At 36.8% G+C, this 288,358-nt stretch overlaps 3 protein-coding genes and 1 non-coding gene across 9 annotated transcripts; 2 read left to right on the forward strand and 2 right to left on the reverse strand.

Annotated features, from left to right (window-relative positions):
- Window positions 1-3,316: 3,316 nt before the first annotated feature.
- Window positions 3,317-60,357, reverse strand: KCNMB4 (potassium calcium-activated channel subfamily M regulatory beta subunit 4). Of its 3 annotated transcripts, XM_087814539.1 has the most exons (4): window positions 60,021-60,357; window positions 32,219-32,346; window positions 26,559-26,660; window positions 24,015-24,369 (listed from the first exon to the last, which is right to left on the reverse strand). In XM_087814539.1, exons 1-4 carry the CDS (start codon window positions 60,354-60,356, stop codon window positions 24,030-24,032), a joined length of 906 nt encoding a protein of 301 aa, XP_087670665.1. In that variant the 5' UTR covers window position 60,357; the 3' UTR covers window positions 24,015-24,029. The 3 variants fall into 3 exon arrangements, with proteins under 3 accessions (XP_016054662.2, XP_087670665.1, XP_087670666.1); XM_016199176.2 differs by lacking the exons at window positions 24,015-24,369; window positions 26,559-26,660 and adding an exon at window positions 3,317-4,012; XM_087814540.1 differs by lacking the exon at window positions 26,559-26,660.
- A 12,270-nt stretch (window positions 60,358-72,627) lies between these two features.
- On the reverse strand, window positions 72,628-182,976 carry CNOT2 (CCR4-NOT transcription complex subunit 2). Of its 4 annotated transcripts, none has more exons than XM_087814542.1 (16): window positions 182,917-182,976; window positions 144,584-144,726; window positions 117,674-117,796; window positions 107,267-107,333; window positions 96,013-96,160; window positions 95,107-95,289; window positions 92,745-92,824; window positions 90,076-90,201; window positions 88,193-88,317; window positions 87,120-87,240; window positions 86,863-87,019; window positions 84,373-84,434; window positions 84,235-84,284; window positions 82,251-82,351; window positions 80,732-80,876; window positions 72,628-73,771 (listed from the first exon to the last, which is right to left on the reverse strand). In XM_087814542.1, exons 2-16 carry the CDS (start codon window positions 144,629-144,631, stop codon window positions 73,685-73,687), a joined length of 1,623 nt encoding a protein of 540 aa, XP_087670668.1. In that variant the 5' UTR covers window positions 144,632-144,726; window positions 182,917-182,976; the 3' UTR covers window positions 72,628-73,684. The 4 variants fall into 4 exon arrangements, with proteins under 4 accessions (XP_087670668.1, XP_087670667.1, XP_087670670.1 ...); XM_087814541.1 differs by having other exon boundaries at window positions 144,584-144,656; window positions 182,917-182,968; XM_087814543.1 differs by lacking the exon at window positions 72,628-73,771 and adding an exon at window positions 74,149-74,468 and having other exon boundaries at window positions 144,584-144,656; window positions 182,917-182,970.
- LOC148093805 (small nucleolar RNA SNORA18) lies at window positions 133,962-134,108 on the forward strand. Its single transcript, XR_015714141.1, has one exon. It is a non-coding gene; the product is annotated as a small nucleolar RNA SNORA18 (small nucleolar RNA).
- On the forward strand, window positions 182,932-236,665 carry LOC148093806 (uncharacterized). Its single transcript, XM_087814545.1, has 4 exons — window positions 182,932-183,080; window positions 183,481-183,550; window positions 234,549-234,677; window positions 235,079-236,665. The coding sequence occupies exons 1-4, from the start codon at window positions 182,948-182,950 to the stop codon at window positions 235,104-235,106; spliced, it is 360 nt and encodes a 119-aa protein (XP_087670671.1). The 5' UTR covers window positions 182,932-182,947; the 3' UTR covers window positions 235,107-236,665.
- The last annotated feature ends 51,693 nt before the right edge of the window (window positions 236,666-288,358 follow it).

The following is a 288,358-nucleotide window of genomic DNA, read 5'->3' on the forward strand; positions in this document are numbered from 1 at the left end:
ACCGGCTGGGCCCATTCAAAGAAAGACAATGCAAAGGATATCCCTGTGATAGCACAAATCTAAACTATGTGGCTTTGGCATGGTGGCCAGGAGCCAGCAGTGAGGAAACCTCTCTCGGGATGGAAAACAAGAGACCCTTGCTATGCTTTGACTAACCATTAGGTAAAACTGTCACTAGCCACTACTTAGAGGGCCGATCTGTAGCACTGGGGAAAGTGGGTAGGAAAAAACAGAGATAACGTGCATTGGCTGCTCTTTGGTGTTTTTCAGTAAATTGCTATGAAAAATAGTTGCGGCGAGACAGCTAGTTTACAGGTGGGTAACACGGCTGTGACAGGAGCTGTGCCTGTGTCCTGCAGCTCGACTGCTCCAGTCCTCCAAACAGCAGATTAGTATTTAGAGTCTTTCTCAAGAGTCTCTATTAAGTATTGCTGGTGAGACTACGGGAGTCAGCTCAGCAGAAAAGATAAGATAAAGGGTGTTGCATTCCCACTTAACCTTATTGTTCCAGAAGGCTTCCGAGTGGCTGCCATTAAATTGAAGGATGGGGTATGAGCCAAGCACAGGCTTAAGAACTATAAGCACAGCCCTTTGGCTGTGGTTACTTTCACATGAGCTAACTGAAAGCAAATAAAGCAGAAACGTACTAGGATTCGGATGAAATTTTATCACCAACATTGTGGACACCCCGCAGATGGACTCCTTAACCCAAAATTTGGTTTGGATGTTGAGACTAATAACCACAAACACTCACCGAGAGGATATGAAAAACTTTATTATTCACATAATGAGACTTTTTGGAGCGAGCTGGGCAAGTCCCCAGGTAGATTCAAAAATGACTTGACTGGCTTGGCTTTTATTGTTCTTAGAGTGTGAGGCTGGGGGGAGGGCTCCTGCGCACAGGCCAGAGCTTGTGTGATTGGAACTTCTCACCTGGGCCGAAGATGGAGGCACTCAGGCTTTCTAACCAGCTTTCCCAGATGATATTAGGGAGAAAAGGAAATGAAGAGGCTTGAAAGCTGTCAGCAAACACCAAATATGGCATTGGCCTCTTTATCACAGCCAAGTGAACCATAGTCCTGGCCTATAAACACCTATGTTTGTTCAATTTCTAAGGAAATCTAGGTTTACGAATCTGCAACAGCAGGCAGGAGCCTGCAGCAGCTGTGACACACCAGATTCCGACGTGGCTGTGAGTCCGAGGACCAAGCATTTCCTAGAAGTCAAAGCAGGGGCCACAGGGGACAGTGGACAAGACAGTTTCTCCCAGACAGCAGATGCAAGATTTAACCAGGTTATCGCTTTCTTGCCATGGCAAGGGGCCTTCGCTAGCCCTGCTCAGATTTCCTCGTGCTCTGGGCTGTACACCATTCTTCTCGATTAGTCTAGCATTCATTCCCCCACTTCTCCTTTTAGTAAATAGAACCTTTCCCCTGGGGTTTTAGTAGGACACATATCCAGAGCTGGCCATATCTCAGCCTTCCTTGAAGCCAGGTATAGTTGTGTAGAAAGTAGTTATGGACTAAGCAGAAGTGATGAAATGATGGCTAAGAGTTCCTTGAAAGAAAATAGCTTGCTCCCAACTTCCTCTCTTTTTATAGGCTGCACAGTGGCTGTGCTTCCTGGGACGGGCTTTGACCATGACCCCTGGCAATGAGAGAACAGCAGGTGGAGGAATCCTGGGTCCCTTGATTACCTTGTGAAACAGATGCTGTACACTTCTCAGCTACCTCTGGATAGTTATGAGAGGAAGAAATAAACTTCAGTCTTATACAAGTGATTGTATTTTGGAGGCTTAGACCCTTTTCTCACTTATACAAAAAGGAGAATTAAAATACTAAGTTGTTAAGCTTCTTTACATTTTATGACCCTCTCCTTATTCCTTTAGGTGTCATCTTTAGTGGCAAGTATAAATAGACTCAAATTTAACTGGCTGTAAACAAGTAAGACCTTAAAACTACATGTGACCTCATGAATTCAGTGTGCTTCTCCTCTTTTCCAAAACTCAGCCTACAGAATACAGTCATGTATATTCTTTGGGCCTAAATATATGTGAGTATCAAACTGATAGATGAAAATTCAGATCACTATATATCAATTTCCCCTTTTTCCTACACTTATGTCCTTGTGCTATTTTTGTCTACTCTCTGTAATCAATTAATCATAGATTATTGGATTAAGATAACATGAATAAAGTAGACTTCATCTCCCACAAAGTGATGCAAAGGTGATGATTTTCTGATTCCCCTTTTTGGGGGACTCTGCTTCAGAATGGTTCGCTGTGTTGCTCAGACAACAGGGATGCTGCCACGGAAAACTGGGATTGAAGTCAAGGCAGTGGAGCTGCCTCAAAGGATGTCACAAAAAGTACGTTCAAGGGCTTTTTCACAGTGCAACCTGTAACACTTGAATTAGAAAAAAAATCATCATGTTCATCCAGCACCCACCTACCAAAGACTATGGCTCTCTCAATCACCCACATTCTAAAATTAAGAAAACTGTGGTATGTCGACTAAAAGTCAGGAAAGGCTTCTTCCACTAGTATGCACCTTTCTTAGGACCCTGAGGAAATAGCTGAGGGGACCTTGTCCTTAAATTTTTATTTGCCTTTATTCTACTAGAAGCATGTCTGAAGAGTGTAAGAAGAAAGCAAAAAGAAATTATGTTGTCAGTTCTCCACCAAAAATGTATTATTAATTTCATCTAAATAAAGGTTTGATTTTACCTGGTAAATAAATAGGGTAGGTTTGATAGTCATTGAGACCTGTGATATTTGGTATTGGAACTTATGAACAGACACGAAGCGGTCTAGTCTCTCCTCCATGAACTTTTGATAAAGGCACAGGAAGCTCAGTATGATGTTGAGCTGAGTTGCATCTGCAGGTTTGTTCAAGCAAACTGAACAACACCAGCAATATTCTTGTTTGAATGCTGGTAACATCAAGGCAAGGACAAAGGAAATCAAAACAAAATGTTTGAACAGATCTTGAATACCTTTCGAGTTAAAAAAAGAAATGAAAACAGCATTTGCCTAAGCTGAAAGGTGTCCTTCACATCGTGTACATTCTATTGCACGAGGACAATATCCATCCAAAATAAACATGAGCAGATGAATAGAGGAGTGCAGTGCTCTTAGAGCTAGGACAGGCCTTATTCAGAATCATGTTCTTCTCTTAAGAAATAATTTGGTGAAAATAATGGGGAGGTAAAGGCGAGTGTTGGAGGCTATGTTTTCCCAGCTTTTGAGCGTCCCTGGTTGAAGAGTCACGGAAGGGACTGGAGACTGAGTTAACAGCGCAGTATTCCTTCCTCAAGCAGGAGTCCAAAGGTGCTCTTTAATAATGGAAACTGGGGATTATATAGTGAGGTCAAGGCCTGTGCAGGAATCCTCATCTCCAAGTCAAAGTTTAGTCTAGCAGAATCAAATGAAACCCAGAAGGCCTTTTTTTTGAACCCTGGTGTTTTAAGGATAAAAAAGAAAATAGAAAAAAACACAGACCACGCTCTTTTAATATTTTTAAATACCATAAATCATAATGATTTGTATACTACACTGTACAATTATACACTGTTACTTTCCCAAAAAAATTAACATTTTATCGGATTTTCTGAAATTTACTCCATACAGCTAAGAGCTTGACCCTTTAGCCAATGCTACGACATACAATCCCGTCCATGAGGCTCCAAGCCTTCCAGCTGTGCCTGTTGCTGCCATCGAGGGAGGAGCCTCTCAGAGACCTCGCAGAGCCCCTTCCATCTCCTGTGCCGGAAACAGGCTCCACAGGTAGATGTGTGCACGTAGGTGCAGCTTCTGTGCTTTGCTTTCCACATGTCTACGCCCCTCTAAGAGAACTTGCGCTTCTTCATGGCTTCTGCCTTGACGGCCAGGCTCTTGGCACAGATGGTCAGGACCACAATGAGAACACCCACCACAAATGTCACCAGGGGCCAGAGGAAGCAGTGCAGGAGGACAATCTCATCATGTGTGCGATGCAGGAGCACGTCATCTGGTCTGCAAGACGGTGGAAATAGGAAAGAAAGAGTGGTCAAAGGCCTTGGCATGGCACTGAAAACTCTTTACAGCCTGGAGCTCAACTTATTTTCTGGCTCAAAGGGTTTCCTCTGGGGCAGTTTTGTGGTAAGTAGGTTCCAGGAACAGGCCTGACGCAGAACACAGTTCTCCTAGTGAGGTCTTGGATTTGGGGCAGGGCACCCGGCTTCCTCCGTTTTCTCACCTGTCTGCCCCAGCTACATCAGAAGCTAAGGCCCAAATGGGGCTTTGTGATTTGCTAGCACTTTACAGTCCTTCCTGCTGTAGATCACACCAGGGGCAGGTTAGGTACAGTGAGCAGTTGATTCAACACTGCTGAGTTAAGGTTTGGTTTCTTTTTTTTTAAGGGGATTCAGAAAGCAGCCCCTGGAGACCTTAGAGAAGGCATCAGTCAGCAGGTTGTGGAGGTCCCTGTGCTACACTAGCCTTTGGGTTGTCGCCACTATCATTCTTTATGAACTGTAAAGTGCTAGCAAATCACTGTGCTGAGTACCTATCCCATTCCACCCTCAGGTACCATCTTCCCAGGGTTGAGTACTCCTATGCTTACTACACCAGCTTGGGGAGTGCACTAACCCAGGCTACACCACCCTGCCAAGTTCAAGTCCTGCAGAAAGATCTGTTGGCTACGTATAACAAGGACCTTTGGTGTGCTCTTTTCCTACAGAAGCGGTAGGTGGACATTCAGATAGTCATTGAGCTGTGTGGCTTTAAAACGGCGGCCAGTCTTGCCCCCCTCTAGTAGGTTCAACCGGCACCACCCCCAATGGGCGATACTTTTGATCTATCCTCCTGAGTCCTGGTGGCTCTACCCAACTAAGCTTGCTCCTGCAGAGGAGCTGGCTGGCTGCACCCGACCTGAACTTGTGGTGCACTCCTACTAGGGGAGCTAGGGTTGGAGGCTTTGGCAGAGACTGAGTCATATGGCTCTGGAGTAGGCGCCACTTTTCCCCCATTGAGTGCCTAATCGAGCTGCCCCCAAGCAGGAGTCCCATTAGACCCGTCTTCCCGATGCCAGTCACCCAACTGTACTGAGCTCGTGCATTGTGTTAGGGTCTGTGAGTCATGTCTAGACTAGGTCCACTCTACCGTTTTTCTTCAGTAGGCTCTAGAGGAAGACCAGGCAACCTCAGGGGGTGGCAGAGTAGCTTACAAGTGGAGGTGGACCTCAGGGAGCCTTGAACCTTTTATTGATCTGCCTCCACATCAGAGCTGGAGGAAGCTAATCCTTGTATACATTCAGGCCCCTCCCACACACATTCAGGCCTAGTAGACACAGCCATGGTAGCTCCAGGCAGGTAGCCCAATGCCAGTTACACACAATGTCTGACATCGGAACCCTGCCAAAGTTGACCCAGAACCAACACAACCAGTGGTGGGTTTCAGACTTGTGGCACACCCAAAGGGGGATTCCAGTGGGCACAACTCTGCCTCGGGAGGCAAGCCCTGTAGAGCGACTCATGTGGTGATCGAGGTCTATCCTTATAGTCAGTCAGCCTGACAGTTAACTCCACCCACAAACAAGCCAACAGCACTCAAGACTCAACTACAACAGGAGAGCACACATAACCCACACAAGAGACATTCCTGGAGAACCTAGCTCAGGTGATCAGGAATACTGTGCCACTGAGTCCCACGAGACACCCACATCAGAAAGCCATCCTAACAAGTTTGGGGGTCCTAGCAGATCTACCTAATACACAGAGACAAAATGGGGAAACAAAGAAATATGCCCCAAATGAAAGGACAAGAGGAATCCCCAGAAAAAGAATGAAATTATATGGAAGCAACCAAGATACCAGATGCATAGTTGTGTTTTTTTTAAAAAATATGTCTTTATTGATTTCAGAGAGAGGAAAGGAGAGGGAGAGAGGGAGATAGAAACATCAATGACGACAGAGTCATTGATCGGCTGCCTCCTGAATGCCCTCGACTGGGATCAAGCCCCCAACCCGGGCATGTGCCCTGACCAGGAGTCGAACCCTGATCACCTGGATCCTGGGTCAACACTCAACTGCTGAGCCACGCCCGGCCGGGCAGATGCATAGTTTAAAACAATGGTTATAAGGGTGCTGAAGGACCTTAGGGGAAGAATGGGTGACCCCAGGGAGAACTTAAAGAGATAGTAAGCATTAAAAAGAACATAGAAACCATAAAAAAGAACCAGTCAGAAATGAATACGTTAAATGAAGAATATACTCGAAGGAACCAACAGTAGGTTAGATGAAGCGAAGGACTGGATCAGCAATTTAGAGGACAAGATAATAGAAAACACCCAAGCAGAGCAACGAAAAGGAAAAGGAAGTTTTTTAAAAAAATGAAAAAGTCTAAGGGACCTCTGTGCCAACATCTAGCATAACAACATCTGCATTATATGGGTACCAGAAGGAAGAGAGCAAGGGATCGAGAATCTGTTTGAGGAAATAACGGCTGAAAGCTTCCCTACCTGGTGAAGGAAAAGGAGACACAAAGGGGAAGGTGGTGGCGGGAGGGCAAATTGGGTCAAGGGATCAAATGCATGGTAACAGAAAGAAAGCAGACTTTGGGTGGTGAGCACACAATATTGTGTTACATAGATATCGAATTATTAGGTTGTACATCTGCAATTTACATAACGTTATTAACCAATGTCACCTCAATAATGTTAATAACAAGAAAAAATTAGTAAAAAATATATTTGCTTTGACTTTGTCTCACCAAATGAGATTTCTTCCATCCCACAGCACCTGTTCTATTGGCTAACAGGGAGAGAAAATGGGGACCTCTTTTTTTAATGGGCTTGAAAATTCCTTAAACTTATCCAGTTCATGTAAAAATCTTACTGCATTGCCCTGACTGGTTTGGCTCAGTGGTTAGAGCATCGGCCTTCGGACTGAGGGTCTCAGGTTCGATTTCTGATCAAAGGCATGCACCCTGGGCAAAGGCATGACCCAGGCCCCAGAGCATGCAGGAGGCAACTACTCGATGTATCTCTCGCATCGATGTTTTTTGTTTTTTCTCTCTCTCTTCCTCTTCTTTCCTCCCCTCCAATCTCTCTAAGAAAAATTAATGGAAAAAATATTGTCGGGTGACAATTAACAACAAAAAAATCTTAATGCATTATAATTCACTAGCATCACATAATGGTAACTACACCAATCAAGAGAGAAGATCATCTACTATAAAGTACTTTCTCCAGGAGATCCTATGGAGAACCGAAATCCTTCTAGGTTTATTATCATGAGTTTTTCTCCCTCATCTGAGCATGAGAATTTTCCTTTTCATGTAGGCTGCTAGACAGTTAAAATTTTGGCCCATCTCTAGCTTTTTTGTGCCAACCAGACCCTTCATCTTTCTGATTTATTTTATCTTGCTAAATTCTATTAACCTTTAGAGCACTCATTAAACCCTTCTTAGAATAAGAATACGTCAATTATGTACATTTACAATGCAAGTATACAATAAAGCTTGGAAACATTTTTAGTTGTCAGGCTTTACCCATATTTTTATAAGAAATAATATACACCATTATAAGAATCTGCACTTATGTATTCTGATAAAACCTTAAAGTCTACAAATGCTTCTTCATTATCACAATCATAACATAATTCTGCAGGCATAATGCCAGGCCAATATGCCAAGCCTCTGTTAGAGAAGCTTAGCCAAATGACAAAAAAATGCAATAATTTCAGCCTCCAAACCTTTCTCTTTTTTTTTTTAAGTGAGAGAAACATGGATTTGTAGTCCCACTTATTTATGCATTCATTGGTTGATTCTTGTATGTGCCCTGACTGGGGGTTGGACCCACAACCATGGCACATTGGGATGATGCTCTAACCAACTGAGCTACCCAGCCAGGCCCCTCCAAACCTTTTGAATAAGTGCTCTCTATTCTTGCTCTAAATCTTGTTTATTATTTATTTTTAAAAAAACCTGAAATAGATAACAATAAAAGCAAAAAACTTAAGTATAATAAAGTCCTTAAACTGACATTAGGGAGCAAGTATAAGTTAATTAGGATGGGAAAAAAAACAGAAATCCCAGGCTTCGAAAAGCTCCTGCCTTAAGTATAAGTGGAACTTACTTCTGAATGTCCCAGCACCAAGGAAAAAAGGAGAGATGACTTAGTTGTCATTTTACTTAAAAAAAAAAAAAAAAAAGGAAGCATGTGAATTCATCAGAACACACTTTTTGCTAGGGATAAACTCAATCGATTGGATTGTGCGCATTTTTCCATAAAGTAATCCATATATAACACATTTAAAAGGCACTTAACAGCAGTTTTACAAATCTGGCCAGTGAAACCATTTGAGGAGTTTCTATAATATTGATTCCAAGGTCCAAGATCTCCTGAATCAGGCTGACGTTTTAAACAGCCTCCCAGGTGATGCGAGTAATTACATCTGGGAAAAATTAATGTAGGACTTTTTAAAATACCAAAAATGTTTTTTTACAATAACTGAAGAGCAATTGTTCCAGACTGAAATCACTGAGGTGCAGTCTATATTACTGAATGGTTGAAAAGAAAGGCTTCTGTCAGCTTAATTCCTGACATGAAGTGACAAAATGGTATTTTATAGCAAAAACTAAAGAACCCTGATATGAATTCATTCCTAGAAAACTTTGCTTGAAACTGGGTTTCAAACAGCCTTTGAAAGTTTTCTATAAAAGCCTCAAATGGCCCTGGCCAGTGTTGCTCAGTGGTTAGAGCATCTGCCCACGCATCTGAGGGTCGCTAGTTGGATTCCTAGTCAAGGGCACGTACCTGGGTTGCAGGTCCGATCCCCAGCCCCGGTTGGGGTACATGGGGGAGGCAACCAATAGATGTGTCTCTCTACGTTGATGTTTCTCTCTCTCCTCTCTCTCCCCCTCCCTCCCTTCCACTCTCTCTTAAAAAAAAAAAAAAAAAAAAAATCAGTGGAAAATATCCTTGGGTGAAGATTTTTTTAAAAAGTCTCAAGTGTATGAAGAAATTTCAATTGAAATGCCACAGGTGAGAGCCGGCTATGTCATAGAAGATTTTCAGGCAGAAATTGCAAACCATTGATATCTAATGTAGAAAATCTTGATGAGGATATTATTAAATGTTTTGATTTTTAACAAGACTCATTCCCTGGGCTTTCTAAAAGGAGACTGAATTAAAATGCATCTCAGGAAAAGATCTGATCTATCAATTAATGATTTTTAAAAGATTTCAAAAGATTTTTCTACCAAAAGATGTTGAAGATTGGCTGATAATAACATTAATCTGGTTTTGGCATAATTGAGCCATCCTTATTGACAGTAATTAGCCAATGTGTTTAGCTGCTGTTTGAAGCAATCCTAAGACCTTGCCAAGAGAAAAGTATGCTTGTCTTTGTATGTGACCATAGGAAGGCACTTGAACAGCTAGTCTAGAAGCTGTGTCAAGTTCTCTTACAAGTTACAGTACGAATACACGGACCCGAACAGAGATCCTTTGCAGTTTGTTTTGTGTGTATTTTTGTGATTTGCTCTATCATGAGCCCAGTTTTGCCCACACCAATCCAGCAATGACACTGTGATAAAAACTTGGGAGGTATTGTATCAAGATCACGGCTTTCCTCTCCAGATGCTTCTTACCTATAGGTGAAAGGCTGGTTATGGATCTATAAATGTTATCAACATCCTTTCATTTTCTTAACTCTTTTCTCCAATCAGGTGAACTTAGAGTAGCAATGTTTAATTGTATAAAAGTTCTTCCTTAAGCTTGCCTATTCTTCATGGAGGAAATGAAGCCCCAAGCCCACCTTTTCTGGAGAAAACAATTTGTATTCAGCTTTGGTAGGATATATAGCAAACTAGCAGGTGTTTTATTTTGGAGCAATAAAGGGCTGAATTAATTATGAATAGGAAAGATTGTACTTTAAATTCACCGTGATGTAAAGTCCTAAGTAGCCTTGTAAGTGTAGGACAGTATTTCAGATCATGAACTTGAGTTAGACAAACCTAAAAATGAACATGGGCTTTACCATATGTTATCTATCTATAAAATACTTAATCCCTCAGAGTCTTAACTTTTTCATCTCTAAAATGGGGATAATAATATCTACCTTACAGAATTTTTATGAGAAGTAAATGAGGTATTGTATGTCAGGTGCTTAGGCGGATGGCTGCCTAATAATGATTATTCAATATTCAATAAGGAGTGGTAACGATAATGATTATCATTACAGATTTGGGGCTCCCAACTCATACAATGATTTTTAAATGTTGTCAATAACATATCTTTTCCAAATATCTTCTTCTATCTAACATATCAGGCTCAAGTCACGGGAAATTCCTTTGATCAAATTAAAATTTGGGTATAGATGTCTTCATTTCCCCCTTACCCCCCTTTGCCATTTATGGTCAGCACTCCAGTCCTCTACAGGCACGCTTAAAGGGAGTGATGTTACAAAAGAGAATAGATTTAATAAGCAAATGATTACTGCTTTCCATTTTAATATATATATCTCAGATAGAGATAAACAAGAAAAAATATTCTATAACATTTGTCCCTTGATTAGGAAGAAAAATACAAGTTGTGCCCTAAATTTATCCCACAAGCCCTCATTTAACATCATTAAATTATTATGGTGGTTGGGCTTAGCCATATTTTCCTACAGATGCAACCCAGGCAAGTAATTATCTCAACCCAGGTCTTCTAAAGCAGAGGCCTGGGGAAAACATTGCAGCTCTGTGCAAGAGGCAGCTGATCAATGACTCCCTCTCATCTTTGATGTTTCTCTGCCTCTACCCCTTCCCCTTCCTCTCTTTGAAATCAATAAAAACATATAAAAATTTTAATTGGCTAAACTTGAGAACCCTAATTTATTTTTTTCTGTTGTCTGTGTCTATGAGTCTATTCTTGTGTTTTTTTTGCATAATCCCTTCACCTTTTTCACCCAGCCTCCAAACCCCCACACCCCAACAGCTGTCAGTCTGTTCTCTATCTATGAGTCAGTTTCTATTTTGTTTGTTAGTTTATTTTGTTCATTAGATTCCACATATGAGTGAAATTATATGTTAATTGTCCATCAGTAGATGGATAAAAAAGCTGTGGTACATTTACACAATGGAATCCTACTCAGCTGTAAAGAAGAGGGAAATATTACCCTTTGTGACAGCATGGATGGTCCTGGAGAGCATTATGTTACGTCAAATAAGCAACTCTAATTTCTAAGTAAGACGTAAAATGCAGAAACTATTAAGAAAACATGGATGATCTAATTATAGAAGTGTAAACCTTTTCATATAGCTTGAAAAACTACACAAAGACACAAAAGCAAAAATAAAAAATAGCTAATAGTCATATGAGAAGATCAATTCCATTCATTTATGAAAGAAAATCAAATTAAAAACAAGATAAAATGTTTTACTATCAAATTAGTAAATACTAAGAATTGATAATACTCAGCTCTGGAGTGTATGTGGGGAAATAAAACTTTTATGTAAGTTAGTTTTTTTGAATGGTTGTTAGCTTGTATTAAAATTTTAGATGTGTATAACATCTGGCTCAGCAATTATACTTGTATGAATTTACTCTTCATATATATATTCACCTTTTTTAAGTGAATGGACTTTTTTCTCTGCAAGGTTTTAAAAAAATTATAATAGGGGCATAATTTAGGACATTATCTTTCCTTCAGAATTTAAAACTCTCTATTCACTGTAGCTGCCATTTTTCTACTTGAAAACATCACCTTTAAATCTTGTTTTCATTTTTTCATTTATCCTGCCAATTTATGTAGGTGGATTACTGTTGGAGCTACTATGAATGTATTTCTTTCAAAACATTCTTTACATAGTAAATACCAGAACTCTATTGTCCCATAGTCTTTGAGACTACATAAATCCACATTATGGTCAAACTGTTTCCGTGAATATTCTCTTTATCACATTTTCCAAGAAACCGCCATCAGACTAAACAGAGAAAAGAGTAGAGTCACCTAAAGAAAAGAATGAGGCTGGGCTCTGAGTTCTTCAGAAAAATGAGGTTTTAAAGGATCTATCAAAAAAAAAAGATAGAAGGGAGGGGGCCAAGGATGAATGTGCGAAAAAATCATGAACCTGTAACAACACTCAGGAAGGCAAAACCCAGGAAAAGATGAGCTGATGAAAAATGCTGCAGGCAATGAAAAGGGCTATTAAAGCTACATTTACAGGAAGAAGCAAAACAAAAATGGACAGGCTCCCTACTTAGGGCAAACGACTCAGTGTTAACAGAGAGAACCTAGAACTACTCAACTCTCATTTTTCTTATCTTTCCATGGAGGAAAATACTCCTCAGACTGGAGCTGATGGGCCCAACCAGGGCAACTGAAACCAGGACAGGCAAGAAGACAGTGAGAGCTGACACTTCTAAGAGATTTCATCTTTGCTGGCTCCAGGAAAACCCCAGGCAAGGGTATCCCTGATTCCAAAACAGGAATTATTGTCCACTTTTCCTTTTCTCATCAGAGTGGAAAAAACATTGCCTTTTGAAATGTTTGTCTAATTATTGGTGTTTTCTTAGTACAGTGAGGCCCCCAGATACAGACTCAGAGGTGTAACGGAGCTGTGGGCCTCAGAAAGGGCACAGGCTTTGGATTTTCATAAGAGGGAGGGTGGGAGTTCTGACTCTCCACTTTCTTTGTGCAGGTCACTTATCTCACCAAGCCTCAGATTCCTCATTTGTAAAACAGAAATAAAACCCTGATTATTAAGATCAAATGAGAATATTAATGTAGAAAGTGTTTCTCTAGAAAACCATATACAGCATAGACGGCCTCGAATCTAGTCCATATCTAAGTTTCCCAACCTTGGAGAAATAAATTTGTCAATCCACAGAACATAAAACATAGGACCAGAATCCTTTAAAATTCAAGGCATTTTCAAAGCTCAGAATTGAAGAAAAGCTAAGTAAAAGCCAATTATACTTAGAGCTATCTACAAATTACTACCTGTATGTTTTCTACGGCTGCTGTAACAAATTCAGCAGCTTAAAGAAAAACAAATGTATTCTCTTATCGTTCTGGAAGTCAGAAGTCTGAAATCTGACTCACTGGGCTGAAATCAAGTGTGGGCAGGGCTGTGTTCCTCCTGGAGGCCCTCAGGGGGGATCTGTTTCCTCGCCTTTTAGCTCCGAGAGGTTGCCTGGATCCCTTTGTTCATGGCCCCGGGCATCCCTGCAATTTTTTGCTTTCATCATCACATTCCCTATCTTTCCTCTGATCTCCTATCTCTCTCTTATAAAGACCCTGTGATTGCATTTAGGGCCGACCCAGAAAATCCACTTGTAAACCCTCCACCTCAGAATCCTTTACTTAATCATAACTACAAAGTCTCTTTTAACCACATACAGTATCATCAGGTTAACAAGGTAAGTAGCCCAGTCGGCGTGGCTCAGCGGTTGAGCATCGACTTAGGATCCAGGGGATCAGGGTTCAATTCCTGGTCAGGGCACATGCCCGGGTTGCGGGCTCGATCCCCAGTGGGGGGCGTGCAGGAGGCAGCTGATCAATGATTCTCTCATCATTGATGTTTCTCTCTCTCCGTCTCCCTTCCTCTCTCTGAAATGATCAACAAAGACATATAAACAGAAAACAGGGTAATTAAACATAAATCCAAGGGGATTGAGATGTGGACATCTTTGGGGGCTATTATTTAGATAACCACACTACCATAAACTATCCTATATTATAATCCATTCCTTACTAGCATAAGTTTTCACAAATTTTCTATGCCTTTCCCCAATGAGTCAGAATTAAATCATCAACAGATGCTTAAAAAAAAAAAATTTAGAGAATAAACTCTTTCCTATTATTCCCAACCTGGGTTATAAAAGGTATTTACTTTTTTCATTTTTGACAAAGGCATTTACATACAAAAACACACCTGTCCAAAAATACTATAAAACAATTCCCTTTCCTTCATCTACACCATCTTCCAACATTGTGCCTTTGCCTCATTGGAGCCCCACTACCCGCTGCTCCTAACCACAACACTAAGGGAACTTCTCAAATTTTAATACAATCCTCCACTCTAATCCTCCCTAAGGAATTGCCTCCTTGTTTTCTATAGAATTTCCTTTTTGTCTTAGCAATCCATCTTTGCTATTTCCTTTTCAACTGTATTCGTCGAGTGTGTCCAAAGATTCTTCATTCTTTTTTACTCAGATCTTTCATGAGGCAGTACGTCACTAATTTCGCCATATTAATTTTATGGAGATGTGCACAATCCTATGCACGTCATGAACTTTTTCTCCATCAACTATCCTTCCAATCTTTTTAAAAAATTATTCTAAATTTAAAAATTGAGGTAGAATTTCCACACAGGGAAATTCAGAGATAGTAAGTGTGTAGTTTGATCAGATCTTGGTGTTATTTTAATACTGTTGATTTCTGATCCTATTACTTCTATTTCATAAAAAAAAGCTTTACAATTTCTATCCAACCCATTCTACTATTTAACAACCTGCATCTTTCTATACATTCATTTTTCTCATAAAAATCAATACTGTACAATTAAATCAGATTTTAGTCATAAATGGGGTCATTTAAGGGTGAGCCACTGTGCTCCCAAGAGAAGTCTCTCAGAACCCATATTTCATCAATGGAAAGTAATGCTTATTCCTGGAGAAACAGCCTCAGAAAATGGAAATGTCGACTTACAGCGTTAATGCTTGAAATACCCTTCCGTTCTCCAAATCCTTATTTAGAGGAATTAATTCTTACACATCAAAAGGTGCTTGTGATCCAGTGTGTCTGAGAAGATAGTGCTACAACAGGAACTCCCCAAAAGCCAAGGGCTGGAAGGGACTAAAGTAAACAGCACTAATTAAACAAAGACATCCCAGTTTCCTCACTGATTAACACAAAAACAGGACCCCTTATTTACTTTGTGAAACAAAATACCAAAGTGGAAAAAGTTCTCTTATGGAAAAGGCTGCAAATGCTGAAAGGACAGTCACTGAGCAAAACGATCATGTGCCTTTTTCTCAAAATCTTCAACAACAGAGTAGAGGTTCCCTCAGAAGTTAAATAAGATGATACCCAAAGGCTTAGATCTGAGCCAGTGTCTTCTAGGCCCATTCAATGCCGTGATTCTGAGATCCTAGTGCCAAGCCCGCTCCGTTGTTTCCGGTGAAGGAAGCCATAGGTGCACCCAGGACAGGAGCTGCACACACTGAAAAAGACTCTTCTGAAGTGTCACTTTAACAACCACATTTTGTATCGTTTCCCTGAGCTGAATCATGCTCCCAGCCTTCCCTCCAGGCAAAGGGGACACAGAAGCCAGCGGGAGATAGAATCACAGATCACACACTTGTGAAGTGGGCGTGAGAAACCGTTTTCACGGGGAAAATGACAAACATATTGATGCACCCAAAATATGCATGTAAGCAGGGATTCCATTGGGCGTTTGTAAGGCTGGCAAGAGCTTCAGAATTTGGTTCTCAAGGAAATGAGGCGGGTAAGGAATCCCCCCAAATGTCAGTGTATCTTCTTACCATCTGAACATTACTGGGAATATTGTGTGCAGATGAAAAGCAGCATTTAAAAGGAGGTCGAGTAACATTTTCCCCACGATTTTTGACATAACATCCAGATGGCAGAGGTTCTTTAACTAGCAAAACAGAAGTGGGAGCAGAGCAATGAGGGTTCGCTCACCAACCCACGGCTCAAACGCAAATGACCCCACTAAGAACGGTGGTCTCGGCAGGTCTGCCCGATTCCACAAAGCCTGCATTTTTTCCAGTGGTTCCCACGCCAAAAAGAGCATCACACTGTGCTAAGCTCAAAGTGAGAGCTCAGCAAAAGTTAGTGGAATAAGAAGGGAATGAAATCCAGTGCCACAGAGTTTCAGTGATGCAAATGCTGTTAGGGGTGGGGGTGAGCAGGAGCTCAGACTGCATATGAATTCCCTCAAAGTCTACATGTTTGTTTGAAATCATAAAATCATAGATGTATCTGCATAAACAGTCATGTGGATTAGCTGGTGTTTTTACAGATTGTGCCAACTATTTTCAGATAATTTCCAAGAGATAGTGATCATGTTTACTATTCTTTTTTGTCATTACAAAATTTATTTTCTTAACTTCCTGCTTAGTTATTTTACAACCTATCTCTAACCTGGCAACCAACCTTTGTACATGTAACTATTGTCTCTCACAGATCCTGTTCTTCAGCTCACCTGCTCCACCCCTGCCTCGGTGCTTTCCCCTCCTTGAGATGCCTTCCAACACTGCTTCTCCTATAGAGGTCGCTGTTTCAGATCTAGCAAGCTAGGCAATGCGGCCGGCACCCAGTGCCGCCCAGCAGGCGAATAGACATTCTATTTTTCTAAACCTCTGAAAAAGATCCTGAAACTCATTCCACAGTAATTCATTCCACAACTTACTCTCAGGAAATCACCATTCATGTCTGATTAGGTTAAGGCCAACTCCTTATAATTAGATCCTCAAGGAAGAAAAATCAGCCAGTCGACACATTTTAGTATTTTCTAAACCTCTCATGTCAGTATGGCTCCATTCTTTTGGAAACTCTGAAGAAAGGATCTAAAGAATGCACCCCGAGTGGAGGGAAAGAGAGTTGCATATCTTTTTTATTATGAAAGCTTGAAACAGAGATACCTATTATAATACTGTCATTCTAGAAGTTTCTCACTTGTTAAAAACTCACTTCATTAAAATGTATTATGCACCAAACAATTATTTTGTTAATTAAATAATTAGCCAAGTATATACACTCTGCTGCTGCACTTAGAGGAAAGAAATAGGCCAGCATTTCTGTCCAGGCTAGCAATGAATCATTCATCCTAACCCCTAAATTATATTGAATAATAGCTTTACATTCCAGTTTTGTTAGAGTCCATTGAGTAGTTGGTAAAAATGCACCAAACAGATACTGAAATACTTCTGCACAATAAAATCAGCTAAATTAATTGTGAAGCTCTTTTCCTACTGATAAATTGCTTATAAATATATGTTTGGAGAACAAAAGTTTTCAAGAAAAATATTCATAACAATGAAAGTGATGAATCATGTACAATAATAGAACTTTTAAAACTTGAGCCATTAAAAAGCCCCCTAACAGTCAATCTTGAAGTTTCCTTTGGATGTGCCAGTAACTTAACTTTTACCCAGGTAGCATATGACATTCAAAATTCAAGAAAATACATGTAAATAGTTATCAGATTGTTGGACTAAGCATGATACAGAATTTGAAAATCACTAATCATCACAGGCATGGGTATTAATGTCCCACATAGGGGCCACTCCTGCAGTGATAATGGCATGGACCAAAACTTCTATGACCCAAGATGGACATGTACTGTAATCAGGAAATAAACTCCCATTATTATGAGCTACTGAGATTTTCAGGTTGTTTCACAGCAAAAATTAACCTAAGCTGACCAGAATGTACAGGTATAGGCTGGGGATGCTACAATTTCACTAAATGGTCAAAATTAGTCCTTTCTTAATCTAAAGCACAGAAAACGGTTTATAGATGAACATTTGAGGATTTTAAAAGACTTTCTCGGTACTCAGTTCTCTTCATTCAGCCATTCAACAATATCTGTAGAACACCTACAGTGTGGTAGGCACTGGAATGGTACTGGTGTGTTGGTTCTCACTAGCCAGCTGTCAGCTTGAAGACACAACACTGTATTCCTATCTATATTCCCATACCTAGCACAATGCCAGGCACATGTTCTAGGCATTCTGGAAATGTCTGTTGTTTGTTGAAATACATTTTAAAACGTAGTGAACATCTGTACCAAGTGCATAGGTAATAAAAGAAAAGGAATATTTAAGTGTACCTAGGAAAACCAAAAGGAATTTTCTTTTGAGCATATATGAAAGAACAGGAGTTTAAAGTTCAAGTTTCTTGGGGAAAATACTGCACATACAAAGGCACAGTGTTTTGGTTTGGCATTCCAGATTATTTTGCCACCAATGGTACACTTAGAGAATATTCTAGTAGCAATCACATTGATCAGATTTAGTAGAGTTCCTTATGTTATCTTATCCCAATATAGGCTGGAATCTTGGCTGATGCCAGTGGCAATAAAGCAGAGTATTTAAGAACATGGACTCTGGAGGCTGAACACATGAGTTGGAATCCTGTTTCTGCTTCTTTCCAGCTGTATGATTTGAGCAAGTTGCTTAACCTCTCTGTGCTTTGTTCCCTCATGTATAAAATGAACATTAGGACAATAATTCTTTGTAGGGGTGTTGTACAGATTCAATGAAATTCAACTCAAAGTATGAAGTACATAAACAGTTTCTGGAATAGAGTAAGAACTATATGAAGGTGTTGGTTAATACTAGGTAAGGCCAGAGAAATATCACCAGTGAAATAAGCCTCTGTCTATGACCCAGTCCTTTTCAGCATTTTTATCAATAACTTGGATAAGGGAATTGAAGTCCTTTTGATTTATAATTAGGATAACATTTTATGATGGAAGAAATAACAAAGATGATGCATGCTAGAATCAAGATTCAAAATAATCATAAGAGAATGGAACAATCATTTACTATATAAGGATAAATGTTACATTTCTGCATTTAAATCAAGAATACCATTCACACAAATTTAGGAATGGAGAGGAACATGCTTTAAGGGTAGCATGTATAAAGCAGATGTGGAGGGAATAAATTTACTCATTATAAGCTCTGTATGAATCAACAGCTTGTTGCGACTGTCAAAAGAGTTAATGCTCATAGTCAACACCATACTCAATGGGAAAAAACTAAGAGCATTCTCCTTAAGACAGTGAACCACTCTTATTCAACATAGTACTGGAAGTCCTAGCCACAGCAATCAGACAAAAAGAAGAAATAAAAGGCATCCAAATTGGAAAGGAAGAAGTAGAATTGTCATTATTTGCAGATGACACGATACTGTATATAAAGAACCCTAAAGATTCTACCAAAAAACTATTAGAACTGATCAAAGAATTCAGTAAAGTAGCAAGATAAAAAATAAATGTCCAGAAATCAATTGTTTCAAAAAACAACAAAACCCTAGAAATAAATTTAACCAAGGATGTAAAAGACCTGTACGTGAAAAAATATAAGACACTGAAGAAAGAAAATGAAGAAGATACAAATAAGTGGAAGCATATACCATGTTCATGGATAGAAAGAATTAACATCATTAAAATATCCATGCTACTCAAAGCAATCTACAGATTTAATGCAATTCCTATGAAGATACCAATGGCATATTTCACAAAACTAAAACGAATGTTCTGAAAGTTTATATGGAATCACATAAGATCCCGAATAGCAACTGCTACCTTGAGAAAGAAGAACAAAGTTGAAGGAATCATGCTACCTAATACCAAACTATACTACAAGGCCATAGTAATCAAAACAGCATGGTACTGGCATAAAAACATATAGATCAATGGAACAGAATAGAGAACCCAGAAATAAACCCATGCCTTTATAGTCTATTAATATTTGACAATGGAGGCAAAACCACAATGGGTTAAAGATAGTCTGTTCAATAAACGGTGCTGGGAAAATTGGACAGATACATGCAAAAAAACAAAAAAACGAGACCATCTTCTTACATCATACACAAGAATAAACTCAAAGTGAATTAAAGATTTAAATGTTCAACTCAAAACCATCAAAATCCTAGAAGAGCCATGGCCAGTGTGATGCAGTGGTTAGAGTGCCAGCCTGTGTACCAAAAGGTCGCAAGTTCGATTCCTGGTCAAGGGCACATACCTGAGTTGCAGCACTCCACGCCACTGGTTGGGGCTCATGTGGGAGGCAGCCAGTAGATACGTCTCTCACACATTGATGTTTCTCTCTCTCTCTCTCTCTCCCTCCGTCCCTCCCTTCCCCTCTCTCTGAAAAAACAATGGGAAAAAAGTTGAAAAAAAACAAAAACAAAAAAATCCTAGAAGAAAACAGAAACAGTAAAATCTTGGATATTTTCCGCAGCAATAATTTTTCTAATATATCTCCTCGGGCAAGGGAAACAAAAGAAAAAATAAACAAATGAGACTACATCAAACTAAAAAGGTTTCACACAGCAAAGGAAACAATAAACAAAATGAAAAGACAACCCACTAAATGGGAGAACAGATTCGCCAATGATATATCTGATAAGGGGTTAATATCTAAAACTTATAAGGAACATAAAATTCAACACCAAAAAAATCTGATCCAATTAAAAAATGAGCAAAGGACCTGAATAGACACTTCTCCAAAGAGGACATACAGATGGCCAACAGACATATGAAAAGATGCTCAATGTCACTAAACATCGGAGAAATACAAATTAAAACCACAATGAGGTATCACCTCATACCTGTTGGAATGGCTCCATCAACAAATCAACAAATGACATGTTGGCGAGGGTGTGGAGAAAGGGGAACCCTTGTGCACTGTTGGTGGGAATGCAGACTGGTGCAGCCACTGTGCAAAGCAGTATGGAGTTACATCAAAATATTTAAAGTGGAACTGCCTTATGACCCAGTGATTCCATTTCTAGGAATTTATCTGATGAAACCTGAAACATGAATTCGAAAAAATATATGCACCCCTATGTTCATTGCAGCATTTGGAAGCAGCCCAAGTGCCCATCAGTAGAGGAGTGGATAAAACAACTAGTACATTTACACAATGGAATACTACTCAGCCATAAAAAAGAAGAAAATTTTACCCTTGTGACATCACAGATGGACCTGGAGAACATTACACTAAGTGACATAAGCCAGTCAGAGAAAGACAAGTACCATATGATTTCACTCACTTGTGGAATCTAATGAACAAACTGAACTAACACGCAAAAACAGAGACAGACTCACAGATAGAGAGCAGGCTGACAGCTCAGGGTGGGGTTGGGGGAGGCAGCGGGCGTGGGGGATTGAGCAACAAAGGAAAAAAGAAGAAAAGAACTCACGGACACAGACAGTGGTGTGGTGATTGTGGGGGACGGGTGGGTAGAGGTGGAAGAGGGTGTGGGAGGGTAAATGGTGATGGAGGGGAAAAGGCGAATGCTATGTCAGGCCCCATTAACTGAGTTTTAGTCTCTAGATTCAACACTGGTGGCAAAAAGATTCTTCCCTCCCCTGCCCAGGCCAGCTCAAGACACAGTAAGAAGAGCATCACGAACTGTGAGAATAAGTCTATTCCCAACAGTGACAGTGTGGACTCAGGACACCTATGGTCTCAGGGTCAAGGACTTGGGTTCAGATCCTTACCCTCCTCCTCCCTGGCCATATTTTCTGTTCTGTAGAACTTGGATAACATGGTCTACCTTCTCATTGAGATCAGAGCATTAACCAAGATGAATTCTTTGTGTGTGTGGTAAAATATATATAATATTGAATTTGCCGTTTTAGCCATTTTAAGTATACAATTCAGTGGTGTTAATTATAGTCACAATGTTGTGCCACCATCACCATCACTACTTCCAAAACTGTAATCACCCCAAATAGAAACTCTGTAACCATTAAGCAGTACCTCCCATTTCTCTCCCCCTAGTCCCAGTCCCTGTTCATATCTAATTGACTTACGAATGTGCTCGTTTTAGCTATTTCCCAAGGTGAATTATTGACAACTAAAAATGTTTGGAAATGGAATGGGCTTCTTCAGGGGGAGGTGGTGCCCACTGTCACAGGAGTTGTTAAAGAATGGAATAAAAACAGTTTTCATTGCGGAGGGGATTTACTTTGGGTTGGAGTAAGTGACTGGAAGATGTCTCCCAGATTTGAGAGTCTGTGAGAATAGTAACTCCACAATCCACTCTCCATGCAGTAGAGGCTAGTCCTGGCCCCATTTTATCCAAGATGAAACTGAGGTGAGAGCTGTTGAGTAAGTAGCCCAAGGTCATACACTGAGTCACAAAGAGAGCTATGGATAGAACAGAAATCTCCTGATGCTCGGCCCTGCCCTGCATTCCATCATCTGACAGTGCTGCACTCTGCGACCTACTTGTCCTCCAGCTCTTAGAGCTTTCCTCCCAAATTCCCTCGGGGCTTTGTTTGATGGTGGCATATACTATCTTGAATGACATCAAATTATTAACTTTATTTTCAAAAAATAAAAGCTATTAGAAGACTAATTTGCAAGCATAAAAACGCCTTTTAGTAACCACCAGAAAACAGATCCTCAAATTTAGATCATTTAGAACATTTGCAGAATGTATGGACATTAGGCTTCAGAAGAACACTGGAACGGATTCCATACATACTCCATAACATAATGGAGAAGCCACAACAATTGCTGCTTTTTTTAAAGTACAGAGTTTAAGACCAAAGAAAGCCTTCCACTCTGATGTAATCTCTCTAAATACGGAACCAGACACTAATGTATATGGAAAAGATTCAATTTGAGTAAGATGCTAGATACACTGTTTTGTTTTTTTAAGATTCAAGATATATTATTAGACTCAATGTCTAAAGAGAAAGCCAGCATACATGTTCCTTTAAAAAATAACTATAGAACCAGTCTCTTCTTTAAGGAGAGATTATAAGAAATATTTTTCAGAGTAAAAAGAAAACAAAAGTAAACTATTCTATTAAATATTAAATTTTTCTAGGATAGAAGCATGGAACAGACTAAGGGATCTCAGAGGGAAAGTGGGGGTGAGGAGTGGGTGGGGAGAGATTAATCAAAGAACTTATATGCTTAAATGCATAACCTATGGACACAGACACTGGTCTGGGGAAGGCCTGGGGGTGGGGTGGATGCGGGGTGGAGGGAATCAATGAGGGGAAAAAAGGGGACATCTGTAATACTTTCAACAATATAGATAAATTTAAATAAATAAATATTAAATTTTTACCAAATATCAAATCTACTATCTAGCAATTCATTTAAAAGTCAATAAAATTTCCCTATGGAATTTATTCAATATATCAGCTCTCATTTTTATATGCACATTTTCCCCATTTGTATCCTAAGAGGTCTGCCAGTAAAGACAAAGACTTTTTTTAGTAATTTGGTCTATAAAAACTGAAAGGAAAACTTAGAAGCCAATGGAACAATTAAATTCAACATATAAATCTATTAAAATAAATCTGTTTTTAGAGCTTCATAGGTAAAAAGTGAATGCAAAGACATGCAAAAACCGCTTCCAATGGACCAATCAGTTTTTCGTTGTATTGGTTATAAATGTGTCCAGAGGCGCGTCAGTGCCGTTGCCTCCCACAAGGAGAAACAGACGCAGGCCGCCGGCCGGGCAGCTACTCAGCCGGGGTGCTGGGAAGCTGGCCCCCGCCTTCCCGCTCTGTTCTTCTAAACCTGTGGATGTCCAGCTCACGCGAACCACCTCAAAGCTGCCCGATGGCTTTGCGTTGCGGGCATCAAGCCACATCCATCCACGTTTCTACCAGGACAAAGGTAGTGGAAACTGCAGGTGGCGGGACTTACATCAGGAAGGCAAACGCTTTCCCAGAAGCCACACCCCTGTCGCCCCCGTTCACGCTGCCTCGGGTACAGTCACCCGCAAGAGAACGCCAGACTGCCCAGGTCCATCTTCTTACCTGGCCCCCACCGCGCCGTATGTGAACCTCCAGGTCTGTGGATCCCACCTCCTTACAGTCTCATGTCCATACCCTCCTTTCCTTCTTTCACTAATTCTGCCTTTGCCCGGGCTCTTTTCTTCGCCTGTCTAGACTGGTGCAATAATCTCCAAATTGCTCACCCTCCCTCCAGTTTTGGCTTGTATCCAGTCTGTCCATCAGCCTGGTGTTTCTGAAACACAAGTGTGACCGCCACTCCTCACTGCGCATAGAATAAAGTCTAAAACCCTTAGCATGGCATAGAAGCGCACATTGTCTGATTCAACCCCTTCAGCTTCGTCAGCCTTTCCTTCAAATGCACTTTCCAAGCATATGAAGCTTCTCACTTTCTTCCAGTTGTCCATAGTGTTTCTAATCTTAATGCCTTTATACTATTATTTTCCTGGAAATCCCTTTCCTTGTCCACTTTTTCTGGAAGATTCCTAACTCATTCTTTGAAATTCAATTCAAACTTTTTTCCCTGGAAAGGCTACGCTCTCTTCACTTCCTTTTTAAAAATATACATCTTTATTGATTTCAGAGAGAGGAAGGGAGAGGGAGAGAGAGTCATTGATCGGCTGCCTCCTGCACACCCGACTGGGGATCGAGTCCACAAACCAGGCGTGTGACCTGACCTGGAATCGAACCTCGATCTCCTGGATCCTAGGTTAGTGCTCAATCCCTGAGGCACGCTGGCTGGGCTCTCTCCACGTCTTATCTCCATCCAAGTAGGTACAGGCACTGAACTGCGCATGTGTGTGTGTATCATTACGGCACTTAGTATGCTGCATCCCAAGTACTTATTTACATAAGTACTTGGCAGTGAGTTCCTTAAAGACAGAGACAAAGTCTTATTATCTTTGGCCACTACTGTCTAGTACGTAGCAGGCGATTAATAAATGCTCATTGAATAAATGAAAGAGGAAATCACTGAAATGGTTATAATTTTATGGATGAAATCTAGGACACTGAAAAAGGTAACGCCATGATAGAAGAGTGATGAGTTATTTTGTGGCAGGAAGAGCTTTGTAGCCTCTAAAATAATACTGTTTATTTCAAAAAGAGGAGGTGGATAATTACATAAGTGAATTTTCCAAATAACTGAAGTTGAACATTTTAAATTGAATGAAAACTAATAAAAATGTTAAAATATTTTTGGTAAAATCTTTCTAAAAATGCATTACACACTTCCTTGCCTTTTAAGGAGAGTGTGTTGAATCAAATTTGACCTTTTTTGATGACTCATTCCGAAATTCAGTTATTGTTGAGGTAGGAGGACTGTCTGCTCTGCTATTAAATGGCTGCAGACTGGAAACCATTTAGCCTTTTGCTAATGTTTTTTTCTTCCACCGTAAGGATTTCATCTAGTATCTTAAGCTGTTGTAATTCCACAAGCCTTCAGAATCAGAGAATCACAAAACTTTAAAACTGGAGCATTTAAAGGAATCTTAGAGATCATTAAATCTATCAGTCTTATCAAATTTTATAGATTAAAAAAACCTAAGCCCTAATTGAGTGAGTAGTCCTTTCCTAATTGATTGCTTTTAATCTTCCATTTCAACAGCTTTCAAATTGTGTTCTGCACTCCGTTCAATTTTAGCTCAGGCCATTATGGTCATCTTTCTCCAAAATGATAAGAGTAAAAAAATATACTACAGGACAAACATAATTTGAATGACCTTAAAAATTAGGACATATCTGCTCAGTATCAGAAGTATAATATATTTATTTATTAACAGAATCTCTTCTGTTTAGTTACCTGTGTGTGTCCTAATGCTTTACTCATTAATAAAATCCCTATTATTTATTAATTCAATACCTCGATCATCCTCCAATCAGTGAATAATCAGGCTATTCACTGATTAGTTATTTCTGCCCTAATTGTTAGAAAAGTAGAGGGCAAGGGAAGAAACACACATCCATTTACCAAGTACTCACTGTTGCACAGATATGATCCTTACCCCCAAAATCTTAAAATAGGTAACATTACCTTCTTTTTATAGATGAAACTAAGATCAAGAAGTTGCACAATTTACCCAAGGTCATACAGTTAATCAGTGGTACAGGAGAAATGTAAACCCAAATACCTGACGCCACATGGTTAAGGAGAAAGGTACATAGTCAACTAACTCTGTAACAGTGGTGAAAGCAACCTTCGCAGTGCGGGAGCACAGGAGAGAAAGTGATTAATTACACGTGAAAAGGTGAGAGAAGGTCACCCAGGGACATCTGAGGCAAATCTTATTAACAATAATAAAAGTAATAACAGTTTCATTAGAATCACTATAGGTTAGGCACACGCCATCTCACTGACAATCTCACAAGAACCTTATTGTTTTTTCCTCCTACAAAGAGAGAAGTGAGGCACAGTTAGGTTAAAGTATCATACCCAAGACCACACACACTAGAAAGTGGCTGGTTCCAGGGCTCCTCCCTTCTATAACCACTGTGGTATGCTGATTCCTAGAAGCCAACGAAGACAGCGAAGGTGTCTCCAGCGGAGGGAAGAGCAGAGGGGCAGGAGCAAAGGCATCAATGCACATGAGAAACAGAGAGAAATCTGAGGTGACTGGAACTGCCAGAGGAAATATTTAAACATTTAAATCAGACATCGCCACCCCTCTAATTAAAACCCATCAAAGGCTGCTTACTGCATTTAAGGGGCATCTAAAGCCTGCATACTCTCTCTCCAGGAGCAGCACGCACCACTGGCCTCTCGCTCACAGCTGCCCTGCCACGCTGGCCTTTCAGTTTCTAAAACCCAGCAAGCTCCGAACTTTTGCACATGGTGTTGCCTTGTTCTGAAATATTCTTCCCTTCGCGTTTTATCTAGCTAATCTTGAGCATCCTCTGGTCTCCACCTAATTTTACTTTACTCAGACAGGCCTCTGAAATTCCCCACCTTATTATAACATCTCATAGTAGGACCCTCAGCTTTTCCTTTGTAGCATTTACTCTACTGGGCAATTATCTGTCTAGAGGTGTGATAATAAACTATAAGCTCCAGGGAGGTAGAGACCTTGTCTGGGGTTTTTCCCCTGCTGTTTTTGTTTGTTTGTTTGTTTCCCCACGATGAAAGCGCAGAAGTTGACGTTGGAATCCTAAGGGCATGCTCTTTATCCTATGGACAATAAGAAGGCAGAAAAATTTAATCAAAATTGTGTCAAGATCAAATAGAGGTTTAAATAAAACAAAACAAAATCTAGGATAGTGGGAGTGATAGACGAGAGGATGACCAAGGGTGGAGACCAGCTGAAGGTCATGTCAACAACCTGGATGAGAGACAGTGAGGGCCTGAACCCAGGGGACTTCAAGACTTCACAGGGGGTGTGCTGGTTTGTTCACTGGGCGGGTGTGTATGTGCAAGTGTGTGAGCCTGCTCTGTGTGCTCTGTGAACTACTATCCACTCAGAAAGATAAAGCAATTGCAAAGTAAATCTGTATAGAAAAACACCAGTTCTCTATTAGAGGAAAAGTTCTAAAAACAAAGGCCGATCGCTCCTCTTGGCTCTTAGATCCATCCAGAAGGAAGTGAGGAGTCAGTAACCATTTCCCTGGAACATCAGCTAGTCAAGGGGAAGCGACTTAAGGCAAAGACAAGGAGGAGAGCTGCGTGAGCAGACAGACGGCGGAGGCGTCTTCCAGCGCTGCAAGGTAGATTTCAAAACATGCTCGGGAAGGAGACATAATTCGGGTTTTGCTGAGAAAAGAAGCCTGGGAAAAGATAAGAGACAAAAACGGTGTGAGGAGGGTAAGTGTGACGTCACCTATGTGAAAACGTGTGAAATGGAAATCCGCACATCGGAAGGAGATTGTGAGCCCAAGATCGAAGGAGGCAAAGAGCTGAAAGGTTAAGTGAGAAGGCCACAGGTGGGAGCAGGCGGAGCCAGGCTCCACGAGCCCTCGGTGTCCTTCCCGGGTGGGGAGCAGGGGTGGCCGCATGGGGACTGGCCTCCGTCCCACGCAGGCAGGGCTGTGGGTGGCTGCTCTGGCCCCTGCGGGTTCCACTCCTGAGAAGAGTTCTCCTAAATGAGGCTTAAACGGTGGAAAGCTAAGACTCCAGTCATCTCTGTCTTCAACTCTAAAAATAACATCCTTTTCTTGAAAATGGAAACTTCTTGATAACTATTCTCCGTAATTTCCTGCATGTGAGTGAAATCTAAAGGTTACTTTAAATATAAAGTTCATCTTATCAAGAGCATCTGGGAGGCTCTACAGTGAGTCTGTCTTTACTGCTTATTTAGCAGCAGTAAAAAGTATATGAAGAGCTGCCATTTTCCCACCTCCAACCAGCACCCTGGTTTCCTCTTGCATATGTCATGGTAAAAGAGCCAAACTCCCATCTTCTGTTTTCCCAGAGTCACTTAAAATCAAGTCTCAGGTGCTGCGGGGTTGTGACAGACACCCCCACGTCTATCTCTACCCGACAGCTGGGGGTGAGACAGTGAGATGACGGGTAGGGAAAGAGCATCCACTCTGAGGGAGGTAGACGGGCTTAACTCCACTGTTGCTGAAGTCAACAGAACTGGCAGAGAATGAAGGGTTAGCTCTTTTCAGACGCTTCTCACTATTGCGGAGGAACAGTCCTTGCTTGGGGACTGAGGATACTCAGACTTCACGCCCGCACAGGAGGAACCCTGTTTGGGGGAGGCAGCCTTTGGAGAACTGGGTGCCTGACTGCCGAGTGAGGGGAAGTTTATTAAGACCAAGACCGGTAATCAGGCCAGCCCATGGGGGGGCGCCCTGCTTGCTTCCAATGGCAAGCTCAAGTTCACCACATTCTGAAACCGGCGTCTGGTCAGGGGCTGGAAGCTTAAAGGATCACCCAATTCAGACAGTTGGGGGTTCAATATCTAACTCTCCTCCGGCCTGCTGGGGCCTACTCTCTCCATTACCAGGCTCTGACCTCACAGAAAAAAATATCCCTTCTTCTTAACCTCTTAGTCTCATCCTGCCTCATTTTCTTCAGGGTGAGTTCCATTTTTGCCTTGGTTACTGCCTGTGTTCCATGTCCTGCTCTTTCTAAGCAGTTTTAGTCTCCTTCTCTGTATCCATTCCTCCTCCCCGCACGCTTTCCGGTCATGGAAACCTTCTCGGAAGGGTCCTGTGCACTTACTATGCCTTCACATTCTCACCTGCGGAGAATATAAGATGGTTTCTAACCTGTATCCTAGGGATGCTTTCACAACGGTCACTATGAGACTGCCAATGTCAAAACCAATTACTTCTCAACAGTCCTTCTGGATTACCCCTTTCTCCTTAAAACCTGAAAAATTTTTCCGAGATACTATGGTATTCTTTTTTGACTTTCCTCTCACCATCTGACATTTTTCTCCATCTCCCTCTCCCTAGATTGTCCTATTTCTCTTCTCTATGTGTTCCCAGTATGCATTCTTTCTCTGTGCTTCAACTATAGCTTGTGCACCGATTCCCAGATCTGTATAACACTGGTCCTGCCCTCTTGCTCCTGAACTAAAAATCTGTATTTCTAACTCTTTCAAGCATCTTCTGGATATCTTATGAGTCCCTCAAGTTCAGCAAAGTCAGAGCGGGACTGTCTTTTTCTCACACTCAGTCAAATCTGACACCTTTTTCTCATCGCTTACATTGTCCTTCAGTTGTGTTGACTGTAACTCTAAAATGCCTTGCTGTCACACACCCTGTTAGATCCTTCCACTTCCACTGTTCTGGATCAGGACCAGCAGATGGCTAAGAGAAGGAGATTTGGGTTCAGACTAACTGGATTCCACTTAATAGCTGTGTGCATGGGGCAAGTTATTTAACTTATTTAGGACTCAAGTTTCCTCATCTGTAAATGGGGCTAGTACCTAGAACTACTATAAGAAATTTGGTGATCTAAACAAAATGTATTCACAATGGTTGGCATATCATAGCCACTCAAAAAATTTCCCCCCACTCAGTACTTTCCTCACTTCTCCCATCACTGAGCTCCCTCCTTTCACTATCTTTGCCTCCAACACACATTAAGCACTCATACCAGTTACTTTCTAAATCAGAGATCTAGTCATGTTGGTCTCTGGTTTACAGAAAATACGCCTTTTTACAAATTTTCATAGCCCATATGCAAAGACCATCTCTTTAGTATAGCATTTATGGCCCTTTAGAAATCTAACCCCAAGCTACTTTTCCACCTTACAAGTTCACCGCTCATTATATAACCTATGTACCTAATGTGCCATACATTGTCAAGCTTTGGTTTATTAGATATTTCTATGAACATATTAATATATCTCAAATGTTAGGTATATATGTATTTAATATAGATATATCTCATATAATACATATGAGATAATTAATAGATTATATTAATTTATTATAGCTTATATATTAGAATATACAAGTCTTAAAATCTCATGTAATAGATATATATGAGATATATAGTAATAAATATTATATAATATTATAATGCATATCTCACAAAACAGAATCCCTGGAGTCAATTTTTAAAAATAGTAATGCCTAGGTTCACTCAGCAGGGATTCTAATTTTATTGCTCTGTGGTGCACTTTATTTTTAAAGCTCCTCTGGTATAATTACATAAAACGAGGGTTGCAATCTTCTGGGATAGAGCTGTATGCAGAACGTGGAAGACACACCTTATAGCTTATACTTTTTTGGTTGTTCCACAAAGTCCATCCCCTTTCTTCTTCCTTTGCAAATCTACTCAAGTGTGTACCCTTTCTCCACGCAATTTAGGACACATTGCCCCATCCCCAGTTCAGAGATAGATGCTGTTGCTCTTTCCTGTGAATGGTTTAGGTGTATAGGCAAAGGAACTCTATCATTATCAACAAAAATACCGGAGAGGACGTTGGCTTTGGGAAGTTGTGAAAATAAAAATGTCAGGAGAGATAGGCTCTTTCTGACTTTGAACACTGCTGTGTCTGGAAAGGCATGGATATAAAAGTATAAGATATTCCAGGAACTGCACATAGTTCAGAATATCTATTGCAAAGAGTATGAATATGGAGACAAGGCTGGAGAGGAGGTAGTCGGGGGCAAGACCTTAAGGAGTCTGTGTGCCATGGTAGATTAAATATGGTCACAACATCTTTGCAGCTTTTTCTAGCAAGAGACAGAGTTTATTTCAACACCCCATGAACCTGGGCTGTATCATGACTTTCTTTGACTAACAGAACATGTGAGAAGTAATGTCATGCGAGTTCCAGAGCAAAGGCCTGGCTCTCCTGAAATGCTGTCCTAAGGCTGCCATATTATAAGGAAGGTGATCTAGCCTACTGCAGAATGAGAGGCCAGGTGCAGAACTGAGGCACTTCATCTGAGCCAGCGCCCAGTGCTGGGCATGGGAGAGGAGAGGACCTTATGGACCATGCAGCTATCCCAGTCATCATCTGACTGCCCATGAGCCCAGGGGAGACCAAGAAATGAACTTCCCAGCCCACCCACAAAATCATAAGAAATAATAAATCATTGTTGTAGTAAGCTGTTAGATTTGGGGTGGTTTGTTACGCAGCAATAGGTACCTGATACATAAGCCATGCCAAGATATCTGGACTTTACTCAAAAACTATGAGGAGTAACCTGATTAGTGTCAGGTTTTAGAAAGATCATCTTGGCAGCAGCAGGCAGAATGGTTTGCAGTGGGGCAGAGTGGAGATGGAAGGACCTGTTGGGAGACGACTGCATGGGGAAGGCGGTGAGAGAAGATGGAGGAGGGTATAGGGGGGATAAATGGTGATAGAAGGAGACTTGACCTGGGGTGGTGAACACACAGTACAGTGTACAGATGATGTGTTGTGGGATTGTGCACTTGAAACCTGTGTAATTTTGTTAACCAGTGTTACACCAATAAATTCAATAAAACTGAAAACAAAGAAGACTATTGCACTAATAGAGCTGAAGAAATAATGCAGATCTAAACTAAGACAGTGGCACAGGGAAGGCAGAGAACAAACGTCACAGAGGTACAGTCAACATGACTGAAAAGAAAAGTGAATTAAGAATCACTCAAAGGTTTTTCGACTCGGTGAACAAGTGGATGACAGTGCCATTCTCTAAGAGAGGGGCCACTAGAGGAAAAGAAAGTTTGACCTAACTGTAGAACATCCAAGTAGAGATGTACAGGGAGGTGTTGTAAATACTTAATAATGTCTGGTGAATAAATTCCCATGATTAATCTGAGTGGGTACTGAAGTGTTCTAGTCCAAGGAACCATTATGATATGGTATAACCTGAGTTCTAAGTCAAATAAAGTTTTAATGGTATGATCTCATTTTATTGATACTTTGTCCGAATAGACAGGAAAAGGAAAGACGATATTTGTTGCAGTCCAAGATGCTGACAAACCTGCACCTTAAAGTTGTTCACCTTACATGCATTAATCTGTAATTCTCAGGGAACACTGATAGGATACTGTGATCTCACCTAAGGCACTTTCCTCGTGTACCCAAAGGGTAAGCTCTAAGATACAAATCCGCCCTCCCCCATCTTTCTTTGCCTGAAGATTCTTGACATGCCTTGCATCCTGTACAGTAAGAAGGGGCTTCCCTAACTACATGCTGAAAAGAACTGAGACAATCTCCATGTTGTATATTTTTCAAGTGAGCACAATCCATGATTTATTCATGTAATACTACATAATGTAAAACTACAAAGGCTACAAACAATTCTAATAGGTATATGTAAATATTGGCTTACCTTTGAAATTGGTTAAAATAGCAAGTAAATGGCTGGGAACCAATCTCATCTTTCCAGTACTGCTGCCAATTCATGACACTTTCCAAATTCTTCTGATTTTCTCTCTTACAAGGTGGGATATAGGAGCACTAAACAGAACAGAACAACAAAAAGTAGATCAATTATTCCACAGAATCCTGAAATATAGTCCATTTTTATAAGGAGATGGCATTATGCAAAGAGTAAATCTATTTCTGATCTAGTTAATTTTTAATACAACCTAATTTAAATAGCTAAGCTAGAGTAAGTCCTCACTTCATGTCATTGATAGGTTCTTGGAACTGCAACCAAACGACATATAACAAAACCAATTTTATCATATGTCAACTGATATAAACAAGAGTTAAGTTCCTAGAACATCTCATCAATGTTTTCGTGAAATGACATTGAATGAAATGATGTTATTCGAGGACTTGCTGCATATTACAAATTCCCAATTGGGCACAATTATAGAAATATCCCAATAACAAAAATACAGCAAAAAATAACTTTTAGTCCTTACAGTATAAGGATATATTATAAACAACTGGTTACAATTTAATAGCAAACTAAAAGCATACTCTCGTTTTGAAAGCCTGCCAATTGACAAAGGGAAGGGAAAAAGAAGTTAATTTTATCTCCAGTTTCTTTCTATGGATGTTAATATTTTCATTGTCCCTCTTTAACCAACAAATCAAGCATGCACTCTCCTCAGATACTGCTCTCAACAGCTGAAACTCCGGTTTTCTTTCCTGACATTCTCTTGGACAACAGAATCAGCAGAAAAGTTCCTGTCTGGTACACAGCGCATTCTGCTAACCAATGCCTTTTCCCAGCCATGCCTCTGACAAAGTAGTTCTCTCTGACCCTGTATTACTCTAAGCAATATATATTCAGCAGAACTGGAAAATCATTCTTCACATTAGATGTTAAAATTAGCCCTGAGAATTCTCATCCATTTTCTCCAATTCAGCCCCTTATGAGGACGATGATCACAATGAGGACAACGCCCGCTGACAGTTACCGAGTGTTTACAAAATGCCAGACATGGTAATAAACATGGTAATGCTTGAACTTGCATACTTCTTACAACAGCCCTACAATGATCTCCATTTTACAGATGAGGAAATTGAGATTCTGGTGGTTTTACCACATTCTACTCTCAGATGTCTTACCAAAGTATATATTATGGAGCAGGAAAAAAATCTATTTGCTTTATAGTATAATTCGAGTCATATTATTTTAGAGCATATGATGTATCAATCCCTTCCCATTATTTTCTGGTAAAATACAGACTTTTTTGGCACAATGTACAAAGCTCATCGCGATCTGAGCCCTGCCTGTCTTTGGCCCCACTTAAGCCTGGGCTGCAGCGTGTAGAAGCAGCACTTACTCCCAGCATCTGCCACATGCTGTCACAGCTACCTGTCCGGCACATGCTGCTCTTTCTCTTCTTCATGCTTTTTTCCTTAGTCCCCACCTTTCAAGATGCAGCTCTGGTGTTACCTGTTTGGGGGCCTTCTCTTTCTTACTCCCAGTTGAGCCCCTCATTTGTGCAGCCATAGGTGTCGCACCTGCCCCATCACAGCTAGAACCACACAGCGTCATCCTTGCCTGTGTTAGGTCAGCCTCCCCAGTTCGCTGGCAAGTTGGGGCAGGGCTATTATTTTTTTTCTTTTCTGTATCTTCACATTTAGAACTATGCCTGGTAATAGTAATGTTTCAAAAATGTTGGTAGACTTAATTAATGATAATACACTTAATGACCCAGCAATCCCATTTCTGGGTATCCGAACAAAATGGAAATACTAATTGAAAAAATATAAGCACCCCTATGTTCATTGCAGCATTATTTACAATAGCGAAGATATGGAATCAACTTAGGTATCCATTGGTAAGTAAATAAAGATGTAATACACACACACACACACACGTGTGTGTGTGTGTGTGTGTGTGTATATATGTATATATATATATATATATATGCAAAATGGAATAGTATGCAGCTATAAAAAATAAAATATCGCCATTTGCAACAACATGGATGGATCTAGAGGCTAGTATGCTAAGTGAAATAAATAAGGCAGAGAAAGAGAAATACTGTATGGTCTCACTTAATGTGGAATGTACAAAACCAAAACAAATGAACAAACAAAACAAAAACAAACTCATAGAAATAGAGACCAAAGGAATGGTTACCAGAAGGAAAGGGATGGGGAGATGGGTAAAAAAAGGTGAAGGGAAATATAGTCAATAATGTGGTATGTTTGCATGGTGATGAGTGATTACTAGAATTAGTGGGGTGATCACAATGTAAGGTATAAAAACATTTAATCACTATATTGTAAACCTGAAACTATTATACCTCATATATTGTATGCCAACTATACTTAAATCATAACACACTTAGATCCATTTTATTCAAGATAATAAACCTATTTTCACAGTGATTAAACATTAAAAACAATATAAATACATTTAAATTTTAGTAAATTTGGTTATTTTCTCTTATATATAATAAATTCGCATGTTATTTATACAAATAGTATTATTTTAATGATTGAGTCACTGCATATTTGTCTTCTGCATATACAGTTCCACTTCTATTAACAAGAGTAACATCAAGCCAAAATTTTCTGTGAATTAGGAACCCTGAGTTCTTCCAAAGCAGCAGTTGGGCTTAGAAGCAATGGAGACCATTAGATAGGGCTCTAGTCCTATTACTAGTTAGGTGTTTGGGCTTGAGTAAATAACATCCTTTTTCTAGATTTCATTTTTTCCTAATCTGTAAAGTCTCTGAAATAATTTCTAGCTCTACATTTCCGTGATTCTCTTCTTGGAAGTATACCAAGAAAGTTCCCAGCAGAAGGCAGAATTACACACAGGATTGCAGTGTTTTTCCCAGAAGGGATCCTGCCCCTGGGGACATGGCTGGGAAGCCTGAGTCACCCTTCCAGCCAGCAGAAAGGACGGTGTGGCAGGTCCTTTCTTGGGTCCTGGACTTTGCATTAAGAAAATGTTTCATAAGGGGACACTGGCTTTTCTATTGCTTATTTCCAATAATGTGTTGGACATTTCCTTTCCTTCTACTAAAACATTTCTTCTCTATATCATGGTAAATTAGCTTATAAAGGGAGAGTAGTGTCAACTGATTGTGCCCTTTGTAGGAAGGAGAAATTTCTAGATTTGGAGGTAGAAGCTGTGAGGTGTGAAACCCTAAATTCATCAGAGCCCTTTCTGCAGTAGGTATGCTCCACACAAGGGGTATACGAAACATTGTACAGAATAACACCTAACAACCAAATATAATTAAAGCAGATTTTTAAAATTTGCGAGTTAACTCAGTTTGAAACCTTTAATATTTGGGGTGGGGTGGGGGTGGGAGAGTTAAAAGAAAGGACTCTTCCAAATGACAATAACTCTACGATGTGACCAGGAGAATCACACCTACATGTTTCTGAAAAATCGGACAAAAGCTTTCACTGAGTGTGTACTGGGTATGTCCTGCTTTCACATAGGAGAAAAGAAATGTGATTTTTGTGTGTATGTGTGTTTTTTAACCCTCACCAGAGGACATTTTTTCCCATTGCTTTTCAGAGAGTGGAAGGGAGGGAGGGGAACAGAGAGAGAGAGAGAGAGAGAAGCATCAATATGAGAGACACATCGACTGGCTGCCTCCCGAGCACGCTGGGGAGGAACCCAAACCCCAGGTACGTGCCCTTGACGGGAATTGAACCCGAGACCCTTCAGTGCGCTGGCCGACCCTCTAACCACTGAGCAACACCGGCCAGGGCAAAGAAATGTTTTTTGCCTTCAGGAAACTTTGAGCTAGCGGGAATGGATTTTTGGAAGCAAAATACTTTTTCATTGGGGAAAATACACTGAGACCAAAACCCAAGTCGTCTTTTCGCGGGCTGCGTTCTTTCCAAAGAGGATCACAGATTAAATAATGAGCCTGTATAGTACTCTAGCAACTTTTAAAGCTCACATCGCCTTAAAAGGAAAATATTTTAAAAGCTAAACTTTATGTTTTTAGAAATCCTATTGCTCATTCTCATATATCTTGATTCTCTAGTTAGTTTGCCTTTAAAATTTCTGTGGAGCCAGACTCAGATTCTCCCTAGACTCCTTCTCAGTTCTCCTTAAGGGGATCAGTGTAGACTTATACAATTTTAAAATAAGCTATAAATGAAATTTCAAAGCAGTGTTCTAGAAAAAAATTAGAAATTCAGTCATAAGACTCCTTTCCTTCCTAGATTGCTCAAGCCTGCTGGTTTTCCAGATGCAATAAAGCTCCACCATGAATCTCTCTCCTCTGGGGCAGGGCCACAAAGAATGATGTGTGCCACACCATCACCATCACCGCCAGCGTCACTGCCGCCAGCGTCGCTAACATTTATTGACTGTATGTCAAGAATCTCATTAATCCAAGTGAGCAAACATTATAATCATCCTCATTTTACGGATGAGAAAGCTGTGGGGCCAAGGGGATTAAGAAAACTTTCCCTAAGAAACAATAGCAAATGGAAGGGCTGGGATTCTGACCGCAGAGCGCACTAAGCCACCGCCCAACACTGCCTCCCAGGTCTCTGTCTTTAGGGCTTCCCAGTTTCCTCTTTGGAGCTCCCTGATTAGGAGGCAGGGGAGCTGAGCTGACTTCTGCATCCCTCTCTTGGAGAATCGGCGTAATGGTTCTTTGGGCATGAAACTGGTGTAGCCCCCCCGAGGACTGACGGGCTAACGCAATCCCTAGCAGTCCCTTGCTATCCGGGTACATCCTCAGAGAAACGCATTGTGAGTCTTCACTTATTCCCCCCAGGGTTGGTTTTCGGTGCCATAGATGTAATTTCATTTTGATAGGATTTATAGACACAGTGTCTTTGGTCATGTAGAGGACAGTGAGCATTCCCTTAGAGAAACTTCTTCATACAGTTCTGACCTTTTTCATTTTTCATTTGCAAAGGCGGCATTTCCCAGCTTCCAGAATCACTATGGCCCAAATAACCTTCACAGAGTCTGTGTCCTTTGCTGCCTAAACTTGCATGAAGTCACTTTCTTTAAAAAGTCAAGAGAAACCAATGTCATCCCAACACATTTAACTTAAAAAATAAAATAAACATTTTTTAAAGCCAGGAGAAAAGGGAGCATGTGAGAGATTTGTTTAATGCCCACCTTTTAGGGAAAGAAATGACTTTTGCATTCATGAACAAAGTTGATGGGATCGAGGGTGCTATTCTGGGCATATTAATTAATATAAAGGCTCTCAGTGTGTTTATGAAGGGAAGACACTATAATCATTTGCTGTGGAATATGTGATTACATACTTGTTATTGCTTATTTTCCATTATCCTATTTTAAGGTTTATTAAGGTGTATAATAGCATGGCTTTTCAGCCTACCACAATGGATTTGTATTTTAATAGAACTCTTCTCAGGTGGGTTCTTTGTGTGATCGGTGTATTTTGAGTTGCATTTCAATCATGTGGGCAGAGTAGGCAGAACTCACTTTATTCCTTTATTGAGTCATTAAAACAAAAAACAAAAAAAAAACACTGCACAAAACACATGATCCATTTAACTAAACATCAGGGAACAGGTTCTATGTTAGGCATTATCTAAGAAACAGAAATGGGGAAACTGGCTTTTTTCTCCAGTTTCTTTCTTGATTTCACTTGGGTAGGGAGGGTATTGAAAGACATAATATTAGAATAGGATTTAGCTGATTAAATAATTTCCAAAACAGCCCAGGCGGGCGTGGCTCAGCACTTGAGCATCGACCTAGGATCCAGGCGATCAGGGTTCGATTCCCGGTCGGGACATGCCCGGGTTGCGGGCTGCAGCCGATCAATGACTCTCATCATTGATGTTTCTATCTCTCTCTCTCTCATTTCCTCTCTCTGAAATCAATAAAGATATATTAAAAAAAAAAAAAAAAAGGAAAGCTTTAAAAAATAATAATAATTTCCAAAACAAATTTGGTTAGAAAATGAATTCTTAAAACATTATCTACTAGAACATGGGTTTAATTATATTTTAATCCAAAATCCCCCCTGTAAGACATCTCTGTGTCAGCTACGATTTGTATCTTTAATGACTTTTCGGAAATATAAACATATAATCAGAAGAGCACTGTGGAATAAAAAGTGTAACTGAGCCATTTATAAACTCTAAAATATTTCACGTCTCAAGACTTCATTAATTGTGAGCATAAGCACACACACACGCACACGCGCACACACACACACACACACCCCTTATAAATGTAGGGTAATTGAACAAACACTACAAAATTATACGTGAGCTAAAAAATTAAGTTCTAGCCCACCTGGCATGGCTCAGTGGTTGAGCACTGACCCAGGAACCATGAGGTCACCGTTCAGTTCCAGTCAAGGCACATGCCTGGGTTACAAGCTCAATCCCCAGTAGGGGGAGTGCAGGAGGCAGCCAATCGATGATGTTTCTATCTCATCAATGTTTCTCTCTATCCCTCTCCTTCCTCTCTCTCTAAAAAAACCAATAAAAACACATTTTTAAAAAATTAAGTTCTAGGGCAGGTGGTTCCAGAATGTATATCTGTACCTGTAAGTTAAATGAAAATAATCTCATGGAAGAATTTGAAGGTCAAATAAATGGCTTAGAAAATGTGAAAAGCAAGCTAACTATGACCAGGAGAAGCTAAAATGAGTCCTGAGAGCTCTTCTGGGCTGGGCACGAGCTGAGTGGTGCTTAAGCCTAGAAGGATGTTTGTCAAAGTGTGCTCCTCAAACCAGTGAACTGCTCGTAGAAAGATCACCTTCTGAGAGTCCGATTCGGTAGGACTAGGAATCTGTGTTTTAATAGCTCTCCTACTTTAGCATGACATATTTTTAGAAATGATCATTTAAACAACAAACAGCTCTTGATGGCTGAGTACTGGACAGGAAACAAAGATATCACTCACTCCTTACCCCTTCCCTTCCTCCCTTCCCAGAAGCGTGAGTGCAGGAATAGTAACATATTCACAAAGGGCTCTGTGGTCACAAAAGAGGAAGACTTGGCTTTGCAATGTTGAGATTTTTGAGAGAAGACTTCACAGAACAGATGACTTTGGATATGTGTCTTTGTGGAATTTGCTTCTCAGTGAACGACCAGGTTGAGAAGGTGACATTCCAAGAAGAAATGCAATGTGTGAAGACTTTGTATATGGATGTTCCAGAAAGACTGAGTCATGCAATGTGCTGGAGTATGGGGTGCATGGGAGACGGTCGTGGAGAATGCCCCAACTATCTGAACTACTCCTCATGGAAGAATTGTCCTCCCTCCCTTACTGCTTCTCTGAAAAGTTGCTCTCTACCTCCTGTAGAATATTTCACCCACCCACCAATGCTCCTTGAGTTATAATTTATTATTACGTGTTAATAATACATCTGCATTTTGGGGGGAAGTTAGTAATCACTTAAACTTTTGGATCTGAGCAGACTGTTATGGTTGATGATATTATTAAAGCCGAGAAAAGTTTGGAAAGACATTCCACTTTCAAAAGAAGATAGTTCATTCAACTTTAGAGTTAGAAAATAAAAATACACTGTCTTGCCAAATGTAAAGGTCAATTCTAAATAGAAAAAGTCAGACCAAAAGCAGAAGTTTTGCTCTGGAAGAAGCTCAACAGTTATTATTTATAACAAGCATGACAGTACATGTAAAAATTTGCTCAATGGCTTATGATCATAATGTAAAATCCTTGAGGAGATGGCCAGTCCTCTTATAACCATATAGAACACTGAAATAAAAGTTTGTGCTCATGCATGCATTCAGATACGCCTCATTGGTGACAGTATTTGTGTATTGTATTGTGTAGTGTAAGATACACAAATCCAATGTGTGTGCATATGTATACATATTTAATGAAATATTACAACTACCCTTTCTGCATGAAGGAGACCAATAAGCTCTGTCCATGATAGTCCCCTAGAACCAGGATTGATTAGGTGGTGATGATGAAAAACTGATGCTTCCTATTTGTGGCAGAATGTATTTTCCAAATGTGGCTGTACTAATATTTATCCCATTTCACATGCTCTTACCGTGTGATATCAACACTTCTCTATTTAGGGGTATGGGGTTATCTTCCCTTCGCCAGAACCTGGGTGAGCCTGAGATTACAGAGGAAGTAACAATGTGTGACTTCCAAGGCTAAATCAGAAAAGGTGCCATAGTTCGTGCTTGCATCTCTCTCTTGGGAATGCTTGCCCTTGGACTCGGGCCATTATCCTCTGAGAAAGCCCAATCCAGCCTGTGCAGAGACCACATGGAAGGGCCTGTGTGCAGAGGAGCTGAGCCCTCCAGTCAACAGAAAGCATCACCTGCCTAACATGTGAGTAAATGAGCTGTCAGATGACGCTAGGCTTCAGCCTTCGAGTAGTCCCCTGGGACCTCAGACACCATGGAGCAAAGACAAGCTGCTCCATAGTACCCTGGCTGAATTTCTGACCCACACAATTTGTGAGCATCATAAAAAAAGATTTGGTCCAGAGGGATCTTTGACAGTGGCTAATGAATCATAGCACCCCAAGGCCTAAAAAGGTAGACAAGGTAGACAGCTTTCTAAGGTTCTCCTTGATCTACATACCTGGGGGGAAAAAACAAAAAACAACTTGAGGTTTGGTTAAATAAAGTCCAGTGAGTTACTGTGATGTAAGGTAGGGCTCCTCATCCAATTCTCCAGGCCTGAAACTCCGTGAATGAAGGGGAGGCGGGCTATCCTTGAGGGAAGATCCTGTGGTAGCACCACAAGCAGCGCCTACTGGAAATCTTCTAACGTTTCCCAAGACAACATGTAGACATTTACCGGAGTAACTGTGCACTGAGGAAAGGGCAGGCATTTAGAGTGTTACTGAATACTGGCTCTGTGCTAACCCTAATCCCTGGTGACCCTAAGTATGACTGTGCTCAGAATGGAGGTTCATAGGGTCAGGGAAAAGTGGAGAACTGCCCTAAGTTAATGTCACAGTGTGCTAGGGGGTACTCGAAGCCTATGACCAATATTGGCAGATGAAAAAAACTGAGCTCAGTGAACATAACTTTGAACAGAATTTCTGACTGTTTTTCTTGTAAGGAATGATGTTGGAGGACAGACTTGTACTGATTTATGGGCACTGGCTAATAATAAGTTGCAGTTTGATTAAAATGATTAGTGTGTTTCTGTTCTCAGAAACAGAACTCTGATAAATACATAAAACCGAAGTTGTACTTCCCATGCACCCTTTCTCAGGACGCTACTTGAGAACATACTCCACCAAAACAAAGGTATAAGCCAAGAAAGTGGAAGACATGGGGTCAAGGAAACAGGAACCTAGAGGAGAGAGACACAGAAGGCCTAGATGCAGCCAGTTCAGCTGGGGCAGCAGCTGAAGGAGTCCGGAAGGAGTGTCCCAGGAAATTTTTTTTTAAAGAGAAAAAAGTGGAACAAAACTGTTACTTATTATGAGTAACCACAGAAAAAACAGTGTACAAAGGAGTTTTACAGTTCTGTGGGAGAATTTCAGAAAAGCACATAGGAAAATAAAATATGGAAAGGGGATCATTATTAGGTCAAGAAAAATAAAATATTACAGAAATTAACAACACTTCACATACTTAAGATAGGTTAAGCACTCAATATTAATTTAGCCAAAAATTATGATAGCCCCAATTTAAAGGATGAAGGGAGTAAAAATGGGGTGGAATGGGATGTTGTAAGAAAGTTAAATCCTCATATTCCATCAAGGGCTGACAATTGTATCTAAAAGATACAAATCGGGGAGCCTACTGTTCAAAAACACAGAGGTAAATACTAGGGGGAAAAAATGAAAAATAGTTAAAAACATTTGCCTATCAGTGGCAAAAGGCATTGAGACAGAGGAGTCCCAATAGTAGTTCTATTGAAGACTTTCTCCATTTCCTCTATGGTAATTGGTCTATTTTTAAAAAATTCTCTATAGGTTGTTTTAGTTTGGAAGTTTATATTATCCTATAGAATCACCATATCATCCTATGGTTTCAAATTTATTGGCATAGTATTGATCAAAGTAATCACTCGAATTTATTTTCACTTTTCCTGTATTTCCTCATTCTTATTTCTAAGTTTGTGTTTTTGAAGAGCATTTCTCCGGTAACTAAACTTGCTGAGGATTCACATCTGACCTATCTTTCTGAAACAAACAAACAACCCTTCACTCCTCGAAAATGCTCAGCGTATCTCCAGTGGGAATTTTGGAGCTCTGCAATATTTTAATGCCTTAACTTAGTGTTGCTAATTTTCCACCCAGCTGCTCTGCAAAATAAAATAAACATCAGTTAAAAAACACTGAAGGTCAGAGCACATGCCCAGGTTGCAGGCTCGATCTCCAGTAGGGGGTGTGCAGGAGGCAGTGAGGAGACTCATCATAGATGTTTCTCTCTCTCTCTCTCCCTCTCACTTGCTCTCTCTGAAATCAATAAAAACATATTAAAAACAAAACCACTGAAGGTCAAAGTGTTCAACATTAACAGGAAAACGGGTATTCAGTATATTACACAGACATGGGAGATAAAGCTGGTTGAAGCAGAGCTCAGGGGATCGAGGAGGTGATGCCATCTCAAGTCTCAGCAGCCACGTGCAGCCACCACAGCTCTGAGTAAAGTCCTCTGCCGACTGTGCCAGAAGAAAGCTCCAACCCAGCAGGATTCCTTCACCCCTGCATCCCCAGGACCTACAGCAGCGCCTGCCACATGCAGATACTTGGTAAACATCTGTTGAATTAATGATTCTACAGGTACTTTAAAATAATGCACGCTGTAGCAATTTGTACAAGTAGATATTTTCGCACCAGCTCTGAAGATTAAGAAATGGAGAGTTGGAGATACTGAGATATCAGAAATTACGCTGCTGCCTCAATATTACAAATAGAGTTTATGACAAAGTCCCTGACCTCTTTGCTCACCTGTGAAACGTTCCCTACTCGGCGCCTCAGTAACTACAAATGCAAATGCCAAGGTTTATTTGCTCCACAAGTATTTATCAATAATACCTTCTTGGAACGTTATATATTGTCTATAATCCTCAGTCTGTGAAGAAGCTGAGAATCAAGAGGTTAAGTGACTGGCTTACAGGTGCACATGTGGCTTCAGGTAGGCACCACAGCCCTTTCCATGACACCAGGCGGCCTCTAAATGCCCGCTGTGTGCAGCTCCGCCCTGGCCGTTAGCGAACCCGAAGCCAGTCCCTGGAAGGACAGAAGAGGTTTTCCGTTCCCTCAATGCTGTGGTGCCATAAACTGGCTGGGTGAGAGGGGTATACAAGTACAACACACTATGCTTCTCTCAAGGAGGCGGCTTCAACTCCAGCACACTGATCCCCTAAGCTGTATTATTTAGTCTTTTCCCATGTGTTCAAAAGAGCATTTATTTTAAAGTGACATTCCTGGGTTTTCTCTCATTACAAAAGTAAGCCATCTTTACTGGAGAAATAACCTGGAAGCCACTATTGAAAAGAGTATAGAGGCTCCTCAAAAAATTAAGAATAGAGTTACCATATGACCCAGCAACCCCTTTTGGGGATCTACCCAAAAGAGGCAAGGATTTTTTTCTAGAGCCTTCATGAGGAGAATGGCCCCACTGACGTGTTGATTTTAGACTTCTATCCTATGGAACCGTAAAAGTACAAATTTCTGTTACTTTAAGCCACCAGTTATTGATTACTTGATTACAGCAGCCCGAGGAAAGTAATATATGTATTTTTCTGGATTTTGGTATGTATTTCCAATTGTTCCCACCAGCAGTGCATGAAGACTGCCCATGACCTCAAGTCCTTACCAATGTAATAAATGTCACTTGATAGGCAGGAAAATATTTCAATATTGTATTGATTAATATTTCTTTGGGTATTAGTGCGATTACACGTATTTATCACGTGTCTAGTCAGTTTTAATTCTTCATTGAACTGCCTGTTCATGCTTTGCCTAGTCAGGGTTCTCCAGAAAAACAACTCATAAGATATAAACAGACATACAGAGATTTATTGTGAGGAACTGGCTCCCGAAATAATGGGAGCTAAGAAGTCCCATGATCTGCTCTCTGCAAGATGAAGGCCCAGGAGAACTGGCGGTGTGATTCTGTGTGAGTCTGAAGGCCTGAGAACCAGGGGGGCCAATTATGTAAATCCTAGTGCGAGTCCAAAGGCCCAAGAACCAAGAGTGCCAATGTCATTTATGACTCAAGCAGAGAGTGAATCTGCCCTTCCTCTGTCTTTTGGTTCTATTCAGGTTCTCAACACACTGGATGGTGCCCACTCCCATTGGTAAGGGTGGGTCTCCTCTACTTAGTCTACGGATACAAACGCTAATCTCTTCCAGAAACACCCTAACAGACACACCCAGAAATAGTGTTTTACCAGCTCTCTGGGCACCCTTTAGCACAGTCAAGTTGGCACATAACATTAATCATCAAACCTAGAAGAGATGGCTATTTATTACTTTCTTTCATGCTAAGTTTTGAATCATTTCTCTACCATGGTGCAAATATTTTTCCAAATTTATCATTTTTCTTTCAATTTTAATGTTTTAAAAAAATATATATGTTATAGCATGGATCAACACTTCATTCCTTCTTCTAGTCAAATAATATTCCTTGGATGGGTATAGCACATTGATACATCCATTCACAAGTTGGTGGACATTTGAGCTGTTTCTACTTTTTGGTAATTATGAATGATGCTGCTATGAGTAGTAGTATACAGGTTTTTGTGTGGACATGTGTTTTCATTTCTCTTGGGTATATACCTAGGAGCAGAATGTGATTTTTGTCTTTTATTCTATTAAAATGGTGTATTACATTGATTGATTTTAGCATTTGAACCAACATTCCATTCCTGGAATAAATCCCTTTCGATCATGGTGTAAGGAAGAATAAGAAACAAACACTTCCCGACTTATGCTGTTGCCATGATACCAAAAGCAAAGACATTGTTTACAATAATTTCAGTCATATGGAAATTGTTATTTTAATGTGTTCAAATGTATCAATCTTTTCCTGTTATGATTTGTTTTTTTAAGCCTCATTTAAGAAAATATTTCTTAAGCACATCTCATAAAGATATGCTATCTCCTAAAATTTTAGTTGTTTTAAAAATGTATCTTTATTGATTTCACAGAGAGGAAGGGAGGATAGAAACATCAATGATGAGAGAGTCATTGATTGGCTGCCTCCTGCACGCTCCCCACTGAGGATCGAGCCTGAAACCCTGGGCATGTGCCCTGACCGGGAATTGAACCAAGATCTCCTGGATCATAGGGCAATGCTCAACCGCTGAGCACACCAGCCGCACTATAGTTTTTGTTTCACATTTAGGTTTTATTCCATTTGAAATTTACTGTTGTGGGTGCAAAGTAAGTATCAAATTTTATTTCTTTTTTATGTAGAGCTAATTGTTCAAGCATCACTTATTTATAAGTTAATTCTTTCCCTGATGAATTTCCTGTATCTTGTCTGTAAAATTTAATAATTTCTATTTTAATTTCACTGAGGATATAATTATTATTTTACTCCTTTGAAATTTGTTGAGGTTTGCTTTACAGCCCAGAGTATGATCTCTCTCTTTTTTTAAATTTATCTTTATTGTTGAAAGTATTACAGATGTCCCCTTTATTTCCCTCCATTGATCCCCTCCACCCCACATCCACCCCACCCCCAGGTCTTCCCCATACTATTGTCTGTTATCCATAAATTACGCATATAAGCCTATAAGTTCTTTGATTAATCTCTTCCCACCCACTCCCCCACCCCTACCTTCCCTCTGAGATCCCTCAGTCTGTTCCATGCTTCTATGTCTCTGGACCTAGTTTTGTTCATCAGTTTATTTTGTTCATTATATTCCACATACGAGTGACATCATGTGATATTTGTCTTTTTCTGACTGGCTTATTTTGCATAGCATAATATTCTCCAGGTCCATCCATACTGTCCCAAAGGGTAAGAGATCCTTCTTTTTTACAGCTGCATAGTACTCCATGGTGTGAATGTACCACAGTTCTTTTATCCACTCATCTACTGATGGGTACTTGGGCTGTTTCCAGATCTTAGCTATTGTAAATTGCACTGCTATAAATGTAGGGGTGTATAAGTTCTTTCTGATTGGTGTTTCTGGTTTCTTAGGATATATTCCTAGAAGTGGGATCACTGGGTCAAATGGCAGTTCCATTTTAAATTTTTTGAGGAACCTCCATACTGTTTTCCAGAGTGGCTGCACCAGTCTGCATTCCCACCAGCAGTGTACTAGGGCTGCCTTTTCTCCACACTTGTAGTTCATTGATTTGTTGATGGCAGCCATTCTGACAGGTGTTAAGTGACACCTCATTGTGGTTTTAATTTGCATCTCTCTGATGATTAGTAACTTTGAGAATTTTTTCATATGTCTCTGGGCCATGTGTATGTTCTCTTTGGAGAAGTATCTATATGGTCCTTTGCCCATTTAATTAGATTGCCTGTCTTCCTTTTGTTAAGTTGTGTGAGTTCAGTTCCTTACATATTTTGGATATTAACCCATTATAAGAGGTGTTGTTGGCAAATATGTTCTCCCATACAGTGGGTCTCCTTTTCATTTTGTTGATGGTTTCTTTTGCTGTGCAAAAGCTTTTTATTTTGATATAGTCCCATTTGTTTGTTTTCTCCTTTGTTTCTTTTGCCCTAGAAGATGTATTGGCAAACATATTGCTATAGACATGTCTGAGATTTTCTGCCCATGTTTTCCTCTAGGATTTTTATGGTTTCACATCTTACATTTAAGTCTTTTATCCATTCTGAGTCTATTTTTGTGTATAGTGTAAGCTGGTGGTCTAGTTTCATTTTTTTGCACGTACCTGTCCAATTTTCCTAACACCATTTATTAAAGAGGCTGTCTTTATTCTATTGTATGTTCTTGCCTCCTTTGTCAAATATTAATTGAGAGTAATGGCGTGGGCCAATTTCTGGGTTCTCTGTTCTGTTCCACTGATCTATATGTCTGTTCTTGTGCCAGGCTGTTTTGATTAAAGTGGTTTTGTAGTATAACTTGATATCTGGTATTGTGATCTTTCCAACTTTATTCTTCTTTCTCAAGATTGCCATGGCTATTCCAGGTCTTTTTTGGTTCCATATCAATTTTTGTGTTTGTTCTAGATCTGTGAAATATGCTGTTGGTATTTTAATAGGGATTGCATTGAATTTATAGATTGTTTTGGGTAGTAAGGACATTTTAATGATGTTAATTCTTCCAATCCATGAACACAGTATATTCTTCCACTTGTTTTTATCTTCCTCTATCTCTTTTTGCAATGTCCTGCAGTTTTCCAAGTATAGGTCATTTACCTCCTTGGTTACGTTTATTCCTAAGTATCTTAAATTTTTTTTGCAATGGTAAGTGTGATTGTTTTTTTAGTTTCTCTTTCTGAGGGTACATTATTGGTGTATAAAAATGCCATTGATTTCTGGGTGTTAATTTTGTATCCTGCTACCTTGCTGAATTCATTTATTAAATCTAGTAGCTTTTTGGTGGAGTCTTTAGGATTTTCTATGTACAATATCATGTCATCTGCAAATAATGCCAGTTTCACCTCCTCCTTTACAGTCTGGATGCCTTTTATGTTTTCTTCTTGTCTAATCACTGTGGCTAGGACTTCCAGAACTATATTGAATAAGAGTGGTGAAAGTGGACACCCCTATCTTGTTCCTGTTCTTTGGGGAAATGCTTTTAGTTTTTGCCCATTGAGTATGATGTTGGCTGTAGGTCTGTCATATATGGCCTTTATGTTAAGGTATGGTCCCTCTATTCCCACTTTGCTGAGAGTTTTTATCAAAAATGGGTGTTGCGTTTTGTCAAATGCTGTTTCTGCAGCTACTGATATGATCATGTGATTTTTGTTTTGTTTTGATCATGTCTTTCAATTTGTTTATGTGATGTATCATGTTTATTGATTTGCAAATATTGTACCAGCCTTGCATCCCTGGAATAAATCCCACTTGGTGATGGTGTATGATCTTTTTAATATATTGTTGAATTTGATTTGCTAATATTTTGTTTAGGATTTTAGCATCTATGTTCATCAGGGATATTGGCATGTAATTCTCTTTTGTTGTAGTGTCTTTATCTGGTTTTGGAATTAGGCTAATGCTGGCCTCGTAAAAGAGCTTGGAAGTGTTCCTTCCTCTTGGATTTTTTGGAATAGTTTGAGGAGGTTAGGTGTCAGTTCTTCTTTCAATGTTTGATAAAACCTCTGTGAAGCCGTCCAGACCAGGGTTTTGTGTGCTGGGAGTTTTTTGATTACTGCTGGGAGTTTTTTGATTACTGCTTCAACTTCATCAGCAGTTATCGGACTATTCAGGTTTTCTGACTCTTCCTGATTGAGTTTTGGAAGGTTGTATTTTTCTAGGAATTTGTCCACTCATCCTGGTTGTCCAGCTTAGTGGCGTATAGTTAGTTGTTCATAGTATTTTCTTACAATCCTTTGTATTTCTGTGGTGTCACTTGTTATTTCACCTCTTTTGTTTCTGATTTTGTTTATTTGGGTCCTCTCTCTGTGTTTTTTGATGAGTCTGGCTAAAGGTTTATCAGTCTTGTTTATCTTTTCAAAGAACCAGCTCTTGGATTCACTGATCTTTTGTATTGTTTTTTTAGTCCCTATGTCATTTATTTCTGCTCTGATCTTCATTATTTCCTTCCTTCTGTTTACTCTGAACTTTTCTTGTTGTTCTCTTTCTAAGACTTTAAGTTGTAGGGTTAGAAAATCTATTAGAAGGTTTTGTTGTTGTTGTTGTTTCGAGGTAAGCCTGTAGTGCTATGCACTTCCCTCTCAGGATTGCTTTCATTGTGTCCCATAGATTTGGGGTTGTTGTGTGTTCATTTTCATTTGTTTCCAGGAAGTTTTTTATTTCTTCCTTGATCTCTTTGGTAACCCATTCATTGTTTAAAAACATGCTGTTTAGCCTCCATGTATTTGAATGTTTTTGTGTTTTATTGTAGTTGATTTCTAATTTCATGCCATTGTGGTCTGAGAAGATGCTTCATATGATTTCAATCTTCTTAAACTTGTAGGGACTTGTTTTGTGTCCTAGCATGTGGTCTATCTTGAGAATGGCCCATGTGCACTTGAGAAGAATGTATATTCTGCAGCTTTTTGGGTAGAATGTTCTGTAAATGTCAATTAAATCCATCTGATCTAGTGTGTCATTTAGGGTCACTGTTTCCTTGTTGGTTTTTTGTCTGGAAGATCTATCCAGTGAAGTCACCTGTCCAGTGAAGTCAGTGTTCAAGTCCCCTTGTATGACTGTATTGCTGTTGATCTCACCTTTAAAGTCCTCCAGAAGTTTTTTTTTTTATAAATTTAGGTACTACTATATTAAGTGCATATATGTTTATCAGGGTTACATCCTCTTGTTTGATTGATCCCTTTAGCATTATGTATAGAAAATTTTTCCCATTCCTTCACTTTCATTCTGTGTGCCTTTTGTTCTGAGGTGGGTCCCCTGTCGACAGCACATGTTTGGGTCATGTTTACTTATCCACTCAGCCATTTTAATTCTTTATGCCTATATTTCTCTATTTCTACTTCTAATTACAGCAGTCCCTTTAACATTTCCTGCAATGCTGGTTTGGTGGTGATAAACTCCTTTTTTTGTCTGGGAAGCTCTTTATTTCACCATCTATCTTAAATGATGATCTTGCTAGATAGAGTAGTCTTGGTTTCAGATCCTTGTTTTCCATTACCTTGAATACTTCATGCCATTCCCTTCTGGCCTGTAGAGTTTTGATGAGAAGTCACCTGACAGCCTTATGGGAGCTCCTTTGTAGGTAACAGGTTGCTTTTCTCTTGCTGCCTTTAAGAGCCTTTCTTTGTCTTGAATTTTTAGCAATTATGATTTATCTGGGTGTGGACCTCTTTGGATTCTTCTTGCTTGTGCCTCCTGAACTTGTATGGCATTTTCCTTCACCAGGTTAGGGAAGTCTTCTGCCATTATTTCTTCAAACAGGTTCTCTAATCCTCGCTTACTTTCGACCTCCTCTGGTTCTCCTATGATGTGAATATTGTTACATTTCATGTTGTCCCACAGCTCCCTTAGACTGTCCTTCTGTATGGTTTTTTATTGATTTTTTTCTTTTTGGATCTCTGATTGATTTTTTCTACTCTGTCTTCTAATTCGCTGATCTAATCATCAGCTTCCTCTAATCTGCTGTTTATTCCTTCCAATGTATTCTTTATTTCTACTGTTATTCTTCATTTCTGACAAATCATTTTTCATAGTTTCTGTATCTTTTCTCATGCTGTTGAGCATCTTTACAATCAATATTCTGAATTCTGTATCTGATTGATTGCTTATCTCTGTTTCACTTAGCTCTTCATCTCAAGAAAATTCTCATTCTTTCACTTGGGGCTTTTTTGTCTCCCCATTTTGGCTGCCTATTGGGTTTGTTTCTATGTATTAGGTAGGCCTGCTAGGACTCTCAGTCTTTTTGGAGAGTCTCTGGTGCAGGCCAATGTCAGATGCTGTTTGTGACTGGCCTCGAGTCCCCTGTTTGGATCTATCAACCACCTCGGCTTGAGGTCCCCTCTACTAGGGCTGGGTGTGTTTGGACAAGACCAAGGTGCATACCAAAGTCTGCTTTTCCTAGGACTGGGTCCAGCAACAGATCAGGCAAAGACTCAAAGCTCTCTGAGTTCTGCCTCTGCCTGCAGGCTCATTAATCTGGTTCTCTTAATGAGCCTCAGGCTGTAGTAACTTCACAGTGTATGGCAGCTGATTGTTATAGTCTCTTAACAAGCCTCAGGCTGTAGAAACTCCACGGGATAGGGCGAGAGGTTTTCCAGTAGGGTGGGGCAAATGCTTCCCCTCCAGGCAAAAGCTGCTTGGAAGGTAAATATCTGCCTCTGCCATAAGGGGGAATGACTCAGCACAGGAATCCAGAGGGGTGCCCTCTGAGCTCTATCACCAGAGCCTACAACCCTACATTCTCCTCACACAGCTCCAGTCCACTCTGCCCTCCTTCTGCCAGAGCCCAAGGTGAGTGGCTGCACAAGAAATTTTGTGTCTTGGCTCTTTAGGAGGGTGCCTGCATTTCCAGCCATCTCTCCCTGGCAGACAGAAACCCCACCTCTTTTCACAGCCAGATGTAGTTTTCTCAGTGCTGGTGCTCTTGGCTCGGAAGCCCAGCCTGGGGTTTAGGCCCCAGAGTCCTCAGTGGGGAACCCCCCCACCCACAGCTGAGATATGCCTCTGGACCTTCAGCTGCTGCCTGTGGAGGGCCCAGTCAGCCCTCTCATGCTTCCATACTTCTTACCAGTCTCTATGTGGTCTCCACTTTTCGTCTGTAGTTATGAGGGTGCCCTCCAGCTGGTCTTCAGTTGCAGTTGACTATTCAGGATGGTTTTTCTATATTTTAGTTGTAATTCCAGTTTGGTCCTGGGAGAGTGTCAGTGTAGCTTCCAATCAATCTGCCATCATCTTGGAAAAAAACTAATCATTTTTGGTAAATGTTACTTGGGCACTTGAAATAACATGCACCCTGTCGCTACTGGATACACTATTTTATATATGTCAATTGGGTTAGTTGTTAAATGTTATTCAAATCTGTTAGATATGTACTGATACTTCTTTTGTCTGGTTGAGTATCAGTCTCAAACAGAAGTGTGCTAAAATCTCTCATCATGATAAGACTTCTCCTTTGAGTTGCTTTAATTTTTTTGTTTTTATGTATTTTGAGGTTATGTTTTTAGGTACATCCCAATATAAAATTGTTACATTCTGTTGAGTTAACTTTTTAATAATTATGAAATATCCCTTTTTATCTTTAATAACCCATTTTTTACCTCAGACTTTATTGTGTTTCATATAACACAGGTACTCCACCTTTCTTTCATTTTTATGTATTTTTTTGATAACATTTGTATGGTATGTACTTTCCCATCTTTTACTTTCAACCTTTATGTGTCCTTATGTTTTATGTGCAACTCTTGAAAACAACATATATTTGGGTTTGTCTGCGATTTTCCAGTCTTCAATCTCTGTCTTTTAAATGGAATAGTCCATTTACATTTAATATAATTACTTAGAAATTTTGGCTTAAATCTATCTTATCAGTATTTTTTATTTGTTCTACTTGTCCACAATCCTTTTTCTCTTTTTTGGACTGCTTGCTTTATATTATGTCATTTCCCCCATGTATTACCTTGGTAATTATATGCTTTTACTGTTTATATTTGTGAACTCTAAAACAGAACTTCTAAATCAGAAAATGGAGTGGAGTTTCTGATTTAGTGGGTCTAAGATGGGACTTGAGAATGTGCATTTCTAACAAGTTCACAGATGATGCCGATGCTGCTGGTCCAGTGACCACACTTTGAGAACCACTGGCTTGGAAGAAGAAATGGACTAGATATAAGAAGATCAGTGAAAAGATAGTGTAATAATTAAAGCAAACAATAATGGCCTTGACTAAGACAGTGGCAGGGAAAATTTTTAAAACGTATTAATATCAGAGAATGATGGTCTTATTGACACAAACTAAAGATTCCAGAACAGAAGCAGGTTTTGGAGAGATAAAGATGAATTCTATTGCCATTTTTATCCTTGAAATAGAGAAAAATAAGGTGATTATGATCAGAATCAAGGATTTAGCTTTCACTAAGCAGTACTGTTGTCTGGTTTTTCTGTTCTCAAGAACAATTTAAAAATAATGTTGTCCTGATGTAAACAATTATATAAATATATTTATTACAAAAGAGAAATTGGATTAAACTTCTAGGATTTAAGATTTAATTTTCTCTGAGATACAACATCAATATATGCTGCTGTAATATAGTTACATTATAACTAGTAGAGTGGACATCACATAAAGGTTTAAGTTCTATTTGGTCCACTGAATCAGTTAGGCAAATGGTTCAGAAGAATTAGATGAATGGATATGCCTTCACACTTGCATCAATACACAGACCTTCTAGGACTAATGTGCTGTATTCTGCTACTCAACAAAGCAATAACATAAATGAATGTATTTGAATTAGTTTATTTACAATTATGGTCACAAATTAAATAATTTAATAAACACATGGTTTTCAATTTATAACAATAGTTACTTTAAAAGAAAAGAAGAAGAAATCACTACAAATCAAAAGCACAAATTTTTACACATTCATTAGTGTCCTAGGGAATACCTAAATCACAGCATAAGAAATAGTTAGAAACATATGTAATATTAAAAACCATTCTGCTCAGTATTTTACTGAATAATTATGGTAACTGTAATATAAATGTACTATTTATCTAGAAACTCAAGTGAATATGAAATTCTGCTAAACACACAAAAAATTTAAACCCAAGGTAAATAAAACTTAACATCCTCATTCATAAATGAGTGCAAAAAACATTTTAAATAAGCAAAATGTATCAAAAACTTATAAAAAGCTTTATAACACTGAGGCAAGTTTGTGCATTTTCCCCACCTTTAACTAAAATATATTATAACATCACAAATCTCTTTTGTAAAAGTAAAAAGTGTCTGGTTAGTGTTTTAAACACATTAATTTGTGGGGCTCTTACAAATTGAGACCTTCATAGATGACATCCATAAATGGAGGTCAGAAATGGATCATGATAAGTAATCTCAGACAGGAAGATCCCAGTAACCTGCAGACCAGATTGTTTCTTTAAATATCTAATCATATTGGTCACTCAAAATCTTCCTTGGCTTCTCTATTAATTTCCTATTGCTGCTTAAAACAACACAGATTTATTATTTTACGATTCTGGAGGTCAGAATTCAGAAGTGGGTCTCACTGAGCTAAAATCAACAGCAGCTGGACTGCATTCTTTTCTGGGGACTCTAAGGGAAAATGCATTTCCTTGACTTTTCTTGCTTCCTTAGACAAGGATGCCGCCAGCATTCCTTGGCTCATGGTCTCCTCCCCTTCTGTATTCAAAGCTATCAACGGCTGGGTGAGTCTTTCTCAAATTTCACGTCTCTTCTCTAACCCATTTAAGGACGCTTGTGATTATACTGGGCCCACCAGTATAATTTAACGTCAACTGATTAGCAACCTCAACTCTATCTGCAACCTTAATCCCCTCTGCCACATAATGTAAGATATTCAGTTTCTGGGAATTAGGATGTAGATATCTCAGACAGGGGGCAGGGGAGCATTCTTCTTCTTACCATGGCTTCCCAGCGTCCACCAAATCCATCCTGGCTATCAAGGACTTCTACACTATTGACCTTAATTTACTCTCCTGCCTTATCCCCAAAACTCTGTTCTTTGTGCCCTGAGTTCCAGCCACACCAGTCTATCTGCTGAATCCCCAAAATACTCACAGAGCCCCACAGCTTTACTCTTGGCATTTTCTCTTCCTTGATGTTCTTGTCATACCTCCCCATCTTTCCTCCCAAGATAAAAATTCTATTCATTCTCAAAATCATGGCAAATGTTTCACTCTCCATGAAGCTTTATCCCTAACCTTTCCTCTCTAGATGTTCATATGACATTGTTTGTACCTCCCTGTAGAGCTTGACATTTTGCCTTCATAAGTTACTTGTGTTCTTTTCTCCTCTGTTATGTAGTGATTTCAAGAGGGTGGAAACTCACGAATTCATCCTCACGTGTATGTATATTAGGCATATCTAAAACGGAACACTTGCTTTTCAACCATGCTCCTCCAAAACTCTCCTCTAGTTTTCCCATCTAGTAAAACCACCTCCCTTCACCCAGTTGTGCTTATTACGAACCTTGGAGCCATCTTCAACTTCCCTTTCCTTCATTCCTTACATCTAGTCCATTAGTGAACTTTACCAATGCTACCCCCCCAATTTATATCATCATCATCTTCTCCCTGTGCTACTGGACTCCCTGTTGCCAATCTTGCCTCCCTGTTGCACTTCTTACCTTGCACAAGCGAGCATGCCTGCACACACACACATTCTGTTCTCAACTCAGCAGCCAGAGGAACCATTTACATTTTTTAAGAGCCTAAGTCTGATTATATCTCAGTCCTGCTTAATGTTTGTTTACCATCATATTCTGTAAGGCCATAATCTCATCCCACACTGTCTTCCACTTTGTTCACGGTTGTCCTACCTCAGTGTTCCTTTGCCTGGCAGTCACTTGCCTCAGGGCCTTTGTACTTGCTGTTCCCTCAGCCTATGGAACTTGTCCTTTGGAGAGCCACATGATTCATTCCTCTAAGTCCTTTAGAATTCTGCTCATCCCCTCAAGTTATTTGTGTACCTGTGCCAATGTCACTCCATCAGAGCCACTTTCCCTGACTATTCTATGCAAAGCAGCAACCCTTTGTTTCTTCCATTGTTGTCTATAGCCCTACACTGCTTGAATTTTCTTTACACACATATCATTACATGACATTACATTATAAATCTAATTCTTATCTGTCACGCTCCACTAAAACGTAAACTTCATGAGGACAGAGGCTTTATATTGACCTCTGCTCTAGTGTCAGAACCTAGAAGCATGCATAGCACAGAGTAGGCATTTAATAAATATTTGTTAAATGATTAAACTCATCTTTGTATGTCCTCCTGCTTCTTGCCCATTTCTTTGGCCATATAGAATAGATGCCTTAGAACTGAATTTCACATACTTACCAAAAGTTACTTAATATAATCACCAGAGAAAAAACTACAGTAAGTCACTTTGTCGTGGAGAAATAGACAGTAGAGAAGTCATCACAATTCAGCTTAGCCTTTTATCACTTAGTTTTGATAAGAGGGGCTTCCATAGAGCAGAGAGCGTATCACATTGAACATTTACTTCAAGGACTGAGTTCAGAAATGAACCCTATCAGAACACACTGTCTACCCAGGGAGTATATGTGGTGGGGAGTGGGGGACACACTCGTATGGACGTGAAGAATCCCAAGAAGGTGCCTGCAAACTGCAATGCCCTGTAGTTAGGGACATCCAGCTTCAGTGGATGTACTTAAAGCTTGAAGCCCCTTCTAATTCCACCTGTTTTCCTTCTCATCAATGCATTTCTCTCACTTTCACAATACTGATTTCTCAGATAGACTTTTGTCCTTTGTTTCTACATCTTTCATATCAGAGAAAGAAAAAAACTTTAAACAAAAATTAAACATATAGCTTCTAATCACCCATTCTCTCTTGTTCCACATATTAAGAAGCCGGTTTTAAAAATCCACCCTTTCTTTGCCATACCATGTATATACTGATGCCAAAGCAAATGTGTGGAACTGCATAAGTTCACTTCATTTATACTTAAACAATTTAAAATGATCATTTCCACACTACAGTTGATCCTTGAACAACATGGGTTTAGGGGCATCAACACTCCATACAGTCAAAAATCCATCTATAACTTTGACTCCCCCTAAACTTTACTAATAGCCTACTGTTGACTGGAAGTCTTACCAGTAACATAAACAGTTGATTAACACATACTTTGTATGTTATATGTATTATATACTGTATTCTTGCAAGAAAGTGAGCTAGAGAAAATAAAATATTTAAAAAATCATAAGGAAGAAAAAATACATTTACTGTATTTATTGAAAAAAAAAAATCCATGTATAAGTGGACCCATGAATTTCGAACCTGTGTTGTTCACAGCTCAACTGTAATTTTAAATGACTTTTTTCTTGTCTTCAGAATGTCCTTGATTTCCTCCTTTTATCCAACTTTCTATATTTATTCAGTAGCATCAGTAATATCTTTTGACCTAAAACCACAAACATTAATCATGATGAATCCTTTTGGTTCTTGTTTTACTTTTCTTGCAAAATAGTTCAGCACTATTTCTAAGCCAGTGGCTTTGACTCTGTCTACACATTGAAATCACTTCCAGAACTGTTTAAAAAACATTAATGCCCAGGCCCATCCAAGACCGAGTCTGAATCTCTGAGGGCTGGACTCACTGAGAATTTCTTTTTAAAGTTCCCCAGTGATTCTAATGCACAGTTGCAGTTAAGAATCAAAGTCCTTAGCACACACAAGTCACAAAGAAATAATGCAGCGATGGAACAGGAGCAAGTGGAAGCTGATCCCAAATTTAGATTTTATGAGAATTAATTCACAGAGCAGATCATTGCCCTGTGTATAACTAGCTGCCTTGAATACTATATTACATGACTGGATACAGCAATAACTTTAGATAATAAGAATATGATTCGAAACATAAATCAGTGAAGAGGACTTGAAAATATTTTAAAGAAATTATTAGTCAAAAGTCAAATTTATTCACACTTTCTTCTTTAGTAGTCTATGGGCTTAAGAAGTTATATATTTGCAATATATTCCCCTTTCCCTGCCTTTTACTGTGATTAAGATGGCAAACTCAAAAGAGGGGGGACAGTCCCTGTCCCCTGTTTTCTAAGAAGCAATGTCCTACATGGCTTCCTGTGGCGGTGGGTCATGAAGAAGAGAAGGTCGGGGGGTTCGGATCCATGGCGCTGTAGGGAGCCCCGACATTCCCGATGAAGGGACTGTGTGGGGCACAGGCCCTCGGGAAAGTGGTAAGACGAGGCAGAACAAGGACGTGGGCAGCCCAAACGCAAGGGAATGAGCAATGGCTCGTGCCTAACAGCAAGGGCACTGTGGAAACATTCTGCTTATTTACTGGACTCTGGCACAACATTTCAGTGACGTTGAATTTTTCCATCACTAACTGCTTACGAGAATTTCCAAATTGAGCATTTAATTGCCCCAAAGTAGAAAGGTGACTATAAAAGAACAAACTTACATTCTATAAATGCTACAGAGCAATCACAATTTGGATAGAGAGATATATACTGCTTTGGCTGAGGAAACCTTGACTAAATTAACTGGGATGTTGTTCATTATTTTCTGTAACAGAAATAGATCGTTCTCCAGTTCTGTCATTTCTTGAATAACTTTACTTTATGCCGTGTTATTTTGTTCAGATATTTCTTCAAAACAATGGTTGCTAGGATCTGAACTAGCACTGGAAGAAAACAAATTATTTGTAACAAAAAGAGATAGAGAAAATTGTAGTATTACATAAAGCATGATGACTACTTCCGAATGATTTAAAAACCTAGGTCCTAATTATCCCAATTTACTTTTTCTGCCAGATCCTTCAAAACTGCATGGAAATTGGGAAGCAGTCTCTTTGAAGTAAATTCTAACTTTTCAATGTCTTGATTAGATATTAGCCATTTATTCATATATGTGCATGTAATTTATTAGTGACTAAACCACTATCTTAAACTAATCAGCAATGTTTCACCAATTTTAACGCCTCCTAAATGATACACTACCATATAATTTCTAAATGACTATTACTGCTTGGCACCTTTCTTTTATTTTAACAGTTAAATGTTTTTTAAAAGGGTGATGTTTCTAAAACCCTATTTCTTTTGAAACTCCTGAGCATTAAGCAGATTAACTGACATTTGTCTTTGAAAAATTATTGTTTCCTCAAGACTCTGAACATTATACTCTAAATTCTGTACGTCTACACTCACTGTCTATTCATTTTTACGGTAAATGAATATACATTTGTCAGCAGGAGCATCTTTTTTAAGAAGGGTCATCTTTTTTTTTTTAATAAGGAACTCCTTTTTAAAAATTTCCCAAATTCAAGAATTTACTGTTGAGAACACAAGACCAAATTTTGCTATAGAGGAATGGTAAGCTTATGTTAAATACTTTAAAGACACTAATATAGTCTTTTTTCTTTTGGATTGATATATTTATATTGTATCACATTTAACAAAGTTTTCCCGTGTACACAAGATGTATTCCCTCCTGGACTGTTTTCCTCCTTGATGTGCTAGCACAGCCCCCACAGAGGGAAAGTGTCAGTGGCGTTAAGGAAGACACACACCTTCACTTTGACAGTCAAGCAGCAAGAATAGTAAAAAAGACCAAGGGAAGAAAAAAGAAAATCCTTCTTGCAGAAGCAGGTGTACTACAAAGCTCAATTAGCTCACCGACTGAGGACACTGCTTTTTATAAGTTTTTTCCTCCACTGGGAACAGTTTTCTACGTCTTCCATTCTCTGTTCTCCATCCCTTGAGTCCTAACCAGGTTTTTTTTTCTTTTTTTGCTTGTGAGAACAAAAGAAGCTGCCAGGAAAGGAATATTGGGTGCATTTCACCCAGGGTTTTCTATTTTCAGTAAATTTTACTGTTCTCCAAATGGCTTCCAGTTGTCCCCAGACACGCAGAGTCTCTAGGCTTCCTCGAGACCTTTCTGGGAATCTATTTCATGAAAACTTTTGAGTCCTCTGTCCGCGAAGGACCGAGGCAGAATTGCACATTAGATTCTACATCGCTTGTCGACCTCAAAAGTTCACCTCTGGACCCCAAGTTAAAAATCTCTGCCTAGACTTAAAAGGCAAGGGACCCTCTAACACCTTTCCAGGGGATCAAAGACGCCCCTCGACTTTGCGAGGCGAGCTCCAGACGCAGCCCGGGGGAGCTCGGACCTGGACCAGAGCAGGCGGATCCCCGCTCCCCACTGGCTCCCTCAGAGGAAAAGTTAACTTTCCGCTCCTCGCGTTTCTCCAAAGCCCATCCTGCACGCGCTGGACCCGCCCGAGGCCAAGGTCCCCAAATCCGAGGCCAGGCGACACGAGTGTGTCAAGAAAGCTTCAGGGCAGCCCGGCCACCGCGCGCAAACCCACCTGCAGGGCCCGCCCGGGGCTCCCCAAGTTCTTCCTGCTGCTTGGAGCGCAGCCTCCGACGCCTCGCCGCCTCCTAGTAACTCGGGCGGACTCGCAGCCCGGCCGCGCGGGCCCCCGCCGAGCTCCCCTAAACCTCAGCCCCGGGCGCCTTACCTTGGGGTTGGTGAGCAGCTGGTGCTCGTCGCTGTGCAGCAGCGCCCTGGCGTTGGACTCGGAGTTGTTCACGTAGACCTGCACGCAGGGGTACTGCGCGGTGCCCCGGCAGTCGGCGCCGCAGCTGAAGGTGCACTCGAACACCTCGCCCGGCTGCTGCACCGACAGCACCGTGCAGTTGGCCGCCGTGGCTTGCAGGTCCTGCAGCGCGGGGCTGAGCCAGCAGAAGCCGAAGATGAAGAGCAGCACGACGCCCGAGATGATGAGGAACAAGCCGAGCCGGATGCTCTTGTCCTCGGCTTCCGTGTACTCGTAGGCCACCCGCAGCTTCGCCATCGCCCCCGGCCCGCGCGGGCGCTCCCCGCCCCCGCCCGCCCGGCGCGCAGCCCCGCCGCCTCGGCGGGAGGAGCCGCGGCGCCGCGCGCAGCCGGGGAGTGGGCGGCGAGGGGGCGCGAGAACAAAGGGCCGAGGCCCGCGACGCCCCCGAGGCGGCCGCGCCGCCCGCACCCCAGCCCGCCGCCCGCGCCCCGGAGGCTCGCGGCGGCTGCTGCTCCTTCAGAGCCTCCAGCCCCCTCGGGCGCCAGGAGCGCACCCGCGGCGCCTGCCTCCAGCGCCCCCTGCCAGCCTCCGCCCGCGCGCTCTCCCCGCCTCCCCCACCCCGGCGCTAGGGAGTCTCCCGGGCTCCATGGCCCGCCCGCCGCTTCCCCGCCGGCTCCGCTGGCGAGCCGCCCCGAGGGCAGGACCGGCTGGGCTGGGGCGGGCGGGGGTGGGGGGCCCCTCCGGAGAGGGGGCCCCCCCCAAACCCGAGGGGACTCCGCCCAGCGGCTGCTGCCGCGGACTCAGCCCTCCTGCCCCGCCCCGCCCCGCCCCGCCCTGTGGGGGGCGTCTCCCGTGGGCGAGGGGCTGCGAGCGCCCGGGCTCCTGCCGGGTCCGGATCCCCGTTCAGTTCCCTTGGAGGAGCCTCCGAGATGAAAGCTGAAGCTCAGCGTCGCCAACTGGAGCGAAAGTTAGCAAAAGAAGGAAAAGAGGGAGAGGGCGTCGTGGGAGCGGAGCGGCGGGAATCCTGAACCCCAGCTGGGGATTGGTCAGCCGGCCGGAGAGTGAGCCAGCGGCGGGCAGCGGGCGCTCCGGGACCCGCGGCCCGACGGGCGGCCTGGGGCGCGAGCCCCGTGAGCAGCGTGCGCCCGGGGCGCGCCGGGGAGCCCCTGCCACCGCTTCCCACGCCAGGGGCGCACGCAGCGGGGCGGGGGGCGTGACCCCGCCTCATCCCTCACCCCGCCCTACCCCCTACCCCTTCAGCGAGTGGGGTGGGGATAACCATCTGGCTGCAGGGTCCTGGAGCCCCTGACTGCTCCACGGCCGGAAGGCGGCAAGATAGGGGTGAAAGAGGCTGTCAGGCGGGGTTGGACCTGCAAGCAACACGCGTGGGGCCAGGAGCCTACGACTGGCAAGACCAAGAAAACTCGCTGCCTGGATCGCAGGTGGACTGCGCAGCCCTTGGGTCTCCCGCAGCTGGTGGACCCCAGCTCGATGTGCCCCGAGGCTGGGACTGACTGAGTGGGGGCTGGAGGAAACAGGTGGAGAAGCTTGCAGCCCTGGGAGGAAACACTGCCTTCTCTGTTAGGACGGCGTCCTCGCTCCAGGACTCCCGAGAACAGCGTCCTTCCCGTTCACTCTCCCTCCCCAGGAGCCTCGCCGCCCCAGGCCCCCCGGGGTTTGTGCGCGAGCTCCCCAGGGGCGCAGGCAGGGCGACCGCGGCCGCAGGCCCACGTGGGGACGGCCCTGCGCCTGGAGCTGCGCTCGGCTCTCTCCAGTCTCCCCCTTGCTCCGCCGCCCCCACCTTCCCGTGCACACCTTCAGCCTCTATTCATGACTTGTTTTTTTTAAGTTAAGGTGGTTTTTTTTTCCAAGCCGCACTTCTCTCAAAGTCGAGAACGTTTTCGACCTTTTTAAAGAATCAGAATGTTCACTTCTTTGCAATATATGTAAACATAGATCTTTATTGATTCGCAAGTCCCAAATGACTATACTCTTGAATCAGTTGTGTTCCTGAGGAATGTGGACACACCCAACCCTGGAATTCCTGACTTCTCCTTTTGGGTTTCAGGCGTCCCCTACCCGGCGCTGAGCACCTCGCGGCTGCAGTCCTATGTTGCTTTGAAGTACTGCGTCGCTGCATGTGCAGGTCACCGTGGGTCCACGTCAGGGGCAAAGCAGGTTTGGTCGCAGGAAGACCCTAAGTGTTTTTCTGAATAAATTAAGAAGATGCGGGATTTGGAAAATTTTCAAATCAGGAGACACTTTGAATTTTACTACCTTTCAAGTTTTGAGAGAGTAGATGACCTTCTTTCTTTACCTAGGAATTACACTGTTCTCTCCTCTTTCTCTTGGCAGACAGCTGGTTAGTGGTTACGTTACCTGGAAGGAAAGGTGCGTTTAGGCGCTGACACAGCTTAGCCTGAGAGAGTTCTTTCGTCTGAATCTCTTCCCTGCTGCAGGTTATCATGATCTTCCTTTTCAGGAAGGCTGAAGCCAGCCTAGATATGAGGCAGTGGTGAGATGCAGTTATTCTAGGTCCCTGTGCTGAGCTACTTAACCTTGAGGCAGAAGTGCCTCTTGTTGCCTGGCAGTGTGGCTCAGCGGTTGAGCGTCGACCTAGCACCCAGGAGATGGAGGTTTGCCTCCCGGTCAGGGCACATGCCCGGGTTGTGGGCTCCGTCCCCCAGGGGAGGGGGGCAGTAGGCAGCTCTCATGTTTTTCTACCACTCTTCTCTCTCTGAACTCAATTTAAAAAAAAAAAAAAAGGAATTGAGTCCTATTAGTGCTCATAAAACGGGTGGGGGTGTCTAAAAGGAATGCAATGAGTGTGATTCCTTTTTCAATGGTTTAAGAGCTCAAGGAGTTCTGTGAATGAGCCCCCTGCCTCAAAACGGAAGCAACATGGTCTTCTAAATCTAGAAAAAAAATACCAGAAGCTTCTCTTACTTTAACCCTAAACATTCAAGGGCTTTCAAGTCCATTTTAGGAGTTCTTCATTTAGTCACTTTCCTTCCTTTCCTTCCTTCCTTTTCTCGAAGTATTGGAAGAAACTGTTGCTATCTAGCCTTCTGTTCTTTAAACGTTTACTTTTCTTCTCTTATTTCCTATTTTAAAATTAGATGGCGTCTCTTCGGAACCTTCTCCTTACCAGGCCTTTCTTACTGAAAGTCAAACATATCAAAAGGCTTCCTAGATTGTCAGTTTTCATTTACCCATATACAACCCTGTGTTATTAGCTTCATTTACTTGAGGTGGGGGGGCTGCCTTATTGCATTTCCAAGGAAGATTGGATATGTCAGCTCCTCAGTTTCTGAAAATGGGTCACAATGGACTAAGTAAGAATAGTAGTAAGAACCTCAGGACCCTGCTCTCTGGTCACTTAGCATCTTGTTTCCTGTGGAGGCCAGAGGCAGCACAGAAACACACACACGCCCTTTCTTTGCATAGTTTTCCATAAATTAAAATTAAGATTAAAAATATAATAGAACCAGACTGACTTATTTGATGTACATCACTGTGTGCATCAGTGTTTTCAGAATCATGGCCCTTGATGAAATTATTTTTAAGAGAAAGACCTATCCAAACAAGAACATTAAAACCATTGTTATTTATAATTTGTTCTCATGATCAGTATTCTTCTAGAAGTCCTGTGAAGCCCTGGATGGGCAGCTCAGTTGGTTAAGAGTGCCGTTCTGATGTGCGAAGGTTTTGGGTCCGGTCCACGGTCAGGGTACATACAAGAACCAACCAATGAACGCACAAATACGTGGAACAAACAAATCCACCTTTCTCACACTCCCATCTCCCCTCTCTCTAAAATCAATTTTTAAAAACTGGTGAAATTAAAAATAAATGAAGGCATAAGTGATCCAACAAAGAAAACCTTATAGAAAATTTTTAATTTTTAAAAATTTTTTTTATTGATTTTTAGAGAGAAAGGGAGAAGAGATAGAAACACAATGGGCTGCCTCCTGCACGCCCCCTCCTGGGGGTACAGCCAGCAACCCAGGCATGTGCCCTGCCCCAGGAACCGAACCAGTGGCCTCTGGGTGCACTCAACCACTGAGCCACAGGGCCAGGCTAATCTTTGCTTTTTCACTCAGCTTATGTACTTGTAGATTTTGTTATTGTCACAGAAAATTAAGTTTCCTTTTCATTTGGTCTTAAAAATATTTACATGGTACGAAGTCATTTCCAGCTTACTGATATCAAGAAATTAATTTTCTTGCCCTGGCTGGTGTGGTTCAGCTGGTTGGGCGCCGTCCCTTGCACTGTAACCTGCGCCTGTTCCATTCCAGTCTCACATGCGGGAATCCAGCTACATCCCCCGCAGGGGGCGGGCAGGAGGCAGCAGATCTGTTACTCTCTACCTCTCCCTTCTTCTCTCTAAAAATCAATAAAAATATTTTTTAAAAAGACATTAACTTTCTTGCCATGCTTCATTGTAAATGTTAAATATTTGTTATTAGCCACAGAATTTTAAATTTGAAATAAATTTCCTATGTGGCCACTATTTTTTCTAGTTATTTTAATTTTGTTCCTGTCTATAAACCTTAGTTATTATATTGAATATATAATTATTACTGAGAACACTACTTCCTATTTCTAGATATTTATAATCGTAAGAGGAAGGGATCTTAAATATCACCTAGTTCAAATTAAGCAGGAAAGCTCCCAAAGGCTTTGTATCTTGTTAGAAATAGTAAAGAATGATTATTTAAAATATTTTTTAAAGTTCAAATTTGTTTTCATACAGCCTTTATGTTTGCGATTGAGAAAGGAAAGCAAAACGCACAGATAATCACTCATTAGTAAATTCATAGGAGTGGGAGTGCTGGCTAGCTTTCCTAAATTCTCACCACCTGTTAATTTAGTCTTTCATGGTAATGGCAGTGAACTTCTATCGAACACACACACACACACACACACACACTCTCTCTCTCTCTCTCTCTCTCTCTCTCTCTCTCTCTCTCTCTCTAAAAGGGAAGTTGGCTTTGGAATTAGAAAGCAAGAAGTTAAGAGGTTTTAGTCTGAGCATTAACAATAAAAAGTTTGATGTAAGAGAAATAATTGACATTCTTATAGATTGTTCCCTCCTCATACAAAAAGGGGTTGGACTAAAAGATAGTTTTAATATTCTATGATTTTTGTTCCAAGTTGATTTTTGTTCTTGCCATATTTCTTAAAAACTTGATATTACTATCTTAACAGTACCTAGTCAAGTTTAAAGGTTTTTTTAATAATTTCAAAATATACAGAGCACTTCCTGGTACAATTGCTAAGGGAGTGTTTTTCTTTGGAGAAACTGACCTACATCTATTGAACACCTAATATAAACAAATGCCCTAGGGAACGAGATATTAGGTAACTTTTCCAAGGCTGCACACATACTGACAGGGCCAGATTACAGTGTCCATTCTTTCTCTATCATACTACGCTATATCTAACAAATGTATTTAGTAAAAAAAAGAAGTGCAGGTAATACAAATGGATTTAAAATGTGCTTATATACTTATATTCAAGTATGGTTAGGCTTGATAAAAATTCATCTTGTGAAACCTGACAAAGGAGGACTGTGGGTAGAAGATGAAGGAGCTAATAATTTAATCTAGTCCTTCTGTTTGATTTTACATACTCTGAATCACTTGTGTTGAAAATAGCTTTTTAAATGCATAGCAAATATAAGTAGTACGGTTTTACGCAAGAGAGGGAAATTGAATTTTTCAGAGATGCTTGTTAAAAATTCAAACTAGATTCAAAGTAGAAATGCAGGGACCCACCAGATGTTAATAAAACAAGTCATTACATAGTTCTAGGGTAAGAAAAAAAGCCTATCTTCCTAACACAAGAAAATCACTTAATACCTCTTTTCTTGCCTTTTGACACTTCCAGTGATGAAACATTCATTAACTCTTAATGCTACCTACTTGGGTTTTGGACCTTTAAAAAATTATGTAGTACTTTCTTGTAAATTAAAATCGCCTTTGCCATACTATCCATATAAAGGTCGGGATTCTGCCCTCTGGTGTTATGCAGAGTAAAAGATAATCTGCCTCATCAATGACTCCCCTTCAGATGTGGGAAGACAACAGTCAAGTCCCTCCTAGGCCTTCTCTTCTTACACTAATCTTCCATTTCTTCAGCAATCTTTTGATACTGTTTGGCAAACTAACTAAGGAAATAGTAAGATGGAAACATTTAATATTCTCTAAAACAAGCTGTCCCTCTCAGTTCCATCTACCCAACGCACACGCACACTAGGATGATGGATTTTGTTGCTCATTAACAGTCACTGCAAATGTAGAGCAAAGCTGGGAAAATGATTTTGGCTTATCATTAGAATTTGGAGTCCAAATAGTGATGTGCACATCAATTAATTTAATATTCAAATATTAAATCCTTTAGAGTGAAATGCAAAAATAACACAAAGCTTCAGAAAAAGGAGAAATCTGGAAATAACTTTTTTTGAGCAAAGGAGTAACGGCTTGCATTTTTAAAAAACAGGTATAATTTTCATTCAGAAAAGGGACATAACTTGCTTTATGTTTGAAGAATATTAATCATTTAGGTAGTAAATTACTTAAAACAGTGAGAATTAAAAAATCAAACGTCTCAAAGGGATATATTGAACAGCTCAAATTTTAAGACAGCCCATTTTTCATGCAACTGTTACATATGGTAATTAAAACATCTTAAAATAAATGTTCAGAGTGTAACAGACTTAAAGGTAGCTTCCAAACGTTCTGGCTGCCCCAAATCTTTATTTTTATGCAGAAAATGAAACTATTTATGTCACTCCCACATGTATTCATCTCTCACTCAGCTGTGTATTTTTTAAGAACAATCAGTGTTTTAATTTTTCATTATAAATATCAGTAAGGTTGATCCTAGGAAGAATTCAGCAAATACAGCCATTTGTTGACATCATGCCACCCTTGAAATTTGATGCGTTTACTCTAAAATGTTTAAAGCTCTCTCATGTTACTAAAATTATCTTCAGTATATACTAGAGGTTAGCCTGGGAGAAAAACATCATTTGTTAAAATTTTTTAAAATTAAATTTTGTGGTTAAAATGTTACTTAGGCCCTGCTCTCACCTGGCAGCTGTGTTCTGGCAACAGCCATGGCAGGAAAAACATAGATTTTAGAATCAGACTGGGGGTCCAATGCTGGCTCTCCACCAACTAGCCTTAAAACCTTGAAATAATTTTAGAATTTCTTGGAGATTCAATATATTATTTTATGTAACAGGGATAACAAAACCTATTTCTCAGAATTTTAATAAAGACTCACTAATAATAATAACAAAAAATGTTACTTAGGCTAAATACAAATGCAAATTATCTGAACATTTACATTTGAGGATATACTTATGAAAATTAGAAGCCAGCTGATTCACAGTGAAAAATTGTTTCCTCAGCTACTATCCTTAATTATTATTGTTTAGAGGAACTACTACTTTTGGCATAAATAGGTTGTCTTACTTCACCTTCTAACAAAAAAGTCAACAACATACTTGTACTAAGAGAAAATTGCATGAAGAATGAAAACTTAGTTTTGTCCTTAGAAGATAGTTGATTAGCTAAAGTATTTTGGCATGTGTCAACCTGGTATAAGCTACTGGACTATGCAAGAGTTTTGATTTTCAACAGGAAATTATGACAATGAAGACTACTATTGTGAATTTTATGACATTTTTAAGAAGTCAAGGGAAAACTATGGCAAACATCTGGAAAGGACTAGCTTTTTAAACTGAACAATAAATTATGATAAAAGAAATGCATCAAAATCTTGCTGGGTCCTAGTACTTATACAAAAGGATGACTAGATTAAAAAAAAAAAAAAACTTTCAGTTGAAGTACATAGAATTGATAAAGCACTTAGTTGCCCTTAGCAGTTTTTATGCACACAAACTGAAGTGGAAATCTAAGATCTAGCGTAACTATCCCCAGGAAATAGCTAAGGTTTAAAAAAGCTCTTTTATACTTGGGAATAGATGTAGGTTTCCTCGTATTCTGCTCTAATAAATACTGTTGGAATATGTGGTTTCTGTGCTAGAATACTGGATACAGGAAAAAGCAAATGAATGCCTGACACGCAGGAATGCATTATTGCAAAATTAACTTAGTTGGATGTCACCAGAACCTTAAAATTTTATTCTAGTTAGTAATTGTACAGTAGGCAATGTCGTTTAAGTGTTAATTGATAGTTTGCTAACTTCAGAAATGACTAGTGGTATTTACTAAAGTATGTATTCCAGGCCTCTCTCTCTAGATACTTGAAAATCAGAATACCTAAATATGAGGCCTAAAACTGACATTTCTAGCATTCCCCAAGTGATTCTTATGCTCATTAAATTTGAGAATTACCTAAGTAGAGGATAGTTTTGAATCTGGTTAGTTCCTACAGCTACCTGGGTCCAAACTGAGCTTTTTATACATCAAGTTTAATGGTCAGCTTCCTTTTTAAACAATAGGATTACTGCTTAATCTAACTTTTGGGATCGCTATTGCAGCAGAAAGCAAGAGATTAGGCAGTGATGCAATGCAGAATTTCAGGCTAAACATTTACCTCAAACTTATAAACAACTGTCTTATTCCTCTTTGAATAATAATCAGGTGAACATACACATACATGCATATGCTTCACTACTTGTGCTTCACTAATGTTTCATGTCTTTATTCCTAAAGCTTAAGGGGGGAATTGGATAAAGTTGCTGTTTGTAACACTTTTGATTAAATTTCTTTCCAAAGGTATAGCAGTAAGTTTAAGTAAACCTTATCTATGATTCTCAGAAGAGCACATTTTTGACAAGGTCAATGCTTTGAGAATATACTTTTTAGCCCTGATCATATATTCCTCAGCCTCAGATCAAGAAAAGGGTATCAACATCTTTACGAATTGGAAGGCCTACAAGTTATAAAATCCAACTTTTTATTCAAAAAGGCATCCCTCTCAATGAAGATTTCTGAGTTATGTATTTTCTGCATGAACATTTTTGCTGTTGGAATCATTTCATAAAGCAGCGAGTATTGTGGGAGCACACAGTAACATAGAACCAACTCTGTCCCACTCAGCTTCCTCCACCTGCTGGTTTGAGACTTGCCCTCTTCCTTAAGTCCTCCCTCTATTTGAAGACAGCTGTCATGTGCCCCTTAGCTGTCTCCTCTCCCATGTGCCCATCTCATTGATTCTAAGATGCACATTCTTTCCATGCATGGCACCTGGGAAATTGTTACGCATTTTGTAATTGGTGGCTTGTTGTAGTTTGAGCTACTTCTTCCTTAGTGGTACACAAAATAATGATGTGCCTTACAATTGTTGGCAATTTCGTTTGCTGAAATACAGTAATTACCCCATTTTGACACTTTTTCAATAAACGACAGAAACATTCAAGATCATTCAGTTTAGCTCCTTACCTTACCTTACCCACAGAACACTTTCCATCCAGCGGGAGTCCCTGGTTATGTTCTATGAGATTCAATCTAATGCCTTATAAAGCAACTCATTTCAAAATCTTACAGACCTCAGTTATGTTTAATATTGCACTGAAACCTTATTGGTTCTGCTCTTCAGCCACAAAAATGAATTCCTCTTTCTTTGACAGCTCTTGAATTTGATACTTTAAGACACCATGTTTCCAAAGTTTATTCTCTACTGCTATAGATTCCTACTTCTGGATGTTTTTTTTTGGCATATTTTGAATTGAACAGAAAACGGGAATACTAAAACCTGCCTCATGACACCATGCTGAATACAGGACACATTAAGCACGTAAAACACTTAGTACACTGATTTGCAAACAGAAGTCATGCCTTGTCCTCTTTTGCAGTCCCCAGTCATGGCAGCTCTGAAAATACAACAGACTTCCTACCTTGTTCTGAGCATTATACTTTTCCTAATGCAGCCAAAGATTAGTATTTTGGGCAACAGACTCAGAATTTACACTGGTCTACATATGAACCACTCTTAAGCCCTGTTATATTCCACCATCCTCTTTTAGCAACCTAAGTGCAAATCTAAGTAATTATCCTGATTCAATATACCCTCCTTGATGCAACTCAACACAATTACAGGTTTGACTCGGATCTCAATTTTGACTTTCATTGTGTTTTATTTGCTTCACCTCCTAGGTTTGTAATGTACTCATGGTATGATCTAATTCACGGGTAATGCTAGTGGCAGAAAGAGAGTGGAGTGAACCTTGTGACATAACATTAAAAGGCAGCTTTTAAAAAGACATTGCGATCTGGCTTATCTCACTCTCCAGAGACTGTCTTAATAGAACCAGTTAGTAAGTATTACTATGTCTTTTTAAATTAACTACACAGACAAACCATGGTTAAGAGAAAACTAAATATAAAGATCCCTTTTCTTTTAGACACAAGCATGTTTAGGTTTTCAGCAACTTTTCTTGCAAAACTGATCTATTAAGCATATCTAAGTGAAATAAAATAAGTGACTTAAGTGAGTCTTCCTTTGCAGCCATTCTCAAATGCCACATATTTAATGAGCAATGGGTTATATTAAACAGAATATTTAACAAAATGGAAGACCTATGGTTTTTGAATGAAGGATGATTCAGAAGAGGGGCCAATTAGAAAGGGTAGAGTGGGAAAAACTGGAAAAATTTAGAAAGATAATTGAAAATGCTTAAAAAGATTCTTTTGAAAAAATTACATCAAAAAATAGTAAATTATTTCAAAGCCCAATGCTTTAATTTGTACATTTTATTTTCAAATCAAAATATCACTTATACCATTCAATCAACATGTATTTATCAAGCACCTATTGTGTTCTAAGTTCAGTGGCAAAAAGGAAAAGACCAGATAAATGGTTGGCTTTATATGTACTGTAAGAATTCAAATAAACTTTTGGTTCTTAATTAAAATTTGTTATATGAAAGGAAAACTATGTGTGAAGTGAAAAATCCCCGAAAATGGAGTTTTCAAATGAATTACTGTATCCACCACAAAAAACATAGAATATATATTTGAAGCTGAATAACTGAAAGGACTTTCCTTTGCAACTAAATAGTTTGTAAGGTTCCAGGAAGCTAACTATAGTATAACCACAAAAATTATTTAACATAATGTACACATTTATGACACTAGTTATATAGGTAAAAATTAATAAAATTTAAACCTAAGAAAGAAAATGTAAAATAATTAGTTTAGGTCATCTTCTGTACATGTATAAGTTATAAAACCAAGGAATATAGCAGTGTGTTATATTAAAGAGTTTAATATAGTATTTTAAAGATTTCATAAAGAATTTTAAAACTTGGATCTTAAGTCAAGAGCATGGTAATTTCTGATATTAACAAGCTATAAAAAGTTGATTTACATGCAAGAGTTTTCTCATTTTGATGATTCAGGGTAACTCAGAAAACGGAAAAAGTGTGTGCACTTAACTTTGTATAAGGCAATTAAAACAACTCAAGCCAAGACAACAAACCACTAGATATGAGCTATCTTGCTTTTCCAAGTCATTCACACAGCACCAATCATGATTATGGTGACACTTTATATTGTTATGTTTGTACTCATAAGATTAAAGATCCCCTTCCACTCTTTTCTTCTACCTCTCATGGTTATGTAGGAAAAGTTACATTTTACATAGTAAATTATTATGAAAAAATGTAATCTGTCTTTTTTAAAGAAACTGACTTGTAGGATTTGACACTGGTTTATGTGAAATATTATGTGTGTTCTGTGAAGGGATTTTTCACAACAATAAAATTAGGATTATATAAGTGCCATCTTTCCTATCGAAGAGATGCTTTGGTTTAAATCTGAAAGATTAAAAAATCCTGTTATTTTTATGTCAGTTTCATATCTCAAAATACATAGAAAAAAGTAAATCTTGTCATTTTATATTCCTGATAGACAAACACAGCAATGTCATAAGTGCTTCATTTTCAAGCATGATTTGGTAAATGTCAAATTTTCACTCTTCATAGAAAAATAGGTTAAAAATGAAAATTTAAGATCAAAACTCAGTGGCCCTCTTTTTACTATCTTTAGTTCTGCTTTCATAGCTTCCGTCTTCAAACATTTTAAACACAGTATTTGTCTTAGATGGAAAAGAATTCATCAACTTGTAAATGTGAAATACTCAGGCCAGCACACTGAAGAAGAAGCCTGTCCTGCCACTGCCTTTGGCTTCCCTTAACTTGAGAATTACTTCTTAAAGATAAATATCAAAGGTCTTATCAAGAAACTTCTTACAAATTTCACACAAAAGAAAAGCATTCTGATTGGGTCCCAAGAGTGATGAAGAAGTTTTATTTCTAATGCTGCCATACTCTACTTAAAAAATAGTTTTTGCTGTTTTGAACGAGGTTAACACTGAGGATGCCTATATTTTAACCCACGAGTAAAACGGTATATGGTTCCACTGAATTACTTGCCGTGACAAAAGCTGAAAGAAAACTACATTTTAATCGGTTGGCTACACCTTTCAGTTTGGTATTTGTGAAACTTTAGTTGTGAAACTTTAGGTGTTATCCTCCATTTTCATGTTGAAGAAACACTTTCACCATTTCAAATCAAAGTCAACACTGCAGTGAGGAGAGCTTTTCTACTTTATTACAAAGAGAAGAAGCCTTTATGTGGTCAGAAAATACAAGATTGATCTTTTTTTCTCTTCCTATGAAACGCTGCTGTTCAAACAGCCAGAGTGAATTGTCTCAGTTCACTTCTTTAAGTCCCATCACATTCACTTGGGTATGGATGTCCTTGGCTGCTGAAAATCTGGCCCTTTAGTGCACAGGGCGACAAAGTCCCCTGACCAGCAGTTCCAGAATGTCCCATTTTCATATATTGCATCCATGCACACCTCCTAAAAATGAGGTACAGCAGGGCAAACATTTTCCAAAATAGATGTCATATATATAATATATACACATTCGTACATACATACCTTTATTCATGTGATGTCCAAAAATTTAAAAAAAATGTACACATTTATTACAAAATCGTAACAAAGACTGGACAGTGTTTTGCTCATTCTGGAAAGATGAAGCTCAGTAATAACACAACCCTGGAAACCATCCAGAGATTGTGGCAATATCTTTCTTCTAAACAGTCAGATATTCTTGCGTTAAGCTTGGCGAAACTGCCTTTCAAAAACAGAAGGGGAAGTAAAATGAAGGAAGCAGACCTTGCTCATCTTTCCAAATGAAATACGAGAAGGATCTTCACATAAAAATGCACAAACATTTGTTATTTTATTACCAATAGTGCTACAATGAACAATGCAAATTTTGTGGTCTAATTTTGTTGAGTCTTTTGTGGGTTTTCTTTTTTACATTTTAGAAACTAAATGGTAAACTTCTGTCAGTGTACTTGCTTGTCTTTATAGACCCAAGTCTGTCTGCTGGCAAAAAAGAAAATAAATGAAAAAATTCAGACCCTGCTTGAACTAGAGAAAAACAAATTACAAATTTAGTTGTTGGGCAGCACATAATTAGTAAGGCAGGACCTCAAATGGTGACCCTTTGCATAAGCCAATTGCCAAATCCTCAAGGAAATAAAACCAGGGTGCCTGAGCCACATCAGTTCTGCAGTTATGTTGAGTATTGTGCTGAGACAGCCATACCCCAAGAAAAGGGAAGTCTTTTTTTAGAAGGCTTGCTGAGCAGGGTTGTAGTTGAAGGTGGATGGCAGGTGAGGCCGTTCTTCTAATTTGTCATATTCCAAATGGAACTCCTACAAAACCAAATTTAAGAATTTAGATGATTTCCTCTCCCTTTGCTCTCAAAGTTTTGTCAAAATACATTTTACTATATTAACAAAATACCTACACCTATGAGAATGATCACAGACAGATATACCAACTTGTTTTTCTCTTAAGTAAAATACAGCTTGAATAAAAATAATGTGCTGTAGTTTCAATCTGATAAATACAAAAATACTTTGCATAAAAAAGTCAGAGACTTCTCATTAACATCTATTTTATGACACAAAGTCTATGCATTTTTCTTTGCTCAAAAATAAAAACTTGAAGGAGCAATTACTATATCACTAATAAAAAACTGAAAATTATAGAATACAGTATCCCCCCAAAAATGTATACACACTTTGAATGATTATAAAGTCAGTGTTTATTAACATACAGTTCATTTTCAAAATTTAAAAGAATATACAGAAATGAATAATTTTTTTGTCAATGCCTGTTTTCAAACTGATGACCGTTCTGGTCCAGGCACTGCTGATAACGTGAAGCAATGGAATCGCAAACATCAAGAATCATTTTGTTCGGTATTTGTGTGCCCTCAATTCGTCGACTCTTGCTGGTTTTATCTTTTATGTATCCCCATAAAAAAAAGGCTAGTGGCACTTTAGGATACATTTTCTTTGTTCAAAGCTTAGTCTGGCTTCACCCATTATTTCAAATCAGTTAAACCTGAAAAGGAGTGAAAATTGAGTTATCAGCTGTTAAAAGTGTGTATACATATTTTGGGGTCACCCTATATTTAAAAATAAAGCCTCCTTCAATGAAGTATAAAACCTAAAAATTTACTTTTTCATGAAGAAAGTTTAGAAATAGTTTTCCAATTTGTCTTATTTTTTTTCTTTTAAGTTATTTTAATCTCATTAAAATTTCAGGAGAGAAAAAAAAAAACCACCACAAAACAAAAAATGAACTTAAAACTCTCACATCTCCAGACTTCCCATTTCACAATACCAAAATCCTGAAAAGATGCAACTGCCACCCAAAACTAGATAGTGGCTGATGTAATTTTATATATTAAAATGAAAACCATACCTCTGCAAATCCAAAGAGCAAGAGGTTCTAAAATCATTCATTCTATAACCTAAATTCATTTAGCACAAACTATCTCAAAGAGTTGATCCTATTTAAAAAATTATTTAACATGATATATTATATGCATTAAAGAAAGTCAATAGCCCTGGCTAGTTTGGCTCAGTGGTTTGAGTGTGGGCCCATGGACCAAGCAGTCTTGGATTTGATTCTGGGTCAAGGGTACATGTCTGGGTTGCAGGATCTGCGCCCTGGGACTCATGCAGGAGCAAACTGATCGATGTTTTTCTCTCCCTTCCTCTCCCTCGCCTTCTACTCTTTCAAAAAAATCAATGGAAAAAATATCCTTGGGTAAGGATTAACACACACAGACACAAAAAAAGAGCCAACAAGTAATATTAGTACTATGGGTTACCATATTTTACCTTATCTGTCTTGTTTTGAATTGATTCCATAATGAATGTTTCCATTATTAAATTAAGGGAAAAGTTCACTCTTAAATTAAAATGAAAACTTAGGTCATGATTAAATTTTGAGATACAACTATTTAAAAATTTAAGAATATTATGTTAACAATTACAGAAAGAGCAGGTATAACTTGCTGAAAATCTAGTATGTGTCAAAACTAGATATACAGCTGATTTTATTCTAATCTTTATGACAACTCTGTAGATACCACTATCTTTGTTTTGCACCTGAGGAAAATGGGGTTCACAAGTAACTTGTTCAAGTAACTTGCTCGATAAATATCAGGTCTAGGATTAGAATCCAGACCCATATAACACCAAAGCACATGACCTTCCCAGTATAACACATTATTTTTAGCCAAAGATCCAAAACAGAATCACTTTATTACACCCCTTACCTATAAATAATGTTGAAAAAATTCAGTTCACTGGCAAATATTTATAAAGAAGGCACACTGTGATGACTTTAATCTAAAAAGGCTCACTCCATAGGATTGGTAGAATAACTAAAGCACAGTGGTTATCTGCTTATCAGTAAAAACTAGCAAATACCATGATCACCATCACAGTCACCACAGCTCTCCCTAACGCACTGTGTAAGCACAACTCTCTTCCTAACCAGTTAGGCTTTAAAAGAATTTATTGTTTGGCTTGAAGATGAATATCCAAGTTAGTGAAGAAAATATCTTCTTGTTATAGCATTCTTTAGAAATTAAAATTAGCATTTAGTTCTAAATGATGTGTAGTTATAGGGTAAAACATCTACTTGTAACTGTGACAAATAATACATCCCACAAACTAAGTTATAAAATTTAAAATTCTGTTCAATTATCCTGTCCTTGCTATCGTACATTGGTGAACTATAAGCTACTGTATGAATTTAAATTAGAGGAACTTCATCAATGCACATATATTTTCCCTACATGTTAAAAAAGAGGTTAGTTTAAATCTACGGAACATAAATTTTTTTTTAAAATATATTTTTATTAATTTCAGGGAGAGGGTGGGAGAGGGAGAGAAAGATAGAAACATCAATGATGAAAGAGAGTCATTGATCAGCTGCCTCCTGCACAGCCGTCCCTGCTGGGGATCGAGCCTGCAACTCGGACATGTGCCCTGAGAGGGAATTGAACTGCGATCTCATGGATCCTAGGTCGATGATGCTCAACTGCTGAGCCATGCCGGCTGGGTAGGGAACATAAATATTTTAATATGATAATTAAGAGACTCTGAAAGACCTTATATGTCAGATTTAGAAATTAAATATGTCAAATTTTTGTCTTTCACTTTTTAAATCTTTTTGTTTTTCTCTGTATTTTTATTCTTAAAATACATAAAGTTTGCAATTACACTGGTATGTCTTTGTTCCCTAACTTTGATTACATCTTTTACATGTTTATGCTATATGCACACACACAACACATATATATACCTCTGTATAATCTGTAGCGGCAAGAAGGGTCTCTTGTTTTGCATACCACTACCAACTGTCTAGCACAGTGCCAGGCCCCTAGGAGGTGTGTAACTAATGGCTGATGAGTTAATAAACACAGTTTTCTTCATTTCTTTTAGAAACAGAACATTTAATTTCTGAAGTATTCAAAGATTAGGTATTAAAAGATCTATGTATATATTTGCTTTAATGGGGAAAAGATTTTTAGATTACAGTTTAATGATTTTAAAGGCTAGAAAGAGTTATAGTTTTTAAAAATAACTTTTAATGTCTTAGTTTTTCTATTAATAAAATTAGGTTACATATTCTCAAAAGGTTACTATGAAGCACAATTGGAATATGTGCACTGGATTCAGATGATCACGTAAAATTATTATTACTGCTCAAATTTCACAGAAAAACACACACTGCAGGAATGTTTTCTCAAATCCTCAGAAATGTCAGCTTTCTCTTAATTATTATAATCCTAATTAAATTTTAGGAAGGAAGTAACAAACTATTTTAAATACAGTTATTAGAAATAATTTTTATTTTGGGGGAAAAAAGCACATATTACTAATTAAAATATAAAAAAGTACTAAAGCATACCCGTGAAGTTAATGAAGAAAAAACAAAACAAAAAAACACCCATATTTATATCAGGCTATGATGTGATACAAATACTAAGCATTAAAAATCCCATTCAGTGTTGGACCCAAAAGGTAAAGGTAGAATGACAAAATTCTCAAATTTGCAAGTCTTTAGTTTGAGAAAGCTATTGATAATAGGGCAGCCTCCACCACTAAAAAGTCTTTGTGGATGAAATTATTTTTCAAATTTTACTCATTAAGAATATACACACCATCTAAATTACCACAATTTTAAATCAGTAGGCATCCTTACAATCAGTATTCTGAACTCTGTATCTGATAAATTGCTTATCTCCATTTCATTTAGTTCTCTGTCTGGAGACTTCTCTTGTTTTTTCATTTGGGGCTTGTTTATTTGTCTCGCCATTTTGGCTGCCTGTTTGGGTTTGTTTCTATGTATCAGGTAGGCATGCTAGGACTCAGTCTTTTTGGAGGGTCTCTGATGCAGGCCAATGTCAGATGCTGTTTGTGACTGGCCTTGAGGACCCTGTTTGGAGCTATTAACAACCTTGGCTTGAGGTCTCCTCTGTTGGGGCTGGGTGGGTCTGGGAATGACCAAGATGCCCACCAGTCTGCTTTTCCAAGGCACCGGTCCAGAGGCAGATCAGGCAAAGACTTAAAGCGCTCTGAGGTCTGCCTCTGTAATTCCAGCTAATTCACAAAGGACAGACCACATAGCCTGCAGACAAGTCAAGATTATCTAAAAGGGGAGAATAAGCAAATACAGTGTCAAAAATTTTATGTATGTAAATTATTGACATATAGGAAATTCTTTAAATAAATAATGGAGCACATCTTTGGATAAGAAATACTTCTGATTTTAATCTAATCCCTTACTTAGTATTACAATTCTTCATTTCTCTGAAAATATTAAGTGATTTGCAAAAGAGAAAGGAAGAACCTCACATATAAGATATTCTGGATGGAGACCTGATTATGGCTGAATCGGGCCAATACTTTTCATGATGCCATGATAAGATTGAGTAGTAGTATTTATGATACCATGATAATATCAATTAGTATTACTTATAATACTAATTCACAGGCTTCTTACATGAGTTGAAGCCATTTAATGCATGCTCTTTATCTGTGAATAGTAAGCTACTCCTACTTTACAGATGAGGGCTTTGAAATTAAGTCGGGACATGGCATTTTAATGGAGTTTGTGTAGTATAATGAAATGTGTTAATAAATATAACTATGAATGAAACTAACTTCTTAATTCCTAATCCAGTTTCCAGGAAAACAGCCTTAAAAAAAAACTGAAGTCACTGTAAAAGTTTATTCTGTGAATACAATACAACTTAAGTTTTAATTTTATGAACCTGTATTTTAATACAACCAAAAGAAATTACTATTTGATAGAAACCAATAAATTCTGATTACTTTCATCACTACAAAAATAATTTTGTTAAAGAGTATCAGTGCAAGTGGCCAGCAAATTACTTCAAGAGAGATTTCTTAGGGAATAGTTTAATATTTCCCAAATTTTATTTTCCTACATCACTAAAAATATTAAAGGAAAAGGTTGAGAAAAACCTCAACAATAAAGGAAAGATAAAATAGGGTAAAATTATTTTGGGTGTGAGGGTTTACATACACAAACAAAATACTCTTTAAAATGACATTTATCTGACTAAGGAATTCCTTTTGTGAGAGAATAAAGGGGCCCTATTAATGTGTAACAGGGACCCTATTTAGTTGTTTCTGAATATTTAACTTTATGGGGGAAAGCTTAGTTCTACAGAAAACAAATTTTTTTCACATAAGTTGATTTCTTCACATATACCAAACTAAAATTTATCTAAAATTATATATCTATCTACTTCAAACATCCATCCCTGTTTTGCATACACTAAATTTGGAATAATTTGCAAACTTTAGTTATTTCCTAATAGAATATTTTGTCCTCTAAAGATACTTTTTCTCTCCTGTAGAATCAACTAACAGAGTTTCTCAAAGTATGGTTCCAGACAAGGACCAGCATCATCATTGGCATCACTTGGGAACTACTAGAAATGCAAATTCTCAGGTCCCATCTACAAACTTACTAAATCAGAAACAATGGAGTATGGCCAAACAATCTGTGTAAAGATCCCTAGATAATTTTGATGTAAGTTAAAATTTGAGGACCACTGACCTAACAATAATCAATTATCATTTTTCTATCTTTGGGGGGGGGGGGAGGGTAATAAGCTGTAATAACAATGATGATAGAAATAGCAACAAACTACCACAACTAATCATCTATCAATATCTAATACTCAATATTTGCCAAGCACTACACTTAGTATAAATGTGTTTGTGTGTAATCTCATTTAAACTTCATGACACTCTAGAGGCAGTGTTTTGATTTAAAAGGTAAGGAAAACTTGCACAAGGTGAAAGCATAAATAGCAGAAACAGGAGTTAAATTTAAATCCACGACACAAAGATTATGGCTTTCTATTACACTATTACTTCTTAAAGAACAGGTAATATAAACAATGTCTCATGTACTATTTGTAATGAATATAATTATTTCTACTTAACTAAAAGGTTAGGAGATGGGTCTACCGTCTATAATCAAGATATGCATAATAATTAGAATTGTTAAAATAACTCAAATACAGTATACAGTGGTATATGGACTCGGTCTGAGAAGTAATGACATTTATCATTGAGAAACACCCAAAAATATTAATTTAAAAAAAAAATTAATCTCTTGTATGTGTCTTGTTCTGGTGTTTCTTATTGGGCTTGTCTTTTCCTGTTTCTTTTTGCAAGTTTTATTTAAGACCTTGTAATATAAAATGTTTTTTTTTATAAATATCTGGTAAGCATTTTATACTGTCTTCTTAAAATGTTTGACCTTTTTATCAGTTTAGTAAAGCTGACTCAAAAGAAAAAAAGCCCAAACCAACAACTAAAAAATCATCCAATGAACTGTCTTCTGTTTCAAACATCTTCAATGAGTGCAAGTGTTTTAAAAAGTCTTTATCTGTTTATATACTGGTTTTAGGGAAATCTCATACTTGCTTACTTAAAAGTAATAATAATATAATACATGACTGGGATTGCACAAGGGTATCTTTATTTTACAATTGAGTAGAAACAAAAATATTTAAAATGTTACCAAGACTTTTGAAAAATTATAAAATTTCTTACCAAGTTCAATCATTTTTCTAACTGTGATAAAATGAACTGTTTCTGCATACTCTCCTAGAGTTAAATCATGCCAAGGAGGCAGAGACTAAAGAATTCCCAAGTATCTGGCACATTACTGAAATGAATGCACTGGTACATATATAGACAAAAGAGGTCACTTCTTTATAAAATCTAGATTTATACATTTACACATGAAGAAAAATATACCTTAGCTACTTTCCTCCAGTTAAGACAGTCAAAGAAGTAATATGTTCCCCTCTCATATGTATTGGTTTTCATTGTTGGCTCCATGCCTGGTGCCCTGGTAATCCATACTCGTTCTTCTTTGTGGTATCTCCAATCACGGTTAAAACTTCAATTTTTAAGAGAAAAAGACAATTAATTTTTTCCTGTGGCTCACATTTTATAAAACTTTTCTTAGAAGTAACTACATATAAAATACATAAATATGAATGCTGCTTTGTCCTGATTTTTATTGTTATTAAATACAACCCTAGTGAAATAAATATAAGAAAATAATTTTTTTATGTCTCCAAAACTTTTACTGCAAACAAAATGAGATCTTAAAAGCTCTCTGAGTGATGTGGTAAAATTTTAGATCAAATAAAGATACATTGTGTTCCAGAAACTTCACTCCTTTCTAGCTCTTTTTAATATTCAATAGAAAATGAGATATCTATTAAAACAAACAAAACCCTCAACTATTCGAATTATGTTGTAGGGAACTAAATACAATGTCTATTTGAATTAACAATTTAAATTCACACAAAGCCTTCCTACCATTACCATGAGGTAATTTTTAGACATAAGATATGAGACAAAACTGCCAGTGACAGATGAATGAATGAATTTATTTAATTATAACTTAAAATGAAGAGTTAGCAATTATTATCTTACAAAAAAGGTGCAAAGAACATGGGAAAAAAACAAATTCTCAATTGAGAAAAAAAAAAAAAAATTTATTATCTGCACAGTGAATTTTACATTTAAGTATCTAATCCAAGGCCATTTGTAGAAATATTATAAGGAATATGATAAAATACTTAAATCTGTAAAAATGTCTCCTGATCATAGCATCATAGTAAACATGATTAGAATGACTAATATGTTACAAACTGGACATAAGAGAAGCAACACACACTTTTTATTCTTAGGACATCAGTAAAAACAGAAATGCTGAGGAAAAAAACCATATCCGTGGACCAAATTCTTAACACTAATTTAAGTTGGCCAGTAGGCTCCTGATAATGAATGTGAAATTTATTTTATTAATACTTCAAAACACACAAGATATATGCACAGTGACTTGCCCGTATATTTGATAGACATTTATTAAATGATGAAATTCACTGTCATTAACATATGTGGTTCCACAAGGAGTAAGATGAACCACAGTTATGAATCGTATCTTATACTTCATATACTTATAAAAATTAGATTCACTAAATTCATGATTCAAGTAGATTCTGTCTTCAGGCTTCTTACAAACTTAGGATTAAGCTTAAAATTCTTTATGTACACAATGATTGTGAAGCCATGGTAATCTAAGGTTTCAATCTAAATTAACTTTATTTTACTAAATGTAAAAATAAGTTTCTTGATGGAGAAATATTTCCACTTTAAAAACAAAAGACAAAAACTACAGCCATTGTCTTTTTCTTTTTTAAAGCAGAATAAACAAGATCCACTATAATACAAAAGTATTTAAAAAATACTTTGAACATACAGCTCTACTGCAGCTAGAAGTTGTAATACATCTCCTCCATTCATGTAATAGAGATAGAAGAGAAGATCTTCTCCGTATCGGCCAAGCTTTATTGCAGCCAGCTGGAAAAGAAAAATAAATTATTCTGAAATGTAAAACAAGTCTGCAAGTCCTAACATATAACTGCGACCACTAAAGTAAAAACAGAAAGAGAAACAGAAACTCTTCTCTTTGTAGCAGGTAACTGTTATTATGTGATTACACAGCAGTTATAATGCTAAAGGGGAGTTTCATCATTTAGGATAGTTTTGTCATTTAAGTGACTAAAATCATTTAACAATTATTTCTGGTACATCTATTTTATGTACAAATATGGGGGAAAAAAGCTAAATAAAAACTTCAAATTGAGTTCATATGCTCAATGTCTTACTTGAGGGATTTATTAGATACCCAATGTGGGAGTAATAGTGAAACATTGTGCTCAGAGATGCAGGACTTATATTCAAGACCTAGCTCCATTACTTACTAATATACCATGTCCAAGTAAGTTAATGTCTCTAAACTTCAATATAAAATGTAGACAACATCTTATAATGGTTACTAAGAATGAAAATGAAATTAACTAAGTGACTGCATGTAAACACTATGTAGAATGTCTGATAGAAGACTTAAGGAAATGTTATTGAATCTACATCTGACAGCGATTCACAAATCAGCTGGTTATGTATATTTAGCAAATTGTGTATGTTAAGTACAAAAATCACAAAGAGATTGCTCTTTATTTTAAGTAAATGAGTAAAATATGACCACTTTACATGTCCCTCCAGAAAGCAGAAACATAATTACCAAACTAAAAAACATAAGTGAGTTCAATAGTCTTAAATTCTCATATTAATATAAATCTTTATTAAATGCTCACCAAAATAAAAATACTTTTTATCTCTTTACTTAATCCTGTATCTAAATATTTATTTAACTCTAACACATTCTCTGAATATAACTTTTCTCTCCATATTATCCCCATTCAGGTGGTAGTCTCAAGTGTGTTAAATCCTCTTAAATTAGTATTTCTTAAATTGGCATAAGAAATGGTTCTGGTATCCTTAGGTATTGGGAGCAAAAGAGCCCTATAGTGGAGGTGGCAGCAAATCACACAATCCAAAGACAGAAAAAGCTAGCTCTATCTCATACTTATCTTCCACCTACTCAAGTATTAAGACATATTGAGAAATATACCTCTTTACTTGCCTGTCCACAACATCAACACTGATTTCACTACACAACTACACGGTACAGATGCAGAACACTGTCATTTACTTTAGACATTATACACATATGAATAACACAAACATATAATTTTGATACATTATATCCTTTCACAAGACCAAAGTCTAGACACCATTTCTAATAAAAATAAAGTCTTAGTTCTTTTCCCTAAAGTGAGTATTTACCACTTTCTTTCTTTGATTAAGAAAAAAAAAGATTAAAGCTGTAACCTATTAACAGTTACTTTATAACAAGAATTTTAGGTAATTCAAAAATAGAAAAAAAAAAATACAGAAAAAAGGCAAAAGTCATAAACCGTTTTTAAATACATAATATATAGTTCCATTAAAAATACTGTGTCCATAATACATGTGAAGAGGAATCTTTCTTAATGATAAGGCATAAAATTAGAACATCAGAAGGAATTTATTAAATATTCCAAGTTAGTTTATTCCCATCAACTGTGGTTACGGTTGTACCCTGTTACTAATAACTATATACTATTTTACCAGTCCTAATATTATTTTGTTTTAAAAATATAACTCAGAATCTCATCAAAACATTAAGATTACAAACAAAAGCAGAAATAAAATTGTTATATATAACTGAATGAACATATGAAAGCATACCCAAGACCACTAATTATTTCAAAATATTATGCTGTCTGAACTGAAAAATAGTGCCTGAATATTTATAGATAAATTCATGCTGACTGAGTAGAATAATAAACTACACTCACCTTATCCCTAATGTGAATGTTCGTTAAGTACTCAGATGGAACATGGAAGTCTAGATAATAAAATAAAAAAAGCCTTATTAACTGATTCTCAGTTACAGATACATTTTTAAAAGTCTGAACACAAATATAATCTCCTACCTATGTCTTGAGGTCGACAAGGTGAAGATGCCCAGGGTGATGCAAATTTGGGGTAGAGATTTCTGAATAAAGGAGGGGAAAAAAAAACACTCTGAAGTCCAGGGTAGAAAAAAAGATTTCTAATTTTAGTTCAGGAAATCAGGAAAAGCAGTAACTTCAAAAGCATTAACTTCTTACTTCTAATTTCCTTTTTTGGGTTTACTATGACATATACAGCAGAAAACTGAAACAAGGTTTTTATATATACACGGGTTGGCAAAAGCAGGTTTACAGTTGCACTGTGACAGTCTTTTGAGTTAATAAAGCAATTGTAATAATCATAACCTGCATATCTTTTTTCCATATGAACTATAAACCTACTTTTACCCACCCCTGTACATATAGATAACTACAGATATCTATATATATGCTTTGAATTCATTAATACCATGCCCACAAGTAAAATTACTCCCCCATTTATATGGCCAGGAAAAAAATTATTAAAAGCAAAAGTTCAAATTGATCACATATTTATTGAGTACTCATTATATGTGTGGCACCGTTACAGGTAGGTGCTTGGGGTACATCAACAAAAAAAGTAAAGATCACTGACAAAATGAACTTACTTTTTGGTTCAGGATGGTGGATTGGAGGAAGGCAGACAAAAACAACTTGCATAATAAATAATATTCCATGTTAGTGGAGGGGCAGAGAGGGGAGATTAGTTCCATAATTAAATAGGGTAGTCAGGTTGGGTGTCATTTAAAAGGTCAGATTTGAACAAAGACCTGAAGAATGTAAGGGAATTAACCATATTATTTATCTGGCAGACTATCCTAGTCTGAGGAAGCTGCTAGAACCACTAAGGCAGTGATATGACTGGCATGTCTGAGGTACAGTAAGAAGGCCAGTGAAGCTGGGACAGAGTGAACAAAGGGGGAAGCTATCACAGAGAGACACAAATCAGGCCTGTAGATATTAGGAGGCCTGTAAAGATGTTTGGTTTTTAATCACAATGAAACTGTAAATCCTTACTGGGTCTTGAGCAGAGGACTAACTTATTCAAAAAGAATTGTCCTGGCTGCTGTATGAAGAAGATATTGCATGGGGGACAGGGAGAATGAGAAATACCTAGTGATTGGCTAATGGAGTAATCCAGGCAAGAGAGGATGGTGATTCAAACCAGGGTGGTAGCAGTTAAAAGTAGTGAGAAGCAATAATTCCATTATGTCCAATGTTGCCAATAGGTCAAAAAGGGTAAGTTCCTGGAAGTGACCATTGCATTTATTAACACTGTGGTCATTTGATGACCTTGACAAGAATGGTTTTAGTGTAGCAGGAACAAAATATTAACTGAAATGGTTTTAGCCAAGAATAGGAAAAGACAAATGGGATTTACAGATTTGGCTCTTTTGAAGAATTTCACTTCAAATGAGAATATAAAAATGGGGGGATATTAGATCAAGAAGTACTTAACATGAAAGAGTATATAATAGCATGTTTGTATGCTGATAGAAATAATCCAACAAAGTGCAAAATACTGGGAAAGAATGGATCAACTACAGCAATAGTGTGGAAGATAAGAGTAAGGAGGGGTACAGATGGTAGTAAATAGATTTGGTAGGAGGACTATGCTGACATTCTCTTCTGAACGCTTCCATCTTTCTTAATAAAGTAGAAATAATAAAACAAGGCCATCATCTGAGAGTAAGGACAGGGGTTTGAATAGCAAGTATAAAATAGCTGCATAGGAGAGCAAAAGAATGAATGGACGAGGCATGCCAGTTATGATTATGGTTGGCAGAACTAAGGTCCTACTTTTTTGGTTCCTGGCCTAAAGTGAAACCAGGCAGTGAAGCTGTAAGTTTTTCTCCCACCAACCTCTGCAGCACAGGTCAAAAATAGAATAGTTGGAGATATAACCTGGGTTGTAGTTTTTGCCATGCAAGTATGACAAAGCAGGAGAGAGGCAAAGTAGTCAAGGGTATATGTAGATGAGCAGTATGACTGACCACAGAATTTAACTGGATAAGAAGTAAGTTCACTGCAGGCAAAGAGAGCCAGGGATGTTTAGGAACAACGAAAAAGTAAAAGAATGGACTGAAGGTCCCAATAGAGTCAAATGATTACAGGACCAGTACTAAAGCGAGAGAGACAGAAAACAGGAATTGGCATGGGAGCACAGGCTTAAAATTACAGAGAAACTAAAGTTACTAGTAATGTCAAGGTCAAAAGGATGACTAAAGAGGTGAGTAGGTGAGGTATGATAGAGGGCAAATTTTCTGAAGGAGAGAATTCAAGGAACCAAGATGTCAGGATCTGGAAAGATCATATATGTATATATGTGTTGAAAATGCCAAATTATAGGAGGAACAATGAGCTAATACGAGAGGGAATGATCTAAAAGTCAGTATATAACACCAGCAATCAGTGGCAGCAGGTGATACAATTTGATGACATAAAATTAAAAACAGAGTTTGCAGGAATGTGGAAGAAAAGAAAAAAACTTACTCAGGAGAGTTCAGATTGAGGCCTAATGTTGTTAAGTCACTTCCTAATGCAAGATGTACCATTCCTGGGTCTGTCTCTGCTGCCCTGATAAATGTTAACAGGCCAATCATTCCAAACTGGTCCGTCACCATCCCTTGAGGAATGTTAGTAACTCGACCTGGATAAGAAGAATAAAGTCTTTTTATCTTTGATGAAAAAGTAAAAAAAAAAAAAAAAAATATTCCATAACATCATTGACATATTTTATGGAGTCCTACCATCAGGTAACACCTGGATCCCCTTTTTCTGCTGGTTATTATTTTGTGTTGTTGAACTTTTATCTCCAGGGAATTTGGGTCCATCTGTACTTGAAGTTGTCTTGCCAGATGTATTCAAATTCTAACATGAAAAAAAATTAAATGTAACATTAAAATTTATTAAGTATAAAAATTTCAGATTCACATATTAGTAGTACCTTTCTATTCATTCTTTATTATGTTTAAATTGGTAGTAAATTATTACCTGTTTTTCAAGTTCTACATTAAGTTTTTTCTTGTTTCTACAACTGTCCCATAGTATACAAATAAATCCTATATTATACACATATGAACATTTAAAAGACAAGGAATATATGAAAAATATTCTTATTTATCTCAGATTTTCAGTCACAGACAAAATATATTAACTATCTATCTCAGGACTTTATGCTTTGGGATACACTTGAAGTTACAATTCTTCAATACTTTCATTTAAAAGAGAAACTAAGTAAGTATCACCATAAAAATCTCCAAGATAAGTCAGAACATAAGCACTTTTAAAATTCGGATTTATTTTAATTCTTACCCAATATTCTTCTTTAGCAAATATTTTAACAATATACAAACTCCCATCACAAAAAAAAAGCTATTTTCAGTGAAATGTGGAAGAAATAAACATATTCGGCAAGTCAGAAAGAGGAAGCTGAGTTGGCTGAATCAACACAGGAATAAATATGTGTATAAAGATTCTTCAAGGAGAAAACTTACTCAAGAAAAACACAGCTCCTTAGAAGGCTATAATATCAAACTTCATGGGATCCAGCTGACAGGGACTACAATAAAAGTCTAAATTAACTCTGAGAAGTTCAACAGAAATTTGCAAACCTATATGAAATAGGAAAAAAATAGGCTATCTTCTAAGTTATAAAGGTTTTCCACATTCTTCAGAAGTTAGATTATTATGAATATTCAAGATAAACAATTTTGTAATACTATTTAGTAAGTCCTTAATACAGTCTATAAAACTGTTAATATAAGAGAAATCTGAAGGGAAAAAACTACATCACTCACATACACAATTCTCAGTTACTTACAGATTTACTGTCATCATTACTTGATGTTGGATCTTTATAGCTGGAACCAGGTAATGCTGGAAAATCTTCATTGTGTATTGAGAAGTCCTGGGATTGCTCATTTGCTGGTTTTGTTACCATTCCAACTATGTAATGAAAATAATCCGGAGAATTGCAATTGATATTTATGATATTTTGCTAAAAATTATAAAACGTTAACTTCCCTTATAATAATATACCAAAAGTATTATTTTGCTCTGAAAGCACAGTTCAAAAAAATTAGTATTCAGGATAATAATAAATAAATATGTATATACTGATTAATAACTCAATATAAAAAATAATACAAGGGAATTGCTTAAAACAATTTGATATTGGTAATAATTATTAACATTTTTGGTTTAAAAGCTTGCTGTATTTAAATATTTGACTAGCTATTATAAAGTTAATTGTCAAATACAAATGAGCAAAATCAATTTTAAAAGAACATGTCAGTATTCTACTTGAAAGTGACTTACAGAGTGAGCAAATTGCAATCAATTATTAAACAACTCCGTATTATTTCAGATTTTCTTGGACTCCATGTAATAGATGTAAAACATGCAAGAACTGGGAAGTAATCCTCCCACTATACTTGGCATTAGTCAGGCCCTTATTGGAGAACAATATCCAGTTTGGGGCTCCACAATTCAAGAACGATATGGAGAAACTAGAGATGGTCCAAGGAGAGCAACGGGAATGATTAAAGGGATGAAAAAATGGACCTATGAGGAAAGGTTAAAAACATTAGAGTCTGAACTGAGAATCAAGTAGCTGGTACTCAACTTCCAGGGCAGATCATTTTTTGTTATTTTTGGAAGAGTGATTTGGAAAATTCAGAATATGAACAATACATTTTTCTCTTCTTCATATATTGTTACTTGTATTCATATTCTGAAAGGAATGGAAATCCTTCTAAGTTGAAAATGGGAAAAACAGTTTTAAGAGTGATGAACTGATCCCTCTAAGTTCATTGTTTTCTGCTACTGGTCTCTATCAGGTTCTCACAAAAAGAAACAACTATGTGCAAAGAATAAAAAGAATATGGCTACATTGCAGTTACATAATTTTCATGTCTAAACTGTTACTGCACACCAACTGTCCCACAGTATACAAATAAATCTTATATTTGAACATTTAAAAGACAAGAAATATATGAAAAATATTTAGCACGCCTCTTCCTTTCATTTAGCATCTATTAGCCAAATTTCTTATTAGAGACAGTATAATGGGGTATTTTAATGGTGACCAAGAGTCTACATAAACTATACATGACCCAAGAGCAGTGGTTCTCAACAGGAGGCAATTTTTTTCTCCCACATATTTGTCAATTAGAGAGACATCTGTGGTTGTCACAATGGGGGAAGGGTAAAAGGTAAGGGGTGCTACTGGCATCTAAGCGGCAGAGGCCAGGGATGTGGCTAAATATTCTATAGTGTACAGGACAGCCTCTCATTTACAAGGAATTATCTGACCCAAATGTCAATAGTGTGGAGGTTAAAAAACTCACTTAGAAAAAAATCTTTACTGTATGGTCAGTCATTTTTAATCATTGGGAATGTATTCTTTTAAAAAAATTGTGATGAATAAAAGGCAGTTCACAAAATAATCATTAAGGTGTATCAAGGCACAACTGCCAGAAGAAAATAACTTCTGAATACCAACGGGGTTTTGGGGTTTCTGTACAAACTAAGTTTTCCCATTTAGCTTTGCTATGATGGTATTCTGGGAGGAAAAAGCACTTTGGGTATATAAACTACGACAAATTATACTACTCTGATTAGAAAATTCATACACACATGTGTATGTGTAAATATATGTGCAACAGAAAGTTTCCATTGGCCATCACTAAAAAGCTTAATTACCATAAGGAGCTCTTCCAGCCAAGGGGTTTATTAATGGAGTTGGGTTACCACTTCCTTCCCTTCTATTTCGGTCTGCTAATGCTGGAAAATCTGAAAGGTCCAATCCTGTCACATTTTCGCTTCCATCTAAATAATAAGAAGGAACAATAATTATTTATTCAACGAACATTTTAAAGACATTATTAAAGACCAACCATAATATAATCTGAAATGTTAGTCCTTCTTCCTAAATAATGCACAGCATTATTCCTAAATAATGCAGGTGCACAATAAATATCTGTGGACTGATTTCACATAAAAGAATTTCATGAACAATTCAGCAAAGCAAAATATAACTAGCATAATAAAAATTTCAAATCTTAAGAGACTCAAGGTAAAGAATAAGGAATAAGGTGATACATTGTATTTCTCCTGTGAAAGCTAATACTCTAAAGTTATAGCTTATTAGCTAGCAAGAGACTGTTGTGACATAACTGCTCTTTTCATTATATCTAAAAGCAGTGGTTCTATCTGAAATACTTGGAGCTTCAGTTATACACATGTGTGAGAATGACAGTACCTCTTGCAAATGGCCAGAATCATATCTAAGGCAAAGGAGTGGAAACAGAAACCCTAAGGACTTCTTTCCTGTGATCTATTGGTCCCATCACAAATGTATATGCATGTGTGTGCCTGTACATTTTTTGCAGTTGGGGGGATATGCAGGGTAGCGTAAGTAGGGTATAAGTAGGGTTCCCATGTCTGTTGAATGCCTGGGAAGCATGGGGATATGCTATAAAGACCAAAAGTTTATATCACCTATTACACAGTAGGCGCTCAATAAATAATTAAATAAAATTTATTTTTGTTCATTTAAAATTTTTAAAACATCAACTCACTTCCTTTTAAAAGTTAAAGTTTAACCCAACATTTATACTTTGCCTATTTTAATCATCCCCTGAATTTATTAACTTTTATTATTCTATAATTGATACAATCTTATATTCCTAATTTTTAAAGAATTTAATTTTCTACCTTAGTTTTAGCCTGCAATATAGCTTTTCTTTCATCTACTGTCTTATGACCATTTTCACTTTATTTTGCCTTTTTTTCCGGTTAATTTTAATTTTCTCCAAGTTTCATCATTAGAAGATTCTGAGAAAAAAACTATTATCTCAAGATCACTTTGTTGATAGAAGAGAAATACACTCTATTAACATTCCAACTTAGGTGGCGATTTAAAATTATGAAGGGTAAAAGATAAAATCATTCATACCCATTGTTTTTTAAAAATTGCAGCTTATGAACTTTACATTTTAATAAGATATTATAAGAATAATAGAAATTAACAATTTATACAAGTTCAATCTATACAGTAATCTCTCTTCAATTAATTGATTACAAATTAACTATATATTAATTTTTAATATACAACTTCAGGTCCTCTAAAGTAAAATTGCCATGTGTTATTTGAGAATAGTTTTTACTTACAGAAACAGTTCATAAACCCCCAAATTTATATTTTTAGGGAAAGAGTAACAATTTTCCTATTGTGAAATATACTTGGTTAAAACTGAATTTTAAAAATCTAAAATTTATAGACATGTATAAAACCATAATTTAGAATATAAGATGGCATTGTCACACAGTTACTTTATGGTCCATTAAAAAATTTTGCCTTAAACTATGAGATACAGCCTGATTCAGAGATATTAAAATATGAAAAAATGTACATTTTAGAAACAATGGGATGTGGTGTTTCATATTATTTTAACATCCTGAACACAAAACTATAACTTTCAAATGCTAAAACTTGGAATTTTAAAGTCTCATTTGACCAATCCATGTTACTAAACAGACAATAACTTTTAAAAATTAAAGCCCATAGCCACAGGTGACATTTTATTGCTAAATCTTCTCTTGTGCTTCCACATATGCTCCATTTAACTGATCACTCTTTCACCTTACAGTTCTCTCTCAACAATCGTATTCATTTGGGCTCCTATGACTATAACAATACCCTTTCTTTCCTTTTTCAGGAGGCAGGTGGAAGAGGGTGAAACCTGAAGCAGAATAGCAATAAAGCCTCCTGTTTGGTCTGAAGCAGATGATAAAAGAAATAAACCAACAGACTATAGTAATTATTTACTCTGATCAGCATTGGTTTTCCATGGAATTAAATTTTGAATTCTACACATAAAACTGGATTAAAATTCATGTGGATAAAAATGCCAAATTTAGTATTGAAACTATTAAGAAAAACTTGTAAGTGCTCCATATAATTTTAAAGATTTCTTCATTCTGGGTTTCACTAGCCAGAATGCCATACCACCCAATCTAGTTTAGGCTGTGGGCACAGGACTGAGGATAGAAAAAGTTCTTTAAGCAAAAAAGATTCTGAGGTATAAATAAAGACTAAGTTAATGTTTAGGGTCCACTAGGTATTAAGGAAATAATATTGATGTTATAACACTATGCTATTACCATGCCAAGTGAAAAAATATATTTAAATCTCTCTAAACTGTTCACTTAATTAAATTCTATTCCTGTCAAATTTTTACTAAACTAAATTCTACCACTTTAACACAAAAAAAAATCCTGTAATATTTTAAGACCAGTATGTTGAATTGCTTTATATTTCAAAGATCTACCATATTTTTTATAGGGTACTAGCTCCAGAATAAGCTTACCTGTTCCATTAAAAATGTTACTTGATAAGGAGTTATTCATTCCAAATGCCTGATTCCTGTTCATTCCAAATCCAGACATACTGGGTACATAGAAAATAATTTTAGATATACAGTAAGAACACTAACTTTCAGATGAAGATAAACAAAAGTGTATACGTTTGGTCTCCTCATAGAAAACAACAATATGTTTTAAAACAAATACTAATTTTGTTTTTGACTTTCTTTAATTTTATTTTAAATTTCCCTAAGACCTTCCATGAACAAGAGAGAACCAAACATCTTATACAGGTGCATTAAAAAACAAAAAACAAAGAATTTATAAGTCTTAAGGAAAACAGAGATTAAGGGTACCAGTTTAGACTTCTTGGAGAGCCAATTTACTGGATATACTGGAAGAACCAACCTCAAAACTATGTAGTTTAGTATAAGACGATTATTCCTGAATACTTTTCTTTCACTACTGATAAAGTATGCTATTGTTACCATCCATAAAAATCTTTTTTCATAGTCTGTCTTTCTCAACTAGAACATAAACTCCTCATGAACAGAGTCCATGTCACACTCAACTTTGCATCCTCTGCCCTTGGTGTTCGGGAGGATACAATAAGCACTCAATACGTGTTTAGTTGATTTGAATTAAACGGTGCTTTTAACTGAATTCAGTGTTCTAAATCACATCATTCTTATGTAAATAGTTTATCTTTCAGGTACTTAAAAGAAAAAAAAAATCTTCTCGCAGTGCCCTCAATTCTAAAAATTAATGCACAATTGGTACTTGGTAAACAGTTACAAATGCCTCCTTTTTTTGCACAAACCTAAACACAGGAAAACAAAAACAAAAAGTAAGACTGAACTTAAAGCAAGACCAGAAGTAATTACGAATTTCAAAAAGAATTAATGTCAATTCTACAATGAAAGTATGAATTTTTAACATCAAATAGTCTAATAAAAGACAGTGTTATCAGTATTCTGAATAGGGTTAAACTGTTTAAAGATAACAGATTTTTTTCTCCCTACATCTATAAAACTATGACCAAACAATATTTTCATAAAATATGCAGCAGTGCAACAATACTTTAGAGAAGAGTAGGAAAGCCAATAGAAATTTTTGTTTAATAGCATGTTAGAAGTGCTGATGATAGGTATCCTCAAACACTGAATAAGTGCTAAGAGATGAAAACATTCTATAATAAACACAACATCAATAGTAATAAGCAGGGTTTTAGAGACCCAAGCTTCATTGACAATTTATAAACAAACTATTTTTTTAAAAACAATAAAAATGTGAAAAAATATGAAAAGGCAAAAATTTAAATATACATTCAATGAACAATACTGTAAGAATGCAGAAAGATGTGATAAAGCCCAGTATTATACTGGGCTTTCAAGAAGATGAGCATTTTAATAACCCTTTACAAATAATAACTTTTAAAAAAATTAAAAGAGCAGTATGAATATAAAAGAAATGTTCTTAGGCCTAAGTAAAAGAAAGAATTGAAGCTTATGAGATGAAGATTAAACAGAAAATGTGCTAATAGCCTATTTTAACTGAGATTTTATAAGTACTAGATAAAACAAAGTGAAATAGCTGAGCATGATGATAACAACTAGATCAAGGTCCTCTTTTCTCCTAGAGTTCCCTGTTTAAAAAATATTAGCAAACTTAAATGCAATCTTTGCAAGAAAGAAAGCCTTATATTGCAGATATAACTCTCATACAAATTATATGAACAGCTAAAAAATACTAACATAATGGATAACTGGTTTTCGTATTATTATTTGCATAATAGTATATGCAATGGATAGTGCAAAAAGGGGTGAAAAGGTACAAGAGCTCACTTTTTAGTTTTAAATCCCAGGACGAGACAATTTTCAAATACTATAGATGTAGTCAGAAAAAGCCTTTGGTTAGTAAGTCTCCAAAGTAAATACAAAACTGAATTTCAGTTAAAAAGGTACTTAACCAAACCGTAAGTGAAGCAAGGCAGTAACAGTCAAATATGCCCTAGTCATAAGTCTAAAATTCTTAATGCATAGGTGACCAGCCTCATTTAATAGAGGAAAAACAGATAAACAAAAATTTGCCTGGTGGGAACCTAAGAACAATCCTCTTCTAACCAACAACAATAAAAAGCTATAATGTACTTTCTAAAACCAAACTGATTTTCAAAAGAATGTGTCTTTAGTTTGGAGAGGTTAAAGTTGTGATGTGTAACAGAAAGAGAATCTCTGGTCATAAATATATGATGAAACACACTAATGAGACAGAAGCCACGACTCAAGAACAGAATGTTGAATACGAAAAGGCAAATTTGAAAATACCCAGAAAGACAATTATACACAGTATCAATAAACATCTTACCTGTTCACAGTAAAAGGCTGTCGAGAAGGCTGCTGCTTTGGCATACATATTATGCTTGGCGAGCTTCTGTTGGGGCTACCTAACCCTGAACTGCTCATGCTATTTGTCCTGCTAGGAATTCCAATGCCCTGACCAACCTGGGAGTGGTTCATCATATTCCTAGGATTCATAGGCAAAATACCCCTGAAAAAGAAGTCCAATACTAAATAAGCTCTCTACAATTACTCATTAAAATTCTCTGTAAATAATCAATTGACCTAAGCCTAGAACTTCACATATATTTTCAAATTGCATTGCTAATTCTTATTAATTTCTTTTGTCCAGTAACTCTACTCTTAAAAATAAAAGCCAAAGTAAACAAACCAACAAGAAAGGGCAAATTATAGTGAAACTAGCATATGATGATATCTAAGATGAGAGAACTATTACTGTGACTATGACATAAAATAATACCTGAGTATCTCACATATATTAGAATAATTTCATTCTGAATGTATGTCATTCTACTTTCTTCATACTAATACGCATCATCTATGTAACCTGTTTTATTTTATTCTCACTACAGCAATGGATGTGTGGTCAGGGAGCAATAATGAGAATTATCTGAGGAATGACTTTAAATTGCACATCCTCCTTTGAGGAAGAAAGCTGGCTCCTGACAAAGCCCCCCCAGATGATGATTAACCCTCGATACCCACCAGTTGACAACCAGTATGTAGCTGCAGGATAAAAGCATCTTACACTAGACTTATCAATTTGCAATGAAATAAAACTAGCAGAGGGTATCAACTTTCTTTTCCTCAGTGAAAGGCACTGAACCATTTAGTTACCTTATGAAGAAACTAAAAAGCTTCCTTACTCTACAAAGATACATTTTGAGAAATATTCTGGTCCATCAATAAATACCTGCTTGGAGATGGAGGCGTGTGAAGTGACATTGTTGGTACCCCTGTTGTTGGCGTGACGTGGCTCGGTAACTGAGTGCCTTGTGATAAGCTGCGATTTAACTGAGGGGTATTGTTGCTCATTCCCCTCATTGGAAGGCCTAGTGCACCTATTAAAAAAATTCAGAAGAAGGAAATTCATTGCCATCAGGAATGAAATTGTTATCCATCTTCTGGAGTTGGTAATTTAAAACATTTAAAAGTTACCTAACATGTAATATAATATGCAAATTTTAAATGGATATATTCAGTTCACTCCAAATGGACTCTGATTTTAACAAAAATAATGTTCTAGTCTGAAATTTAGTATTATAAATGGATATTGCTTTCATATTTCTACCTTTTCATATCTCTACAATGAACTATGTCAATGATTGTAGCAAATTAGATGACTTATGTTGGATAAAAACAATTTATACAAATATGGCTTTAAGAAATTTGCAATTGTGTTTTTGTTTTAAATCATAATTGAAGTACACAGACATTTAACCTCGCTCTGCTGAAATAACTTTTTATATGATCCTTTTAAAATGCATTTAAGAAAAAGTCTCTTTACCACTATTTATACATACATACTTCTCAATATTACAGTTTTTACAAACCCAACATAAAATGTAAGCAACTGACTAAAAACTCAACCTGATATAGCTATAAGAAACAAAAATTTTAAACTTTTTAATATCAAAATACAATCATGTTTTATTTATCTAGTAGTACTCCTGGGGTCAGATGCAGGAATAAATGTGTTCCAGTAGGCATATTTTTAAAGACTACTGTGGGTTTACTATTCAGGTATAAAACATTTAAAAAATTAACCAATTGGGATAAACTTTTTTCAAAAATGTTATGACATATTTCCTACCTTTTTTTTTTTATTAATTTAAAATATAAATTATTATTTTCTTAATGACTCAGAATAATTATCATGGATAGCTAACGTGCTAGATGTTTATTTTTCCCTTATTTACCCCACAAAGTAGGACTGTTCAGTTGTAACTTAAGTTGTTATCACATCTGCCAATGAATGAATGCCTCCATCTTCCTGACCCACACTTTTTGATGCTTTCTGTTTTGGTCTGAGTGAAATGGCACATCAATCAACCAAGCTTATTCTAAACTGGAGGGTAAATAAAAGTGTAAGACGGAGTGAGAACTAATGAGGAAGTAGATGACTTTGGTGCTAGGGATTTAAAGTGACTTTCTCCCTTCCCCCCTTTAGTCTAATTCTGTGTCTAAAAACTGCAACAACCTGCATACTTTGAAACTAAGACTTCAAAAACATTGGAATGAATATATACATATATATATTCTGAATGTTTCCTTCAAATCTCTTTGTAAAATTTACATTTAGGAATAACTATGTACCACCTTCTAATGTAGGGATAATGTAAGGGGATGACAAAGATTTCACTGGAATCTACCAGCCTCAGTACTCAGCTTAACTTTGCTTCTCAACTGAGTGAAGCCAAAGAATACAACTTAATAAAGCTACCATAATCTATGTGTACTCTTTTCACTCATGTTCCATGAAGATCCAAGCTTGGCCCTGCATTTCTTTAAGTCACATGAAGAGAACTGGCCTAGATCACATGTTGGTCTAGTCACTATATGTATGTTTGGTCACTACAAGTTTTGTGATCATGAGTATACCACTACCTGCAGTCACTTCCTCTGAATATGGGACAAAATAATGAAGAAAATCAGCTTTTACAAGTAAATAAGATATCTTCAGAAGAAATCAGTCTTTTCCTTCTTTCAAGTACATAGTTTTCCCCTAGGCCCACTAGATGCTCCCTGTAATGAACCACCAAAGTGACACTTTTTGCATCACTCACTAAACAAACATTTACTGAGTGTCTAATATGGGTTAAGCACTGCTAGCTGCTGGGAATACAGTGGTGAACAAGATAGAAAAAAGGCTCCTATCCTCAGGGAGCTTGCATCCTTCTCCCAAAATATGTTGTCCTAAAGTCAGCTATAGCTGTAAACTTCCCACATGAATGTTTTTTTCACAGTGACTAACCACCAAGAAATATACAATTTTAGAGTCAGAAGGGACCTTAAAGATCACTTGAGGAATCTGAGCTTCAGGTAAGTTAACTAACTTCTCCAAGGTGACCCAAAGAACCAAGGCCAGAATTTAGAGCCCATTGGAAACCCAATATAACACTAAATTAGCACCCTTTGAGCGCCTAATGCATTTTAACACCTCTTATCATTTTTTTCTCTTGCTTTTTCCCCCTTTTGAATGTTTACTTCTCTTCAAACTTTTTCGAAATCTTCATCTCTTATTCTCTTCTCTCTTTCCTCCATTTTCTTTCTCCCTCTCTTCTCTACACCTGTCAATTTTTTCTTCTTCTAGTTTTACTTTTCCTTTCCTTTTCACTCTCTTTACAACTTCCTCACTATAAACATACACTTTCCAAAAATCTAGTAGCCTTAGGCTTTTTTCTAATAATTAATAAGCCCTACAAAAGACTCATTGAGATGTTTAGTTCAACCTTTCATATACAAGTTATTCCATGCTGTATTATGAAAATTTATAACTTTAGAAATATTTTAGAGATTGGAGATTATCTGAACATTAGCAAAAAAACTTTAAAGGAAGTAAGAATGGGTAAGGTTATGTAGTCAATTAGGAATTGGCACTTAATTTATAGTGCTGAGAGTGGAGGAAGACTATGAAATGAAACTCAAAAGATTAACATTTACTTTTACTTTTCCTTCAATACATTTAATTTCATAAAAACATCTAATAAATTCAAAAGGTCTGGGTTGCATTTTGAACTAGGTAGGTATAAAAAAATAAAAAGAGCAGAAAGGAGGGCATCAATTTCAAACTAGATCATTAACCCTTGAATACTTAAGAATTGCGTTATTAAAAGAAAATTCCTTTAAAACATAAATAATTAGTATCACTGAATAGGAATATACAAAGATTTAATTTTAGGAAGCCAGATACACTAAGTCATTAAATTTTAGTTACTTAAGTCAAACTACTACAACTGAGTAGGGTCAGGGGAGGCAAAGATTCACTGTTTTCCTAGTATAATTAGAAAAAATCCATGGAAAATCATCTCCAAAATATTTTACCAAGGAGAAGGCATGTTAAGTTGAAAGAAAAAAGGAAAAAGCAACAACAAACAGCTCGTAAACTTTTTTTGGCATAAAATAACTACAACGGGTAAATATAAATTATGTATGCCTGAGCTTATACGCTGGGAGAGCAGAATTAAAATTTATCAAGCATCTAAGAACCATGTGTCAAGTACTATGCTACTCCATCTCCTTTCCTCTTTATAACAATCCTACAGAGAAAGTATGTACCCCCTTTTTCCAGAACAAGGATAAAACGTGAACAACAAAACTGTTTAAAAGTTCTAAAACTTTCCTAAATCAAATTTTTCCTTCATTTTGGCAAATTGATACTAAAGAATAATACAATATTAGGAGGAATATATGAACATATTCTAAATACAATGCTACATATTTGGCAGGGTGCTAAACAAAGAATTGAATTCTTTATTAATAATCATTTTTCAGAAATCCAAAGTATATGATCTAAGAAATGTTTCAGTGAATTATTTCCACTGCACAAACTGATTAACAGCACATCCCTTAAATCAGGAGTGGTGAACCTATTTTCTGCCAAGGGCCACTTGGATATTTATAACATCATTCAAGGGCCATGCAAAATTATCAACTTAAAAATTAGCTGTGAAAAATGTCCTAGATTTACTGAATTTCCAGTCCTGCCTGCGGTTGCCTTGGCAGGGCCAGACCAAATGATTTCACTGGCTGTATACGGCCTGCAGGTTGGACGTTCCCCACCCCTGCCTTAAATACTTATGGCAAGATATGTCATTCTTTATTCAAGGTTTTGCTAAAGGTAAACAATACAATACAATACAAGTTATAAGAAAAAATTCAATCACAGCAACCAAATCCTTGAATAGTCATACTTTAAATTTCCTGAAATCTGTATTAAGGAGACGGGAGAAAATTCCTAATTGATGCAAGAGGGCTTCTTAAAGTATCCTCCTTTCCATTCCCAAAGCAACTAGCTTCTCCTAGGAACTCACCTGTTCTACCCACACTAACAAAGGACAACCACTTTCTTACCTCCAACCTGTCCTGCATTTAGCCGATTAATTTTCCCTGTAACATTATTTCATTATGCAATTTCCTTCATTAAAATAAAAAGATTTTAGAGACAGAAAAATCTCCAGAGATCATTATTCAGCTAAGTAATAGATGAGATCATCCAACAAAGTTACATATGAAGAATATCAAGCAATAAAAGTGACTTGCTCAAGATCACAAATAAGAGTAAAAATAATGATCCAATTTCTTGCCTCTTATATCAATCCCACTTTTCAACTAATCACTTTCCAGTTCTTACAGCAGCTGCTAAGTTTTGCATCAACTGGGTAACTTTAATGTCTGGGTCCCATGCCCAGAAATTGTGACTTATTTTGGGTCTGAGAAATTCATAAGCAGTGGAATTTTGAAAACTCTCCAGGTGTTTCTACGGGTGCAGCCAGGGTTGAGAGTCACTGTTCTAGAATGTGAAATCCAATCACAGTTTAGTCTTGAAAATTCTGTCAAGTCCCAAAAGATTCTTCTAATCTTTTATTTCATTTTCCCCCAGCTTTATTGAGATAATTGACATGTAACTCTTCTGAGTTAATATTTTATTTACCCCAATATATATTCTTTTTACAATACCACATGTGACTTACAATCTTCCTTCTTTCTCCATCCTCTCCCCAGATCTGCCCCTGAAGCTTTCCATCATATCCTTTTCCCCACTTAGAATATTTCCTTTCTGTTATTCTACAGAGTTACAAAAATACAAAGGACTATTAAAAAAATAAAAAGTGCTATAATAGAGGTGTTTACATGCAGTATATGTATGGTATGCTTGGATATGTGTAGGAAAGATCACCAACTCAGACTAACTCGGTGAAAGTAGAATGGATATGTGGACCAGAAAATGTTTCCTGGAGAAGAGAGTACAGGAATTAATGAAAGAGAAGTAGCCAGGAATTTGGTGGTGGTGGTGATGAAGAGACAGGGATAAAAATGTTACATTTCAGTCTGAGAGAGCAGCAAGATGTATGAAAATGAGGACAAGTGATATGCCTGGAGGACGAGTAGGCTTGCTTCTGCATCTCAGGATGACTGAGACAAGAAGCATGGATGGAGAACTGACTTCAAAATCCTCAACTATAAGAAGTTGCTGCTAGATTACTGAGTCCCAGAAAACATCTGCTGGATCTTTACAGCAGCCAGCACTGTACCCATGGAACAAATGTGTGAAAATCCTATGTATACTTTGTACTCCTCCTCAAGCTTAGCTTCCATTATGAATTAGTGGCACTCATTCACAAAGCAATACAGGTCTCAAGCCTTAGGAATCATCCTTGATCCCTCTCTTTCACATCCCACATCACCAAATCATGTTAGCTCTATCACCAAAATATCCCAAATCTGAGCACTTCTCAACACCTCCACCACTCATCCACGTCATTCCATTTTGCTTGAACTACTATAGTGACTGCCGTGTCTCCTCTCTCGTCACTTGTTTCTCCTCCATCCAGTCCATTTTCTACATAGCAAAGTGATCTTTTAAAACTGAAACTGGCCCTGCCAGGTGGCTCAGTTGGTTGGAGCATCACCCTGTACACTAGAAGGCTGCGGGTTCAATTCCCGGTCAGGGCACATGCCCAGGTTGTGGGTTCAATCCTTGGTCAGGTCAGGTAGGAGAGGCAACCACGTGATGTTTCTCTCTCTCTAAAAAAATTTTAAAAATCAAAAACATAGCTTGGATGAGGATTAAAATTTTTAAAAAATTAAAAACTGTATCTTAAAACCCTTCCCATCACACTTAGATTAAATCCAAATTCTTTACCAAATCTTTACAAGACTCCATGATCTGACATCTGCAAATCCATTTACCTTCTACTTTCTTTGTTCATTACGCTGGCCCTCTCACTCTCCCTTTAATACATTAAGTTCATTTTACATTCTTATGAATAAGAACTTTTGCATTTATTGTTGGCTGTACCTACAAAGTTCTCCCACAGATCTTTCCAAGGAATCCCCTTTCTCAACATCCAGGATTCCATTCAAATATTACCTACGTAAAGATTGCTTCTTTGCCTGCTCCATGTAAAATATTAACCCTGTCCACATTAATCTGACTTAGTTTTTGTAGTACTTATTACCAGAATCATATTTACTTAGTTGTCTACATGTTTATTCTGTCTTCCTCTATTTAAATATAAATTTATTATTTTTTTAAATCCTCACTCAAGCATAATTTTTCCATTGCTTTTTCAGAGAGAGTGGGGGGGGGAGAGAGAGAGAGAGAAAGAAACATATGTCAATGTGAGAGACACATTTATTGGTTGCCTCCCCCACACTATGAAAGCAGGAACTTTGTTACTTGTCATACTCTTAGATCTCGGAATGATACTTCACTCAGGGTAGGCACTCAATAAACGACAGGGTAAAAAAACAACAACAATCCTATCTTAATGCCTTAGTCAGTAGACTCTTAGAATCTGTGGATTTAACATGTGTAGTTTCCTATGTACAAATGGCCCTCTAGGGTCGTGACATTCAGTAAGTAATATGTAACATCCACGACTCAAGGAAACTGCTCAATTCATTTTCACATAGTTACACTTACAAAGTAATATATTCCAGGTTCTACTATTTACTATCTGTATAACCTTGGGCAAGTCCCTTAACCTCTCATGGGGTTGTTGTGAAGGTTAAATGAGTTAATTCATATAAAGTACTTAAAATAGAACCTGACAGTTAATACTCAATATCTATTAGCTTGGGGTTGAAGGCAGGAAAGTGAAACATCCATAAGGCAAGAAAGTCAACAGGTGGTCCTAAAGATAAAGATAATTAAGATAAAGATAATTAATAGTCTAATGAAGTAATGGTTTTCACCAGAAAATAGTTGTTTTGGGGGGGAAAACTGTTTGCAATAGTTGTGTTCTTGAACTTGGAAAGTAGCAAAGATCTTGAACTGTGAAGATTGTACTTCTCAACTGAAAGCAATGTAACAGCCTAATACGTTTCCCTTGCCTTAATAAAACAGAACACTCCCAGATATATCCCATTCTGCGGATGTTGTTCACACTACCCAAACCTTACTACCCAGTCTCACAGATAGCCAATGTCAAAATGGCCTCAACTGTAAATCCTTTCCTGATCATTCTCCAAGATATGTAATTATTCCTGACTTTGAAATATCCATTAAATTCTGTACTTCTTCCTCTACTTTGTAGTAAAGTAACACGTACATATCCTGCTATATTCTATGTAGGGACTGTATCTTGCTCATCATTCATCAAACATTTCCTGAGTGCCTGCCATGTAGAGTACTGAGGAAACAAAGGCAATGAAGACATGCAATAAATAAATGCAGTAACACCACAGAAGTATGTATACTACATGGAGATGACATAAGAGAGAATGATCTCTACCACACACCTGTAATACCTAGCACGAAGTAATATATATGGTAGGCAATCAGTGAATATCTTGTTAAACTCAATTCTTACCTCCTTTTTGAAACTGTCCTATACCACTGCAGCTTACTGTGCTTTTCTCTCCAAACTGTAAGTCTGCCCATACCATACCTTTAAACCTATGTATTAGCACTATAGGCTGTTATTTAATATTATATATATAAATGTCGACTTCCCCAACTGCAATGTGCTTCCTGAGAGCAAGAACTCACAGAGCATTCAGTTTTAACTCAAGTACCTGTTAAATTGTACTCCAATTTCTTGAAGTACCAAAATGTGTCATTTGCCTAACTATATTGTCAATAGCATCATCTGTACCACCCTACCTGTGTTCCGGTTCTCTATAAAATAAGAAGCTTCACATAGGTGTTCTTAAAATAGGAAGCCAAAGGATGTTGAAAGCATGAGGCTATGCCACTGCTCTCAAGCTAGGAGTTCAGATCTTAGAAAAACAAGTTTATTTTCCTCTCCCAGCAACACGCGTGGGTACTTTGATAAGTCAGATACAAATATGTATAATTGATTCATCCAGATAGCTAGTTAACCTATGTGCCTTTAGGATAACAGGCATATGGAAAGCACTCAGTAAATAGTTGTTTCCTTTTTCTCCAATCCTCCAATGCTCTAAATCCTGTTGGTAAGTAAGGAAAAGTCACTCCAGCTATATTGACACTTAATTTCAATGCACTGAATATCCAGGAGAAATTAACTCCTGGTTCCCTGTTCATTTCAATCTCACAGACAGCTTCTGGGAGATCAGACTGGTTGAAACCTGTAACGTGTACCTAAAATCTTATCAAAGTAGAGAACATCATGCAACTTGAATGTAAGGTACTGTTAACTGGCTTCCAAAGCTATCATTTGTTGCACAGTATTCACATGAACTCCTGGATGAAAAGTTACTTACGTACTTGGGATACAATCATACAAGAACCTGTGATCCAGCATTTTCTGGGTACCCTTATGAAATCACTTCCACCCAAATCTGACAAAATTTAAGTTTAAGTAGTTCTGTAGTTCTGTACCTATTTCAAAAAGAATTCCTTCCCTTGTTCAATCTCCATGAGTCTCAGTTTTAGAGAGAGCACCCTTCCTTCTCCACTTGTAACCTCTCTCTAATCATTAAGAACACAAAAACAGAAAGTAGACCTGCATGTTAATGGCCCAAATTGCTACTGAACTTTGACAATCTGAGTACAGGGTTAATGGTGGTACTCAATACACTTGGGAAGCAAAAAAAATTTTAGTTATATCAAGACCAATGCAAATTACAATTAAGTGCCATAAGACAATCATCACTAATATACTCCCACCTACTTATTCCTTCTATCTCCCCACACTTTAAGGTCAGCCTCTCAAGTTTTATCATTTTGACTTACTTATACTATTAGAACCCTAGCCCTCAAGCCCCACAGAGAGCATCTTTTCTCCTCTCTACTACTTACCAGCTAAATGATTTATCTAGCCCTCCTAAATGACAGAGACTGGGAATCCAGGCTCTGTCTTCTCTCACTACTTGTAGCTTCTTAATCTATACGCTGGAAAGAAATAATTGTACCCTGACTTGAAATACTTTAGTACCAGTTGATCTAAGGTTCAATTTCTCTGTAGGCTAATACCCGCAATGTCAGTTAAATGAGTGCGCATTAAAAATGCTGCTTCACTAATACTACAGGAATATAGTAATTTAATATACTAACCTCCAATAGGAAATACTTGTCACGTGACTTAAACTAATAAGTACCTTAAAATATATTTTCTAATGAAAATAACTTTGCTCATTTATTAATCTTTGTATATCCTCAACAATCAGCACAACTATTTACACAAATTCAGAAGTCGATTGCCCAGTCAGTATGGGTGAGTGGTTAAGCATCGATCCATGAACCAAGAGGTCAATGAATTGATTCCTGGTCAGGGCACATGCCCAGAGTGCAGGCTTGATCCCCACACTGTAGAGGGAGTGCAGGAGGCAGCAGATCGATGTTTCTCTCTCATCAATGTTTCTATCTCTCTATCCCTCTCTCCCCTCTCTCTCTAGAAATCTATAAAAATATATATTTTTAAAAAGAAGTCAATAAATGTCTATCTAATCAAATAACTATATTTAAAACCTAACCCATTCCACATTTTATCCCAATTACAATTTCACATTTGCAGTTTAAAAAAATTAGAACAGAGTTTTAAAGTCCATATATAACTGCTTATATTGTAAAATAATTGCCATTCTTTGTAAAGTAACCTTAGCTTCCAATCCACATCTACTTACTGCTGTGAAAAACTGTGGACTTTAAAAAGAAAAAAAGTAAGTTCTTCAGTTACTGTACAGATATAAAGGGTAGCTTTAAAATAACTAGGTATTTCCATGGAAGGGTTACCAGTAAGGTGAAAGTAGTATGTTTAATATTAAAACACAGGCTAAAAGAAAGAATTTACTATCTAATTATATTCCCCCAACAACTATGATGAACATATGTGGGTAAATAAGCAACACTCTTTCTAATGTAATAAAAAAGTTCTTTAAATATGTTCTACACCTAGAGGAAGACTACTAATATCTATAAGTAGGTAATAATTTATTAATTATATATTAACAAAATTGTGTTTTATAGCAAAAGAGAAAGGCCACAAAAGAGAGAGAGAGAAAAGTAGATGTAAATTATATTTCTAACAAAAACACTTTCTTCCCCCTACTAAACTTCAAAAGAAGTTTGAAGGGTAAAGTGGTATGATAAAATATCCTGATACCTAAGAAAGTTTTGCCTTTTATTATATTGGAAAAGAGTTTAAAATCAAATAACTAACTTTTATTTGAAGCTAGTTAAGCTACTCAGTCATCAGATTGTATTCTCTATTTTTATTCTGTAATCTATGCTGGAAACTTATATTCCTTTTAATAGTCCCCTCCCTCCCATTAACAGAGATTAAGAGATCAGCAGTCTCTGACACTAACAGAGATGATAAAATATTATTAATATATAACAATTTGGAAAATTAATTTTAAAAAATAGAATTTTATAATTTAGAATTATAAATCTTTTTCTGTGATAATAGCTAACATTTATTGAGCGCTTACTATGCGCCAGGCACTGTGCTAAGCGCTATAAAAGTATTACAATGCTTAAAAAGAAACCAAATCTTGTATATGGAAAAAGCAATTAAACTGTGAGTCAAAAACATAGATTCTGTAACTAGACTGAGCTAAAGCAAAAGAAGAAATATTTGCTAAACAAAGAGAACATTTGACAGACTGCTAAGTAAATGGGCTCACATTATTAAAAAGGCCAATAACCACAAACCACCTACTCAGCTGACCAAAGAAACAAAAAACCCTTAACTTCCTCTAACCGAGAAAAGAAAGGATGTCTATTTTTAGTTTGTTTAGCAAATTCTTCTTCAAAATTACTGCAAAGGAATATACAGATACAAAAGATGCAAAAATAAATTTTAACCTATCCTACAGCCAAATAACAAATTCTGAATTAGAAAGGTCTGAAATAATGAGGTTTTGCTATAAAAATAAGAAAAACGAAAATTAAATATCTTTCCTCTTAGACCCTAGAACAAACCCACAGGGGCAGCATTGGTTGTTCTTTATTTGGTAGTTTCTGTTGTTTTTATTCCTTTAAATAAAGTATTCCAGAATAAATACAAAATTCTTACTTTGTTGCCCGTATAAACTTGCCCCAAACTGAGACAGCTGACCTGATGTAGATGGTGACGCCAGCATCTAGAAACAAATTAATTATATTAGAGCATAAAAGAAAGTACACAGAACATTGCATTTAGACGTTACAAATCTCTAAAATACATCATAATATGTGAGATTCAAATACACATTTCTCCTTCAGAAAAACATAAAACATTACATAATAAATTCACAACTGGATGAAATTAAACTGTGCAAATAAAATGATTTTTTTTTATTATCACAAAAGGTTTTTTTCAAGTTATTCTAAATGAAACTACAGCAGGATCATTATTTCACCAAAAAAAACAAAACAAACCAAAAAAAAACCTAGGCTAACAAAAACATGACAGTATCTCAAAAAGCCAGCTTCTAAATTCATATGTGAAATTCCTTAATTCTTAGATATTAAGCTAAAGTCTAAATTCAGTTTATTAAAGTTGAAAATAAAATTAGCTAAATCGAAAAGTTTTGCATTTTGTAAGGATAGTTCATGACTTGTATATACAAATAATTGATGTGTATCAAATTGGTAAAAAAAAATTAACAAATATACATGCAACCATATAATAAGTGGTGATGACACAATATCAAAGGACATGGTATATAAACATATCCTGTCTGTTAGTGAGTGATGTGAATTTCATGGCACTAATATATAATGCCTTTTGGTTTATTGCATAATCTCTCCCCCAATATAAATTCTTTCAAAGAATAATATATTCACAGAACATGTTATATTCAATTTTTATTTCCTCACAGAATACTACTATATGTGGCAGTGCTATGTATAAAGTAGACACTTTAAACTGAGTAAATAAAAATGTGCACAGGTAAGTGAATGATTCTGTCTTACATATTAAGCAACCATCAAAATACTTTAATTAAATAAGACATGGGCATATCATCAAACGAATTATAATCTAGTGAAAGAATTAATTATACAACTAATTATATTTTAAGGCACAGTGTGGCAAATGCTCTAAAAGAAGTATAAAGTATTACCAGAGGAAAATAATTCTAAACAAGGGTGAGGTAACAGAAATAGTTTGTAGTATGGTAACATCTCATGTGAATACAGATGAGTGGTCTTTCAGGCTGAGAATACACAGTAAGGATGTGACAAAAGTTGGTGACATGATTAGGATACAAAATAAGAAACAGTGGCTGGATAATAGGATAATTAAGGAAAGGAGATAGGATCAACCCCAATGCATACTAAGGCATAGGAAGGTGGGAAATAAAAGAGCATATTGGGGCCAAATGTAAAGGGTCTTCTTAAATGCAATACAAAAATGGCTACCAACTATGGCAATAAAGAGAAAATAATAATATTAAGCAAGGAAGTGAAATAATCAAACTGTATTTTGGGAAGATCATTCCAACAGCAAAAATGGGTGGAAATGGAAAATACTAAACTAGAACAGAAGTGAGACTAGAAAGAAGAGGTATTCTGGCCTTAGAAGCAACAGTATTTGATGCTCAACTGAAATGGCTTAGGTACAGGGAAAAGGAGAGGGTGAGGAATCACCAGACAGGGAACTACCAGAGGTCACTCTGGTTCCCCACAAAGAATTGGGCAGACACAGACCACATTAGGGAAACTAGGAGAAATATTTACACAACAGAGGCTTAAGTACACATTTCATGCTATTTTTATATCAAAATTGAGTTATTTTAATTTTTCTAAAATTCAATAGTTTTATACATGTGTAGTTTCAAATTAATGATACACACCAGATTCTTCTGAGATAGAGCTGAGTTACATACTACTTTAAAACATCAGTATTTAAATAAAGTAACAAATTTTCTTTAAAAAGCATCAAATCTTATAAATATTCCTTCTCAAATCCAGAGGGTATACAATCTGAACAAACTGAAAAATACACATTTTATACCTGATCAAATCCTTTTGTTAGGTACAACTGTTATGACTATTACCACATAACTGGGAATACTTTAAGCACATTAGAGGTTAATTTCTAAGTTGCAGGAAGAAGATAATAGAAAATGTATAATATATTAAGAAGCTTTAATTGGTGACAGAAGGTCAAAGGTTTATATGAATTGCTTAACAGTCATGGTTTTCTGATATCATTATAAGCTATATATGAAAGTAAAAGAGTACAGCTGCTTCCAAAGGCTTCAAGAATGCATGATTTAGAGTAATCTGTCAATGTAAACATTTTAGAATGAACCACTTAAAACTATACTTTTCCGCCTGGCCGGGCGTGGCTCAGTGGTTAAGCGTCGACCTACGATCCAGGCGTTCGGGGTTCGATTCCCGGTCAGGGCACATGCCCGGGTTGCGGGCTGCAGCCTATCAGTGACTCTCTCATCACTGATGTTTCTATCTCTCTCCCTCTCCTTTCCTCTCTCTGAAATCAATAAAAGATATATTTAAATAAATAAATAAAACTATACTTTTCCCAGAAATTTATGTTTAGTGAATACGTAACTCCTAAGAGCAGACACTTTAGTCTACATTCTCACAAAGATTATACATCCACAAGTGAGTTATAGGTGTGCCAAGATAGGAGCCCTCTCGGCATTGGGAGGCTAAGTAGGGATCGGCATTGGGAGGCTAAGTAGGGAGGCACAGCATGAACAGAGGCAGCATAAGTATAACTTCCTGGGCTAAATACTTGAGACCAAGAGCAGTAGAATGATCCACTTAGCAGAGTGACATATATAAATATTATCATTTTCTCTATGTGTGAGTACACGAAGGAGGTTCGGAAACACTGCTTTACAAGAATATAAAAATAGTTTGTTAAATTTTCAAAACATCCATGTAAAGTAAGCCTTGATCAGCTATACAGATGTTAAAATGACTGCCTCAAAATGCGTAAAAAATGCAAATAGTTTCTCATAAAATCAATCTATGTATTTTGAAACTCTGAAAGAATGCTTCATGAAATATAACAGTGCTAAAAACAGATTTAAAACAATGAGGGAATGTGAATGGGATAGAAATGTTATTTATGAGGGCAAATAAAATGCATACGAAGTGTACTCTGGCACAGCAATAACTACAATAAACAAAAAAACAAATTTTATATATTTTAAATCGCTGAAAATTGATATATAAAGATAAATTTCTTAGAAAGATATAAAACTTTAGATCAAGAGACACATTACAATAAGGAATGCTGCAGAAAGAGGCCAGCTTTGGAGTCAGAAAAAAATCCGGGTTTGAATCCTAGTTCTGCCACTTACCTATGGCAGATCTGGGTCTCTGTTCCCTTCCTGTAGGATGGAAATAACACTACCTACCTCATAAAGATGAAGTGAAGATTAAAGAAGATATGGAACATAATAAGTGCTCAATAAATAGTAGCAGCAGCTGCTAATAATGTCTTCCTCCCAAGGCAGGACTGTTATTAACAGTAACCAAAGGGGCACTCAGCCTTTGGGAAATTTTTTTAATAGTACCCTAAGTTTATATTAATTTTTGCCTAAGAAGCTATAGAAAGAAGTTTATCCACACAAATTCCAGTTAAAAAAAGGACTAGAACTTGTGTTCTTAGAGGGGGAAATTGTAGAAAAGATCAAATATCACAGAATCAGTAGACTATTGAAACCAACAAGTAGGTTACCGTGTTCCCAGTCTAAAACCATCTAACAATTATACTTTTCCTCATTTCTCAGTCTGTAATATACACTGCAGTCAAACAACAACAAAACCAGGAAGCAGCTAGAACTAGTAATGTGATTCAAGTTATTTCCTTGACCCAACAAAAAGCTCCTTTATTCTTTGTTTAACATATAGAATGTCAAAGAAATCAACAGATTAGAAACTTTTTAAAAAATTATTTCCAGTTACTAGATAAAACTCTGAAATCCACGACCAAAAAGAAGTCTAAAAATTTTTGTTTAAAAAAAATGTATATTTGAAAACTTAATAATAGGCAAATCTGTCTCCTGCCAGCAATCCATAACAGCAAAGAAGTAGTAATTATTCTACACCACTTGGGTTTCTCAATAGCGACCACCTCTCATAATTTTTCTCTCCAATAAATGTACCTTCAACTACAAACCCTATTTCAAGAAACATTAAAATCAGTTAGGTCAAGAAATTATTGTCTACATAAGAAATGACCCAAAATACAACAAAGTTTTGTTAAATAAAACTTTCCTGAACACAAAAGCAATTAAAAAATAGTTTTAAAATGTTTTAAAAATTCATTGTACAATATCCTTAAAGGTATGGTGATAATAATACCTAGAGTGTTGTTATTCCAGGATAAAAACAATAAAGAAATATGCCTTTCACTGTACCATATCTACAAGCAGAAAAAGAAACAAAGAAAAAGTTCTAAATATAGATAGAACCTGAAAAACATTTAAAATTAAAAATAGTATGGTTAAAAGAAACAAAAAACACTGAAGTCAGAATGAAATCTAGCAAACAGGCAGGCAGGCAGGCAGGCAGGCAGGCACGCACGCACACACACACACACACACACAATGAAATACATTAAAAAGATCAAAAGAAGGGACAAAGGAAGGACCAGACAGAAAAATAAATCACAAGATCTGATATCTTATGAATCAGATAACCAACAACAAATTATGAGTTTACTAGGTATTTCAAGTAATTTTGATTAAAACGTTAAATTTTCAAAAAACTTTAAAGTACGACATATGCTGAAATAGTCAATAATAATTGTCAAATTAATTCCTATTAAACATTTAACATTCAAATTCTTTACTACAAAAGTATGAAAATGAACATTTTATAATAATATGTTATCTAAATTTTAGGACAGAACCAAAGTACAAATTTACAGAAAGGCATATGACTGACTCAAGGAATGTTCACATTTTTAAAGGCTCTTAATATGCATTGATAAACTATTTTCTAGAAAAACTGTGTTAATTATATTTGCACAGCATTTACTTCAATATTCCCTTAGATACTGGATCTTCTTCCACTAAAAGAGAAACGAACAAACTCCTTGCTAGTATGATAGGAAGAAAGTGGTATTTTATGAATATAAATTATTGTTAGTAGTAGTGTTTTATTGAGATAAAACACTTTGTAATCATTTTTGTAGAAATATCAAAATTTGATGTATCTTATAAGTTTATTATTTTAACTCCCTTTGATAAGTAGGTTTTTATGTTTAAAATACTTAGTTTGAAAATTAGGTGAATTATCAATGAACATAAGTTTTAGAACATTCCCTTCATATGATTTGACATTTAATTCCAATTTCTTTACAGTATAGTCCTACATATTTACATTTAACTTACCGCTTTTATATAAAAACAACACACTTACATGCATTCATATTTTCTATTAAAAGTTTTAAAGATGATGTTTGAGATTTTTAGGTAAATAATCGTATCTTCTGCAAATAATGTTAATTGTTATTTTTCAATATCAACTTTCCTTCCCTTTCTTTAATAAAGATTCACTGAGAGCCTACTATGTCCTATGCATTATTATAGAACACAGCAGTAAACTAGACAGGGAAAGTGTCTGCCCTAGTTAAACTTAAATTCTAGTGGAGTAGGCAGGATGATAAACAATAAGTACTTTCAGGCAGAGACAGGTGCTATAATTGTTAAAATGCAGTAAAGAATTTAGAAAGATACAGTGGAAGTAGTGCTGATAGTACACAAAAGTCTACTCAGGAAGAGTGATCAGAGAGGTCTCTCAGATAAGATATTTTAGCAGATAACCTGGATGGAGGGAGACAGAGAGAACCATGTGAAGATCTGAAAAATGAAAGTGCTAAGAACCTGAGATATAGAGAATTCAATGAGAACAGACAGCAGGACTCCAGTATTTAGTTAAATACTAATCATGAGGATGGTAACAAAAATGATGATAGAAGTTATCCTTATTTTATACCAGATTTTAATGATATATTGATTACTAATTGGCCCAAGAGAAAGCATACTTGCTATAACTGCTGCAGGCTAACACAAGTATGAAAGCTAGGTATGAGTTCAAAATGGTTGCTGTTTGTCAAAATGAGGAAGTAGCCTACTCCTATCAGTTTTAAGTTTTTAAAAATAAAGAACAGGTGTCACATTTCATATCCTTACAGCATATATTAAAGGGAAAAGAGGTTCCTGCAAATTTGTCTTCTAAAATGATTATGCTTAAGAATCATCAAATGAGTGCAAAGACTCATTAAACTAGAAAAGATGTTAGCAATTAAAATACAAATATGTATTTTTTAAATTCTAAATTGCTTAGATTTTATTACCCCCAGAGTTGTCTGTTACATGTCTTATATGAATGCTTTTCATTTTCTGTAGTCTACATAAAGAAAATAATTATAATAAAAAAAGAAATCAAGCCCATATCTGCCTATGATTTAATCTTGGAAAACATTTAAGCAACATATCTGTAATATTTACAAAACTAATTCTGTATTTCAAAACAGCAAATTCAGCATTCTACAGGAAGACACATACTGGACAGGCACATCTTGAAATAAAAGGTCTTGGAAAGTAAGAAGTAGGCCTAAAGTATTTATTTAGTATTTACTATCCATCTTCTAAATGGTTTGCATAGTTATTCATTCAAACCACCCATGAATCTCATTCTATTTCTATTTTATAGATGAGAAAAAAGACACACACAGAGACAGTAACTTGCCCAAGGACACATAGCTAGTAAAGCATGTGACTGAGATATAAACTCTCATAGGATTTCCAGAGTCCACATTCCCAATCAACAAAAACTAATAAAAGAGTTTTGTAAGGCAGTACAAAATCAAAATCAGATAGTTTGATTGTATATATACAATCAATAAAAACCAATCAGAAAAATACAATAAAAATGGTCACCATAAAACCCTACTTATTAAGAGGCATAAAGAATATCAGGAATAAAAAACAGACATTCTTCTGAAAGAAGATAAACATGAGTATAAATGTGCAATAGTAAAAAACATTTTTATAAAGGATGGGAAAGACCTTACCTGACTAAGATGTGAAAATTGCCTATAAATTACAACTATGTTGTAGTTCTGCCATAGAATCAGTGACAAACAGAACAAAAGAGTTTAGTAAAAGGCCTGAGAATACATCAGACATTGGAATATAATAAGGAAAAAATTTCACTTAGCCATAAATGAATGGTCTAATCCAGGGGAGGCCAAATTACTGAATGCAGGCTAAATCCAGCATATTGCTTATATATGTAGAGTGCATGAACCAAAAATGTTTTTAAAAATATTTTAAATAGTTATATAAATGCCTATTTAATAAGTTAATCTCTTGGCACACAAAACCTAAAATATTTACTATCTGGTCATTTATGGAAAAGTTTTCTGAATGGTGATATAATTATATATGGTGTAGGGACAACTGGATACTAAGGGTAAGTGGGAATCTGGCACCATAAAATGCATGCCTTAAACCAAAATACATTTCTAATGAACATAAGTTATATGTGAAGAATGAAGCACAGAAGTACTAGAACAAAGTAACTTGGGAAAAGTCTAGTATGATCTCAAAAACAATGGAGGAGAAAAAAAGACTGATGAATCAAATTCAGTAAAAAAGATAAATATTTTCTATTTAGAAAACTATAAACTAAATTGAGAGCAAAATACTGAGAAAATATTTGTAACAAATGGCAATGGTATTAATCTTAGTATATAAAAAACACCAACAAATGAACAAGACATTGTCTCAACAGAGAAACAGAAAACAGGTAATCCACAAAGGAAGAAATACAAATGGCCAGTAACTACATGGAAAAGATACATCGCTCTGTGTGTGTGCATGTGTTTAATTTAGCAATGTTTTACTGTACATTAAGACAGGAAGTTTCTTTTATCTACTGGCAAAGACTTAAAGGTAATAGCTGGTATTCCTGAGGGAATGGAGAGTGCTGATGAAAGTAAAAATTGCTACAAGTTTTCCAATGGAAAATATGTCAGTGAGATATAAGTAACATTTTTAAAATAAAAGTATTTAAAGCATAAATTAAAATTTTATCAATAAATTATTCCTCACTGTCAACATTATGGGTAACTACTTTTCTTCCCCCCATGCATATTTTCTAACATGTGTACTATTTTATAATAATAATTTAGAAAGTGTCAGCAACAGCAAAAATTTATAAGTAGCTACTATATATTATTATTTTCATTTTACAAATGAGAAAACTGAGGCTTGGAGAAGTTCTTGCTAATAGACAAAGCCAAGATCCAAATGCATAACTCTACTGCTATGTCTTATTACCTTCTTAATTAACTACTCAGAAAGTTTTATGAATTAATTCATTCTGTATTAGTTCTGTGACAAACAACTAGACTGGAATGCTAACCAATATATGTGAGTATGAGAGTGGATGTAAAGAATTCTGACTGAAAACCTTGCTCTCTAGAAGACAGGCATCTCTATTTTTCATTCTCTTCACATACTTTATTTCAGATTTGGTTAGAAAGTTTCCTATCTTCCTAATTGGAATAAATGCTTTTCATCAATAAATAACATTCCATTGCCACTTTTTCATCAAACTTAACTTATGCTAATCACAGTAACACACATGGATTAGTTTTATAGTTTCTGCAGTGATGCTACCAGAAAAACATCCCAAATTCTTTAACTATTAAGATCAATACTAAAACACAGTAACTTATGTAAAATGTAATTCCATTATAATTTATAGCAAATAGCTAGAGCAGTAATATAACAGAAAATTAATTAGGTAACATTATTCTGAGTTATTAAACTATACACTAATTATAAAGAAAGCCACCACAGGCATAGTTTGAAAAAAGCCCTAATAATGCAATTGATAGTTTGTTGCCAAAATGACATATTTTTCAAATACAAATAAAGGGAATTACAGCAAAACAGAGGGGAAATTTTTAAAAGCCCACTGAAATCCTAACTTAAACCTAGGTCAATTTGTGAAATTCTAAAAGAAACAGGAAGTGTCTACTAATGATAAACTTTAATGAAAAAATGGAAGCATGTGTTACATATCTTAGAATTTTATAACTGTTTATTTAAATACCACTAAGAATCGTATTAGGTTAATAACTAGAGTAGATTACACAGATAGAAAAATTAGGAATAGCAAGTTTATAATGGGGGAAAAAAGTACAAAGTACAAGAATGCAACTGGTTTTACTAAGTAGATAGCAGGTCCTCATATAATGTCATTACATTATAACACTGGTGAGGGGGAAAACAATCAATTCCCAGTGGGGACCACTGAATGTATGGAGTCTGCACATTCTCCCATGTCTGTATGGGTTTTCTCCGGGTACTCTGGTATCCTCTCATATCCCAAAGACATTAATGTTAGGTTCACTGGAGTGTCTAAACTGTCCTGGTCTGAGTGAGTATGGGTGTACATGTATATAAGGGCACCCTATAATACAGTGGCATCCTGTCCAGGGTTGGGTCCTGCCTGCCTTGAGTCCTGAGCTGCCAGAATGGCTCTGGCCACTTTTGACCCTGATTTAGAATAAACAGGTTGGAAAATAATTCTCTTACTTGTTTTTATTAATCTTTCTTAAATGTATATATAGCTCATATTTGTTTCAATATTTAACATTAGAAGTATTTGGAGGACTTTAGAAGGATGGTGATGTTTCTGTTACCAAATATGCTGTAGGAGCTTAACTTTTGTTTATATCAGTTAGCTTATGGTAAAATTGATTTTGTTACATGTCATTTTGCTTAAAGTTGCAGTTTCCAAGAACCTGCTGATGACGTTAAGTGAAGACTTACTATACAGTGTATAATTTAAAGTAGTTTACCAGAATTTAAAAATAGCAATTGAATTCATTTAAAGTATTTTATCAATTTGCTAATTATGACCCAACTAGGTCTTAAATCCTTTCATTCCAAAGGGGAATTCTAAACTACTAGCCTTCCAAAGTACTTAACTCACACCTCTATATGACTTCCATGTTTTGAATACAGTTCCTCAAAAATTTTTCTATTATAGTATCCCCACAACTGAACATTGGAGAAATGCTATTTCTATCTGAGGCCTAGGATTATAGACAGATTACAAAGCAATGGTAAAGTTTCATTGAGGCCTGCCATTATATCTTGAAATCTGTGCAAATCTTTCTATTCTATATGGATGTTTTAATATAAAATAAGTTACTTTGCAAATTAAAAAAAAAAAAATTGATCTTGAAGCAATACCATGTTTACCCCATGTCTTTGAGTACTTCCTACCATATCCCAACTTGAGAATCATAGAACATTTTGTCTCCCATTAGAATGTAAGCTCATCATCTTTGTATACCAGGGCCTAGAAATGTGCCTAAAACACAGTCATTCAACCAAAAGACAGTATGCTGCAGTTCATACAATGCTTTTCAGGAATCACAGAGAGACAGGCATACACTGCTGAGTAAACACAATGTAACTGATTAACTTACATCTTTTTCTGACCGATGTGGAAACATAGAAGACTGGCTGTAGTACATATTTTCGTCATGGTAGTCACTGTCGACCCCCTCTACAAACTTCTTTCTTGAAGCACCAAACATGCTGTTTGTCACCTAAACAAAAATATTGCTTTTATCAAGAATAATATTTTGGAAAATGTCAAGCTTTACCTTACTCTTATGTGGAACCCAAAAGAGAAGGAGGCATTGCTAAGATGAAGAAACAGATCAATTAAGGGCTACTGGGACACGTTAGACAGTCATAAATCTGACTGTAACAACATAGTATTAAATGTTTACTTCCAGGCCCTAAAAGTAAGAGGAGAAATGTAAAGTTTGTCTTATATAATAATTCCCCTTAAAGGAAATAAATATCACTTATTCTTGAAGAAAAAAAGCAACCCCAAGTATAATTTTCTTATAAAGATTTTTTTTTTAAATTAAGTTTAGGTTTAATTATTCAAAATCATCACATGCATCTTCAGTATTAGTGTCTCTGTAAACACTATAGTTACTTATTAAATTATCTGTTTTTCAGAGCATATGATCTTCACTTACAATCTGAGTTTATTAAGATATAGTGCTTTCTGAGTGAGTGTGCAATGACACACAGGGAATTTTATCTGAAGCCACAGTACTCACTCATATAATATTGTAGGATAGTTTTTTCATTCACCATCCTGGTGTAAATTTACAATCTCCATTACATAACCTGCTTACTCTTTTGCTTCTTAAGTCATTACAACATCCAACACTAGCAATTTTGAGCCCACACCAAAATAAATATTTACTAAATCTGTGTTACTTTTTACTTTTTTTTTTAAAGGTTACTGCTATAAAATTTCCAAAGCTGGCAACTGAGGTTATTTAGGTCAATGTGTAAACTGAAATGTCACGATAGGAGAGATTTATAAAGACCTGATACACGGTGACCACATCTTTCCACAAAAATTTTGGGAAAAATATCAAATTTGATATCTGTCTTATACACTGATTACAAATAAGGGTATTTTCTTTGACTATACATAAGAAATAAACAATTTCTTTTAGTTCTCATTTCAAAATGAAACACTGTAGTTACTATTATTTATCAGTAAGTATGGTGAACTAATATGATGTAGACTTTAAAAGCAAGTTGATGTGCAGGTTTGTTGAAAGCACTCATGCTATTTAATTTAATAATTGCTTTATATCTCAAGTTCCCTGTTAAAACTGTAGAAAACTCAAATATTTATGTTTTGGGGGCTATTCATCTCTTTAGGTGTGAAATAGAGAGATTTAAATATATATATATATACATATTTTAATCCTCACCAGAGGATATTTTTTCCATTGCTTTTCAGAGAAAGTGTGTGTGTGGGGGGGGGGGGGGGGAGAGATAGAGAAACGTCGACGTGAGAGAGACATATCGATTGGATGCCTCCCGCATGCACCCTGACCGAGGCTGGGGATCAATCCTGCAACTGAAGTACATACTCTTGACCAGAATCAAACCCAAGACCCTTCAGTCCAAGGGCTGATGCTCTAACCACTGAGCCAAACTGGCTAGGGCCAAAAAGATAATTTTTAAAGGGTTTATTAATTTGTTAGAACATATTTATTCTCCCTTGGGCAGTGGACTCCCTTGGTGAATATCATGAAAGCTCTTCTATAATTCTAAATGTAATTTCAGGGATTAGGATCCCCTATGCTTATCCACTAACCTCCTAAATGGCAACTAACAGGAAAAGTAAGTATTTTTTAGTGAGTTTAATTTCAGAAAAGTAACGGAGGAAAGCACTTTATAATCTACAAATTAAGGCTCTTTACATGAGATTTTTAAATGTTTGTTTTGTAAAAGTTAAGGATACATTTAATTCTCCTTAAAGGACCATTACTATTAAATTCTATTTCTAAGGAAGGACACTGAGAAAGTGACACAAAACTTAGAGAATTCAATAAAATTCCAGGAGAGTACTAGAGTATCTCTCATTAAATTTAACACCCATAAATTAACTCAAATGGATACAAAGTAAACTCTTCTTTTGACAATTTTTGTATAACATTTATCTTCAAAACCAATTACAGACTCCCAGAATTCCAAAATTGAAGTTAACTGTACAGAATAAAAAACTTCATGCTAATATTGTGCTACTGTTCTACTGTTCTGAAAACAAAACTAAACATATGAAGTGCCCCATACAAAGGAAAACGGTGGGGGAGGGGGACGTGGATGCAGGGAGGGGGAGGGATTCAATGGGGAAAAAAAGAGGGATATCTGTAAAACTTTCAACTATAAAGTTAAAAAACAAACAAAAAAAAGGAAAACGGAAATGTTCCTTTTCCATCAATATCAGCTTTTCTCAGACTCAGTTTGTTTGTGTGTGCCAGAGAGAGAAAACACAGATACACAGAAATTCATTTTTCTTTTACGTGCTAAATCACACATCAGTAAAAATACTAATTATTCTTACATGACTTATGGGGGAAGAGAGAGGTAAGAGTGTAATACTCTGTTCTCCAAATGCAAGCCCCAGTCCAGGTACTGAGATGAAACAAAGAATTTTCTAATCCATGGCAAAATCAGAAAGAAAGAAAGAAAGAAAAAAAATAGACAACATAATAAGTTTTTTATGAAAGCTAGTTTAATTTAAATGGCTTGTCCTTTATTCCACATAGAATAATGAAATGGAGTAGGAAAGTTTTTAGAGTAATAGCCAGGAAGGGTGGAAATGGGAAGATAATCAAGCAGAGAAGGGAACCAACTAGGCAAAGACCTATAGGATGAGCATTCAATACAGAGGAAACAGAAGAGCAAGATCCTCAGGGGTGTGACTCAAGCAGCATGAACTTAGTGGAAAATGATAGGAAATGAAGTCAGAGATACTGGTGAGGGCCAGATCATGTTGTGCCTGGCAGGCCTGAGGGGCACTGGATTTTATTTTATGTGAGGTGGGAAGTCAAGAGAGGGTTTTGGGCCTTTGCCAGGTGACTTGGTTGGAGCATTGAATTATGCCAGAAATTGTGTTAATGAAGAGAAAAACTGGATAGATAACAGCCTCAAGTCTTGAACAGCTCACAGTCTAGCTAGGAAACAGGCCTATAAATAAACAATTAAAAATAAAAATCTATATAGGCTTTGGGAACACAAATAAGGAAATATCTAACTTTGAAAAAACAGACGGAAAGATTTTACTATTATAAAACAAGCAATGTTTTGGTGAGCAAAGCCTTGATAAAAAAGAAAATACAAGTGTGTGGGGTGGGAGCAAATTTCAGCATGAGACAGCAGCACAAGTACTCAGAAGTGAAAGAAAGCCCGCCCAGCCAGGCGTGGCTCAGTGGTTGAGCGTTGACCGAGGATCCAGGCATTTGGAGTTCGATTCCCGGTCAGGGCACATGCCCGGGTTGCAGGCTCGATCACTGACTCTCTCTCTCTCATCATTGATGTTTCTGTCTCTCTCTCTCCCTCTCCTTTCCTCTCTCTGAAATCAATAAAGATATATTAACAAAAAAACAAAAAAAATGAGAGAAAGCCCAAGAAACAGAACTTTTCAATATAGCCAACATGGAAGGTGTCTGTAAGGACAGTGATAGCTGGTAAAGAAGTGGGCTGCACTTTTGCTAGGTTAAAAGAGGGCAAGAGTATTGACAGGAAAACCAGGTACAAAAATCTAAGTGATGAACTAAGTGAGACTTCCCTTGACTAACACTTTATTATGGTGCCATTATTAATAACTACTACATCGACTTTGTCACTTTCCTGTTCTCATCTATTGTTCATTTCCCCTACCTACAGGATACAGACCAAGATTCCTGAGATCATCACCTTAAAAACGACTTTGCAGCAGCAATCATCTCAAAATCCAACACAAACCTTATGCCTCAGCTTAATTTGGGTTATTCCTAGTTGTTCCTATTCATGATCTCTGAAAAATGCCATACGTAACTGCTGTGATCTTCATAAACTGAAAGTCAAGCTGATCAGACTAACTCTAAATATTTATTGAAATTATCCATACCTTTCCATCTGTCACTTCCCAGCATCTCCAATATCCTTAGAACAGTTCTTTATCCATTCTTATTCCCTTTATCTCTACTTTTCCATATCAAAGTGAATTTTTAAAATAAAAATTTAATTGTCATGGTCCTGCTGATTGAAAAGCTTCAGCAGCTTGCCAAATCAGTAACAACATTTACAAGGTCCTAGGTAGCCTCTTTGACATAACTCTCTCCACAGGTCCCCTACCACCACTAAATTGCTGCCACACCTTTAGTTACCAAACACAAGTTCTTTTCCACCTCAGGGCTTTTGCATAATCCTGATATCTCTCCTTAGAATGCTCTTTCTCCCATTCTTTGAAACTTTCACATTAACTTAGGACACCTGATTTATAGTCATTGAAAATACTTTTTCATAACTATAATCACACTATATAGTAAGAAATAACTCTTCTTGATCACTTACTGTGTGCCAGGCAATATATTCTAAATGTTTTAAAATGTATTTACTCATGTAATCCTCATAATTTACTTAGCCTTCCCCCTTTATCCACAGGGGGTATGTTCCAAGACCCCCAATGGATGCCTGAAACTTTGGATAGTACCAAAACCTATATATACCATGTTTTTTTCCTATACATACATACCTGTGATAAAGTTTAATTTATAAGTTAGACACAGTAAGAGATTAACAATAACATAATAAAATAGGACAATTAAATAATGTACTGTAATAAAAGTTATGTAAATATAGTGTGATCTGTCTCTCCTCCTCCACCCCCTAACTAATCTGATAACCATGATGGCTACGATGTGACTAATGGTCAGGTAGCATATACAGTGTGGATATGCTGGACAAAGTGATAATTCATGTCCTAGGAAGGATGGAATGAGACAGCCTGAGATTTCATTATGCTACTCATAACAGTGTGCAATTTATAATTTATAAATTGTTTATTTCTGAAATTTTCCATTTAATATTTCCTGACTATGGCTGACCTGGGTAACTGAAACCACAGAAAACAAAACTGTGGATAAGGAGGGACTACTAATTATGTAATTATTCGTGCATTAATAATATGTAGATTACTTATGTAATCTTCGTGCATTCATATATGTAGTCCTCATTTTTAGATGAGAAACCTTGAGAACCAGAAGATGGGTATATTGCCCAAGGTTCCATATCTGATATGGATGTGAAACCAGACAATCTGTTAGCAAGTCCCCCTCTTTAGCCACTATAGTGACTCCCACACATGCAACTAATAGCGTAATGCATGTATTCTTCCCAAACTGTAAGCTTCATGATGAGAGAAGCAGTAAGGGGTAAAAGAGGGGGGAAAGGACAGGGCTTATTTTGTGGTGAACAATGGTAAGTAGAAGATGCCACAATTAAATATTTGTGCATGTTAAAAAGATCTCTATAGTAGAAGAATGAGAATGGACGGACTAGAAGTATATAAAACAAAAGCCAGTCTCTATCTGACTGTATCTATTTTAGAAAAACATAAATCAATTATCTTTTAAATTGTGCTGGGAAAAAAAACACTAAAACACTATTACACCAATTAAAAGTAACTACTGTTTCCATATTCCACATGAACTAATATGTTTGAGTTCTTTCTAAATATAGAGAACATAATCTAATCCTTCAAGGAATTGGATTATAACAAAACACTAAATTTCATTATAAGCTACTGAAATAGATATTGTAGCATTAAATATGTAGGATACATTTAAAAACTGGGTTAGCCCGGCCGGGCGTGGCTCCGCAGTTGAGCGTCGACCTAGGATCCAGGCGATCGAGGTTCGATTCCCGGTCAGGGCACATGCCTGGGTTGCAGGCTCGATCAATGACTCATCATTGATGTTTCTATCTCTCTCTCTCCCTCTCCTTTCCTCTCTCTGAAATCAATAAAGATATATTTAAAAATAAATAAATAAATAAATAATAAAAACTGGGTGAAAAGAACAACAAATCCCTAAGGCAACTTTTCCTTATGGATTCTCTAACGCAGCCAGGAGTTTTACTGTTAACACACTGACACATGTGAACCATAATAAAATCAACTATTTCACAACATTAAAATATGAACACTTTTCCATACACAATTTTTTCACTTCTAGCAAAAGAGTTTGTATACTCACCTTGTATTATCAAGGATAAAGTACCAACATACAGTATATGTGTAGGCTGCATTGTTCCTTTCTTACTCTTTCCTAATAAAGATTTTACTCTGGTTAAATAGAGAATTTGACTTACTGCTTACTTTTCCCTCATCAGCAAACATTTCACATACACATACACACATTCTCTGTTGTCTACAAAGTAGGCAGAAACCAATTAATAAAAATTACAGCCAACTACCATTAACATTTATCTGCTTTCATCAAGATGTAGTCAATCAGCTTTTGAAACAAATCATGAGAAGCCATAATATCTGAAGATAATCAGGCATTTTTATTATTGCCCTTTAGAGGGAATGGCTGATATGTCATCTCACTAAGAGACTGTTCAAATTCTATGGAACTAGTATATTTCTATTTCAAATATTAAAAACCACAATCTAAAAATATTTATAACCCAAGGAATTTTTGTTTTGGTAGTATTTTTTAGGTGTTAGGATTCTGAGCTACCAAACATGTTTCATAACTAATTTTATTTCATTACAGAAACATATTTTAAAAAAAGAAATGGGCTTAAGTAAAAAAGAAAAGGGCACATACAGTGGATAGATAAAAAATCCAGTTTCTCAAAGAACAAAGAACTTAAAATCTGGAAATCTTTAGAAAAAGAACAAATGATCTTTCTCTCCTTACGTAAGAACCTTATTACTCTTGAAGTCCTACTAGTTCTAGAATACTGTAGCTTGATATTTACAATATGATAAATGTACAATGGATAGTTTATGAATCTGCTTAGAATGGATTTAAGAAAAGTGAAGGTTTACAGTTTAAAGGTTGAATATCTAAATTCATCAACTTGAATTGATAGCATGGAAATAAAAGCAAGTTATTTCATACTTTTAGCAAATGCAGAATGCCCAATAAATGAGCAATTAAAGCCTTAATACATACTAAAAATGCAGTTAACAGGTGGATGCACAGGAAACATATGACTCCAGTTGGGAACATCATTCAGCAGAAAACTAGGGTCCTATATGAACATATACAAAATCATTATTTTGGAGAGTAGGCAAATATTCTGATACAGAGTCCTTTCCAGGAGTTATAGAAATATTTTGCAAGAGGTGTCATCCAAAAGGACAGGATACACCATATGTAAGAAAAAGATGGAGAGAACACATAAAGAGAACACATCACTCTTCCTAATCCAAAGACCATTTACTGAAATCTGGTGTGTGAAGCATTACTCAGATGATATCCCCTAAAACCATCCCTTTATATGTGCCCCCAAAATCTACAAATTCTGTAAAGACTGCTAATAAAGAGTGCCCCTATTAGTTTGACTTTTTTTTTAATCTAGGAAAGTAGGCCATGCACATTTGAAGAAACAGATTTGTGGTTTTCCAAAATTTTAAAATTGCCTGTATCAATATGCCTTATATAGATTCAAACCTGAACTACCAATATAGAAACTTCAAAAGGTAAATGCATTATTCTAAATCCAAAATCTAATAACTCAAAAATACTAATCCATAGAAAAAAAGCACATAATCATATATCAACTAAAGAACCAACTATAATTGATATGCCTGTAGCAATAAGTTAGAGTTGAGAACTAAAATTAAATAAGCAGTACTTTGGGCATAAGGTAGAAGGACATATGATAGTAGAAAACCTATAAGTTTAGGGTAAAAAACAAACCCTTTAAGCATAAAGAAAATTTTTTAATGAGGGTGAATATCTTACACCAATCTTTAAGGGTGGAAATTGGACTAATAAAGAGGAAGAGCATCCAGAAGAAACTGGGTGTACGGTCTGCTTTGCTGGGGGATATATATTTCTACAAGGCTCCCAGTAAACTAAAACAAAACAGAAACCCCAAAATGATGCTAAAACTTAAGTGAGGAAAAGGGGAGATAAACTGCTAAGGATTCTATATTATGAGGACCTATTTTGAGACCTGAAATTCTTGGTGTTCCAAACTCTTTTAGTATGACATACTTTCTCTGAAAACATGTTAGCAATCATAAGCGATATTAAGTCTGTTTTTCCCGGGTATACGTTTGGATGTCTTGTTATATGTAAAAGAATCTAGAAATCCCAGGAATAGGAATTATACAGGATAGATTTAAAAGAACTAAAGAATGAATTTTTGAAGGCTTTCTGAGAAGCAAGAGCCTAAAAAGATGGTATTATTAAGCAAAGTAGTGCAGACTCAGAGATATATTGCTAAAAATTATTCCTAAAAAGCATACATTAAGAAAAAAATACCAAAGATGATATACTGCAGAACTGTATACCTGAAGTCAATATAATTTCATTAACCAATGTCGCCTCCATAAATTTAATAAAAAGTAAAAAAAGGAAAAGAAAAAAATACCATAATGTTAGGTGAAGATTTTCAGTACAAGACAAGCAGAAAATGCTGGAGTGTTGGCATGTTTCTCTCTCTCTCTCTCTCTCTCTCTCTCTCTCTCTCTCTCTCTCACACACACACACACACACACACACACACACACACACACGAGATTTGGTGAATTTATTCAATAAATATTTGCTAAACTTTGTCCCCGATATTGTGCCTTTACTGCTTCTATACTTATTTTTGTTAACTTCAAACCTAGAGATAGGAAAAAGTTCCAGTGAAAAGGATGCTTTAAGTTTCTATTCCTGCAGATATTAAAAATATAGCTACCTGTCTGAAATCTTGAGAAAAATAGCATGTCTAAAGCTAGTGGAAGGAAACGAAAACTTGCCTCCTTCTGAGACCAAGTGCCATGTAGCAAAACTGAAGTCTACAGATTTATGTCTCCCAACTTTTTCCTTAGCTTCTTTTCTGAAAATGAGTTTTCTGGTCCTGCTATACAGAGTGGAAAATGTGAAGAAAAAAATCTAACACCCTCCTTTGCATTATAATATTAATGGTTTATTCAGCTTAAGGTTTTCCCATCAAACTAACAAGAAGTAAATTATTTCTCAGAACACTAGATGTTTTTACTTAATAATTTCTGAGATAGTTTTATGAGAAAAATAATTTATAAGAAACATTTTTTTTTAAGCTAACAAAACGACTCACTAAAATGGCCCAACATCCACCCTCAAAATACTGATGAGAGTACCATTTTTCCCTCAACCTTTTCCCACCACATACTTACCTGGGCAACTTCTTTCAACATTTGCTACCCTGAGGATTGGAAAGCTCAGAGCTGGAAGCTGAAGTGAAGGAAAGAGCTCCCCTGAGATACTATAGCAGGGCTGACACCATAGCTCTGAAGTTCAAACTCCAGCAAACAATAAGAAAGGAGTCCAACCAGAACATGGTAAATGATGGGATTCTTCTCCTCTTTGAAAAAAAGGAAATTATGCTAAAAAGATTTTAATGCCCAGTTTCAGTATTATGACTCCCTGTTTCACATCTTCATTATTTCCCAACCCCAGAATTTGCTCTCAGAAGGATTCAAAGTACTAATCAAAAGGGGGCTGGGGGTAGGGGAGGGTGCAGAGCTTTCTATAACCTTTTACACTTTCCAGAAAATGGAAGGATAAGGCTTACCTGGCCATCTTGAAAACATCTAAGACAAAGAAGTTAAAATGCTTTCCCTATCCACTCCTTGTATACTTTCTCACTCTCCTAAGTACTCAACATTAAATCAAAGACTCTCGTTAATACCACCAATCAGCAGAATGGCAGCTGACTATGTGGATGTATTAAAATTTCTAAAATTAGACCAGTAAGCTTTTTAAAAACCAGGGATAACTTTTCCTAAAAGTATATTCCTTGGGAAAAGATCACTTTTCTTAAAAGTGTTCCTCTCTTATTGGGAAAAAAAAAAAGAGCCCAGCCGGGCTTGGCTCAGCGGTTGAGCGTCGACCTAGGATCCAGGTGATCGAGGTTCGATTCCCGGTCAGGGCACATGCCCGGGTTGCGGGCTAGCCGATCAGTGACTCTCATCATTGATGTTTCTATCTCTGTCTCTCCCTCTCCTTTCCTCTCTCTGAAATCAATAAAGATATATTTAAAAAAAAAAAAAAAAAAGAAAAGAAAAAGAAACAAAACAAAACAAAACAACCAATAACTAAAATTTTAATCAAACAAGATGACAAAAGAAAAGGACTTTTAAAGAAACCAATCTAAATATAGGACTTAAATAAGATTTATTTACTTTTATAAAAATGTGAATACTTGTTTTATAACATAAAAAGTAAATTAATGCCCAGCCGGTGTGGCTCAGTGGATTGAGTGTCATCCCATGCACCAAGAGGTCGCTGGTTGAATTCCTGGTCAGGGCATATGCCCAGGTTTCAGGCTCCACCCCCACTAGCGGGCATGAGGGAGGCAGCCAACAGATGTTTCTATCTCTCTCCCTCTCCCTTCCTCTCTAAAAAATCAATATAAATATATTTATTTTAAAAAGGTAAATTAACGACTCCAAGAAAACTAGATTCTGACTAATACGAATACTGAGGCTAATAAAAACAGATTCTTGTTTAAGTTAAAGATAACATCTATTCAGTAACATACTGAAGGTGGAAAATATTTTAAAATAGTAAACTAAATACAGTATCAGAATCCTGAATTATCTTAAATGAAGCAGTTGAAATATGAAAAGTATTCCTTCAGCAAGGGAACCCAGGAACTTTAAAATACTTTTAAAACATCTTGCCATATATATTAGTTCAATCAACATTTGATGAGCATCTATTCCATAATGTGCTAGATATTACATTTATACTCATATATTAGTTTGATGTTCAGATTAAAGGAACATCACAAATCAAAGAGAAGAGGAGAAACACATTAATGATGGATTCTTGCACTGTTACTATGGCCTCCAAGGCCTTAGTGAATTTACCCTTCATTACCTCTCATCTCCTACTGTTTTCCCCTTATCTTATTGTGTTCCACTACACTGACCCCCTCCTCTACTGTTTCTCAAACACATAAGGCATACTGCTGTCTCCAAGACTTTTATTTCTCCATAATGTATCAGCATATACTTTACAATGCATTTTATTTATTTTTGTTTAATGTCTTTCTACGCTTTAAAATGTCAGCTCCATGAAAGCATTTGAGATCTTGCTTCCCAGCATGTCATCGGTTTGCCTCAAATAAACTCTTATAAAAATTCACACACACAAAAAAAATAAACTAGAACAGAATAAAATAAAATACCACCCCATGAGAATAGAAATTGTTTCTTTGTTTACTTCTGTCTCTATGGGATCTGGAACAAGTGCCTGGCACAGAGTAGGCCCATAACATGAATGTGTCCTCATCTTACTCCATGCATGCTGTTACCTGAATGTTACTTGACATTAAGTGACCAATACAGCACATCCAAAAACTTTATTAGCATATGAATTATTTTTAAAAGTATTGGAATTATGTCAAAAAATTAATGTTAAATTTTGTAGTTCTGAAACATATATTGAATAAAAATTGTTTTATGCCTTTTCCCACTGAAATTGACAACCACTTCCAAAATACCTAATAGACTACCAGAAACCTTCATTCTAACTATGAGAAGTACCAGATGCAGATTTGGAGATTAAAACAATTTTTTTCCATTTCCCAATTTTTTTCTCAGATTACCTTTTTATTAAAAAAAAAAAAAAGTTGTTTTGAGAGTATTTCAGACTTGTAAGTATTACAGAATTGTAATTTAATCTGATGGGACAACACATGTCTCTTTTCAATCACAAAATCCCACTAGAAGAATGATACTACTTAGAGCCACTGGGTTGCACTGTAGTCCATGGGAATATATACTTCAGAGTTAGTTGAAGAGTGCACAGCCTGTATAGTCTAATACAGTGAGCATGGTACAAATAAGCACTAATATGCATTGAGTGTTTGCCATGTAAGAACTGCTCAAAGTACTTTGTATATATTACCTCAACCATTAACAAAACCCCTATAAGCTTGTTACTTTTTCCTCAAATTGAGGCAAAGAAGGGTAGAGCCTATAGCCTCTAGTCAAATTAAAGTTATGGAGAATTCCAGCCCCAGCAACTCCAACAGATACCAAAGGTTTATTCTCCAGAAACATCCATGTGGAAAGGCTCCAAATTTTGAAAATTAGCCAAAGTGTTAGTGATGAGGCATGGGCTTGAAAATTGAGGGATTAAGTAAAGACCTACATTCTGACCTGTAGAACTCTCAGCTTTCTTTCCTTAACCTGCTCACAGAAAGTGCTAATTAGATTTAAGAATCACCCCTCTAGCTGACCCTTGAACAACATGGGTTTGAACTGTGTGGGTCCACTTATACTTGATTTTTAAAAAATAAATACTACCAATGTATTTTCTCTTCCTTATGATTTTCCTAACATTTTCTTTTCTCTAGCTTACTTTATTATAAGAATATAGTATGTAACACCATATAACATAAAAATCATGTTAATTTTTTTATATTATTGGTAAGCTTCCAGTCAACAGTAGGCTATTAGCAGTCAAGTTTTGAGGGAGTCCGAAGTTTTATGTGATTTTTGACTGCGCTGAGGGTCAACAGTCCTACCCCCAGCATTATTCAAGGGTCGACTGTATATGTTTTCTGTGGAAAAACTAAATTGCTCCTGAGAAACAAATGTCACACATTATAAAAATGAGGTCCTCTTCAATGGTTAACTGACTACACATTAACAAACTCTGCCAACAAATGCTGTTATAATTTTTTTTTTAATTTGTTATTTGGAAGTAATTTTAGACTTACAGAAGAGTTTAAAAAAGAGTTCCCATATATTCCATCTTCCCTTAGTGGTAACATCTTATACAGCCATTGTACAAGTATCAAACTAAGAAATTAGATACTAACTGAACAACTTTATACAGATTTCGCTAGTTATTCCACTAGTGTCCTTTTCCTATTCCAGGACACACATTACATTTAGTTTTATGTTTCCTTAATCTCCCCCAGCATCACATTTAACTCAGTCTTTCTTTGTTTTTCACAACATTTATAATAATGTCATCAGTTACACTAATGTAACTACACTGTAGATTGTCCTGCAATTTGGGTATATCTGCTGTTTTCTCATGAAAAGATTAAGGTTATAAAGCCACATCAACACAGAAGTGATGTGTCCTTATCAAGTGCATCATATATGATGGATATATTCCAAAGTGAGTGCTTGTAATGATACTATGTCTTATTATAGGTGATATTAACCTTGATATTGCTTAAGTTTGCGTAACTGCCAATTTTCTCCATTGTAAATTACTATTTCCCCTTTTTAAACAATAAATCTTTTGAAATAAGTACTTAGAGAACATGCAAATATATGTTTGTCTTTAAATTTCTGCCCATAATTATAGCATTCATCCATGGATATTACCTGCAGCACCTATTACTGTGATGTTCTGATTTTCTATTTTTTTCACTTCTTCCATACTACACAGGGTGGAAGAAAAGTAGGTTTACAGTTGTGAGTATGCAAAATACAGTTTATTCTTGCATTATTTATTATTATATTATCTTCCATACGAAAAACTGTAAACCTACTTTTGCCCCACCCTGTATTTGTTAACTGAAAAGCTTCTTTATGTAAACGAATCCTCTTTTAAATATCTTACTCTTAAATATAGAGTGTCAAAGTGATATAGGTAGAAAGTAAAGAATAATGTCTCAGAATAAGGGTCCTTCGCTGTCACAAGCACATTCTTTCAGCTTTCTTACACTGCCTTTATCCCAGTAGGAAAAAAAAGGTTTAAAATTTTATATGCCCAATGCGGCCTCTCAGCATTTCTGGCCTTAAAAAATATCTTCCCATTTTTATTAGCACATATACTATAATGTCTTTAATTTACTAAGTAAAGGTAAACAATAAAGAGACAATGTACTATTCCATGCTACAGAACACAGATTTTTGGAGTAAGGAATACTAATTAGTAAAATTATTCCTCAGGGGAGATGATAAATGGCTACTATATTTGTGGGTCTATTTAATTCCAAGAAATCTTGAGGGAGGGAATTCAATAGAAATCATCCCAATTTTCTGCTTTAGGCAGAAAATTTAGGAACAGAATTCAAAACTATGAGGACTCTTTATAACTGGAATCTATTTGCTGACTTACAGTTTTAAGTTTCTTTCCAAATGTTTCTTTTCATTAGTGCTGAGGACAGGTCTAATATTTCTGTGTATTGCACAACACAGTGTCTTACACAACAGAAACAAAAGCTCTGACTGAAGACTGAAACAAAAGCTCATTCTCTTTATCAGGAATGCTTTTTCATTCATCTTCTCAAGCAAACTATAATTATAAAAAATGAAATCTTGGGACTTTTACTTCCAACCAAGATGTAGCAGTAGGGACCCGCTCCCCTCTCACCTCACCTGAAACAACTCAAAAATGGACGAAATATATTAAACAATGTTTTTCAGACATAGGACATGAGGCAGTACAAGGCAATAATCCCTGAGAGAAGAGAAAGAATTGATGTGAGCACTACACCTGCCCTTGCTTACAGACTGAAGGAATTTCCAGGTTGTAATGCAGGTAGAGGGAGTCCTGATGGAAAGCAGAAATGTCCGTGAACTGAGGACCATAGCTTAGAGTCTAGGCAGGCCAAAGCAGCTGGAGTGAGGAGGTTAGAGTAACCAATAGGAGGAGTGAGCTACTGATTAGCATATGCATGTGAGGAAACTACCAGAGGCTGGGAAAAAAGACAGTAGAAACAATCTACAGGGATCACACAGGGCTATTCCCAAAAGACAGAGTAGGAAAACACTGTAATGCACAGGGCATCAGATAGAGTATTCAGAAGAGTACAGCCCCAGTAGCTGGGAAAAATTAACCCTAAAGGGTAATGTGGTTCTATCTAACAAAGCTGAGGGGGGAAAAAAGGACATCTCAAACAGTTTCTAAGTAACTTAACCGTGTCTCAAAGAAAGGTCAAGAATATTAACAGACATACAAGAAATATATAGCACTTAACAGGTAAAATTTCTTTTTTTTAAAATTTATTTTATTCTGTTATTTTTTAAATTTATCTTTATTGTTGAAAGTACTACAGATGTCCCCCTTTTCCCCCTCCCCATTGATCCCCTCCACCTTACCTCCGCCCCACCCCCAGGCCTTCCCCATACTATTGTCTGTGTCCATGGGTTATGCATCTATGCATATAAGTTCTTTGATTAATCTCTCCCCATCCACTCTCCCACCCTGCCTTTCCTCTGAGATTCCTCAGCCTAACAGGTAAAATTTCCAAGAACTGGAATCCAAGTAGATATTACCAGGCAAGCAAAGAAGTAAAGTGAAACACAGGGAGGGAGGGAGGGAGGGAGGGAGGGAGGGAGGGAGGGAGGGAGGGAGGGAGGGAGGGAGGGAGGGAGGGAGGGAACAATCAACAAAAACAGATCCAGAAATGGCACAAATGATAGCATTATAGACAATGGCACTAAAACAGCTGTTATAACTACATTTTTGTATGTAAAAGGTAGAATAATGGGCATGATGAATATTAGTAAACTTAAAAACTATCCTAGCCCTGGCCAGTGTGGCTCAGTTGATTGGAGCATCCTCCCATACACTGGAAGGTGGAGGGTTCGATTCCGGGTCCGGGGACACATCCATGTTACGCATTTGATCCCGATCAGGAGCACATCAATGTTTCTCTCCCTCTCCCTCTCTCTTCCTCCCTCTCTAAAATCAATAATTAAAAAAAAAAAAAAAATCTCACAGCAAAAACTATCCTAAATAAAACATTGAGAGAAAAAAGAATTTTTTAAAAATGAACAGAATATCAGTAAGCTGTGGGATGACTTCAGGTGACCTAATATATGTGAAATTGGAGTATCCAAAGTAGAACCGGGAAAAATAAATATTTAAAGAAATAACAGACAAAAAAATTCCAATTTGGTAAACACTATAAACACATACATTCAAGAGGCTCAAGAAATCTGAAGCATGAGAGTTATGAAGAAAATTATACCAAGACACAACAAAATCAAAGTACATATGTAAAACGATGACAAAAAAATTGTAATAGTAGCCAGAGAGAAAAAGTTGTATTATGTAAAGAGGGCTAAATATGACAGCAGACTTTTTGTCAGAAATGATCAATCAGAAGACAGATTTAAGTAAAAAATGAAAGATTTCAGACGTACAGGTCTCAAAGAATTCATCACCATCAAAAATGCATTACAACCTTTTTTTTTTTTCTTTTTTTTTAGTTTAGGTCTATCCCAATGGGTTTTTGTGTATTGTTGTTTTTTTCTGTAGGCCCACATCATTGGAAATGCCTCAGAGAGTAAATACGCAGTTTGCTTTACCCACAGAACTATTTGTTAAGTATGTGGGAATCAACTACAAGACAAGAGATGCTAATTAAAAGTATAAAAGATCTCTCCCTAGCCAGTTTGGCTCACGATTAGTGTTGGCCTGAGGACTTAAGGGGTCACGGGAACAGGGTTCAATTCCAGTCAAAGGCACGTATCTCCGTTGCAGGCTAAATCCCAGCCCTGGTCCCCACGCATGGCAGAGGCAACAAATTGATGTGTGTCTCACGTCCATGTTTCTCTCTCTCTCTGTCTCTCCCCCTCCCTTCCACTCTCTCTAAAAAAAAAATCAATAGAAAATATATCCTTGGGTGAGGATTCACAAAAATAAGTAAATAAAAGTATGAAAGATCTAATCAACGAAATTTTTAATGTTGGGTATTGATACCTTAGGATTGAATGTTTATTCATGTTTAGAGGGTGTCTAAAATCAAAAACCAGCCAAATCCATCTACTTTAATCTTAAAGTGACCCTAAAGTAAACTGCATATAGAAACTGGATCCCAAAGATTATAGGTGGAAAATTTTTGAAATAAGTTATCAGTACCCCATATTCAAGTGGAGATCAAGAAAACACAACTAAAACAATTGTGGACTGACATGACAACTGTGGGTCAAGCAAAAGTTCTGTTTAAAAGGGCTCTCTTAAAGATTATGATTCAAACTTTGGAGGAAAGAAGGTGATAGGCAATGAAAGGAATCACAACATATGCAACTCCTCCTCAAATAAAAATCAACTTTAAAATTTTTTGCCGATATCACACACACACAAAAATTTTTAAGTCCTTCAGATAGATGGAAAATGATATTATAAGGAAAGGAGGGAAGGAATGGAACAAAAGGGGGAGTGAAGGAAGGAAGGAGGCAGGTAAAGGAAGTAAAGAAAAAGAGGGGGGAAAGGGAAAGAAAAGGGACAGAAAGAGAAATGAAAGAATGGAAAATGAACCACCAAACATTTTTAATTTTGAATGACAATTAAAAGCAGAAGTAACACCTGTCCTCTGCCATTACAATGAAAAATGAAAATGTTTAACAGGTCGAAGCAGAAAAGGCTTCCCTTGAAAAGTGAAACTTCAGCTAAGACATAAAGAATTAAGATACGTGTTTCTGGTAGTATGGCAAGCTATTTCAAAAACAAAATGCTCTACTCAAAACCAACTAAAAATGCTCCATGAAATATCAATTCAGTCAATAAACAAATATTTACTGAGCATATACCAGGCATTATTCCCAGATGGGATACAGTGTGACCAAAGTATCAGCGAAAACTAACACAGAGATTATCTTTTTATTTTTTAATAAATTGCTGAGTTTGGAAGGTAGGGAAGGAAGGGGGAAATGAAGAAAATTCAACACCCCAAAAAAACAAAGTAAAAGCTAAAATTCAGAGAAGTCACAAGCTTATATGCCCAGAGGGGAAATGCGCCCAAGATAAAAGCTATTAGAAGACCTTCAAATAAAGTAGGTACCTCAAAAGAATGTATCATAATTGTAATAATCCCTTAGTGAAGAAGACACCCAAAATTCTTGATCATCTTGATATTAATGCTAGACAGAGGAGGTGAAGAAACTCTCTTCTGACAAACTATAGCCATAAACCAGCCTGAATTCACATTAGCTGTGTAAACTGAACCTTAAGCCAACATTAATTTTTTAATTGATCCTGGATTGGTAGTGTCTCAGGCACTGGCAAAAGCAATGCAAATCCCTTTGGGAAAAATGTCCCCCCACCTAGTCCTCAAAGATTTCCCAAAGAATTCTATGAAATATGAAATGATAACACAAACACAAGGAAACCATACGTGAGAACCAGCAAAAAGAAAATAGAATGATCTGTGCCAATTTCCAGTTGCCAGATTTATCACACATTAAACGTAAGAATGTATAAAATTCTTGCCCTGGCTGGCATGGCTCAATTGGTTGAGCGCTGTCCCATGGACCAAGAGGCCACCGGTTTGATGCCTGGTCAGGGCACATGCTCAGGTTGCAGGCTCAATCCCCAGTAAGGGTGTGAGGCAGTCAATAGATGTTTCTCACAATGATGCTCCTCTCTCTCCACCCTCTCCCCTCTTCTCTCTCTCTAAAACCAATAAAAATATATTTTAAAAAAAGAATATTAATAGTATTAAAGAAATAAAAAAAGATATATTTGAATCCAAATATATGCAAATGAATGGTAATCTGTGAATAATAATGACAACTGTGTGGGTACAGAAGATAGACAACAAGATAAACAAACAATCTACTGGAGAGAAACAGAGCAATACACCCACCAAATGGTCATTATATATTTTGTTCAAGTACATAAACAAATAATTGGTATGCTAACCACATTCTCTAGCTACAATGTAATTATATGAGAAATCAGCAACAGAAAAATAACTAGAACAACCTCCTAAATTTGGAATATTAAAAATACTTGAGACTAAAGAACAGTAAAACAAAACCTAAGAAATAAAAGAAAATAAAGAAGCTAAAAGTTGATTCCTAGCATAACTGACAAATCTCTAGCAAGACTGACAAAGGGAAAAGGCACAGAGTAAACAACTTAAGAATGAAGAAGATGCTGCAGAGAAAAAAATATATAAGAAGGTAGCACTGTAAATATTTTTTCTTTTTACAGAATTTACTGGGGTGACTGGTTAATAAAAGTATATACGTTTCAGGTGTACAATTCTGTAACACATCATCTGTACTGTGTGTTCACCACCATACGTCAAGTCTCCTTCCATCACCATTTATCCCCCTTATACCTCTTCTACCTCCCTCCCACCTCCCTTTCCCTCTGGTAATTTATCACTATAAACTATCCTACAAAAAAACAAAAAGATTCCTACATCAAACATTAACTAGTGACAACTTAAAGCTTGTAAAACAAGTAGCAAGATACATATTTCTATTACTTCTATTGAATATTGTATCAAAATTACCAGTGAGTTCAGGAAAGAAATTTAAGTTATAAAAATTATAAAGGAAGTATCAAACTATAATTTCCAAATGATGTTTATTTACATGAAAGCCAGCAAAGAACGTACACATAATGATATGATACAATATCAATTTAAAAGTCAACTGCATGTCAATATAACTGTCACACCTGTAAAATATAATTTAAAAAATACCATTTACTCCCTCTTAAAAGGCAAAAAAACCCGCAGAAAAGTACTTACACATGAATCTGATTAGAGATTTGTGCACCCATTGTTTTAAAAAATAAATAAAACTTTACTGAGAGAAAATATAGGCCACAATATATGAATTCAGGTAAAGAAAGAATAACAAAACCATATTAATTCTTCCCCAAATAAAAATAAAGTCAATGCAATTCCACTCATAAATAATACTTTTTTATATTCTAAATTTGTCATGGAACAAAACGCCAAGAAAGTCAAGACATTAATGAAGACCAAGGTGGACCCAGCAGACAGAAAATGTAATGCAAAACTACAATAGTCAAGAAAATGTGATATTGGTACAGGCATGGACAAACACATCAACATAACAGAATAGCGATATAAGAAACAGACCCACAAATATAAAGCACTGCTGATTAGCTGAGGAAGACAAATCAATACATGATGCTAATATAACTGGTTATCTAAATATTGAGGAAATGAAATTGGACTCCTAACTCACACCATACACAAAAATCAATTTCAAATGAGTTAAATTAAATATGAATTAAATTAAAGATGAAAGACAAAATGAAAAATCTTTTTAAAGACATAGGAAAATATCTTGATTTACTTAATTTTAATAGGAAAATATGCCTCAAATACAACCTCAATAAATTAAAAAAATTAAAAACTGACATTATGAAATATCAGATCAATATGAAAACTATTGACGGGACTCAAAATTAATACAAACACCCCTAAACATATTCCTGAAAGACATTTTGTAAATTTAATTTTCCTAAATTTTGAGAATATGACTTTGTTCAGAAAACTTTTCTAACTTCATAAAACTCTCTTCTCTGTTGTCTTCATGTAGTGTTTAAAAATAAAATGGCTTGTTTTCCGAGATTTTCTAGCTCTGTTCCCCTTTCCAATTTTTACCTGGACCTTCTTTTTCCTCTGTCTCTGTTTTCCTCTACTCAATTTTGATTCCACTCTCAGAAACTTCCTAGTAGGGTCCTGGAATGGAGCACTGGTTGTTGGTCAGAATTGTGAATTCACAGAACTAGGCTTAGGCTGCTCAAGTCACTTTCGGCCTCCCCATGGGTCCCTTACACTGATCTAGCTTAAGTGGGCAAAACCCCCTTCCAAATTTCAAATTAGCTAATCACAATTATCACTTTCAAAATGGCTTTGACAACTCTTGAATTGCTAAATATTCATTTTTTTTAAAATTCTTGTTCATTTTAAGTATTCTTTATGTTCATTATGTATCTTTAACATATTTCAAGGTATCACAGATTCTAAGATATCAGCTTAATGCTAGTGCTGTTTTATTCATATTAGATGGTATCTTTAGAAAGTCATAAGCTACTATGTTACAACTCCGACTGTAAGACACCATCAGTTGTTAGGTGCATTCTGACAGAAGATAAAAATTTTCAGCAATGTGTAAGAATAAGAGAAACAGGGTGCCTTATTGTTTATTCAATTACATTTGTATTGCAGTACAAAAGAAAAAATGTAATTTTTATACAGTACTGTGAAACTTGCATAGTAAATGAAAACAGACTGATGGATTTCTATGTGCTAAATAGTCAGGTAATGTGTTTTAAATGCTTATGCAGAAATCCTTGGTGAACTGTCAGATAGGTATTGAGTGTTTTAGCAGTATGGGAAATTGTTTATCATTTTGGGTGGGCTAGAAATTCATTATTTTTCCCTATTCAAAATAACTAAAGACAAAGTACCGCTATCCAAAAAATTACCACACATTGTCCTGGCCAGGCAGCTCAGTTGGTTAGAGCATCGTCCTGATAACGCCAAGGTGGCAGGTTCGATCCCCCATCAGGGCACATACAAGAATCAACCAATGAATGCATAAATAAGTGGAACAACAAATCTCTCAAATCAGTAACTTTTTCTAAATTGCCATACAATACCATAAAGATGTACCTGTATATACTGAAAAACATATGTAATAAAAATAAAACAGCAGAATGAAACACAAAATTCAAACTAGTGATTACTTCTGGGAAAGGAGTCAGGTGAAGGATAGGACATGGAAACATCTCCATTAAATAAATTATGCAAGCTGTAGAAAAACCAACACAACTGATCATATTTGCATATTTGTACCTATATAATCACTAGAAAAGATGTGAAAAATAAACACTAAACAAGACTTAAGTTGTAAAGGTAAACTTTCAAGTTCTATTTTATATTTCCGTATTTTTATTCAAAGTTTTTGCAATGAATATTCTGTGATTTAAAAAACTAATAAAAAGAAAATATTTAATGGCAAGAGGAGGGAATATAATGGCAATATAATCACCACCATAATTCTGTGACACACTATAGTCCACAAAGTCAATGCAGCATTTTAGATTATGAGGTATTCTTTAGAAACATATGAACTGGGATGCATAAAATCCAGTTTACAGATAACAGGCTGAAATAGCCAATATATAATGTGATCAATGATCTCATGTTAAAAAATTCCATCCAAAGTAACATCTAAAATTCTTGGAAATATCAGTTTTATGTTACCCAGCACACTTTGCAATTTCTTCCTTGCAATTCTTTCTTTGGTTAATTTTATTGAAGACACATTGAACAGCTATTATGTACCCAAAACCAAGCTAGGTAATGGCAGTACCAAAATAAATAGATATGGCTCCTGTTTTCAAGAAGCTCATAACATGTAGCAGCATGGCACAATACAGTTTTCTGTAAAAGATGAAAAATTTCTACATCTGCACTGTGTGATATGGTAGCCATTAACAGCATGTAGCTATTGGGCATCTGAAATGTGACTAATCTGAGAAAATAAAGTTTTATTTAATTTAAATGAATCTGAATTTAAATAGCCACTTACTGCTAGTGCCTACAACAGTACTGGACAACACAGGTCTACAGGAAGACAAGGGCAAATAAACAGATAACTACAATGTATTATAGAAAACACTAAACTAGAAGTATGCAAAAAGATCATGAAAGCAAAATAAAGGAGCACTGAGCCCATCAAAGAATGGCTTCTGGAAGTATGGACACATAATTCTTTTTTTTTTTTAATTTATCTTTATTGTTTAAAGTATTACCGATGTCCCCCTTTTTTCCTCCTCACTGATCCTCTCCACCCTGCATCCACCCAACACCCAGGCCTTCCCCATACTATTGTCTGTGTTCATGGGTTATGCATTTATGCATAAGTTTTTTGAATAATCTTAAATTATGTGAAGGTGAGAAAACAAAACAAAGAAAGGCTTAAATATAAAAGTGCATAGTAGGAAAACTGAAAGCAGTTTTTTATTACTAAATGGAGCCAGAGGAGAGACACTCAAAAGGTAAAAAGCATGCAGAGGTCAGAATGTGGAAATGTTGTTTAGGAGCTTGGCTTTATTATCTAAGAGAGAGAAAGTTATTAATTAGCTATATTGGTAATTAACATGGTTGGATTTGTGCATGCTCATAGCTGGAATAAATTCATGTAAATTACAGGAAGATAAAAAACTAAAGTTACACTTCCTTGAAAAAATCTTGACAATCATTCCCAAAAAAGAATGAGCTATGAACCATTTTTTTCCTGTTTTTCTTAAATTGCTGATACTATTACAGATGTCCCCCATTCCCCCCTGCCCCCAATGTGCCCACCTCCACTCAGTTCCCCCAACCCCCTTTCTGGCCTTCACCACACTGTTGCCGTGTCCATGGGCTATGCATATATGTTCTTTGGCTAATCTCTCCACCTTCTTTCAAGCAGCCACCCCAAGCACCCCCCCCCGCCCCAGCACATCCCTCCCTTCTGCCATCTGTCAGTCTGTTCCATGTATCCACGCCTCTGATTCTATTTTGTTTGTAAGTTTATTTTGTTCATTAGATTCCACATACAAGTGAGATCATATGGTATTTGTCTTTCTCTGATTGGCTTATTTCATTTAATGTCATAGTCTCCAGGTCCATCCACGCCGTCGCAAAGGTAAGAGGTCCTTTTTCTCAAAGCTCTGTAATATTCCACTGTATAACAATTTAAATAATTAAATTATCTTACCTTAACATATGCCAGTCAATCTACACAAATAAACTTCACCAATTCTATTCAAACTTCAAAAACTTAACTGGGCTAAAATTTATAATAAGAAATGTAACCCTGGCCATTTTGGCTCAGTGGTTAGAGCATCCTCCCACCCCACCCCCCGCCCAAGGCTGGAAGGATCCCAGGTTCGATTCACGGTCAAGGGCTGGTATCTGGGTTGCAGGTCCTCCTTGCCCTGGTCAGGGAGCGTAAGGGTGGCAACCAATTGATTTGTCTCTCTCACATCGATGTTTCTCCTCCCCCCCCACTCTCTCTCTCTGAAAAAGCAATGAAAAAAAATATCCGTGCGTAAGGATTAACAATTGATGATAGATAGATGATGATAGGTAGGTAGGTAGGTAGGTAGGTAGGTAGGTAGGTAGGTAGATAGATAGATAGATAGATAGATAGATAGATAGATAGATAGATAGATAGATAGATAGATAGATGATAGATAGATGACAGACAAATAGATAGACAGATATAGATGACAGATTTAGAAAGAATGTAATACACAAAGTAGATACCGGCATAAAAATCAATACTTCAACAAATACTCATTTGAAAGTCATTAGCTTTTAGCACAAAACTGAGGGAATGCACCTCCCTAAACTAAATTCCTAAGGCTTTAATCAGGTCTATAATAAAATGAGAATTGGAGATACATTATTCTTATTTAACTTGGAAATGTTGGCCTATTATTTATTATCGGTATTGTTAAATATCACTATATGACATCAAGTGCTTTTCAAAAACAAGTCCTCAAAAATAAATTATCAGTATGGATACCAAGAAATCCCTTTTCCATGGCAAACAGCAAATAAAATTGCTCAGCAAATAAAATGGAATTCTTAAAAATCCAAATCCATTCACCTCAGCATATACAAACTCCTAATACCAATAAGTGATTTTTTAAATATTCCTTTGCATCTCCCATATGCTCTTATATTCATCATAATGTCAGTCTGGGAATTATATTTCTATATATGTACTTTTCAGAAGAGACTTCAAAAATAAAATAATTTTACAATGGAGATTTAAACCACTGTTTCTACAGATATATTTCAACACCCATTAAGTGTCACTAAGTAACAATAAAAGAGAAAAGAAGCCCTGGCTGGTGTGGCTCACCTGGTTAGAGCATTGTCCAGTACATCAAAAGGTGGCGGGTTCAATTTCTAGTCAGAACACATACCCAGGTTGTGGGTTCGATCCCAGACCAAGACACATGCAGGAGGCAGCCTATCGATGCTTATCTCTCACATCGATGTTTCTCTCTCTCTCTCTCCCACCCCAAAAATCAATTTAAGTAAGTAAATAAATAAAAAAGGAAAAATATTTTCAGCCAAATAAACCCTAACCAAGGACCCATTTTCCAAGTAATCTCAAAAACCTGGATTATTTCTAAATAATGTTACTGAAACAATACACTGTTTTTAGAGAGGAATGAGCAGGAATTAGGAAATCTCTTCATGTGTAAAATATAACCTCATCTTATTTCCTTCTTAAGTGCAAATTTTGGAATTCTGTATTAATATGATTCTATAAAGTAAATTAACCATACTATGTAATGATAAAAGTTCTTTTTAGGCTGGGTTATAAGTAATGAAAAGCCACATAGCCTAGAATCACAATATTCTTAAAATAATTTACCAGAACCTATCAAAAGATTCAATAGCCCAAGTGGTATGACCAATTAAAATCTATGAGTCAAGGTAGTTGGAAGTGGTTGTGAGGCAGGAGGAGCTACAGCAAGTATAAATAATTACAAAGGTTATACTGGTCATATCTATGACAACAACTCAGAACAGAAAAGGTTATCAGGATAACTGATTCCTCACAGCCATGACTTACTCTGGCTTATTAAAATCATAAAGATCTGGCAAGAAACTTTAGACATTAAGTTAGGTGAAACGCTAGAAAGCTTAAATATACTGCTTTGTGTTGTTTTTTAAATCCTCACTTGAGGATATATTTGCTTTTTTTAAAATTAATTATAGAGAGAAAGGGGGGAGGGAGGAGAGAGGAAGGAGGGGAGGCGGGGGGGAGAGAGGGAGAGAGGGAGAGAAACATACAACTGCAACCTTTTTGGTGTACAGGACGATGTTTCAAACAACTGAGCTACCCAGCCCGGTTGACACTGTTTTTTATCAAGGACAGCGCCCAAACCAGTAAGGCTTATAATCACAGACTCTGCTAATTGTACATGAACATCCATGTACAAATCTTCTCCACTGTTCATTTTTCCAAGTTGAGGGAAGAAGAAAAATAACCGGGTTAAAATAAATGATTAGCAGATTAACCAATGTAGTTACTTTCACACTAGTTGCCATCAGAGCCTAGAGGAAATGAAACCGGTGGATGGAAGGGAGAGAGGGAGGTTGGATACATATCTGTGCAGGAAGCCTAAAGCTTATTCCTACTTGAACTTTGAACTAGTCTGTATTCTGAATCATTAAATAACTTAATAATAGATTATTTACAAATGAATAAAGATTTTCTTTGAAAAATTAAATTAAAATGTTTCCTTTAATCACTATTTAATAGCATTACCTTTAAAATTCAACTTCTTTTAAAAGCACATAAAGAAAAGAGTAGGTGGGGGACTGGGGGGGGAGTTGAGTTAAAAAGAGGGAATTCATGGACATGGACAAGTGTGGTTGTAGAGGGGGGTGGGTGGAAGAGGGTACAGGGGGAATGATGATGGAGAAAAAAGAAAAACAGTAATACTACACTTCAACCATCCTTTTAGCATTCTTACTATATAGGGGATGGATATTAACTAACAATAAATGAGAAACAAGACTCTAGCACTATAAGGACAGGAAGTGAATAACAAATTCAGTAAAATTTGGGTTTCTGGGCATCCTGGGATTTTCGTTTTTGTTTCTTCTATATTCTAACCAATTTTGTCTGCATTTCTGTAATTCACCATTACCCTGAATATAGCATAAGACTTCAGTTTAGTCTTCCAGGAATAGTATGTATAAAAGCAATCAACACTTTGTTTTATGGACTACTAGCTCTGAATCCAGCCATAAAATTATAAATTATGTATCAAATAATCTAAGTTTTGACATACACATACACACACCAGAAAATTTATGTTTTGACAATAAAATATACATTTATAGCAAACATACTTTATTTTGAAAAATGTCCCCAACTACTTCAACTCCCCAACTCAATACATACATTTTAAATTATAACCCAAATTTTTCAAATTGAGGTGTACCCAATCTGCTGGTTCTAGTTAAATACAACATATTAAACAGTTCAATGTAGCTATAAGATCAATAAAGAAAAAGGAAAAAATAAATCTTACCTGGTAGTTTCTTTTCTCAGATAATGTATGTCCATCAGTCCTCACCATAGAGTCGTGTCCTTTCCTCACAGTACTGGAGGCAATCAAACAGAACTGTCACTCAAGGGTCGTGTCACAGGAAGGACCGCCCACCAGTTCTCCCTCTAGAGTGGAATTATCCAAAAGCCATCAAAATTACTAGCATGTAAATATATGAACAGTAGCAAAAAATATCCAATATGACACATAGAAAACAAAACAAAAACAAAATGTTCTTTTTAAATATTCTAACTGATCTTCCTCTTAACCATCTGGGGAGGGCTAGACTGGCAGACATACTTTATTTGAGGTAGAAATTATTAAATATGAAAAACTTTTCCTTGCCACTTCTCTCTTCAGTGAAAACTGTCCACACCAAACCTCATACACAAGGAAGAAACTTACAATAAACAAAAATGGAGTTGACAAAAATGTTCAGATCTCAACTGACCTATTTTTCTTTTAGATAGTCTTCTGTTAGTCTCAGAAATATCCAATAAATTCAGATTTAGCCATTTAACTTAAAATCCCTCTCCTCCGAATGCTTCTTTATATAGCATTCAGTTTATGATATTTATTCCTATGCCATAAGATGAAATATATCAATGTTCTTATAATGACTAGTAAATGAAACCTAACTCAATACTCTTACTAAAATATACTTAATGAAGAGTAGCAACAAATGTCAACTTTATGAAGCCTTTATCCTTCAATCGTCCAATTTCATACATACTCTAATAGAATTTGCTTTATTACACTAGGGCAGAAAAATAATGGAGGTCATTTCTTAACCTCAATAGAGATAAGTAAGTCCAAAATGACTAGGCACTGGGCACAGCAGGTACAAAAAATTCAGTGAAGCAGAGGTGATAGTAGCTAGAGATGTTAACTAAAAAAAAATGTAAACTGCAAATGAGATCAAAAATTCAAAAATGGTGTATACAATAAATCTGGAAGCACACATTTTTAACACAAATGTTTCTCACTGAAATTTTAGTAAAACATTTACCCTAGGGAAGTAGTAAATGTATCTAATGATCTAATAATTGTTGCTAACCATTAAAAATATTCAAATTTAGAACAACCATTTAACATCATAAGAAATATACTTTGGGAGAGGATAATAAAAACATCTAATTTAAATTCATAAAAAGTATGAATCAATTTTATTAAAACCAACACACACGTACACATACATATGGATTACCTATGAAAAGCAATCTAATACGACCAGCAGAAACATTTTCAAGGAAAACAAATCATTAAGACTTAACATTATTAAAGTTTTAAAATGAATCCATGAAATGAAAACCTGTATGTTGTCTTGTTTTATGTTTGATTACAGAGTTAGTGAATGCTATACTTTTACTTAATTTTGACCATCTAACATTGTATTATGTTTGGTGAAATATTTTAGGATGCCAAACTCTATGGCAAAAATGTAACTGCTCATTAGGAAATTTACATATACCATTGGAATAAAGTATGTCTCTCTCAAAAATAACAAAGGAGAAAGGTTTTCTAAGCCATAAGTTAAGTAATAACTGCTATAAATGTAATCCCTACCATCTAGCAAGGAATTAGGTTATTCATAAAGAAAAATTGTATCAAGCAAATTGGATGTCCAAGAATAGTTAAGTGACACACATTCAGGTCCAATTTAAATTTTCATGACTGCCACAAAATGAGAGCTACACTATTTTACTATGCATCCCCGAAACAACGTTAACCCCGTTTTAATGTGTTTTATAATATTAATAGACTTTAAAACACTATTTGCCTCACTATTAATGTACCCATGGCAACTCTGAATTCAATGTCTAATAGCTTAAACTTTCAGTTTTTTTCTTATAGAATAAAAATGTGTTCCTTCTCAAATAAGTTTAAATTAAAGTCCATGCATTTTCTTCAAATTATGCTAGTTCCATCAAAAGATAAGTTGCAAATCTAAAATCAGGCAAGGCAATTTTCAACAGTATAACTTAACTATATAAAAATGACAATTATGACTAATAATTGTGACTCTATATGCTAAATACTTTAATTAAAAATAAAAGTTAATATTTATTCTGTAAATTTACCAGGTGAAAGAAAAATATTAACTTTGGAATACTATAGACTTTAGTACAAAGGGAAATCTTGCTTTTGTTTCCCTCTTGGGATAACTTCAAATATTTAATGGCTTAAGGTTTCAATCAATATCAATATCTATATGCTTTAACCAATGTGGGAATAAATATTCTTTATTGAAAAGTAACTATCTCCTCTTAGTAAACAAAGAGAAAAAGAAATAAAGGCACTCTATTTTCCTCTAGGTAAACATGACAGCTAACATTTTTCACTATCTTGCATTAAGTAAAAATGTTCAGTAACAGATTGTCTTGATATTTGTCATATTTGGAATGAAATGATGCACAACAGATGAAACAGGGTGTGAGTATCCATGTGAGGCAGTGTATACGAAAAGAAGTAAGCATGAAAGAGAACATGGACTCCAACTGCCAAAATTTATTAAAATTTATACACTGGTTTTCCCAAGTCCTACAAATATTCAAAAAGCCAGAAAAGACAAATATTTACAAAACCAAAAACAAACAAACAAAAAACACAGACTGTACGTGCCCTCCTGCCTTAAATAATCAGAAAACTAGATAAAATATATGAAATAATTTTCAGACACTGGACATCATCTCAGAACAGAGTTCTTCAAGAGAAAAAAAAACAAATGAAGTAATCCTATTGCCTGTAGAGATATAAGGCTGAATGAAACAGAGGGAAAGGAGAGGTGGAACCCAATCAGAACCCAATGGTCTCACTGAGTTAAAGAAAGAGTTCATAATTAGGGGGGACACCAAGGCAGCCAGAATCTGCAAAGCAAATGAAGAGAAAGAAGCTGCAGAGACAAAGAACTCTAAAGATAAAGAGAGAGATTCTCCTTAAGGTTTTGGCATGTGAAAAAACTATTGAGTCTAGAGAAAAAGCCTCTGAAAAATAGTAGTCAGAACAATCCCCAGAGCTCCTGTTTCCATCAATCAGAGTAGGACCTAACACAAGGGTTATTAAACAGAGTTCAGAAGGTAACTAATGCCTAGGCAATGAAACCAAATAAGGTATATACTAAAGGATGTTCTGAACCAGCACTAACAAAGCTTAAAACCAAGCCTCAAAAGTATCAAGCTAATTCTAAGTACAACAGTACCCCAAAACAAAGCCCAACAATATTTAAAATAATACAACACGCCAACATAAAGTAATATTAGATTTGTTGCCTCATTAGTTATATTGTTCTGATTTCTGGTTTTAATAATGCACTTTAGTTTATGACATACATATTACTATATAAAGTATGATGACATCACTAGAGGAAGATAGGTGATAGGCATATGGGAATTCTCTGTATTATTTTTGTACCTTCTTATGAGTTTATAATTATTTGAAAATTAAAATATTTTTAAAAGACTCTAATTGATCTAGAGATAAACATTCAATGTCTGTGACTGAATATACATTGGGTAGGACTGACAGTATATTAGATGCTTCAAAAGAAAAGTTTAATGAACTTGAAGACAAAGCAACAGAAAAATCAAATACAAAATTAAATACAATGAAAAGGGGCTAGAAAATAAAGGAACTGAGACAATATCAAGTGGAACAGTGAACTGTTAGGCAATATCAAGCAGTCGAACATTAACTAGTGTCCCAGAAAGAGTAGAAGAGCTGTACATAGGATAGAAAATAATGGCCAGATTTTTCCTAAATTTGAGGAGAAACATAAACTCACAGATTCAAGAGCTTCAGCAACCTTCAGGGTGAACAATAAAACACCTCATCATTTTAGAGTCAAATTGCTGAAAAACAGTAATAGAGAAATCTTGAAGCAACCAGAGGGGGGCTGGGAAGACTACACAGACAATCAGAGGACTTCTCATCAGAAACAATGCAAATCAGAGGAGTAGAGATCAACATTTTTAAACTACAGGGGGGAAAAACAACAACCAACCATTAACCAAAGTTCTAAATCCAGCTAAAGTATCTTTCAAAAATGAAGGAAAATACAGCCATTTGGGGAAAGTTTGGCAGTTTTCAATAAAATTAAACTTACACTTACCATACAACCCAGCAACTGTGCCCCTGTGTATTTACCAAAGTGAACTGAAAACTTAGGTTCATATGAAATTCTATATCTGAATGTTTATACCAATGAAGATGTCCTTCAAGAGGTGAATAAACAAAATAGTACATATATACAATAGAATTCTATTCAACAATAAAAAAGAACAAACTATTAATTCATGCAACATGGATGAACCTCAAATGCATTTTGCTAAGGGAAAGAAACCAGACCAAAAAGGCTGTACATTGTTTCCATCCATATAATATTCTGGAAAGGCAAAACTACAGGGACAGAAAATAGATCAGTAGTTGCCAGGGTACTGAGAGGGATGTGGAAAACAACTGAAAAAGAGACTACATAGGGAAACTACTAAGGAGACGGAACTATTCCATATGATATTGGAGTGGTGGATATGATGGTATGCATGTATTAAAATTCATAGAACTTCACAAAATAAAGAGTAAACTTTATGCAAATTTAAAAACTCAACCAGAAGTTATAAATGCAGACCTGCATAGCCACATTGAAGAAGTATAAAAATAGTGCTGACCTAAGTAAATGGAAAAGGATGTTTTGACTATTAACTATTAAGGGGGGGAAAAGAACTACATAAACACTGTATTCTAGTTGGTAAAGTAATTCCTCACAGGGCTATGGGTTAACAATTCTGAAACTGCTATGCATGCATACTGAAGATAAACAATAAGTAAAACAGATGGTGGTCAGTATGAACCAGGTTTCTCACTGTCCGAGAGGGAAGTTACAGATAAACTAGGAGGAAGGCTAGAATGAACTAGTCATGTACTTCTTAATGATGGGATACATTCTGAGAAATGCATCGTTAGGCAATTATCTTTGTAGGAACACCACAGAGTACACTTAGACAATCCTAGGTGGTGTAGCCTACTATATACCTAGCTATATGGTATAGCCTATTGCTCCTAGGCTACAAGCTTGTACATGTTACTGTAACAAACAACATGAGATTAAATCAAGTCCAAGAGAAAATAATACAATCAAGAGATGCAGTAAACACCAGATACATGAGGCTGCTCCTGGCATAATACAACATACTCTTTTACAGAATACTTTTTTGTAAGCAAAAAGAATACACTCTAAAATAACAATAAAATGTATAATATAGTAAATACATAAACCAGTAACAGTCATTTATAATCAAGTAGTATGTACTATACCTAATCGTATGTGCTATACTTTTATACGATTGGCGGCGCAGGTTTACATCACCACCACAAACACGTGCGTAATGCGTTGTGCCAGGGCATTAGGACAGCTAAAATGTTGCTAAGTGACAGGAATTTTTCAGCTCCATTATAATCTTATGGGGCCACCATCATATATGCATCTGTCGTTGACTGAAACTGTTATGCAGAGCATGACTGCAAGTAGTACTGGTTTAGAGTCAGAGACAAAGCACTTTAAATACAGACTGTAAATCATTCAGACTGTTACAGAAAAGATCATTTCACTGATCTGTTGTATGTCACTTGAAAATAAATTAAAAGTTGATAAAATGCTAGGTGATTAACAGGTATGTTGAAATTATATTTTTAAAGATAAGCTTGAAAAGGGGTAGTTAAAAGATGTTTTACATTGTAAACAAAGCTAATTTTGAAAAAGCTCCAATTTTTAAAAGTATTTTCAAACAATTAAATTTATCTCTAAACTTTTTAGCAGACTAATAGCAATTAAATTTCAAGAATGCAAAATAATTCATGTAACACATTTATCAATAGTGTCTACTCATGTGTAATAATTTCTCTCAAATTGAAGTCACTTTTAAAATAAACTTCACAATGCATCAGTATAAATGGTAAAAAATAAACATTTTACACCACCTTTTGAAAAACCCTTAAAATAGATTTAGTCATGTTATCAGCTTAAAATCCAAGAAACCAATAAGGGGGAAAACATAAACCAAATCTTAGTGTAAGAAAAACATAAGCAGGCTTATTCATCTGGGATGTTTCCCCAAGTCAGAGCCTAATAAAAATTAAGCATATGTTACCTAGACTAATAAATAATACCTGAACCTCAATTTTTCTCCATTCAGAAAGATTTCACAGAACAAGAAATCAGGTAATCATAAGTAAAATCTCTAGAAAATACTTCACTGGAGAGGGGGAAATAATTATTAATGCTGTTCTTCAAATCCTATTAAATTTTGGGTGTCACATCATACAAAAATGTATACCTATTAGTTTGATCAATTTCTCCTCTCTGGCCTCAGCTTCCTAATCTATAAATTAAAGGGATCGAATTAGCTGAATTTTTAAAATGCAAGCTGTATGCATTTTGTATTTTATGAAAAAATATTGTATTTTTATATTTTTACATTTTAAATAATCTGTGCCAAGGTAATCCACTTAGGAAAAATGAGCAGTTACAGTTGATTTCCGCTCCCCCCCAATGTTTTCTTTTTTTCCTCCCACTATTAGTCAATAGTGCTTGTAACAATGCCCAAATATTTGGGAGTTCAGGAATGGTATCTAAAACATCTATAATTTAGCAGTCATTATCACACTCAATTTTAAGCTACAATGTGAATTTGGTCAGGTTAAGACAGCTGAACCAGTTAATGGTTTTTGCTTTTTTCTTTACTTAATCGTCACCCGAGGATATGTTTATTGATGGGGGAAGGGAGGGGAGAGGAAAGGAAAGGGGGGAGAGAAACATCAATCAGTTGCCTCCTCTACAGGCTCCAAGAGGGATCTAACCCACAACCTAAATAAGTGCCCTGACCAGGAATCCAAACTGCAACCTTTTGGTGCATGGGACTACACTCAAACCAACTGAGCTACCCAGTCAGGGCCATTTTATTTTTCGATAAAGAGGGCAATACTGTATATTCCAGGTTGGCTATTAATTAGAACAGACTACCAGATGTGGTCAATTTCAATGGCGCTCAGTAAAAGCTAAGTAAATGTACTTAGCTATTATCTTTAAAATAGTAGGGTTTCTCAAATTCCAGAACTATGTCAAGGAACTTTTTCTTGTTAATAGGTAGATTGTAATTACAAAAATATTATGAACCGATTTTCTGAACTAATTTTTGGTTTGAGCACATAGATAAAATGTTTTCAAAATTCTGAGTTGATAACTTAAGGTACATACAAAGAAGTAGCATGGGCAGACAGAAAAATAAAGCAAGAATTTCACTTCCATAACCAATGCCACCCCAATAAATTCAATAAAAATTAAAAAAGCAAAAAATTTCAGTTCCATACCAAACTTATTCTGGGGAAATTGCCGCATTAATTAAAAATAGTTTTTTGGAATGTTTTAATAATAGAAGTTTTATGGGCTATAATTAACATGTAACATGAAAAGTTGCCTATATTTACAAATAAATCAACACTATTCTCTTGACATCAATTTACTCTCTGGATGTCATAATTTACTATTTTTAAACTTAATTCTGTTTGTCTTCTATTTTCTGAAGTGGTAGCAGTACTTCTAATATATCTATGTAGTTCCCTCACAGATATTCCGGGAAGGATTCTAGGCACCTTATACATAGAATTCATTATAAGTAGAAAATCAGTGTATCTATGTAAAAGGCCCACCCTCTCCATAGTCTTAAAAGTCCTAAATAAAATGAAATTCAGTAGAGTGCTACTGAGCTTAAATGACAAAAGTTCAAAAATACCTGAACACAGGCATGAAAATTAAAAGTTCATTATTTGTATTAGGCTTAAATGAAACTGGGGTCCAACATAAAGACAATCAGGTGTCCTAGTCTTCCAGCTGCCTGAAACTTACAGACGTTTACACAAGTTGCTTAATGGCTGTGTGATTCAATATCTTCATACAAAAATAGTATCTGCACAGTCTGGCTACGATCAAGTAAGTTTGTGAACTGGATTTATAATACATATAAAACCTCATTTAAATAAAGTTGCTTAAATTAGAAGAGACTACCAAATGTGACCAATCTTAATGTGTAAATAGCCAAACTATTAGTACCAATTTTCTGCAAGTTTAAAGCTGAAGAAAAGTATTTAAATTAATGAAATGTTTTAGAACCTTTCATTATAATTAGCTAAAAATCCACAAGGGTTACCAGGATTGACGTAGCTATTGCCAAAGCAGCACCTCTAAAATAAGACCAAGTCATATTAGCCTCACATTCTACTATGGAACAGACACACTGGTTCTATTAATTCAACAAAGGAACCTGTGCAAATTGTAATCTGTAAGTAAAACTCTGTAAAGTATGTAACAGCTCCCTTCTCACTCTGCCTTAAAAATGATCATTAAATACTCTTACTTTATATCATCAACTGAACATACTACATGTGAACCAGAAATCTGAAAATTGCAACTCCAATACAATACTAATATTTTTTCTCATAATAATTTATGTTGTTGGTTCTAATACAATAATATTAAAAACTGATTAGTTCACATGAACTGCTTAGACTTACTGAAGTCATAACTGATTATACTTACCAAATTATCTCAGAAAAATGGTAGTCACATGACGGGGGTATTAATGTGGCTTCTTATAAAAAGTAATTAAAAAGTTGCTCTTAACATAAATTTAACAAGTCAATTATATATTTTTTAATTTAAAATGAATTATTTTCAGTTTTCCTAAGAGACTATTAAAATAAAGCTTTAGCGAAAAGCAGAGAATAATAATTATAGCTATCCATTTGAAGAAGACAACATAATAGTCAGTGAACACTAACTAAATGGACATTTCCCCAACCTCTCGAAGTTTAGTTTTTGTAAAAGACAAAAAGGACAACTGGTACACTATTTCTTGCACGGTGGACATGGGAATGGCCAGAGATGCTCTGCAGAGCACTGGACATGAGTCCTATCTAGGGCACTAACACAGAGCTGACAAAACAATAGACATATCTATAGTGGCCAGAAATAGGCTAAAGAATTTACACCATTTTTAACCACAAAATCACCTTGGGAGTGCTTTTTAAATATTGATGTGCGCTTCATGGCCCCTAATTTAATTAACTGGTCAGGGATAGAACCTGGTCCTCAGGTGCTTTTTAAAGTGTTCCAGATGATTTTAATGTATAACTGCAAGGTTCAGACTGTAGAGAAGAGTGAAATTCAAAAATGTTTTCATTTCAGCATTAAGTATTGAACAAGAAACACTGTAAAAAAAAACAACACTGTAAATTTATAAGTTGATTCCTAATGCATGCCAATGTGCCCTTTCCTTGTCTTTTCTTCACTCTATCTAAAAAATACTACGCCTTAAACATTAATATTTAAAGTGGTTTTTAAGCATAAGAACAGAATACTGTTGAAATACATACATTGTAAGTTCAGGAGTGGATAATGTTAAAAAGTAGATGCAAATATTACAGTCAAACTTCTTTATTAGAAATTTCTAATAAACTTCTCTAATATATTCAATACTTAGGTTTTAAAAACATGTAATATTAACTATCATTTGCCAAGCATTAGGCACTGTACACTAAACTCTTTACCAGTATTTCTTTCAATCCTCACAAGGTAAGATTTACTATAAGGTAGATATTATTATCCCTTTTTCAAAGATCAGAAAACTTAAACTCTGAGAATAAGGAAATTACTCAAGGTCAAAAACTAATAATAAGTAAACTAGAATTAACAGGGCCAAAATTTAAGCTCATGTGACTTGAATCCAGTCTTAGCCACTATAGCTTTGCTCTCTCATATATTGGTGTGATAGATATCTCACATATATCATATACATCATATGTACATGGTATCTATCATACCAATTATGGCTTTATGAAAAATGAAACCACTTCAAGAAATTCCAGCTGTTAAGTTGTTAAGTACTTCTTAAATGTCTCACTACTCTATCAAAAAAAAAAAAGTGAAGGAGAGACAAGTAACAGGCCATTAATCAGCTAGAGATTCAAAGTTCAGAAAGACGCTGATCAGGATGTAGAGTGACCACAATATCCTTTCAAGACACAGCTTTAGAACCTAAGCAGAGAAAAAACAGACATTGTCACAAGGCAGATACATTAAGATACATTGTTTTTATTTAGTTTTAAGGCTGGCAGATAACATTGTCAATGGAGGTCTTTGTATTTATCTAAGCCACGGAAATAAGTAAACTCAATTTATCTTATCTATATATCTTTAAGAAGAGGTCTCAAAATTCCTTCAGAAGTCCACTTTCTGTATCTCTATTACCAGCACCCTCATTCAAGCTACAGTTATTTCTTGCCTAATTGGTATCCCTTCCTCTATTCATTCCTACAAGAACCATGTAAGAGCCAATTTGGTCTAGTCACCAAGCCATTTTAACATCTAGGAGTCAGAAAGATTAGGTGCAACAAACCAAAGGAAATAGAGGAGCAACCAGTGAGGGAAATGAATACCAAAGAGAGTGTGATAAACATCTTGAAAGTTTACAGGAAAAAGTGGTTCAAGGAAGATTATAACCAATGGTTTCAAATGCTGTTGATAAAAATGAGAATTAATTTTTTAATTTAACAGCACAGAAGTGACTTGTTAATCTTGACAAGAGTAATTTTGGTGGAACGTTACAATAAAAACACTCACTGGATCTGTTTAACAAAAGAATGGGAACAGAAAAACTAAAGACAAAATATAAACATCTTTTTTCAAGAAGTTTTGCCATAAAAGTAAGGAGGAAATGGAGATTAGTTGAAATGTGCAGGTGCAAGAAGCCTTTTAAGATCAGAAAACATGGCATAAAGGAGAAAGCTGATGACACAAGATAGGGGAGGGTAATTACTGCAATGACTGAGTGGACAAGGGTGGAGTTTATGAGAACAGCCTAAGACAGGCAAAAGGACAGACCAATGGAAATGAGAAAAGGTAGTTAAATGACTATAGATTTAGGTAGGTAGATACATCCAGAACTCTCATAAGTATGGAAGTGCTCATCTGGTTGATCCTATTTTCTATTTTCTTAGTAAAATAGTAAGAAATGAGGTCATCAGCTGAGAGTGAAGATGTAGAAAGAGGTGTCAGAGTTTTGAGGAGGGAGGAAAAGGTGTGGAACATTCTAAGTGAGAGAGAGCAGAACAGAGGAAACAGTGCCAAAGCACTAAGGGCTCACTTGAGATCACTGTTCATTGCTGTACTCTTCCCCAGACACACGTAGCTTCAGGGAAGAAGGGACAGTGTTCGGCAGAGGTGGATTTAACCAAAGCTGGTAAGTAAAGTTAAGCATGAGATAGGCGATACTATTAAGGGTACAGGCAAAGTAGTGATTATGATGATGGGTAAGAAAAGCAGTGAGGGTGGATCTTACCATTTGCCTGCCAAACTGGTTTTCTTTGTGATTCTTGAACACATTAAGTGAGTTCTCAACTTAGTCTTTACAGTTGCTGCTCCTTTTCAATGATCTTCCCCCAAATCTCAAATGCTAGGTAGTTTCTACATTAGCATCTCTGCTTAACAATCTGTCTTCAGAGCCGTCTTCCCAGAAAACTCACTATTTGAATTTTGTCCTCTCTTGTCAGTCTCCCCGGCCTTAGAATGTAAGCCCCTGAAAAAGAGGAACCATGTCTGTTCTGCTTACCACTATTAATTTCAGTACCTAAAATAGTGTCAATATACACTGTGTTGAATAAATGGACCACATAAAATATGGTCCGTATCCTTTACTAACTTTAATTTCATGACAACATTCTTTTCCTTAAAAGGGCTGCACCAGAAGTATCTAGTCTGATTAGAAGAACAAGACCTCAGTAATCAGGTTTATTTTATTTTACTTTAGAAGGTTAATTTTCATTAAAGATTGCTTCTGTAAATATTTCCCCCAAAATACATACTTTAAAAACATAATGAACATTTACTTCCCTTGATGTTTTGATGCAGGAGAGTTTAGGATTACTAACTGGGTTTTTACATGATCTTTTTATATAAATCCCATCAATGATGCCTCTTTAAAGATTTCCAGTTTTGATATGGTTTAACAAGATCTTAAAAACTTTCTGAATTTTTACAAATGTTTTCTAGTTTTTTAATAATTGTCTCACTATAGCAGACACTCCTGGTTGACTCCCTAACAGTCCTCCCTTATGACTGCCACAGTTGTTCAGATGTTCAACCTTCCCCACATGATGTAAGAGGAAATGCTGAGCAGTCTAAGCCAAAAGATAATGCAGTCCCTCCCCCCATCAGTAATTGGTTTATGAAAGGGAACTTGAACCAATTCTGGTTAGTGAGACATGAGGGAAAAACTGGTAGTAGGACTTCAGAAAAGGTGTGTGTGGGGGGGAGCACCTCTTTTCCCCTACATAGCAATCCTGTAAACCAAGACGGAGAGCTAGTTTATGAAGAATCTGACACTCTAACAATAGCAGAACAGAAAGATGAAAAGAATTTGGCCCTGGTGTCCAATCACTTAGGTGCTGCATTAACCAACACAAAAACTGCCATTCCTCCAAACATATGAAAATAAATAAATATTCTTTACTGTTTAGCCAGCTGAACTAAAAGTTTCCTAAATCTTTAGGCTTATCCAAAATTAATCCTTTGGTAATTTTTAAAGCACTTTAAAAAAAGCCATTCCAATGCTTTTCATTAAAACATTTCTTTCTACACTCTTATTTCATTATTTTAGGTCATACTTAAACTAAAAACTGTATTAACACTGGCGGATAAACAACAGATTCTTGGACATATAACTAACCTGGTAGGGGAAAGGTACAAGAAAGAGTAAACTAGAGTACTCACTAGCTGTACGTCCTCAGAATACTCTGCACTAAAGGATTTGATAGCAATGCTTTGAAAGAGTATGTCATTTAAGTGGTTTGTCAAAAACACTGGTCACAAACACATTCTGTATATATAATAGATTCTATGTATAAGAAATATATATAGTTGCCTAAAACATGCACTTCATCTGTTTTTCCACTTTATAGAGAGACATAGGTAAAGTGAAAATTTTACTTTTCTCTTGATCTATGATAAGAAGTACAACAGCACAAGTATAATAGTAAGGTGTTGGTATCAAGTAACAGTTGGTATCAATGTCAAGGGAACAGAAAGCAAGGACTGTGAAACACTGGAGAGTCTGTGAACCACCTAAAGAAGGCAGTTTCTACTACTCAATTCTAGCTAGATGCTACCAAGAAAAGAACTGCCATCTGGCCAGTGTGGCTCAGTGGTTGTGCATCAGTCATGGCTCGACTCCTAGTCAGGCACATGTCTGGATTTTGGAATCAATCCCCAGAAGGGGGCTTGCAGTGATGATTCTCACTCATCACTGATGTTTCTCTCCCTCTCCCTTTCTCTCTCTGAAATCAATAAAAACATTTAAAAAAAACAAAAGAACTGTCAACTCAGAATTCTACATAGAACAAAAGTATCCTTCTTTTACTTTTGTAAAAAGTAAAAGACCCTGGCCAGTGTGGCTCAGTCAGCTGAGCATCATCCCATCATCAAAAGGTCACCAGTTTGATTCTCCGTCAGGGCACATGCCCAGGTTTCAGGTTCCATTCCTGGTTGGTGCACATACGGGAAGCAACTGATCGATGTTTCTCTCTCAATCCCTCCCTCTCTCCATCCCTCCCTCCCTCTCTCTTCCTCTCCCTTCTGCTTTCTCTGAAATCAATGAAAAAAAATCTTTTAATTTTAAAATAAATGAAGGTAAAATTGCCCTGGATGGGAAGCTCAGTTGGTTAGAGCATCATCCTGATACACCAAAGTTGTGGGGTCAATACCCTGTCAGGGCACATACAAGAATCAACCATAAATAATTAAAACAACAAATTGATGTTTCTCTCTCTTCTCCCACCCCTTCTACTCTCCCTAAAATCAATATATAAACATTTTTTAAAATAAGTTTCATGCTTTAAAAAAATGAAGGTGAAATAAATACATTTTCAAATGAAAGGAAACTGAGATAATTCATCATGAGCAGACTTGTTCTAAAGGAAATGCTCTGGACAAAGGGGTGAAACGCCAGTAGAAAACTTAGAATTTCAAGAATAAAAATGCCAAATATATGGATACATGCAATAGACCAGGAGTTGGCAAACTTTTTCTGTAGGGGGCCTACCAGATAGTAAATATTTTTAGGCTTTGCAGGACAAACAGTCTCTGTTGTAACTAATCGATTCTGCAATATAGCACAAGGGAAGCCACAGACAATATATTAAATAGATGAGGTGTGACTGTATTCCAACAAAATTTTATTTACCGAAGAAGGTGGCAGGCCAAATTTGGCCTGCAGTCGTAGTTTGCCAATCCCTGTGACAGGCTATTCTTTTCTACTTAAATTCTTTAAAATATGTATGATAATATTTTAAAATATATTTTTATTGATTTCAGAGAGAGAGGAAGGGAAAGAGAGATAGATCAATGATGAGAGAGAGTCATTGACTGGCTGGCTCCTACAGACCCCTGCTGAGGACTGAGCTCACAATTTGGGCATGTGTCCTGATCGGGAATCGAACTGTGATCTTCTGGATTATAGGTCAACGCTCAACTGCTGAGCCAAGACAGCCAGGCAAAAATATGTGTGATAATTTAAAACAAAATTTACATCATTGTCTGAAAGGGTATTCAAACCATTTAGACAACCACAACAGAAAGGGGTGAGAAAACGGAACTACATGGTGACCAGACTTCCACATTCCACTTGAACTGGTAAAATATAAATTTTAAGTGTAGTGGGTTGAGTTGTGTACCTAATGAAGATATATTCAAGGACTAAGCCCTGGTATCTCTGAATGCAACCATATTTGGAATAAAGTCTTTGAAGATGCAATAAAGTTAAGAGGAGATCATTCTAGATTTGGGAGGGGCCATATCTGATGACTGGTATCTTTATAAGAAAAAGGAGAGGGAGCCCAGTCAGCATGGCTCAGTGGTCAAGTGCTGACCCCATGAACCAAGAGATCACAGTTCGATTCCCAGTCAGGGCACATGCCCAGGTTTTGGGCTCAATCCCCAGTAGGGGCTTGCAGAAGACAGCCGATCAATGACTCTCTCTCATTATTGATGTTTCTATCTCTTTCCCCCTTTTCCTTCATCTCTCTGAAATCAATAAAAAACATATAAAAAGAGTGAGACATAGAGACATACACACAAAAGACATCCAAGTTAAAACAGAGGCAGAAATTGAAATGATGCAGCTGTAAGCCAAGGAACAACAAGGATTGCTAACCACCCAGAAGAAGCAAGGAAGGATTCTTCTTCCCTAGAGCCTTTACAAGGGAGTAAAGCCCTGCTGATACCTGGATATCAGACTTCTAACCTCCAGAACCAAGATGTAACATAGTCTTTTATCTATTGAAAAAATTGAACTCACAGTTAAAATCCTCTAGACTCAGATAGTTTCACCAGTAAATTCTACCAAACACTGAAAGAATAATACCAATTCTACACAATATCTTCCAGAAAACAGAACATAGGGATTACTTCCTAAAAGTCATGTTTATGGGGCTAGCATTACATTGGTACTAAAATCAAAGACAATACTAGAAAAAAACCTTAAAGACCATTATTTCTCATGAACACAGATGCAAAAATCCTCAACAAAATATCCAAAGATTAATAAATGATGAACAAGTAAAGTAAGGCTTATTCCAGGAATATACTTGCTATCCTTTCTTCTGTTTCTTTAAAATAATATGAAATCATGTGACGTAGTAATAACAACACTATATTGTTGGTTGTAAAATATATATCTGCAATATGTACAACAATAGCACAAAAAGGGAGAAGAGGAAATAGAGCTATGGAGGAGTTAAGTTTCTATTTCTCACTGGAATTAAATTAGCATAAATCTAACGTAATTAAATTAACATAAGTCTAAAGTAATCCTGATAAAATAAGATGCTTATGGTAAACCCTAGTGTAACAACTAAAAAAATACAAAAGAACACAGTGAAAATATCATTAAAGGAATTAAACTGTTACACTAGGAATAAAACACTGGATGCAAAATAAAGTCATAAAGGGGGAATAAAAGAACAAAAAGACACGAAAACACACAGAAAACAGAGCAAAATGGCAGACACATATCCAACTACATCAATAATATTAAATATAAATGATTAAACAATCCAATCAAAAGGCAATGTCAGGCCACAAAAAAACAAACAAAAACACTACATGCTGTCTACAGGAGACACTTTATATTTAAAAATGCAAATAAATTAAAAGTAAAGGGGTAGAAAAAGATGTATCATGAAATAGCAAACACAAAAAAGGTGGAGTGGCCATACTAATATTAGACAAGAGACTTTTAAAAAATATTATTACAGATAAAGAGAAACATTTTATTATGACAAATGGGCCAATCAATCATCAGGAAAATATTGCTATAAACATGAACCTAACAAAGCCCCAAAATAAATGTAGCAAAAACTGAAAGAATAAAAAAAGAGTACTAGCCAATTCAACAATAGTAGTAGGGAGACTTTAACACCTCACTTTCAATGATGAATGCAACAAGTAGACACAAAATCAACAAGTCAAAAGGATACCTAAAAAGCAATATAAAACCTAGATCTGACAAAAATATATAGAATACTTAGCAACAGCAAAATACGTTCTTCTTAAATACTAATGGACTATTCCCCAGGATAACTATATGCTAGTCACAAAACAAACCTTAACAAATTTAAAAAGATTGAAATCATGCAAAGTATGTTCCCTAACCAAAATGGAATGAAGTTAGAAATAATGACAATTGATATGGGGAAATTCACAAACATGTGGAAATTAAACAACACTTCTAAATAATCAATTTTTGATAAATGAAAGAAAATCACAATATAAACTAGAAAATATTTTGGGAGGAATAAAAACAGAAATAAGAGAAACAAAAATTTATGGGGTGCAGTCAAAGTAGTACTTGAAGAAAAATGTATAGTTGTAATGTACTACACCTATATTTAAGAAGATTTCAAATCAGTAACTTAACCACCTACCTTAACAAATTAGGAAAAGATAAGCAAACTGAAGCAAAAGCAAATAGAAGACAGGAAATAATAAAGATGAATTCAGAAATAAGTAAAATAGAAAGACAAAAGAGAAAAATTAAAGGAACCAAAGATGATTGTATAGAAAGAAAAACAAAACTGAAAAAGTTTGAGCTAATCTGAACAAGAAAAAAGAGAAGACGCAAAGTATTAAAACTGGGAATTAAAAAGGGCACATTAATACCAGCCTTACAAATATAGAGAGGATTATAAAAGAGTAACATGAAAAACTAAATGCTAGCAAATTAAATAACTAGAGGAAATGCACCAATTCCTACAAAGTCACAAACTACCTAAACAGACTCAATAAGAAATATAGACAATCTGAATAGACCTATAACAAGTGAAGAGAGTGAATTGGTAATTTTAAAACTTCCCAAGCCCAGGTGACTTGAACTGCTGAATTCTACCAAATATTTAAGGAAAATTTATATCAAGTCTTCACAAATTCTCCCAAAACATAAAAGCATATGGAACATTTCTGAACTCATTCTTTGAGGCCATTATTGCTCTAATAACATTAAAACATCACAAGAAATGAAAACCAGACTAGTAACTCTTATAAAACTAGACACACAGAAAATACAAACAAAATACTAGAAAACCTAATTGAAGACAAAAATGACATGATCATCAATAGATGCAGAAAAAGCATTTGAAAAAATCCAGCAGCTCCTTGTGATTAAAAACTCTCAACAAACAGGAATAGAAAGAAACTTCCTCAAACTGATAAATGCACCTAGAAAAAAAATGCCATAAAGCTATCCACTCTTGCTACTTCTATTCGACACTGTACTTACTAAAAAGTTCTAGCTAGAACAATTAGGCAAGAAAACGAAATACATAAAAAGCATCCAAGTTGGAAAGAAAGAAGTAAAACTATCTCTATTTGAAGATGATATGATCTTGTATATAGAAAATCCTAACAAAGCTACTAAAAAAACTCTTAGATTATATAGCAGTTTAATAATAGTTCAGGTTTTAATAGTAGTTTAATGAGTTCAACAAGATTGCAGGGTACAAAAAAATATGCAAAAATCAGTTGCCTTTCTAACAATCCAAAAATGAAATTAAGAAGACAATTCCATTTATAAAACATAGAAGAGAATAAAGTACTTAAAAATAAGCTTAACAAAAGTACAAAATTTATATTCTAAAAACTACAAAACATTGTTAAAAAAAATTAAATATGAACTACATAAATGGAAACACATCCTGTGACTAGATCAGCGATTTTCAACCAGTGTGACGCAAGAATTTTTAAAACATGCAATACTATCCTGGCCGGTGTGGCTCAGTTGGTTGGGTGTTGTCCCGTGCACTGAAAGGATGCCAGTTTGGTTGTTGGTCAGCACACATGCCCGGGTTGCAGGCCTGATTCCTGGTAACCGGCATGCAGGAAGCAACTCATCCATGTCTTGCTCTCACATCGATGTTTCTCTCTCCCTCTCCCTTCTTCTCTCTCTAAAAATCAATACAAATATTAGAAAAAGAAAACATGCAATACCCGACTATTTAGTCAGGGGAACTGACCTCTCTTCTCTTAGATTGTCAAATAAAAAAAATGACAACAGCCAACACAACGATAGCCGTCAGGTGTGAATCTATCAAAATTATACCTTTTTTTTTTAATCAGATCAGCAAAAAATATCATTTTTTTGGTGTGCCACAGATTTTATTAATTAGTTTACATGTGCTATCCAGATGAAAAAGGTTGAAAAATCGCTGTCCTAGGTCAAAAGACTTAAAATGGCAATACTCTCCAAAGTGATCTACTGATTCAACGCAATCCATATAAAAATCCCACTTGGCTTCTTTAAAGAACTGATGAGCTAATCCTAAAATTCACACAAAAATTCAAGGGATTCAGACTAGTAAAAACAATCTTGAGAACAAAGTTGGAGGATTCACACTTCCCAGTTTGAAAATTTCACATTGTAATCAAGACATACTGGCATTAACAATAGACATACAGATCAACAAACAAGAACTGAGAGTCTAGAAATAAACCCTCACATTTTATGGTCATTGCATTTTAGACAGGATGCCAAGATATTCAATAGGGAAAGTATAGTCTTTTCAACAAATGGTGGTGGGACAAGTTGATATCCACATGTAGAAGAATCAATATGGACCCCTTTCCTCACATCATGTATAAAAGTTAACTCAAATGGCTCATAGACATAAATATCTGAGCTAAAACTCTTAGAAAATATAGAGGAATAAATCTTCATGACCTTAAGTAAGGCAACTCTTTCTTCAACATAACAACAAAAGCATATGCATCAACAACAAGAATTGAATTAAACCAAAATTAAAAACTTTTGTGCTTCAAATGGTACTTTTAAAAAAGTGAGAGGAAAACCCAGAGAATGGGAGAAAATATCTGAAAATCACATACCTAATTAGGAATTTGAACCTCAAGTACATAAAGAACTTTTACCAATGATTAATAAAAAGACAATATAAATTTAAAAATAGGCAAATGATCTGAATCTGAATAGATATTTCTCCAAAGATATACTAACGGCCAAATATGTACATAAAAAATGTTAACATCATTAATCACCAGGGTGACATAAATCAAAACCACAATGAGATATCACATCATATACAGGATGGCTATAACAAAAAGACAAAACATAACAAGCATTGGCCAGAATTTGAAGAAGCTGAAACTCTCATTTACTGCTGGTGAAATGTAAAATGATACACAGCAGCTTTAGACAACAATCTGGCAATTCAAGAAGTTAAACATATGCTACCACATGACCAAACAAGTCCACTATGTATGCAATCAAGAAAAATGACAACATTATGCCCACAAAAACTTGTACACAAATGTTCACAGCAGCATTATTCACAATAGCCAAAAAGCAGAAATAACCCAAATGTCTGTCAACTGGTTAAATGTCTAAGTAAAACAGCATATCCACACAATGAAATATTCTTCATCAATAAAAGGAATAAGATAATGATAAAATGCTTCAACATGTTTGATCTTTGAAAACATTATGCTGTGACAACAGCCAATTAACAGAGACCACATATTTCACTTATATGAACTGTACAGGATAGGTAAATGTACAGAAACAGGAACTAGATCTGCAGTTGCCTTAAGACTTCTTTGAGGGTGTGTAGTAAAAATGTCCTAAAACTGATTTTGGTGATGGTTGCAAAGCTCTGTAACTATACAAAAAAACAATAACACTGAACTGAGTTAATGCATGGTATGTAAATTATAACTCAAGCTGTTATATAAAAGTGTCAATCAGTATACTCTACTATATTAACAGACTAGGGAGCCAAGTGATCATACCAACTACCAGAAAAAATACTTAGCAAACTTCAACATCCATTCATTATGAAAACTTTCTGTAAACTGGGGATAAATCGAAATTTCCTTAATTTGACAAACTTACATCTATCATTATACTTAATAGTGAAATTACTTCACAGTTTAAGACTGCAAATGAGGCAAGGATGTCTCAGGCAGTACAATGCAAAAAAGAAAGAGAGAAAAGTGGAGGGAGGGGGGAGGGAGAAAGAGAGGGAGAGAAGGAGGGAGAGAGGGAGGGAGGCATAGATTGGAAAGACAGAAATAAGAAATCTTCCCTACATACAGATGACATGGATCGCCTGAGTAAAATATGCAAAACAATCTACAAAAAAACTCCTAGAATTTCTGTGATTTTCACAAGGTCACAAGCAAGATCAATGTATGAAAAAAAACCCCTACTTCTATATGCTAGTACAGCTCCAAAAATAGTTTCCCCAAAATGAGATACTTAAGTATAAATGAGATACAGTTATACATCTAACAAAATGTTCAGTCTATATGTTGAAAACAAAACACTGATGAGTCAAATCAAAGAATGAAATAAATGGAGTGACATACCATGTCCAAGGACTGGAAAACTCAACACAATTAAAAGATCAATTAGGGAGGCCCTAATTCATCTATAGATCAATATAATGCAAATCAAAATCGCAATAGTATTTATAATGAGAAACAGATTTCCATTGATTAGGAAAACCCAAATTAAAACCACAATGAGATCAAGCTAACCAGAATGGCTATATTCACAAAAACAGACAATAACAAATGTTGAAGAAGTAGGAAAACTGGACCCCTCTTACATTGTTGGTGGGAATGTAATGTGCTGTTTGTTCTAGATGCTGGAGATAGAGACAAGAAAGTAAGCAAAAATAAGGCAAAGAATCTGCTCTCATGGAATTTTCATCCAGTTAACAAATAATTAACAGAAATGATTTTTGATAGTGAAAAATCCTGGGCCAAATAGAGTATTATGATATTGCGATAAAAAAATCAAGAATGACCCTTCTGAAATTAAAATTGATGTCATTAGGAAGGCAAGATGGTTATAGCAGGTATATATATATATATATATATATATATAAAGAGAGGCTCACCTGTTCAACAGAAACACAAAAATATATTGCTATTTGTCACTTTATTTTTTAAATATATCTTTATTGATCTTAGAGAGAGGGAAGGAGAGGGAGAGAGAGATAGAAACATCAATAATGACAGAGTCACTGATTGGCTACCTCCTGCAAGACTGGGGATCGAGCCCGCAAGACCGGGAATCAAACCCCGACTGCCTGGATCCTAGGTCGATGCTCAATCACTGAGCCACGCCCGGCCAGGCTATCACTTTATTAAATATAATGGTTTTTACTATCTTTATTGAACACATGTGACTACCAACAAGTGATTCTAATCTACAGATGACTATTACCATAAATTGATTTTTTAAATGAAAAGCCAAGAACACTAATTTTAATTAGCCTGTTCAGTCTCATTTGAAGTAAATTAACAATTTTCATTAGGTTTCATTTTTTCAAATATTGAAATAATTAATGCACCCCTATCTTCAATGACCCCTCCGGTCACTGAGTCTAAGGGACCAAGATTTAAAACCACAAGCCTAGATGAAAGTGTTTCTAGTCTATCTGACTGCCTAAAAGCTGAACACTAGTTTTAAGGATCTTATTTTTCATATCTTCAAAAGCACAATTTATTCTATGATCTGACTCACTTTCATTATCATCTATATCCCCATTTAATCTCCCATTTATACTTGCTCCACTAACTTCTTTCTTTTCTTCTACATTATACATTTTCAGACCGAGCCGTCCTTTTTCCTGTTTTCATCTAATAACTTTTCCTACCAAATGTGCGATTACAGAATGTAATCAGTAAGACAATAAATCAATTAGCTCACCTGTAAATTTAAAGAAAAAGAAATGACATATTGGCAAACAGTAAAATTTTGTAGTGAAAAAAAAATCCCTCCAATATTATCTTATTGTAAATTTTCTATATACCATACCCAAGCAATGAAACCTTCTACTGTTCCCCCAACATTTTTTTCTTTCCAAAGGTCAAATCTAATTTGATCAGAGCATAATTAGGAGTAACTTAAACCGTATTAATGTTTATGGTCAAAATATAGTTTAATGACCTTTTAGTTATTTATGTAAGTTAAAAACTATCTCCTGGTCACAAGAAAACACTACTGATTTAATCTGCTAAAAACCACATTAACTTTCCTCAGCTCCAAGGCCAAATAAAAATATTAATGCAGTCAACAAATAAATATTTACATAGTACTTAAGTACCAGGCACTAAATTGAATAGGGGATTTTTTTTTTTTTTTTAAAGCATTAATTATCTCTGAAGCCCACAGGAAGGTGTAATCCTTCTAGAGTATCTGGTACCAAGTCAGCATTACATTAAAATTTGTTGAGTGAATAAATGGTATGTGAAAAGCATCTACTACAGAACTTGACTCAATCAACTTTTAGTTCCCTAGCTGCTTTTTTCCTACTGACATATTATTACTCTTTGAAATAATTATCCACCAATAAAGAACTGAGATTAGTTTTGTCTTGATATTTTACTAAGCCTTCCAAGCTGTTAAAAAAAAAGTTTTATGAGTTATAATTTTAATTATAATTTCAATTGGCAGAAAACTATAATTTTGTGACCTAAAAGTAAACTAATTAAGACCTAAAAGTAACCACTTTCACTAGTTAAAACTTTTAATAAACATATTTCTTCAAATCACTAATGAATACTAATATAAAAGTGCAACTCTATGGGTAGGCACAATTAAAAGGCAGAACAAGGAGACACCACTTCCCCAAAGTTCACCATTGAATTATGCTACCATTTTTATAAGAGCCTAGTGTTTATTTTACATATGTTTACATATGATACTTTAATACTTCAATAGCTCTATTCAAGGTAAGCAAAATTATCTATATTTTAGAAAAGAAGTAAGCTTCAGAAAGGTTAAATAACTTGCCTATACACATAAGGTGGTGAAAAAAGGATTCATGCCAAGGTCATTTAGCTCTAAATCTTGTACATTTACTGTACCGAATGTGTATTCATTCAACACATTTGTTGTGCTAGTTAGAATAGCACAACAAAATGCTATCCAAAAGAAATGAATGAATGATACCTGAAACAACACTGATGAACCAAAAATATTATGTTGAGCAAAAGATGTCAGACGCAAAAGATTGCATACTGTACAATTCCATTTATTCAAACCTCAAAAAGAAAAATTCTAATCTATAGTGACGGAAAGCAGATTAGTTGGTTCCCATGGCCACAAATGAGGACTGCCTGGAATAATGAACTGTGGAACTAAAAGGGGTGTTTTTATCCAGATTGTGGTGGTCACAAGTGTATAGATTTGTCAAAACTCATTGTAAAGGACACTTAAATGGGTGCCTTGTATTATTACATGTAATCTTCCTTGACAACGTTGATTTAAAAATAAGAATGGTAAGAAACACCCTTGGGGAAAAAATAAGAATATGTATGTTTTTAAAAATCTCTCTAAAATACTGAAGTAGCATATTAACTTGCCTAAAAAATCTTAGTATAATAAGTGTTTAACAGAAATCAGTAGTATTATTAATAGTAGTAGTAGTGGTAGTAAATGGCAACAGTTGCTTGCTTAGTCTTAACCGCCCTGTCCGCTTACTACCAGATTAAAGTTTCCTTACCAAATTGTAGTTTTTCTGCAAAGAATTTAAATCACATATGAACTTTCAAATGTTATATATGTATATTTTTGTAAGCTGATAATTGCATTACATCTTACTTCTCAACTTAAGAGCTAGTCCTACAGATAAAAGGATTTTTTAAAGAAAGCAGCCACTCTTAGTGTGGTAATTCAGAGCCACTGATAAATCTGGGGACTTCTGGCATTCCAAAAGAAAACAGTGCAGTGATTTTCAAACTATGGGCTCCAACAGTGGGCCATGAAATCAACTCAGTGGGTTAAAACTAGCATGTTTAAAACATGATATATAATATAAAACATCTGAATGCATCTTGCAGTAAGAGAATTGTTTTCTGAGCTTTTTTTTCTTTTTTTCAGTCATACACAAGTGCATGTACACTCACCCTGGCTCCACACTATGGATCCTGGTTTAAGAGGAAAACAGTAACAACAAAACCCATAAAAGTCTCTAGAAGTATTCTAGAGCAAGAATGATAGTGTAATGAAAACAAAACAAAACAACATGAGCTTTGAAGTCAAAGACCTAAAAAAATCTTAGTTCTGCCACTCATTAGCTATCTGATCTTGGGGAAGTTAACTGCACAAGTTATTCTATAGTACATTTATTTAACTGTAAAATGAGAAGAATCTGGCTAACTTTGTATAACAACTGTGAAGAGTATATATGAGATCATTTTACTCAGAGCAAAAGTCAAAGTCCGTACGATGGCTTACAAAATCTTTCCTGACTTGCCTCTGGCCCCTTACCTTTTCTGTACCCATCTTCCATTCTCCTCCTTTCCCACTTCACTCAAGCCACACAGACTTCCTTGCAATTTTCCAATCATAAGATATCAAATCATATGGCATCCTCTCTCACGACATTTGTTCTTGGTTGTTTTCCCTTCCTGGAATCCCTTTCTCCTGGGTATGCACAGTACTGCTGCCTCACCACAATTGCACACAATCTTCTAGGGAAGGAATTCCATGACCAGCCAATTTAAATCTGCATCCCCTATACAGGGTGGAGCAAAAGTAGATTTACAGTGGTGTGGAAACACAGAGTTTATTCTTGTATTATTACTTATTGTATTACTTTCCATATGAATAACTGTGTAAACCTACTTTTGCCACACTATGTATATACTTAATATTCCCTTGGTCTCTTTTCTCTATACCCTTACCACTATCTGCCATACCATGTTTTATTTTTTACTTTGTACACTCTGTATTCTCTTAGAACAGTGCTTGGTACAAAGGAGTTAAATATTTGCCAAATGAATGAATAAATAACATATAGAAAGTACCTAATACAGTACTTTAACATTATTTTGCCTACCCCATTAGCAAACAACTTATTCTTTTCAAATTCATCCATGAATGTCAAATTGAAGCCCTCCAGATAGCATAAGCTTAAGAAAATGGTAAAAATAAATTCAATCTTAGCATTTAACATATCTTACTTACATTTTTAGTGTTGATATAATAAATTAAATTAGGCAAAAATCCTCTTAAACTTTTGCATTGTCCGTTTATCCAGTCCAAACTGCTTTCTGCTCAATTTTGGTATAGTACTTCTTTATGTTAACCTCACTTCACATTCGTGTGATATTAAATATTTACTTTTTTCCCCAAGAAATGGAATGATTTGGGAGGGGACCAGAGACAGGATAACTATTATTTTATTCTTATTCTTACTGAGAATAGATCTAAACAGAAAACATATAGAACACAAAATATACAATGAAAAATACTCTTCATAAAAAGAAAAAAATACGAATTTTTAAAGTTGTAAGTTTACACCTTTAAAACTTAGGACTTTTTCTTCACACAACCGTATTCAGTGTCATTGACAATAGTGAAAAAGACAATTCACACATAACTGGTGAGAATGTAAACTGGCACAGCCTTGTTATAAGAAAATAGCAAGTAAGCATTAAAGCTTTGGAAAATAACCTTTCAGACATTCAACAAATATTTGTCAGGCCCTATATGAAGTTTCAAATGCACATTAGTGAACAAAATTGACTTGATCCCTACTTATGATCCAGTGATGATGGAATGAGAAATAAAACTGAATAATGTTAGCAATCAAAGGAACTTAACAACTTTTTCTGTGCCAACTGACATATCAGAAATGAAGATAAACTATTTCTGAAATAGTGTTAAAACTGACAATTTTGTAAAAGCAAAAACGCGAGTCTTTGCCATGACTTAAGATTTCAGCATGTACATTATTTGCTCAAGGCTGGCATATACAATTAAAAATAAAAGCCATTTAACTATACAATTTAGGATGTAGACTATTCTGGAGAATGAATTATCTAGTTACTTCTAGTGAATTCCAGCAAATTAAGCAGAAAGCCTTTGGTATTGAAACTTTTCCAAATGTGCTAATTAATTATCTTTTCCCTAGAAATAATAAACATAATGAACATAAACCACTATTTGACGCCTGAGCATCCTGCCATGCCCGACAATCACTAAAACCATCAAAAATTATAAAGGGACATCTCTTGACCAAGATATGCAGATCTCCTAGTTTACAAGCTTTATATTATAAATGTAAGTTTTATAAATAAGTTTTAGATATGAGTTGTCCTTATTATATTTTAAATGACTTGCCTTAGTTAATAGGAAAAAATGGAGGAGCAACCTGAGGATTTAGGGTAGCAGGATTCCAGTTTCTAGAGTTTAAACATGTTTTTAGAAGAAAAAAGTATTTTATGTGAAAGCAGCTTTTTTATAACAATACAAGACTAATCAGCAGACTTCACAAGCACATAATATCAGTAACTAGATTTTACAAGGGTCCCTTCAATGTACAATAATCATTTTCTGAATTCATCACTCTGTGATTCACTTTTCTTACTTTGCTACTGAAGCTATTTAGTACTAGTCTGCTTTCCTTATATGGTATTTACTTTAATGTTTCAAAAGGCTCAGTGCGCAAGAGATCTTACAGATTTAAGGGAGGGGAAAAAACAGTACAAGTTATTCACATTACATACACAAAGAACATACAATAGTTTCAAACTACTGCACTGACATTCTCAATGCTCTAATTATAAATTACAAATGAATTTCATTTGTAAGAAAAAACAGGCATGATGTTCACAAAAATGTCTGGCCAACAATGATAAAGAGAAAGCACACAAATATTGCTACAAAAAAAATGGAAGAACCCAAGGAATATTCACGATCTTGCATGCTTAGTGACAGATCGAAGATGAGGCCAACTTCCTGCTATACGTATCTATATATTCACACATAGAAAGTGTCAGCACTTCAACAAGCAAAGATACCCAATATTAATTGGCCTACTATGATGAACACAGCAGAATCACTTTCTCCCTCTCCACATTCTCCCCTCCCCAAAGTCCAATAAGCCAGATATTTAATTTAATAAAGGGAAAACCACATGAATGCAGCAGTACCACAAGGTAAAAAAACGAATAAACGAATCACACAACTTAGGAAACTGCTAGTTTCATTACAACCACTAATAATAAGGAATCATTACCATAACACTCCCACATACTTTACAGTTAACCAAACACTTTTACTTTCATTATTTCAATTGTCATCAGGAACACTTGGAGGTATAAATGACTAAAAAGCTAAGGCTCTTCCATACTAACTGATTTGCCGAGGGACATAGCTAATAAATTCATGGAGGCCAAACTAAAACCCATCTTCTGAATCCAAGTGTAGTAGTCTTTCCAAAATAATATAGTATTTTCCCATTAAAGATGAACATATACTCAAAAGTAACTAATGACCTTTCTCAGCTTTCAAAAATTAAATGATAGGAGCTATGTTAAGTATTTCCTCTGAATTTCATCCAGAATTTCTGGAATATTTACTTTGCGTAAAGGAAAAGAAATGGGAACCAACACTGCTAAGAACCTATTGTCAGGTGTTTTACATGATTGTACTTAACTCTCTAAAGAGCCTAAAAGGAGATATTTTATTCATTTTAAGGAAATGGAAAAGCAGCACAGAAAAAAACTTGCTATTGATAATGCAACATAACTCAGGTTGTAACTGTTGACCCAAGTCTATCTGAATCCTAAGTCAATGCTCTCCCCATTAGATTTATCCCATTTAACAAAGGAATTATTAAATGTCTCTTCTGTGTCATGCACCATGCCAAGTGCTTCAGACAGAGTAACGCTAAGATGTATTTATGTTACTCAAAATACTACACATCATACTAAACACAATGTCATCTAAACAAAATTACTGGTAGGAAAAACATGTCTAGATTCTTAAGAACAAAACTGCATCCTTCTTGTTTACATTTACAAATTTGATACCAAAAAAAAAAGAGCAGAGTGTACTCTATGAAATAAACTGTGGCTAATTCTCATTTCCCTCAGAAGATCCTCTTTAAGTAGAAAGTCCCACTCAAAAAAAAGAAAGGAAAAAACCACACAACAACCCACAAGAGGATTTTATTCCTTAAGTGAACTCTATGAGGTAAGTACTGTTATTTATCCACATTTTTTGAATGAGAAAACTTACGTTTAGAAAGGATAAATCACACAGCTAATTAAAAGCAGTACAATGGTAATTCTAATTCCATAGCTGGTACCAGAGACTTTAACAACATCTAAAATTCCAGCACAATATAACTTTCTTTAATAGGAAAGAGTTATAAGCAGCTCCATTTTGTTATGTCAAAAAGGAACCAAATAGACAATTAGGCAACCTGGGCAACTCCAAGTAATCGTGGTAGAATCATTAACTTTTGCTATTAAAAAATGGTATATAATACATGCTATCAAAATAGTAATTTACTCAAACTACATTCTTAAGGAATCAGTTCCTTCCACTTAAAAACATGCATTTGAGCTCTTTTTTGCATGTCAGAATTAACACACAACGCTAGCAACCTAAAATAAATGCATAACTAAGAGTTATGTAGTATTGTGAATACACACGCACACCTAAGCATTGCAAAATAAGCACTTTTAGTAATATATAAGTATCACTTCCTATGAATGATTATGTCATTAACTTAGATATTTTTTGGTATTATTCTAATTTATTCAAGTAATGTTAAATCTCAAGCCTGCAAATAATGTCAAATAACAGCCTTCAAACTTTGCCTGCCCTATCTGTAAAAAATTCCACCCATTCATCTAAAACTTTGAAGTAATGGCATTGGTTTATACACATAACAAGTTCTCTGGAAAACAGAAACTGGAGTTTCAAAATCATACAGTTCTTAAAAAATAAAAAAATCCTGCTAAAATGAATAAAAAACACTCAATCTGTCTAATGGAGAGAAAATAATCCATCAAATCCTACAAATACTGTATAGTACACCATCAAGCTTGAAATTTTAATTATGTCAACTGTGGAATCTAAAATCTGCCCCTGAAGCACAAATCTGATTATCACTTGCATTGTTAAAATAAAAATTTGGCTATTCCTCAGGATGTAAGAAAGTCTCTCACACTATGGCAAATCCATTCCTTCAACCAACTTCTCATGAGGTCTCAGAACTCCATCAAGAATTTAGCAAATCGCACTGGCTGTTGCTCAGTGGTTACAGCATCAGCCAACATACCAAAGAGTCTAGGGTTTGACTCCCAGTAAAGGGCATGTACCTGGGTTGCAGGTTCAATCCCCAGCCCAGGTCAGAGAGTGTGCAGGAGGCAACCAATCTATGCGTCTCTCTCACATCGATCTCTCCCCCTCCCCCTAAAAAGAATTATAGCAAATTACTTTGCCATTCTCCAAATCCAGTATATTCTCCCAGGCTTTTTGTACTTGCAATGCAGATTCTGTACACTCACTCACCTAGTTGAACTCCAAATCGTCCTTTCACACCCAGTTCAAATACCACCTCCCTAAAACCAATACATTAACTCTCAAACAAGATTGCTCTATTCTAGCATAAATACCCACAGCATGCACCTTAGAAACTAAACTTGAAGACTTATTCAACGCAACCCTACTGGGGATAGAGCCTGCAACCCGGGCATGTGCTCTGACAGAGAACAGACCGTCCATGACCTCCTGGTTCATAGGTCTACTCTAAACCACTGAGCCATGCCAGCCGGGGCTAAGTAACTGTTTATAAAACAACTTATCATCAGACATGCAAAACTTGACCCCATCTTGGAGCCTTCTATTTTTTCTGCCAGGAAAACAATCACCCAGATTTTTGCAAAGCTTTCTCCTTTTTACATTTCTGCTCAAATGCCACCTCCAGAGAAGTCTTCCCTCATTACCCTACTTAAAATAGTGTCATCCTTCAGCCCTAATCAACTGCGGTACTATTATCCCCTTCACTTTCTTCATCACAATTACCACTATCTGAAATTGTTTTAGCTGTTTACTTGTTTATGTCTCCCCCTCTAAGACATTAGTTCCATGAAGGCAAACTTGTCTTATACACCATCATATATACCCAGCACAACAGCAATGTCTACAAAAAAGTAAATTATTAAAGGATTTAGTTGAAAATATCTAGAATCCTAATATCCAACCAGTAGAACCTAAAATTTAAATTCAAACAATTTTTATCCAAATGTGAGTAAAAACAAGTAAATTCTATGAGTTTTGCATTTCCAGAGAGAAGGAAAACTCTTGACTTTTTAAAAACATACGATTTTAGGTTGGAAGTGACCTTAGAAATCAAGTCCAGTGGTTTTCAAACTATGCTCTAAGATACCCTAAGAGCAGTCAGAGGTCAAATTCCCTGAAGCACTGGACTATAATTGTTTTATAAATATACATCTATTTTAGGATGTTTGATTTACATACATACAGAACACAAAAGTGTATTATACAGTCATGTGTCGCTTAACGACGAGGCTACATTATGAGAAATGCATCATGGGGCTATTTTCTTTGTGGAATCATAGTGTACTTACATAAACCTAGATGGTATAGCGTACTACACACCTAGGCTATATGATATATAGCCCACTGCTCCTAGGCAACAAACCTATACACCACTTTACTGTATAAAACAACACAAGATTTAATCAAGCACAAGAGAAAATAATGCAATAAAGAGATGCAATAAACATGAGACATGTAAGACTACTTCTTGTATAACATGGCACACTGTTTTACAGCAAACTTTTTTTATAAGTAGAAAAAGTACACTCTAAAATAATAATAAAAAGTACAATACAGTAAATACACAGGCCAATGAGTCATTTATTATAATCAAGTACTATGTACAGTACATACAGGGATGGGCAAAAGTAGGTTTACATTTGTGAGTATACAAGAGTTTATTCTTGTATTATTATTTATTAATTATTGCATTACTTTCTATACGAACACTTTCGGTCACCCTTGTAGTTGTATATGCTATTATACTGTAGGTTTACAGCTGTGAGTACACAGAGTTTATTCTTGTATTATTATTTATTAATTATTGCATTATTTTCTATATGAAAACTTTTGGTCACCTATTTAACTTGTATGTGCTATTACACTTTTATATGACTACTAGCATCACCATGTGATGTAATGCATTATGCTATGAACTTAGGATTTTTGTGCTACTATGCCACTAAGTGAAAGGAATTTTTCAGTTCCATTATACTCTTATGGGACCAGTTACATATGCAGTCCATCGTCATTATGTGTGTGGTCCATGACTGTACATCAAATTTAAACACTCTGAAAACTGCTATCTCTGCTACCAGGTTAAACAGTTTTGCTATAGACCTCAAATAAAGTTAGGCCTGACATGTCTATGAATCTATCTATAATTTCTCATAAATGTGCATAGAAAGGTTACAGCTCTAAATTTTTTCCTAATCTAAAACCAGACACGTTCACACACATAAAATTATAAAAACTACACTCCTAAACCAGTATTCTGTGCACTAAATCAAGGCAAACCTCAAGGCATATCTGCTTAGCACATAATCTTGCAAAATAATTGGGCAATAAGTAAATTTAGAAAACGTGGCATGACTGATATATTACCTATTCTCATTACAACAGTATTATTACTTAAAGTTTTGGTGTTTCTTGATAAATGTTTATAACTTTAAAAAAATATGAGCAGCTGATGTATTTTGCCAGAAAGTGAAGCTTTAAACAAAAATTTCCTACTACTCCTCTTTCAAACTCCTGTTATTACTTTAATTAAATTATCCTGAATCTGCAAGATGATCAGTTAAAAACAAAACCAAGCATTCTGTTTACACCTACTTAATATAATAAATCAGGATCTTCCCCATAAAGTAGCATTAAATGAGAAAGGTATTAGATGCTCAGTCCAGTCTAAGGATAAAATGGCCTTCTTCATTCCCAATTATGAATTTTCATAGTAATCAAGACAGCTTGATTGTTTTACATTTATGTTAATGTTAAAATTTAACCTTATTTTGCCCTGGCCAGCATCACTCAGTGGTTGGAGCATCAGTCTGTGCACCGGAGGGTCTAAGGTTTAATTCCCAGTCAAGAGCATGTATCTGGGTTGCAGGTTCAATCCCCAGCCCCAGTCTGGGCACCTGAAGGAGGCAATCAATCCATGTCTCTCTCTCACATGGAAGTTTCCCCACCCCTCCTCTTACACTCTCCCTAAAAATCAATGGAAAAAAAATCCTTGGGTGAGGATTAACAACCAAAAAATTTAACCGTATTTTTTAAATTAACATCAAAATGACAATCATATAAAATTGAGATGATATAACTAGCTTTGCAAGCTGTAAAGCATTTTTAAAAATATTAGGCAATAAAATTAAGCCAAAAGGAATCAGATACCAAAGTATCTGGCATGGTAAGTTTACAGAATATTATTATTTGATCAATCTATAAAAGATTCTTACAAACTGAAAATTAAATACAAAATTGTATGTAGGATAAGCATTATAATTTACAATGTAAAAGGTAACACAAATACATACTCCTGACAGATTACAGACAACCAAATGTTCCTCTCCCAAACACACTGTATTATATAATCAGTCATTACATTTTGTCCAGATGCTGATACAAAATGCAGTTATGTTTCAACATCCAAACATACAAATGAAAAAACTGTATATCAATTTGTTTGGGGGGGGGGTGGGAAGCAAATCTACTCATTGTTACCTAAATTGCCAGGACACATAGTTTTCTCTTGCTTATTTTATCATTCCTTGGCAAAGTAAAAATTTACTAAATGTGCATTCTTATCTACTTTCACATAAGGAAAGACATTTCAGTTCAGTGAAAGCAGAGAGAGGATTGGTGTCCTGAGTAATGGATCAAATTCTTTTAAAAAACATGCTCTCCCCCCCTGGCGGGTGGCTCAGTTGGTTGAGGGTCGTCGTCCTGTACACCAAAAGGTTGTGGGTTCGATCCCCAGTCAGGGAACAGTATAGGAGGCAACCAATTGATATTTCTCTCTCATGTTGACATTTCTCTCTCTAAAAAATTAAATTAAATTAAATAATAATAATAAATACCCTCTCTGTATCTTTAGTAGTTTTTAGTCATTAAAACGTCTCTGGAAAATATATAAGCAAATAAAATATATGAAAAGATTTCTAAAATCTAAGTTAAATGTTAGCATCTCCGCTAAATACAAATGGGAGTCATTTACCCTGTTTTGATGTCTATATCTCAAAAAAAAAAAGGTGGGGGGAAGGGGCAAAACTGATATACAGTCTCTTATTCAAACCCTTAAAGACCAGATGTTTCTCAGAATTGCAATTTTCTGATTTTAGAAAGACAAAATAGTGTGCGTGTGTGTGTGTGTGTGTGTGTGTGTGTGTGTGTGTGTAATATGTGAACTAACATGGTTAAGCAATGGTAAACGTGTATCACCATGTAACTATAAATACAAAATATCTCCTTCAACCAATGACCTTAGTGACCTTAGCCATACAAAATACAGTAAGATACATAGATTTAAACACTCTGCCAGAAGCACTTTATTACTAACATCCTTCCCTTAGTCTTGTACTTACTCTACACACATTTCTCTAAGAAGCTGGTTATCTGTTTTCCCTAGGTAACTTAGAAGCAAAACTATAAGAACTCAAAGAAATGAGGGAAGGAAGGATGCCCTTCTCCCATTCCCTTTCCAATCTGTCGTTTCTTATCTGTAGACTGGGAAACAGAGCACTCTGACAGCATTAAGTGTCAAATGAAAATCTGGCATCAGTTCAGTTTACTGCGTATTTATTGATAACCTACTAAGTACTGTGCACTATACGAAGCACTAGAGATATAAAGATAAACAGGACAAAGTCCTACCTCTTAAGTGCTTACCGCCCAGTGGAGATTATGGCGAATAATGGGGTTGGACAGTAAATTACAAAATAGTGTGACACATAAGCAGTATGGCGGAAGGATTTTGGGAGCGAGGTAAGTTTTCATTCAGAAAGTGACACCAGTAGAGTTTTGAAGAATAAGATGTCTGTCAAATAACAAAGAAGTGATAGTAAAAATATCTCCCAACCCCCACCCCCAGACACATAAAAACATGCATGTGAAAACAAAAAAAGGAAAAGGAGAGGAAAACTTTCAGGGTATAGGTGTCAAACATGTCAAAAATATTTAGGATATAAACAAATTTAGATCCTGAGTCCAAGCATATACAGCATATTAAAGTGTATCCAGAAAAGGGAAATTTTTGGGGTTTTTTCCCTCCTGGATAATTCATTTTGTATTTCAGTATTATATAAGCTATGAGTCTTACCAAAAAATAACACTGCAAACCATTTTATTAGTTCAAAATGCAGCATACCCCAAAGTGATATACCTGGAGATTTGCATCTGTATTTCAGAGAACAAGCTCTTAGAAAAATATATTAGGAATTATTTTTCCATGTCACCCTAATAGTACAAAGTAAACAAATGAACAAGCCATATCAGTATGACTTGTCCTAAGAGAGGAGTTTTAAAAGTTTTAAAAAAGAAAGCCAAACAGAAAAACTAAAGTAACAGGAAAAATATACATACTATTTAAATTGAAGAAAAGGTTCAATGAACAAAACCAAGGTAAAAACGATAAAATAATTTAAAAAACTTAAAATCCTAATGTCTATTCTATTTCTTTTCAAAGACAGACTTTCTACAAGAGATATCAATTTTAGTATATAGCTCTTTTTAAAATATCTGGTCAAAGTCACAATGAAATTCACTTAAGTATCGCAAGTAGAAATCATCCTTAGTAAGGACAGTCACCTGTAAAATCAACCAGAATGACTCCTATCATAGCACTAGATCCCTTAACATTAATACTGTATGTAATTCTATTCAAGCATTACAGTGTAACTCAGATTAGCTCTGCCTGTAAAACTGCCCTACCTGGTACCTTGGTTTTTTTTGCTTCTTTGTATTACAAAATCCACTAGAAGTAGAGGTAACAAAGTCTTATTTAGTAGTATCTTCTCCTAACTAAGACTGTATCACTATTTGCATAAGTTGTCTTCAAATGCCTATTTAAGCAAACACATGGAAAGTTTGTTTTTATGTAATCATAACAGAATTAACTTTCTACACTGAAAAATTTTAAGACAATTAAAAAGCAAAGTTGTTAACTTATTCACTAGTCTGTTAATGTATACTCATTATTGCATATGAACATGAAACATACCTACCTTTTATTTTTCTATATTATCAGGATATCTTACGAAGCAAATTTGTGACTAAAAAGGGCAAAACTGTAACTCCTCAAAGATTGTGAAAAATTCCGTAAGGGTCTTTCAAAATATGAGTACTTTTAATATCAATATCTACTGAAGAGATTAAAACCAAAACTGGGTTAGAAGCACTTCTAGAGAAATCTACTCATAAATCTGAAGTATTTATTTACTTTTGAATAAACAGAATTTGCAGGTTATAGCTAACTGTAAAGTATCTCTCAAAAATAAAAAAAGTAAAGTAAACATCCTAAATTACTAAGTAAAAACATGGGTAATCAGTGCCCTTGGGGAGGAACATCTGAGTTTTATTTTATCTTCAAGATCAAGTACTTTTCTAATGAAAGAGACAGTAAGTCACTCACACACATACATTCTGCCCTTGTTTTTCCACCCTATAAGTTTACTTTAAAACGAAAGTATTATAGAAACTGAAAATGTTGTATTTGTTGCTTGGTCACATATACAGGCAATTTTCATTCCCCAAGAGTTATCAGATTAGGTCACAGATACCTCTACATAGTATAGTTAGGATAAAAGGTTTCTGCCAACAAATGATACCTACTACGTTCATTCATTTTTATTGATGCAGCATTAATTAGGATGCAAAAAAAATGTGAAAGTTTCTCTCTTAAAAGTATTCGCATAAGTCAGTGCAATTCAAGCCCTCAGAAAAAATGACAGAAAAGGAACTTTTTAAAATTAAATGAGGGCCTTAAGAACGCAAGAAAAAAGTGAAGGAGAAGTTTTGCCTTTTTTACAATGAGTTTTCTATTTTTCCTTCTGATTTAATATTACAAAAGAACTACGAACAAAAGAGGAGTTCAACATACAAAGCTTACTAAAGACTTTGGTCCATTTAGTAAGTATTTCAGTGAAAAGAGATGGGAATGTAAACATCTAACCATCTTAATATAATTGACAACCATTTCAGTCCACTGAGACTCTTAATCAATCCTTTAAATCTAGAATAAAGTCATCTTTCATAACTGCAAAAGAAATGTGTTCACTGACATCTGAAAACAAATGTGGTCAAATATAGGAAATGTTCCCTAACAATTCAACATAAACGTAATATGTAAATACTTTCAAATTTCTATATCCGTCCCCACTTCCACTTTTGTTTCAATGGGCAAATCAAAAGTTGCACTTATTCAAGAGGTCTAGAAATTCCTAATATCAAGCATGACAGGAAATGTGTTCAACTCTGAAGTAAATACAAGTATGGCCTCCCTTGTGAACAAATTTAACTCAATACCTTCTACCATTTCGCCAAGAATCTAAGGGCTGGTATCAGTGTATATTTTCTTATACTTATTAGAAACCGTCCTGAAGATTAAGAAAGGAGTAGGATCCCTTGACCAAGAGTTTTATGAAAATGAAACAAAATGTGTTGCATTCGGTCTTCTGGATGTTGAAAAGTGAAGGCATCTCCTAGGATTCAAAGGAAGTTGATGTTTAGGTTCCTTCGGAGAGTGTGGTACCCGTATGTAAGACTCTTATGGTGGTAATACTGTACTCACGGGGTCTGGAATAAATGCAAATTCTAAAGCCTTGGAAATGCTTTTACAAAAGAATACAACAACTCGCATTCAAAAACGATCAGCAGTCACCAAGAGTCACAGGGTTTCTCTCCTAGACGGACAACAGAGCCTCGACTAAAGAGTACGAGGGCCTCTTGTAACCCCAACTCATTCCTTCGTAAAACTTTTAATGTAGACCCAAGCCAGCAAAAGGTGGAAAGGCCCCGGCGGAAGTAGAAAGCCAGGGCTAGCAACTTCACAGACAGAAACGTCTCGGGTTCCTCCGCCACCCCAGGACTACCTCGACTCAGTCTCAACCACACCACGGAAGCTTCCCCCTCCGGGTGCGGTGGCAGAGGAAGCATCACAGTTGCGCTCCTTCCTTCATCCAAATCCTTCGGTAGCCCAGAGCCCGGACGCTCCTGAAACCCGTTAGTCAGTCCAATGTCCCCCATCTTTTATACACAAACCACACACACACAGAAACACACACAAGTTGCAGGTGATGTGCGTGTACTGAGAGAATGTGAATAGCCAGGGAACCGCGGCAGCTTATGGGAAGGCGGCAGCGCCGTCTAAAGCGGGCCCGGGCTCCCTGGCCACCGCCGCTGCTGCCTTCGCTTCTTCCCCAGGAAGCAGCGCGGCGCAGGCTCCTCGCGCTGGCGGGAGCCCGTGAGAGCGGAATCTGAGGAAAAACCCAGCGCCCACCGAAGGGACCAGGCCTACGATCTAGACCTGCTGCTGCTGCAGCGACCCAAGTACCGCGACGCTTTACGTCCTATCCACCACCCACCTCACACACACCCCCTCCCTCCCTCTCTCCCTCCCTCCCTCCACCGCCGCCACCCCCCCTCCCCGCCCGCTCTGCTCTCCCTCTCTCGATTGGAGCCGAGACAAAAGCAACGGGAAGCGGCGGGCCGGGACGCTGCCCGCGGACCCCAGGCGCGACCGGACCGGCCCCGAGGCATTCCCCCGCCTTGCGGGGGCCCCGAATCCGCCGCCCCAGCCGCGCGCCCCGCTGCCAGACTTCCGAAAATTTGCCAAAAACTCACCGCATGAATTTTCTTGTCCCGCGGATCCAAGATGGCGACGTATCCACCGCGGAGGCTGCTGGGAGCAAGACCTTTACCCTCTGACCCCCGCCGTGACCCCCGTCGTTCCGGCTTCCCTGAAGGCTGCGGCGGAAAGTGGGAGAGGCGATCGCGGACCGGACAAGGTTGGGGTTGGGTAGACCGCTTCCCGCGCGCTGGACAGTGGGTGGGGAGAGGCGCTTTACTCCATCATCTCCCTCCCCGCAGCCTCCACCACGTCACCGCCGACTCACCGGGAGGCTCGTAGCTTCTCCGCGGCCGTTATAGCGAGCGGGGCCTCGGCGGCCGCTACAGTTCCCCTGGGGCGGGTTGGTTCACTTTGGGCACGGGCCCTGGGTGCGAGGTGGGCCGCGGGGTCCAGGGGCGGGGAGTGGTGAGGTGGCATGGGCCCGCCCTCCCCGGGGACGCGGAGCGAGTTTGTGTTTGTGTTCGTGTTGGACACCCCGCCCCTCCACGTCCTCCTGGAACGCCCCCTCGCCCCAGCACCTGAAGCCAATTGACCGCGGTCCCCCTTTCCTCCCACAGCCCCCGCAACCTCCGGTGCTTGTGCACGCACTTCCAGGGACCCGCAGCACGTCACATCACCTCCTGAGAAGTGAGTTCCCCTCTGCCGAAACCGCTGGTATTTTCTACTCGCCACCCTTCTTTTTTTTTTTTAAACTTGTCGGGAGGGAGCATATTGGGGAGCAAGTTTTTAAAGCACTATTAGGTCAGCTCGCCTTGGCTGAGTTAGATTTTATAGCATTTTCTCTTGCCCCCACTCCCCAGCCCCCGCATAAGCTCGAATGACCGGCTGCACTTTCAGCAAGGCCGTTTGAAATTAGAGTGGCTTTGATGGAAACTTAAGGGGAGTGAAAAGTCTCTGCTTTCCAGAAAAATAATTGTTACTCAGGGTGAAATTAAATTTCTCCTCTTTGAAATAATAAGTCTATTCCTTTTCATATTGATGAATTCTTCCCTTTTTGTTACTACTGGATATTTTGGACTTAAAGAGCATAGTTTCATTAAGTGAAAATTGCTATTACTATTTGAGTGATAGAATGTATTAATGTAAAGTGCAATTCATTGGGAGTAAATAAAGTTTCTACTTCCCTTGTTTGTTTCTTTTGTAAAATCATTTTTTCCTTCCAAAAAACTCACTGTAATCCAATTTAAAATATATCATTGAAGGGCAAAGGGCACCTGTCACGCATAAATAGCAAAAGAATAATAATAATAAAGGTGACTGTCATGTTTACGGAATGCAGTGTATTTTGAAATATTAGTAGAAACTGTGTAAATTAAACTTGGTGCTGATGTAGCCAGTCGAAAATGTTTTACATGGTTATTCATTTAATTAAACATTCTGCTTCACTGTGTTTTTTGTGTTAAGAAAGTTCATGGAGGATATATTCCCTGCCCTTTCCCCAGCAGTTCCTTCCCGCCTGCCTCTTGAGCTTTCTCTTCTGCTGTGTATTAAAAAACTGAATGTTTTTAAATAAATGTAATATATACAGGTGTATAAATACATGTATGTGCATATATCTTTGTGTTACTGAGCACTTTAATTATTAATAACTTGAAAGAATAACTATTAATATTTGGAATCGTAAGATAGAATAATTAAAATGAGATATGGTTTTACATATATATATGTATGTGTGTGTGTATATATGTATAGATATATATATATATATAATTGCATCAAGTATTACCATTTAATCCATTAGTTTTAATGGACCTTATTGTTAACGTCCCCATATTTACTAAAAAAACAAAAAAAAAACAACCCACAGGTTTAAATTGCATAAACATTGGTAAAATTGTAGCAATTACTTTCAGAAAGGGACAGGTCTAATTTGAGGGTTTTGTTACCTTGGATATTTTACTGAAAGAGAAAACAAACATTTTCATGTGTAAATGTATAGGGTAGGAGCACTAGGAAAAAATACATGGATACTTTTTCTTTCTTGAGAAAACTAGGATAAAGTTAAGTCTTGTTGAACAAGTTTTAAATTGTCCTATTACTGGTGACCAATCTGTAAAACTTGTTTAATGCCTCCCTTCGAGATTGGTTCTAGGTGTTAAATGAGCTAACATTTGTAAAGGGCTTATGTTTATGGCTTTCTACTAAGCACTATAAATAGTACATTTTTTAAATTGTCCTATTGCATCAAAAACTTCATTTTTATTACTAATATCAGATTTGCCCATTTTATAGATTTTTTTAAACTATTCACTTTGATGGATTTTCTTTCACTGAAAAACAGTCTACACCTTGTGTATGTGTTTTGTGTGTTGAAATTTCTTATGCACCTTATAGAAAAATTACTGGTTTAAAGTGAGCGGGAAAAATCATTACTAGGGAACAAAATGAGTTTGTAAATAACTAGTTGTAGGAAAGGGAGGCCTCACATTTTTTGAAAGGTATAGACAATACTGAAAATCTTACCATGGTAAGGGGTAAAAAAGACAGATATCAAATTTAACAAGCACTGCCCTCGCCCTTGTGGCTCAGTTGATTGAGCGTTGTCCCATGTACCGAGGTCACTGGTTTGATGTTTCTCTCTCTCTTTCTCTAAAAATCAATAAAAAACATTTTAAAAAAATCAGTACTGAAACAATATTTGGATCCAAACTGTCCTCCCGTAAACAATACTGCCAGCAGTTCACTCACTTGCTCAGGCATAAAGCTAGGAAGCTTCTGTGATTCCTCACACTGTAGGTCCAACTGATCATCCAGTACCATCAGCTCTTCCTTATATGATTCTGAATTTAGCCACTTCTCATCACCTCTCATACCACCACCCTGTCCACAAGACACAGTCATCTCTCAAACAGCAATATCCACACTATCTGCTTCCACTTTTCCCTGCATCCCTTCAAACAATCTCTACATACCAGCCAGAGAGATCATTTTTAAAAGTTCATTAGGGTAGGTTTCTCCCTTGTTTAAAACTCCAGTGGCTTCCCTTAGAATAAAATCCAGTTTCCTTACCGTGGCCTTTAAAACTGTATAATCTGGCTTCTGCCTACCTCTCCAGCTTCATCTTGTTCTCACCCTTCCTTTGTGTCTCTGTCATGTACCAAGCTTTTTCCAGTCTGTAGCACAGACAGTTATCCCCTAAAATTGTGGCACTTTGTTCGTAGTAATAGACATGGGCACATGGCTGTCCAGAATAAGGACTATATTTCCAGCCTTCCTATAGCCATGTGGTAGTTCTGGCCAAGAAGCAGGTGTGTCATGTGGCACCCTTGCAGAACCACGTTAAAAGACAGCTGTTGCACACCTTCAGTCCTTTGCTCCTTTTCCTTTCACATCCTACACCCTGGAGTACAGATGTGGAGCCTTTAACTCTAGCTGCCAGTTTGGACCATGTGCAGGTTCCCCCATCCTAGTGATGGCAAAACCTTAAGCTGGCAGAAACCTGAGGCCTTGGGGCCTGCACTCCTTATATTCAGATTTTGATGCAAAGAAAAAGTAAATTTCTGTCATTAAAGCTACAATTTAGGGTCTCTTGTACTCAATTGAACTTAACTGATATTCCACAGGAACTTTGCACTTGCTGTTTATTTCTCCGAGATAAGCTCTCTCTCTGTCTATAAAGCTAATGCATTCCCATCCTTCAGGTCTTAACTCAGCTATCATCTCTAACATTCCCTCCCTGGTTACCATGTCTAAAATAGCTTCTTTTCCCATTTATTCTCTCTTACATGACCCTCTATTTCTTTTTGTGTGTGTGTGATCTATAATTTGCATGTATTTTATATTATACTGTGTGTTTCATATACATATAAAGTGACTGGAAAATATTTGTGATTTTTAACATTTGTCTCTGGATAGTAAGATTGTGAGTACTTTATTTCTTTCCTTACACTTGCTTGTAAATTTTTTTTTTTAATTTTATTTTTGTTTAAAATATTACAGATGTCCCTTTTTCTCCCCAATGACCCATTCCACCCCATCCCATCCCCCTCCCCAGTCCTTCTCCCTTTCCATGTCCTTGGATTGTGCATATATGCATATAAATTATTTGGTTACCCTCTCCCCCTCCACCCACCTGCCCTCCTCCATCCTTGTGACATTCGTCAGTCTCATCTATGCTTCCATGTCATTGAATCTATTCTGTTCATCAGTTTATTAAGTTCTTTAGATTCTACATATAAGCAAGATCATGTGATGGTTGCCTTTCTCTGCCTGGCTTATTTCACTTAGCATAATTTTCTCCAGGTCCATCCATTACTGTCCCAAAGGGTACAAGATCCTTCTTTACAGCTGCATAGTATTCCATGATGTAAATGTCCCGTAGCTTTTTTATCCACTCGTCTACTGGTGGGCACTTGGGCTGTTTCCAGATCTTAGCTGTTTAAACTGTGCTGCTATGAACATAGGGGTACATATATTCTTTCTGATTAGTGTTTCAGGATTCTTAGGATATATTCCTAGGAGTGGAATCACTGTGACCCTCTATTTCTTAATTGCATTTGTAATTTATCATTATCTCTTTATTATTGTTTTCCTTCACCCTACTGCAACTAAATTTCATGAGAGTAGGTACTACATCTGCTTTGATCACTGCTTTATTCCCCACACATGGTAAGATATTAGATGAATATTGTTGCTTGTATGACACAGTGACTAAATGAGCCATTAAATGAAAGATACAGATCCTTATCCAAGATTAGGTAGACTTTTTTTTAAGTAAATGTCTTGAAAGGTTTCTTTCAACACATAATGTGTAAAGTCCAAGCTAGGAAGCAGCTAGGAAAAACGGTGCTAAAGTAATGAAATATGTCAAGCTTCCAGCCCTTGATAATGAAATTATGTACCTTTTTCTGAGAAATCTATAAGGTTATTACAGGGGAAAAACACACACACACATAATTGGTGAGGCAGAGTGGCAAATCAGAAGGAGCACTACGCCCAGCCAACTTGGCTCAATGGTTGAGCATCAACCTATGAACCAGGAGGTAATGGTTTGGTTCCCGGTCAGGACATATGTCTGGGTTGTGGGCTAGATCCCCCCAGTGGGGTGTGCAGGAGGCAGCTGATCAATGACTCTCGTCATTGATGTTTCTATCTCTCCCTCTCCCTTCCTCTCTCTGAAATCAATAAAAACATTTTTTTAAAAAGCACTACAATATAATATCTAGGGCAGAAACTCCCACTAAATAGTAGTATAATTTGTTATAAACTTGACCTCATATTCTTCAGCTAAAATGCATGAATCTTAAGCTTTGAATGGTAATATTATAAAAGTTTAATAGTAAGTTAGACTTATGAGTGATGTAACATGTTACACATTAATTTGGTCTTCAGGTGTTATTCTGACAAGTGATTAAATCTTGATAATACTGGCAAGGGTTCAGAAAAACGGTTTCTTAAACTAGAGTATAAATTGGCAATTTCTAGAGTGCAGCTTAGCAATATGTATCAAAAGCCTTGAGCATAAACATTTGACAGGTCAGTTCCTCTAGTGGAAATGTATCATAAGGATATGTGTAACAACTTTATTGCAAGAGTGTTTATTGCATTGTTTACTAGAATATTGGTTAAATAAATTAAGCTAGCCTGGCCAGGCGTGGCTCAGCGGTTGAGCATTGACCTAGGATCCAGGGGATCGCGGTTCTATTCCCGGTCAGGGCATATGCCCGGGTTGTGGGCTCAATCAATGACTCTCTCATCATTGATGTTTCTATCTCTCTCTCCCTCTTCCTTTCGCTGAAATCAATAAAGATATATTTTTTTAAAAAATTACACTAAACCCATACAGTAGAACAGTATTCATCTTTTAAAAATTATGTGGAGGAAATTTTATTGACATGATATATTAAGGGTTTTTAAAAATATTTTTTAATGATTTCAGAGAGCCAAAGGGAGAGGGAAAGAAACATCAATGATGAGAGAATCATTGGTCGGCTGCCTCCTGCACGCCCCCTATTGGGGTTCGAGCCCTGACCAGGAATGGAACCGTGACCTCCTTGTTCATAAGTCGACGCTCAACCACTGGAGCCATACTGTCCGGGCTAAGTGTGAAGAAGTTTTAAAATCTAATTCCAGTTTTGTAAAAATTTTTAAGTTCACAAAGGACTAACCAGATATGTACAAGATGCTAATTCAACTTTGCAGAAGTGACTGTTATATACTTATTTTTATTTCATTTCATAGTTTTATAATTTTCAGAGAAAAAAAATTGTATAATACTAATTAAAAGGCTATATTTGTCTTTCAAGAAATAAGTGGATAATTTGGGGAAATACTACCACATAGTTGCCAAGCCTGATATCTTTTATCCTTTCTTCCCTACACCCTACAACTAATTGCCGATTTGTACATATTTTACCTTCTAAATGTGTCTAGGATCTATCCTTACCTCTCCCATTTTTCAGCCATTCTTTTCATCATTCACTCATAATCTCTTATCCAGACTTTTTTAAAGAGGTTATTTAACTGGTCTTTATTAAGTTTTACCTCTCTCCAGTCTTCCAAACTACCACCAATTTCAGCAGTGCACATCTTTGGAGACTCCCCTGCATAAAATCTTTATAACAATGCCTCATCACCTACAGGATAAAAGTGCAAACTTCTTGTCATGAATTTTAAAGACCGTTTTTTGGTTTTTTTGTTTGTTTTTTAGAGTAAGTTTATTAAAACTGGGGATGGTGAAACAAGGAAGGGCTTAAGACACAAGAAGCAATAGGAGAGAGCCTACCCAGGGCTGCTTTGGCTCAATGAAAAGTCAGAAAAAAGGGGGGCCTTGGAGACAAGTTTATGGGGCTAGCCCTGGAAGAGCTGCCACTGCCCACTGCTCCCCTGGTTGTGAGTCTCCTGGGGTCCCTTAGAGTTTAGGAGACAGACACCTGTGGGGGAAGAAGGGGGAGGGAAAGGTGTGGGCATGCTCCAGGAAGGGAGCAGGCACCATAAAGACCTTTTATTTTTTTTGTTAATTTTCACCTGAGGATATTTTTTCTATTTAGAGAGTGGAAGGGGGTGCGAAGAGAGAGAAACATCAATATGAGACGCATTGATCGGTTGCCTCCCACATGCGCCCTGACAGGCGGGGATCTTGCAACCCAGGTATGTGCCCTTGACCAGGGATCAGACCGGCAACAACTTGGTCCAAGAGCTGCCACTCTAACCACTGATCAAAACCAGCCAGGACCAAGACCTTGATATAACACCTTCCTGCATTTGCAACCTCAGGTACTACTTGTGGTTATATCCCAATATTCCATGCTGCTTCATATTTCATGCCCTTGAGTTTTCTTCCCTTTGTTTTGAGTGAGCGTTTTGCTCCCCAAAGAATGTCTTAAAAATTTTCTCTTTAGTCTTCTATGCTGGTTTTAAAAATATGTCCACAAATTCTTTGATATTCTGTTCATCAAAAGGTAGAACTTCATTTACTTTCCTGTGAATGCAGGTTGGTCTTTGTGACTTTCTTCTAATAAATAGAATAAGGTGATAGTGACTATGACTCTGAGACTAGATCATAAAAGGCACTACGACTTCCTTATGCATACTCTTGAATCATTGAGGGATGCCAGCTGTCATGTCATGGGACATTCAGGCAGCCTATGGAGAAGCCTATGTTACAAGTAAATGAAGTCTAACAGCCAATAAGGAACTGAAACTTTCCAACAACCACATGAGGGAGCTTTAGAAGCAAATCCTTGGGCCCCCTTGAGATGACTTCAGCCTAGCCAACAGCTTAGCTAACCTCATAAGAGACCCTGAACAAGAACCACCTAGCTATCCCCTTTCTGAATCTGAGATGTTTTAAGCTGCTGTGGTTTGGGTTAATTTGTTATGCAGCAATAGATAACTAATACATTTTCCTTCAGGACTCATTTTTTGGTGAAATTTTTCTGAACTCGTTTTTTTTTCACTTAAGCTTCTTATAGAATTGTTTTTTGCCCTGCTATACGAGCTTCTTAAGGGAAAGAATTATGTCCTGTTTTCCCCTAAATGTCTTATAGATCAACAAGTGTTTTTAGCACTTACATACAGAGAATTCTACTAAAGAGTCAGTAGTAACGTTATTTGATTAGAGAAAAATATAATTAGTAGTAATAGCAACAGATATAGCAAATGCTTAAGACTCACTATGTGTCAGGCACTATTTTAAGAATTTTACCTATATTAACTCATGAAATTCTTACATCTACTTTATATGCTCTGTGGTACAGACTATAAATTCTCTGCTAGATCAGAAAAGGGAAGTGAGAGAGGATTGGTGTGTCAAGGATAACTTCACCAAGTAGCTGTTTAGGTTCAGTGTTAAATGACATAGTTTGGGTAGATGTGGATGAGAGGAGGGGACATTTTCAGTGAGGGGAATGGTGAGCAAAGGCAGCTAGGACTGCCAGAACAAAGTCACTGACTGGATGGCTTAAAAAAATTGATATCCTCACAGTTCTGGTAGCTAATAGTCCAAAATAGGTTGGTTTCTTCCAAAGCCTCTGTCCTTGTCTTATAGATGGCTATTTCATATTCATATGGTGTTCTCTCTATATTCAAGTCTGTCTCCAAATTTCCCCTTTTTATAAGAAAAATCCTATTGGGTTAGAGCATACCTGTATGACCTCATTTAATATTAATTACCTTTTTAAAGGTCCTATCTCTAAATAAGGCACTGGGAATTAGAACCTCATAAATTTTGAGGAAATACAAGTTGGTCATCTTGGAAGCAGAAATGAGCATGGGCCAGTTACTAGAATCAGCATAAGTAGAGGGGCCAGTGGAATTTATCGTAAAATAAGGTGGCAGGATTTTAGAGTATTTTAAATGCCAGGCAGAAGAGTTGAAATGGATGGCTTTCGGTAAGTCACTGCTAATCAGTCCATTTCAAGGTTTAGTCAGCACCAAAAAGGAAAAAGAAAAAACACAGTTATATAGAATCATTTGTAGTATGTTTTTCATGTCCCCCTTTTTTTAAAATTATTTTTCAGTCCTAACCTGAGAATATGTTTGTATTGATTTTTGTTTGTTTTTTCTTAATTCCTACCCAAGAATATTTTTTCCATTGATATTTAGAGAGAGTGGAAGGGAGGGAGAGAGAGAAACATCAATGTGAGAGAGACACATTGCTTGCCTTCCTCATGCAACCCGACTGAGGGGGGGCATTGAACCTGCAACCCAGGTACTACGAAGAGAAAGGGAGAGAGAAACATCTTTGTGAGAGAGAAACATGATCTATGAGCCGTCTCAAAATTAATGTGTTTTTACCCATTCAAATCAATTTCATGCAATAAAAGTTCTTTCCCCCCACATCATGGGAAACAACAAAATACTTTTTACTCTGCTTTCAACTTTGTTGAATGTTTAAATACATGATTAAGTTGTTATCTCAATAAAAACACCAATTATCCTATCCTATGTATGAATTATAAGCTAATTTCCACTTAAGAAGGTAAAATTGCTCTCCCAAAGTTACCAGATTTAATGAATATATAATAGTAAATTAATTTAAAACTCACCTATAGTCAGTCAATACATTTTTACTGGCAATGAAAAATTAACTGAAATCTGTTTAAAAGGGAAACATGGATTAAATACTGAATTGACAAAAGGAATGAAAATAATTTATATACATACATAAATAATTTATGTACATGCTGCTTAAATAGTAATGACCTTAGCAATAGCCATTCAAATGCTGGATGTTAATACATTTTTTAACTAAGGAGTTTATACTTAAAGTGAAGGTATGTTCAGTGTAAAAGAAAACGAAGATTATGAAGACAATGAGACAAGATTATGAAGTATATAAATCTCAGAAAAACCTTGTGAATGGAAGAAGCAATCTAAAAATTCCCTGCTTCAAACATTCTATTTAACTCACTAATTATTTGGGGTTAATGTTTTTATTGACTTGAGAGGGAGAGGGAGAAAGAAACATCGAAGTGAGAAACACTTATTGGTTGCCTCCTGCCTGCACCCCGACTGCAGATTGAACCCTCAACCTTGCCCTGTGCCCTGACCAGGAATTGAACAAACAGCCTTTCAGTGCACAGGACAACGCTCAGCCAACTGAGACACACCAGCCAGGGCACCAGGAACTATTTTTATGTTTAACCTAAAACTTTTACATTGCTTTTTTTGTTTTTACATTTTATTTTATTTAGTCTTTAAAACTGGTCACATTACAAATTGTTCATGGATGAAGTACGAAGCTGAGCAGATTTTTCTACAAAAGCTGGTATAAGCTTATTCAGTTTTCTATCTGATTGCTAATAAACCTTACAGTACACAGTTTGTAAAATAAACCCTTTAAGGACTGAATGGGTAGAGCATGCTGCAAAGTTACAAGAAATAAGCTAAAAATGAGCATATAAACCTACATCCAGATCAACAGTACCGAATGCTGGCAAACATAACACAGGGGGGAAAAATAATGTTTTTGATTGATTTTAGAGAGAGAGAAACATCAATTTGTTTTTCCACTTATTTATGCACTCATTGGTTGATACTTGTGTGTGCCCTGACCTGGGATCAAACCCACAACCTTGGCACATCATGACGATGCTCTAACCAACTGAGCTACCAAGCCAAGGCAGGAAAAAATTTGGTTTTTAAATGAACACATTTTAGTCCTGAAAGGGTTAAATAGGAACCTTAATATATTATTGTTTCTAACCACACACCTCGCATTACAGTGCCTGAAAACAGTAAAATATGTGGCACAAAAAAATTTACAATTTGTTCAGTATACATCATAAACAGCAGCTTTTGAAATCAAAAGTTGGTAACTTGGTTAATAATTAAAAAGGATTTCGTTTCATAAAGGACCCATGTGTCAATTATCTGGCTAAACATGAATAGTTAATTTAGTTCTCAAAAACTACATTAGAAATTTTCTGCAAGACACATGATAGCAGTTTCATTTATTTATTTTTTTAAATATATCTTTATTGATTTCAGAGAGAGGAAAGGAGAAGGAGAGAGAGATATAGAAACATCAATGATGAGAGAGTCATTGATCGAGCCCGCAACCCAGGCATGTGCCCTGACCGGGAATCGAACCCTGATCAATCGCCTGGATCCCAGGTCGACGCTCAGCCGCCGAGCCATGCCCAGCCGGGCGATAGCAGTTTCATTTAAACAAATCAGTTATAACAAGTCTGTGCAGTAAGAATGACAAATATTCCACTAATTAATACATATTCTAGGATGCCTTAAATTGCCAAGGCTTAAAGAAAGTCAGCAACATATTAAATATACTAGTATTCAACTCTGCAATCTTTCAAAATATAATAGGAATAAAGCCCTTAGCTCACTTTCCCATTCTGTAACATTCAATGGAACTAATAAAAACTTGCTGGATCACAGGCTCGGCTTCTATGCATATTTTTAGAAACTGCATAAAATCATAAGAGCGTGAGATCTAAATTTTTTAAAAAACAGAACATAACTGTACTTTAAATGAAGCATTGACTATTCTAAAATGAGTTGTCATGATGGTAAGGGACCACCATTTCTAATAATGTAATTTTGGGGAAGGGGACATGTTTCATTGTACATATTCTTAAGATCACTCTTTGAGATCTTCCACACAGGTGAAGGTTACTATTACAAAGCATTTTGTAATGCTTGAGAATCTTTATTAAGCCTCTCTTCAGTGTTGAGAAATCTCATGATGATGACTATAGTGACACTATTATCAAACACATAACCAAAATATTATCTGCAATCTGTCACCTATACATTTCATGCAATATTTGATGCACAATAAAAATAACAATAAAAATAAAAGAAAATAAAAGAATTTGGCCCTGGCCAGGTAGCTCAGTTGATTAGAGCATCATCCTAATCTGACAAGGTTGTGGGTTCTATCCCGTCAGCACATACAAGAATCAACTAATAAATGTGTAAATAAATGGAACAACAAATCTCCCTCCCTCCCTCTCGTGCTACCTTTCCTTTCTCTCTCTCTAAAAATCGATCAATAAAAAAAATAAATAAATAAAAAGAATTTGTATAGTCCCTTAGTTTCTTGTATAAGGATTTGTCCCATAACTGGGAGTTTCCAAAGCTTTGCATTATTTTCATGGCACTCTTCCTGACTCTAAATTTTCTATATCCTTTTTGAATTATTTTCTAGATATGAACATAAAAGTGTTTTTTTAATATAACCAATTTTGAGAATAGAATAAATGCTTCCTCATTGTAATACAATGTTCTGTTCTGACTTGGTATCTATCACTCATTATTCAAATGTGACTAAATCTCAGTTTTGTGCTACTCATTGTGTTATATTGTCATTTAGTTCTCAAGAAAACTATGTGATGTGTAGTATAATTTTCCCTATTTAAAATATTTTTATTGATTTTCTTTTTCTTTTCTCTTTCTTTTTTCTTTTGAGAGAGGAAGGGAGAGGGAGAGAGAAACATCTACATGAGTGAAACACCAATCAGCTGCCTCCTACATGCCCCCTACCAGGGATGGAGCCAAAACTCAGGCATATGCCCTGACCAGGAATCAAACTGGCAACCTTTCAGTGCATGGGATGACAACCAACCCAACTGAGTCACACTGGCCAGGGCTTTCCCCATTTTCTTGTATGCCACATGTATCAGAGCTCCAGTTCATGAGCTTTATTTTGCCCTTCAAGTATCCTTGTCCTTATATTGAATTTTTTTTTTATTACTCATCACCTTTGTAATTGATCACAGCAGTATTTAAAGCTGCTTAATATTCTGAATCCAACATTAAAGATGTTATTATTCTCCAATGCTTTCATGGTTTACTATCATCTATAAAAATAGGTAGCCTAAAAGAAAAAGCCAAATTAATAAGGTAACCAGTGAAAAGAAAAAAATATCCTCGGAAACTAGAAAGTGGCTCCAACAAACAGCACAAGAAAACCTCAAACAACAATAATCAGAGATAAAACAGGAGGTCAGTGTTGACCTAGTAAAAATTATAGCTACCACTTAATTTGGCATCTGCTAAATTTCAGGCACCATAATTAACATGACTTCACTCAATTTGCATAACATGAGATAGGTGGTATTTGCAATTTACAGATGAGGACATGGAAGCTTTAAGAGAGGTTGCCTTAGATTTCACAGGTTATATCTAATTTCAGAGTCTTCTCTCTTTTTTATAATGTATGTAATTTTTTTACATTGTATGTAAGATTTTTATTTATTTTTTCTGGGGAGAGGGTCCACAGATTTCTTAAGATTGTCTAAGGGATGCCTAGTGAAAAGTCTAAGAACCACCAAAACTCCTCACTATGAATTCACTGCATTTATTATGAGGAAGAAAATAACCCTGAGATAGTTTGACCGAGTCAATTGAATAAGTATGGAGAACCTACATAGATTATTAAAACTCTGATTCAACTAACATTTATCAAGTTCCTATTATTACCAGCCATACAGATTATATAGTACTCTCTGTCAATCTTGAGTAATATAGGTGCATCTTGTAAGAATTATGTATACCCAATGTGATAAACTCTTTTTTATTTTAAAGTTACCCTAATATGTGCTAGTGCAAGTAGAAAACTTGGTTTAAACCTATGCTCATAGCTCTTTGCTAACTATTAAACTGGAAAAATTGAAATTAAACTATTTTAAATTAACATTAATTTTAATATAACGGAATATTGTTTTGCCCTAGCCGGTCTGGTTTAGTGGCTAGAGCATCAGCCCAATGACTGAAGGGTCCCGGGTTTGATTCCAGCCAAGGGCACATACCTCAGCTGCAGGCTCAATCCCTGGCCCCAGTCAGGACATGTGTGGGAGGCACCCTTTCACTCTCTCTGTAAAGCAATTGAAAAAATATCTGCAGGTGAGGATTTAAAATAGAATAAAATAACATTTTTTAAAAAAGAATATTGTTTTGCTGAGCCTAAATCATCATTGGAAATTAATACAGCACAGATTTGTTTTAATTTGAAATACCAAAATTGCAATATGATAACTCAATTTTCCCACCAGTTTTTTATTATAATTTTATTTAAACCTTTGTTTCAGAAGCAAGCAATTATAATATTTGGTCTTGACCTGGCATGTATGCATCATTTATTTGTTTCTATTCTTTACTGTAGCCCAGGACAATTTAGTTGCATAGTTGACTCCAACTCAGTTGTAAACACAAACAAAAATAGTGGCATTCAAATCAGATGAAAGTACAGGGTAGGGCAAAAGTAGGTTTACAGTTCATACGGAAAATAATACAATAATTAATAAATAAATAATACAAGAACAAACTCTGTGTTTCACGTACTCACACCTGTGAACTTACTTTTGCCCCCACCCTGTATTTGTTTACATCATGGTCCTCCCTGTCATCCAAAGTATAGTTACATTAATTTTTAAATTGTTTTTGAAATAAAATTTTAAAAGTAAGGATTTTTTATGAGAAATCATAGATATTCAAGAACATGTTAGTGAATCGTCAGGGACTTGAGAAGCAGAGGTTAAGAGTTTGGGGTTTTTAGATTAGCACAGACCTGGAATTTTATCAACCGAAATCACATGCAAGCTGAGTGCCTTTGGGCAAGATGTTTAACCTCTCCAAGCCTCATTGCTGTTACCTGAAAAGTGTACATAGAAATATTACCATGTCTTTCTGGGTTGTTAAAATTTTTATTAGATGATTGATGTAAAGTCTTAACATAATAATATATGGAATGAACCAAACACTCAAAAAAATAGTAGTTACTATGATGATGTTGGTATTTTTATGTGAAATACCACATTGTCTAAGAATTTTAAGTAAAGAGAAAAGCATAAGTAAAGAGGGAGCATCTAAAAGAGGAAATGCAAGAAAATGATAGAGTGTATAAATGGCCATTTAAAAACAATAGAAACATGAATGTGCTAGCTAGCTGTTACATATTTCCTGTTGAAAAATAAAAATAAATCAGGTAAGGTAGGAAAGTGAGACATTTTTAAGCGATTACATTTAATAGTATTAACTAGTGATTGTTTTATTTTGCTACTGTAAGTAATTTTTTAAATAAACATGTTAACTAATCTTTTTCAGTTTCTGTGATGGCATTCCTTCCACAATTACTAACAGGATTTTAAATGGTCCATTACTTTTTAAAGACATTGCTTACAAGAAAATATTTACTAAATATTCAAAATAATTCTCAAATAACTTTACATTTTAATTATGGTGTCCACCTCTATAAGTAGGACCTATAGTCATAATTAAGGTGTTTTAAAAACTGCCTATAATAGAGATAAACACCATATTTTATAAAACACTCATATTTCATCAGTATGAATACAGTTCCAATTAGTTCTAGATCTTAAAAGTTGCTATATCTGCTATAACTATGGCTGGTGAAGGTGGTCCCCAAACTTCTTTTCCTTTTAATGAAGCAGTCTGCAACTAGGAAATAACTCTCCATAAGCAGAACCCACATGAGTGGGCATAGAACGGGTGAATGATAAAACCCAGAGAAACAGCTAATCGGTTACTAACAAACCCAGCAGCTGCCACTAAAGAGATAGTTGATAGTGTAGCACAAAAAGAAATCATAAAACATAAGACTTCTAAATAGTAGGGGAAACCTTTTCTGGTAGCCTCATCCTAAAAGCTAGTTTTTCCAAAGGGAATCATAAAAACAAACCAAAAAACACTCTTAATATAATAGCAGAGGGAGGAGAAAGCCTCTATTTTGGATGAACCAATAGCAAACATATTTATTATACTTTTTAAAGTTGAACTTGCATGAGTCTGTGTGCAGTTCCTATGGAAACAAAAATTACAAAAAGGAGAAACACATGCAAGCCGAGGGCCCCTGGGCAAAATGTTTAACTGTGTTCCTCAGACTCAGCATGAGATACTGGTAAGTAGTCTGTGAGAAGAGGATTCCGTTGTCAGCTAGGCATAGGAAATGCTGAGTTAAACCAAGTAAGTGTTTTTATTATTGATGGGATTTTTAATACGCTAAGATAAGTGCTTTAATTCTTTTTTACTGAAGACTTCAGCTAATACCTCAGAAACCATGAACTATCTACTAATTTAAGAAAATGCTGTATTTGAAAAGCTGAATTTGGGCTTCCTGTAAACAGATTGAGGATTCTCTATCATCAACTTTGTTATGGAGGAATTGACATTGGATGTGAATTGGATATCACAGATGTTTTGAACAGGACCAAATAAATATTTCTCTTACTCATGTAAGAGTAAGGTTTACCAAAACCTTAATTAGGCAAGGGCTGGCTGACATTTAATATCATAACAGCACTATAGTTGTAGCTGAACATTTCTTGTAGACACATTTATAACATTGAATGGGAGTTATCCCATAGCTCTCTAACTGGTTATGCCCCAAAGTTGAACATGAAATGCACCAAATGCTCCACATTGTAAATTAAAATAACTTCAAACAACTGCACAGTATTAACTGAAAAGTGTCACAACCAGCCTTATAACCACACCACTACTACTACTATCCACTGTTATTTTTTTTTAAAAAAAAGAAAGATAAAAAGGAGGACTGGTGGAGAACGTAGTGTTTGTGGAAAAACTGTTCCCAACATGTAGTTGGGGTGGAGGCTGGAGGCTTGAAGAGAATCACTTCTAAAGACTGGATTTATAAAAGAAGGGGAGACAAATTTATTTTCTCTTGGATGTTTGCTTGGCCATAGATCCTGCTGACCTCCTGGAGCTGAGCGTGGGAAAGAAAATTTGAACCATGATAGACTGAGAGAGGCCAGGACAGCAGGGAAGTAGCCACCATGGCATCATTTAGTGCGGCAAAAATAATGGTTCCCCGTGGGTGGTGTGAATACTAGGGAAGGGAAGTGAGCTTGAGCCACCTTTGTCAGTATCAGGGCACCATCAAGAAGGAACCGCTGCTGCAGGAGGTGTGAAAGAGGTCTAGTAAGCTGGGGCCAGATAACCACCAACACAGCCAGCTAGGCAGTAATTGTAAACCCCTGCAGGCTCCTTCAGAGAGGCCTCACTGGAGAGCCAGCTTTTGGACACTGTCACATAAGGGTTACCAGTATCCAGCCAAGGAAGGCTGCATCCTCGCCCAGTCAATGAAGGAAACACTGGCCTTTTCCTTTTCTTTCTTTTTGAAAATTTTTTTTAATTTATTGAGGAGACATTGGTTAATAAAATCATATAGGTTTCAGGTATACAGTTCTACAAGACATCATCTGTATATTGCATTGTGTATTTACCACCCCAAGTCAAGTCTCAAGTCTCCTTCAGTCACCTTGTATCACCCCCTTTGCCCTCCTCTACCTCCCCCTTCGCTGTTTTCTCTTTTAAGTAAGGAAGCATTTGTCTTTTCTCTCTCCTTCCCTGTGCCACAAACCAAGAGCACTGCCCTAAAGAGGGAAGAGAAGCAGGTGTCTAAGAGCAAGGTTTCTTGCTACCGCCTCGGAGTCCCTAGAGCTTTATCTGCCCTGGTGGTGGCGGGAGGAAGCAGGGAGAAGAGGGCTTTTTAATCCTCACCCGAGGGTATTTTCTCCGCTGCTCTGCAGAGAGAGTGGCTCGCGTGCCAAATGGGATGGAGCCTGCAACTGAGGTACTGCCCTGGGCCGGCCTCAAACTCGGGACCCTTCAGTCACTAACCACTGAGCAAACCAGAGAGGGCGGAGGAGAAGAATTTTGAATTGAGCTCAAGATTGAAGCTTTAGCCCTGGCTGGGCGTGGCTGAGGGGTTGACCCAGGATCCAGGAGATGGGGGTTCGATTCCTGGCCAGGGCACATGCCCGGGGTTGCCGGCTCGATCCCCAGTCCGGGGCGTGCAGGAGGCAGCCGATCAATGACTCTCTCATCATTGATGTTTCTATCTCTCTCTCCCTCTCCTTTCCTCTCTCTGAAATCAATAAAGATATATTTAAAAAACAAAAACAGAAAACTGAAGCTTTCAAGTGAACAAGACTGACTCTTTAATCTTAGATCATTACTATTCTAATAAAGTAGCTGAAAATCAGAATATATGTAAGATATTAAGGGAGCCACCACTCTGAAAAAAGGGAAGTTCTACCTGGTGGTATTGGGGAGTTATTCAAAAAAATGAGGACATTTCTTGTTTATGCTCTCAACAGTTTGAAACATTTTAGTAAAGAAGACAGAAATACTTAAAACCACATTTAAGTTATATAGTTCATTTCAAAGTGTGGTTTCTCTAAATTCATCATTAATTTCTTTTGTGAACTTTGTAAGTTCTGAACTTTAACACATCCTTGCAAAGTAAGTATATAGAGGTGTATCCATAGCTGACAGTTTTGCTGAAGATTCAAAGTCCCAGAAAAAAACAAAGTAAGCAGCACTGTTTACAGAATGATATTAAGTTTTGCTCCTTTTTGCATTCACCACCCATTACAAAGACAGGCAGTTATGTCATTCAATCTTAATATCGTCACATAGTCCAGATTTTAAACAAAAGTAGGATTAAAGAGCAAAAGAGTTTGAACTATCTCTTTTACATTGTCCTTATTTAAGATTTTAAATCAAGCAGAATTTCACATAACTTTAGATCAGTGTCTTTACTTCTAATTCAATATAATTAATATAGTTTCACCCAGAAAAGAGCAAAGAATAAATTCAAAACTTTTATTTAATGTGACTTAAGATCCAGTCTTCCAGGTCAATATTGCATTTCATTGACAGTTGGTGGAATAATATCTAGCATATATCAATTTAAACCTTTTAATCATTTCACTAGATATATGAAGCATGAAGAACTACTTTTTGTTTGTTTGCTTGTTAGTGAGGGAATAATACAGTACTAGAGATTGCTTAGCAACTTTAGATCTGGAGATAAACAATTGGAGAAATATATGAAGAGCCTGACTGCATGCAAATTCCCAGTACATTCATGCTGACAAATGTTTACTGTGTGCCAGGCACTGATGCAAACATGGAAATAAGTGCAGTGAGGAAGGCTGATAAGGTTCCTGTTTTCCTGGAAGAGATAGACAATAAACAAATAAATATTCAACATAATATTATGCAATGATAAGAATTATGAAGGAAATGAAGCAAAATAAGAGCTAGAGAGTAACAAGGGGATAGAGTGCTCTTTAAGATGGCCAGTGAAGACTTCTCTAAGGAGGTAGCATTTGAGCAAGAGAGCTGCAGGAAATGAGATTGCATCAAATTCATTTTATAGATATGTGATTTAGGTGTCAGGCTACAAATTTAATATCCCTTAAAGACATTTTAAAAATATTACCAACATCCCCATCCAAGAAACACAATTAACTTGTCTTTACAAAAAGTACATTGCTATGTACAGTTATATCTTCATAGAAACTGATTTTTTGTTGCTTCTGGTCTCATTCATTTAATTTCATTTTAATTCATCAGATCTTTCTTGAGTAATTAGTATGTTCCAGGCTTTATTCTAGGCTATTACCATATGTCAATGAATAAAACAGATAAAGATCACTGACTATGTGGCAATTACATTCTAGCAGGAAAAGACAAATAATGATAACATAATAAATAAATTATATACTCTTAGATGATTTGTGCTATAGGCAGAAAAGTAGACCAGAGAAAATACTAGAAGAATAGGTTTCATTAGTACATTGGCTAGTCAGGGTGGGTCTCAGTGGCATTAGAACAGCAAACACCTAAAGAGATGAGGGAGTTAGCCAAGTGCCTATCTAAGGGAACAACTCTCGTTGACGGATATACATAAACACACATACATACATACATGCTTTTGCCTTCAAGGGTGTTACATTTTTTTTCAAGACTCATTTTTTTAGCTTATAATATAAAGTAAACTGAGTATACCATTACTATATATACATACATATATGTATATATATATATATTTATAACTACTTGAAGGTGTGAATCTCTTATTTACTTAAAAGATAGTGTCGGGGAGGAAAAACTTTTACCCTCAAGGTTCTTCTGGCTGGTCTAATAATCAAATAGACATGAGACAGATAGCAAGAGAAAATAACCAAATTTAATGCATACATATGTATGGGATCCCTGCACAAATGAGAGTCAGAGACTCCACATGCAGGCGAGGTTCAGAGATAGAAAGGGAACATGGGCCCAGGCCAGGTAGCTTAGTTGGTTGGAGCCTTGTTCTGATATGCCAAGGTTGCAGGTTTGATCCCAGGTCAGAGCACATACAAGAATCAACCCATGACTGCATAAATAATTCTGTCTGTCTCTCCCTCTCTCCCCCCCTTCCTTCCTCTCTCCAATCAATAAATTTAAAAGTTTCTTTTAAAAAGGGGAAGATGGGTATATAAGACATTCTGAGCTAGGGATGAGTAAGGTGTCTTGGGGGCTTCAAAGGTCATTGCAGGGTAAGAAGGAGCAGAGCTTAGTAAATAAAAGCTTGCCCTGCCCTACAGATAGATCAAAAGATGTTACCTCTGATAATCTCTTATATGGGCGAGGCCTCTAAATCAAGTTCTTCTAGGTAGTTAAGGGAGGGGCAGAAGTTTCTTTTGAGCCTGCTGCTAAAGTTATCTTTAGCTCAAAACAATCTGCATACCACAGAGGCACATCTTGGGGTGACTTGTTCTGAACCCCCACAATAGCCACTACCTACTGTAGATAGATAGATGATACATTTTATTAATCATCTGAGATTACCAGGCATTACTATTTTATTTATTTTTAAAATATGTTTTTATTGATTTCAGAGAGAGAAAGGGAGAGGGACAGAGAGAAACATTGATGTGAGAGAATCATCGATCGACTGCCTCCTGCATGCCTCCTACTGGGGGATCAAGCCCACAACCCAGGTATGTCACCTGACCGGAAATCAAACCCTGAACTCCTGGTTCAACCACTGAGCAACGCCAGCCAGGCGAGGCATGACCATTTTAAAAGGGACTGAAAAAATAATATAATTAGAAATATATATATTTTTTAATATATATTTTTATTGTTGACAGTTTTACAGATGTCCCCCATTTCCCTCCTGAAATATACATTTTGTTATATACTGGCATGTGTAAATTTTTATATATTGGCAGGTGTAAATGGACTGTATTTTTTTCTTTGTTCAAAGGTAATGGTGTTCACGAAGTTATATTAAAAATCCAAAATAATTTAAGATAAATTGGAAAACATGGTAGATTACTCACTTTGTTGTATGTGGCGGGGAAACAGCACTGGGTGTTAGTCCCAGGGGTCAGACTGCACCTGGGTTCAGCAACGTCGGTACTTGAGTTCTGGCTAGGAAAGAATTCAGAGCCAAGACCTGAACTATAAGAGAACATTTATTGGGAAAATCAAAGAGGTGGAAGAAACAATTCTTAGACGAAATGGGCTTAGGAAACAAGTTACAGAGGCAAAAGAAGCTTGGAGCTTGGGAGTGAGGAAGCTAATGCTAATGCTAGTGCTAACGTGCCTGGGGGGGGTAAGGGAGGAAGGGGAAGGGAAGGGAAGGGAAGGGCATACTCCCAGGAGGGAGAGATCACTGGGTCCTCTGGCCTAAGGGTGGAGATCTTAGGGGAGGTCCCAGAGGAAAATCATAATAGAATATTCAGCAGTTTTCCAGGTGTGTCCTTTCAGAGTTGTGGTCTCCATTGATTGATTGGTCACTCCAGGGTAGGGGTGTCATTATCCTATGCAGCTGGCCCTGAAGTCAACTATGGCTGGTTTTGTTGCTTTTCTGGGCCTGGAGCTAAAGCACAACTGAAGCCTAGATATCGTTCTTGGGGAAGAAAGGTCAGGGGGTCCAAACCACAAGACCAATGATATGCTAGGGGAGGAAAGGCCACCCTCGGGGGGAGGTCCCATCCTACAGTTGTCCTTTGCTAGGCATCCAGGGTTCTGCACCCTGGTAACCTTCCGTACCTGGCCCATCATCCTTGCTCTGCTCATGTCTGCCTAACTGCCGATCACAACTTTATGCTACAAATTGAGTGTAGGACTAACAAACATAATTATTTGTTGATATGAGTAGTTAGAAAAATGGACTTCTATGAGTTCATTCAATAAAATTTGAATAATTTGGATCTTTTTACCTTATTTTAGCTTCACTCTGTTTTTCAGAGATTGCTAACTATTATAAATTTGTTTCAATTTACATATAATATTTGTTATTCTGGAGAGTTAAGTAAAATCTAATCTTTATGTTTCTAAGACATGCCTTTTTAAAAAAGTAACTAGACAATCACAACTAGCGTAGAGGTATAGTAACTATATTTCTTTTCCATTTTCAAATTGCTTTCTGTTTTAATTTTTTAAGGACAAAATTACATTTCACCTCTGCTTTGTACTTTTAAATCAGGATGGAATAACAGCCAACTTTTTGTAACTTTAGATACAGTATCTTTTACTGAAAAGGTCACCAACATTTCATAAACTTAAACATTTTGTATACTTCTCTTACTAACATGAAAGTAATATGTTTGATTTCCTCAAAAAAATTTTTTTAAGCTGAATTTTTTCCCCATAAAACTCTTTTCAGCTCAGTCTACAATGTTCCCTCCTTCTTCTGCACTTATTTTCTATACCATTCATTTAACACTTAGTATATGCTGTCTTGTTTTTGTTTTGGCTTCTAGAAACGGACCATACATTTCCCAAGGACAGAGATCTAGTTCTTATCAGCTAACATGGTTTTCCCAAAGTAACTGTTTCACTAGCATTTTACCTCTATTGATATAAGTATAACTTGTATAACTCAAATTTATACTATTGTGATATTGTGTGTGTTTTTCTCTTTGTTTGATTGGTTGGTTAATCCTCACTCGATATTTTTTCCATTGATTTTTAGAAAGAGTGGAAGGGAGGAAGGATGGGGGAAAGAGAGAGAAACATGACATGAGACACATTTTAGAGAGGGTGGAAGGGATGGAGGGGGAGAGAGACAGAAACAGAGAAACATGATGTGAGAGACACATTGATTGGTTGCCTCCCACATGCTCCTCGAACAGAAGCTGGGATCAAACCTGCAACCCAGGTACGAGCCCTTGGCCGGGAATTGAACTTGAGACCCTTTAGTGTGCAGGCAGACACTCTGACCACTGAGCCACTCCAGCCAGGGCAGTGATACTACAATTTTTAATAAAAAATATATATTTGGCTCCTAATTGGAATTTCCTAAGTGATAAGGAAGATAAAGGTGTAATGGTGGCTCTTCACTCATTACAAGCCCCCCCCCCACCAGCACACCTGAGTTTATGTTAATGAGGCGATTTTGGAAAGCCCTAAGGATGGGGGCTGGTTGTCAGGAAAATCAACTGCCTCACCCCCCAACCTCCATGGAGAGAGGAGGGGCTGGAGATTGAATCAGTCAGCAATGATTTAATCAGTCATGCTTACTACCTTCTATAAGGAAGCCTCCATAAAAATTCAAAAGAATGGGGTTCAGAGAGCTTTCAGGTTGGTGAGCTGGTGGAGGTGCTGAATGCCCCCAGAGAGGGCCTAGAAGCTCTGTGCCCCTTCCCCCATACCTTCCTTGCCCTATGTATCTCTCTGATCTGGCTGTTCCTGATGTCAATGTAGGAAACGTCGTAACCTGTAGAGAATTTTTACAGAGTTTATTTGAGCCAAAACTACCGACGTTTGCTGTTGTACAAAGTTATACTATACTCATTGGAGTTCCTCAAGTTTGAAAGTGTTTATGTAGTATGCCTCCCTGAGCTGGGAAGAAAAAGAGTAAGGCTTTACACCACACCTCCTTTCTCTGTGGCAATTGGGATTCTATTACCTGAAAAATTGTATAGCTGAGCTGGCAGTCATCAGCTTTTTTTTTTCCCCAATCCTCACTTGAGGGTATTTTCTCCATTGCTTTTCAGAGAGAGTGGAGAGGAGAAAGAGAAACATCAATGTGAGAGAGACACATTGATTGGTTGCCTCCCACTCGTGCCCAGACTGGAGCCAGGGACTGAGCCTGCAACTTACGTGCTCTTGGCCAGAATCGAACCCAGGACCCTTCAGTCCCTGGGCTGGTGCTCTAACCACTGAGCAAACCAGCTAGGGCACCAGCTTTTAAATGTAAAACAGGTCATGAAGAATATTAGGTAGGAATAAGCTTACCCCCCAAATGTTTTTGTTTTATACTGACACCAAAACAATTTCGCTTTTATATCAACACAGTCTGAAGATTAAAAAGATAAGCAAATAAAAGGGCAGTGTTCTAATTTTTCCCCTTCTAATCTGTGCAAATGTTAAATACAGCAGTAGAAATACTCTGGCCATTAAAATATAAGTATTGTATTTTAAAACCAGCAATGAGAACCCTGCCATCTGGTAGACCTAATCTTTTTTTAAAATTATTGATTTGAGAGAGAGAGAGAATGGATAAAGAGAGAAACGTGGATGTGTTGTTCCACTTATTTATGCATTCATTGGTTGATTCTTATATGTGCCCTGACCAAGGATCAAACCCACAACTTTGGCATATTAGACGATGCTTTTACCAACTGAGGTACCCAGCCAGGGCCTGATAGACTTAATCTTTGAATAACTTAGGTAACATGTTCCCTGGTTCTACCCAACTACTGATGTTAAACTAGATCATGTGTCAGATCAGTTGTGTCTAATATGTTTTTATGAAAACAAGTTAATATTTGAAACCTCTCCCTTGCTCACTTTAGGTCTTCATGTCTGAGTAGTGCTTTCTTTACTGCAGGAGTACTCCAAATCTAGAGGGGATTAGGGGTGGGGAGGAGACTGACTCATCTTAGAGAAATTGGGTACTGCACAAGTTATCAAGGCCTAGGGCCCCAACTGCTGTGACCAGAAGTATTGTAGAAAGTTGGAGAAGGATTAGTCAATTAACTTGATGCAGGATAATATAAGCTATGGACAGTGCGCTCCTAAATTTTTCATGACGAGGGACAACATTGACCCATTAGCTTTGGGCAGAGCTGAAGCTTCAGGTGAACTTTGAAGTTCAAGACTGGAGGTGGAGTTCATACTGACTTCCAGTTACCCAGAATTTTCTGCTGCCACATTTCTCCTCACCCTACCTTCCTCCTACCTTTAAACATTCTCTATGGAAATTTACTCCATCTGTACATGATCTTCTCAAAGTCAAGCAATCTCTACTTTAAAAAAGATATCAAGTTGTTGATTTGATAGTACAGTGGAGCACAGAACCTTACACAGGTTGCATGCACAGGAAGCTGTCCCACTATATAAGCACAAGATATACCACGAAACTCTTGGAAGACTAGTAACACAACTTCTTCTCTTCTCCAAGAGCTCTTAAGAGTACCTATGCTTATTATTTGGAAAATTATTTGGAAAATTGTTTCATATTATAATTGTAAAGAGTTGTTATTACTTTATTTTCTCATAGTCCAAATTAAAATGTATAACTATATTAAAAATTTAGAGATAAGTACTTGTTGAACCATAATTTTTGTTAAATAACACATACAAATTCAGACTTTCTAAGAAGAAAAAAAGTTATTTTTCAGTTCTTATAAAAAGACGAAATTTTAATTTTCAGTCTTAGATCTTATTTTCTATAAGTCATTGGCATCAGCTTGAATTATCATAGTTTTGAACATTCTTTTGGCCTCATAAAAAATTACACTTAAAAAATAAAAACAAAATTACACTTTAATGAAGGTACCCTAGTGTTATGCCAAATAATTGCTCAATGGCCTGGTCATTAATGATCACTGGACAAATAACTACAGAAACAGACACAGAGATACACACACATTTCACATTTGTCAGACAAGCTTATGACTTTAGAACCTAAAAAGTACAGCAGTTAAATTGCAATTTGCTTAATCAAGCTTGTTTAATTTACATATTCTTTTTTTCCCTAATTCCCATTGCTTTTATATATTTTTAAATTGTTATTGAATTTACTGCACATTGGTTAATAAAATTATATAGGTTTCAAGTGTACAGTTCTATAATACATCACTTATATATTATATTGTGTGTTCACCACCCCAAGTCAAGTCTCCTTCCGTAATTTACATATTCTTATAATGTGGAAAGTGGGATTTGACCAAGAACCTTTCAACCTAATCTATTACAACAGATGTAATAAATAGCCCTTGTCTCCTTGAAAGCTTTACAACAGTTAATAAAGCCAAACTAACTTCATTTTTCTTAACTTCTGGTTTGGATTTTTAGGTTGGCTACCTGATTAGTGGGTGGAATTGATAAATATGCATAATAATTCTCACTGTGACAGTTCTTTGTAAAACAGATTAATGGCTATATAAATACAGAACTTAAGTTTCAACTCTCCTAAATTTCATTCTTGGACTACAACTTACTCTTGGTTTTGAGAAATTGGATCACTGAATGAAGTCTCTTCTCTCTAGCAATTTACTATGTGCCAGATACCTCAGTTGGCAAAGTAAACCAAAATCCTGCCTCATGGAGCTTAACCCTACAGAGAGTGAGGCAGGCAATAGACAAAAACACATGAATACAATTTTGGTATGTTATATGTAGTTAAGTACTAAGGAGAAAGAGAAAGCAGAGAAGGAATGAGCATAGGGAATCCAGGATGGAATGGGGAGGGGGCAGAATTGCAATACTAAACAGGATGGAAGGAAGTTTTCTCTGAAAAGGTGACTAAATGGAAACCTGGAGGAAGAAGGAGTATGAACCATTGACTATCTGGGGGAAGAGCATTCCAGGCAAGGGGGTACTTGCACATGTGAAGCCTTCACATTTTCGAGGTCCAGCAAGAAGACCAGTTAGACTAGAAAGGAGTGAGCAAGCGGGAGTGCAGTAGACGTCAAGGTAAGAGAGGTAATGAGGTGAGAATGGAGTCTAGTGGAGACAGGACAGGTTTCAATCACAGAGGCCACTGTAAGCTATTTTGGTAACTGTAGCTTTTACTGTAAGTGAGATAACAAGCTATTGAGGACTTGAAGGAGAGGGATGACATGATCCCTTTTGTAAAGAAGGTCTAAGTGAAGTGGGGTAAGAAGCAGGAAGGCCAGTTAAGATGCTATCGCAGTGGTGCAGGGGAAAGGAGATGACTTGGACCAGAGCAATAGCAGAGGAGGTAATGAGAAATGGTCAGGTTCTGAATATAGAATAAAGAACTCCCAAATTATTTAGTTTATTATTGATGGAAGTATTTTTTATAACAGTTTGTGTTATACATTTTCATGGTAAAATATTATGATCATTCCCCATTTTTTGAAATATTCTCCAGCACACAATATTAGTGACCACATAATACAGTTTAGACACAGCATGATTTAGCCATAGTATAGATAGAACAATTTATTTGACCAATACTCTATTGTTGACTACATTTTTCAGTTTTTCTATTATAAATACCATTAAAATGAACATCCTCACTGTTATATCTTCTGCAAATATTACTACATTATTTAGAAATCTCTGCCTGTTTTTAAGAATGACTGCTGGATTTGAACTAGAAAGGAGAAACTAGAAAGGCAGAAACTAGAAAAACAGAACTATTATCATAAACCAACAACTTAGATTTTTTTTTTAGCCATAGCCATAGAAAGAGGATTTTCTACATCAGATGCATACTGATGGAGTTTAAAGGATACCACAAATATTTGATTATGAAATATTTATAAATTCCTGCTCAAGACTGAATAAACATTCATATATTTCAGAATTTGTTTTCTATTTCTGATCGACTTAATTATTACTAGGAACAAATCACCAATTACAAGAACTGTCACCATTTTAACATTCTACTTGAACTGTGGCCCTGCTGGATTTCTGGCACCTGAGCTTTCACATCCATCTGTTTATAGGGCATTATGCCCACTCATTAGGTTTATGCCAGTTTCAAAAAATCACATGTAATCAAAATAGGCAATATATATTCTTTGAAATACAAATCATTTATTATTTTATCTCTTTTTTTAAAAGTTTTTTATTGATTTTTTTGTTTTTAAGAGAGAGAGGAGAGAGAGAAACCTCTATGTGAGAGCCAAACATCCATCCGCTGCCTCCTCATGCCCCCTACCGGGGATTGATTCCCCGAATCCAGGGACATGCCCCGACCAGAATCAAGCCAGCAACCCTTAGGTGCACAGGACAACAATGCTCAACCAACTGAGCCACACCAGCCAGGGTTATTTTATCTCTTTATGTTTTTAGAAAGACTTTTAGCCACTTACTGATTTGATATAACTTTCAATTAGGTATATATAGAAAGCAAAATATAAACAAAATTTTAACTTTACTAAGTAATAAACAGAATATCAGGTTCCTTCAGCATGAGAAAATTGAAATTAAGAGAACTGCTATAACAAATCCTTGAAAAAAGTTTAAAATACACTATTTGAGGAAAAGAAACTAACATTTATTTGGCACCTGCTATGCGCAAGGTGCTTTTACATAATTTGTTTATGTAATTCTTATAATAATCTTGTGAAATAAGTATTATTATCTCTATTTTGCAGATAAGAAACTAAAAGAAATGACTTAGTCCTGGCCAGTGTGGCTCACTTGATTGGGCATCGTACCTTGCACTGAGAGGTTGCCAGTTCCATTTCCAGTCAGGGCACATGCCCAGGGTTCGGGCCTGAGGCGGTGGATCTATTGATGTTTTGCTCTCACACATTGATGTTTCTCTCTCTCCCACTCCCTTCTTCTCTCTCTCTAAATTTCTTAAAAAAAAAAAAAGAAATGACTTAACTAGGAAGTGGCACATAGGAAATGACTAAGATAGTTGCAAACCCATCTCTAGTTGACTCCTAAATTCATGCTCTTTTAGTTCTACCACATTATGTAAATAGTTGGGATCTAAACATTACAAATCTGTGATGTCGACTGAAAGTGGTTTTTAGAAGTTAAAATGTTATGCCCTGGCCTGTGGTTCAGTTGGTTGGAGTGTCGTCCTATACACCAAAAGGTTGCAGGTTCATTCCCAGTCAGGGCACGTATCTAGCTTGTGGGTTCGATTCCCGTTTGGGGTGCATATGGGAGACAACTGAGTGATGTCTCTCTCTCCCTGCCTCTCTCTCCCTAAAAAAAGAAGTTAAAATTTAAAAAATAACCAACCAAATAATTGCTTTACCCTTAAAACTCACCTAAATATTCCAAGGTAAGTGTGAGGTTATAAATTAGCTCTCATTATCAAGAAGGCAGTACCAAATAGCAATGAATTATTTTTACTCTAAGAGACTATCTACTTAGACAAAACATCTAAGAGGAAAAAAGCTGTTTGCTATCTTTAGGTCAGTAATTTTCAAACTTAAAAAAAGCTGTTTCTTTTTCCCCAAACAGAACTACGTAAAACAGATGAGAGTGGTTGAAGCAAGGTTGCAAATGGGAGGTGAAGGCTGTAGCTGTTTGCTCCCCACCCGATTTTCTCCCCTGATTCTCCTTGCAACCTCTGAAGTAACACTTACAAATCCCAGGAATCAGAATGTCATTGAACGCCCCTGTTGTGGCTGGAACACTTGGTTGATCAGCCCATGTTTGTGATATTCAACTGACTTATTTTGGTTACCTATTGACCGCAATAAAAATGGGACTTGAAAGTGATGGAAAACTTTCTGGGGCAATGGCTAAGAACTTTTTATTTTATACTGAATTATCTTTTCTTATTTCTTCTAGTCAGAGTCAATTAATTCATCTATTAAATATTTTTTGAACCTCATCTGAATGTCAGGCACTATGCTGGTTCTTACCTTCAGGAAGCTTAGATTCTAGTTTGGAGAAACAGATAGTAAAGAAATGAAAAAAAATGATTTGTGCAATAAAGAAAGTATATGTTTTCAATAAAGAATAGTTATGGAGCATTGGACTACTTTATTTTTGTCTTATTGGTGAAAGATACTTGTATTGGGTTGAATGTGTTCCTCAAAAGCTCATGTCCACCCAGAATCTCAGAATGTGACCTTATTGGAAATGGGGACTTAGTAGGTGGAATTAGTTAAGATGAAGCCATGTTGGATTAAGGTGGGCCCAAATCCAGTGATTAATGTCTTTATGAAAAGAAAATGGAGACACAGACACACAGGGGAGAAAGCCATATGAAGGAGGCAGACATTGGAGTGATGATCTACAAGCCAAAGAACACCAAGGATTGCCAACAACCACCATAGTCTGGAAAAGGCAAGGAAGGGTTGTTCCCTAGAGCCTTGGGAGAGAGCAAGGCCTGCTGGCGCCTTGATTTTGGATTTCTAGCCTCCAGAACTATGAGAGGGTAAATTTCTCTTGTTTTAAAGCACCCAGTTTGTGTCCATTTGTTATGACAGCCCTAGGAAACTGATACACTACTTTAGACAGTGAGGAAGGCTTCTGTTAGTATGACTTTTAAACAGACATGAATGATGAGAGTGACCCAACCAAGATTAAAAAAAAAACACCACTGGTGTTTTTCATCTCAATGGCACATATGCTGCAGATATTTAAATTACTAGTTCTAAAAAGAAAAAATACTAGTTCTAAATCAAATTCATTATTTTTCTGCTACTACAAGTGCCTTTCCTTTGCAAAAACTACATAAAGTGGATATTAATATCCCTACTTTCCACATGGAAGCTAAAGAACTCGGACAGTGTCACACACGTAGTGACTGGCAGAGTCTAGATTCAAATTTAGGTAGTCTGGCTTCAAGAGCCTAAATTTACCAGATTATACTGGCACTGTTTCTCAAGCTTCAGGCACCACGATTTCATTCTGTCCGCAGGCTTCCAAGGTTGCCCTGTGGTGACTTAACCTAGTCTTACTGAACATAGCTGCTCTATTTTGTACCCTACTTTTCATCTTTCCCTTTATAATAGTAGTAATAATGATTGCCAAATTTATTGAGCACTAAGTGTGTCAGGTTTCTTTTTTTTTTTTTTTTATCCTACCCCAAGGATATTTTTTCCATTGCTTTTCACAGAAAGAGGAAGAGAGAGAGAGAGGGAAACATCGATGTGAGAGAGACACATCGATTGGTTGCCTCCGGCATGCACCCCAACTTGGGCTGGGGATCAAACCTGCAACCGAGGTACGTGTCCTTGGCTGGAACTGAACCTAGGACCCTTCAGCCCTCAGGTCTATGCTCTAAGCACTGAGCCAAGTGGCTAGGGCAGTGTGCCAGGTTTCTTAATCCAAGCAACAACTCCATGAAGTAGACGTTATTATCTCAATTTTTCAGATGAGGTTTCTATGGCTTAGAGAAGTTAAGTAACGTGAAGTATCTTAAACCTAATAAATGGCAGACCCTGGGTTGGTCAGCTCTGTTTGACTTCAGAACTCTCCCTTTTAAAAAGATTTTATGAACTAAGGAATAACTTACATATAGTAAAGTGAACAATGCTTAAATATATAGGTCTATAAATTCTGATGTTATACGCTTGTGTAATAACCACCAGAATATTCTCAGCCCAGAAGGTTCTCTTAGCTCCCTCCCAGTAGATAATCCTCCACAGGTAAACACCATTTGATATTTCTTACATGGACTAACTGTGCCTATTATTGAACATACTAAAAGTGAAATTATACAGTATGTACTCTTTGGTGTCTTGTTTCTTTACAGAGTCCTCATTCTTAATGACCATGTTCTACTTTCTCCAACAAAACTGCCAGGTCCTCTGCCTTATTTCCCTAAGCTTTTGCTAAGTAATTAATGTTGATGATGTAATAAACAACTTAGTGAGTGAAAATGGTTTAATTTTTTTTCAGATAACTTATTAATATTATAATTGACCTTAAGCCTAGAAGAATGATTACTATGGAAATTCTAAGCAATCTGAGAGATTTTTGGAAGGGGAATAGAGTCATTGTGTTTTTCCTTAAATCTGAACATATAATTTTTAAACTAGTGCATTAATTGTTACCTTTAAAACTTCTTTCTAAAATGTAAATGTTGCATCTACAACTGCTGTTGAAATACTATAGAAGAAATCTTAGATGCATAAAAAAAGATGAACATGATATAGAAATATGAGCATTGAAGTGGACAAGAGTTTTGGATTTTATCCTATGCTCTGCAACTTACTAGCTAGTTACCTCACTTAAATCCTTCGGAGTCAACTTCAATGTGAGGATAAAAACATTTGCTATGCCTGACAGGATTGGTATGAGATCAAATATGAAATAAGCTCGTGAATCCTAAGTGCTTCGTAATGTCTCATGTGTGATAGGTACTTGGCATATATGTATATAAAACTTTCCTATCATACTTCATAAAACAGCTAATATAGTAATGGATATAAGTAAAATTGAATATTGTGACCATCTGATGTAATAAGAAGTCTTAGTGAAATTGTTTTTGAAGAACTTTTAATTTCATAGCCTAGATTGCCAATCACTAGATTCAAGTTTCATCTCTTAATTAGTTGATTTAGAAAGGCATAACAGCAATTTACTTTCCTATTTCCTTTGATCTTGTTTTTACATTTCAGCTCCCCTCAGCTATAAGTTTTGTTGGAATTCGACATAATTTTTTGCTTTTAACTATTTCCTTAGAATTTCTTGCATGTCACATATGAGCTTGTCTAGGGACTGTCCTTTAACAAGAATTCTCTAAATGGCATGCAAGACTGTGAAGAATTTATTAGAAAGAAAAATGTGAAAGACTTTTCTCACTTATAGCCACTTACTAATTAATCTATAACCAATGAAAAATAGGGGTATTTTTCGGGGGGCGGGGTGGGATGAGGAGAGGGTGGATAGTACCGCTTTACTTTGGAGCGCCACCTGCTGGTAAGTTAAGTCTAATAGTGTTTAGCACACAAAAATAAGAATTGTATTCGGAGATTAGAACAATCCACTGGTTTTATATAAAATACATACTCGTTATTAGAATTGTTGTAGGAAGTGCTGATTTAATTTACTAAGTGATTCAATTATTAGTCTTTTCATTATACAAGTCCTCTCTCTAGTCTCTTCCCAGATCCAAATTCCCTTTAGACCTCACCCTCCCACCCCAAACATCCATAACATTATTTTCCTCTCTTGGAGTCCCACACCCATGCCTCCGATCCTATAATGACACTTGGGTGGGAATTCTACTTGCTTTAGCCCTTCTTCAGGAATTATTTTCCCTGTGAAGAAGGACAATTATTTTAACTGAACTACTGATCTGTGACTATTTTGAATATTGTGCATTCTGTCACAAAATAAGAGTAGCAATAGCATCAACAACAGCCCACATGATTACATGCTTACTGTGAGCAGTAGTTTAATTCTCACAACAACTTCATAAAGTGTTATACTATTTTACAGAGGGTAAGTAATCTGCCTGTGGCAGAAAAGGCTAGCTGTCTATCCAAAATTCATGCTCTTCATTTCCCAGAATGGAGTTTTCATTGGGAATTCACCATCCATCACAAACTACATATGCCTTCATAATTGTCATATCTTCCTAATATATTGATCCTTTATCATCACGAAGTATCTTTTTTGACCCTAGTAATACTCCCTTTCTATTTTGTCTGATATTAATATGACAACTCTTGCTTTCTTGTGTTTACAGTAAAATTGAATATTTTGACCATCTGATGTAATAAGAAGTCTTAGTGAAATTGTTTTTGAAGAACTCATAATTTAATAGCCTAGATTGCCAATCACTAGGTTGAAGTTTGATCTCCAAATTAGTTGATTTGGAAAGGCATAACAGCAATTTTTCCTTGCTTTAAATCTATTTTTCTTTGTATTTAAAATGCACCTCATGTAGATAGCATATAGTTGGTACTTGCTTTTTTATCAGTCTTACAGCCTCTGCCTTCCGATTGGAGTGTTTAGTTTGTTTTCTTTAATATAATTAATTATATGGCTGTACATATTTAGGTCTGCCATTTTGCTATTTTTTATTTTCCTCATTGCCTTTTTAGTTGTGTTTCTCATTTCCTTCCTTCTTTTTGTGTTAATTGAATATTTTTTAGTATTTATAGTATTGAATATTTGAGTTTTAATTCCTCTGTTGACTTTCTAACTACCTCTCTTTTCATTCTTTTTTAGTTTCTTTGGGGTTTAAAGAATGCAATTTAACTTATCCCAATCTACTTAGAGCTGTGTTGACTTACTCCAGATAAAAATGTAGAAAACTTGCAATAGGATAATTTCATTTACCCCTATCCTTGGTGCTATTATTGTCGTACATATTACATCTATACATGTTATAAAGCTGTCAGTACAGTGCTGTATCTTTTTTGCTTTAAACAGTCATGTCTTTTAAATAGGAAAGAAATAACATATATTGGTTAAATTTTACACTTACCCACATATTTGTATTTTTTAACCAATAATTACACTTAAAGGAATTTTTATAGCAATAATTAGAGATGGGAATAAATTTTTATAATCATGTTTTTTCACTGTTTCTTAGAATTAAAATGTGAAATAATTTAAATGTCTAAAATTAAGAAAATCAGCACATGAACTATGTTCCATACATAGAATGGATAAACACATTTGTTTTTAAGATATTGGTTAACTTCGACATATATATAATTATTATAATTAGTATATAAGATTGTTATAGTTTTTAGAATAAAGGACTGAAAAGAGGTGCACCTAGATATTAATAGAAGTACTCTCTGGTTAGCTGGATTATTTGTTTGTATTACTGCCTTTTGCTTATTTACACTTTTCTGCATTTTCTAAATTCTTACAACAAATATATGTCCTTTTATAATGAAAAGGAAAGCACAATGAGAAAGAATTCAAGATTAAGGAGATCATGTTATAGAAACGCTGGTCCGGATCTTTGAAACTAGTTAATCATAGTATTAAGAATAAATAATTTCATAAATATATTTATCAACTTGAATTCAAGCTAATAATATATGTCTTTAATTGACAAGTTTGGAGCATAGAATGTAAGGAGGCAAATTGTGATGAAAGGCATATGAATTTATATATTATTCAATGTATTAAAACCTATTCTGTTGGTAGTCTTTCCTTTTCTGGTGTAATTTAAAGGTTCATACAGTTCCCTAAGTATCTTATGTATCTCCCTGACTGGCTGAATCATCCCTTAAAATTTCTGTGAGGCAACATCTTTTTAAAAATTTTCTTTTTTAAAAAAGATATCTTTATTGATTTCAGAGAGAGGAAAGGAGAGGGAGAGAGAAAAACATTAATGATGAGAGAGTCATTGATCGAGCCCGCAACTTGGGCATGTGCCCTGACCGGGAATCGAACCCTGATCACCTAGATCCTAGGTTGACGCTCAATCGCTGAGCCACGCCCGGCAGGGCTAAAAATTTTCTTTTGTCTTTCTTCCTATGAAACCTGCCTTATTTTATCTAGGAAGGTAGCATCCACTGACACATAACCATGGGTTACTACTGTATCAGACTCGGGACATTCTGATGAAGAATATCTTGGCAGTTTTGGTAAAGACCTCCAGCTACGGAGCTGACAGAGCATGGCAGTTCTGGGCAGACCTCTGTGGGGGCTACTAGGGAAAGTGCAGTGCAGGGTGAGGACACTGGGCACTGTGTAGGGCTGCAGGTGGGTAAAAGGGAGAGGAAAAAAGAGAAAGGAGAGAGAATACCAAGTGGGGATGCAATGTTCATCCAAAATTTATTTAATCAGTGGGCTGTGTTCAGCAGTTATTAAGCTTGTATTATCTTTTAAGTGGCATTTGTCAGTGACCATTTACTCCCATGGTTCCTTGCTCTTTCACTGAGATAGACAAAAAATCCTATGTAAACTTTATAGTCCTTTACCTAAGCAATATATATTTATTATTTTGCCCTTCACACCTTCAAATTCCAAAGAGTTGCCTCAATAATTGAGGAAATTAATACCCTATAAAGGGACATGACAAGTGAACCATACCCAAGGAAAAATATATGTATGTATACTAGTTAATCAGAGCCTTCTGGAGACTGTAAAGTTTTCCTTGGTTATCACACATGCTAACAACTCTTTAAGACGGAATTTAAAGCCAGATGAGAGAAGACAGAGATCTGTGGAAGCCCTTTGCAAGATGAAGCTTTCAGAGGCTCATAAGTTGCATTGGCAGCCTCTGTTCATTCTTCCCATAGGGCCCCAGTACAAAGGAAGAAAGTCTTAAACACACACACATGGTCAGAGATCCAGAACACATAGAGATTTAGTAAATCCAAATCTAACGCCTTCATTGTACAGATGAAAAATGTAAGTCTCAAAACTTGACTGACTTATCCAAGATTATAACTAGTTTTTAGCAGAGCTAGGATTAGAACCCAGGTCTCTTAGCTGCTAATCAAATGAATTACCCACAATATCAAGTTGCCCCAAGTCCAGGTGTTAGATATACACCTTCAAAGCCCATAAAAACACCAAAACAAAGCGAGGCAAAAAGCCAAAAGCAAGATCCTGCAAGTCTGACATCAAACAGAGAGAAAATGTATAAACATTAGGTAGCATAGAATGTCAAGCCATGCTGCTTTTTACAAAAAGTGGATTATATCAACAGTGTTAAATAATATTTTCCTCCTAAAATTGCTAAACAAAGAATGGAACATAGGTTGCTGCTTGTTTGTTCTCTGAGATATTTTTTCTATATGAAATGATGTATCTCATTTGAAGACTGGCCTCATCTGACTTGGGCAATACTTTTTAGCCATAAACGAAGAGCAAAACCAAGCCTGTTATGTCAGGGTGCCTGGCTGAGCTCCATAGGAGTCAGAATAAGGTCATATTTATTCGACTGGACATTTTATTTCTTATCTAGACTCCAAGAAGGCAAAGAGCATGATAATAAAGTCCACCGGTGACCTAAACCGGGAGGCATTGTCAACGTGAATGAGCAGAGAGAAATAAAAGAAAGTAAATAACAGTTTAGACGTACATGCCAGGGAAGATACAGTGGGGCTTCACTTCAAAAGAAACCTAACAGCTTGGATTGGAAATGGGTTCTGGAAATTCTAAGGATAGGAGAGTCATGTAAAATGATAATGAATAGAAAAGAAAAGGGAAGGCATAAGAGTTTGCAAAATTATACAAGATTACAATATGGAAAAGTGGGGGAAAATACCCCAAACAAAAAGGTGCAAGGTGTATATAAGGTATGAACTTATATACATTCGCATAAATCTTCTATCTCAGAAAGATTTCTGTTATTATATTGGAAATATAAACATTTTTGGTGTAGAGTTGGAGATGGTATCAAAATAACCAAATAAAGAGATGAGTTGCATATAAAAGGGACTGTGGCCCTGGCCAGGTGGCACAGTTAGTCAGAGCATCGTCCTGATACGCCAAGGCTGCCGTTCGATCTCCGGTCAGGGCACATACAAGTAGCAATCAGTGAATAAACAAGTGGCCCAGCAAGTCACTGTTTCTCCCTCCCCGCTCTCTCACCCCATCTCCTCTCCCCCTCTCTTCCTTTCTCTCTCTAAAAAAATCAATAAATAAAAAGGACTGTGAATACAATGTGAAGATGTCAGTAGTATTCTCAGGGATCCCATTTAAATTAAAGACAAAAGAGGAAGAATTGAAAAACGAAAAAGAAAAGGAAATTGCTGTTTCTGCCCTCTGTTGTTTGTTACGCTTTTCTCTCTGTTGCTTCATTAATAAAAAACAAACATTTTTATTTTTCTTATTTTTAAATTTTTATTATTATTATTTAAATATATCTTTATTGATTTCAGAGAGAGGAAGGGAGAGAGAGAGATAGAAACATCAATGATGAGAGAGTCACTGATCGGCTGCCTCCTGCACGCCCCCGACTGGGGATCGAGCCCGCAACCCGGGCACATGCCCTGACTGTGCCCCGACCGCGAATCAAACTGCGATCTCCTGGATCCTAGGTCAGTGCTCAACTGCGGAGCCACACCTGGCCGGGCCAAACATTTTAAAGATAAATAAATAAATCCTTGCCAATTTCCAGGTCTAGAAAAGAGCAGCCAGGCTGCAGCTACAACCTATGGCCAGGTGGTCAAGCTGAGACCCCTCTATAATCGTATGAGCATTTTTGGCGTCTCAGGAAACTAAAGCCAGTGATGCTCAATTTTTACTATTTTCCCACATTTTTGGAATTTGTAGAGTTAGAATTCTCTCACAGTGTCCTTATCAGAACATATAGCAGTCTGTTCCACACATGTGATTGCTGTGTAATGAGATTCAGAAATCACACGCCACTGGACCAGAGCTGGGTCCTCCCTGCTCAACCGTATGGAGTGACTGAGGTGCCCTTTTCAGCAGATGCCTCTATTTCATGGTAGAAGGCATCCATTAAAGATGGCAAGAGATATTTAAATTAAAGGCTGACTCACCCAGAAGTATTCAAGGATCCAAATACATAAATTATCACTAACCCACAGGTAAGTATGGGTTTGATTTTCTGCAAATGTATAATAGAAATGATAGGTGATGTATGATAAATAAAAGGGGACAGAACTGTAAGAAAAAAGATACTTTAGCATAATTTTTAGGAAACATCCATCCAACCTCCAATTTCAAGAGCATTATTTGCCTTACAATGAAATAGTGAATATTTACCAGGTAGGATTCTTAGGAGCTTAAAAACAGTAACTTTAGGTGGTGTCCCAGAGCGCTAAGAATAACCTGGATGACTGATTTTTCCTTCCTCTCCTGAAAGCCTGTCTGTTTAAGAAGCTCGCTGTAGCATAGCCATCTGGAAAGCTCTGCTTTCCCCCGGCCAGTGCATATGGTGCCTGTGATCATTTTCTTAGGCCAGCATGCTATTTGGACAGAGGGCACTGTGTCAGCGTTAATTTACCTCACTATATCCTTTCCTAAGTCAGTCCAGGGGCCCCCTAAACCACGTCGTCTTTCCTTCGCCTACTCGGTTCTACGTAACTGAAAGATGTAGCTTAAAAAGAAACTGAACCAAAGGCCACAACTCTAAAGATTTGTAGAACAACAACAGTGTATGTGCTGTCAGAGTAGTAAAAGGGGCACCAATGTCTATGAAGGCACAGTGGTTATTATAAAAAATTTATTGAGTGCATCAGATAAAAGTCATCATTGAAAGAATTGATTTATATTCAAAGACCTTCAAATAGATGCTTTATGGCTGAGGGAAACCTGTTTCTGATTCAACTAACATGTATGTGATTTATCTATGGGTACCTGCTACATGGGCCAGGCATCATTAATTTCATTTCAGTCTTACTAAATGCCAAGTATTGTGGTTATGCTGGGGATTCACAGATGCATAAAATGCAATCACTGCCTTCAAGAGGCACATAGTCTAGTAGGGGAGTGAGATTCAGAAATAGATGTGGTAAGTGTAATGAACGAGGCAAGCTTGGAGGGCTGCGGACGCACACAGGAAGAGTTAAGAAAAGTTTTCTGCAGGAAGCCACTTTTGAAATAAATGGAAGGATAGCAGGAAGAAGCAGTAGGGCAAGCTAGGCCAAGGACTGAGAAACACCACTTCAGTGAGACTAGAGAACAGAATAGGGTGTGGGGATGGGGAGAAATGATGCCTGAAGAGTCTGGCAGAGTCCAGATAATGCAAGGCCTCCTGTAACGTGGTAAGGAGCTTCCCTAGCAGATTCTTGATGGAATATTTTGTTCTTAGCAGGAGAATTCTGTGGAGAGAAAAGTTTGAAAAACATTGAATCAAAAGTTTCCTTTAATGTCGAGTCTCTTGGAAACATAAACACGTTAATATGCGTTGTGACTCTCCGAAACAAAGCCATAATACAGTTTCTGACCATGAAACACTTATGAAATGTTATCTTTTGGGACTAGAGTTCTGAGATGCACACTTCGGAAAGTAATGCACACATCTCTTGGAAACTATTGAGGGTTTTAAACAGATGGATGGTCTGGGCAGGTTTGCATTTTAGAACATGCTGGTAGCATTTCAGAATTCTGTAGCAGTGTAGGAGACAATCGTAGGGGGGCAAAGCTGATGGCAGAGAGACCAGAGAGGAGACCATTGTTTCAGGGGAGCAAACATGAGGGTCTGCACTTAGACAGTAGGAGGAAGATGATGATACAAATCACGTTTAGGAGGTTAGGTGGATCGAACTTGGTCATTGAATGTACGGAAGGTGAGGAATAGGAAAGATTCAACGTGTCTCACGTGGGTGGTCAGGTGGATGGGGTGCCAACAATTTGGTAATTATAAGAGGAGAAGTAAGTATATAGGTAAGATATGAGTTCAGTTTTGGACAAGTTAAGATTGAGGAAATCTAGTGGAGATTTTAGGAGATAATTGGAAATGAGCGTGAAGCTTCTCTGTTAAATACCCAGATTTGGTAGTCAACAGCGTAAAGGTAGGCTGCTGTGTAGTTAAAATTATGGCAATATTAAAAATCACCCAGGAAGAGCAAGTAGAATTAGAATATGGGCCTAGGATAGAAGCCAGGGGAATTCCAACAAAAGTGTTTATTTATTTACATAACTTCAAAACCTTGAGTCAACTCAAACCATAAATATAGGTTGCTATTTAAAAATACCAACAGCACAAAACTAGATTTATTTCAGTGGTGATTTGGGAACTACATTAAGTTTATATCTTACCTTACCTAGACTTTATATTGGTCTATATCAAGTATTTTAATAAGCATTCTCCACTCCTCCTCTAATTAAATCACCAGAATATCACCAGAATTCTATTCTTTAGTACACTGAGGTTGCATTTTCAAAAGCAATGTGGTAGAACTTTAACATACAATCACTCATACAAAAAGCAAAACATACAAAAAGCAAAATATGCTTTGCTTAGTATCTACCAATGTTGGCTCTCAGTCTTTATATTGTAGTTATTAAAAATTTTACATAACCATTGAAATTCTTTGCAAAATAAATCAGAGTATAAATAAAAATGAGTAAATAAGGATATGTAGCATTATACTTTTTCTGAATAATAAAATAAATTATGTATCTAATTCAATCATGTAAGTGACATACTTTGGTGTTTGTGTTGCAAGTTTAATGTTATATGAATGCAAAGGAGTATTAAGGAACACAGGACAAACTTTTAAAAATAAAATTATGAAATATACTCTGTGTATATCAATAAACAGTAATTCAATAGATTATACCTCATTGATTTGAAGAATTAAAGCAATTAGTTTCTTTGGCGCAGAGCTTTCTTTCCAAGAGTAATTTAGGCATTAAAAAAACCTAACTTGCCATGTAGTTAGATTTGGAAAAAGCAGAAGCAATATCTCTGGTGTGTGTGCCCACTCCAAATACAGCTTTGCAAAAGGCATGTTTGCCTAGAATCCTTGCAACGGATACAAGTAAGCTGAAGCTTAATGAAATTAAGGTGGTTTTCAATGCTCAGTTTCATGATCAAAATAATGTTTATCGTGATATTCTGAGATTGATCAATGCATGGCCTGCTTCTTCAGCACAAGAGATTATATTTAGTTAAACATAATCAGTTTTCCCAAAGACTGGTTTCTTCCAAGGGATGCCAAAGAAAGGGCATTTCATATCAGTAGAGTCTTTGTAAATCTAGAGCAGAAATAGTAAATTGCATTTCAGGGAACCTCAAAGCTTTAAAATTATGTTATTTATAAAGAAGAAAGCTCTATAATAAGAACAGGAAATACCAGGTTTGGAGAAAAAATATTCCATATCCTTTGTCATAAAAGATTTAAGTTTAGGCACTGAAGCTGAGATTTTAGTTAATGGGGTAGATGTTTATATTAGCTGATATTTCTTAGGAAATTTAGCTGGTCTTAAGAATTTCTTGGGAGCCTCAAAATATAAAGGAACCCCATGGTCTGGGAAAACATATTTGCCAAGGATGAATCTGATAAGGGACTAATTTCCAAAGTATACAAAGAACTCAGCACTCAGCAAGAGGAAGACAAACAACCCAATTAAGAAATGGACAAAGGACCTGAATAGACACTTCTCCAAAGAGGACATATGGATGGCCAAGAGACACATGAGAAAATGCTCAATCGCTAATCATCAGAGATGCAAATTAAAACCACAATGAGGTATCACTTCACACCTGCCAGAATGGCTCCATCAACAAGTCAACAAACAACATGGGCTGGCGAGGGTGTGGAGAAAGGGGAACCGTAGTACACTGCTGGTGGGAATGCAGACTGGGGCAGCCACTGTGGAAAACAGTATGGAGGTTCCTCAAAAGATTAAAAATGGAGCTGCCTTTTGACCCAGTGATCCCACTTCTAGGAATATATCCTAAGGAACCTGAAACACTAATCAGAAAGAATATATGCACCCCTATGTTCATAGCAGCACAGTTTACAATAGCTCAGATCTGGAAACAGCCCAGGTGCCCATCAGTAGATGAGTGGATAAAAAGGCTGTGGGACATTTACACCATGGAATACTACGCAGCTGTAAAAAAGAAGGATTTCGTACCCTTTGGGACAGTATGGATGGACCTGGAGAATATTATGCTAAGTGAAATAAGCCAGGCAGCGAAAGGCAACCATCACATGATCTTGCTTATATGTGGAATCTAAAGAACTTAATAAACTGATGAACAGAATAGATTCAATGACATGGAAGCATGGATCAGACTGATGAATGTCAGAAGGACGGGGGAGGGTGGGTGGGTGGACGGGGAGAGAGTAACCCAAGAATTTATGTGCATATATGCACAACCCAAGGACACGGACAATGGTGGGGAGAGGGACTGGGGAGGGGGGTGGGATGGGGTGGAACGGGTCATTGGGGAGAAAAAGGGACATCTGTAATATTTTAAACAAAAATAAAATTATAAAAAAAAAAGAATTCCTTGGGGAATTCTCCTAAAATCTAGTGCTACGGATGCATAATGTAATGTTTATGAGAACCTATCTCCCCCACAGAGAGACATCGAACCTTTATTTGGTCTGAATTTTCTGATTTCAAGTTAAAAAGCAACCTCAGAAGGTGTGAATCTTGAGTTTAAGGATGGCATACACACACACACACACACACATGTATATAAGCTGTGGGATAGTAGAAAGACTACTGGGATTGGGTCTTAGCCTTGGATTCAGAATAAGGTTTCCTTACTGGTCTAGACTAAGTTGCCACATAAAAATACAAAACACTCAGTTAAATTAATTTTAAATGATGAATACTTTTTAATTATAAACATACCCCTTTGCATGGGACATACGCTAAAAAAAAATGCTTTTTTAAAAACATCTGAAATTAAATTTAACAAGGCATCTTTCATTTTTATTTGCTAAATCTGACAACCCCATCTTAGGCAACTGTGCTGTTTATTTATAGTTCGCAAAATCCATTCACCCTTTTCTGCCTTACTCTGCGTCCCTCCTGGCGGCCTACTCCTGTGATCTCTATTTCCTGTGCTCCCTTGCCAGTTGGCTTCTTGTTGAATTCAGCCAGTGGGAGGGACTGGGAGGAGACAGTTTTCTTCCTTGCCTCTTGCATGCCTCAGTGAAGCATCTCTGCTGGTGGCAGTATTCCTCTATAACTACAGATCATGCCTGACAGTTCCTCCTACATGGCTTCAGGTCTTCTGGGACCCTGGTCACACTTTTTGCTCCCATCACTCCTTCAGTTTTGGGAGTAGCAATAGGTTCCCTTTGCTACTGATCTCTGGGTGCCTCAGCATCCCTTTTGGATTCCCTAACTTTGCCCATATCTCTGTAGTCATTCCATTATAATCTTTGTTTGAACCATCTGAGTTAAATTGTTTCCTGGTTGATAAAGTCAGTCTTTTTAGCTTCTTTGAGCTTCAGCTCTTTATTCTTCAAATAAGGAAAAGAATACCCCTTAATACATTTTTGGTAGGGATAGTATATATGTGGATATCATGGGGGCAGAAATCTAACATTTGAATTGATATTTAGTACACTATATCAATAATTCTTTCTAGCTCTGGTATGGCTGAACAGTGCCTGTTGAAACCAAATCTCTGATATATAACAACTATAAATTCCTATAAAATATTAAAATCAACAATCTGAAGGAATTAGATAATCATGCAAAGCAGGTAGATACTGGAGGAGAGTTAGTACTTGGGTGAAGGCAACAGAACTGGGTTAGTTTCTCTCTCTCTCTTTTAAAATTGTTTTAATCTTCACCCCAGGATATTTTTTCCATTGCTTTTCAGAGAGTGGAAGGTAAAGAGAGAGAGAGAGAGAGAGAGCGAGAGCCATTGATGTGAGAGACACACACCAACTGGTTGCCTCTCCCACACACCAGGGCCGGGGATTGAGCCTGCGGCCGAGGCACTTGCCCTTGGCTGCAATCGAACCTGAGACCCTTCCATCTGTGGGCCAGCTCTCTAACCACTGAGCCAAATCGGATAGGGCTAGTTTCCCATTTTTATAGCTTTAGACTGCGGGCAGACCTCAGTCTGCACCACATGGGGAGGCTAAAAATCCAATAGAAAAACCTGCAATATTACTGACTGAAGAGCCAGAGGACATAGTTTAGGGCAACTGCAGACACTATAAATTGAGGGAGGAAATCCAAGAAAGGAGAGTTCCAGAAAAAGGAGCCCCAAATTCTATATATAAGCTATTCCCAAACTTCTGGCTGACCCCTGAATCACACCTACGTGGACAGACTCAAGCAGGCCAACTAAAACTAAAAGAAGAGTACTGAAATTTAAGCTGCTGCCTATTGCAACAGAAAGAGAGCTTGCAGTTTGTGTCCAGCCAAGTTAAGTGTCTGTTAAAACAAAGCTGTCAACACTTTTCAGAGAAATATAAAAGAATCCAGAGTCTCTACAACACATCATTCACAATGTCCAAAATACAACTCATAATTATTTGATAAAAAGCAGGAAACATACTCTAGCTGGTTTGGATCAGTGGTTAGAGCATTGGCCCACAGATGGAAGGTCTTGGGTTTGATTCCAGTCAAGGGCACATACCTCGGTTGCAGGCTCGACCCCCTGCCCCTGTCAGGGTGCACATAGGAGGCAACCAATTGATATGTCTCTCTCGCATCAATGTTTCTCTCTTTCTCTTTCTCTCTCTCTCTCTCTCTCTCTCTCTCTCTCCCCCCCCCTTCCACTCTCTGAAAAGCAATGAGAAAAATATCCTTGGGAGAGAATAAAACAGAAACAAAAACAGAAAACATGAACAATTTAAAAGAGAAAAGACAATTATCAGAGCCTGAACTCTAAGAAAACTCAAATGTTGGAAGTATCAGACAATGATTTTAAAGCAACTGCTATAACTATCCTCAAGGATATAAAGAAAAATATGCTCATAAGGAATGGAAAGGTAAGAAATCTAGCAAGGAAATAGAAACCATAAAAATAACAATTATAGAATGGAAAAATACAATATCTGAAATAAAAATATTCACTGAATGGGATTAACACAGAATGAAAAGGCTAGAAGAAAGAATTTATGAACTCAAAGATCAATAGAAATTATACAACTTGAAGAACAAAGAGAAAAGATTTTAAAAATTAACAGTCTCAAAGGTCTGAGAAACAATATCAAAATGTCTAACATCATGTAATTGGAATTTCAGAAGGAGAGAAGAGAAAAAATGGAGCAGAACAAGATATTTGAAGAAATAATGGCTGAAATTTTCTCAGTTTGGTGAAAGAGAGAAATTTACAGCATCAAGAGTCTCAGAAAGCCCTGAGAATAAGTCCAAGAAAAGCCACACCTAGTTACATCATAACTAAACTGGTGAGAACCAAAGGTAAAGAAAAAATATTGAAAGAAGGCTGTGAAAAATTACAAGTTGTGTACAGGAAAGCAATCCAAATGACTGCTGACTCCTCATTAGTAACAATGAGGCTAAAAAACAGAGGAATGATATCTTTAAAGTACTAAAAGTAAAAAACCCAGAAAGCCCAGAATTCTATACTCAGCAAAAAATACCCTTCAATAATGAAGGCAAAATAAACACATTTTCAGATAAAAGAAAACCTGTGGGGCAAGAAATGCAGAAGGAATAAAAGAAAAAGAAATGCAAATGGAAGTTCATCAGGCAGGTGGAAAATGATAACAGAAGTTCAGATCTTTAGGAAAGAATGAAGAACTGTTCAAATGGTAAATATGTAGGCGTATAAATATTTCCTAGCAATTAACATGAAAATAATTGTTTCTCTGTGTAGTGTTACTTTACAGTAATGTGTATAAATATATGTGAAAGAGTATTAGATCAGAAGTTTCAACTGAAACACCAGGATACAGGTATCTTGGGTAGAGGGCACATTCCAATGGCTATGGTAATCCAGATACAAGTTTTCAAAGGAAATAACGTAGAATATGTTAGGTGATTTACCCACATTAACAGTATAAAAAGGCCCTGGCTGTTGTTGCTCCGTTGGTTGGGCACCATACCATGCACCAAAAGGGTGCCAGTTCGATTCCGGGTCAGGGCACACGCCCAGGCTGCGGGCTCATTTTTCTCTCACTCTCTCCACCTCTCCCTTCTTCTTTCCCTAAAATAAATAAATAAATAAATAAATAAATAAATAAATAAATAAATAAATAAATAAAGTGCAATCTTTTAAAAAACAAATAACATAGATAAAAAGGCGCCAGCTGCTCTGATCTCTAGAAAAAGGGCTCCAGCACAGGCCCTTGCTGGCCGGCGTTTAAAAAAAAAAAAAGGGTATAAAACGTTAGGATTTTTGGAAGGTTGAGTTAATTTTTGGGGGTAATTAATTTGGAGAGAGCTATGCCGTGCTGTGATTACCATCCTTTACAGTCCAAAGGGATTGAGATAGGGGTCCTGACAGTCCAATGAAACAGGGTTCATTGGGACCAACTTGACATAGCTGGAGGGTATAAGTGGATTTATTCATTCATTCATTAATTTTTATATGTATATATATACATATATATAGTAAAATTTACCTTTTTAAAGGTGTACGGTCCTATGAGATCTGACAGATGTATACAGTCATGTGAATAACACCACATTATTACCCCAAATTTCTCTGGTGTCTTTTAGTAGTCAATTTCCTCCCTACACTTCCAGCCACTAACAAACATTGATTTGATTTCTGTCCCTATAGTTTTGTCTTTTATAGAATGTCATATAAGTAAAATCATGCAGTATGTAGCTGCTTCTGTTTTTCAATTAACATGTTGCTTTTGAGATTCATTTATGTATCAGTTGTTTTATAAATGAATTTGTTCTGTACACCAGCTGATGAATTTTTGGGTGGTTCTCAGTTTTTAGCAGTTATGAATATAGCTGTTTTAAGCATTTGCGTATAAATCTTTGCTTGAACATGCTTTCATTTCTCTTAGGCTAGGAGTGGAGTTTGGGGTGCAATATAATAAATGTATGTTTAACTTTATTGGATTGCTCTTTGACTCTGCTTGGGAAATCTGTAGGCAGACTGACCAACAGCTTTAGCAGCGGAATGAAGGAGACCTGTCTGCTATGGCAGGGTAAGGAGACACAAATGCTCATTGTAAACCAGACAGCCTTTGTATCAGTTATTTATTACTGCTAAAAAAAAATATCCCAAAATAAAGGAGCTGAAAACGAAAAAAACAATAATTTATTTGTTTACAATTCTATAATTTGGGCAAGGTTCGGGGCTGGCTTGTCTGTTGTGTTGACTGGGGAGTCTGTTCAGTTTTGCTGTAAAGTCTAAAATGTCTTTACTCCCATATCTGTTGCCTTACCTGGCTTGGCTGGAACACCTGTAATCTGGCTGAACTTCTCTCTCCAGCAGAGTAATTGGACTAATTTACATGATGACTCAACTCCAAAAGGGTAAAAACAGAAGCTGCAAGATCTCTTAAAGCTAAGCCTGGAAATTACATAGTTTCAGTTTTTGCTATGTATACAGTCATTTTATTGGGACCATCCTGGCTTCAAAAGGAAGGAAAATAGACCTCATTTCTTCATGGCAGGGGTGAACAAGTCACATTGCAAAAGTGAAATGGGACAAGAGGCAAATGTTAAAACTAGCTTTAAAGGCAACCTGCCTCAGCCAGCATTGCCTTTATAGTAGATTCTGCTCAATAGTGCTACTTGGAGGAGTGATGGAACTGCAGAAGGGAAGAAGGGGTGTGCTACAGGATCTAGGAGCTAGGAGAAAGCAATCAACTGCCAGGATAACATATATTCATGCAGATCAAGGGAACTAAAGCTGAAAGGCCTTTAACAGGCTTGGAGATTTCCAAAGAGCCAGTAAAAATGTCTCATAAGAAGAAAAGTCGAAGTTCGCATCATCCAGTTCCAGAGAACACAAGGCCACCTTACAACACTAGTCATATAAGAACTTCCTTGTATATCTTCTTCCCTCTCCATCCCAACTTCAACTCTGGTGGAAACAGAAAGCCAGAGACCATAGTTAATAAACTAGGGGAATGGGAGCAGGGAAGGAAAAACTGCTCTCACTCCCAACTTGCATGTGTTCAGCCTGCAACAAGTCCTGCTGGAAGAGATGGGAAGATTTTACCGTTCCAACAATTTTGGCATTTCGATTATTATATGCTATAGGAAAGCTATGATAATTGTACTCAAACTGTATTTATGACCTAATGTGATTATAGTACTTTACCTAAAGGTGGCCAGAAAATAATGTGGAGCCTGTCTGAGTTTTTGTGTTTCTTTTAAAAATATTTTTTTATTGATTTCAGAGAGAGGAAGAGAAAGGGAGAGAGAAATAGAAACATCAATGATAAGAGAGAATCATTGATCAGCTGCCTCCTGCACACCTCCTACTGGGGATTGAGCCTACGACCTGGGCATGCGCCCTGACCAGGAATCGAAACGTGATCTCCTGAAAGAGACTCATAGATGCAGAGAACAGACTGATGGTTGCCAGAGGGGAGGATAATGGGAGGTGGGAGATGGGTGAAAAGGTGAGGGGGAAAAAGATACAAACTTCCAGATATAAAATAACTAAGCCTTAGGATGTAATGTATAACACAGGGAGTATAATTAATAATATCATAATAATTTTGTACAGTGACATGATTACTAGACTTATTGTGGTGATGACATCCTAAGGTAAATAAGTGTCAAATCACTGTGCTATATACCTGAAACAGAAGATTGCATGTCAACTATACTTTAATTTTTAAAAAACTACATAAATATGAGTTAGCATTATTGTTGTTTATTGTGCAGGTTACTTTTTTATATTATCTATAAATCTCTTTCAAATGATTTTGAATGACAATATTTTTCTTCAATAAAACAGAGCTGAAACCTCTATTTGCATATAAACTGCTTTCTAAAAGTAGGTGTGTATTTTCTAGCCCTTACACATAGGTGCTATGATTGCAGGGGAGTAACAAGATCCCACTAGCCCACCAATCTTTCTTCTTCTTGGTACTGAGCTGCTCTCCCACCTTACCTGAAATTTCTCGATGAGTGTTTTTAGCAGAGTAGACAAAAAGGGTCAAACTTCTGAAAACATTCATATTTTACCTGGAAAAGTAAGGTAAACATAGGAGTTGAGAAAGGGGACTGTCTTACAACTTCTCAGGACAAATTAATTGATTAGATTAGCTCAGAGTTAGCTAAGAACATCCATTCTAAAAGTGTGAAATCATAAGATGGGTAGATTTCAGTGGAGAAGCAAAACATGATGGCAACCATCTGAGAATAAATAGCTCTACAAGCTTTCATTCTATTTATGTCCAACAGAAGGTGGCTGCTTCCCTGAGATGCCTCCCACCAGATGGTGACTTCTCAGTTCATTTTTAACTACCTGCAAAATCATGGCACATGGCTGTGACCTCCTTTCATTTTGAAATTCACATTTTGTTTCAGCACTAGGTTACTATAGATTCTGATTTCCATCTGGGCAAAAACATTCCTTAAAAGGCAGGAGGTCAAAGTCACAGGCAAACACATGTGCCCATGAATATATTTATTTACTTTTGTGGAAAACTGTGTAGTTTATTCCTCATAATAATCTGTAATTATGAGCAGCTTATTTTTGTTTGTTTGTTTCAGACCAGGTTCCCTTCTCTGTCTACACAATAACAGTTATCTGTATTGATTCAAGAAATGAAAGCTGACTTTAAATTATTCTAAAGAAAACATAATTATAAAGGCATATTGGAAGTTCTCTCTATATAGGGCATTCTAAAGTCAATCTAAAATCCCTCAGATCATCTATATCAATCCTTATTCCCCAAATCTCCTTTTGTTAGTATTCATGATTGCGAATTGACAGCACAATTATACTAAGCCTCTAGGTTAACCAGGGTAAGACCTTAAGCAATGAGGAGTCACTAGGGAGCTTAGCTACCACTCTAGTCAATTACTTTGTTTTGTCTGAATTTATGACCACACACTGCCCCCTGAAAATTAGTCAGCACAGACATCCCGAAAGTAGATGCTGCTTGTAGAAAGAGGTACGAAGCCAATAAAAGGATCAGGATCTGCTCATGATCACTATTGGGAAAATAACTCACGATAACCGAAGGGTAGGCTATTTTGTCATCTGGGATGTAATTTAGCAAATGATGTTTTCCAGGAATGACAATGATGTACTGCTCTGCCATTAAGTATAAATTAATCTCAACTGTTTTCATCTTTATTTCCCAGGGTGAACTGATTATTTTATGAGAAGTATAAATAGGTAATGGGGGAAAAATGACATATGTATATATGAAAATAACATTAGTTAAGAAGAAATAATGAAAATATGTATGACATAGTTCCCTAAATAATGATAATAGACACTGATGTGGAGAGCTTTTTATTGCTGTATATTTTTAAAATTTTCATATTTTATAACACAGAGAATTATAGCTGTTACCCCAAAAATATGAAGTTGGAAAGAACATTTGTGAATAACTAGTGCAGCATCCTAATTTTACATATGAGGAAACTAAAGCCCATAGAGATTAGGCATCTTTCCCAAGGACACAGAGCTGGCTCATGGCTGAGGATCTCATCTTCTGACTCTTAGTTTTGCCTTTTTCCCACTGCCATGCACATTATACAAATAATTATTTTTATATAAAAAATTTAAACTAATTTATGCACATAATAAAAAAGAAATTTGTATTTTAAAAGTGTTCCTCCATCTTAGACACACATTAAAATCACCTGGAGCGCTGTTAAAACCACCAACACCAGATTAAACCCCAGATCAGTTACATCACAACATCTGGGGATGGGAGCCAAGCATCACTAGTTTTCAAAGCTCCCTAAGTGAACCCAATGAGCAGCCAAGTTTGAGAACCACTCTACATACTAAAATAACTATAATGAAAAACAGATGACCTGTGCCTAACTCTTTCTAATTCCCTAGTTCTACTTTCTATAGCAGTTGTTCTCAAAGTTAGAACCTAGGACCAGCAGCACTGGCATCACCAGGGAGCTTGTTAGAAATGCATATTCATGGGGTCCACCCCAACCTATTGACTCAGAAGCTCTGATGATGGGGCCCAGTAAACTGATTCTTACTCAGGTGAAAATTTGAGAAGCCCTACCCCGTAGGCTACCATTTTTTACTATTTTTAGCAATTCCCTGTGCTTACCTCCATGCTTGAATAATATGTTTGTAATCTTTCTTTTTTTTATTGCCATTAAAATTAATGTTTATTATTTTCCGTAAAATTTCCAAAAGAATGGTAAAGAATTTTCTTGAAAGTTTAAACTCATAAACTTATCAACATTACTAATAGCACGAGTAAAAACATTGTACCAAGTTTATTCTGAATTCCCTTTCTTCCTTGAATAACACAGTCATGTTTAAAAACCTAATAATGTCTGTTAAAATATGGCTTCAGAACCGAGTAAATGCCAGCTTCATTAAAATCACATGTAGCCAAAAACAGAAGAGGAGCTCTGGTTCCCTCTTTTCTTGGCTCTCTTAGAAAGAGCAGAGCCCTGTGCTGGCAGAGGGGATCCAAGTGCGGGCCTTGGGCTCCCACTCTGGGCGCTGGTATCTGGGGCGGGGTACAATGTATCTGGAAGATATTTACATATTTTCTTTTATTTTAAACAGCTCTTGGACCAGTCTTCTTTTCAAGCTTCAGGTCACCAGGCATCATAGTCAGGAGGAACTCTGGAGGAGTGACTGCTTCTACCTCAATGAACTCATTAGAGGAGTTGCTGAGCTCCACGCTGGGGACAGGTTGGTCCTGGTCCACCCCCAAGGGATGCAGAGGCCCATTTAGCTGAACTGCTGGGTCCAGTACAGAGTCACATCCTGTTTACATTCTGGAAACTGGTCAGGCTGGAGGGAGCACTCTTCCTGCAGGGCCTGCCCCTCATCTAGCTCCTTCACAATGATGATAGTGGGGGATGGCACACACTGGGCCTCCTGGGCCTCTGGGAGGGTGTCCTGGAGCTCCTGAGATAGCACATTCTGGCCCCTGCCATGCAGTGAGTTTAGAGGTAGCAGGTTTTCCGTGGCTGACTCTGCAGATGGCATCAGAATCTCAGAAAAGGTCTCCTGGGTGGGGCACTCGGTTACTGAGGGCCCCTCGGCTCCTGAAGTTATGCCTTCATTTTCAGCACTGTCTCCCTCCGCAGGAAGGAGAGTCTTTGCAACCTGTGGTGACTAGGAGTCTTCTGGAACCACTGTAATGCTCACAGACTTGACGAGGGGCAGAGCTGGAGGCATGATTACAGAAGATTGTGCATTCTGCCAGCTGTAGAGAAGCTGGGGTTGTCATTCATTTCCTCTGGAGAAATGGTTGGGCCTAAAGGAATGATGCTGCTGGCCCGATCCTCTCCCACAAAACATCTTGGATGGTGATGGAGCAAAGCCTCAGGCACCTACATGCAGATGAACTCGCTGTGATCTCTTTGCTGTGATAATACTTATATTCAAAGGTTCCTATTTTTGTTCCTTGGTGAGGCTCTTGACCTCTGTTGTTTGTGGCCCTGTGTCACATAATCGAACATTCTCATTCTGTTCAACGCTAGGTAAAGATGGAAGATGAATAAGCACTCAGTTAGCAGGAGGCAGGTGAGGTCCAACACCAACACCAACACCCAGATCATCATGGCCACTGCGGTCTTTGCCTTTAGGTGAAAATATGGCAGGAACAAGATCCATGTGTTCTGCCTGCCAAAGTTTCCATTGTGGGCATCCCTGGGGAGCCCCCACAGGTGTAGTACTGGATGAAAATGTCCAAGAGGATGAAAACCAAGCACAATAACGCAGCTGATGCAGAGGCCACAGAGCTGAAGAACCACCAGTAATTCCTGCTCCTGAGGCAGTTGTTGAGCCATTGGCGATGATGCACAAAGCCTGTGATTTACTTGTTGCAAGTGCTACAGTGTTTTGCTTTTGTGCTCACAGCGACCACACACAGAGAGCAAAACTGATTCTCCATGACATGATGGTGTTTAGATCGGTCCAATGTAGGCAGCGGTTGACTGTAGGTGATCTTGTGTCGAATCACTTTGGGAGGATCCATGGAGGCAGACACCAAGTACATGATGTTATGAAGAATTTTCCAGCAGTCCATAGGCGATGTACTTCCTCTCATGAGGCAGCATGGGACTAAAAATTCAAAACATAACTAGGGCCAAGATCAGGAACATGGCCCAGGATATCGCCTGGTATTTGTGGAGGGGTTTGACCAGCCGATCACTCTGGGCAGGCGAGGTGGTGATGTGTGCTTCTCACTGCTGGTTGTGGGGTCTGGGAGGACCCATCTCTGGCTCCGGCCACAGCAGTCCATCTTAATAACACCAGCAGTTCCTCCAGTAACAGGTTTTGATTTGAGTACTTTGATTTCTTTCTCCAATTCTTGGAGAAATTACATCTTGATTTACTTTCTGTATTTGCATCATCTGCTTCTTGGAAAACTTGGTAAGATCTTCCTGGGGCAATGTTCCAGCCTTCCACTCTTAAGGAGCCTGCTAGTCAAGTAATCTCTCCTCCTTAGATTTCCCACTTCCAGAGGTGGCTGGTGAAGCCACCCCATCTTGAACAAGATCCTCCATGGCCACAGGCCCACCAGGGCCATGTGGTCTGCAGCGGGCAGCCTGGGGGCCACTGCAACCACCTGGCCCCCAGTCCAACCACAGCTGCTTCTGCTCTTCTGAATGCAGCACCTCTAACTGAGTGATCCTATTTCCTTCCTCCTTCCCTCCCTCCCTCCCTTCCTCCCTCCCTCCCTTTCTTCCTTCTCTTCTTTCTTTCTTTTAAAATATGTCTTTATTGATTTCAGAGAGAGGAAAGGAGAGAAAGAGAGAGAGAAACATCAATGATAAGTCATTGATCAGCTGCCTCCTGCACGCCCCCAACTGGGGATGGAGCCGAAGCGCTGGTATGTGCCCTGACCCAGAAACGAACCACAATCTCCTGGATCATAGGTCAATGCTCAACTGCTGAGCCACGCTGGCCAGGCTGTAATCCTATTTCCTAATTTGACAATTTTCTATTTCATCTATTGACTTTCTATTATGGTAAATGAGGATTTATTTATCATTTAGTTATTTGTAATTTTTCTCCTACCCTCATCCTTCCAGTAGAGTTATATCACTAGTTTTTGTTAAATCAATCAGTCTGTGTTTACATCATTAAACCATAAACATATTGTTTCCTGTAAAGCTAAGATAAATCTATTCTTATATACTTTTCTTATGTACTTACTGTTTTTTCCTGAGATTTATAACTGCCTTGCTTGCTTTTTGGTTAGTTTTCTATGTATTTATTCTTAATATTTTTACATGTTCCACTCTGTTATATGCCTGCTAATATAATTTTCAAATAGCCAACTCTGAGACGTCTGTCCATCCCACTTGGAAACCATGCCCCTCAGGCCTCCATCCACCTGCTCTGACATGGACTGGCTGTTCTCTGGGGCTACTATACAGCCGACGATCTAGAACTTGGCATCACCCTTGACCCCTTTCTCTCTCACTATATTGGACAGCAGGCAAATCTACTGCTATTGCCTTCAAAATGTACCCAGACTCCAACCCCCTCTCTCGACTCCTCTGCCAACATGCTGCCCAAATCTCCACAATCTCTCATCTGAATGACTGAAATTGTCTCCTTAATTCTTCCACCCATCCCCCCTTCAGCCTATCCTCCACACCGGAGCCTTTAAAAACAGAGCTCAGCACGTGTCTTACGTATTTATAGTTAAGTGTAAATAAAAAAAAGAAAGTATGTGCTACTTGGAAAATGTTCCTCTGTGTGTGTGTGTGTGTGTGTGTGTGTGTGTGTGTGTGTGTGTGTGATGGATTATGTATGTGAGAATTCCGGATATCTTCTCACTGATTGTTCATCGATTTCTTAGATCAATGTATGAGAAACAAAAAACAGTAAACATTTCCATACAATGAATACCTACTATGCACTGTAAGGACGTTAGAGTAGACCATGTGATCCTAGGTTGTGAAAATTCGCAAATTTCTAGAGGAGATAAAGCTTGTACAAGTTTTGATTATATGTAGAGAGTAGTATTACAGGCACATTAGAAATTCAAAGAGAAAAAGAATGTGCTATTTTGACTGACTAATCAGGAACACTCTATAAAGAAGACAGAATTTTAGTTAGAGTTGAAAATATGGGTAGTGTTTTTATGTGCAGAGACTGGATGGTGAAGTTTTATTTATTTATTTATTTAAATATATCTTTATTGATTTCAGAGAGAGGAAAGGAGACGGAGAGAGAGAGAGAGAGAGAGAGATAGAAACATCAGTGATGAGAGAGTCACTGACCTGCTGCTTCCTGCACGCCCTGCACTGGGGATTGAGCCCGAAACCTGGGCATGTGCCCAAACCTTGATCTCCTGGATCATAGGTCGATACTCAACCTCTGAGCCATGCTGATCCGGCTTGATGGGGAAATTTTAGACAAGCTAGCAGCGACAGTAAAGCATGCGACGAAGAAGTATAAAGCCAATTTAAAGAGAATATGGAAGGACAATTTGATAAGTTGAAATTGTGCCAGAGAGTAGCTGAAAATAAGATTAAAAGGTCTTTACTGAGGTTGAACATCTAGTGGATTAGTTGTTTTTCTTCTAATTAATTAACACTTTATGTGTTATGGGCAATAAAAATCGCTTTCAGCTAACCCAAGAAAGTAGATTTTATTATCCCCATTTAATAGATGAAGCTTGAGGCCCAACAGTGTTAAGTAAGTTGCTTAAGGTCAAAAGACTAGAATGTGGTATAGCTAGTATTTGAGCCTATGCAATCTAATTCCTGAGCCTATGCTCTTAACTACCTATATTGGCTTTGTCTACTATATATGTTGCAAATACTTTTCTCCATTTGCCATCATCTTAACTTTGTGTATGGTGTCTTTCACTGTATAGACATTTAAAATTTTATGTAGTCAAATTTTTGATATTTTAAAAAATTTTACTTAGTTTTGTTTCATACTAAGAAAAGCTTAGTAAGAAGGATAAAAACACTCTCTTATATTTTATTCTGAATTTTTATGCTCTTATTTATTTATTTTATGCTTTTATTTTTTAGCTTTATAATTAATCTTGAATGTTTTATTGTGTATGTTTATGGTCTGAGGTAGAAATCTAATTTCACTTTTCCCCTCGAATGGCTAGTTAATTGTCCCTAAAGTATGCTCTTTCCTTAATGAGTTGATATATCACCTTGATATAGTAGATGTTCAGAAATTTGCCACATTGCTAGACAGTCTGTTAATTGGTGCTTCATTCTGGTTAAGGAGAATTCTTTTAAAAATGCAGCCCTGGAAGGGGATACCAATTAAAAATGCCAAGGCCAGTAATTTTGGCTCTGGGGGTCAAATCTTCCAGGGGAAGATGATGAAAGAAGAAAAAAATTAATTTTTAATTTAGGGTATGGGTGGGAGAAACTATTGCCTTCTTCACAACTCTGCCTTTTACAGGCAACATTCTCACATTTTTTATGACAATATCATCAAATTGAATAATTGAATAATTTGATTGACAATAGTCTGCCACCAATTGCAGTAATGAGGACTTATAACCTGACTTTTCAGTAAGCAAATCTCTCCAATTTTCCAGTATCTCCCAGCTTTGAACTAATGGAAAGGCAATCAAACAAAAACAATCATTAGGATCCACAATCCAGTGAAGACCCTTTCTCTGGAAATATGAAACTCTGATGGGTTTTGGGGGAAAATACCAAATCTTTTCATTTCCTTCAGGACAATATTGTGTACGTGTATCAGTGGCCCATTTGCATAGAGGATCAGGAAATCCATATGCAAATATTGGATATTTCCCCCCTATTTCACTATGTGCATGCTCTGAACCACTAATGGCCTTACTTGCCTTCACAGTGGGTTAGTGTGCTCTAACATAAATTCAATTACCTGTCTGCATTTTCTTCCACTTGAAACATTTGTTCTTCCTGCTGATCTAACTGCTGCTTTTCTCTGCTTTCTGATACAGATAGAGCAAGCTGCTCCAGAAATGTACTTGTTAGCCAAAAGCAAGTACCTTGGATGACAGCGATATAAAATCCACCCCAGTTAGTAACCTTTAAGAAAACCAATGTTTTGTTGTTGTTTTAGTTTTTTTAAAGTATATTGCCAGGAAAGCATCCCAGATCTTACTGACAGAAGCTTTTCAATCTGTTGGCAAAATCAAATGTAAAGTTAAAACCATGCTTGAAAGGAGTAAACAGTTTTTCTTAGGCATGGCCACCTGGAGGATCACTAGTGCCCTGTTTCAGTCAAGTTCCAGCATTCCTTCTTGAGACTATGACTCTAGCCTGTGTACATCTATTACAATCATTCACCTTCCTCTTGATCTACTTTCTTTAGTTGTTTCCTCAATTGAGAGCCTTTTGGTGGTAAATCCTCTCAGTTGTTTTGTGTGTGTGTGTTTCTTTCATTGTGTATTTTATTTTCATTCTCAGAAGATCATTTCAATGATATATTATTCCACTATCCTCTGGATCCCATCATTGTTATTAAGAAATTAGCTGCCAGTTTAATAATGTTTCCCTTGTGGGTAATCTATCTTTTCTTTCTAGTTGCTTTTAAGATCTTCTTTCTGTCTTTTTTTGTTCTGCAGCTTCACTCTATGTATCCAAGTGTGAATTTCTACTTATTTGTACTATTTGGGATTTAGTGAACTTCCTAAATGTGACAATTGATGTCTTTCAGTAATTTTAGAAAATTCTTAGCCATTTTTTTTCATATATGGCTTTTCCTCATTTGAATTGCCTTCAAAGAATCCTAATTAGCTGTTCTCACTCCATACTTTATGTCTTCCAAACAATCTTTAGTGCTTTACACCTAGTTGTCTCTCTAAGCTGCAGTCTGGATATTTTTTCAGTTCTATAATCCATCGATTCATTCTAATCAACTGCATCTAACCTGCTTTTTAATCTTTTGGTTGAGTTTTAAATTTCATTTATTACATTTTCATTTTTAGAAGTTCAGTATGGTTAGTTTTCAGCTGAATAAGTTTCTATTGTCTCTTTTTCACTGCTCATGTATTTTAATCTGTATTATATTTCTGCAAACATATTAAACATGGTTATTCTGTATTTTTATCTGGTAATTCCAATATCTGAAGTCTTTCAGGTCTAGTTATCTGGAATATTGTTTACTCGTTTCTGGTGGTTTGTTTCTTTTTGAGATATCCTGTAACAGGAAGGTTTTAAGATCTCTAATGCCCCATAATGCCATTGCTGACATTTTTATTTCTCTTTTACTGTTGAAGGATAATTTCACTGAATATAGAATTCTAGATTGACTTTTTTTTTCTTTTAACACTTTAAATATTTTACTCCACTCTCTTCTTGCTTTCATAGTTTCTAATGAGAAGCCTGCTGAAATTCCTTTTCCTCTATAGGCAAAGTTACCCCCACCCCACCTCAAATTCTTTCAAGATTTTCTCTTACCCTTTGATTTTCTGAAATTTGAATATGATATGCCTAGGTGTGGCTTTTGTTTGTTTGCTTTTATTTTAAATTGTATTTATACTGCTTGATGTTCTCTGAGTTTCCTGGATAAGTGGTTTAGTGTCTGTCATTAATTTAGGAAGGTTATTGGTTATTATTACTTCAAATATTTCTTCTGCTCTATTTTTTCCCCTTTTCCTTCTGGTGTTACACCTTTTGCTGTTGTCTTACAATTCTTAGGTGTTCTGTCCTATTTATTTTATTCTTTTTACTTTTTGCATTGCAGTTTGGAAAGTTTCTATGGATGTAGCTTCAAGTTCCATTCTTTTCTCAGTTATGTGTGGACGAAAAGGGGCCACATGCTAACCTGACAAGCTCAGGGGAGCCTGCACGGCAGCCTTACAAACTCAGAGACCTAAAGTAACCACAAAGGATGGTCTGAAATGAAAACTTTCTTAACTAAAAGCAGTTTATGATGGGTAGTCATGTCCTAGGCTAGAATTGTCCCCGACAAAGGTAAATTTTCACCTTAACTAAGCCTGCCAGTTGTCTTTTTGCATCTACTATAACACCCCTTTGGAATGTCAAAGTAATTTCCTTTATCCTGACCCCTCAAAGCACAGGTACTGCACCAGAGCAGAGAACAGAAATCCCCTCATTGTTATTGAGTTAATTGGTGACTCTTAACTTTCCTGTACTCACCTATGTAAAAGATGTATGTGTCTATCATTTTACTTTTTATCCAATCCCGGAGGTTTCCCCACTTTGCTTTCTCCTGCCTCCCTAATCTATCACCAATGGATTTCATGTAACCCACTTATGGCTTCTCCTTTGATTATAATGTATAAAATAAGGTGCAAAACTGCCATTCTCTGGAGCATTTTCTCAATCCATTGAGATTTTGTTTCCCAGAAATTGTCATCAGTTTGGCTCAAATAAACTCTTTACAGGTTTGAGTATTTCCTACATTGACACGTTTAGTCTACTGAAGGCATTCTTCATTCCTAATACTGTGTTTTTTATTTCTACCATTTTCTTTTAATTCTTTCTGAAAGTTTCTGTCTTTCTGCTTGTATTACTCATGCATCCTTCCATGTTTTCACTTTTTCCAGTATAGTCCTTAACATAAATTTAAAATTCCCTATCTTATAATTCCAGCACCTGTGACATATCTGAGTCTGATTCTGATGGTTGCTTTATCTTTTCGGTTGTGTTTTTTCTTGCCTTTTAGCATGCCTTGTAGTTTTATGTTAAAAACAAGACATATTGTATCAAGTCATAGTAACTGATGCAAGCAGGCTTTTAGAGAGAGGACGTATGTTAATTTGGGTAGGAGATGTTCTGTTTAATGTTTGTTGTAGTTTGTGTCAGAGGCTTCAAATTTTTCTAGTATCCTGGTTTAATTTTTTTTTTTTTTGTCTCCTCTCTTGAAGAGATGTGAGTCTGTGCCTCCGCAGCTCTTTCAGCTGTAACCCACTGTTGTTATACTAGAGACTTGCTGGATTGGTGGTAGAGTGTGTGGGAGGAGGAACGTTTTATAATCTTCTAATTGAGTCTCAGTCTTTTAACGGGCCTGTGCCTTGGGGCTGTGGCCTTCATGTGTGTTTCTGTCCCTTTACTGGTTAATAGCTTTGTTGACATAAAAGCACCCAAACCTGTAGAGAATTTTTATAAGAATTTATTTGAGCTAAACTGACAATAATTGCCAGGAAGCAAGATCTGAAATGCTCTGGAGAATGAAAGTTTCACAGTTTCTTTCTTTTATGCATTTGAAATTAAAGAAGGAATGTGAAGAAAATTACGAGGGGGTGGGAGAAAGCAAGGCTGGGATTGGAATACAGGACAGTTAACAGGATTATGTGCTTTCTTGAGGGTGGTTACGCTTATTTCAAAGGTGTGTTCACCTAGATGCACAGAAACAATGGACAGGGCTTGCATAAGGCAAAGATAAACCTTTTACTAAAAAAAGTTATATGCCTGAGACATGACTACTCACCACGACTTGTCCAGTTTAAGAATTCATGATCAGATCTCCCTGTGAGGTTACTTTCCATAGACCCCTCCACCCCCCCTTTTTTTGTCTACCACAGTGACAACTTTCATGCTCTTTACATGTCAGAGCTGAATTGGAAGTTTCATTAATGACTTTTACATTTTCATTGCAGTTCAGAATCTTTGTTTTCAAACAAAAGAAACTAACCCTGGCTAGCTTAAGTAAAAAGGAATTTGTCAGAAGGATATTGAGACTTAAGGCAGCTCTGGGCTAAGAACAAGAACTACAGAAAAAGTTTTATCAGCAAAATTTTAGTTAGAACATCGCCGCTGAGATGAATAAATTTCAACTATTTTCAGTACCTTGATTAGCCTACTCAAGATTCAAATTTCAAGAATTCATGGAAGAAGATCCCAGGAGTGATAGCAGAGTTTTTTAGTTTTCTTGAATTCTTACATAAAAGTAGAGAAAGCAACTCAATAAAAACTCTGTCTGGAGAGAATTATATAAGATGTTCCCCCCAAACTCCAAAGCACCAATATCCACAGGCCTATGTGTTATTACTGTTTCGGTGGAAGAAACCAGGGGGGAACAATAGAATATCTGACAAACATAGAAAAAAAAATAACACTCAATAGCCAACAGGTATCCTCTGGAAATTGCACTGGACTAATTGGAGAATATCCGTTGAAACAGAGGATTTTTGCCCAACACAGTAGATGGTGGGGCATGGTGTTAGTGCTGCTGGAACAGTCTACCCCCAGTTCTCAAAAGTGACCTGCCAGGGTTCCCTTGGGCCCCACACCGAAGGGGAGTGAAATGCATATTGAGGGTTCAGGCAGGAGGGACAACCCAGAAAATAATGGGAGGGGAAGGAGCCAGAAAAACTGAGAAGTAAACTTATACGTTTTTAAACATTATGTGAAAAACAACAGAAAGAGCTCCATGTAGTTAGAAAAGCTATCTGCAGCAACCCCCCTTCTTAAAGTTTCAAACACTAAATTTATATAAAGATGAACAGAAAAGTATCAGTCGAATCCCTTGCAAGGTTACTATAAGACACAGAAGAATGATGACCATAGACAGTAAAATGAATGATTGAATCCTGACAATGAAATCGTGAAAAACATATAAATATAAGATCAGAACTGTAATATTCTCTTTTAAAACAAGCAAAAAGATATTTAAAATGATACAAGGTATGAAAAACATCAGAATTACAGAAACTTAGAAATGAGGTGACAGAATCAAGACAAAATTAAAAGCAAAAAACATATATAATTTTAGAAATAAAGACTAACCTTAAAGAAATAAAAGAGTAAATACAGCAAATAATGCCTTAACAGAAAAAGAAATAAAAAAGGATGCAACTGTTAAAAGAAAAAAATAAATGAAAAAGAGAATTAGAGTGAAAAAAATATTAAAGACAGGAGAAGAAGATCCAATATGTAAAGCCTGTGGGGTCCAACAATATAGATATAGTACAACTCACAGACTGTGGGGAAAATAGACACAACGTGCCATTTTTAACTTTTCTGTGCTCACAGTTGGCAGTGATAGTATAGTGTTGTTATTCTGAGACTGTTGTGTATGTAATGTAGGATAAAACAAATAATTATGGAATATTCTGTATCTTCTGACCTGTGTTCTTAAGAAATGGGATTCTCCGTGAGCGAAGAAACTCCTGGTTTCTTATGAAACTTATCTACCATTTGTATCATTGTTCTGTGGTATATTACTTGTCCTTTTATCTCTGGCTGCTTTTAAGGCTTTTTTTCCCTTTAATTGTCTTTTTCAGCAGTTTGACGATGATGCGCCTGGCCGAGGTTTTCTGTGTCTCTCCCACCTGGCGTGTGCTGCCCTCCCTACTCTCTTGGGAAATTTTCACCTGGATGTCTTCCTGTTTCTTCTGCTCCTGTTCACTCTCTTCCCTCCCCTTCCATGACTCTCATTACTTGTGTGTTAATATTTTCTCGCAGTTATACGAAAGTTCTATTTTTTTTTCTTTCTGTTATTTAGATTGGGTAATTTCTATTTAAATAAATTAACTGACCTCTTCAGTTCACTTACTTTTCTTCTGTCAGACTTATCTAAAGTATCTCTTTTTTTTTAACCTTCATTTTTGGAAGATATTATTATTATAGAAATATAGGTTAAAATATTATTTCCACTTTAAAGATGTCATTTAATTATCTTATGCCACTTCCAGTTTGCTATAAATCCTAGCCAGTGAATGAAAACATCTTAGATAGTATGCTTTTTAGATCAGAAATTTCCGTTCTTTTTTTTTATTGACACAATTTTTTTCATTGAATCAATATCCTTTTTTCATTATTGATTTGAGACAGTGAGACATTGATTTGTTGTTGCACTTATTTATGCATTCATTGGTTGCTACTTGTATGTGCCATGACCTGGGATCAAACCCACAACCTTGGTATATTGGTACAATACTAACCAACTAAGCTACCTGGCCTTTGGATCTTTTTAAAAAGACAGTCTTATTTCTCTACTGATATTTCTCTGCTGAATCTGTCCTGTAGTTCATTCATTATGACTAAATTTTAATAGTTGTTTTAAAATCCTTTTCTACTAATTCCAGTATCTAGGCCATTCAGGCTTGGTTTCCATTGAATGTTTTTTCTCTTGTCCCTGGATCACTTTTTTTTTGTTTGTTTCTTTGCATATTAATAATTTTTTATTGTATTCTGGACATTGTAAGGACAATGGATTTTGTTATCTTCTTCTGAAGAATGTTAGTTGTATTTTTAGCAGTAGTTAACTTGACTATAGAAATTCAGAACTCTGTCTCCCTTGTGATGGACAGTAGCTGAAATGTGTTAAATTCTCTCACCCTTTCAGCTATTGTTTTCTCCTGAGTGCCTTAGAGTTTCCCCTTAGGTGTGTATAGTTCTAGGAGCAGCCAAAGATCTGGATGGAATTCTTATGCAGATTTTCAGACTTTCTTATTCTCAGGGTTCTCCCTTTACTTCTAGACATTCTGGCAACTTTATACTCTGTCTTATGATTCTTTGTGCTGCTAAGACTTCAGCTTTCCTCTTGATTCTAGCTACCCCATGCTCCACAGGCTGGGCACAAAGCCATATGAACACAAATATCACACAGTACATTTTCCTTATTTCAAGGATCAACACTCCTTTAGTTTTTGTCTCCTTTTTTAGTTCCCCAGAACCTTCAACTGTTTTTTTTGAATTTTATTTTCAACTATTTGTCCAGATTTAAAATTTGTAATCTGCAGGAAGGTTAGTTTGATATATGCTTCTCTGTTATTACTGGAAGTAGAATTAATTTTAGTAATTTTTGATTTTACTAAGTGGGTCTAAAAGCAATGAGTGCTAGTAGCAATGAGAACATCTGAGCCTAGATTTTAGTTTTAAATACCATTTGTTACATGTATACCACTTCTGAGGTATTTCTACCAAAAATGCATAATCTGAATCTAATCATAAAATTTCAGACACACAATTTGATGATAGCCCATGAATTGGCCTGGAGTTACATATCTACATAATTCCAGGAGTAGGGTTGAGTGAGATGGTACAGACTGAGTAAACTCTGCAGATTTTTCCAGTTTTGCCTTTTTGGTGTGGTGCGGGTCTGACTTGATTATGACTGTTAGCATCTAATAACAGAAAATATTATGGTACTTCTACCTCAAAGAGTAGCTCAAAATAAAAACAAGACACTAAACTATAGAATATGCTATTTACATACTGAAAATAAAATATCTTCTTTTTAGGGAAAAAAAAGAATCATGTCAATAGGATGCAGGAAACAACTTGAATAAGCTCCCACTGGCCAAATATCAGCTAATTTGAGCTTCAATGAAGATAAGAATTACAATAAATCAAAATCCATTAGATAAGTTTAAATATGTGATAATGAATTATCATAATGATATTGGAGGGGGATCCCAGTTGGTTACTTTCTGAGGCTAACCAGAGAATCAATTCATTATCTTGAAAACTAGGGAAATAAGAGAATCATGTATTTAACCTGCATTTCCTATGTGAACTGTATCACTGGGTAGTCAAGTAATATAAAATTATTCCAGCTAATAAATGAAAATGAAATGACAGAATTAAAATGTCAGCATTTTTTCAATTTTCAATGAATTAATAGATGTAGGCACTGAGCAGCAATGACTACTAACATCAAAAAAGAGAGCAAACCACCCAGCCAGTGTGGCTCAGTGCCATGAACCAAGAGGTCCCCAGCTCAATTCCAGCTTGAGGCACATGCCCAGGCTCTGAGCTTGGGAGGCGTGCAGGAGGCAGCCAATCAGTGACTCTCTCATCATTGATGTTTCTGTCTCTCTCTCTCCCTCTCCCTTCCTCTCTCTGAAATCAATAAAGATTTTTTTTTTTTTTTTAAAAGGGAGAAAGAAAACCAGACATTATATGCTTCCTGACAAATCTGATTAAGTCTCTGAATCCACTGCCATTTTATAGAAAACAGGAGAGGAAGCCTGTTTAACCACACTGTGAGTGTGTAATCAGCGAAATCCAGACTTTGGAGTACTTTATAGGTCAAATGATCCTAAGGTTCTTCAACAAATGTATCTTAAGGGAAGAGAAACGGTGGAGAGGGAGCCTGTAGGTTAAAATACACTGAAAAGACATCTCAGATTTTTTATAATGGGCAAGACTAAACTGTAATACCCAGGACACTCTCTTGAATGATTAAAGCGTAAAAAACCTTAAGAACTGATCACTATAAGAGTCAGGACGATGATTTATTTTTTTTAATTAATTAACTAATTAATTTTTAATCTTCACCCAAGGATATGTTTTTATTGATTTTTTTTTAGAGAGGGAGGAAGAGAGAGGGAAAGAGAGAGAGAGAAATATCAATGTGAGAGAGAAACATTGATTAGTTGCCTCCATACATATTTTACGCCCCTAATGGGGATGGAACCCGTAACCTAGGTATGTGCCCTGAGCGGGAATCGAACATGTGACCTTTTGGGGTACAGGATGACACTCTAACCAACTGAGCCACCTGGCCAGAGCAGGATGATGATTTTTTTTATAGTGAGAGAAATAGCCTTTGGGATGGGCTACAAGAAAGAACTTCTGGAGGGGTTGAAAAGGTCTTTTTTTTAAAAAATGTGGGTGGTTGTTACAAGGGGTGTTTGCTTTAATAATTCACTAAACCATACACTTATTTTGTGTGGTTTTTCATACCTTTGCTTTATGCTATAACCAAAAAAAAGCTAATTAAAAAAATTATAACATTCCAGGAAAGACATTTGCAAGTGGCACAGTTTGGAGTACAGGGATATCTGTCGGTTAGGGGAATTATAGTTCCATCATATTGTGTTCATAGGGTTAGAAGTTATTCACCCAAAGGAAACAGAGTCACTACCAGAATGGGGCAATAGATGGTAGGCAGACTAAACCCCCTACTTTTCTTACAATACAACTTTCCTAAATATTTGAGATAGTCCTTATGTGATCTATATTAATCTTATTCTGGTAAGCAGCAAACCTATCAGAGGGGCAAGACCATTCAAAAGAAGAAGTTTCTAAAATTCAGTCAGCTAAGAAACTAACAATGTAAATGATTTTACAAGCAAGACTATGTGCAGCTAATTAAAGACGACAATATTTATAAGAATAAAAGTACAAGGTTTTCAAAAGAATAATTTTGATTAATATTTGACTAATTTTGATTAATTTCAAAAGAATAAATATAATACCTTCTGATTACAAATAAAACATGTTTTTGTTTACTAAATGTATATGATCTTTTTGGATTATTTTTTAAACCATTGCCTGAGATCTGTAATATTCTAACATCAAGATAGATAACCAGTTACCTCAAAAACGATTCCTTATACACATTGCTTATCAGCATTTTGAACAGGTAAGACAAGACACCCTGGAGCCATGATAACTTCTGACTCTTGGTCCTCGAAAGGATGTAAGATAATCATCCCCTTGGATTTTTTTTTTTTTCCGGTATAACTTCTGACCTTTCCTTTTCTTTCCATTTGCTTGAAAGAATTTGGAATCAGAATGAGAGGCATTGGTTGTCTTTGATAACTTATATATCAAATGTCAGTATTGAACAAAGCAAACCAGTTACAGACATCAGCTACATTGACTAAGTGAGGTGGTTGGGCGTTACATTATCTGACCCATAATATAGCCCTGCTATTCATTCATTGCTGTTCAACAGTAACTATCTGACTCGCTACCTACGCATCCTTAAGAGCTTGCTTCAGTGTCTAGGATTGTACACATTCATTCATAAGGTATTTATTGACTATGTAGATGGGCAATAAGCACATGGGAAGATGCTCAACGTTAACTGTTAGAGCCATGCACATTAAAACCGCAGTGAGACATGGCTTCACAGCAGGATGGCTAGCATAGAAAAGAAAATAACAAGTGTAAGTGAGGATGTGGAGAAATTCGAACCCTCATTCATTGTTGGTGGACCTGTAAAATGGTTCAGCCACTTCATAAAAACAGCTTGGTGGTTCCTCAAAATGTTAAACGTAGAGTTACCATTTGACCCAGAAATTCTACTCCTTGGCATCTACCCAAGAGAATGGAGAACATATGTCCAAGCTAAACCTTTCCATGTTTGTTCATAGCAGCATTTTAATAATAGACAAAAAATGAAAGCATCCCAAATGTTCATCACCTGGTGAATGAATAAACAACATGTAATATATCCATACACTGGGTATATGGATATATTCAGCCACAAAAAGGAATGAAGTGCTGATACAACATGGATGAACCATGAAAACATTATGCTGAATGAAAGAAAACAGGCAAGGAAAAGGCACACATTATAGGATTCCATTTATATAAAATATCACGTAAAGGCAAATCTATAGAAACAAAAAATAGATTAGTGGCTTCCAGGGGTTGAGGGAGGAAAGAGAATGACAAGTCATTGCTAATGGGTAAAGGATTTCTTTTTGAGATGATAAAAATATTAAGTGACATAGTTTGTTATATTATTTTTTATAATATTTAAAAATATTATTAAATGACATGTGATGGTTGCACAACTCTGTGAATATACTAAAATAAATTATGTCCCAATAAAGCTGTTACAAAAAATATTCATTCTGTGCTAGAGACTCTTTAAGTACTGGGAATAATTTAGTGAAGACATCTAGGCCCCTGCTCCCAAAAAGCTTACAATAAAGAGCTGCATCTGTTGAATCTAAACTTGTGTCCCTGATAGGTTGCACACAGATTGGGGTCCTACCACTCTTTTTCTAAGGGGAATTTTGGCAAAATAATTTTCTCCCGTAGTACTTCTCACCCAGCCTTTCTCTGCAGCCTTTCCCACTAAGAATATGTAAAGAAGAAACTGTCAAAGAGGAGAATGAGCTGTCACAGACTACAAGAATTTCAAAAAGGTGAGAGTAAATAAGTGACCAGATGCTGCAGTGAGGTCAAGGAACATAAGGATCAAAATATACTCTTTGTATTTGGCAATTAGGAAGCCATGGTGACCCCCTAGTACAGTTTCAGTGGAATCGGGGGACAGAGCAATTTCCTAATGGTTGCACACTGCACAGCGTCTGATGCTTAGCAGTTGTTAAAGAAATATTTGTCGAACTGAGAATAAGTGTGCTGTGAGGGAGTAAAGACAGAAAATAAAGACTACACTTACAAGAAGTCTGTATGAGAAGGGATAGTGGGTGTTATTTGGGGAAATATGAGTTAACAGTTAATTTTTTAGTATGAGAGAAATGGATTACAGTCTGAGAACATGTTGCTAGTAGAGAAGGAAAGTTTGGATGTAGGGAAAAGAGAGAAGGCAGCAAGGTCTGGAAGGGGTGAGATGGTTCCTCTAAGGTTAAGTTAGATCTGTGTAAATGTAGGTATATTTGCAGGAGTGGGCAATACATTTAGGGAAATGATATCTGATGGCTTCAAGGTTCTGTTTAGTCAGGAAGTCAAGTCACCTGCAAAAAGTGGGCACAGGTGGTAGGGAACCAAGAAGGGGCTGGAGAGAGCAGTGAAGGTTTGGAAATAGCTGTAAGGAGTGGAAATCTAAACTTGCCAAGGAGAGGTAAAAGGTTGCCAGGACATCTTGAAATTTCAAATGTAAAAGATAAAATTATCCATTAATGTGCCTAAAATGCTTAATATTTTGAAGTTTTCATGGAAATTCTTTCTTGAAATGTTTTCCAACTTCAGAGATAAAAAGATAAAGAATGTGGGTTAATGCTCTGTTGACACTTTATGTGTGTGGATCTTACTATTTTCAGGACTCCACTTAAGAGCAGTATTTCAGATGATAAGCAATACTTAATTTTTTTTTCTTTAATGAAATTGTCAGACTCAACTTGTGTAATTCAGAGGACTTCTTGGTCCCCTAGGGCCACCTAAGACATGGATGAGATGGCCTTAATTCACCCTTGTCCTGTGGATTGTAGATGTCCAAAATTTTCCTCCAGATTTATGTGTATCCCCTGAGGTGTTGTGTTCTCATAATCATTTCTGGCTCAGAGCTCCTGCTTCCATTTAACTTAGTCTAGTTTACAGATCACGCATCATCCTGCTCACGTTGCCTGTTTCACATTATGTTGACCCAGTTGTGGGTTTTGGCCTTTTCTCTAACGGCCACTGAAAACATTCACAGAGGCATGCAAAAGTGTGTCAAGATGAATTTGCTAAAAGCGGTCACGTGTGGGGATCCTTCTATCACAGTGACAGAAAACAAGTCAACTTCATGTCAGCCTCCTTTACTTTTCTTATTCCTTTCACTTTTCTGTCCTCTCCTCTGAGGCACAAAACTTGAATTTCTCCTACTCTTTAGTGGCAGAGTCATTTAGCTATGTTCCCCTACTGCCAAACTCAGCTGGAGGTCTATCTTGGCTGATCCAAAGCCAGAACAGTTCTCGATGGAACAAATGGGCTTCTTTAGAAATCCTTTCCGTGTCCCTCACATGAATCTCCAGTCAATTTCATATTTTTTCTTCTTTTTCAGGATGTATCATTAAAACTATATATTTTTTAAATGATATGGCCATCAGGCAAAATAATCCTATGTTTGAACTAAGAGGAAACTTAGATAGTGTCCCTCACCCCTGTACTCTGCCAAAATGAATTCCAGTGAGGGGCAGGTCACATAGCTTTTTATACTTCTGAGTTTTTAAAACCTGTTTGTAGGATTGTCATAGTCTATAAACCATCCCAAGATTTTAAAGCAAACCATGTTTTTCATTAAGGCTTTAAAGTCCCATAGTTTCTTCAACGTTTTAACTTAAACTGTGATGTTATTGACAGGGGTCTCTCATTGACCATTGTGGTACGCCATCGTTCCATGTTCCTAAGAATCCCTTTGTCATATTTACTAATCCCCTTTACCAAGAGAAAAAAATCAGAATTTACTTTGGTAATCACTATATCCTAGTTTTCTTAGGTTAATAGATTATTTAGTTACTTTCCTCCGATATAGCCAACAAGGTCCTATATGTTGTTGTTTTTTAATCCTCACTTGAGGATATTTTTTCCATTGCTTTTCAGAGAGAGTGGAAGTGGAGAGAGAGAGAAACATTGATGTGAGAGAGACACATTGGTTGCCTCCCGCACATATCCCGACCGCAGTGGGGAACGAGCCTGCAAAAGAGGTATGTGCCCTTGGCAGGAGCCAAACCCAGGACCCTTCAGTCTGTGGGCCAACACTCTAACCACTGAGCAACACTTGCTAGGGCCAAGGTCCTATATCTTTTCCCAAGGAGCTCTGTGTGGGGGAGTTAAGGAGATGGGGCTTATGTCATTAAACCTGCCGCTAGCTGTTTATGTCAGCTAAGTGACAATTGAACCTAAAGGTTCATTAGTTGCCCTCTCACAGGAATGAATAAAGAAGAAAAAGGGGGCTGTTTGGAACGGCTGAGAAATGTAAATAAAAATCTTTGTTATAAGACATGAATGCAGTGAAATGGTCCAATGAGTTCAAGATGGTGCTCTAGGAATCCTGAAGGGACCAACTAATGGTGAGGAAGGTGGCAACGACTGATCAGATGCTGCTCTTACCAGTGGGATTGTATCTAACATATTAACAAGAATAAACAGGAAGTATTTTAATGGGCTGAAAGAAGCCTGTTATCTAAGCAAATCAATGTTCTTGTTTCTAGGGAAAACACTCTCCTAGAACAAACTCAGCAGGCCTTTCAGATTTGGGATAGTTCAACTGTTAAGTTAATGTAATTTTAGTTTAATAAAAAGGACTTTATGCTGTGACTACAAAATGTAACCAGAAACCATTATAATAATATTAATAAAAATGAAGTGATAAAATGCCCGAGGCACTAATAGTCTAAAAAAATGTCATTATTAAGAGTAGAGAAAGTGGGGACATCACCACCTAGATGAGCAACAAAAGCTTAGGTAAATGAGGACCTGGGTTTTTTGGAGAGGGGGAAAGGGATGGCTGGAATACCAGAAGATTAAGAAAAGTGGAAAGGCTGCTCAGCAGGCAAGAACACCATTGGCCACCTGTGAAAGAACATCTTGGGTGGTACTCTACGTGTTCTTCTGATTCTATGAATGTTAGCACATGTAGCCTTATATTTCTGTTTTGGGGATTGTAAATATCAATCATCAGACTTTTTTCTAGGACCTTCTGAGGGGTTAGAGAATCTTTTGGAAATAGAACTGGTGATTTAAAACAAAAAAAAATCAATGGAATATTGATTGGGCTTGAGATATATACAAGCTCAGTTAGTCCCAATTGAATTTATTATCTAACCTATACCAGGTACGGTACTACGCATTTTACAAATGGAATCTCATTTAATTTACATAATAAGCGAGGTGAGTATTTTCTCAGGTTTATAAAAGGAGGAAATTGAAGTTAATTAGATGCATTCCAGAGAACAGTATCTGTAACATAAATGGGAAGTTCCAAGCACTCATGTTTAAATAGGAAAAGCTCAGTAGACTCTGAGCCCTGGGATGAAGAAATGGTGTTATTTACTTTGTACTTTATAGCAGAGATTAAGATCTGGGCCAAACTTGGGATATTAGTGGAGAAATAATTATCAAAATTTTGTCCCCACTTCATTACTTTTTCAAGCATTCATTACTTGCTGATGTTACTATGCTAAACAAATTAATAGAACTTTAAATCTCATGGAGCTCACATTTTAGTAAGGAGCACATCATGAACAAGTAAACAAAAACTGAAGTTACTTTGGATAGTGATACTGTTATGAAGAAAATGTGATAGTGAAATGGGAGAAATTAAGTTTAATTAAGGTGTTCAGGAAAGGTTTCCCTAAGGAGGCAAAGTTTAAGCTTGTTCCTAAATAATGTGAAGTCAGCCATCTGAAGATCTGTCAGAAAATCATTTCAGATAAACAAGGTAAATATTTGGGAAATGATCTGATTGTTAAATACGGATGTCTCACACTTGAAGTTTGGCAATATTTTGGTGAATGAAGAGAGCTTCAGTTTGTCTTGGTGAGTGGTCCAGACTGCTTCCTAAGATCCCACTATATATGTGCTTGATGGTCTCTCATATGAGGTGTCTTGTGGCCTTCTCGGCTTCTTTCCCAGATCCTAAAAGAGGAAGGCATTTTCCTAGCCATGGTAGCTGTTTATGAAGCCATCTGCAATGATCCTTCTCATCTATGGACAAGTGTTTCTTTGCAACTGTGACTTTGCTACTTCTCTCATTAAGAGATCGAATTCTTTCTCTGAACCCTTGAATCTGGGCTGGCCTTGTGACTTGCTTTACCAATAAAATGCAGTGGAAGTCACACTGTGGGACTTGTGAGTGTAGGCTCCAAGAGAAGTTTGAAGCTTCTGCTCTTTTCTTCTTGGAACACTGCCATCACCATGTTAAAAACACACACACAACCATCAGTCTCCTTGAGGTTGAGAGACCACGTGGAGACAGAGGTCCAGCCAAAGCCATTACCAACTGCCAGACTTTTGAGTAAGGCCATCTTGGACCATGCATCCCTATGGTCTGCAGTTGATAGTGTCTGCAATGAGTGACCATCAGCCGAATGAGTGAGATCCACAGAAGCCGCCCAATTGACTCCGCTTACATTTCTGACCCACAGAACTATTAGCAAAAAAAATGGCTGTCATTTTAAGCCTCCAAGTTTGTTGTGCAGCAGTAGACCATGAAGAAACTAGCTAGACTCCAAAAATCTTTCTTTCAGGCTTTATGTTGTCTTGCTTTGACTTTGAAGGTGCTAACTGAATACTTCTTCAAGAGGTCTCTTGAATGGTGCCAGAATGCATTGTGCTAAGCTTTCAGCCATTTTCAAATTACTTCATTTTAAGTATATATATCAGCAGAACGGAAAAATTATTTCTACTTTCTGGTAGAAGGTAGAGAAAGGATTCTAACAGGCAGATGACACCTCTAAACTTGAACAGATGATTTCGGAGTCCTTTCTCACTGTTTGAAACTTCTGCTTTCTTTTAGCACATGCTCTAAATTCCCAGCCTAGGAACCTTTGTATATCATGCTACTCACCAAGTATGGGTATATAGTGCCCTGAGCACTAAAATCTTGACTCCTATTTGATTCCTGGTATTTCAAGTATCTACCATTAGTAATTAAAATGGCATTTTGATTTGGGATGCTATAAAGATATGATTCAGAATAATGGAGCCCACATTAGTAAAGGAATCTTATGTAGTTTAGTGTGCTGTGTACCTCTGGCCTTAACTACTGCTTCCTCTCCACTAAGATTTGGAAGGGTTTGATGACATTGATTACCATGTCTCTTTGATTTTCTCTTGTTCTGGCTATATTTATTCCTTTTTGCTACAGATCCAGGCTGAATAATTCTTCAGTTGCAGGAGGATGCCTGCTAAAACTCTTTTTAGGCACCCCCCCACACACACTTTTTTTCTACTATGATAACTTTATAAGGATCTATGGAATTTTACAAGTAGTCAGTTTCAGACATGAGTGTTTACTGAAAACTCTTCCTCTGTTACTAATAATCCCACCATTCTGTGGTTATTTTGTGGACTGCTTAATCAATATCCCTTTTCTACTTTCCCATGAGCACCAGCTGTGGTGAAAGCCGTCTGTTTGTGCGGCTTATCCTGGCAATGGTGCTTGCATGCGGATTGCACTGGTCTTTCTAATGATTTTCTCTATTGCTCATGCAATACCTCGGCCAGATTCATTTTTAACTCCAGCTTTTCTGCTTGGTGTCATATCCCTCTTAGACCACACTCTTTCTCTTTCTAAGCTTATGTCCTTTAAGCCTCGGCTCTCAACTTCCTGCTTCCTGTTTGAGAACAGTTCTCAGTTTAGACCAGAAATAAGTGATATTTCCTGAGCTCCATCAATTGTTGAGACTGTGCTCCTGTCATTCCCTGGATTGCATATCCAGCTCTGCACACTTCCCTGTATTCTTTTTGGTGATTAACACTCACATGTTTTTAAGAGATAATGTTTCTACAAGTCCTTTAGTTATAGTTTTATAGTGCATGAGACTTCAAACATTTTAAGATGGGAGACAGATAAATCCCATTAATATTCTTTGTTGAGGGATAGCAGATTTATAAATGGCAGGTCTTTATAGGTTTATAAATCTATACAATTCCATTTCAGTAATCTTTGTCTGTGATTCTATGTTATCAGTCTCTAACTGTGCAAGGCCAAGAGCTGAATGAGCTGGAAATATAAGACTCTGCCTCATGTCGATTTGATTATTAGACCACCCAAAGGAATCTCGAGGGTAGAGGAAAGTTGGTTCCTCCCCACAGGGGATTCAGATCAGAACTGCTTTGCTTTATAATATTTTGAGTCTTTTTCAGGAACATGTCTCCACTTAGTTGGGTATTTTATGTTTGTAAAAGTTCTATGTTTTTCATGGGTTTTATACATTTCTTGTTTCATTTATTCATTATTTTATAGTTCTTATTGCTACTGTAAATGGGATCTTTACGTAACCCTAACCCTAACCTTAACCCTAATCCTATTAAGTTGATTATGTATCCAGCCACCTTACTAATTTGTTATTAACAGGCAGATTTTCCCCCTTCACAGTCTCATCTTTTCAAACTCTCATTTTTGTTGTTTTATTTTATCTTTTTCCATCACCATTTATGCCCCCATACTCTCTTCCAGTTCCACCAATCCCTCCTCCCCTTACAGTCGCCACACTGTTGTCCCTGACCAGGAGTTCTTTCTTTTTTCTCCCTTTGTTGCTCAATCCCTCCACTCCCCCTGCCGCACCCCTCAGCTGTCAGTCTGCTCTCTATGAATCTGTCTCTATTTTACTTAACTCAGTTTATTCATCAGATTCCACATATGAGTGAAAAAAATATGGTACTTGTCTTTCTTTAACTGGCTTATTTCATTTAGCATAATGTTCTCCAGGTCCATCCATGCTCTCAAAAAGGATAAGATTTTCTTCTTTTTTATGGCTGAATAGTACTCCAGTGTGTAAATGTAGCATAGACTCTTATTAGCAGTAGGAGACACAATTTAACAGCTCTTTCCCCCATCCCTTATATCTGGAGATTGTATACAAGACTATGTTTCTAACTGTTTTAGCTGGATTTTACTTACCTTTCGGGATCTCAAAATCTAATTTCCACTACCACGACCACACACTGGTCCCTTGGGATGCACTTTTCCACCTTAAACATTATGGCTCAAATATGGCTAGAATTTTTTTTAAATGCAGAATTTTTACCAAAGCACCATTTACTTACTTTTACAAATCATAAACATTTTTCAATAAAGATTTCTTCCCAAATATCAACATATTTTTTACACTGAAACTGGGTTTGATCTTCATCAATTCTATGGGCATCAAGAAGTAGAATAGCTTGTATAAAATGTCCTTGCTATTGATTTTATATTAATAACTTATATACTCAATAATGTAATATACTGTTCTCTTGAAAATTTTTAAAATAATTTTTTTCCTAATAATGTGACTATTTTTTAGTGCTTGCCCTATAGCCCAAACCAAGTTCTTGTTACCCCACCCCTTTCAAATAAATATTTCCTCACAACTGACTTCCTGAATTTAAGTAGTAGTATAGCATTGTCACCATGAGGTTTTAAATCAGATGGACCTGAATTTCAGTCCTGACTCTACAAATGATTAGATGTGTGAGTGTGTGAAAATTATTCAACCTAAGGTTTAGTTTTCTGTTTACAAAATGCTAATAATAATAGTATCTACCTCAGAGAGTTTCAAGATTAAATGAGCTATTGTTTGGCAATTAGGACATACCATTATTTCTATTGCCACAGTTCCTATATTCCTAGGCATTATTTGATATCCTATTGTTTATGCTAAAGATTTTAATTTGAGTTTATCCAATAAAATATAAAATCTTAGGAAAATAATAAACTCTGAGATTGATTCTACAATGCCATCCACTTCCTTCTAATATTCTGGGTTTTTTTCCTTCCATGCTGCTGCTGCTTTTTTTTTTTTAATCCTCACCAGAGGAACTGTTTTTAATTTATTTATTTATTTTAGCTCAAGGAAGGGAAAGAGAGAGAGAAACATTGATGTGTGAGAGAAACACCGATTGGTTGACTCTCGCATGCACCCTGAAGGGAGATGGAACCCACGACCTGGACCCTGGCCGGGAATCAAACCAGGGACCTGGGTGCCTGGGACAGTGCTCAGCCAACCGAGCCGGCCTGCCAGGGCACTTCCCTCTAATATTCGAACTGGAATCTCACCGCTTCCAAGTTTTTGACTAAGGCTTTTACCTTTAGCAATACAAAGGCAGGAAGTGGAAGAGAGGCCAGGAGGGCACGCTGCACATGGCCATGGCCTTTACCGTGGTGTCCCTGTCTGCCAGTGAACTGCGGCTCCCTAAAGTCAGATTCTGCTGAGAAGATGAACAGCTCCTCCACCTCGGGGGGCAGTGCGAACCCAGGGGTACTCGAGCATTTCCTATCAAAACCCACAGTGCTCCCCCCCAATCTTGAGCAGAAGGCCATCTTCCCTACGTTCCGAGGTTAAATCACGAGGCAATTCATAGTGTTCGCATTTTGCAACATGTTACTATATCTGTGGGTGAGATTACTGTGTGATTTAGGGAATTCAGAGGTTAAAAAAGAATGTGAAATCTTGGCTATAAAATCGTTTCCAAGCTTATTAAATTATATTTAATATTTAATGTTCAACATTAAAAGTAAACATATTTGCATCCTGTTTAACCTCTGTTAGACTTGGATAGTTAGACACTCTCACTATTGAGTGTCCTACTGATTAATAAACTGCATCTAGAACTATAACTAAGTTGCTGTTTCCTCTAATATGATATGCATGTACTTTAATGAAATTTCTAGAAACTGTGTTTTCAGACTACAAGAGGCAAATGAATTAATCATTGCTATATCATTAAATAAATCTCAATGGAAGAGAGAACAATTTAAACATAAACAAATATGCTTTTAGTTTTACTACCAAAAGTTATGTAAAATTAACATGTAATACCTTTTTTTTTTAGTTTTTTAAAAATTTTATTTAGAAAGACTTTACAGGTCCCCTGATTTTACCACGTGTTGTTATCAACTGGAATAGACTTAATGGGATTAAGTTATTTGTGCCATTTTTATGTACATAAAATATTCAAGCCTGCTGCAAATATGTATTTGTAAAAAAACAACAAAACATTCTCAAAGCTGAAACGATAATGTAAAATTTTTCATCTGAAAGCCCACTTTGATAAAAGAAGATAACTCAATGAGAAAGCTTACTACTATGAAAATAAATATCAATTAATAAATTATTTTTGTAATTTCTCTGACTCTATATTTACTTTAATTTTAAATTAAAGCTTAGAAATAGTTAAACTAGGCCCGGCCGGGCGTGGCTCAGCGGTTGAGCGTAAACCTAGGATCCAGGCGATCGGGGTTCGATTCCCGGTCAGGGCACATGCCTGGGTTGCGGGCTTGATCAGTGACTCTCTCATCATTGATGTTTCTATCTCTCTCTCTTTCTCCTTTCCTCTCTCTGAAATCATTAAAGATATATTAAAAAAAAATAGTTAAACTATTTTTGTGTTTTTGGCAGAGTAGAAAGAAAAAATAACATCTTGCTGTTTCATTTGGATTTCTATCACTAACTCTCATTCTGAAAGTTGCATAGCATAGCATGTTAATTAATTCCCAAGGCTATAACATAAATTGCCCCCAAATATTATCTATCCACTTATCTTTTGACAATAAGGCAATAGTATATCCTTTAGGAAATACAACAATTAAAGGACTTAACAATGAAAAGATAGCTATATTTCATGGTTTAAACAAAAGCACATAATTTATATGAAAGTACTTTGAAAGATATAGAGTGCTGTGAAAATGTAAAATAATAACTTCCGTATTTTTTATTTTATTTTTCCTAGTGTCTTTCCTCCTGTTTAGTAGGGCTCCTCTGCATCTTTCATGTGATCCTTATTCCACTTCTTTATCTCTTGGCCAATCCTACCAGGCTAGGCACATTAAATAATGATCCCATTTAATCTTAGAGTGTGGAAAAGTTTCGTAAGATAGGCCAGGTGCCTGCGGCTCTTTTGGTGGTAGGTGAAATAGGTGTGGTTGTTTTGTTTGTGTCTGCCTTTGTCTGATGTTATTATTTCTGTTAATTTCCTTAGCCCTTCAATGATTCTGAATCCTTAACAAAACAAGTCATCATGTAATGATTGGCCTGGAAGGGATCTTTAAGGATCCTCCAGCCCAATCCATCCTTCATTGTAGAAATAAAGAAACTAAGGACTACCAGGGAGAGTCTGGTATGGACTAAATGCCACATGCAACAGGCAACTTTCCTAAGCTATTTAGCATCTGTAAGAGTTAGGACAGAAGTATGCCTAAGGTGCTGTGAGGAAGGATACTCAGCAGAAATGTGTGTGTGTGTGAGAGAGAGAGACAGAGAGACAGAGAGACATAGACAGACAATGACAGACAGAGAGACAGAGATGGAGAGAGAGAGACCTCAGCGCCCCTGTGAACAACCAAGGAGGGAAATGTAAGGAGCAAACCCAGGCAAAGCTGAAGAGGGAAGGGCACCGAACTCAGAAACAATGGCATATAAAAAGATAAGGAAGGCTCGGAGAACACGGTGTAGGAAAATAGGAATTAGACTGACATGGCAATGGCCAAAGAAAGAGCAACTCTGAAGTTTTTATGACTTCGAGGGAAAATATCACCAATATTCTGAAGACTCATGAGGTGAATTCTTCTCAGAGTTCTGAAAGTGTTTTGATTGTCTTGTACTTTCTTTAATTACCTTATGGGAGTCACATACCCTTTCCCTTTATGTTTTTCTTTTTTGCTATGGCTACCAGGAAGCTTAGTGCTTAGTTTTATATTTAATTGTGGTAGCCTCTCTGAGGCTTGTTTTTCTAATATAATTATGTTTATTTTTTCTTCATTTTCTTCTTAGTTATGTGCTTTTAATTGTTTTTCTTTTAATCTCACTGTACTGTAAGCCATACTCAATTCTTTTTGAAAGGAGGCAAGGCATAAATAAACAGAAAAATATTTATTAAACACCCACATTGCACCAGACATTTTACCAGGTATCACAATTATAAAGATAAATGATTATAGCCAGGTAAAGGAGACAAATATATTTTAAAAATTGCTATGACATTGTTATGGACTGAATATTTATATCCCTCCCAAATTTCTTTGTTGGAATCCTACCCCCTAATGTGATAGTATTAGGAGGTGGAGCCTTTGGGAGGTGATTAGATCATGAGGGTGTAGCCCTTGTGAATGGGATTCGTGCCCTTATAAAAGGGACCCCAGAGAGCTCTGCGCCCCTTCTGCTCTACGAGGACAATGAGAAGACGGTCATTTATGAACTGGGAGGCAGGTCTTCACCAGGCAACAAATCTACTGGCACCTTGATTTTGGAATTAACAGCCTCCAGGACTATGAAAAATACATTTATATAGTTTTTAAGACACTCAGTCTATGATATTCTGTTAAAGTAGCCTGAACGGACTAAGACAGACATGGTGTGGAAAGTACAAAAGTAGACTTCTCCTATGAAGGTGTCATAGAGGAGAGGACACTTGAGCTGGCTCTTGATTAGTGACAGGGAGTTGGGAGTTTGCCAAGTGGACTTCTGTGCTGAAGAGTGAGGACTGCGGTGAGGAAGGAATTGCATATGCAAAGCTTTAGAGAAGAGCAATCCGGTCGGACTGGTTGGACTGTTGATATGGTAGGATCCTTCGTGATGGCAGAATCCGGAGTGAACGATTGCCAGAAAAGTCTAGGGGTGGAGGTCTTGATCTCTTTAAGGCAAGGCAGTACCTTTTCTTTGTAGCCTGTATTTCCTGTAGAGGTTTTTATAAAGAAGAATTAATAAGACCTATAAATAACACAATCTTATTTACAAAGAAAATAAGTCCAGTGCTCGCTTCGGCTGCACATACAAAAAGGAAGTCCACAAGAAAACCTCAGCTTCCTCCCAGACTTAAAATCTAAATGCCTGAGACATTTTTCACTGTGGTTAATTTAATCTGATGTACAATAGAGCTGGAAGGTTAGTGAAATTGAGATGGGCTTGAAGGTGCAGGCTGAGATGGCTCTAGTTCTAATTCTTTGATCTCTGTCTCTGATCTTGGATGTTACAACTGTCATTAAATAGCAGGCTGATAGTGGTGAATACTATAATTTGGGGGATCTTGTAATTTTCCAATAGTGAAAGTACAGCATTCAAGTAATTTTCCGGAATGTGCCCCGATTTGACTAGGGTATTTTTACTTAGCATGACATTATTTTCTGTTTACTATCGTATGTCATCAGGACAGTGAACTTATTATACAGGCTTGAATGCCACAATTGTCCATGTGCCGTGGCTGCGTTAGTGGGCAGACAGGGAACTAAAGCAGGCCTATGTGTTCATGCTGGTTATTTTCAAGGCTGATTGAAGAACATGCAGTTAGATTGACTGGAGAGCCAGTAGTTCAGTATGTTGTGCAATAGTTATTTTGTACATTTGGATTTAGCCCATATAGACAAAAATATCAGTGCGGTAAAGCTTTACCCCAAATTATAATTTTATAGGTTATCCATTTACTATCGCTTCTCACTTCTGTCCCTGTTACTCTATTGCTTGAGCTATAAATTGATGTGCTCCCAACTACCACTGGACCTATACCATATGATCTGGGCTGCGCATGAGAACAAATAACTATTGCATATAAGGAATATATGTGTGTGTTTTTAAGGGCTTCATGTAAAGATTTTAAATTCAGTTTTTCCCACTGCTTCCACAGACAGACAGATGTGTCTGTGGGAAATATGTTGGCTCCAAGGAATAATAAAATCCCTCTTAGGGAAGCATCCAGTCCTTAAAGGAACTATTTTAAAGGGAAATATCATTATGGCCCGGCCGGGTGTGGCTTAGTGGTTGAGCATCGACCTTGGATCCAGGAGATCACAGTTTGATTCCTGGTCAGGACACATGCCCGGGTTGCCGGCTCGATCCCCAGTCTGGGGCGTGCAGGAGGCAGCCCATCAGTGACTCCCTCACCACTGATGTTTCTATCTCTCTCTCTCCCTCTCTCTCTCCCTTCCTCTTTCTGAAGTTAATAAAGATATATTTTTTAAAAAGCTAACTCATAAAAAAAACAAAAAAATATCATTTTGAATATGTGTCTGAGAAGATAAAATGAAATAAATCTTCCATATTACCACTAGACAATTCCTTTGCAGACAGAAGTTTTCAAAGGCTGCCCTAACCAGAGGGTAAGATCTAAACCTTTAGCAAGACATCCTTTGTACTCACTCACCAACTTCCTCTCCCTCTTCTCCTCCATGAAATCTGCTCAAGTCTTGCTGTTCTCCGAAGATACCACGCAGCACCTGCCTCAGGACCTTTGCATTCAAACTTTCCTCCCTCGGTGCTTAGGAAGCCTCTGTTCACACTTTCTCCCTCTTGCTCTTATGTTTGTTTATATTTACTGAGTGCTTACAACTCTCGACACCTTACGTATATCACATTATTTAATTCTCACAATAGGCCCATGACATACCCAGATTCATAGGGGGTAAGTAATTTACTCAAGGCCATGTAGCTAGTAAGGTGACAGGGCTCAGCTTTACTTTCAGAGCTTTCCGAGTCAAGGACAGGAGCTCTTGCTCGCTAACATGGACTCTTTCTCCTCTGTAAAGCTTGCTCTGAGTCTCACATGTGGACTTAGTCTCCGATCTCACACTGTTGATAAATCTCTTGGCAATAAAAGCATTTATTATATTTTAACTGCATTGGGACTTTGGTAACTTCACTCTCTAACATTCTTATTTCTTTCATTTATTCATTTCCTATGTTTAGTATAGTAGTTATAACATGTATTAGGGGCTTGGTAAAGATTTGTCAATTGAAAATATTAATAACAAAATAGGTGGTAAAATAAAGTATTCTGGCAATTTTCCCAACCACCTTACAAGGTATATAGGTGTTTTGTTTTTTTTTTATCTAGTCCCAGCTTATGGGTTAAAGAAAAAAAGCAAAACAGTTTTTAAAAATTCTTTTCAAGTGTGTGTTTAAAGGTGGGGATATAAAGGTGGGATTGACAACTCAGAATTTGGCTTCAGACAGCTTGATTAGAATCAGGCTATGCCGTTTTTTACTGTAGGCAAATTATTCAGCTTCCAAAGCCTTAAGATCTTCATTCATAAAATGTGAGATAATGCCAGTACCAAGACCATACATCCAGTTGTGTTAAATGAGAATATATAAATTAGTCTCAGCAAATGCCAGGTAAATTTTCTATTTTGCAATCATATACATGATATATGGTGGAAACGGTGCTAAGGCTTGGGGGAACAGATTACTAGAACATCTTTCCTGCTCTCTAGAAACTTACAACTTTCTATGGGTTACAACTGCCTTGTGGGTCAAATATAATATTGAGTTGTGTACATGCTACTATGAGCACACAGTGAAGGGAGGGCCTGTTTCTGCCTTTAAGGATCCAGGGGCAGAGGGGAGACGGAGTACATGGGAACTCTCTGTTCCTTCTATTCAATTTCTCTGTAAACCTAATACTGCTCTGGGAAATAAAATCTAGTAATTTAAACAGACAAACAAAGAAGATCAGTGGAGAGTTTGCAGAGGGGTTTTTTGTTACAGCTGAGTCTTGAAGGATGCTGTAGGAGAAGACATCTGGGGAAACAACAAGAATGAAGTCTGGAAAGGCAGGCTGGGTCCAGATGTATGTTTGGGGTTCTCGGATATGTCATTTCTCTATTGCAGTGTCATTTTCTATTCCCTGCAGAAATATTACTAATTAAAATAATTTATCTTATATTTTATGTTTCCTAACATGTCATTGTTATTTCCACTTAAAAACTAAGTTCTGTTATAAATTATCTATTAAAAATAAAAAATAAATAATTTGTGAAAATATTTGTAATTTTTTGTGACAAAGGATTCATACTAACTTTCAAAGACAAACTAACAAATCAATAATAACAAGACAGGAGCTCCCTGGGTAAAATACTTGAGCAGGCAATTCACAAAGGAAATAAACACGGCTGACCAATACATGAGCTGTTCAACCTCACTAAAAAGCAATGAAATTCCACTCAAAGGAGGAACCATTTTCACTTACCAAACTGGCAAAAAATTACATATATTTGTTTATTGGTTTGTTTATTCCAGTTATTAGTGATCAGAGTTTGGAAAAATGGGCATGATCACAAAGACAATGAAGCAATAGGTATCAAAAACCTTTACAAAAAACCTTTAAAGTTTGTTCACTGAGTTGATCCAGCAATTCTGCTTCCTGAATTCATTCCATGTAGATGATCATATATGTGCACATGGATTTAGTAGCACAGGTTCATTGTAGCAATGATAATAAGAAAGAAAAACTGGGGGAAAAATCAACACCTAACAAAATATTGATTAAATAAATAATGCAATACATCTTTAAATGAGATAGAATGCATCCTTGAAAATGATTTTAATATGAGAAAATATTGATAATATACTGTAATTTAAAAATCAGATTGGCCCTGGCCAGTGTTGCTCAGTGGTTGGAATGTCGGTCCTCAAACCGAAGGCTCATGGGTTCGGTTCCCAGTGAAGGGCGCGTACCTGGGTTGCAGGTTCGTATCCCCGGCCTGGCTGGGGTGCGTGCGGGAGGCAACCGATCGATGAGTCTCTCTCACGTGGGTGTTTCTCTCTCTGTCTCTGTCTGTCTGTCTCTCTCCCTTTCACTCTCTCTAAAAATCAATGGAAAAAAATACCCTCGGGTAAGGATTAACAACAAAAATCAGATTTATAAGATAGTATATATAAATAATCCTATTTTGGTTACGTGTAAATGCATAGAAAAAGGGCTAGAAGGATATAAGCGTATTAAGAACATTAAACTAATTTAATATTGACCTCTAGATGGCTGGATCCTTGATAACTGTGAGGTGAAGACTAGCCAAAAATGTGAAATGACGATGTTTTTCTTTGGTGTTCCTGACCTCTCCTTTTACTCCCCTTTCCCATCATCTTGGGCACACAGGCACTCAAATGCTTTTCCCTTTCTTCTTTCGAGAAGAGTCTGTTAAATTAACTCTAATTTCTAAATGCATTACTTCCCTCAAGGACATTTTCTTGTCAACAAGGGACACAGGACGAAGTCAGAGGAATATATAAGGAGGCGTTTTAGAAATGTCTGAACCTCTAAGCAGTATGAGGAAGGCGCTGAATGACCACGCGGCTCTCTCCGCCCAAACAAGACAGTTCGATGTGGTGCAATGAGCGGTGAATAAGCGTAGTGAGCCTAGGAGGCTTCTTTATTCTCCTTTTTTGAGAAATAGCACAAGAGCATTGCAGTTTCCTTTTGTGGAATTACCTCTCCCCTGTGAAGCGCAAAGTTGATGAGACCACAGGCCGAGGCACTGCTGAGGAGCAGCAGCTGACCCAGGGGTTACCCGCCTCTTCCTGGCTCCTTGGCTCTGCAGGGGACTGATGGGGCTGAGGGAAAACGTCAGCTGGCCCCCCCGTTTTATGAGATCCCTCTGTCAAAACAGTTCAATAGTTCCTGTTCCCGAGACCACTGACGCCGCCTGGCTTGCGTCCTTTCTGATCCTGGCCCTTTGCGTTGCTCCTGCGAGCACCGCCTTACCTTCCAGCGCCCTCCTTAGGCCCTTGCTTAGGTTAGCCAGGGAGGCGTCTGCTGCTTACCGCCCAAGCTCTGCGTCTCCAGGTATCAGGAGACATGGTGACTCTGTGAAATACTTAGCATCTCTGGCCTTATTTTTTTATGTGTTAAAAGGAAGTGGTTGGACTACATGGTTTCTAATTTCTCCTCTGGCTCTAAAAATAAATAAGTATAGAAGGCTAGCTTTCCTTAGAAGTCTTCGATAACTCTGAGCATATGCCTGCTGCTAGATGCATAGGTTGGGAGCTAATGCACTTGCCCATGAACTGTGACTTCTCATTTGGTCTCTTACAGTGCCTTCAGCTTTTAGGCCCCAGACTCCATTTAGGGTCGTTTAAGCAGAGGCCACATCTGTGGTATCCAAATTATCTGCCTAAGCATCCTGAACTCATTGGCTATTTGCCAACCATATGCTAGATGAGGGCCTGTCAGAATGGCCTCATTTTGAAAGACTATTTAAATGACAAGAAAAATTACCTCTGAGAGAAAGGAAAACATGGGCAAAGAACCCAAGGAATTGGCACAGCTGGGTATCATTAGCAATGATCAAATCTTATCCAGTATAAAAAGCAACAGGAAGTGAGATGGGGGAGTATGCATATATATGTGTATGCAATATACATAGTGTATATATATGCAGCTCTGTATATGTTTGTATACATGTATGTATCTGTGTAAGAAAGTAAATGTGTAAACTTTTTAAAATTTAAATCTTGTTTCCTCTGCCTGCTTCTCCCCCCCGCACGCACACACTCCTAACTAGAATCTTTCTACTGAGTCCTAATGGGAGTGTTTGATGTATTGAAATCATTTTAGAATTTCAGTCTTTGAGGCAGCAACTTTGATGCTACAGACTCAGAGGAGGGTTAAATAATTACGTTATTAAGGGGAAAATGCAAATACTAAACAGCTGCTGGAGGGTCTAAAAATTTTTGAAAAACAGATCCAAGAAAGATCCATATCATTTATTCTACAGTTATTACATATTTTATAATGATTAATTTTCTGAATGTAAAATAATGCCTTTATTTTAGAAAACAATAACTTGGAAAATAAATGAAGCATATATAAAGTAACCAATAAATATATTGCCCATATTCTTACCACCCAGAGATAGCCACTGTTAATATTTTGGTGTATTTCCATCTTTATTTGCAGAAGATATTTTTAATGGAATAATCCAAATTTGGAGGTTACTGAGCCTAGTTCGGGAATTCTGTTAATTCTGAACATGCATGTGGTCTCCAGTTTGCTAAATAGAATCAAGACAAGAGTTCCCTTAGCAGTTGTTAATTTGGCTTCACAAACAGACCTTTAATTTTCTGCCTGCAGATTGTCTTTTAGAAGCTTAAATATTTTGCCTTACGTTTGCAACCCTCCCCCAACCTCACTCCCTTTAACTTACTCCACTGTACAAATCTCTGCTCACCTTGCAGCGTAAGCCAAAAGCCCCACAACCACCCAAATTCATAGCACATGTCAAAATAGGAAATAAAACTGAACACATGTGGCAAGTACCACACCAAAGGCTTTTTATGTGTCATCTCATTTACTCCTCACAAAACCTTATGATAAAGATACTACTAATATGCTGATTTTACTGAGGAAATGAAATCTTAGAGAAATTCAAGATGGTCATAAAGTAGTTACTGGCAAAGCTGACACTTCAGTTCAGGTCGACCTGATCCCAAAGCCACTACGCTACTGCAGTAGACAGGGCAAAGAAAATGCATGCCTGGGCAAAATCGCAAAGACAAAAGCCAGGGTTTAGTGCTCTCAATTCCCAGCCAGTAGGAGCCCTTCGCGAAAGCAGTGTTTGATGGGAAGGGTATCCAGTAAGAGGTTTCTGTATTAAGATGGGTGACATGGTTTGAACATTACAATGTTCAGAGGGAATATTGATCTCTAGAGCTTTGGAGCTGGCCTCTGGAGCTATACTAAGTACAGTACGACCTAACTTAAGTCCTTCAATTTACAGATAAAAAATGAGGCCTGGAGGGGTGAGGTTTTAATTTCTTGGCAATAACAGAATGTGGCTTAGAATCTGAATCTCTCTATTCTCTCAGTCTAGAGCTTTCTAATCACATTGAGGCTTCTTTGTTTTGCAGATGAACCTGATGAAACAAAATGATTTTGAATGTACTTTGGGGGGCATTGTTTTTCCATCTGCTAGGCTATTTTTCTCTAGGTTTCAAATTTTTTTAGGCCAAGGCCACATAGTGACTAATGTCTACTCTCAAGGTTTTGTATCTTTCTGATATTTTATTAACAGGATCACATGAGGGTCAACCATTTCATATCCCTAAGTTTAAAAATTCTCATGTGAAACTTTTCTGTACCATTTGTCCGGTGTATTGTTTTAACTTATATGGAACCTCTTAAGGCAGATGTTATGCCCGAAATAGTTTCATTTTGCAAATACGAAGAGTAACCAAATAAAACAACAGTATAAAACACAGTCCTCTCACGTGGTTCTAATGGAACAAGCAGTGTAGAAAATAAAAGGGTAAACTGATGCATATAGTTTTAATTTCTATGGCCTGCTCTCAGATATGCTTACCTTAGAAGGGTTCATCTGAATTTTTCCATCATGAATTCAGTACTTCTCTTTAATCTAGAACTCAAGGCCATCATTTAGGCCACTTTACCTTAGTTTTGAGGGTACTTGTCTTTCCTATTTGTTTTGACTGTAAGATTGATCTTGAGCCTCTGAGTTTGACTACTTAAAATAATTAGGTTGCAGAAATAACAAGAACATTTCTCATTAGGATAGAAAGGATGAGAACAGAATGTCCATTTAGCTTTATTCTGATAAAATGAGCTGGAATTCCCAGAAGACTAAGAACAGAGAGTGAGGGCAGATGTTATCAGATTTATAGACTTATGAAGTAATTCTGTGTATGTCATTAGACTAAGTATATGTTTTGCAAAACTAAACTCTGCTGGCACCACACCCAAGACATTTACTGTAGTGTGTATTTCATATAGGTACATATGGCTTTTCTACATTGATGTTTTTTCTTAGAGTTTGCTAAAGGTTTGGGTTCTGTTAAATGAAATGCAGAGAAGAATACCTAAATACTGAGTGACAAATGAGGATGAAGGACTCCTATAAATTATATATCTAGGGATCTAATCTGTCATTACTTTGGGAAGAAAAACATACTATATGATTAAGGAATGACTATCTTTATAAATCTCTTGCATTTAGGAATATTCATAATCTAACCAAGTTCATTTACATTTAGGTATGTAATAAAAATGGATATTTGTACATTTTAAAAATTGAAATATATTTGACATATAACATAAATTTAAGGTGTTGAATTCATCCATTTGATATATTGATATATTGTAATATGATTGCCATTGTAGAAATCATTAGCACCCAGATGGGAGGGATTTGAGGAGATGAGTAAAAAAGACAAAGGAATTAAGAAATACAAACTGGCAGTTTCAAAATAGTAATAGGATATAAAGTGCCGTTTAGGGAATACAGTCAATAATATTGTAATAACTATAGATGGTGTCAGGTGGGTGCAACACTTATCAGAGGGATCACTGCATACATTATATAAATGTCCAACCACTATGCTGTACAACTGAAGCTAATATAATATTGAATGTCAACTGTGATTGAAAAAGGAAAAAAGAATAAAAAGATATGTGCACTCTCACATGTACTGCAGCATTATTCACAGGAACCAAAGTGAGAATGATTCTTTCAACACACTGTTTTTCAAATTTCTACTAGTCTTTTATTTGGGGGTGAACAGGGGTTTCAGATTGATTTATAGTTTTATTTAATAGCATTCCCTATCTTCCATTTTTAAATGATTTATATGTAAGAGGTTATAAAATAGGTGACCATCAAAATTCTAGAAAAGTGGCCAGGTTATCGGGCTGTACTTGGAAAAAGGCAAATAAATAGAGTGGGAAGGGAACACATGAAGTGAAAAGGCAAAAATAACCACAGAGGAGATGGGTTTTGAGTAACAAGAGAAAGTCATTTAGTTAGAGGTTAGCCTGAAAATACTGTTTTTTCTCCACTACCTCCAGCTAGTGAGAGGTCTAGGGTTACTCCAAATACAATTGCAGAAGGGACTCTCAGACATTTTCCAGAAAGCTTTAACAAAGAGTGTTCACAAATCATGGGCACATTTCCAACATTTCCTTAATTCCATGGATTTCTGCAAAAAGAAATAAAAAGAAAACCTAGGGCAATAGAAAATATATTTGACAAAATCTATGTATCTGGGTTTAAAAGTTATTGCGCTTTTAATGGCTGATTATTAAATAAAGCAGGCAAAGAGAATAAAAACTCTTGGTTAATTAGAATATTCATCCTGATCCATTGACTGGTTTGGACTGTCCAATGAACTCAAAAAGAGTTGGGATGCTTAGGCTAAAACTGAAAGATAAAGACTTATTCAAGGGTCTTAGTGTTTGTAAGTAGGAAACACAGCTAGGCAAAAACTCAAAAATGTGCTAAAGAAGAAAGAAAAGTTAAAAGATCTTATAATAAAAAATACCTTCTTGAGAATTATTAGTCCTGTATTCTTAGCCCTAGGATTGGCCCAGGATGGTTATCAGTCAGATATCGGGCATTCCAGGTGATGGATGTCAGGTGGTCCAGAAGATAGGTGCCAGGAGTTCTGGTCACACCTGGTGGTGATGTCTTGTGGTTTGGACATGTGCATCCTTCAGGAGGTAATGAGAGGGTTATCTGGAGGTTTAGGTGTATATCCAGGTATTGATGCAGGATTGAAAAGCTCAAAAAACAGTTTAAGTTCCTGCACTTGTTAGAACAAGAATGGACTTTTTCCTCATGCCTCAACCTTTTCTTGGTTAAAATTTTATATATAGTCTATCTTCGCTCCTTTCTTAGAACCCACCTAGATTATGGCCTTGTAGAGGTTACGTAATAAAAGAACATGCACTAAAAGTTGCCAGTTTGATTCCCCATTGAGGCCTACGGGAGGCACCGGATCCATGTTTCACTCTCACATTGACGTTTCTCTCTCTCTCCCTCTCCCTTCCTCTCTCTCTAAAAATAAATAAAAAATCTAAAATAAAATAAAATAATAGAGATTCCCATTTGACAAGCAGTGCTCATTAATGGATTTCTCCATTTCTTACACTGGAAGTTAATAACAGATAGATGAGATTGCTTCGAATTGTGAGTAAACCCTTTGACGTGATTGAAGTGGACTGATAACAAAGCATTCACTTACTGATCACATTTCATTTGTCTGCATTTCATTAATTCTATATAATGTCATTGTCAGGGACTGAAGGTGTTTTATATTTGTTATGCTAATGTCTGTGGAAATAATACCTTTTAAAATTCCCAGCTCAAATTATCTTGTTTAATAACAGTTGAAAGTGACAACTTGAACTTTACCAGGGGCTGTATCAACACTATCAGTATTTTTCACTTTTGTAGAAAGAAAAGTAGCTGAAGTGTAAATGCTCCAATTTTGCCTAATCAGATAAACCCATTAGTCATTTTTCTGCAATTGCAACGGTGGGATAGGGAGATCAGGGATTTGCCATATTATTGAAAAATAAACTAGTGGCTTCCTTTGTATTTTACTTTTACTTGCTGTAGACAAGGCTACATTGTTAGGTTCCTGGATGCAAAAGTTCCAAAAAACTCTCAAGGGCTTTCATGGTGTCCTGAAACTTTAACCACTTCTAAAACAATTACTCTATCTGTAATGGTACCACCTGATGTTGTGATATTTGCTAAGTCAGTTATCTCCTTCCTTCTAGGTTTCCTTATCTTGAAGAGGTTGTTATTGGAGTAGGTGAAGATTCCTACTAAGTAAGCATTTTTGGGTATATAATAACACTCTACTTTAGTGTTTACAGTTTACAAATCACTCCCAGCAACAGGTTTGTTCCTCATAACTTGTGGTGCATAGTAAGAGCTCAGTATATGTTTGTTGTACATTAATACATTCTATTATAAATGTTTAAAACTTCCTAACTTGGGTTTGTTTTTTCCCAAGTATTAGAATAATAATTGATTAAAAAAAAATTGGTCTTCACTCATTTTCTTTCTGGACATGAGTTAATTATGTCATTATTATGGAAGGCAAATAATTTCTTAAGTGATTTGCAAAAGGTAAAATATGAGAAGAGTGCTGGATTTGAAGATGGAAGAACTTTCTCATCTGGCTCTACAATACAGTTGGACAATTCTTATCTCTTATCTGCAAATTGAGAATATCTCATAGAGTTGTGATACATATGAAAGCACTTTATCATTTGCAAAGTGCTTTACAAATGTGAGATTTCCCATTCTCTGATTAACTTATACAGTTCTGTACTAGATTAGCTTCTATTAATTCTTTTTAAAAATAATTTTTATTTTTAAATTACAGTTGATATTATATTAATTTCAGGTGTACAACATGGTGATTAGACATTTATATAACTTGCCAAGTGATCACTCCAATAGGTCTACTACCCACCTGACACCACACATAGTATTACAATATTATTGACTATATTCCCTATGCTGTACTTTATAGCTCTGTGACTGTTTTAATAACTGGAAATTTGCACAGCTTAATTCCTTCCCCCTTTTTCACTCATCCCCCAACTCCCCTCCCATCTGGCAACCATCAGTTTGTTCTCTGTCTCTGAGTTTGTTTCTGTTTTGTTTGTTTGTTTATTTTGTTTTTTATTGTTTAAAAAATATGTCTTTATTGATTTCAGAGAGAGAAAGAGAGAGAGAGAGGTAGAACCATCAATGATGAGAGAATCATTGATCGGCTGCCTCCTGCATGCCCCCTACTGGGGATCAAGCCCAAAACCCAGGCATGTGCCCTGACCTGGAATCAAACTGTGATCTCCTGGATCGTAGGTCAATGCTTAAGTGCTGAGCCTCACCAGCCGGACTATTTTGTTTCTTAGATTCCACAAGTAAGTGAAATCATATGGTATATGTTTTTCTCTGTCTGACTTATTTCACTTAGCTTAATACCCTCTAGCTCCATCCATGTTGTTGCAAATGATAAGATTTTACTCTTTTTATGGCTGAGTAATATTCTGTTCTATAGATCTACTACATCTTCTTTATTCATTTGTCTATCTATGGATACTTACTTAGGTTGCTTCCATAACTTGGCTATTATAAATAATGCTGCAATGAACATAGGGATGTATATGTCTTTTCAAATTAATATTTTGGGGCGTGTTTTTTTTTTAAAAAAATAAATATTCAGAGTGGAACTGCTGAGTCCTTCTTTATCTCCTCTTAAAAAAAATTTTTTTTTTATCGATTTCAGAGAGAGGAAGGAAGAGGGAGAGAGAGATAGAAACATCAGTGATGAGAGTCATTGATTGGCTGCCTCCTGCACGCACCCTACTGGGGATCGAGCCCACAACCCAGGCGTGTACCCTGACTGGGAATTGAACCGTGACAGCTTGGTTCATAGGTCAGTGTTCAACCATTGAGCCATGCTGGCTGGGCCTTCATCTCTTCTTTAGCCTTTCTTTTAAAGTCTAATTTGTCTAATATAAGTATTGCTACCCTAACTTTTTTTTTTTTTTTCCATTTTCATTTGCATGAAATATCTCTTTCCATTCCTTTACTTTCAGTCTGTGTGTGTCTTTAGATCTGAAATGGGTCTCTTATAGGCAGCAGATACATGGGTCTTGTTTTCTTATCCATTCAGCCACCCTATGTCTTTAGTGCATTTAATGCCTTTACACTCAAAGTAATTATTAATAGGTATGCAGTATTGCCATTTTATTATTTATATTTTTGATCTCTTCTTCTTTTTACTACTCCTCTTCCTTTTCTTTTCCTACCTTCCTACTTTTCTTCTTCTCCTCCTTCTTCTTCTTATCCAAGAAATTCCTTTCACATTCCTTGTAATACCTGCTTGATGGTGATGAATCCCTTTAGCTTTTTCTTGTCTGAGAAGCTATCTGTTCTTCTATTCTAAATGACAGCTTTGCTGGGTAGAGTAATCTTGGTTGTAGGTCCTTGCTTTTCATCACTTTGAATATTTCTGGACAATCCCTTCTGGCCTGCAAAGTTTCTGTTGAGAAATCAGCTGACAGTCTTATGGGAGCTCCCTTGTAGGTAACTGACTGCTTTTCTCTTGCTGTTTTGAAGACTCTCTCTTTGTCTTTTAACCTTTGGCATTTTAATGATGATGTGTCTTGGTGTGGGCTCTTTGGGTTCATCTTGTTTGGGACTCTCTGTGCTTCCTAAATTTGTGTGTCTATTTTCTTTACCGGGTTATGGAAGTTTTTCATCGTTATTTCTTCCAATAGTTTTTCAATTCCTTGCTCTCTCTCTCCTCTTTCTGGTACCAACTATGGTGTAAATGTTGGTACATTTGATGTTGTCCAAGAAGTTCTTTAAACTATCCTCATTTTAAAAAAATTCTTTTTTGTTTTTGCTGCTCTGATTGGGTGTTTTCTGCTACCTTGTCTACCAAATTGCTAATTTGATCCTCTGCTTCATCTACTCCACTCTTGATTCCCTCTAATGTATTCTTAATTTCAGTTATTATAGTCTTCATTTCTGACTGGTTTCTTATTATGTTTTCTATCTTCATTTTTACATTTCCTACCTCTTTATTGAAGTTCTCACTGAGTTCATCTACTCTTCCCCTAAGCTCATTGAGCACCCTTTAACCAGTATTTTGAACTCTGTATCTGATAGATTGCTTGTCTCCATTTTGTTTGCTCTTTTTCTAGAGTTTTGTCCCATTCTTTCATTTGGGACGTGTTTCTTTGTCTCCTCATTTTAGCTGACTCCCTGTGTTTGTGTCTGTGTATTAGGTAGATCTGCTACATCTCCCTGTCCTGGTAGAGTGACCTTATGTATTAGGTTTCCTCTGGGGCCCAGTGACACAGTCTTTCTGGTCACCTGAACTGGGTACTCTCTGTGTGTCCCTTGTGTGGGCCACATGTGATCTCATGTTGTAGTTGAGCCTTGATTTCTATTGGCACATCAATGGGAGGGACTGACCCTCAGGCTGATTGGTTGAGACAAATGGCAGCGACTACAGTGGAAGAGCTGTTTTGCAGGGTGGGGGCTGTTGAGCAGGGTTTTCTTCAGCAGGGCTCTCATTCCTGCTGAGCCACCCTTTGGGTATATCATTTGTGGGGGGTTGTTGGGTGGTGTTCTGCTGGCCACCAGGTACGTTGGTTCTGGAGATTCCTGGGAGGGGCTCTGGTGCAGGCCAAGGTCAGCTGCTGCCTGTGCCCAGCCCAGAGCCACCTGGTAAGAGCTACAAAGTGATCTACAGATGGCTGTCACTTGTGTTGGGCTTGAGTGCCTGGGAGAGGCCAAGCTGTGAACCAGGGATGGCTGCCACTAGAGCCAGGCTGGGGGCAGTTTAACAAGAGGCACAGAGCTCACTAAGTCCAGCTGCTGCTTGTTTGGGATTTGTGAATCTTTCAGAGAATTTAGGGAATTCCTAAGTGTGAGCCAAGACAGGCCTTTTGTAAAGAAAAGCTGCTGGAAGTGGCTTGGGTGGGTCTGAATTTGGGTGGAGTAGGGTTTTAGGGAATCACCAGGGTGGGGCAATCAGTGTTAGACAGATTGATGGAGACTCAGACTTGAAGCCTGCTGCAGGCTGGGTTAGACATTGGCTCAGCAAAGAAACAGTGGTGCCTGTTGGAACAGAACTGCCCCTCCAGCCCTTGCCCTGAAGCCAGACAATTCGTTTCCTCTTTGTATGCAACCTCCTGCTTTTCAGCTGCTGTCCCAGTACTGGAGCTGAGAGGAGTGAGTCTGTAGTGAGTAAATCTATGTTTGGGACCTTTAATCCCTGTGACTTCAGCAGCCCTTTGTCTCACGGGACAGAATCCTTGCTGATTTTCACATCCAGAGATTATGGAGATGTCTTTTCCCAAGACTGGAACCCTGGCCTGGGGATCCAGCCTGGTGTGGGCCTGGGATCCCTCACTCCTCAAGAGGGATCTCTTTCTTTCACGTGTTTTTATTTTGTTTTGTTTTTCCTGGGATTTCTATTTGCCTTTCTTTTTCCACTTGTGTTATTTGCTTCTATCGTGTATGTTTCTTATTACTACTATAACAAATCACCACAAACTTGGTGCCTTAAAACAACACACCTTTATTATCTTACAGTTCAGTAGGTCAGAAGTCTAAAATGGGTTGGTAGGACTACATTCCTTATGGAAGCTCTAGCAAAGAATTTTTCTTGCTTTTCTCAGCTTCTAGAGACTATCCACATTGCTTGGCTCATAACTCTACCGTATTCCAACCTTTGTATCTGTTGTCACATCTCCTCTCACTCTGACCTTCCTATACCCCTCTTCTAAGGACTCTTGTGATTACATTGAACCTACACGGATAATCCAAGATAATCTCATTTCAGAGATTAAATTAAGATCCTTAATTTAATCATACTTGCAAAGTCCTCATTGCCATGTAAGGTAACTTATTCACAGGTTCTTGGGACTAGGATATGGGCATCTTTGGGGGGCCATAGTCATCTATACAATATTTTTCAACTTCTCAATCATATTTTTACTCCATCAAAAAGTAAATAAACATTAGATGTTTAGGAGGGTCCTGGAAAATCAGATTTTCCCCAAAATTGTTTCCGAATTGTGTTTTTCTCCATGCTTTTCCTGGCACTAACCTTAGTATAGAACAGATAATTTATATTTTCCAATCCTGTACATCTCCATATTACTAGAATGTCATTCATTTTGGATATTAAGCATAAAAAGCCTTTTGAGCAAAAATGTATGTGTTTCTCTCCATTTCTGTTCAGCCAAAAGTCGTCACCTTCGTGGAGAAACTCCTCGAGGCCTCAAAGTCAAGACAACATTTTCTAACATCCAGGTTTGTCCTTCCAAGTGTTCAAATGGTGCAGTCTTAGTAAGTGCACTATCTGGATCCCAAGATTCAACAGACAATTAACTAGTTGTGTGCTACCACATAATAAAGACTAGCATTTAACTTTTTAGTTCCATGAAAAAGCCATTCAGTGTATATCATACCCTTGGTCACTGTGGTAATTATCTGATGAATATAGTGACGAATTTAATGGTTCCATGATGGTTTAATGAGATTCAATCCTGGGGTTTTATAGGGACAACTGAAAAATTGGATCGTTTTTTCCTTTAGGGTTGTTATGCTGGTAGAGATGACAGTTTGGAGCTGCTGGTGGCCATCTGGGTATCATAAAAGGAAAGTCTGCCCGAGAGCAAAGCCAACAAAGAGAAAAAGCAGAGCTATGAGTTGCAAAGACAGATTGAGTCTCAATGACAGTTTTTAAGACCTTTGATCTGGTTATGGCTAAAGTCAACTGTACATCTCAATTATGAGAGACCTTTTTGCTAGTTTGTCTTAGTTTTCCTCACAAGTTAAGAATAGCTATTAAAGTAACAAACTCGTGGGGGCAGAAATATAGATCAATAGTTTGTTCATTTAAAAAATGCCCCTGAGATAACTTGAAGCTCTCATCTAAATCTCATATTTGTAGTCTCTATCCTCTTTCCTCAAAAGCAGCAGTAGGAAACATGATATATTGCTCCTTAATGGTAAATTGTTATGTTTATTTACTCACGTCTCAGAGTGAAAGTTTGCAGTGGGAACTGGGTGACTATGACAACTTTCTAATGGAGGAAAATAAAGTCACTTAAACTCTTTAAAATTCCCATTCACTTCACAGTACATTAGTTTTAGCACGCGCACACACACACACACACACTACCGAAGGAAATGAAAATATTCCATTGATAGTTTTAATAGTAAAGTCAAATCCATGTTCTTCTGTGATCGATCTTCTTTATGTACATAATTAGTTCTAAGGACTGCCCCCCCCGCCCCCCAAAAAAGCCTCATTTCAAACATCTGTGTATTTACCATATAATCCTCTTTTTGGATTTAGTTCTCAAAGATAGACTCTAAAGTTTTTAAAGCTTAAACAAACAAACAATAAAAACAAATATACTTGAGATATCCAGGCTTTATTTTGAATTCTAGGGAGATGCCTCCTTCCTATGCTTTATATTTTAGCAGGAACCATCTCATCTCATCTCCAATATCTACTTTAAAAATATTTTCCATATTGTTTCTGATTGTTCTCTGCTTATAAAATATTAGAAAGGTTTGTTTAATGTTATTTACAAAGGAATGGTTTCTTGGGGCTGTCAGTACTATACAGTGTTTCCCTCCCCCTGATTCCAGTATAACCCCCTCTGAAGGGCTGGTCGACTTTATAGAATTGTTATGACAGTCAGAGTGCTCTCAGGGCCCTGAGCCACAGAAAGTATTTTTCCAATATTATGAGTTATCTGTAATATTTTTACTGCTATGTCTAAAGTAATCAGGAAGACAAAGTCAATATTGCTTGTCTTGGGTATTTTTTGTTTTGTTTTGGGAAGACAACTTTTGAACCTGAGAGATGGATAATGCTCACACTTGTCTCACACTTTTCCCTTTGAGAGATATCAAGGGGATTGGTGAAATTAAACATACATAGCTTAGCTTGTCCCTTGGCACCCTCACAGAAGCATATGCCCATTTCCCAATACTTGGGGCTCCCATACATAGGTGTATTAGTCAGAATAACCATCACACTAGGTTAGAGAGAGTAGGCCCTTAGCTCTGAGTTTGGTCCTGAGTTTTCTTTGTAATGCTGCAGACTCTCAGGTCTTGAATTTGACTTGATTACCAAGAAAGATGCGGTGTAAGAGCCCAGCCCACAGAGCAGAGGGCCCTTATAGAGTTGCCCTCCGTAGGCAGACCCATGGAGCCCTGATCCTTCGCAATTTAGTGAGGAATTGCTTTATTCCAGAACCACCACCTCAGAGCTCAGCACTACAGAAATAGGATTTTAATGTGGGGGGAGGTAGAAAGTATCATTTTGAAGCCCAAATCTGTATGGGACACACTCTGAAGGGCAGTACTAGAGACCATGGGAAACTGAATTACTAAGGAAGAGGAGAGAGTGGAGGGTCCCATAAAAGAGGTAGAAGGGCACCTAATCCAGATCCGTTTATCTGTCTCATAGTTTTGCTAAACAGTGGCTCTGTTTCAGAGCTAAACCCTCTAGTAAAGGGTTAGGGAAAAACACTCTAAGTGTATTCCCCTCCCCATTTTGGTGCCTGTTTTGAATGATTTTTCTTGTGGTCACATCTGAGTTTACCCTATTTCCACAATCACAGAAGCAGTTTCATGTTGGGAGTTGTTACAAAGTAGATCAGTGAGCAAGAAATAAATGAAATTATTTGCATTTTAGGTCAAAATATGTATACTGCTCTGATGAAGAAACCCTGTAATTTTCTCACTGTTTAAATGAAGCGTTTGTCTAAAGACTTTCCAAAGGACAGTCTTCCCTGTAGACACAGATAAGGGTTCCTTTGACCGCTAGCTCTCTCCCAGACTTCTATTAGAGAACACAAAGTAATTACAGTTGGCTGATTGGCTTGTATTATTTGGAACAAGTAATTGTCCAAAAAAAGAGAGAGAGAGAGAGAGAGAAAATATGTAGACAGACTGAATTAATAATATATGTATCAACTTTGCTCTTTGGGTGGTTATTAGCATATAAATTAACTTATAAAGCATATTCTGAACAGTGCATAAACTCTGGAACAATTAGATAAAACAAAAAACTAGGCTCAAAAAATCTCTCTCCATACACTACAATTTTCCATAATTCAAAACGAAGAAAGAACTCAAGACTGCCTCACTGTGCCATAGAATTTTGAATCATTTTCAAAAAAAAGGTTTTCTTTAATATTTGGGCATGGATTGCTTGCCAAACAGATGCACAATAGACAGAAAATGCAAGCTTTGGAGGTTCTTCCTACATATCCAGGCTTGCCAAGTCCTGCTCAGCTATTTCATACTCACACACCACGTGTAGCTTCAAAGACCAGGGAGTGGATTCTGCAAAAAGCCCACTCGAGAATAGACTTTTCATATTTACTAGAATAAAGCCCAGGAATCATTGCAGCAGTTTATGTCATCTTGTCTCTAATGTTCTTGAAGCCCAGGAAGTGAATCATGCCTAGAAGGCCCAGGATAAAAGTATTTAAGGATATTGTAGTATTTCTCTTCTTTTCTTTTTTTTTAAATCCTCACCCAAGAAGTGAGGACATTTTTTCCATTGATTTTAGAGAGAGTGGAAGGAAAGGAAGAAGAGCAGGTGGGGGGAGAGAGAAATATCAATGTGATAGAAACATGGATTCGTTGCCTCCCACATGCACACCAGCCTGGGGGCAGGGATGGGACCTGCAACCAGGTACATGCCCTTTACTGGGAATCAAACCCTCCACCCTCCAGTGCCCAGGCGGACGCTCTAATCACTGAGCCACACCGGCCAGGGTGGATATTGTAGTATTTCTAAAAATATTTATAAATTGCCATGCACACTAGATTGTAATTGATTCAGTAACCAATGGAGAATCTTTCTTAATATTTTTTCCTCAGGTCTGGTTTTTCAAATTAATGGGATCCTCTATATTTATTTATATTGGCCAGAGGGAGCCCAAAATATAGGAAATATAATAAACATCTATGATAAATATACACCACCAAAATGAACAAATATTAACTTTTATTCCCTACAGTTTTTATTTGTTTGTTTGTTTGTTTGTTTTTTTAAGTAAAGCATTAAAATCTACATTTTCTTCGCCAGGCCCATTTCTTCTCTTTCCAAAGGTCAGCATCATCTGGTGCATGTATCCCAATTATACTTTTGTTCTTGTACTATATTTATTTGATGTTTTTCAACTTGATTTTGTATTATTCTCCACAAATGTCCTGCCCAATAGAAAATTCTTTTATTATATTTTCTAATCATTATTGCTAGTGTTTAAGTATGGTATTGTTTTTTGTCTATCAATCTTAAATTGGAGAATCTTCTGAATTCTTTAATTTTACAAGTTATCTAAAGGTTCTTCTGAATTTTCTACGAAGGTAATTATGTAGCCTACAAATAAAAATTTTGCCTCTTTCTTTCCAAGCCTTAGACCTTTTTTTCTTGTGTTATTCCTTTGGTTAAGAACTTCAGTTCAGTGTTGAACAGTAGGATTATTGCAGGCACTCTTGTATTTCTTATTTTACTGGAAATGTTTCTAAAGTTTCACTGTTTAGACTAATGTTTATTAGTTAGCTTTTCACTTAATCAGGCAGGAGAAGTTGCCTTCTATGCACACTTTTTGAGGGCTTTTTGTTGCTGTTGTTTTCATTTTTTACTTTATTGAGAGGAACATATGGCATTTCTCTGCCAATCTCTTAATGCAATAAATGTAGTGATTTAATTTGATAGGGTTTTCTTTTGTCTTTCTGTGAATGATTTATTTCATTTAGCATAATGTCCTTTAGATCCACCTATGTTGTTGCAAATTACAGGATTTCCTTCTTTTTAAAGGCTGAATAACATTCCATTGTACATACATACCACATTTTATTTATCCATTTAACCTATATTTAATCTATCAATATGGAACAATCTGAATGTCCTGTCCAGGAAGGTTAAATGTGGTGTCCAGGATGGACAGGACATTCAGGTTGTTCCATATTGATAGGTTTTTCTAATGTGAATCATTCTTGCCTTCCTGGTAGTAATTTATTTGGTCATTATGTGTGTGTATATCCCAAAACAATGTATACACACTTTGAATGATTATAAAAGTCAGTGTTTATTAACACATACTTCATTTTCAAAATTTAAAAGAATCTACAGAAATGAATAATTTTTTTTTGTCAGTGGCTGCTTTCAAACTGATGACCGTTCTGGTCCAGGCACTGCTGATAATGCAAAGCAATGGAATCACAAACATCAAGCATCATTTCTTTCAGCGTTTGTGTGCTCTCAGTTCCTCGATTGTTGCTGGTTTTGTACTGTAAGTCTTATTCTTTATGTATCACCATAAAAAAAAGTCTAGTGGCACTTTAGGATAAATTTTCTTTGTTCAAAGCTTAGTCTGGCTTCACTCATTATTTCAAATAAGTTAAACCTGAAAAGGAGTGAAAATTAAGTGGTTTATCAGCTGTTAAAGTGTGTATATATTTGGGGGGGACACCCTATATATACACATATAAACACACACAATATGGCAATTTTGGGACTTTTAAATTAATTAATTATATCATTCACTTAAATAGTCAACAAGTACTTCCTATGTACCAGTCAGACATTTAGGCAATAGAAGTATAACAGTGAGCAAAATACATTTTTAAAAAATCCTTGTCCTCATAGATTATATTTAAGGAAGCTGCAAACAGGCAGGATTAATGAGTAAAACATATGGTATGTTAGACAGTGATTACTATTAAAGAAAGGAACAAAGAAAAAAAAGGAATGTGACATCTGTGAGAAGACTTGGACTTTAAGTGTCCAGGGAAGTCTTCACAAAAGAGTAAATTTGAGGAAAGTCCTGTAGAAAGGGAGAGGACCTAGCTACGCAGCTAACTGGGTGAAGAATATTCCAAAAGAGGAAGCAGAAGTCAAACAATCCTAAAGCAGGAACATTTCTGATATGTTTGAAGAATAATTTGGTAATTCTTTTCTAGAAAATTGTTTATTCCTTTGAAATTTTCAAATTTATTGGCATAAAATTACTTATAATGCTTAATTATTTTAAAAATTATTGACTATGCCATCTCTAGTATTGCTTTTCTGTCACTTGTTATTTTGATCAGTCTCCCTAGAAGTTTGTTTATTTTGTTATTGCACTCGATATTATTACTACCAAATATTCTCTGTATACTGGAGTTGGCAATGTATACATTACATCTCAGATGTGCAAAAAGTCACATCATATTTCTTTACCCCAGGTGACATCCTTACTAGGGCACTAGTAAACTTCTGGATCTCTTGCACGTCAAACAGGAGCTGATGAAAATTTGGGAGCACTCGCCCAGGCCCCCTCCTTGACTGAACACACCATGATGCTGTGTTGACTCTACTGCAGCCGAGTGCCGCCGGCACGAAGGCGTCCTGCAAGGTTGCCTCCTCGGCAGGTCCACAAGGGCACAAGCTGCCCTCTTTTTGCTATTGCTCTCGGTGAGTACTAAACGAGCCAAACTACAGAAGTTATTGGTGTAATACCTGGCACTTATTGAGCACTCAGTAAACATCAATTATGATTATAATTAGAATGATTGTAAGTATGTCTTTGTGCAGGTATTGTGCCAAGTCACCCCTTGTTTCCTCTACCCGCCCAGCCCTCTGTGATCGTATTATGACCTGGGAACGATGGAACTGTGCTTGTGTCCTTCTGACTCTAAACTCCATACTCTTTATCACCATCTGCTGTGACTAGAGGGTTAAGAGAGGATGAGTCAAAGAAAGAGTTCAGAAATTCTGGCACCATGTCAGGTGTTCAAGAGTGAAAATGAGAATTTTCTCATATTGTCACCAATTGGTATTTAGACCACTCAATCCAAGTTGCAGTCTATAAGTAAACTTCCTTGAAAACACTTAAGAATGTTATGCTTTTAAGAAGTACAAACTGGTATTTACAGAATATTCACAGAGATGTAAACACAGCATAAGGATATAGTCAATAATATCCTAATAATCATGTATGAGCCCAAGTGGATACTTGAAATATAGTGGGGAATGGGGGACACACCATCTGTAAAGTACAGGATTGTCTAGCCGCTCTGCTGTACACCTGAAACTAATACAAAATAATATTGAATGTAAAAAAATAAACCTATAAATCTGATTTTAAAAAAGCAATGTCATGCTTTTTTCATTTTCCACAAAAAGACAAACATTACTGAAACCTTTCATTTTTGTTTGAAAAAAAAATGTTCTATATAACATGAGGATATTTTCTGGAACATCAATCAATCATGGATAGCTAACAATGCTGGTTTTGCTTAAATGATAGCCAGCGTGACATCTAGCCAAGAACCGTGAGACTCATTAAGTTATGGGGACAATGGTATCAAAGGGAAAGACTTTTTCAGCTAATACGTAACCTGAATGTTAAGAAAGAAAGAGAGAGAGAGAGACAGAGAGACAGAGAGAGACAGAGAGAAGAAAGAAGAAAGAAAGAAAGAAAGAAAGAAAGAAAGAAAGAAAGAAAGAAAGAAAGAAAGAAAGAAAGAAAGAAAGAAAGAAAGAAAGGAAGAAAGGAAGGAAGGAAGGAAGGAAGGAAGGAAGGAAGGAAGGAAGGAAGGAAGGAAGGAAGGAAGGAAGGAAGGAAGGAAGGAAGGAAGGAAGGAAGGAAGGAAGGAAGGAAGGAAGGAAGGAAGGAAGGAAGGAAGGAAGGAAGGAAGGAAGGAAGGAAGGAAGGAAGGAAGAAAGAAAGAAAGAAAGAAAGAAAGAAAGAAAGAAAGAAAGAAAGAAAGAAAGAAAGAAAGAAAGAAAGAAAGAAAGAAAGAAAGGCAAGTTTCAGGGACAGTGAGAAAGAAAGAGAAAGAAAAAAGGAAATTCTGGTTATTTGGTATTTAAAGAACACACACCAGTGACAAACTACTTTAAGAGCCTTCATTTCATGAATAGCAAATTAGAAGCAAGAGTGGTTGGAGGCATAAAATAGTGCTGACAAAGATTTTATAATTAAAGTTTGCACTCTGAGCAACTGCATTAACTTAAGCAGTGGTGTGCAAGTGCCACTCCAGCAGGGAGAGGGAAGCTCTGAAGAGGGTCACCAAGCAAAGGCAGAATAAAGCAAAAGGGGAGAGGCTCCAGTGAGGAGAGGGCGGGGACTGTCCCTTTGGCCCTCCAAACTCAGAATTCATCTACCCCTTAAAAGGAAGGATTAGAGCAAACACCAGAAGCATTGCAAATATGATTTGTAGTCTCTTGTGTTATGAACGGTTGCTTAGATTGGTAGTGGAGTAACAATATGTAATATAGCATTCACCATTTTATCATCAACATAGAGCCCTGAGTAAAAAGTCTTTTTCAGGCATTGCTAATAGAACTGGGGACAGAATTCAGCTGATAATGCCCTGTAAGCTTGTTACCCTTGGGGGGGCGGGGGGGAGAGAGAGAAATCGAGATCTATGCCTTAAGGCATCCATTGTATGTAAGGAATTAACTTTCCTCCTTTGCATCTAGAATGTTATTGTTATGCACCATCACCCATAAAGAAGTGAGAATATAATATTCAAATCATTTTTTGGGTAGAGTTTAATTTTCTTATGGAACCTGTATTGAGAAAGGCCGCTAGAAAATTTCTTCAAAGGAGGCCTTGTCCCATCTGGATGTGCCGTAGGTTTCACTGATATACTGAGATGTGTTAAGCTTTCTTGGCACTAGCACTTCACCCAATGGCATCAGAATAGCTATGAAAATGCTGCCTTCGGAGCCGAACAGGCATGCGTTCAGATTTTTGTTCTGCTGCCTCCAGGTTGTCTTATGTAGGGGAAGTTTTTTACCCACACCTGTGATATGTTTAATATATATGACGTAATAATAGTGCCTACCTTGCAAGGTTGCAGCGATGATTTCATGAGACAATGCATTTAAGGCAGACCTCAGCACTCTGTGAACACTCAACACGCTTTCATTAACCACTAGAAGAGACAATGCCAAGAACCCCCACTGCATCGCTTTCCTCTTGGGGAGTGAGAATAACACAGAACCATTAGACCTGTCTCCTACTGAGCCATCTGGCATTGATTTTTCAGCTGCACATCCTGGGGACAAGCTGCATATCACTAAGGCCGTAAAATAAAGGAAGCAATAACTCTCCTCGGGCCACTCGACTGCTAAAATACAGGACCTGGAATTTTACACCCTCCAGGATAACACAGAGAAAGCCTTGTGATAGGTTACCCTGTTGCTGATTTCCAGACTGTTAGCTAAGGGGGAAGGGGTATTCTGTATGCTAGAGGCTTTACGTGATCCATTAGCATTGTGGTCTCTGAGTTCTTGTCATAACCTGCTGTGGTGTTTTATGAAAGAATGAACCTCAAGTAGCTTTTGCAGCAATAAAATAATATGCTGCGGAAGGCTTGTTCGTTTTCTGCACGTATTTTACTGCTATGTAAGACATGGGGAGTGAGAAAATGCGAGAGAAAACACATGCGGAGAGGCAGAGATGTACAGAGAAGAGGGAGAAGTGTATGTTGATTTCATTCTTCTTTGCTTCAATCAGAAATGTACTTTCTAAGTCTTTTTTTTTTCAGACAACAAAAACACACACAAAATATCAGGGCCATTTTTTTTAAAGGACAATGTGCTGTTTTTCATTCTGGATATTAAAGTAAAACATTTATTACAAAAAACATGAAAAGTGTATTTTTTAATTCCCCATAATGCTATTAACCAGATGTAAACATGTAACATTTTGGTGCATTTCCTTCTAACATGTCTTCAGTGTATATATGTAAGGGTCATAAACATACAAATCTGTATCTCCCTTCTTTTGAGTTATCATTGCCATTATTACCACTATGTCATTATAAACTCTTTTGAAGGTAAAATTTGATCAATTCATCTTACCACACACAAAAATAAATTCTAAATAAATCAGATATCTAAATGTTAAAAAAGTGATCTACACATGCTCAAAAAAAATATGAGTGATTTTCTCTATAGCCTAGTTGGGGGGTAAAGGGGGTGAAGCTATCTAAATTTGACTTAGAATTCAGATGCAATTAAAATTTTTTTATAAATTTGACTACATAAAAATTAAAAATGTTTTCATGGGGAAAAAACCCACTATAAACAGTCAAAAGACAGCAAATTGAGAATAAATATTTGCAATATGTATCACAGATAAAGTACTAATTTCCCTAGTATATAAAAATCTTATAAAGATTGAAGGAAAAAAAAGACCAAAAATCCTACAGAAAAAAATGGACATGAGATGTATACAGTTTATATATATGTTAGCCCTTAAATATGTAAAGAGATGTACCAT

This window comes from Miniopterus natalensis, chromosome 2 (assembly GCF_054644295.1).
Source record: "Miniopterus natalensis isolate mMinNat1 chromosome 2, mMinNat1.hap1, whole genome shotgun sequence".
Lineage (NCBI taxonomy): Eukaryota > Metazoa > Chordata > Mammalia > Chiroptera > Miniopteridae > Miniopterus > Miniopterus natalensis.

Excerpts from the sequence above, each read along its gene's own strand:
- KCNMB4 (XM_087814539.1), bottom strand. The coding sequence starts at position 60,356 with ATGGCGAAGCTGCGGGTGGCCTACGAGTACACGGAAGCCGAGGACAAG. Across the intron at positions 26,661-32,218 it reads TATTTTAACCAATTTCAAAG|GATAAAGAGCATGCCCTTAG; the intron begins GTAAGCCAATAT and ends TATTGTCCATAG. Across the intron at positions 24,370-26,558 it reads GGGGAAAAACCCCAGACAAG|GAACTCACTGCCAAGTACTT; the intron begins GTCTCTACCTCC and ends TCTGTCTTTAAG.
- CNOT2 (XM_087814541.1), bottom strand. Across the intron at positions 90,202-92,744 it reads TAACATTTTTAATGGAACAG|ATGGAAGCGAAAATGTGACA; the intron begins GTAAGCTTATTC and ends CTTATTATTTAG. Across the intron at positions 73,772-80,731 it reads ACTGGAGGAAAGTAGCTAAG|GAGTTCCATTTGGAATATGA; the intron begins GTATATTTTTCT and ends TTGGTTTTGTAG.
- LOC148093806 (XM_087814545.1), top strand. The coding sequence starts at position 182,948 with ATGGCGACGTATCCACCGCGGAGGCTGCTGGGAGCAAGACCTTTACCC. Across the intron at positions 183,081-183,480 it reads GCGATCGCGGACCGGACAAG|CCCCCGCAACCTCCGGTGCT; the intron begins GTTGGGGTTGGG and ends TTCCTCCCACAG. Across the intron at positions 183,551-234,548 it reads GTCACATCACCTCCTGAGAA|CTCTTGGACCAGTCTTCTTT; the intron begins GTGAGTTCCCCT and ends TATTTTAAACAG.